General features: G+C 42.9%; 1 long non-coding RNA gene across 1 annotated transcript; it reads left to right on the plus strand.

Moving 5' to 3' along the window:
- The first annotated feature begins 71,708 nt into the window (after positions 1-71,708).
- Positions 71,709-203,172, plus strand: LOC139315465 (uncharacterized). The gene is made up of 3 exons (XR_011600284.1): positions 71,709-72,300; positions 75,903-76,088; positions 203,002-203,172. It is a non-coding gene; the product is annotated as an uncharacterized lncRNA (long non-coding RNA).
- Positions 203,173-288,358: the final 85,186 nt, after the last annotated feature.

Below are 288,358 nucleotides of genomic sequence, written 5' to 3' on the forward strand. Positions count from 1 at the left end.
ACTGCCTTCTAAGTTTGTTGCCAAAAAAACCCTAGACTTGAACTAAAAACCTTGGAAAGCCCAAGCCTTAATCTGTGCTTGGGTTGACAGTATTGGATGACATGTGATCACATCCTACAGTTTTCTTCAAACGAAAGAGTCAAAAATAAGAGTAGGATGCTTGGTGTTTTCTGTGCTTGGTTGTTTTCTTGCAGATGTTGCATTACCAAACTAGGTAACATCATCGGTGCTAGAAGGGAGGTGGGGTTTGCTCTTATTTTTATATACTGGTGGATTGCCCTGTCAGTGTTCTTGGTGGTTCCTTGATCAGACCGTTTACTGTTAGCTTGTGTTTGTCTGTGTTGGTAGTTCCTTGATTTGGGAATTGTTTGGTGCATGAATGTTGGTCTGGTATTAATCTTGGTGTTAATCTCTTCTCATCTGATTGTTGATGGTTGGTGAGGAGGTGCTTTGGTCTTTTAGTTTCCTTTTGGGCCTTTTGATTGCCTCTTTTGAGTGATATGTAGATGTTGTTTATCTCTATGTGCTTGTTGATGGCTGATTTGTCTGAGTGCCAGACTTCCAGGAATTCTCTGGCATTTTTAGACTTGGCTTGATGTAGGATGCCCACATTTTCCTAGCTGAAACTATGGTTGAGCCTGTTTGTATGTTGTGAGAGAGTCAATACAGTGTAATAGTTTAGGGCACTAATGGCTAACTTTTTCTGGATTGAGTGCCCAAATGCATGCACGTGCAACTGCATGCGCCCGCACCTCCAAAATGCAATGCGCCCCACCCCGCACATGTGTGTACGGCGCCCCCGCATGCACCCTACCTCCCATGCATGCACTGCAGAGACCCGAAGACCAGCTGGCTGGCGGGAGGTACATGCATATGCATGGCTGAGCTGAGCTGGGGCGACAGCTCGCGTGCCCACAGAGAGGGTTCTGCGTGCCAGCTCTGGCACGTGTGCCATAGGTTCGTCACCACGGGTTTAGGGGCTGAACTAGGACCTGCAAGACCTGGGTTCAAGTTCACCCTTGATTATAAAACCCTAATGGATGTTTGCTGTAGAACTCTAATTCCTTCTCTTTTTAATCTCATAATTTAATCCCTTTGGATTACTATTCTTTACTCCTTTGCTATATTTAATCAAAAAGGGATCACTGCGATAGGTATGCATGTATCTGATCATTGTTTGGAACAATCAATATGCAGATGAAACATACAGGATAAATAGTTTGGTACCTTAAAGTCACTGCAGCGCAGCACCTGTGTTGTCCAAAGATATTGTGGCCCGTCAATGGCCTGTGCAGTTAGTAGCTGATTCCGACAGCGAGGAGGCTGGTGTGGTGCTGCGCCAGCAGCTTGTGCAGCTGGCACTCGAGTCAGACAATGAGGAGGCTGGAGAAGATGTGGTGCCAGAGGCAGGGATTCAGCCAGGACCTTCAGAACCTCCAGAAGCTCCCATAAGTGACGAGGAAGAAGAGGAGGAGCCTTTTTTCGATGCATGAGCACGCAGAGCTGTTAAAAGGCTGGAGTGGCTCCTCAGGAGGAGGTCTCCTCGAGAATAAGGCTTGGGGGTAATTGGCCACTCCCCTAGCCTATTTAAGGAAGGACGACGACTGATGCAATTTGCAGGAAACAACTTCATTCATATTCCTTTGCGTCTTGATTTCAGAAACGTTTGGTTTGGCTCTTGTTTCTCTCTTGTCAGTTTTCCTGCAAATTGCTTCTGGGCATTCTGCCAACCACAGTAACATTATGGTTATCTGAAATACTGTGCCTCAGAATTGAGTTATTATTCTTTGGATTCTTGTCGGCTGTTAATGAAGTTAAATTAACAGCCCTTGTTCAGAAAAGACTGATTTAAACTGTAGTTGTGTTCGAACAACTACTGAGAAAGCTGAATAGTAGTCCTTAATTAGTAAACTAAGATTTGTACGGACTTTGTGTGTGCTGCGTTCTTTGGGGTCCGTAGCTGGGGCAGAACAAAAGCATCTGAAAAATCTCTTTGTCCTATTATTTTTGTTTTTCTTTTGTAGCATTGTAAACCACTGCTGGATTTTTTCAGAGGTGTAAGAAGCAATATCTAAATATTTTAATAAATACAGGTAGTCCTCAATTTACAACAGTTCACTTAGTGACCATTCAAAGTCACAGAAAAAGTGACTTATGACCTCCCCCCCCCCAGTTATGACCTTTGTAGCATCCCCATGATGACATGATCAAAATTCAGGTGCAACTGGTTCATATTGATGACCATTTCTGTGTCCTAAAGTCATGTGATCCCCTTTTGTGACCTTCTCACAAGCAATGGGGAAGCCAGATTCACTTAACAACCAGGTTACTAACTTAACGACTGCAGTGATTCACTTAACAACCGTGGCAGGAAAGGTCGTAAAATGGGGCAAAATTCACTTAACAAACGCTTCCCTTCACAACTGAAATTTTGGGCTTGATTGTGGATGTAAATCGAGGACTACCTGTAACGACACAATTATAGGCTGGATAAGACCCAATCTGGTACAGCGGTTAAGGCACCAGACTAGAAACCAAGAGACTGTGAGTTTTAGTGCTGCCTTAGGCATGAATTCAGCTGGGTGTCCTTGGACCAGTCCTTTTCTGTAAGTCCTGGGAAAAATGCCAGAACAACCCAGTACTGAAAAAGTTGCCAAGAAAACTGCAGAGAATAGTCCAGGCAGTTGCCAGGGGTCAAGACAGATTCAAAGGCATCGTTGTCGTCATCATCATCATCAACAACAACATCGTCATCTAGATGGACTTTCTTTTCATCGTTTTTTTTTTTATTATTATTTGATTTATATGCCGCCCTTCTCCGGAGACTCAGGGCAGCTTACAGTGCGTTAAGCAATAGCCTTCATCCTTTTGTATATTTATACAAAGTCATCTTATTGCCCCCACAATCTGGGTCCTCATTTTACCTACCTTAGAAAGGATGGAAGGCTGAGTCAACCTTCAGCCTGGTGAGATTCAAACTTGCAGTAATTGCAGGCAGCTGAATGTTAATCACAATGCTATCAGTCTGCTGAGCCACCAGACCCCATCGTTCAGATACTTTCCACGGATCGGATCAGGGGTTTCACTTACCTTTACCACCAGTTCACTGTGCGCACACATGGTTGCTTCGTGCATGCTATCCACATATGTTATCCCACAGGGGTGGGTTCTACTTACCTTTACTACCGGTTCATAATGGGGCCGCACACACACGAGCAAACACATGTGCAGAAGCGTTCTGATGATGTCAGTGTTGGTGGGCGGAGTCTCCCGCCGCTTTTTCTACTGGTTCTATAGAACCGTGCGAACCGGAGGCAACCCACCCCAGTTATCCTGGGCTTCCACACATGCACTTTGTTCGCTCGCGTGCCACCCGCGCATGTGCCTGGCCTTCGAAAATGTGCCTAAATAGCACGACTTGGAGCTGGATAGGCCCACCTGTGATCTCTGCTACCAGTTCGCATGAACCGGTCTGAACCAACTGAATACCACCTCTGGATCAGATGTTCTTGCCCCTCAAGAACTGTTGTCATCGGTCCCCAAAATTTTAGCCGTCTTTTTTTGGGGGGGGACAGCCCTTCAAAGGACTTTTGGTTTTTGCTCGTACAGTGTTTGTTTTACGTCAGCTCTTGGCTGTTAGGCACAGCCTGGGTACCAATTTTTATTGGCAGAAAAACTGAGTTTAGACAATGCAGTTTAATCTTTAAAAAGAGGGTCATTAAAATGATGCATCTTTCGGTGTGGAAAGCATTTTTAAACTGGCTAATTGCATCGGACAAAAATCCAGTCGACAAAAAGTAATTATTTCAGAATTTGTAGCCCTCTGATAGCTGCAGAGCACAAAATGCACTGTTCTCAATCCCCAAAGGTCTGCTGCCTTTACCTTGTTATTGGGATTCTTGAAACTTATTTGGGGCTGCAGAGGTGACAGGGAAGGGACTTGCAGTTTAATAAAGGGAATCTATTACTTATTTTGATAATGGCAGTCATCTGTAATGCTGTCATTCTTATTCCCCATTCCAGAAACAACTTGGCATTAAAAAAAATTAACTTAATAAACAAAATCTCTTTACCTTTCTGGCTCATCAGTCAAAATTGCCATTTTGATTTATCAAGTAGATAATAGTTAATTAATTAATATTCTTATTAAACCAATTAAAGATTACAGTACTTGTCAACATACTAAGGTGAATTATAAGAAGGAGCAGGAGGAGGGGGAGGGGAGGGAGTGAGGAGGGAAGGGAGGGAGGGATGAAGGGAGAAGGAAGGAAGGAAGGAATTGCCTCCAGAGATAAGGAGAATCCAAGACCTCGGTGCCTTCCGCCGTGCCCTTAAAACCTTCCTTTTCCAGCAAGCCGGGCTGGCCTAATTTTTTAAGTGTTTTTAAATGTTTTGTTTATTGTTTTTAATTAATGGGGCCAAATTTATATATGTATATTTTAACTGTATTTTAATATTTGTACTTGATGTTTTTACTTGGCTGTTCACCGCCCTGAGTCCTCAGGGAGAAGGGCGGTATACAAATTCAAAATAAAATAAAAAATAAAATAAAAAATAAAATAAAATAAAAAGGAAGGAAGGAAGATAAGCTACTTAATTTGGTCATCTGTATACTAATAAAACTCTCATCATGACTTTTAATTGAATAAAATGGTACGTCACAGGGCAACAATTTTTCAGTCAAGGTACCTCAAGTTGGCCAACCTACTGAATAGGTCCAAAATCTGGGACCCATAACTCCCAAGGGAATGAAATTACAGAAAATTGTGGCTGCTTCAGTGCAGTGCTACTGGCTGCTGCTATACTGCTGAGAGGCTGCTCCGGTCCCAGGAGCTTCACTTTCAATGTTTTGTGACAGTTTCCCAGGCAGTCTCACAATCCCCCCATTCCCTTTGAAGGAAAGGAGAAGGAAGGAGAGGGAGGGAGGGAGAGAGGGAAATTTCTGATACTCCTTGCCAGCTTCCCACAAGGAAACACAATGGGGAGGCTGGCAGGAAATCAGAAATCACTCCTTATTCCGCTTCCTGCTTTTTGGCTCATCTTTGGTCATTCTGTTTCTCTGTTTAGGTAAGGAAATTGTCATTGGCATCGTTCAGTCTCAAGAGACTATGGTATCGTGCTCTGGAAAGAGGTCCTAAAACAGCATCTGGTGTGACTAAAAAGGCCAATTCGAGAGTGGCAATCCCTTCCACATTGAGGGCAGATACATTCTGTCCCCTGCCCAGCCCCCAGATTTCACCGGTTCCAGGACTGCCTCTTTGCCTCAGCCTGCCGAACAAGTAAGTATTATTACTTACTTGTATTACAAGTAGGTAAGGAAATATTTCTGAAACAATGACTCAACAGGACACGGATTGTCTAGTGGCTTGTAAAAATGAGACCAACTGAAGTAATAATTTGGAATTTCCAGAGGAGCTGCTATTATGCCAGCTGCTATTGCTGGCATAACAATCCCAGACTCCTGGAGGGAAGCATACCTGACGATCATTCTGAAAGAAGGTGCCGACCCGAAACAGATCTCCAACTATAGACCTATCTCACTGCTTAACGCAGACTACAAAATATTTATGACTATAATAGCGGAGAGATTCAAGAAAATTTTAAACCGATGGATACATAAGGATCAAAATGGTTTTCTCCCAGGGAGACAGATTAGAGACAATTTGAGAACAGTCTTAAATACCATTGAATATTATGAACAACACCCTGGAAAACAGATGGCTTTAATGTTTGTCGATGCCCAAAAGGCATTCGACAATCTGAATTGGACCTTCATGATAAACCAAATAGATCTAATGGGATTCGGGACTAACTTTAGGAGGATGATAGAGAATATTTACCAAAATCAGAGGGCAAATATATTAGTTAACGGAGGCAGAACCCAGACATTTCAGATCCAAAGAGGAGTCAGGCAGGGATGTCCCCTATCCCCCTTACTTTACATCCTAGCATTAGAGGTCTTACTCAGAAGGATTAGAACTAATGAAAGTATCAAAGGCTTGAAGATTAGGAAGGAAATATTTAAAACGCAGGCTTTCGCGGACGATGTTGCCTTCATATTAGAAGACCCATTAGATACTGGCTCAAAATTAATGCAGGAAGTTCAGAATTATGGCGAAGTCGCGGGCCTTAAACTTAATAAGAACAAAACCAAAATAATTGTGAAAAATATGACAAATCTACAAACGAAAGAATTAGAAGATATATTAGGCCTCCAGGTAGTTAAGAAGATAAAATAATTTGGAATTTCCAATTATTTCAGAGAGGTCAATGAATATTTTACACCTAAGTGTTTTAACAGACACTAAACTAACACAGTTGCTCTTTTTACTCCAGTATTCAAACAAGTTTAATAACATTTTTCCTGAGGGTCCTAACAATATTTTATGTTACAGACTTGGCACCCGGCACATATTTATGATAGTTGCAGCATCCTGGGGTCATGTGATTACCGTTTGTGATTTTCGCGCTTCTGATAAGCAGAATCAATGGGAAAAGCTGGAATCATTTAATGGCTGTGTGATTCCCTTAATAACTGCAATGATTCACTTACCAATTGTGGCAAAAAAAGGTCATAAAATTATGTGCAACTCACTTAACCACCTTGCTTAGCCAAAAAAATTCTGGTCCTGGAATAACAGAGTGCAACCCCCTGCTCAGGCAGGAAACCGCTCCAAATTTTCCCCAAAGGCTCCCACATTTCCGGTAAGTCCCAGAGCAAAGTGATGACACCCACCCACATCTCAAGCAGCCTCTGACTGCAAATAATCCAGCCCAACGCTGTGAGCACCATGGCTGCAAAGCAAGAAAACCAGAAAGAATGCAAGAAACTCAGGAAAGTTCAACACTCCAGGAATTCAACATTTGTTCCCGACAGATGCCCCTCCCCACAATGTTTCCTTAAGTGTCAGTCCCCAGGTGTGCCTTGTGAAGAGGGATGGGGTGCTCTTCTCTCAAGTAGTCAGGTCAGTCTGTGCTGTTCTTGCCTTCTCTCTACTCTCCATGCTCGAAGATCAGGAGGGGGTGGTCCTTGCTCATTGCCTGAGTTCTTTTCTCTCATGTTCACTGCTTAGTGTGTCTTGGTCATCCTTCCCCCCTTCCTCCCTGCCTATAAACTGTTCTAATCCTGAAAGGACCTGGTCTGACTGGGCCTGCTCCTCCCCATTTTCCTCCCAAGCCAACGAAGCCACCTCCTTGATCTCCATCTGCTCCAGTTATGGCTCATCTTCCTCCGCAGATTCAGGCTCCGATGAGGGCATGACACAAAACTCTCATTTGACACACCCACACCTGAAGCCCTTATAAACAGATGAATATGGACATTGACATCCCCTAAACTCCGCTGAAGATATCACCTAGCCTGGTATAATGAAACATTCAGAAACCATCCCACAAGCTCGGAAAATGAACCTTCACCCCCATCTTTCATGAGTTTTAGAGTCTTTTTAGAGAGATAAGAACCAATTGTAGTCTTACGTCGAGGATCCCTTATAGTTAGACCAACCAAGAAAATTCCAGATTTGCTCTAGAAAGCGTGATCGACGTGAGCATTTTGAAAAATCTGCCCCTCCTGACTTACCTCTGAAAGTAACCCCCCCAAACGAAAACTTCTCTTCAAAGGAGACCAAACAATGAATGAAAAAGAAAAGAAAAAGAAAAGTTGAGAAGCATTTATTTTCCCTGGTGTCTTGGCATGAAAAATGAATGCATCTTAGCACCTGGTGATTTGTTGTATAAATGTTAACATTTGCCCGAGTCCCCGATTTGGCTTCCAGCTGAGGGGTTCATTGTTCATCGTTGCGTTGCTGTATGTGATTCGGCCTCATTAAGTAGTGCTTTTTCTCCCTGCAGGCCCCGTCATAAATCTGAAACAAATCCTTCGTAGCAAATGCCGGGCTGGGTATTGCGCACAAAATCTCCCATGCCCAAAGGCAGGATGGTGACCAGCAGCAGCTTAAAACAGCAGAACCAGGGGTGAAATCCAGCAGGTTCTGACAGGTTCTAGAGAACCGGTAGTGGAAATTTTGAGTAGTTCGGAGAACTGGCAAATACCACCTCTGGCTGGCACCAGAGTGAGGTGGGAATGGAGATTTTGCAGTATCCTTCCCCCAGGAGTGGGCAGGGAATGGGGATTTTGCAGTATCCTTCCCCTGGAGTGGGGTGGGAATGGAAATTTTGCAGTATCCTTCCCCTGACACGCCCACCAAGCCACATCATGCTCACCTAACCACGCCCACAGAACCGGTAGTAAAAAAAAATTGGATTTCACCACTGAGCAGAACCCCCATTTTACAGTAAGAAAGGAATTGCAGACTGCAGGAACCAGGAGCACAACTCAGGTGAACCTGAGGTAAACCTCCAAGTGCTTCAACGACTCTCTAAAACAGGGGTGTCAAACTCAATTTCATTGAGGGCTGCATCAGGGTTGTGTTTGACCTCAGAGGGCTGGGGTGGATGTGGCCAGAGCAGGCTCCCAAGCTCCGTTTTCGGCTGCGATGGCCTCCTGCGACCCTCTGCCAGTGAAAACGAAGCTCAGGAGAGCCGCACACAGCACTCTGCCAGGAAAAACAGGCTCCTGAGCTCCGTTTTCGGCTGCGACAGCTTTCTGCAACCCTCTGCCAGTAAAAACAGCTCTGTTTTCTCTGGCAGAGGCACTGCGGACCACTCTTTCACTGTTTCCAGGGTTTCCCCGTGGGCCAGATCTAAGCATCCTGCAGGCCAGGCCCATGCAAATGTCCAGCTGTCTGCAAGGAATATAAATCCTTCCATTCCCCACTATCCTATCAGAGCTGAAGAAGCTTCTTGGATGAGAACATGGTCATGGCGTTGTAGGTAGTCAGTTTGTGAAATTTTGCTGCCCCCACTGATTAGGTGGTCGACTGTCTCATCTTTCTCATTGCAGAGGCGGCATTTGCTGTTGGTGGTAACATGTAGAATTTTTGCCTTCATGCAGTTTGTGGCTAGGGCTTGTTCTTGAGCTGCCAAAATAAAGCTTTCAGTTTCTTTTTTCAGTACTCCTGATCTTAACCAGTTCCAAGTTAGTTTCTGGTCAGTTTTGCCTTAAATACTTTTCAAGTATTGGCCATGCAGAGCATTGTGTTTCCAATTTTCAGCTCGCTGCTCAATTACTTCTTTCTTATATTATTATTATTATTATTATTATTATTATTATTATTATTATTATTATTATTATTATTATTATTATTTCTATGCCGCCCATTCTCTGAGGACTCTGGGCGGCTTACACCAAAGACAGTATACCAAATAGCATATTGCCCCCAACAATCTGGGTCCTCAGTTTACCCACCTCGGAAGGATGGAAGGCTGAGTCAACCTTGAGCTGGTGAGATTTGATCTGCTGATCTGCTGATCTAGCAGTCAGTTGAAATAGCTGCAGTACTGCACTCTAACCACTGCACCACCTCGGTTCTTTTTAGAGGCTGAACATCTAGTGTAGTGGATAGACTATTAGACTGAAGTCTGGGGTTTGGATCTGTAATAAATCATGAGACTTTTCTTTGACTCACTTTGAGTATCTATTTCTCAGAGGTTTTGGAAGATTTATACTACCCAAAATTATTCCACCACCACCACCACCACTACCACCACCTCCTCCTCCTCCTCCTCCTCCTCCTCCTCCTCCTCCTCCCCCCCACCTCCACCTCCACCTCCACCTCCTCCTTGTTCTTCTTTTCTAGTAAAGCTATTAAAGCATGACGCAATAAAATTCATTTTGTTTCTCAGCCAGTTTGCTGTACATACTGATGTTTATTTGGGCATAGACAGTAACTGGCCCAAGGTTATCCAATGAGCTTCCACACCTATGGGCGAACTAGAAATCTCCCTGCTCCTAATCCAGCACCTGGACCACTGCAGCATGCTGACTCTCGGAAGGTAGGATAAACAAATTATAAAATTGAATGTGTCCATTTTGAATTTAGATGTCATAATTTTAACTTTGCCAATGCATCACTTTTACCGCTTCATTTCTCGGTACCGTTTCACACGCTAGGTTTCTTTTCCACTGTCATGTTCCATTCAAGCTTCTCTTACTTACCTTAAGTGGCCTCCACCATTCATAATTTTAGAAAGCAGGAACATGTGTTCCTCTTCCCAGTTAACCAGCTTTGCTTTTCTAGCATAAAAGATCCAATCTCACATGCCACAAAAGACATTTTTCTCAGCTTCTGATCCCTGCCTATCCCGACAATAAAAAGCACTCAAAAGTCCAAATGCAGGTGAATCGCTTTAGTCTATTGTGCCTCTCTGAGAACATGGGAAAATCTGATCTGCTGAGAAAGGACCATATTCTAGGACCCATCATTCCAGAACCTGTTTTCCATTCATCCAGGACCTGTTCTCTATCTTTCCAGGATTTATTCTCCTTTGTTTCAGGACCTGTTTTCCATTAATCCATGACATGTTCCTCCTCATTTTAGAACCTGTTCTCCATCATTTCAGGACCTGTTCCTGCTCATTTCAGGACCTGTTCTCCATCATTCTCCATCATTTCAGGACTTGTCCTTCATCATTCCTGTTCTTCCTCATTCTGGAACCCAGTCTTCCTCATTCCAGGATCTATTCTTCATTATTCCAGGACCTGTTCTCCATCATTCAGGACCCATTCTTCATCATTCCAGAACCTGTTCCTCCTCATTCCAGGACCTGTTCTCCATCATTCTCCATTATTCCATGACTTGTCCATTATTCCTGTCCCTCCTCATTCCGGGACCCATTCTCCATCATTCCAAGATCCGTTCTTCATCATTCCAGGATCTATTCTCCATTATTCCAGGACCTGTTCTCCATCATTCAGGACCCGTTCTTCATCATTCCAGAACCTGTTTCTCCTCCATTCCAGGACCTGTTCTACATCATTCCAGGACTTGTCCTTCATCATTCCAGGACCCGTTCCTCCTCATTCCAGGACCTGTACTGCATCATTCCAGGATCCATTCTGCGTCATTCCGGGACCCATTCTCCATCATTCCAGGACCCGTTCTCCATCATTCCAGGACCCGTTCTCTATCATTCCAGAACCTGTACCTCCTCATTCTACAACCTGTTCTCCATCATTCCAGGATCCCTTCTCCATCATTCTGGGACCTGTTCTCTATCATTTCAGAAGGCAGGAAACAAGACAGTGGATCATGGACAGGCAGATTCTGATTGAATATTAGGAGGTAAATTCTGGTTAAACTACTTCAATAATGGGACCAAAACTCAGAGAGACAATGGGCTTCCTTTCTGTTGATGTGTTCTGGTGGAGCCTAGACAGTCATCTATCCAGATATATATGTTTTGGAACAGGAGGTTTTATCTGAAGGTCTAAACAACACCTTTTACTCTAGGATTGTCTTCTATGAATCCAGACAGTCAAATCCAATATTGTTTTTAAAAATGCTCCCAAGTATCAAATATGTAAAACATAATATTCTCAGAGGGATTCTTGGTGCTCTTTGAGCTGGCTGTTTTCTTGCAGACATTTCATTACCCAACTAGGTAACATCAATAGTGCTAGTAAAGAGTGGGGTTTGTTCTCAGTTTATATTCTAGTGGCTTGCCCTGGGATGGTCTTAGATTTTCTTTATATTGTTTACATGTAAACAATACCTCAATCAAAGAATTATCAAATAAGCCAACAGTAAACAGCCCAGCCAAAGAACCTCTAAGACCACCTAAGGACAAGCCACTAGAATATAAACTGAGAGCAAACCCCATTTCTTACCAGCCCAGATGATGTTACCGAGTTGGGTAATGTTTGTTTGTTTTATTGTTTGTTTTATTAAATTTATATACCGCCCTACTCCCGAAGGACTCAGGGCGGTGAACAGGCACAAAATAAAATACATAAATACAAAAGTTAGAAACATAATTAAAAACAAATTAAATAATTTAGCCCAAGACAATTAAAAATCCCAATAATTTAAAACAAATTAAAATTTCAATTTAAAAATTTAAAAGAAAGGGGAGAAAATTAGGCCAGGCCGGCTTGCTGGAATAGGAGGGTCTTAAGAGCATGGCGGAAAGTGCGCAGATCCGGGATCCTCCGTATCTCCGGGGGGAGCTCGTTCCAGATAGTGGGTGCCCCCACAGAGAAGACCCTCCCCTTGGGGGCCGCCAATCGACACTGCTTGGCTGACGGCACCCGGAGGAGCCCCTCTCTATGAGAGCGTACCGGCCGGTGGGAGGCTGTTTGTGGTAGTAGGCGGTCCCGTAAATAACCAGGTCCTAAGCCATGGAGCACTCTAAAGGTGGTGACCAAAACCTTGAAGCGCAAAATGAAATGCAAGAAAAGAACCAAGCTCAGAGAGTACCAAGGACCCCTCATTTCAACCCTGACCCAGGGGTGGGCTTCAAAAAATTTAGCAAGAGGTTGTCTGCCCGGTGGGTGGGCATGGCAATGGTGGGTATGGCCTAGTCAGCCTCCTGCACCACGGTGGTGGGGGGCGTGTTTTTGCCCTCCCTGGGCTCTGGATGCTTTCTTTGAGCCTCCGGGAGGGCGAAAATGGCCTCCCCAGGCTCCGGAGGCCCTCTGGAGGCTGGAAACAGGTGCATTTCTGGCCTTCCCAAGCTTCCAGTAGGCCCGTTTTTCATCCTCCCTGAGCCTCTGTGCATGCCCTGCACTTACCTGCATCCAAAACGGGCCGTGAGGGGACTCTTGGGAGGGGTGGGGTGGGAGGGGCCAGACAGGAGTGGGATTTGGGGGTTCTCCGAACTGCACAGATTCTTAGCTAGAAGTTCTGCAAACCGCCAGCAGCCCACCCCTGCCCTGCCCTATAATTATTCCCCTTTATTAATAATTTCTATTTCTTTAAAAATCAGAACTGGGATGCTGGCGATTCAACCTGGGATTGTCTGTATAAAATAGTTTTCTTCTGAACTACAAGCCTTCCATCCCCTTCTTACTATCCTGATTTTATTTTATCTTCCATTTCCTCATATTCTCTTGGTTGGGAAAAGACCTAAAAACAACCCCCCCCCCTGGAAAGCCTAATCAGGGACTTGAGCAAATGCTAACATCATTTTTCACCAGCCAAATAAATGCCATTCTCCTTATTTTCTCAGCATTGGGCATTATTCCAAGATAATGTCTCATTCTGCTGGGCCTTGATTAATAGTTAACAAGGATTATATTTTCCCCCAAATGCTAACTTTTATGCACCTCATAAATCAGGGGAGGGCAATCTATGGTTTGCATAGATGGGCATCACCGTACAGTATCAGCGGATGGAATAGGAAACAATTGTACTTTCACATCGATTCTTTAAAATGTCTATAATATCACCCTCAAAAAACAAAGCAAAGCAAAGGCGAGGAAAATCTGATTAGAAAAATCCCACATACATTGACAACTGCTCTTAATACGCCAATGATTTGATTATAGTAGAAGTCTTCTTTCCTCCTACTGCCATGTGTCTTACGTATCCATCCTATCGACAGGCACAGGTATGGGAAGACTGTCCTTAAAAAAAATTCACCGGTGGTCCTCGACTTACAACAGTGACCATTCAAAGTTACAACGGCACTGAAAAATGTGACCGTTTTTCAGAGTCACGACATTTTGCAGCATCCCCACGGTCATATGATCAAAATTTGGATGCTTGGCAGCTGACTCATACTTAAGACAGTTGCAATATCCCAGGCCATTTGATCCCTTTTTGCGACCTTCTGACAAGCAAAATCAGTGGGGAAGCCAGATGCATTTAACAACCAGGTTACTGACTTAAGTAGCTTAAGAGCCATGGTGGCGCAGTGCTTAGAATGCAGTATTGCAGGCTAATTCTGATGACTGCCAGCTGCCAGCAGTTCGGCAGTTCAATTATCACTGGCTCCAGATTGACTCAGCCTTCCATCCTTCCGAGGTGGATAAAATGAGGACCCTTTGCAGGCTGAGGCAAAGAGGTGAAATCTGGGGGCTGGGCAGGGGACAGAATATAACTGCCCTCAATGTGGAAGGGATTGCCACTCTCGAATTGGCCTTTTTAGTCATACCAGATGCTTTTTTAGGACCTCTTTCCAGAGCACAATACCATAGTCTTTTGAGACTGAAGGTTACCAATGAATGAAATGTGGCAGCTCTGAAGATCCAAAGTAAAAAAGATGGCTTCCAGGACTGACACACAGCTATCCTAAATCTCTTCCTCTGTCTCAAATCTAGCTTTGGGCTGGGCTGCCTCTTGTCTCCACTTTTTTCTTGCTGGCAATCTGCTCCTTTCTTCCTGGGAAACCTCTCTGTGGTCCGTCAGACGAATCTCCGGTTCGGTGTGGCAAAAGAATAAGTCCCCATTCCCTGCACTCGTGTTGATTGCATTGAGTCTTTACGCCAGAGGCTAGATGGAAAGAGGCTTCATTTAACGCCGCGATTCCAAAAGGCAAATTTTCAGCCTTTGTGTGAAATTAAAGCGAAACGATGACTCTCGTCTCTCCCTTGATTGTGTCACTAAAGAACTGTGCGTGATGTTTCATTAACTCGTTTAAAAGAAAAAGGAAGAAAGAAAGAGAGAGAGGCTGCCCTAAATATCTTCTTTCTGGGTGGGATTTTGCTTCCAATATCAAAAGGGTTGATGGCACAGCTGTTTTGTTTTTTCCCTTCCCCCTTTTCTTTCTTTCTTTCCAGGCCGAATTGTCCCTGTGTCAAATGATGAATTACGTTCATTTGGAAGTTCCATGCAGGGTATATAAATAGTTGGCTTAGACTTCATTACCATATTTCATGACCGGAATTGTTGGCTCCTGTTCACCGTCGTTATCGTTTTGCCCTAGATGACCTCTTTGACTTTGTCATGGCAATATATTCTTAGCCCTCCGTGGCCCTGTTCCTCGGCTGTCACAAACAGGGCTTCATCGTGATTATTTCTCCTGTCCTGTGTTACAGCTAATAATCTATTTATCTTAATTGCTAATCATGTCTATTAGCGAAATTACGTGGAGGGAACCAGTTCGTTGCCAACTGCTTTGGCAAAATGGCCTAAGATCTGCAGTACAGGTATGGTAGTCCTCGACGTATGACCACAATGGAGCCCAAAATTTCTGTTGTTAAGCGAGACAGTTGTTAAGTGAGTTTTATCCAGGGGTGGGCTTCAAAAATTTTAGCAAGGGATTCTCTACCTGGTTGCTGGGTGGACGTGGATGTGGTGGGTGTGGCCTAGTCAGTCTCCTGCACTACGGCGGGGGGGAGGGGGTGTTTTTTGCCCTCCCAGGCCTCTGGAGGCTTTCCTCGAGACTCCGGGAGGGCAAAAATGGCCTCCCCAGGCTCCGGAGGCCCTTCCTGAACTTCCAGTAGACCTATTTTTCACCCTCCCCAAGCCTCCACGTGCACCATGCACTTACCTGCATCCAAAACGGGTTGCATGGGGACTCCTGGGAGGGGCGGGGCGGGGTTGGTGGGGCCAGCCAGGAGTGGGATTTGGGGGTTCTCTAAACTGCACAGAATCTTAGCTAGAGGTTTTCCCGAAGTCCTGCGAACTCCCAGCATCCCACCCCTGGTTTTATCCCATTTTACAACCTTCCTTATCACAGCTGTTAAGTGAATCACTGCAGTTGATAATAACAATTGCACTTAGACTTATATACCACTTCACAAAGCTTTACAGCCTTCTCTAAGCGGTTTACAGAGTCAGCCACTTGCCCCCAACAATCTGGGTCCTCATTTTATCCACCTCGGAAGGATGGAAGGCTGAGTCAATCTGGAGCCAGTGATAATCGAACTGCCGAACTGCTGGCAGCTGGCAGTCATCAGAATTAGCCTGCAGTACTGGATTCTAAGCACTGCGCCACCACGGCTCTTAAGCTACTTAAGTCAGTAATCCGGTTGTTAAATGCATCTGGCTTCCCCACTAACTTTGCTTGTCAGAAGGTCGCAAAAAGGGATCAAATGGCCTGGGATATTGCAACTGTCTTAAGTATGAGTCAGCTGCCAAGCATCCAAATTTTGATCATATGACCGTGGGGATGCTGCAAAATGTCATAACTCTGAAAAACGGTTACATTTTTCAGTGCCGTTGTAACTTTGAATGGTCACTGTTGTAAATCGAGGACCACCGGTGAATTTTTTTTAAGGACAGTCTTCCCATACCTATGCCTGTTGATAGGATGGATACGTAAGACACAGAATTCCTGATCTGTACGGATGTAAAATTCTGAGAACTACAGTACAACAAATCTGGCCTGGAAAATAATTTGCAAAATATAATAGCAATAGCACTTAGACTTATATACCGCTTCACAGTGCTTTACAGCCCTCTCTAAGCAGTTTAAAGAGTCAGCATATTGCCCCCAACAATCTGGGTCCTCATTTTACCCAACTTGGAAGAGTGGAAGGGTAAATTAACCTTGAACGAATCAGGATCGAACTCCTGACAGTGGGCAGAGTTAGGCTGCATTCTAACCACTGCACCACCATGGCTCAAAGATTCAGGAAGAATATTCTATAATATAGATGGGTGGCAAATAAATTTAATAATAATGATAATGATAATGATAATGATAATGATGATGATGATAATAATAATAATAATAATAATAATAATAATAATAATAATAATAATAATAAATATAATAATAATAATAATTTGACTCTACAAAAAACCACCTTACTCAGAACAGCTTACATCCTCCGACGATACCTTAACAGTTCCTAGGTCCTTGGTTAGGACTCGAGCTGCTGAGCTATTAACCAGCCTCAAAGGCTGTGAATCTCACTAAAGATTAATCAATAATAATAATAATAATAATAATAATAATACACTTGAATGCTCTTGGCCTTGACAAACTCACCACCAGTCAATTGCAAATGGCAGCTTTACTTGGAACAGCTTACATCCTGCAACAAGATGTCTAACACCATAAAGCATCCATATCTGTCTATCTCAGGTCCTTGGGAAGGACTCAGTAAGTGGATAAAAAATGCCAAATTCAGTCTGAACCTGGCTGACAGTCTGCTGAACCATAATAATAATAAAGCAGCCATTATTGTCAGCAACTTCATTGGGCTGGAAATGGCACAATATCCAGGCGGTCTCTCCTCGGGTCCCCCTTCTGGAGTTGGATCAGACTGGCAACTTTTCCAAGAATCCGACTCCTTGGGTTGAGCACCTAACTTCGGGCCGCCTCTGCAGTTCCAATGGCTCGCACCATTTCTTCAGAAGGAGAATACAGGGGCTCGATAAATCCTTCAGTATCCATCCCCACAGCTCCCTCTGTGATCTTTTTTTTTTTTTTAATTTGATTTATATGCCGCCCTTCTGCGGAGACTCAGGGCAGCTTACAATGTGTCAAGCAATAGCCTTCATACTTTTGTATATTTTTACAAAGTCAGCTTATTGCCCCCACAAACTGGGTCCTCAATTTACCTACCTTAGAAAGGATGGAAGGCTGAGTCAACCTTCTTCTCCTCCATCTTCGCTGAGTCTTCGCACCACCCAAGGTTTAGGTCGATGCTGGGGCTCAGCACCCTGGACAGCTCCCTTTTGGGGTGCTGTTGTGATTTTGGAGATTCGGGTTAATGTCAGCGTTCCAGAAAAACCTCTGCTCCAATTAAAAACTCTGAGGTAAGCATTTTCTCAAAGTTCCATTTATTAGAGTAGGTATACTGGCACATTTTGGGAAAACCCAAATCTGAGAGTTCCGGGTTTTTCCTCAGTAAATCAAAAACCCCCAAGCCATCCCCTCACTCCTCAATCGATCACATGCTCCAATCACCATCCGTTCCATCTCGAGACAGCACTCCAACCACTCCTTCTCCAGATACAGACTCCTCCTGACCTTGACCGATGGGAAGAATGCTATTTTGTCTAAATACAAACCCTCAAATAAATCTCCCCTCCTACTTTCCCACACATGAGAAGGTGGCAGCTTGGAAGCTTCCAGCCTAATATGGCTTCCAAAGTTGACAGGTGCGTTGAAAGATCGTAAAGAAATGCCATTTGCCTGCAAGTAAGAACTGGTTGGACATCAAAATAGACAAACTGATAGAAAATGAGGAAGCTAAAATACACTGGGACTTCACAAGTTCAAACAGCCATATAACACCCCAGATTTAACAGTTGTCAATAAGAAAGACAAAAAAGTCTGGATAGTGGAGATACAGTGCCTGTAGACAGCAGAAGAGAGGAGAAAGAATTGGAGAAAAATCACAAAATATGAAGACCTGCAAATAAAAATAGAGCAACTGTGGCAAAATAAAGCAAAGGTAGTAGCAACAGAAACATCTGGAGAACAGCATCAATATTGATAAAATCACCATCAGTCAATTGCAAAAGGAAGCTTTACGTGAAACAGTAAATATCTGCCACCATATCAAACAAGAACATCTGCTTATCCAAAGTCTTTGGGAAGAATTCAAAAATGCCAAATCCAGTCAGAACATCTGGCTCAGAGGTGGGTTTCAGCAGGTTCTGACCAGTTCTGGAGAACCGGTAGCGGAAATTTTGAGTAGTTTGGAGAACCGGTAGTAAAAATTCTGACTGGCCCCGTCCCCGTCTATTCTCTGCCTCCCAAGTCCCAGCTGATCGGGAGGAAATGGGGATTTTGCAGTATCCTTCCCCTGGAGTCGGGTGGGAATGGAGATTTTACCTGCCACGCCCACCAAGCCACACCCACAGAACCAATTGTAAACAATTTTGAAACCCACCACTGATCTGGCTGACTGTGCAATGAACAACAACAACAATAATAAAATAAGGGGAAGGGTAGCTAGTGCATCTAAGGCCCGTGACTATCACTACAAAATGTTCTAAGAGAATTTATGCCAACGAGAATTAAAAGCACCCCAGGTCCTTCAGAGCATTCTTCTGTAATCCCATATGATTCGGCAAACAATGGAGACTCTTAAAAGCTGAAGCTTTGACCTGAAGATGCATGCTTTCTCTAAGCACATGATCTTTGATTTGTTATGCTTCCTGCACAGGGAAAAATGCACAAGACTCTGCAGGGAAACTGTAGGAATTTGAGCCACACTTGGGGGGTATGTATGTATGCCATACATACATACACGGCCGCGCAGGTAGTTACGGGAGCTGCATGGCACTCCCATACAACCACCTCTCCTGCGAGAGCTGCACTGGCTCCCATGGTCTTCCGGGTGCGCTTCAAGGTGTTAGTTATCACCTTTAAAGCGCTCCATGGCATAGGACCTAGATATCTTCGAGACCGCCTGCTGCTACCGACGGCCTCCCATCGACCTGTGCGCTCCCACAGAGAGGGCCTCCTCGGGGTGCCATCAGCCAAACAATGTAGGCTGGTGACCCCCAGGGGGAGGGCCTTCTCTGTGGGGGCACCTACCCTCTGGAATCAGCTGCCCCCAGAGATAAGGAGAATCCAAGACCTCGGTGCCTTCCGCCTTGCCCTTAAAACTTTCTTTTTTCAGCAAGCCAGGCTGGCTTAACACTTTAAATGTTTTTAATTGGTTTGTCATTATTTTTTAATTATGGGGCCAAATTTATATATATCTTTTTAATAGTATTTTAATGTTTGTAGTCTATGTTTTTATTTGGCTGTATACCGCCCTGAGTCCTTAGGGAGAAGGGCGGTATATAAATTTGATATAAAATAAATAAAAAAAATAAAAATGTTGAAAACTCTGAAGAAGCTTCTTGGGTGAGAAGCGAATGTCTTCAAAGAAAAACCAGAAAGTCCAATTGTCTCTTGAAAAAGCACCTTTGGGATAACCATGATTTGGATGACTGAGAATCTCCATAGACATCAGTCAATTGCAAAAGATGGCTTTACTTGGAACAGCGATGATATCTCTAACACAGGGGTGTCAAACACAAGACCCGGATGTGGTCAGATCCGGCCCACGGGGCTGTCCTGGAAAATGTAAGGGGCCGGCCCCCGTCACTTCGGCCCGCTCTACCCAATGTGAAGAGGAAACATGTCAGCAAGTTTTGGGAGTGGTGTCAAGCTGGCCTTGTCCACCCAGTTGGCCACGCCCACCCAGTTAACCACACCCCACCCAGTCGGCCACGCCCTTCCAGCCCCCCAAGGTCAACCACAGCGCTGATGTGGCTCTCAATGAAATTGAGTTTGACACCCCTGTTTTAACACCATCAACATTGGTGGGATTTAAATAATTTAACAACCAGTTCTCTGCCCTAATGACCGGCTGGGTGGTTGTGGCCATGGTGGGTGCGCCCAGGGGGTGTGACAGGAAGCACTCGGCCTCCTGCACCCCCCAGGGAGCAAAAACGGGCCACGGGGGGGGCGCTGCACCGTACCCCCCATGCACCCCATTTTGGGCCGAGGAGGCCTCACTGAAGCCTCCCGAGAAGCAAAAACAGGCCTAGGAATCCTTCCTGAAGCCTTTGGGCTTAGGAGGCCTCCCTGCACTTACCTGGGAGCCAAAATGGGACTCCTGGAAGGGGTGGGGCAGGAAGGGGCGGGGCGGGGCCAGCCAGCAATTTAACTACCGGTTCACCTGAACCGGCCTGAACTGGCTGATCATCAAATATAGACGTCTGCCTATCCCAGGTCCTTAGAAAGATCTCAATAGGTGGATGAAAACGCCAAATACAGTCTGAACATCTGGCTGACTGCATGATCAACCACAATAATAATATGTTTTGGAAAAATCAAATGAATTGAAAAGTTGTATCTGCCCCCCCTCCTTCCACTTTAATGTCCCTGTTTCATTTTTCTAAAACAATATCTTTGTTTTCTTTATTTTATAGTATAATACAGTGAGCATCTTTTAAGGTTTTTAAACCATTACAGTGGTAGATGTAACATCTAGACATTGCAGTATATGAAATTCCATTTCATTGTAAAGTCACAATTTTCAATAAGTCAAAATAGGAAAAGGGCATTGTTAAGGTTTTTTTTTTCTCCTTCAAATTCTCTTCTCTCTCCCTAAGGCCAAGATAACTATGCCACAAAAACAACAAATTCACCAAGAGAGGAAATGTTCTTGTGAATGATGAATATAATCCACTGCATCTATAAAGCTCTTTATCATTTTAAAGATGAAACATCTTTTCTAATCTCATTATCCTTATCGTGAAAATTGAAATAGCATTTCAACAATTTAAGGGGAATGTGACAAAAAGGCAAACTTTCATGTCGCCCTTAAGGAATTGCTAGCAAGATTGTCTCTTCCAACATGCCTCTAAATCTCTATAGATCATAAGGCCGCCATGTTAGATATCAGTGGCAATAAATTGTAGAAGGACGTGTGCAGGAAGTGGTCAAAAAAATCAAAATGGCAGCCATGATGGTGTGAAGCAAGTCCTCCTTATTTCTTTTTGGATGCATTGCATGTGGAATGAACATGAAACACTGGTGGAGCTTCAATTGTACATTTTTGGCTGCCATCTTGATTTTTTTTCTCTGCTTCAGAGGTGGATGGACTGCTTTCTCTGGCAGCCAGGGCTGTCTTAACGGTGGGCCTGATGGGCACTTGCCCGTGGGCCCCACAAACATAGGGGCCCCATACTAATCTGTGTATATTGTTAACCCTTCAATGCACCTTGTATCATATAAATACAGCAACATATTTATTACATTTTACTGCATTTTTTAAATTAATACTAACATGCATTAAGAGAAATTAAAACTGATTTTTTTCCGTAGATGATGAGACCAGCCTGCATGATTTTAATGTTTCTATACCAATTTTGTTGGAAGTGCCAATTGATTTTGCTAGTTAGGAGCCAGGTTGAAAATGGAGATCACCTGGGGACTGGACTAGAAGACCTCCAAGGTGCCTTCCAGCTCAATTCTGATTCTGATTCTGAATCATCATAAATACATACCAGTTGCCAAGTGACTAAATTTTAATCCTGTGATCGTGGGGATGCTGTAATGGACACAGTTCAAATCTCACCAGGCTCAAGGTTGACTCAGCCTTCCATCCTTCCGAGGTCGGTAAAATGAGGACCCAGATTGTCAGGGGCAATAGGCTGACTCTTAAGAGTCAGAAAGGGCTGTAAAGCACTGTAAAGCAGTATATAAGTCTAAGTGCTATTGCTATTAGTGTGAGAACTAGTAGTAAACCACTTTTTTCAGCGCTGTTATAACTTCAAATGGTGATGGTAAAAGTATAGGATTCTCCATCCAATTGTGTGTGACCCTAGGGTGTGATGCTCATCTCTGTCTCTTGGCTGAGAGAGCCAGCCTTGTCCGAAGACATTTTTGTGGCCATGTGGCCAGCATGGCTATATGCCAAAGGTGAATGGAACCCTGTTACCTTCCCACCGAAGTGGTTCCTATTAATCTACTTGCATTTGCAAGCTTTCGAATTGCTAGGTGGAGCAAGAGCTGCAGCAAGGAATGGGAGCTCACCCCATCGCGCGGTGCTCAGGTCTCGAACCTGAGCTGTCAGATGGCAAACTCAGTGTCTAACTGCTGAGCCATCGAGCCCCATAACTTTAAATGACCACTAAACAAATGGTTGTAAATTGAGAACTATCTCTGCTACAGTCCATCCATGAAAAATATTCTTCTCCTCCGTGATAAATTTCAAAAGCAAATTCTCTTTTATCAAATTGATGCGCTGAATTTTTTTCCCGAAAAATCTGCACTACCCCTCCCGAAAGAAACCACACAAATCCAAAACCCATTCTCTATGAAAAATGCATGTGCAATAACCTTGCAGATTGAGTGCTACTACTATTTCTATTACTACTATTATTAGCATATGTTTATCAGGTTTCTGTTCAAAATGCAAGCGTTTGAAATGATGAATGACAGCATTAAAAGCAAATTCAAATAATTTGTAAGCCACAATACAATTTAAAACAGGGTATAGTAGCATAATTCAGCAGTGATGAAAATAATTTTGAAGTGTCTTGAACGCCTTGTAAAACAGAAACATTTTTAACCGATGGAGAAAACTATACAATGAGGCTTAGACCTTAACGCTGATATTCAGAAGGACCTCCAACCTGGGTACCAGTTCTTGAAAGGGAAAATGCAGCCCCATCCAAAATCAATCAAGATAACTTACTTGATCCCTCAGTCTTTTTTGGATTGAGCAGAATTCTATCTGGCTCATCCAAACCCAAACAGTCTATAGACCAGAGGTGGGTTTCAGCAGGTTCTGACCAGTTCTGGAGAACTGGTAGCAGAAATTTTGAGTAGTTCAGAGAACCGGTAGTAAAAATTCTGACTGGCCCCGCCCCCATCTATTCTCTGCCTCCCAAGTCCCAGCTGATCGGGAGGAAATGGGGATTTTGCAGTAATCTTCCCCTGGAGTGGGGTAGGAATGGAGATTTTACAGTATCCTTCCCCTGCCATGCCCACCAAGCCACGCCCATCAAGCCATGTCATACCCACCAAACCACACCCACAGAACTGGTAGTAAAAACATTTGAAACCTGCCACTGCTCCACACACTGATTTGTGGGATCTTTGATGCTCTAAAATAGGGGTGTCAAACTCAAGACCTCTGGGCCGGATCTGGCCCACAGGGTGCTTAGATCTGGCCCATGGGGCTGCCCTGGAAACAGTGAAGGACCGGCCTGCAGTCCAGTGGTAAGTTCCAACTGGTGTTAACCACCGGTTCTCTTCGCGCACACGCTTCGCAAACAAACGTATTTTATTGTAACAGCTGAGAATTACGTTCATTCCCAGATGAGTCCCAATTAGTTGCAAAACAAGTCCTTCGGAAGAAGTCCTTCGGGATAATCACCAACCTTTATCTTCTTTGACACCCTGCCAAAGGCCTCACTTGGCAAAACCCCACGAAGTTCAGAAACAAACAAGAGATGCCGACTGGAAACAGAGTTAGCAATGTTGCTTTCCTGCAAAAGTGCCCAAGTGCCTTTGTTTCTCTTTTAAGCCTTATGGGAGGGGCCAATCATTCCTGTCCTTACTCCCAAGTCGTCCCTTTTGCTTTAGCTGCTCTTGCCTTCTGGCAGCTCTGTGCATGCGTGCACTAGAAACAGGCTCCTCCTGTTCCTCTGCCTCTCTGCTGTCCGACTCTGGGGGCTCCGGAGTCCGTGCATCACTCCCAGATAGCCCTGGCCCCATCTCTGCCTCCAACGCAGAGCCCTCATCCGGGCCTTCCCCAGACTCCAGGACTGGCCCATGTACCTCCCCAGCCTCCTCACTGTCTGACTCCGCTGCCAGCTCCTCAGGCTGCTGGCGAACCACCACACACACAAAGGGCTGCAGACATATTCTCTCCTCCTCTCAGCACTGACTGGAACTGACTACTGAAGAAGGATATGGATTAGTGTAGCAGAGTGCTTCTCTATTCCTAAACCCCACAGCCAGTACAGACAGATAACATCATCAAGAGCATTGAAAGCCACTGAGAGATTAAGAAGCATTAGGTGATGTGCTAGTGCTGGGTAATAGGAAATTACAGGTAGTCCTCGACCGTTCATTTAGTGATCATTCAAAGTTACAGTGGCACTGAAAAAAGTGATTTATGATTGTTTTTACACTTACAACTGTTGCGGCATGCCTATGGTCACGCAATCAAAATTTGGATGCTTGGTAACTGACTTATATTTATGATGCTTGCAGTGTCCTAGGGCCGTGATGGCGAACCTATGGCACGTGTGCCACAGGTGGCACGCATAGCCATATCAGTGGGCATGCCAGCTCAGCTCTGGCACGCATGTGCGTGCCGGCCACCTGATTTTCAGGCCTTTTGGGACCACCAGAAGTAGGGAAACATGCTGTCTTCTGCCTCCGGAGGGCCTGGGGGTAGGTGGGGAAGGCTATTTTCGCCCTCCCCAGATGCATAGAGAGGATCATGGAGCCAGGTGACAAAGAAAAACGGGCCAGGAGCAAGGGGGGAGGAGAGGTTGGGCGTGCATGTGCAGGGCGGGGTGCATAAAATTATGGGTGTGCGCACGTGCGTGCGCGAACCTCCCCCGCCCCCCCCTCCTTCCTGGCACGCGATGGCAAAAAGGTTAGCCATCACTGCCCTAGGGCTTTGCGATCGCTTTTGCAACTTTCCGTCGAGCAAAGTCAGTGGAGAAGCCAGATTCAACTGTGTTGCTTAACCGATTAACAAAGATGGCAAGACAGGACCTAAAATGGAACAAAACTTAGCAACACAAATGCTGGGCTCAATTGAGGTTGTAAATCGAGGACTACCTCTATTCAACAGTGAAGGTTCTAGCGATGACGTCTTGAGGAGGGTGTGTATAGATTTATTCCACACATTTTCTCTAATAGAAGCAGTTGCATATATGTGTCTTGCACAATGTATATTTTTAATGGATACCTTTCCGCATCACAACTCATGGAATACAGGGATGAGAAGTGTTCCTGCTGCTGTTGTTACTATTAAGCTTCATCAGATGTTCAGGCTGGAGTTGGCATTTTTATCCACCTGTCGAGTGCTTCCCAAGGACCCGAGATAGACAGATGTTGTAGCCTGATGATGTTAAAGGTATCCTTGAAGGATGTAAGCTTTTCCAAGTAAAGCTGCCTTTTGCAATTGACTGATGATGGTTTTGTCAATGTTGATGGAATTCAAGTGGTGCTCCAGATGTTTTGGAATTGCAGCTCAGGGGCCTATCATTATTAGTACTACTTTCTTTTGCTTATTTTGGCCAGGATTGTTCTACTTCTATTTACAGAACTTGATTTTCTCCAATTCTTTCTCTTCTATTCTGCTTTCTCCATGTGCTGCCATGTCTACTATCCAGACTTTTTGGTCTTTCTTATCAACAATTGCTAATCTGGGAAGTTATGTGGAAGACAAATTTCTTGTGTGTCCAAATGGCCACATTTATTGGCCACATTTCTATTCTATTCTATTCTATTCTATTCTATTCTATTCTATTCTATTCTATTCTATTCTATTCTATTCTATTCTATTCCTGACCTGTCCTATTCTATTCTATTCTATTCTATTCTATTCTATTCTATTCTATTCTATTCTATTCTATTCTATTCTATTCTATTCTGTTCTGTTCTGTTCTGTTCTATTCTCTATTTCTTCTTGTTCTGTTCTGTTCTATTCTGTTCTGTTCTATTCTATTCTTATTCTATTCTATTCTCTATTTCTTCTCCTTATTCTATTCTATTCTATTCTATTCTATTCTCTATTTCTTCTCCCTATTCTATTCTATTCTATTCTATTCTATTCTATTCTATTCTATATCTATTTCTTCTTGTTCTCTTCTGTTCTGTTCTGTTCTATTCTTATTCTATTCTATTCTCTATTTCTTCTCCCTATTCTATTCTATTCTATTCTATTCTATTCTATTCTATTCTATTCTATTCTATTCTATTCCCAATCCCAATCCCATTCCATTCCATTCCATTCTATTATCTTCTCTATTTCTTCTCCTTATTCTATTCTATTCTATTCTATTCTATTCTATTCTATTCTATCTATTTCTTCTTGTTCTCTTCTGTTCTGTTCTGTTCTATTCTTATTCTATTCTATTCTCTATTTCTTCTCCTTATTCTATTCTATTCTATTCTATTCTATTCTATTCTATTCTATTCTATTCTATTCTATTCTATTCTATTCTATTCTATTCCCAATCCCAATCCCATTCCATTCCATTCCATTCCATTCTATTATCTTCTCTATTTCTTCTCCTTATTCTATTCTATTCTATTCTATTCTATTCTATTCTATTCTATTCTATTCCATTCCATTCCATTCCATTCCATTCCATCCCATCCCATCCCATTCTATTCTATTCTCTATTTCTTCTCCTTATTCTGTTCTGTTCTGTTCTATCCCTCTGCCTATTATTTATTCAATTTATATGGTCACCCATTTCATCTAAGTGACTCTAGGCAGCTCACCACAAGATTGTATATTAGTCCGAGAACTGCAGATTTGCTACATTTGCTTTAATTTAGGGCTATAATGAATTTCTCTCCCCATCACTAATGAAGAGAATATGGGGGAAAGTTCTTCTTAAACATGGTATTTTCCCTTTCTATTACTTAATGGTGAAGAACATGGAAAGTGTACAATTTTCTTAAAGTGGTTCAAAGGCTTAATATTATGGGTTGCCAGGATCAGCCTGGAAGTAGGAACATCTGTTTATTCATGTATTTCACACTTGATAAAAATAACGTTCAGTCATTACTATCTTCCAAAATTGTTTTTAAGTAACTGGTTTCCAAAAGCAACAAAATCTTCTCTTCCTATATCTGGAATTAAAATGAGCTGATCGGTGTCCATTGGTTAATGGTAGCACAACCATTCGTTTAGTGAACATTCGAAGTTGCAATGGCACTGAAAGAAGTGACTTATGATTGTCTCTCACACTTATGACAGTTGCAGCGTCTCCACAGTCACGTGATCAAAATTTGAACGCTTGGCAACTGGCATGTACTTATGACTGTTGCGGTGTCCTGGGCTCATGTGATCACCTTTTGCAACCTTCTCTTGTGGCCCGTACGCGGCCTGTGCAGCTAGTAGCTGATTAAGACAGTGAGGAGGCTGGTGTGGTGCTGCACCAGCAGCCTGTGCAGCTGGCACTTGAGTCGGACAATGAGGAGGCTGGAGAAGATGTGGTGCCAGAGGCAGGGATTCAGCCAGTGCCTTCAGAACCTCCAGAAGCTCCCTTAAGTGAAGAGGATGAAGAGGAGCAGCCTCTTCTCGATGCACGGGTGCGCAGAGCTGCCAAAAAGCAGGAGTGGCTCCTCAGGAGGAGGTCTCCTCGAGAGTAAGGCTTGGGGCTAATTGGCCACTCCCTTAGCCTATTTAAGGAGGAATGCCGACTGAAGCAATTTGCAGGGAACAACTTAGTTCACATACCTTCATGTGGTGTCTTGCTTATCTTATCAGCTTCCTGCAAATTGTTTCTGGGCATTCTGCCAACCATAGTAAGCTTTCAGTTATTATTCTTTGAATTCTTGGCGGCTGTTAATGCAATTAATTAACAGCCATTGTTGTAAAAGACTGGTTTATTCAGTAAACTAAGGTTTGAACAGACTTTGTGTGTGCTGCGTTCTTTGGTGTCTGTAGCTTCTGGCAAGCAAAGTCAAACTGGGAAACCAGATTCACTTAACAGATTTACAAGACTCTGTTACTGCAACCTTCAAATAAAAGTCGCATTAGCATTTTTAACTTTGGTTTTCTCAAAAGGCTGGGGAAAAAAAACCCTTTCAGTAGAGATGGATAAGCAAACTAATCTGGTTTGACGAAGCCTAAATGGACTTATTAATGGTTCCTAATTAATTTCTGCCCCATCAAATCAGGACCTCTACCATAGTGGAACATGAAGTCAACCATTGGAATCTGATAAGAAAAAAAAAATCAACCACTGGTTGTTAGGAAATGATAATTTCCTAACTTGTTGGGTTGGCAATATATAAACCTCAATATAGCTTTAAGACTGTATTGCTGTATTGCATCATACTGTGTCCTGATTGGTTTACTCTGTAGCCAATGTCCTTAAGAGGGAGCTTGAAACAGGGTTTGTTTCTCTTTGATACTCCTTTCTGATCGTTACTGCTCTTTACTGCTCTGTGCTGTGTTTGCTACTGTTTACAACTGATTATTGTGTATGACTACGACAACTGGTAAGAAGACTTTGTTATTGGAATATCCCTAGACTATTGTTCTATTACCTACTGCTTTATCTGTGTATGACCTGGACTGTTTATTGGACTGTGCCTTATTACTATTTCCTGAAAGTAAACACAACTCAGTGTATCTCTGTGTTGGCTGTGTTATTTCGCAATAAAGCGAAAGCTCTCAGTCGCTTTCATGTGCACACCCTTGCTACTCTAGGGTTGCTTTAACACTGGTTGAATCTTCTGATGTTATCCCAGATTTATTCCTAGTATTGGAAGCTCAGTCACCATCTAGGGATACCCCAAAGCTTATGACTACAGGTAATCTTCAATTTACAACAGCTCATTTAGTGACCATTCAAAGTTACGACGACACTGAAAAAAGTGACATGACCATTTTTCGCACATACTACCTTTGCAGCATCCCCATGATCATGTGATCAAAATTCAGATACTTGGGAACTGGTTCATACTTATGACCGTTGCTGTGTCCCAAGGTCATGTGATCCCCTTTTGCAACCTTCTGACAAGTAAAATCAATGGGGAAGTCCGATACATTTAACAACCGTGTGACTAACTTATCAACTGAAGTGATTCACTTAACAATTGTGGCAAGAAAGGTTGTAAAATGGAGCAAAATTCACTTAACAAATGTCTCACTCGGCAACAGAAATTTTGGGGTCAATTGTGGTCATAAAGTCAAGGACTACCTGTATTTGACAAGTCTTGATAAATTACAATCTAATGACGATGCATTCAGTTCGTGTACCTGCAGTTTTGCACCTAAAAATTATGACCTGGCATAATCCATAAATCTGTATCTAGTTTTCATTCATTCATTCATTCATAAAAATGCTTCTGACATTCAACTTCCCATACTTTGTTCTGTTCTACTTTTTTGCCAAATAAGATTTCCCAATAATTTGAACACATGGAATATTATAGCATTATGCAAAAAAAAAAAAAAAAGAGAGAGAGATCTAAATATGGAAATACATTTTGCTTCTTTGTTTTTCATCCTTGTGTTAAAAAGTGCATCTGTGGAATTTAGATTTAGAGGCAAAAGACCTCACAAGTGAACGATGTCTATCATCTGTGGCTGATGCTTCAATTGCCAATCAAGATGATTTAATTCAAGATTTGATTCCTGGCTGTCACTTCATCCGTGCCCTGCATCCTCAAACTTCCAGTTACTTTCTTCTTCAGCAAAGTTAAGCCAATGATATGCATTGTCACATCCAACCACGAAGACATGGTGAAGATGGAAGACTGTTTGTTCTGCTCTCTGGTCGAGATAAGTAGTAAATATGCTTAGGCTATGATACTATTCTCTTATGGATACAGTGAAAACAAAAGGGAGATAAAGTGGTGTGAACTCAATTAACAACATCTTGAGTACAAGCCTATTCATTTCCACCCTTTTAAATAGTAGTAACTGCAAGAGGGATCTTGGAGTCCTAGTGGATTACCACTTAAAATATGACCCATCAGTGTGCTGCAGCTGCTAAAAAAGCCAGCACAGTTAGAATAGAATAGAATAGAATAGAATAGAATAGAATAGAATAGAATAGAATAGAATAGAATAGAATAGAATAGAATAGAATAACAGAATTGGAAGGGTCCTTGGAGGTCTTCTAGTCCAACCCCCTGCCCAGGCAGGAAATCCTACACCACTTCAGATAAATGGTTATCCAATCTCTTCTTAAAAACTTCCAGTGTTGGAGCATTCACAACTTCTGGAGGCAAGTTGTTCCACTGATTAATTGTTCTCACTGTCAGGAAATTTCTCCTTAGTTCTAAGTTGCTTCTCTCCTTAATTAGTTTTCACCCATTGCTTCTTGTTCTACCCTCAGGTGCTTTGGAGAATAGCTTGACTCCCTCTTCTTTGGGGCAGCCCCTGAGATATTGGAACACTGCTATCATGTCTCCCCTATCCTTCTTTTCATTAAACTAGACATACCCAGTTCCTGCAACCCTTCTTCATATGTTTTAGCTTCCAGTCCCCTAATCATCTCTGTTGTTTTTCTCTGCACTCTTTCTAGAGTCTCCACATCTTTTTTACATTTCTAGGCTGCATAAACAGAGGGATAGAATCAAGATTACGTGATGGAGTTAATACCACTTTACATTGCCTTGGTAAGACCATACTTGGAATACTGAATCCAGTTTTGGTTACCACAATATAAAAAGGATGTTGAGACTCTAGAAAGAGTGCAGAGAAGAGCAATAAAGATGACTAGGGGACTGGAGGCTAAAACATATGAAGAACGGTTGCTAGGATTGTGTATGTCTAGTTTCATGAAAAGAAGGACTAGGAGTGACAAGATAGCAGTGTTGCAAAATTTGAGGGGCTGCCAGAAATAAGAGGGAGTCAACCTATTCTCCAAAGCATCTGAGGGCAGGACAAGAAGCAACGGATGGAAACCAATCAAGGAGAGAAGCAACCTAGAACTAAGAGGAAATTTCCTGACAGTTAGAACAATTAATCAGTGGAACAACTTGCCTCCAGAAGTTGCTGGAACACTGGAAGTTTTTAAGAAGAGACTGGACGACCATTTGTCTGAAATGGTATAGGCTCTCCTGCCTGAGCAAGGGGTTGGACTAGAAGACCTCAAAGGTCCTTTCCAACTCTGCTATTTTGTTATTCTGTTAAATTGCGAATGTAACACATGTGAAGATAAGCGTTGCCTGATGGACCCAAACTGTTTAGCAATTCAGTGACTCGCAAACTGCTATGATATGAACAGAAATGGCAGGTTTCCAAGTGATTGGTATTTGCAGGGCGGATTAGCTATTTTGTTCAACTATGACCAAAGAACAGGAGATTCCAGGAGTTAAGATGAACTGACATATGTATTGTGCGACGCCAGCTAATGGAACAAAAGAAGGTACTTTATAGCAGATCAGAGTATTTGGCCATTTAATCCCTGTCTTTTTCATCAACTAGTACCTTATCCTTTTTCGCTGGAGACAACAGAGTTGAACCTGAGGCCTCCTACAGACAAAATAAGCACCGAATCACTGAATTATAATCCCTCCAGAAGATTTACATGGGTGAAAAATTAAGCACCCATCAACAGAGAGTTTGGATCTCTGACTTGGCTGGATCTACAATACATTTCAGTTAAGAATGTTTATATAGTTAGTTAGTTAGTTAGTTAGTTAGTTAGTTTATTTGATTTGTATACCACCCTACTCCCGAAGGACTCAGGGCGGTGAACAGCCAAGCAATAAAATACATAAATACACAAAATTTAAAAACCAGATAAAATCAAATTAAATAGCTTGTGGTCAAAGAATAAGAAGTTGAATAAGAAAACGGTAGCCTTGTTCATTATATCCACTAAGAATATGTCCACCAAGAAACATGTTCACTGCAGAAGAGAATATTTGTAGCTCAGGGTTGAACTGTAGGGCCCTTGCTGCTCTCCGAGCTTGGTGATTTTCTTACAGACATTTCATTACCAAACTAGATAACATCATCAAAGTTAGTAGGGAGTGAGGTTTGGTCTATAGTTGAGTAGGGAAACATCTGTAAGAAAACTACCAAGCTCAGAGAGCACCAAGCACATCTTCACTATCTCTGTTCGTCTTCTTCATGCATCCCAAGGAAATTATGACAGCAAAATGACAGGGGTTTAAGGCACCCTGTTATTAAGCTTATTAAGACCAGCTGCCTGCAATTACTGCAGGGTTCGAATCTCGCCAAGGCTCAAGGTTGACTCAGCCTTCCATCCTTTCTAAGGTAGGTGAAATGAGGACCCAGTTTGTGGGGGCAATAAGCTGACTTTGTATAAATATACAAAAGGATGAAGGCTATTGCTGAGCACATTGTAAGCCGCCCTGAGTCTCCGGAGAAGGGCGGCATATAAATCAAATTAAAAAAAAAAAAAAATCCCAGAGATTTATGGTTAGGCCTTATTATTTTTTATTTTATTCATTAAATTTATATACTGCCCATCTCACTATTAAGCGACTCTGGGTGACTTTCTAGGCCAGTGATGGCTAACCTTTTTGCCGTTGCGTGCCAAAGGAGGGGGAGGGTGGGAGGTCGCGCACATGCGCGTCCACACCCATAATTCAATGCGCCCCGCGCATGCGCGCACGACCCCCTGCGTTGCTCCTGCTTTTGGTACGTGATGGCATGGTGGGCTCAGTAAGCTTGTTTTTTGCCCTCCCCAGGCTCCAGAGGCTTTCTAGGAACCTGGGGAGGGCAAAAACAGCCTTCCCCTTGGAGGCCCTCCGGAGGCCGGAAACAGCCCGTTTCCTGACTTCCGGTGGGACCAGAAGGCCCGAAAATCAGTTGGCTGGCGCATGCATGCACACTGGAGCTGAGCTAGAGCAACGCTCATGTGCCCTCAGATATGGCTCCACGTGCCACCTGTGGCACGCGTGCCATAGGTTCACCATCACGGTTCTAGGCCTTTCTTCCTAAGCCTTTCTTCTGTAGGAAGTTAGCACCCACCCCTCTCCTAGGAAAATGAGATATTTCAGGAAATATTAAAAGGGCAGAATATTTCTCCTAAAAGGGAGACAGAAATTCAGCCCCACGCCCCCACCTTTGTCATTGGGCCATTATGGCCTGGGCCAGTCTATCCTACATAACGAAGATCTACCTCCTGCAGGCAGAGCCAGAGTAGGAATTGCCCAAAGCCATTTCATTACATCATCACCCAGCAAGGCTCAACCAAGCTTGGGACTCAAAACACAACCTACAGAGTTACTCCTGCATGGCCCCATGACAACCAATCAGAATACAAGCTCAAATTCAAAGCCAAACAGAGGCTATAAATCTCTCTCTCACACACCCATGTGCTTTTTTGCCCAGGACCTCAAACCATGTGGTCCTGTCCACCATCTTTCTAATCAGCCACCATGTTTCCAGTGTCTGTCTCCCCACTTGGAACTAAACCCAGATGGACATTTCTTCCAACACTTCAAAATAGGTCCTCCAGGTTTCCTCATGGCAATGGCTGTGTTTCTACAGGACATTTAATCATGTTAGGGTCAAATCTAGAACCTCCATTCCCACAATATGCTACATTTGGTTAGTCCAAACATTTTGTTGTGGCTGAGCTTATGATGTGATGTAGCCCCTTGATTCAAAGTATAGAATAGAATAATAGAATAGAATTCTTTATTGGCCAAGTGTGATTGGACACACAAGGACTTTGTCTTTGGTGCATACGCTCTCAGTGTACACAAAAGAAAAGATACATTCATCAAGAAACATAAGGTACAACACTTAATGATAGTCATAGGGAAACAGTCAATATAAACCATAAGGATACCAGCAATAAGGTTACAGTCATACAGTCATAAGTGGGAGGAGATGGGGTGATAGGAATGATGAGAAGATTAATAGTAATAGTAATGCAGACTTAGTGAATAGTTTGACAGTGTTGAGGGAATTATTTGCTTAGCAGTGTGATGGCGTTTGGGAAAAACTGTCCTTGTGTCTAGTTGTTCTGGTGTGCAGTGCTCTATAGTGTCATTTTGAGGGTAGGAGTTGAAAGAGTTTATGTCCAGGATGCGAGGGGTCTGTAAATATTTTCACAGCTCTCTTTTTGACCCGTGCAGTATACAGGTCCTCAACGGAAGGCAGGTTGGTAGTTATGTTTTTTCTGCACAAGTATTCACAAGTATTGTGTGAACCAAGAAAACTGGTAACCTGATTAAGCATGAGGTGTGATTACAGTTTTTGTGATTATTCTGCATCGTTTTTATATCAGTTTTCATCACATTTTTTGTGGTTTATTGTGCATCATTTTTATGTGAATTGGGCTACTGAATGACACATGTGCTTATATTTATTTACTTATTCGATTTTATCACATCTTCATAAGTAACTCAAGATGATGAACATATCTGATACTCCTTCCTTCTCCTAATTTCTCCACAACAACCCTATGAGACAGAGGGATTGGCTTTCATGCCTAAGGCAGGACTAGAACTCACCGTCTCCTGGTGATTGGCCTACACTCATCTAGCCAGTTTTCATCCTAAGGTAGGACTGGAACATACCGTCTCCTGATGATTGGCACAAAGTTACCCAGCCAGTTTTTCATGCCTAAGGTGGAACTAGAACTTACCATCTCCTGGTGATTGGCCCATAGTCACCCACATGACTTTCATGCCTAAGGTGGAACTAGAACTCACTGTCTCCTGTGATTGGTCCAAAGTCACCCCACCACTTTTCATGCCAAGGCAAGACCAAAACTCACAGCCTCATAGCTTCTAGGACAGCACCTTAACTATTAGATAGATAGAGATAGAGATAGAGATTATACACACATACACACTATATGAGGAAAAAGATGAGAAAGAAAAGCCAGAAGAAAAGAGAATTAATGGTTACATATGTCTCGTAGCCCAATTACAAGAATGATTTCCATTTTACTGGGAGAAAAGTTCCAGGGAGGCTTTGGCTAAGCTATAACCCCTATTAAAATGAGCAAAGAAATGGCTAAATTGTAAATCGTGCTTGAGGATAATTAATTTATTTCCTTCTAAGTACCTATTGACCTGTTCTTGTGAGAGTTGTTAAAACTAATCACAGAAGTATTGTTTAAGCAGTTCATGCAACTTGCAAACAGTGGATTGCTGTCCTGGACTTGGCTCTACAATACAGAATATATGTTCGGGCAATTTATGAAAAACTTGCAATTTGAGAGATGTAGAGAGGAGAAGGAGGAGGAGAAGGAGAAGGAGAAGGAGAAGAAGAAGGAGAAGAGGAGGAAGAGGAGGAAGATGATGATAGGAGGAGGAGGAAGAGGATAGGTGGAGGAGGAGGAGGAGAAGAAGAAGAGGAGGAGGAGGAAGATGATGATAGGAGGAGGAGGAAGAGGATAGGAGGAGGAAAAGAAGAAGAAGAGGAGGAGGAGGAGGAAGAAGAAGATGATGATGATAGGAGGAAGAGGATATGAAGAGGAGGAGGAGGAAGAAGAAGAAGATGATAGGAAGAGGAGGAGAGGAGGAGGAGGAAGATGATGATGGAGGAGGAAGAGGAAGAGGAAGAGGAGGAGGAGAAGAAGAGGAGGAGGGGAAGGAGGAGGAAGGGGAAAAGGAAGAAGAAGATGATAGGAGGAAGAAGAGGAGAGGAGGAGGAGGAGAAAGATGATGATAGGAGGAAGAGGAGGAGGAGAATTATTATTATTATTATTATTATTATTATTATTATTATTATTATTATATAATTAATCAAAAAGAAACTAGGAACCATGTAGATGTTTCCAGCACAAAATACAAGTAGTTCCTGATTTACAACAGTTCATTTAGTGACCGTTGAACATTACCGCAGCACTGATAAAAAGGGACTTATGACTGTTTTTTTTACAATTAACAACCCACTGCAGCATCCCGATGGACACGTAATCAAAATTCAGATGCTTGGCAACCGACTCATATTTATGTCAGTTCCAATACCCCCGGGTCATGGGATCCCGTTTTGTGACCTTCTGACAAGCAAGGTCAACGGGGAAGACAGATTCACTTAACAACTGTGTTACTAACTTAACTGCAGCGATTCACTTAACAACTGTGTCAAGAAAGGTCATAAAATGGGGCAAAACTCACTTAACCACTGTCTCGTTTAGCAACAGGAATTTTGGACTCCGTTGTGGGTTGTAAGTCAAGGAGAACCTGCAGCTGAGTAAGTTTTTTTTTTTTTAACACACAGATATACCTGCTCACAATTTGTAATCAGGACTACTTATGGTGAACTTCTTCTCCCTAATTTTATTTGTTTAATACTGAATATCTGACAAATAAGGAAACGAAGTCAATCCTCTCTTTTTGGTGACAGCCCCTCCAGTAGTGGAAGACAGCTGTCATGTCACCCCTGATTCTTCTCTTTGTTAAGCTAAACATACCTAAATGTCTATGGAGATTCTCAGTTATTCAGGTCCTGGTTGTCCCAAAAGTGCTTTTTTCAGGAGGCAACTGGACTTTCTTGTTTTTCTTTGAAGATGTTTCCTTTCTCATCCAAGAAGCTTCTTCAGCTCTGACTGGATGGTGGAGAATGGAAGGATTTATACTCCTTGCAGACAGCTGGTCATATGCATTCCTTAACCTTAAAGACCAGCTAAAGGCTGGGGTACTTACGGGACCGCCTTCTGCCACCAATTGCCTCCCACCGGCTGGTTCGCTCCCACAGAGAGGGACTCCTCAGGGTGCCGTCGGCCAGACAATGTCGGCTGGCGACCCCCAGGGGGAGAGCCTTCTCTGTGGTGGCACCTACTCTCTGGAACAATCTACCCCCAGAGATACGAGTGATCCCAGACCTCCGACTTTTCGTCGGGCCCTTAAAACCTATATTTTCAGTTAGCCGGGCTGTCCTGATTTTATGGTTGGTTTTTAAAATTTGATATTGATTTTAATTGAAATGTTTTAAATTATGGGCCAAACTTTATTTAATTATTTTAAATCTATTTTAACTTTTGTGTACAAATGTTTTATCTTGGCTGTTCACCGCCCTGAGTCCAAAAGGAGAAGGGCAGTATAGAAATCTGAAAATAAAATTAAAAAAAAATAAATAAAAAATAAAAGGATCAGTGGTGGAATTCAAATTTTTTTTACTACCGGGTCTGTGAGCGTGGCTTGGTGGGTGTGGTGTGGTGTGGCTTGGTGGGTGTGGCTTGGCGGGCATGGCAGGGAAAGGATACTGCATCATCTCCATTCCCACCCCACTCCAGGGGGAAGGATACTGCAAAATCCCCATTCCTTCCCCACTCCAGGGGAAGGATACTGCAAATTCTCCATTCCCTCCCCACTCCAGGGGAAGGATACTGCCAAATCCCCATTCCCTCCTCACTTCAGGAGAAGGTTACTGCAAAATCTCCATTCTCACCCCATTCCAGGGGAAGGATACTGCAAAATTTCCATTCCCACCAGTGGTGGGTTGCTACCGGTTCACCCTGTTTCGGACAAACTGGTAATAGCGGTTGCAGGAGGCTCCGCCCACCCACCCAGACGTCATCAAATACACTTTGTGCATGCGCAGAAGCTTCCACGCGAGCGAACTGGTAGCAAAGGTAAGTGAAACCCACCACTGATTCCCACTGCACTCCAGGGGAAGGATACTGCAAAATCCCCATTCCCTCCCCACTCCTGGGAGAAGGATATTGCAAAATCTCCATTCCCACCCCACACTGGGGCCAGCTAGAGGTGGTATTTGCCGGTTCTCCGAACTAAAAATTTCCACTACCGGTCCTCCAGAACCTGTCAGAACCTGCTGAATAGCACCCCTGAAAAGGATGAAATGACCAGCTGTTTGCAAGGATTATAAATCCTTCCATTCTCCACCATCTAGTCAGAGCTGAAGAAGCTTCTTGGATGAGAAGTGAAATGCCTTCAAGGAAAAACCAGAAAGTCCAGTTGCCTCTGGAAAAAAAAACACCTTTGGGACTAAACATACCTAGCTCCCTCCGCCATTCAGCTCCCTTATGATCCTTGATGCTCTTCTCTGCACACTTTCTGAGGTCTCAGCATCTTTTCTGCGTCATAGTGACCAGAATTAGATGCAATAATCCCAATATGGCCTCACTACTGCAGAATGATGGGGCTACACTTGAAATACTGCGTACAGTTCCCTCTCTATCCATGGGAAACCAGGCTGCTGTGATTGACTCTTAGTTTTGACAGATGACTAGATTCACAAGTTAATCACCTCTCAAAACCTGCTCCATGCTTTGGCTACACAAGACTGCCTCTAGGCCAAGCGAGAACCGGTTAGGACAACACTCCAGCTTTGTCTGTACAAGTCTGATCGGCTTTAAAAAACATGCAGCAACTTCCTACTAAATGGCTTGCAAACCCCTGAAGGAGAGGTGATAAAATATGAGATGCCCTGCCATACTCCACACAGTATAAACCATTAATCTGGACAACAGGGCTATAGAAGAGAGAGAGAGAAAGAGAGAGAGAGAGGGAGGGAGGGAGAAGGAGGAATGAGAGAGAGAGAAGACACAGAGAATAAGGGAGAGAATTAGAATAAGAGAGAATTAGAAAATTCTCTAACTTTCTAATTCTTGGGAGCCTTGGTAGTACAGTGGTCTAAGGCACCCTGTTATTAAGCTGGTTATTAAGACCAGCTGCCTGCAATTACTGCAGGTTCAAATCTCGCCAAGGCTCAAGGTTGACTCAGCCTTCCATCCTTTCTAAGGTAGATAAATTGAGGACCCAGTTGTGGGGGCAATAAGCTGACTTTGTATAAAAATATACAAAAGGATGAAGGCTATTGCTGAGCACATTGTAAGCCGCCCCGAGTCTCCGGAGAAGGGCGGCATATAAATCAAATTAAAAATAAAATAAAATAAGAGAGAGCAAATAAGAGAGAATGCGAGAGAATGAGAATGAGAGAATGAGAGAGAAAATGAGAATGAGAGAGAATGAGAAAGAGAGCGAATGAGAGAGAGAATAAGAGAAAGAGAGCATAAGAGAGAGAGAATGGCAATGAGAGAATAAGAGAAAATGAGAATGAGAGAGAATGAGAAAGAGAGCGAATGAGAGAGAGAATAAGAGAAAGAGAGCATAGGAGAGAGAATGGCAATGAGAGAATAAGAGAAAATGAGAATGAGAGAGAAAATGAGAGAGAAAGAGAGAGAGCAAATAAGAGAGAAAATGAGGGTGAGTATGAGAGAATAAGAGAGAGAAAATGAGAATGAGAGAGAGAGAATAAGAAAGAGAAAATAAGAGAGAAAGAGAATGAAAGAGGGAGGGAGGGAGGGAGAATTCATGTACTCTAACTGGAAGCTAAGATGACCTGGTCCTTGGGACATCAAAGAATAACTCAGCACCCACAACCCTATTATTATTGCTTAGAGTATTAACATTACAGAAGTCTAACAGTTTGGGAAGCTATAAATGTCTCTTTATTAATCAGCAGTTCTTAAAAGTCTATAAATATCCACCACTATATTTGTTTAATGCACTCTTAAAGCTTCCAGAGGAGCTGTTATTATCTGACATGTCAACTCGGTAGTGCCTTGAATAAAGTATAAGGATCTTGCTTTTTAGCCTGCTTTTCTTCTTTTCAATATTTTGCTAGTAAATCACTGGGCGAACTGCTCTCATCCTAAATCTCTGCACCTTTAAAACTCAGAGATATTTTTAAGAAAATGACTGTCTCTGTCTTCTAGCAATGCTCAGCCAGAGGAGGAGGAGGTAAGACAAAATAGGCTAAGTGTACAATCCTGGTGCATGTAGGCATATCTGCCAAAGTTTCACTTACTTCTACAGTAGAATTCCAGAGAAAATCCATTATCCATTGCTGTTCAAGCAAAATGATCTGTTCTTGCAGAAATCTATCATAGCATGAAGGGGCAGGTAATTTATCCTGTCGGGTAGTATAAATTTTGAAGTAATTCTTGGCTTAACAATAGGTTAAAATGCACATATTTCGGCAAAGTCCAAAGAGAATACTTTATGCGCCAAGTGGGATTAGACACACAAGGGATTTGTCTCCACAGTGCGTATAGAAGCATCTAGAATAAGAGAGTTGGAAGGCACCTTGGAGGTCTTCTAGTTCAACCCCCTGCCCAGGCAGGAAACCCTACACCACTTCAGACAAATGTTATCCGGTCTCTTCTTAAAAACTTCCAGTGTTGGAGCATTCACAACTTCTGGAGGCAAGTTGTTCCACTGATTATTTGTTCTAACTGTCAGGAAATTTCTCCTTAGTTTTAAGTTGCTTCTCTCCTTAATTAGTTTCCACCCATTGCTTCTTGTCCTGTCCTCAGGTGCTTTGGAGAATAGCTTGACTCCGTCTTCATTGTGGCAGCCCCTGAGATATTGGAAGACTGCTATCATGTCTCCCCTAGTCCTTCTTTTCATTAAACTAGACATGCCCAATTCCTGCAACCCTTCTTCATATGTTTTAGCCTCCAGTCCCCTAATCATCTTGGTTGCTCTTCTCTGTACTCTTTCTAGAGTCTCAACATCTTTTTTACATCGTGGCAACCAAAACTGATGCAGACCTCCTCAGGATACATGCAAAATAACAAAGTAATAATAATCAATGATGCCAATAATAAATGGTAGTGGAACAGATCAGAGGATAATAATAATACAGCCACACTACATGGGTAAATATATCTAGACATAAGACAGCACTGTTCAGAATTAGGCATTCAGCAAAGTGATGGCATGAAGGAAAAAAAAACAGTCCATTTTTTTCTGCGTCCAGTTGTTTTGGCATGCAACGCCCTATAGTGGTGTCCTAAGGGAGAGAAGTTGAAGCAGCTTATGTCCAGGATGTGAAGGGTCTGTAGATATTTTCTCAGCCCTCTTGCTGACCCGTGCAATATAGAGTGGAGTGGAATGGAATGGAATGGAATGGGATGGGATGGGATGGGATGGGATGGGATGGGATGGAATGGGATGGGATGGAATGGAATGGAATGGAATAGAATAGAATAGAATAGAAGAATAGAATAGAATAGAATAGAATAGAATAGAATAGAATAGAATAGAATAGAATAGAATAGAATAGAATAGAACAGAATAAACAGAGTTGGAAGGGACCTTGGAGGTCTTCTAGTCCAATACCCTGCTCAGGCAGGAAACCCTATACCATTTCAGACAAACAGCTGTCCAGTCTCTTCATAAAAGCTTCCAATGTTGGAGCATTCACAACTTCTGGAGGCAAATTGTTCCACTGATTAATTGTTCTCACAGTTAGGAAATTTCTCCTAGGTTGCTTCTCTCCCTTATTAGTTTCCACCCATTGCTTCTTGTCCTGCCTTCAGGCGCTTTGAAGAATAGCTTGACTCCCTCTTCTTTGTGGCAGCCCCTGAGATATTGGACCACTGCTCTCAGGTAGTCCTTCTCTTCACTAGACTAGCCATGCCCAGTTCTTGCAGCTGTTCTTCATATGTTTTAGCCTCCAGTCCCCTAATCATCTTTGTTGCTCTTCTCTGCACTCTTTCTAAAGTCTCAACATCTTGGTGATCAAAACTGAATTGATTTCTTTTGCAGTCCTAACTATCCGTTGAAGTCTGTACCTGTCCTTTTTTGGTTGTTGTACCAACCCAGACATTTCACTGGGGAAACAGATGCAACCTACAAACTGTAGGTTAGCTAAAGCTGGCATAAAAAATGAATGCTGATTTTATCTGCGAGGTTTAAATTTTGGAATGATGTGAAACTTCAGTCTAACAACGGAAAGCATGCTGGGGTGGGGCAAGCCAAATATGTACAAACGCATACACCTCTTAATTCAGCACAAACAGCAGATCATGCCCTGTGCATCAAATTATACTCTTGTCAGTACAGATGGGTGAAATATAGGATTGAATGCCGATTTATTTATTTATGGGCCTGTTTGCTTACTGCTCCAATCCAACAGCACTGGATATATAGATAAATTCCTCTGGCGTATAAAAATACTAGGACTCTCACTGAGAGCACCATAAATATAATAAGAATTGGAACATCACCCATTGATTGTTACCTACAGGGGGAGGGTTTCGGTAAAGTTGGACTACGTACAAGGATTATTGTGCATTTATTTATTTGATTTTTATCTTGCCTTTATTGTTAGTAAGTAACTCAAGGCAGATAACACATTTATTTATTTATTTGTTTGTTTATTTATTTATTTACAAATATTTATATGCCGCCCTTCTCCCAAAGGACTCAGGGCGGCGAACACAAGTTAAAAAACATACAATAATAAAGGAAAATCCTAATTAAAAACCAATTAAAACAGGGACAAATAAATAATAAAACCCAAGAATCAGAATCAGCCCATTTGTTGAAACAGCCAAGTCTTCAGGCCTCGACGGAAGGAGCGGAGATCAGGGGCTTTCTGGAGCTCGGTGGGTAACTCATTCCAGAGGGCAGGAGCACCCACAGAGAACGCTCTACCCCTGGACGTCGCCAGCCGACATTGTCTGGTCAACGGTACCCTGAGGAGGGCAGCCCTGTGTGAGCGGACAGGACGGTGGGAGGCGGGCAGGAGATGGTCCTGCAGATACCCCGGACCTAAGCCATGTAGGCACATCTAATACAGGGGTTCCTTTACTTACCTTTACTACCGGTTCGCATTGGGAGCATGTGTGCGCTTCTGCGCATGCGCAGATCACCAAATGTGATGTCAGGGTGGGTGGGCGGAGCCTCCCTCCTTTTTTACTACCGGTTCTCAAGAACCGAACAGAACCGGGATCAACCCACCACTGATCTAATATCATTTTCTACTCCTGGTTTCTCCTCAAAAACCCTGTGAAGTGAGTTAGACTGAGAGAAGGGAACTGGCCCAGAGTCAACCAGCTAGCTTTCATGCCAAACATGGACTAGAACTCACAGTCTCCTGGTGCTTGGCCCAAAGTCACAAAGCCAGTTTTTTTGCCTTAGGTGGGACTAGAACTCACAGTCTCCTGGCAATTGACCCAAAGTCACCTAGCCAGCTTTCATGCCTAAGGAAAACTCAATGTCTCCTGGTGATTGTCCAGCCAAGTTCTGTGCCTATGCTGGGACTGGAACTCACCATCTCCTGGTTCCTAGGCCAGCACTTTAACCACTGGACCAGAATTCCACAACCTTTCTGGCTTTGTGGACCAGCCAGGAAGAGGGGAGAGGGAATGGTTCTGCATCAGCAACAGGCAAGCATATGCACGGGCACACAGATCCATTTGCTCAAGCAACGGGCACGGGCACCTGCCGCTCACACAAATGAAGCACACACACACACAAGCTTGCCTGCTGCTCGTGCAAATGGGGATGCATATGTCCGCTCACCTGCCACTTCTGTGGCCTGGTTCTCAACAGTTCAAAGCCCAGTAGTGGGCTGCTGTCTGGGGGTTGGGGACTCCTACATTAGACTACAGGTCTCCAACCTTGGCAACTTTAAGCCTGGCGGACTTCAACTCCCAGAATTCCCCAGCCAGCAAATTCTGGGAGTTGAAGTCTGCCAGGCTATGGTTTTCCCAGTTGCAATGTATGGCTGTGAAAGTTGGACCATAAGGAAAGCTGAGTGCCAAAGAATTGAGGTCTTTGAACTATGGTGCTGGAGAAGACTCCTGCGAGTCCCTTGGACTGCAAGGTGATCAAACTGAGTCAAACCGAGTCAAAGGTTGACTCAGCCTTCCATCCTTTCGAGGTAGGTAAAATGAGGACCCGGATTGTGGGGGCAAAAAGCTGACTTTGTATAAAAAAGAACACTGCTTGGGGGGGGGCGAAAGCCCTACTAAGAAGGTATATACAAAAGTATGAAGGCTATTGCTTAACGCATTGTAAGCCACTCTGAGTCTCCGGAGAAAGGGCGGCATATAAATTGAACCAATAAATAAATAAATAAATAAAACCGGTCAATCCTAGAGGAGATCAACCCTGACTGCTCTTTAGAAGGTCAGATGCTAAAGATGAAACTCAAATACTTTGGCCACCTAATGAGAAGGAAGGACTCCCTGGAGAAGAGCCTAATGCTGGGAAAGATTTAGGGCAAAAGAAGAAGGGGACAACAGAGAACGAGGTGGCTGGATGGAGTCACTGAAGCAGTTGGCGTGAGCTTAAATGGACTCTGGAGGATGGTAGAGGACAGGAAGGCCTGGAGGAATGTTGTCCATGGGGTCGCGATGGGTCGGACATGACTTCCCAACTAACAACAACAAGGCTTAAAATTGCCAAGGTTGGAGACCCCTGCAGTAGATCAAACTGTCTCCATTCGATTCTTCTCTCCTCATTTCCCCATTTCACCCATCGTTCAATCCCATCATTTTTGAAGGCTACTAACCATCTTCACTCCTCATCTGGTGACTTCTCTCCAGAGAGTGAAGTCCTTCCCGTGTTTGTTTGTTTTTTAAAATAAAATTTGGTATATATCTGCGATCCCAGCTGAGTGTCAGCCCCTAAACCAATTTGGCAAAACTCTACAAACCTAGCAGGATTGAACCTGATTGTTGCATGGATAGCAAACCACCAGATAGATCGCGGATGTCTGCAAGACTAGGAGAAGATTGGGGTGGGGGGAGAGAAATATGCTGGAGGAAGGTAATTGTTAACCAATTGGGCAGCCTTGCCAAGAAAGTGACATGGATGGATCCAAGCAAAGCTGAGCTCGGCTTTTATCACGCCCCTGAAAATATTAAGTCTTTCCCAAACATTTTGATGCAAACTTGTTTTCTCTCGGTGTTCTGGTTTTGGCTGAAATCCTGCTGGCACTGGATCACAGGATTATTTTTTTAGAAGAGCCTCTTTCTTTGCAGATAGAGCTGGCCATGTGTGTAGATCTCCCTATAGATAGAATGAATGTGCATGACACCGTGCATATATATTCCACCCAAAATCAATACCAGGGGGAAAAAACCAGGTGCCGTATCAAGGAAGGTACTTTAGGAGGTATGCTTGACTCAGGCATTTTACCACCTCTGAGTCTACCCCATTATTTCCTTCTTTCTTTCTTTCTTTCTTTCTTTCTTTCTTTCTTTCTTTCTTTCTTTCTTTCTTTCTTTCTTTCTTTCTTTCTTTCTTTCTTTCTTATTATTTAAATTTGTATACCGCCCTTCTCCCGAAGGACTCAGGGCGGTGAACAGCCAAAATTTAAAACACATACAGTATAAAAATTAAAAAAAATTAAAACAGAATTAAATCAGTTTGGCTTCCCTAAATTTTAAAACCTTTTCCCCGTAAAATAACCCATTAAAATTTTAAGCCAGCCCGGCTTGCTGGAATAAGGTCTTTAACGCTCGGCGGAAAGTACGGAGGTCCGGGATCAGTCGTATTCCTGGGGGTAGCCCGTTCCAGAGGGCGGGTGCCCCCACAGAGAAGGCTCTCCCCCTGGGGGTCATCAGTCGACATTGCTTGACCGACGGCACCCTGAGGACGGCACTCTCTGTGGGAGCGAATTGGCTGGTGGGAGGTTATCAGTGGCAGAAGGTGGTCTCGTAAGTACCCGGGCCCTAAGCCATGGAGCGCTTTAAAGATGAGAACCAATACCTTGAAGCGCACCCGGAAGACCAATGGGAGCCAGTGCAGCTCGCGCAGGAGAGGTGTTACATGGGAGCGCCATGTCGCCCCCATAATTACCCGCGTGGCCGCATTAGACTTATATCAGTGGTGAAATCCAAATTTTTTTACTACCGGTTCTGTAGGCATGGCTTGGTGGGCTGGTGTGGCTTGGTGGCCATGGCAGGGGAAGGATACTGCAAAATCTCCATTCCCACCCCACTCTGGGGCCAGCCAGATATGGTATTTGCCGGTTCTCCGAACTGCTCAAAATTTCCGCTACCGGTTCTCCAGAACTTGTCAGAACCTGCTGGCTTTCACCCCTGCCTTATATGCTTTGTGCAGGGATCCATAAGAAAATCCATGTTAAAGCATCCAGAACTTCTATCCAACTTCTGCTGGAATACATATAGCAGAGTTCACTACCTGATTTAATCGTTGTTTGAACCACCCAAATGCTCTTATCATTAGACAGTTCTTCCCTGCATTCAGCTAGAATTTATATTCTGGTAGCTGAAAACCATTATTCTGTGTCTTGCACTCTGGGGTGATAGATCACAGGTCCTGACCTTCCTCTGTGTGACATCTCTGCAGATGCACAAGGTATGCTATCATTAGTCACCCTTTCCCACAGTCACACATATCCAGTCTCTTACAGAGTACAGAATAACAGAGTCGGAAGGGACGCTGGAGGTCTTCTAGTCCAATCCCTGATCAAGCAGGAGACCCTATAGCTGTGATGGCAAACCTATGGCACCCGCGCCACAGGTGGCACACAGAGCCATATCTGTGGGCACGCAAGCATTGCCCTAGCTCAGCTTCAGCGCACATGCGCGTGCCGGCCAGCTGATTTCCAGGCCTTCCGCACCCACCAGAAGTCAGGAAATGGACCGTTTCCGGCCTCTAGAGGGCCTCTGGGGGTGGGGAAGGCTGTTTTCGCCCTCCCCAGGCTCCTAGAAAGCCTCTGGAGCCTGGGGAGGGCGAAAAAACGGGCCTACCAGGCCCACCGTGCCATCGCGTGCCAAAAACGTGGGGGAGCGTGGGGGGGTCGCACATGCATGCACGGGGGAGACGGGGCACATTGAATTATGGGCGTGGGCACGCATGAGAGAGACCCCCCTGCGCTCCCCCCACTTTTGGCATGCGATGGCAAAAAGATTAGCCATCGCTGCCCTATAGCATTCTGGACAAAAGGCTGTCCAATCTGCTAAAAAGCTGTAGTGAATGGAGTCTATGGAGATTCTCCGTCATCCAGGTCACGGTTATCCCAAAGATGTTTGTTTTCAGGAGGCAACTGGACTTTCTTTGTTTTTTTTTTCTTTTGAAGACGTTTTGCTTCTCCTCCAAGAAGCTTCTTCAGCTCTGACTGGATGGTGGGGAATGGAAGGATTTATACTCCTTGCAGACAGCTGATCATATGCATTCCTTAACCTTAAAGACCAGCTAAAGGCCAGGGTACTTACAGCTGGTCTGCAAGAAAAAACAAGGAAGTCCAGTTGCCTCCTGAAAAGCACCTTTGGGGACAATCATGACCTGGATGACTGAGAATCTCTATAAACTTTTAGCTATGCATTTTGGGATGAACACCCTTCGAACGGTATGGGAGTAGGAATGGATTTCCAGAAAAATTGCAGACTATTGGAACCATTTGCACTTCAGTCTGAGATGCAGACAACACAGCCTCTTCCCCGACAAACAGCCTGTGCCTGTATTCAACAGGGAATGGACACAGGCAGGGGTGGGTTCTACTTACCTTTACTACCGGTTCGCATAGCATGCGCAGAAGCTTCCTGACGACGTCCGGGTCAGTGGGCAGAGCCTCCAGCTGGTTTTACTACGGTTTGCAAGAACCAGTCCGAACTGGGGGCAACCCACCACTGGACACAGGGCAGAAAACATGCGGCAGCCAAGAAGGCTCCACACCCATTTCTACGACTCAGGTGACCTTGAGGACATATGGCCTCCAATGGCCTCGATGACTCTCTAAAAGGATGCAAATGACCAGCTGTCTGCAAGGAATATAAATCCTTCTATTTCCCACCATCCAGAGTTGAAGAAGCGTCTTGGATGAGAAGCGAAACATCTTCAAAGAAAAACAAGAAAGTCCAGTTGCCTCCTGAAAAAACACCTTTGGGACTGTAGTGATGGAGTACCCACAGAAAGGCATGCCATTTCACTGATTATTCTATCTTTTTTTTCCTCTTTGTTCTATCTTGTATCTCTCTTTAATGAACTTCCACACATTACTTCTTGTTCTGCCGTCAGGTGCTTTGGAGAATAGATTGACCACCTCTGTCTGATAGCCTCTCAAGTACTGGAAGACTGCTATCATGTCACCCCTAGCCCTTCTTTTCATTAAACTTTTTATTGTTGTTAGTTGCGAAGTTGTGTCCATCACAACCCCATGGACAACGTTCCTCCAGGCCTTCCTGTCCTCTACCATCCTCTGGAGTCCATTTAAGCTCACGCCGACTGCTTCAGTGACTCCATCCAGCCACCTCATTCTCTGCCGTCCCCTTCTTCTTTTGCCCTCAGTCTTTCCCACCATTAGGCTCTTCTCCAGTGAGTCCTTCCTTCTCATTAGGTGGCCAAAATATTTGAGTTTCATCTTCAGGATCTGGCCTTCTAAAGAGCAGTCAGGGTTGATCTCCTCTAGGACTGACCGGTTGGATCGCCTTGCAGTCCAAGGGACTCGCAGGAGTCTTCTCCAGCACCAGAGTTCAAAGGCCTCCATTCTTTGGCGCTCAGCCTTCCTTATGGTCCAACTTTCACAGCCATCCATTGCAACTGGGAAAACCATAGCCTTGACTATACGCACTTTTGTTGGCAAGGTGATGTCTCTGCTTTTTTTTTTCATTAAACTAGACATACCCAATTCCTGCAACCGTTTTTCATATGTTTTAGCCTCTAGCCCAATAATCATCTTTATTGCTCTTCTCTGCATTCTTTCCAGAGTCTCAACATCTCCTTTTTGGAAGACTTTCTAGTTTCTAGTTTCCTCATCACCCTGACTGACGTCTTCTACATCTGTTCTACTTTTCCTGAATTTTCATAAAGTATGGTACCCAGAACTGGATGTAGTTCTCAAAACTAGCTTTTTTCCAATTCCGAACAGAGTAGAAATATTAGCTTTTGTCCTGCCCTTTGGAAACAATATTTATATTAATTGCATTTATCTTTTTAGAATCCTATTGTGTGGCTGATTTACAGTCACTCTGTGATCAACTCCCATTCCAAAATACGTTTTATACGTACAAGTTATCAAATCAGATGTTCTCATCCCTGGTCTGTACATTTCTTTCATGTTTCCTAAGTAGAAAAATATTACAGTACGTTTGCCTCTTTTAAATTCCATTACTTTCAGCCCACTTTCTCTTATCGAGATCATTTTCGATTGTGTTCCAGGCTTTTAAATCAGCTGCCCAATCTTGTGTCATCTGCAGATGAGATAAACGTTCCCTTCACCTCCCCACCAAATCATTAATAAAATTATTGAAGGCTAGAAGGCTGTAAGATAAGTGAGAACTTAACTTATGGGCTTGTTACTGGGATGTAGATTGCTTATGAAGGAGAGGTTCCTTCATTATGGCGAGATGATGAAACCAGTTTACTAGCAGCTAAATAATATTTCTCGTTCATGGGATATTTTCAAAAATTTATTTGTTCAATTTCTAGAGCTGCCCATTACAGTCAAGGACTCTGGGGTGGGTTACAATTCAAATAGGATACTGATAGAAGAGAATATTTGTGTGAGGATGTCTCATTCACTGGTGAGAGCCGAGGTGGCGCAGTGGTTAGAGTGCTGTACTGCAACTACTTCAGCTGACTGCTAGTTCAGCAGATCAGCGGATCAAATCTCACTGGCTCAAGGTTGACTCAGCCTTCCATCCTTCCGAGGTGGGTAAAATGAGGACCCAGATTGTTGGGGGCAATATGCTATTTAGTATACTGTCGATAGTTATAAGCTGCCCAGAGTTCTCGGAGAGTGGGCGGCATAGAAATATGATTAATAAAAAAAAAATGATGTTACCTACTTGGGTGATGAAATGTCTGCAAGAAAACAGCCAAGATCAGAGAGCACCAAGGACCCCACAGTTTCAAAAAGGAGCTACAGCAACCATCTTATATGAACAAGCAGTCCACACCTGGGATACTGCAACCAATTCCAGTCACCATACAAAGTTGAGACTTTGGAAAAAGTTCAGAGAAGAGCAATTAAGATGATCAAAGGCCTGGAGACTCAAACATACGAAGAATGGCTGCTGTTCTGCCCCAGCTATGGACCCCAAAGAACACAGCACACACAAACTCTATACAAAGCTTATTTTACTCAAATAACTTAGTCTTTATCAACCAAAGGCTGTTAAGAAAACTGTCTTAACAGCCTACCAGAATTCTAAGATAAGGTAATCACAGTCTTACTAGAGTTGGCAGAAAGCCCAGAAACAATTTTGCAGAGAATGCAGACACGAAGGAGATTGAACTAAAATTGTTCTCTACAGCTTGTTGCAAGCGGTGTTCCTTCTTAAATAGGCTAAGGGAGTGGACAATTAGCCCCAAGCCTTACTCTCGAGGAGACCTCCTCCTGAGGAGCCACTCCTGCCTTTTGGCAGCTCTGCGCGCCCATGCATTGAGAAGAGGCTCCTCCTCTTCGTCCTCTTCACTTTTAGGAGCTTCTGGAGGTTCTGAAGGCCCTGGCTGAATCCCCGCCTCTGACACCACATCTTCTCCAGCCTCCTCATTGTCCGACTCGAGTGCCAGCTGCACAGGCTGCTGACGCAGCACCACACCAGCTTCCTCGTTGTCGGAATCAGCTACTAGCTGCACAGGCCGCTGACGGGCCACAACAGCTGCAGGATTTGGGTTTGGCTAGAGAAAAGAAGAATTAGGGGTGACACAATAGCAGTATTCCAGTATTTAAGAGGCTGCCACAAAGAAGAGGGGGTCAGCCTATTTTCCAAAGCACCAGAAGCCAGGACAAGAAGCAATGGATGGAAACTGATCAAGGAGACAAGCAACCTAGAATTAAGGAGAAATTTCGTGACAGTGAGGACAATTAACCAGCGGAACAGCTTACCTTCAGAAATTGTGGGTGCTTCATCACTGGAGGCTTTTAAGAAGAGACTGGACAATCATTTGCCAGAAATGATATAGGTTCTCCTGCTTGACTAGGGGGCTGGATTAGAAGACCTCCAAGGTCCCTTCCAACTCTATTCTATTCTAGTGACCATTTGTAGTTACAAGTTCAATACTGAAAAAAAGTGACTTATGACTGTTTTTCACACTTACGACCATTGCAGCATCTCCACAGTCACATGATCAAAATTTGGTCAGCTTGGCAGCTGACTCATATTTATGACGGTGGCAGTCCCAGGGTTATGTGATCCGCTTTTGCAACCTTCTGAAAAACAAAGTCAACGGGGAAGCCAGATTTACTCAACAAAACATGCCATTAACTTAATAATTGAAGTGATCTGCTTAACAAATATGGCCAGAAAGGTCATAAACCAGGGATGAAATCCAGCAGGTTCTGACAGGTTCTGGAGAACCGGTACCGGAAATTTTGAGTAGTTCGGAGAACCGTTAAATACCACCTCTAGCTGGCCCCAGAGTGGGGTGGGAATGGAGATTTTGCAGTATCCTTCCCCCCAGGAGTGGGGTGGGAATGGAGATTTTGCAGTATCCTTCCCCTGCCACGCCCACCACACCCACCACTCCACACCCACAGAACCTGTAGTAAAAAAATGTGGATTTCAACCCTGTCATAAACTGAGGCAAAAATTCACTTAACAAATGTCTCACATAGCAACATTGTGGTCATAAGTCGAAGACTATCTGTATCTTATTTCTCCTTGAGCCATTTTTGTGCTGGCCTATTGTTCAAACTGCCTGATGCTTTCTTCCTTTATTTCACAGCCTTCCGAAAATGGCGGACAGAAGAACAAACAATGACATGGCAATTGTGCACTGCCGATCCAAAGAATTTTGTCTAACTCAAGAACTGCTCCTCTTTTAGCAAGCAATGAATATTGGTGGCTCAGGATGGCCTTTGGAGTTCTTGAGATGTGTCTCCTGCTGGACTGTTATATATAGGTCTGAATTTTAATGCGTTTTTGTTTTCTCTCTCTCTCTCTCTCTTCTATTTTCATGCTCCTAGATTTTGTCCCAAATGTTATGGTGCTTTGAAGTCATTTTATTATATTGTACGGCAGTGGTGGAATTCAATTTTTTTTACTACCGGTTCTGTGGGTGTGGCTTGGTGGGCATGGCAGGGGAAGGAGACTGCAAAATCTCCATTCCCACCCCACTCCAGGGGAAGGATACTGCAAAATCTCCATTCCTACCCCACTCCAGGGGAAGGATACACTTGTGTGAAAAATGGTCATAAATCCACTTTTTTTCACTGCCGTTGTAACTACAGTTACTAAACGAACGGTTGTAAGTTGGGGACTACCTCCCAAAGGGCCCAAAATGTACTTTCATTTGAGGAAGTATAAAATCATGCGATAAAGGGAAAATTTGCTTTGAGAATTTTGGAATAAATAATTCTGAGGGCTGACTTAAGCTTCCTAACCCTGGCGAGCTCTCTCTGGCTTGACAAATTCAAGATAAGGCAGAATTAATAGATCACAGGAGGTTTCCTATACCTCTCATTATCTACTTTAATCGTGTCTCATGTGTTGGCGAACATAAACAAACTCAGTATGTCAGTTTGCCTTATCTTCAAGAAGTGCTTTATTGACTGATTGATTTATAATTATTTTTAGCCTGCATTAAGAATGTTCTCTGCTGGGATAATTTTTAGATATAAGGGAGAAGGATATCGATTGAATACTGTGGAGAAGGCACAACATTTTTATAGTACTATTCTTAAGGAAAGAACACCATCTCCACGTACATCTACAGTTTTGGAGATTAAGGAGAGTGAAGAGAGGCAATTGGAAGAACAGTCTAAGCAGGAATTAGAAAATGTGCAAGGTGCAGAAGGAGGTTTTCTGAGTGAGCCCTTGCTGGATTCTTCTCCAATTTTGGATTTGATTCAGTTGACTGAAGTTAAAGATCAACGTATAACTAGAGCTCAATCCAAGTTACTTAAACAAAAGCAACAACAACAACAGGAAAGACAAGACAAGAAGGCAGCAAAGAGTACCCCACAAGAGAGTGGAGCTATGGGAGGAGCAAGATCGAAGCTCTTGGATGAACTTCAAATATTTTGCTCTGCGCTCCAGAAACAGGCCGATGACCCTTAAGTGTTTATCTTGGAATGTTAATGGGTTGAATTCAGCACAGAAAAGGAAGAAACTATTTACATATTTGAAACAATTTAATAATGATATAATATGTTTACAAGAAACGCATATTACAACTCAAGATCAGAAATATCTGATAAATTCAAAATTAGGAGTACATTATATATCTTCAACTTCGCAGAAAAAGAATGGTGTGGTTATTTATGTAAATAAAAAATTAACAGCAAAAGTTATAGAAGTAGATCAAGATGGTAGGTTTGTAGCAATTGAATTGCTTACAGCAAATGGTCAAATTCTTTTGATTGGAATTTATGCTCCCAATCAACAACAGGATTGTTTTTACAAGATGTTACATACTAAAATAGTGCAATGGGACTATAGATCTATTTTATTTATGGGAGATTGGAATGGAGTAATTGATTCTAAATTAGACAAAAAGAGTTTGGCAAAGTCTAGAATTAGACTACCGCAGACTTTTTTTGATTTGAAAGAAGATATGGAACTAAAAGATGTTTGGAGAATACATAATCCAAATGAATTGGATTACACTTTCTTTTCCGATAGACATAGATCTTTTTCTAGGATTGATTTTATCCTGTTGTCAAATGATCTACTTATTAAGACAAAAAGAACAAAGATTTTTCCAAGAACTTTGACTGACCATAGCCCTGTATGGATAGAAATTGAGATGGATAAGGTTGAGAGACGTTCTTGGAGATTAAATGAGAATTTGTTTAGATATGAAAAAAATACAATAGAACTTAAAAAGCATTTGAAAGAATTTTTTGAGATAAATTTGAATAAAGGCACCCCAATTGAAATTGTTTGGGACGCTAGTAAAGCTTATATGAGAGGGGTACTTATCTACATGAATTCTAAACATAGACTGTTCCGACAAAAGAAAAGATCTGAGTTGGAAATGGAAATAAAGAATAAGGAACAATTACTTATTAAAAACCCAACAGATGAAAGAATACGAAGTGCTATAAAACTTTTGAAAGACCAATTTCAAATGCTTATGGCGGAACAAGTTGCAACAAGTTTACAATACGCGAAGCATAATACATTTTGCAATGCCAATAAACCGGGCAGATGGTTGGCTTACACACTGAGGAAAAAACAAAGTATACGGACTATTGATAGTATTAACATTGGAGGGAAAGAAATTTTTCAACAAAAATTAATTAAAGAAGCTTTTGTGGATTATTATACTAAATTATATGCCAAAGAAGAGGTGCAGAATGGACTTATAGAAAAATATTTAAAGGATAAGAGAGTTACAAAAATTACTGATCAACAAAAGGAAAGAATGAATTATCCTATAACAGAGGAGGAGATAATAGCAGCAATTAAGCAGCTAAAAACAGCCAAAGCTCCTGGCACGGATGGTTTGACTGCAGTGTATTACAAAACTTTACAAGCTGAAATGGTGGAACAACTTAGAGATTTATTTTGCAATATTCAACAAGGGGGTAAAATACCCCCATCTTGGACAACTGCTTATATATCTCTGATACCAAAGGAACAAGTTGGTCCTAAAAAACCAGAGAACTACAGACCAATATCTCTTTTGAACACAGACTATAAAATTTATGCGAAGGTATTAGCCAACAGGTTGATGCCAGTAATCCAAAAAGTAATTCATGAGGACCAAGCGGGATTTATTGAGGGCAGATATATGAAGGATAATGTAAGGCAAGTAATAGACTTATTGGAATATCTTGATAAGAATAAACAGATTTCTGCAGTGCTGGTTTTTTTGGATGCGGAGAAAGCCTTTGATAGAGTGGATTGGAACTTTCTACTAAAGACTTTAAGAAAGATGGGCTTTGGGGACCAATTTATACAGTCGATTTCAGCAATTTATCAAGAGCAAAAAGCACAGATTATTATTAATGGAAGTTTGACGACAGAGTTTAAAATTGAAAAAGGAACAAGACAGGGATGTCCGTTGTCCCCACTTTTATTTATTTTAACATTGGAAGTCTTGCTAAATACAATACGGGACTCTAAAATTTTGAAAGGCATAATGATAAGGCAAGAGGATTATAGAATAAAGGCATTTGCAGATGATCTGGTTGTTACCCTATCACAACCAATGGAATCAATAATCCTGATGAACGACATTATACAAGACTATGGTAGAGTTTCAGGTTTTAAACTGAACTCAAAAAAGACTAAAATGATAGTTAAGAATATGACACAAGATCGTAAACACGAGCTTGAAAGGAGGGCAGGTTTTGAAATTGTACCTAAGGTAAAATATCTTGGAATTCAGGTTGCAGAATCAAATATGAAATTGCTTCAAAATAATTATGAGGTGTTGTGGCGAGAGGTTCAGAAAGACATGGAGACTTGGAAAAAGCTGCAACTGTCTTTACTTGGAAGAATAGCAGCAGTTAAGATGAATATTTTGCCAAGATTTCTGTTTTTGTTCCAAATGATTCCGGTGCTTAAAAGTGATAAACAACTGAAAGTCTGGCAGTCTGGTGTGAATAAGTTTGTCTGGAACGAGAAAAAGCCGAGAGTGAAATTGAAAATTATGCAAGATGTTCCAGAAAGAGGAGGCCTTAAACTCCCAAACCTACAGTTATATTATGATGCAGCAGCTTTAACTTTAACAAGTGACTGGTTTGGAAATAAAAAGGCTGGAATATTGAATGCAGAAAGTTTTGATCTTGAATTTGGATGGCATGCTTACTTATTCTATGAAAATAAAGTGGATAAAGTATTTAAAAGTCATATACTTAGAGACTCCCTGATGAAAGTTTGGAAGAAGCACCGACTCAAATGGGATTATAAAATACCGCTATGGCTGGATCTTGGTCATACCTTGTGGAATACAAATATAATGTCACTCGGGGGGTTTTTATATAAAGAGGTTCTTTTTACAGATGCGGGCAGATGGCAGCTGAAGACATTGCAGACACTGTTGGACGAAGGGATTAATTTAACCTGGTTACAATATAATCAATTACAAATGAGATGGAAAGAGGACCAAAAAACTGGTATTATGTTGCATGAGGAAGAATTGGTTAGACATATAAGAGAGAAAGGTCCAATGCATATTAAAAGGCTTTATAATGTTTTGTTAGAAAGAGATTCAGAAACGGAATTAGTTAAAGACTGTATGATTAAGTGGGCACAGAATTTTGAAGAACCAGTGATGCTGGAAACTTGGGAAAAAATTTGGGTTCAGAATGTTAAATTTACACAGTCGCAAAACCTGAGAGAAAATTTTTATAAAATGTTTTATAGATGGCATTTAGATCCTAAAAAGTTGTCATGTATGTACCCTAATGTTCAGCCAAAATGTTGGAGATGCGAATGTTTGGATGCGACGTATTATCATGTATGGTGGACCTGTAGGAAAGTTAAGGCTTTTTGGATAAAAATTTGGTGGGTCATGCAGAATGTTTTGAAGAAAAAAATTCAATTTTCTCCACAATTGTTTTTATTGGGTATAGTTAAGGGTTTTACACGGGGTGAAATAAAACTAATATTGTATATGATAACAGCAGCAAGATTGTTGATAGGTAAATACTGGAAGAATGAAGCTTTGCCTACTATCGAGGAATGGACTTTGAAGATGGCCAGTTTTGCAGAGATGGCGAAGATTTCAGCGTATTTAAAAGATTGTTCACAAGAGACTTATGAATGGGAATGGAAAAGGTGGATAGAATATGTTCAGAACAAATACCAAACTAGAAAGTATCAAATAGCTTTTATTTGAAAATAATGTATTAGAAATATTTTAATGTAAAGAGACAAAGAGGAAAAATTATATAGGGGGAGGGATGGGTTCAGGTTTATTTATTAGTGTTATTAGTTATGAGTATGTAATAGGGAAGTCTGGGGGGGGAGGGTTAGGGAGGGTTAGGGAGGATGGGAAGTTTGGGGAGGGTGGTGGGGGGGTGAAAAAAGGGGTGAAAATGTAATTGTAAAACTTTTGCAATAAAAAAAAAAAGAATGTTCTCCCAGCTCAGAAAGTGCTCTTCCAATGTGACATCCACTGGCAGCCAATATTATTATTATTATTATTATTATTATTATTATTATTATTATTATTATTATTATTATTATTACTACTACTACTACTACTACTACTACTACTACTACTATTACTACTAGTAGTTAATCTTTAGTGAGATTCACAGCCTTTGAGGCTGGTTAATAGCTCAGCAGCTCGAGTCCTAACCAAGGACCTAGGAACTGTTAAGGTATCGTCGGAGGACGTAAGCTGTTCCGAGTAAGGTGGTTTTTTGTAGAGTCAAAATGTTCAAGTCTGGCAAATTTAGAATTTCTAAATAGCGGGGTAGCCCTTTGGGTATTGCTCCAAGGGCTCCAATTACAATCGGGACAACACACGATTTCTTTTTCCACAGTCGCTTAACTTCAATTTGCAAGTCCCAGTACTTTGTGATTTTTTCTTGCTGCTTATCTTCAATCCGTGCATCACCAGGTATTGCAATGTCAACGAACCATACTTTTTTCTTTTCAACTATTGTTATGTCAGTTGTGTTGTGGACCAAGTGCCTGTCAGTCTGAATCCTGAAGTCCCACAAGATCTTGAGTTTCTCATTCTCTAAAACTTTCTCAACCTGATGTTCCCAATGGTTTTTGCTGTACTCATATCCAAACTTCTGGCACAATTTCCAGTGAATGATCTTAGCAACGCGGTCATGGCGTTGTAGGTAGTCAGTTTGGGAAATTTTGCTGCACCCACTGATCAGGTGGTCGACTGTCTCATCTTTCTCATTGCAGAGGCGGCATTTGCTGTTGGTGGTAACATGTTGAATTTTTGCCTTCATGCAGTTTGTGGCTAGGGCTTGTTCTCGAGTTGCCAAAATAAAGCTTTTACTTTATTATTATTATTTTTATTATTTTTTATTTTTATATTATTATTATTATTATTATTATTATTATTATTATTATTATTATTATTATTATTATTATTATTATTATCAACAGAAAGCCAAGACAGAAAAAGGAAGAAGGAAGTAAGAAGGCTACTGATTGGAAAACTGTTTTTTTTATTCTTAATTTAATCCAACGTATAGTAAATTATCAAATGCAAATAACCTTTTATTCCAAAAGATTCCATATAGATAGTCCTCGACGTACGACCATAATTGAGCCCAAAATTTCCACTGCTAAGCGAGACGATTGTTAAGTGAGTTTTGCCCCATTTTGCCACCTTTCCTGCCATAGTTGTTAAGTGAATCACTGCAGTTGTTAAATTAGTAACACGGTTGTTAAGTGAATCTTCTTCCCCCTTGACTTTGCTTGTCAGAGGGTCGCAAAAGGGGATCACATGACCCCCGGAATACTGCAATCATCATAAATATATTCTTTCCATCTTTGGGCATAGAAAAACATTGCTAATAAAATCCCATCATTTTCCCCCCACCTGTTTGTCTGCCCTCTCTGAATGAAAAACTTCAGGTTTTGATGGTACATCTATTTTCAAAATTTTCAGAACCAGCATACATATCTGATTCCAAAATTTCTGTTTCTCCAAGCTTTTCCTCATGAAATCCTGAAACCAAGGAAAACATCTAACAGTATTACATTGCCGAAATACTTGCATAGATGCATGTACCCCTCCCAACTCCGCCCCTCATACACACACACACACACACACACACTTGTTTTCGTAGATTTTCACGGGTAGAGGTATGCAAGTTTTGGTGTATTCGGGTCTTTTCCCGTGTAAGCACTTTTCCTCGCACAAGCACGAAGCCGAAGACATCAGCCTGAAGATGACAAGTAGGACCTCGTCGAAACGTCGCCAAGATACTCTCAATCTTACACGGGAAAAGACCCAAATACACCAAAACTTGCACACATATATACATATAAGGCGGGACTAAAACTCAAAAGCTCCTGGTTTCTAGCCTAGTGCCTTTGCCACTAGAGCAAACTGGTTCTATCGTTTTTATAATACCCTGTTTCCCCGAAAATAAGACATCCCCAAAAATATTTAAACACAGAGCTGGAAATCAGGTAAGACGGCAAGAGGAGCCCCATCTTGCTCCACACGCCTCAAAATAATAAGACCTCCCCAAAAATAAGGCCAAGAGCTTATTCCGGGGTTCAAAAAAATATAAGATGGGGAAACACAGTATAGATAGATAGATAGATAGATAGATAGATAGATAGATAGATAGATAGATAGATAGTCCCGCCTCAGTCATGTAAGCCAACTGGATGTTTTTGAGCCAGTCAGCAGGAGACTGCGAGTTCTAGTCCTGCCTTAGGCATGAAAACTGGGTGACTCTGGCCAATCTCCAAGAGATTGTGAGTTTTAGTCTTACTTTAGGCATGAAAGCCGGCTAAGTGATGTTGGGCCAATCACCAGGAGTCTGTGAAGAAAAGCATGTATGTATGCATGTATGTATGTATATTTTTTTTCCTTCCTCCCTCCCTCCCTTCTATACATGACTCAAGGCAATGAACATACCTAATATTCCTTCTTCCTCCTATTTTCTCAACAACAACAGCCTTGTGGTTGGGCTGAGAGAGAGAGAGAGAGAGAGTGACTGGCCCAAAGTCACCCAGTCGGCTTTCATGCCTAAGGCATGACTAGAATTCACCATCTCCTGGTTTCTAAACCATCACCTGAACCACTAGACCAAATTGGAATTATTATCTTACTGCCAAAGCTTCAAATATAAAATGATAATGTTAAGATATAACGATAATGTTAATGTTAATGGGGATTTTTAATCTTTTAATTTTATTGGGTTTTTTGGGTTTTAAATTGGGATTTTTTTGGATTTTGTAGATTTGGGATTTTAAATTGGTAATGCTGCTGATTTAATCTATTTTAGTTTTTTCTTAACTTTTGTACCATATGTGGCTTGGTGCCTTCCGCTGTGCCCTTAAAACTTTCTTTTTTCATCAAGCTGGGCTGGTTTAACATATTTTTAAATTTTTAATTTTTAATTGGGTTGTCATTTTAAACTGGGGCCAAATTAATATATATCCTTTTAATTGTTTTTAATGCTTGTATTGTATGTTTTTATCTGGCTGTACACCGCCCTGAGTCCCTTGGGAGAAGGTGCGGTATATAAATTTGAAATAAAATAAAAATAAATAAATAAATGTGTTTTAATTTCTGGCTGTCCACCGCCCTGAGTCCCCCTGGGGAGAAGGGTGGTATATAAGTTTAATTAAATAAATAAATAAAATAAATAAGAGATATTATTGTCTCTGTTCCTAATTTCCTACTTCCTGGCTCGGCTGAATTTGGTAAAGCAATGCCACTAGGGAGCTCAAAGGAAAGGAAAATCTGTTTGTAAAGGCTAAAATCTGAGCACCCTGACAAGTAAAATGTGGTAGGATTACCATCTCAGCAAACAAGACTCCTGTTTTGCATAGCGTGTGAGAGAGCTGAACTCGACTGTTCCTTTGATCTTCTGTAGATAGCATAACTCGGTCTTTGATGAGAAGAAGAAAAAGGGAAAAACTTTTATTAAAAAAAACAAAACAGGGATATGCACATAATTATGCAGATTGTTGAGAGTCCTAAAACAAACTTAATTTCTTTATTTTGATTATCTAACTCCTCATTTTATCCCTTGAGTGATCCCAGCTTTAGGCATTATAGAGCCAGTTTGGTTTAGTAGTTTAAGGCACCAGGCTAGAAACCAGGGGACAGTGAGTTCTAGTCCTGTCTTAGGTGTTGGAAGAAATGTCCATCTGGTTCAGTTCCAAGCCAGGAGAAAGACACTGGAAACATGGAGGCTGATTGGAAAGATGGTTTAATGATGAAGCAGAACCACATGGGTTCTGGGTAGCTGACCACGTGGAGTTGAGAGTGGGTGGCTTTTATACCTTCTCTTGGGCTTTGAACTTGAGCTTCCTGTTCCTGTACAAGAACATGTATTCTATTGGCTGTTGTCAGACTTCCATGGTGCTATGTGGGATCACATGCAACCTTCAGTCTGACCTAAGCGTAGTACATAAAATTATCTGCTACAATGTCCTATCTGTCAATGACCGCAACAATACACGAGCACACAATACACGAGCACACAATAGATACAAACTCAAGGTAAACTGCTTCAAACTCTATTGCAGAAAATATGACTTCAGCAACAGAGTGGTCAATGCCTGGAATGCACTACCTGACTCTGTGGTTTTTTCCCCAAACCCCCAAAACTTTAACCTTAGACTGTCTACTGTTTACCTCACCCCATTCCTAAGAGGTCTATAAGGGCCGACCATAAGTGCACCAAAGTGCCTTCCGCCCTCTCCAAATGTCCCCATTTATTCATATCCATTTCATGTATTCATAATCATGTTTATACTTATATCTGTTATCTTATACATGCTTGACTATATATATAAATAAGTAAGTAAGTAAATAAATAAATAATAAATAAAATCATATTTATCTGAGCCAAGTTTGGTTGAAGTTTGCTAGGTGATGCAATGTCCTTAGGAGATTGTGCAATGTAGTGAGCTCTGCTGCTAGTGGGTTAATCCTATTACATCCTGAAGGGTCGTGTCTTAATCCCATCACCCTGGAGCTGAAGGTCTTTTGTCTTGTAGATAGGCTGGCCCAGTCCTGCTATGGCTATTAAGAAAGGCTTGGGGGTCTGCTTTCTGTCTTTAAAAACATGTTTCTCCTTTAGGGAAATATAATATTCTGGCTTTTTAAATATTTCCCAAATATTTCATTCTTCTAGGAGAGGGGTGGGTGCTAACTTTGTACATAGGTATGAAAGCCAGCTAGGCCAATCACCAGGAGATGGAGAGTTCTAGTCCCACCTTAAGGCATGAAAGCAAGCTTTGGTTCAATCACTCTCTCTTAGCCCAACTCACCTCACAAGGTTGCTGTGATGAGAAAAATAAGAGGAAGAAGGAATATTGGTTATGTTTGCTGCCTCGAGTTACGTATAAAAATAATAAAGTCAGGATAAAACAATATTATAGAGGATGCAAAGTGCATCTTCAACACGAACAAAAGCAAAATAGAAGCTGAAGAGGCTGCAGAAAATTGGTGAAATGGACCACATCCCCAGAGTGAAGAATCTGAGAAAGTAGAAAGGCTAAAAAGCTAAAAAGGTCCAAGACATGTACAACACACACACACACACACGGAGAGGGAGAGGGAGGGAGGGAGGGAGGGAGGGAGAGAGAGAGAGAGAGAGAGAGAGAGAGAGAGAGAATGAGTATGAGTATGAGTATGAGTATGAGAATGAATGAATCACTTAGAACCAGGGGTCAGCAACCTGTGGCTCTGGAGCCGCATGTGGCTCTTTCACCCCTCTGCTGCGGCTCCCTGTCACTCAAAATATGTGTCACAACTGCCAATGTGTGACACACCCGCCAGCACACAATTTATTGAGCTTTTCAACCCCCGGTAGGCCAACCATGGATAAATCCAAGAAAAATTTCAGAAGAAAAACAGAATGTTTAATTCAACTACATATGCTAGTTTTGTGGCTGCTCAAGAAATAGTCAGACATGGAAAGGATTTTGTGGCTCCCGGTGTTTTCTTTTCTGTGGGAAACAGATCCAAGTGGTTCTTTGAGTTTTTAAGGTTGCAGACCCCTAACTTAGACAATTGTTGGGTCATCCTTTGAGAGAAGATTGATGTGACCAGAATGAACATTAAATTTTAGGATGCCCGTATTTCTGTGATCCCAATGCTGGGTGGATCCTCTAAAAGCAACATAAATTGAGAAATAACTGTGGTGGCAAATAAGCGTCAATAAAAAATCAATGTTTACTTACCTAAACAGATTAAACAGAAGGATCTCAGGTGGGCAAAACAGCAGTGTGGGTGGGTGGGACTTCCTGCCAGCTTCCTCATCGATTCTGTGGGAATTTCCTCTGGTTGTGGGAAGCTGGCAGGAAGCACCAGACGTCACAATCCCCCAGAGATGCGCATGATATCGGACCTCCGGACTTTTCGTCGGGCCCTTAAAACCCACTTATTTCATCTAGCCGGGCTGGCTTGACCCCATCCTTTGGTTTTAATTTGAAATTAATTTTAATTGGGTTATTTTAAATTGTGGCCAACATTATTTAATATCTTTTAAACTGTTTTAATTTTTGTATGTTGTGTTTTTACTTTGGCTGTCCACCGCCCTGAGTCCTGCTGGAGAAGGGCGGTATAAAAATAAAATAAAATAAATAAATAAAAATAAATAAAAATCATGTGACTACAGGGACACTAAAATAGCCACCACTTTGCAAATAAAACTGGTCTGAGCATTGTGGAAATTTCAGTTCCACAGGATTAATGGCTCCCAGATCTTTTTATACGTCCTTTAATTCAGTGGATTTTATGCACCTTGACTCAAAAGTGGTTGCAGTATAATGCACCATTTGAGCTCACTTGAGGGTACAAACAAACAAAAAGGCCACAAAATGAGGGTTTCTGAAGTATATAAATAGATACTATAGTAAAGCAAGAATACCCCGATGATGCTAGCATACCTTTAGAGGCAAAGTGTATTAAATTAGTTTAAATGTTTTCATCACTGGTTTCAGGTGTTTTTACAGCCCAAGTCACTTTAGAAAAGGGATCCTATTTGAAATATAATTCAGTGTCTCTAATGAGACAAAAAATATCATTTTTTTTTCTTTGCAGGAGCAAAAACAATCTTTTAAAAATTAAGATTATTATTTTGGCACTTCATATTTCTGTGCACAACGCCTAATTATTAGGCTATTGAGTTCATTGGTGAAAAACACAGTTGGGGAAATTATACAGCAAGCAATAAATGGAGGAGGAGTATTAAAATAAATATTTTGTTCCACTTGCAGGACCCAAGTTTTACAAAAGGTCCTGCATGGTATTAAAAACAAACAAAAAATGCACATACACGAACATTGTTCACATAGCATTCTAACCCGTTAATTATGAATTTGAATCCCTAATAACGAGATTCACACAACATTTGAAGCCAAAACCACACAAAGGAATTGTAGCTTAATGTTCTTCTTCTTCTTCTCCAGTAACATTGTACTGCAAACCAGGGCATACAAAATCTTTGCCAGACCAATTCTTGAATACAGCTCATCTGCCTGGAATCCACACTTATAACGGACATTAATACAATTGAGTGAGTCCAGAGGTATTTCACGAGAAGAGTCCTCCACTCGTCTGCTCGCAATAGAATACATTATGCCACCAAGCTTGAAATTTTGAACCTGGACAACCTAGAACTACAATGCCTGTAGTCTGACCTAAGCTTAGTACACAAAGTTGTCTGCTACAATGTCCTACCTGTCAATGACTACTTCAGCTTCAACCGCATAAAATCTAAAGTAGCCTTAAGTGCTGGAATTTCTGGGGGTTTTTTGGAGACATTTCACTTCTTCTCCAAGAAGCTTCTTTAGCTCTGACTGGATGGTGGGAAATGGAAGAATTTATACTCCTTGCAATCAGCTGGTTATTTGCATCCTTTTAGAGTGTCGTTGAGGCCACCTGGAGGTTTATTTGTGTCCTCAGGGTCACTTGAGTAGTGCAAATGAATGTGGAGTTTTCTTGGAACTGTTGAAAGGACTCTGTTGTAGATTGGAGATAGATGATGTCATTTCCCTCCCCCTCTGTTGAGAGAGGGCTGTTCGATTTTGACATAGATGGCCTCTTTGACTTCTCTTCCAAACCATCTGTCCAAAATGTGGACTTTGCTGTCTTCAAAAGAGTGGCCTGTGTCTTTCAGATGCAGATGGATTGCTGAATCTAGTCCTGATGGGTTTGTTCTCTTATGTTGTGCCATGCGTTTATGAAGTGGTTGTTTTGTTTCCCCAATGTACAGATCTGCACATGGCTCACTGCATTGTATTGCATATATCACATTGCTCAGTTTGTGTCTGGGTATTTTATCCTTGGGGTGGACAAGCTTCTGCCTTAGAGTATTCTTGGGTTTGAAGTGTGGATGTTGTGTTGGCTGAAGATCCTCCTGAGATTTTCCTATATTCTTGCAACGTATGGAATAATAATGTTGCTTCATTATTGTTCTCTTCATTGTCTCTTATGGAGGAGCTCCTGTAGGGTCTTTTTTGAGATTCGATGAAGGCCCACCTGGGATAGCCACATGTTCTGGGGCTTCCTTGATGTATTTTTGTTCTTTTTTTTTTCTGAAGAAGCTTCTTGGATGAGAAGTGAAAAGTCTTCAAAGAAAAACCAGAAAGTCCAGTTGCCTCTTGGAAAAAAGAAAAAGTACCTTTGGGACAACCAGGACCTGGATGACCGAGAATCTCCATAGACCCTAGTGTAGCCTTCTTCAATTTAGGTGACTTCCAGATGTGTGAGCTTCAGCTCCTAGAATTCCCTGGTTAGCATGATATCATGCAGGATTCTGGGAATTGAAGTCCACACTCTGCAGATCACCCAGGTGATACTATCTGAAATGGTATAAGGCAGGGATGGCGAACCTTTTCGGCACTAAGTGCCAAAAAGATTGTGCGGAAACGTCACGCGTGCATGCTCATGCTTATTGGGGCCGTGCTCTGGAAAAGATGAACTTCCAGGTTCGCGCCCGATGATCAGCTGGCCGGCGCGTATGAACAGGCTGGTTTTTGGCACTGCCATGTGTGCAAAGAGATCACGCTCCGGAAAAGCAATCTTCTGGGTTCTAGCGCCAGGGCCGGATTTTCCTATAGGCTAACTAGGCTTCAGCCTAGGGCCTCAAGATCAAGAGGGGCCTACATTCAAATTGTTAGCAAAATTAAAATTACACTTTCACTATAGGTGAAAGGGCCTCATAAGTGGAATAGCCTAGGGCCTGTTTTCATCTAAATCCGGCCCTGTCTAGCGCGCATGCACACCCGACAATCAGTTGACTGGCACACATGTGCACACTGATTTTTGGCACTGCAGTGCACGCAAAGGACAGCTGATTGTCACGCATGCATGCATGCCAGAAACCGGGAAGACAAACAGGCAAGGCTGTGCGTGCCGGGTGACATGGCTTCATGTGCCACTTTGGGCACGCATGCCATAGGTTCGCCATCACGGGTATAAGGCAGGGGTGGGTTCTAAAATTTTTTACTACCGGTTCTGTGGGCATGGTTTATTTTGTGGGCGTGGCTTGATGGTCTTGTGACAATTATTTAGGATTTAGCAGAGGTACTGGTCTACCAGGCTTTTAACTGCTTGCAGAGCTGTACTGATCTACCCATTTATTTTTTGCAGGCACTGATCTACTCATATATTTTTGCAGGCACTGATCTACTCATGTATTTTTGCACGCACTGGTCTACCCATTTATTTTTGCAGGCATTGATCTACTCGTGTATTTTTGCAGACACTGGTCTACTCATTTGTTTTCTTTTAACACTGATCAGCTGTAGGGCGGCCCTTTGAAGCCCCGTGGCAAGAGTTTAAACATTTTTTTCCCTCTAGCCATCAGCTGGGACTCAGGAGGCAGCAATAGATTGGGGGTGGGGCCAAATAAAATATAAGAATACGCAGGGTGGGGGGCGGGAGGGGGGCAGAACCGGTCCGGTGATGTCATATCGTCACCGCTACCGGCTCAGGAGAACCGGGTCGAACTGGGAGAAACCCACCACTGGTATAAGGTTTCCTGCTCGAGCAGGGGGTTGTACTAGAAAACCTCCAAGATTTCTTCCAATTTTATTATTCTATGTTCTCTGTTCTATTGCAGATGACAAAGGCTGTTGCAAAGGACAAAGTCATCACCTCCAATGATTACACTTTGGGTCTTCTAATCAGAAAGAAAGAATCAAAACTTCTCAGGAAGCGAATGCTGAGACTCCGGTAGGGTTGGAAAGAAATCGCTGACGAGTCCCTTAGAACTTTCCCAATGTCAGGTTTGAAGTTTCAAACAACTTCTCTGTATTTGCTTAGCAATCAGACTATTTCAGCTGCTATGTCACTCTCCTCTTAACCAGCCCAGCAGAGAAGTTAGGATGACAGAGTCATCCTGGCAAGAGTTGGGTGCTACATAATTGGTGACATCAGAGGCAGTATCCGGTACAAGCTGGTATGATTGATGGAAATCTACCCCAAGCAGCAATCTGAATAGTATTGATCTGCCTAAAGAAGGGAACCAGTCCAAAAACGTCAGGCTGGATATCCCAAAGGTGCCTTTTTTCAAGAGTCAACTGGAGTTGGGAACTGCCTTTCTTAACAACAGAAACTCTGGGCTCAATTGTGCTCATAAGCTGAGGCCTTGTTCTGCCCCAGCTACGGACCCCAAAGAACGCAGCACACACAAAGTCTGTTCAAACCTTAATTTACTGAATAAACCAGTCTTTTACAACAACGGCTGTTAATTAATTGCATTAACAGCCACCAAGAATTCAAAGAATAATAACTGGAAACTTACTATGGTTGGCAGAATGCCCAGAAGCAATTTGCAAGAAGCTGATAAGCAAGACAAGACACGAAGATATGTGAACGAAGTTGTTCCCTGCAAATTGCTTCAGTCGGCGTTCCTCCTTAAATAGGCTAAGGGAGTGGCCAATTAGCCCCAAACCTTACTCTCGAGGAGACCTCCTCCTGAGGAGCCACTCCTGCCTTTTGGTAGCTCTGCGCACCCGTGCATCGAGAAGAGGCTCCTCCTCTTCATCCTCTTCACTTAAGGGAGCTTCTGGAGGTTCTGAAGGCACTGGCTGAATCCCTGCCTCTGGTACCACATCTTCTCCAGCCTCCTCATTGTCTGACTCGAGTGCCAGCTGCACAGGCTGCTGGCACAGCACACCAGCCTCCTCGCTGTCTGAATCAGCTACTAGCTGCACAGGCCACGTATGGGCCACAACAGGCCTACGCATTTAATGTGCAACATATAATTCCAGTACGCTCAAATTGGTGACTATTCCTTCCCACAAAATTCTCTTTCCTTATTTCATTTTTTTTTTAAAGAAGCCTCTTGTGTCATTTGTTTCTGGAAGGGGATGGGGGAAAATGGTGTTTTCTATGCATAGAATATTATTATTTTTATTCTTTCAGTTTGTATGGCTGCCCTGCTCAAGTTCAAGTTTGAGGATTATCTGTGGAGGGAATTAAAAAGCGCTGGTGTCATCGGCTCCATTCACACCACAAAATGGAATCTGATGATTAAAGTCCTAGCAGCCACATTCACTCAGTAGGTAGGGGAAGCTTGGCTACTCTGAATCTTGAATCGTTTTGCATGTGTGAATGTGTGCGTAGCTTAGTCTGTTATCTGAACTCAGTCTGTCTGGCTGGTTAACAATTCTAATTGTATTTCGTGAAGCCAGAAAATGGATTAAGTGAGAAATGAAACTTCAGGATAGTACGTGATTGCAGTGTAAGTCCCTTTTTTCCCTTCCTTAGTTCCATCTTTAGATGCTCTTCTTTTTAAAGAGAAGGAAGGGCACAAGAAGGCACAACGGGACATAAGCAGTCCAACCCAATGGTGAAATCCAATTTTTTTTACTACCGGTTCTGTGGGCGTGGCTTGGTGGACGTGGTGTGGCTTGGTGGGCTTGATTTGGTGGGTGTGGCAGGGGAAGGATACTGCAAAATCCCCATTCCCTCCCTACTCCTGGGGGAAGGATATTGCAAAATCTCCATTCCCACCCCACATGGGGGCCAGCCAGAGCTGGTATTTGCCGGTTCTCCGAACTACTTAAAATTTCTGCTACCGGTTCTCCGAACTGCTCAAAATTTTCCGCTGCCGGTTCTCCAGAACCTGTCAGAACCTGCTGGATTTCACCCCTGGTGGAAACTAATCAAGGAGAGAAGCAACCTAGAACTAAGGAGAGATTTCCTGACAGTGAGAACAATTAATCTGTGGAACAACTTGCCTCCAGAAGTTGTGGATGCTCCAACACTGGAAGTTTTTAAGAAGATGTTGGATAACCATTTGTCTGAAGTGGTGTAGGGTTTCCTGCCTAAGCAGGGGGTTGGACTAGAAGACCTCCAAGGTCCCTTCCAACTCTGTTATTCTGTTCTGTTCTGTTCTGTTCTGTTCTGTTCTATTCTATTCTATTCTATTCTATTCTATTCTATTCTATTCTATTCTATTCTATTCTATTCTATTCTATTCCATTCTATTCTATTCCATTCCATTCCATTCCATGTGTCTATTGGTGGTTAATTTGACAGAGTGCCAGGCTTCTAGAATTTTCCTGGTGTTTTTGGACTTGGCTTGGTCTAGGATGATCACATTTTCCCAATTGAAACTATGGCTAAGTCTATCTAGAAAGGGGATAAAAAGACCCCAGCCCCACTTCACCATCAATCAGCACCCAGATCAGAACGGATTAAGATTAACATCAGACCAACAATCAATTAAACAACACTCCAATCAAGAAACGGCTAAAGAAGCCAACAGTAAACAGTCCAATCAAAGAATCTCTAAGACTACCCAAAGACAGGTGGAATACAGGTAGTCCTCGACTTATAACAGTTCATTTAGTGACCATTCCAAGTTACAACGGCACTGGACAAAAGTGACTTATGACCATTTTTCACAGTTACAACCTTTCTGGCGTCTTCAGGATCATGCGATCAAAATTCAGATGCTTGGTAAATGACTCATATTTATGACGGTTGCAGTGTATTGGGGTCATGAGATCCCTTTTTGCGACCGTTCTGGCAAGCAAAGTCAATGGGGAAGCCAGGTTCACTTAACAACCATGTCACTAACTTAACAGCTGCCGTGATGCACTTAATGACTGCGGTAAGAAAGGTTGTAAAATGGGGCCAAACTCACTTAACAAATGTTTCACTTGGCAAATGTTGGGCTCAATTGTGGTCGTTAAGTCGAGGACTACCTGTATAAACCGAGAGTAAACCTCATTCCTTACTAGCACTGATGATGTAACCTAGTTGGGTAATGAAATGTCTGCAAGAAAACAAGCAAGCTCAGACAGCACCAAGGACCCGTCAATTTCAACCCTGCGCTACAATATTCTCCTTTATTGGTGACCATACATAGCCGAGGCCTAGCCAAGCCTGGGGGTAGCTGGACCAGAGCAAAAGAAAGCCGAGGTCTGGCTAAAAATAGCGGAGGACGACGATGAGGGGTGGGAAGATGAAGGGAAAAAAATGGGTAAGTCAGAACCCTGCAGGGCCGGTACAAATGGTCCTTGACTTACAACAGCTCATTTAGCGACCCTTCAGTTACATCACTGAAAAAAGTAATTTTTATGGCAGTTTTTCACACTTAACTACCATTGTGGTATCCCTATCGTCACACGATCAAAATTCAGACGCTTGGTAACTGACACCTATTTATAGGTGTCGGTCATAACAGAGCTGAAGAAGCTTCTTGGATGAGAAGCGAAATGTCTTCAAAGAAAAAAAACAGAAAGTCCAGTTGCCTCTTGAAAGAAAAAAAAAAGCCCCCTTGGGACAGCCATGACCTGGATGACAGAGAATCTGCATAGACATTTAGCCCCTTAACAAACGTCTCGCTTAGCCACAGAAGCGTTGGGCTCCATTGCGGTCGCAAGGCGAGGACTCCCTGTCTCACACGAAGCGACAGTTCTCCTTTTGTGATTTTTGTCCTCAGGCGTTGCGTGAACCCTTTACTTTTACTTTACTTTTATTTGATTTGTATACCGCCCTACTCCCGAAGGACTCAGGGCGGTGCACAGCCAACAATAAAATACATACATACAAAATTTAAAAAGCAGAAATAAAATCAAATTAAATAGTTTTGGCCCAGACAGATTAAAACCCCAATCAATTTAAAACAAATTTAAACATCTGAATATATAAAATACTAAAAAATATTAAAAATTACAAAAATTTTAAAAAAGAGGGAGAAAATTAGGCCAGGCCCGCCTGGTGAAATAAAAAGGTCTTTAGAGCATGGCGGAAGGTGCACCCTGTCATATGGGAATTCGAATTTCATGGGACAACACTATTATTTCTCCATTCTCGGTGACCAGAGACGTAGCCCAGGCCTAGCCTAGCCAAGCCAAGCCCAGGACCAGTGCGAAAGAAAGCCGAGACCCTTCTCTGGCTTTGGTCCAGCTAAAAATAACCAAGGAGGAAAAGAAGAAAAAGAAAAAGAAGAAGAAGAAGGGGGGGTGGGAACCTGAAGGGGGGAGGAAAGGGGGTGAGAGGGGGGTGAGTCAGAACCCTGTAGGGCTGATACTCAATGGGAGTCAATGGAAGCTGAGGGAAACCACAACTGAAGTCCAACTATTCCCCCCCCCATTCGGCCATCTCCAGCTGCCAGGGCTATTTTTTGCCCTGGTTGACTAAATATGGTCAGGGAGGGATCCGCTGGTGGGGGGACGACGACCGAAAGAGGCCACTTGGCTTGGGCGCGTGTTTCGGATGCTTCGCTGCGTATAAAAGCCTTGGAAAGGGGGATGCCGTTCCTGACCAGCCGCTTCACCCCGCACCTCCGCGCGGACCCCCTTTCTCTCCCCCCCCCACTCCTCCTCAAATTCCCTTCATCTTTCTTTCTTTCTCTCCTTCCCCCCTCTTCCTTCCTTCCTTCCTCCCTCCTTTTTCTTTCTTCTTTCTTTCTTTCTCTTTCTTTCTTTCTCTTTTTTTTTCTTTCTTTTCTTTCTTTTCTTTTCTTTTTCTTTGGCGCCTTCTCTGTGGCTGACTGACCTTTGCGGGGCGGAAGGGCAACGGGGGGGGGGGGGGAAGGCGAGGGAAAAAAAAAAAGAACAGCCGGATTTGGGGAATGGAGGGTGAGGGGGGGGGGTTAGGTAGGTGGACGCAGAGAGGGACTTTTTTTGCGGCGGGGGAGGGGGAGGAGGGGGGGAAGGGAGGAAAGAAGGATATTTCCTCTCTTTCCCCCCCACCCCACCCTCTCAAGCTCCTATGAAGTACTACTGCCGCCCTCTTGCGCGACCCCCCCCCCCCCCTTTTCTCTTCCTCCTCAGACGAGGGGCTTTTCGGAGCGGCTTCCCCGGGAACGGCACTTTTTCTTCAACTCCTGCTCAGCTTCTCCCCGGTTCCTCCGGCGCTGTAGAGCGGCCCCCCTCCCTTTTCTCTCAAACCCCCCCCCCTTTTTTAGCCGAGATGCTGCAGGGAGAGCCGAGCGAGGTAGTGATGCCCGGGTTTTTTTTTTGGGGGGGAGGTTGAGGTAGGTGTGTGTGCGTGTGTGTGTAGGGATGTCTGTGGGGAGGAGGGGTGGGGTGGGGTTGCCTGAATTCCCTTCTCTCTCTCTCTCTCCCTCTCTCTCTCATTCATTCATTCCCCGAGTGAAGGGCTAATTCCATTAGTGGGCCTGCTTCTTTCTCTTCTCTCTCTCTCTCTCTCTCTCTCTCTCTCTCTTTTTCCCCTCCTGCATTAGAGATTCGCTTTAAGGGGGGAAAAAAAAGAGAGAGAGAGGCTGAGGGCTGCTGCATGCAACGCGTTATTACCTTGTGATTCCTTGACCCTCCTCTACGCATCCCTAACTCCGGAAAGCTGATTCAGCTTTAAAGCCGGTTGACTACCACTGCTGCAACCGGGGGAAAAAAAAAAAAAAGAAAAAAAAATCTTCTAACTGGTATGTTCTTTCTTTTCCTTTTTATAAAATTTCCCCTTCCTTCTTTCCTCCCTCCCTCCCTTCCTCTTCCTCCCTCCCTCCTTCCTTCCTTCCCTCTGTACTATCTTCCTTCTCTCTCTCTCTCTCTCTCCCTCTCCCCCCCCCCTTTCTCAATTGCACCAGCTTAGCTTTGTTTTAAAGTGACCTCCCGGAAGACCCTTCCGATGGGCATGCAACCAACTTCCCTCTCTGGATGCTTGTGTGTATGTGTGCACTTAAAATGCATGCTTCTGGATCCAGCAGCGGGGGCATCAATGCAGCATGCTTTCCTTTAAAAAAAAAAAAAGGGATGAGAAAATCATGTTAGGGCCGTTTGGATATTCTCTCTTTTCCCTCCCTTCTCCTCCCTTCTTTCCTCCTGTTGTTGTCATTCTGTTGCCGTAGCACACACTCCGCATTTTAAAATGGGGGGGGGGAAATGAAAAAAAAAACAAAAAAAAACTGCAGCGCAAGCAGTGGACTAGAATAATCTGAACTGAAATGCTAGAACTTTGACTGTCCAGATCCTTTTACAAGGTTAAACCAACCTTTTAAATGCCTCATTCAGATATGAGCTGGTAATGACAGCTGTGAAGAGAAGTGGGGGGGGGGGGCAAAGAGAAATGTTTGATATTAGTTACTGTCTGCAAAGCTCAAATGGTATTGAAAAGGAAGGCAGGAGGAGGAGGAGGAGGGGGGGTTAGAACACATGCAAAAGATAGTTAAACTTAGCTTAAGTTGCCTGATTGCAATGCTGCGGTGATTAACCAGTGAGATGCCAGCCTAAGGAGCATCAATTACCCATAATCTATGTGATTTATGAGCAATCAAAAGGTGAAGGTGAAAAAAAAGAACCGGACACCAGCAGAAAATAGACACTGGAGATGTCCTATATATATATATATATAAATTAGGAAAAAGGAACTTACACTTAAGTACACTTCTTGATGAGTCTTGCTCTTTTTTTTTGGCCTTTGAAGATCATCTTTACATGGCGGTTTCCTTCAGACTTCTAAAGCCATGCAATAACCAAGAATGCACTTGGATTAGATGTGGGCAAGGTGTCTGGGTGCTAGCATGCTTACCTTCTTCCTTAAAGGCATCTTTACTGTCTAATATAAAGTGCCATTTATTCAAATTACTTCCAAAGGGCTGGATATGGAAGGTCTTTCCACCCTGTTATGCAGATATCGCATAGGTGCAAAGCATTTTTGTACATTTGTAGCTGTGTCCCTCTAACTCGGAAACGCATGGTTACATGTGTTTCTTGTGGTATTGGGGTTTTATGATCCTGTACTGTGGGAAGTAGACCCATTCATTCAAGCAGCTCTCCTCAGGGTCAAATGCACCAAAGGATTCCTATCCTCTTATCCCTTGAGTTTTATTCTTCCTCAATAGTGTGCCATGCATGGGTGCATAAGGAAGAATGAAGTCCTAACCCTTAGTAGGACTGTCCAATTGCATGGTTAATTGCTGCATTTCTTTCTAACTGGCTCAGCCGTGTCATTTGCATCATTTGTTAGTGTGGAAAATGGGAGTCAATTAAATAAGAAACAGTTGCTCATCTGTGGCAGCCTCTCTTTCGCTCCAACTTTTCCTATCTCTTGACTTGTTCTTGGAGGGGCCCTTTTATTTTTGATCTTTCTGTTTTGGTACACCTTCTTATCCTGAAGGTTGTGTTGCCAACCATCAAAGTTGTCACTGCAGGATAAAGAAGGAAGCTGTGTGGATTAAGCATAAAGGCATAGCATGATGTTCCTGAAATACCACACCCAAGAGAAATAAACCCACTCTCTCTCTCTTTTTTTTTCTTCCCCATCTTCAACATTTGGCCTCCTTAGAACTTCGATAGTTCTACCAGCCTTCTATAGCTTTCTATCCATGTACACTTTCTAATCATGCAGGATTTTTTCCCCCCACCAGGAATAAACCAATCATTCCAGATGAAGACAAGGATCTTGAATTGTCCTCTGTTATCCTTGAGGGTGTGAAAATGATAAATAACCCTGACTAAATGTAAAAGCAGCAGCTGAGCTATATAATTCTGCTGTGCTACAAGAAAAGGCAAAAGGAGGCTGGTTAGAACCAGGAATCCACCTTTGGATTTTTGGGACCACCCAGCACAGCACATAAAGCAAATGTAACACCCCCCCCCCCCAAAAAAAGCACCTCTCCCCAAATAGCAGGAAAAACAAACAAAACCAAAAAAACCAAAAAAAGAGTAAAACACCTTACTCTGTAGCCAAACTTGGAAACTTCGAGGTGACTTTTCTATCACATGCAGCTTCTTAAATTCTCTTGCATGGATAAGATCTTGTTCTTCCATCTTTATGTGTTGATATTAAGGAGCCCTGTGGGTGCCAATGAATAGGTTTTGGCAAAAATATATATTATATATAGCAAGGATGTTTGAAAAGTGTCAGGACAACTGGCAGCCCTCAAGCGTTCTCTAAAATAATTTAGAAAGGCGGAAACAAATGAATGAAATGAATTGTGTCCATCCACTTGTGGCACTTTGGAAATAACTTTATCACAATTAGGGAAAACTATCCGAAGGCCTTTAGAGAGGTCCATAAGATCTGTACATTTGGAAGTTGGCTGATGAGGTTTGGCCATGACATTTTTCTAATATCCTTTCTAAGGATGTGGGTGTGAGTGAACAAGCAACAATATGCTCGAATTCTTTAACCTGATTTGATTTTGCTCCAACTAATTTCCCCGCTTTGCTTATTTTTCTCTCTCTTAACCGAGCATTCAGCTGCAGATTTTATAAATCAGGGTTGACTGCTGGAAAAATCAAGAGATTGTTAATTACCATATTATCATCCTTTGGGGGCAAAAGGAGATGCTTAACCTGATTAGTTTTGAGAAACAAAAAAATGGGAGTGCGGTGTTGCGCGATTAAGTGGAACTTGTGAACTGCTGGGACTGTTTTGGAATAATGACACCAACAGGAAGAATCTCGTAAGGAGTCCTTCGTATTTGCAACAGTGATTTGAAAGAAGTTGGGAAACGCGTTTACTTCCCAGTTGGCATTTCAAAATGCAATCTGGAGAGTGTGAGGGTGGAGCTGTAGGACTCGTCAATATAATTTTAAGTATTCCAAAGTGCTTAGTTTGCCACTTGCTAAGTTTACTTAAACCCTCTTTAAAGGATTCATTAGAAGCCTGTGAGAAATGGTAAAATTCATTAACATTAAGGCAGGCGTGCTGCATTTGCCTGTAAATTGGTATTGATCTGCATGGCTCAGACTGGTGGCAGCGAGGGTGGGGGGGAGAGGAGGGGCAGAGAGAGAGAAAGAGAGAGAGAGAGAGAGAGGGAGAGAGAGGAGGGGACCATCAGATGGAGCAGGTGAGTGGGCTAGCAAAGCACACTACACAGCAGTGCTGAACGAGGCATTTATGCACCAAGTGTGATCTCCTGGCTTGATAGATGTTTAAACCCTGCTCATAATAGTTGCTATTCAGCGCCTTTACCATTCCCGGTAATGTTATTTGGACCTCATTGTTAGGGGAGCTTTAAAGCTCAGAATGGCTGTGAAGTAACCAGTGGGAAGAGATGAGAAAGAGAAAGAGAGAGAGAGAGAGAGAGAAAGAGAAACTGCCTGGTGCAAGCAGAAGGAAGATGCAGGAATTCACACACATGGATACTACTTGCATGCTCACTCTCATCCACGCACACCCTCAGCAACCAGGAGAACTCAGTTTCTCCTCTGGCCTACATTGTCCGTCCATTCCTGGCTGTGTCCCATGCTGTTTCGGTGTGGCTGTTTCAGGAATCCTGCAGAGTTTGTCGGGGATATTTGTTTGTTTGTTTGTTTGTTTAGAAAAATCCCACTTCTCTTTGAAATTCCCACCTGCCTTAACTCATCCCCTGTAAAAGACCCTATGGAGGAGAAAAGAAGCAAGATTTGCCTTTCGGCTGTTTCCTATCCATCGGGCTGTGTCAGCAATGATGCTTTACAGAAAATGGGTTGTGTGTTTTTTTTTTTTTAAAACAGTGGACATTTAAGGTAAGAAGGAGCTTCCCTTTCTTTTATGTTTTAAAATAATTAAACTGGTGGAAAATAAAACCCCACCTCTATTCTGTGTGTGAGAGAGCATATTATAGATGTGCATGCATGTAGGTTTTCTTTTCCGATAGCCAATGGAACATGTTTAGTTCGCATAGAATAAACCCTTGATTATTTTTTTTCTCTGTGGATGTAATGAACATTTGACTTCTAAAAAGCATGGGGGGAAGCATTGTCTGTCTTCGTTGACTGGGTAGCCTGCATGTGTGAAGAAATTAAACCTCTCCCCCCCACCTCATTCTGTATAATACATACTGGCTTTATTTATCGTAACTGAAAGTTTCAAATGCTATAGAAGTCTCTGATTTTAAAACCTAGCCTACTTGGGTTGAAAATGCACAAATCCATTCTAGTTGGGGGTGGGGGCAACCTTAAAAATGTGCTGCTGATTTTTTTTTTTTTGTCATTAGTTTATGTGAGCTTTCATATGAAAAAGAAACTTGTTTTCTGACGGATGAATTTGGTGTATTGTTCCTTCCCTACAAATCCATATTGCCCTCTTCTGTTAACTGGGAAAGAGAAGATGCTTGGTAAAGAGTTACGTCTAGGTGGGTTTGAGTTTCTCAGCTGCTGTGTCTCTAGTTGCATGGTGTGAATTATACAGTCAAGGGAGTAGGTGGGTGAAGAAACAACCACCCCAAGATACCACCTCTTCCTCTTTCACAAATTAAACCCACTTGGTCTGTGGCTTCCTAAGCTGATGTTCTCTATCTGGAGCATTTCTTCCCAAACTTGCCTGCTTGAGCAACATACTTCTTTATATGCCCATATGAACCTGGCAAACTATGGAATGTAAAGAAGTATGTATTTCAGGCACGGATCTTCGCGATGGTGCTCACGTACGCATGGTGGAAGGAAAAAAAAAAAAACCCCCACCACCACCCTTAAAAAGAGGAATTTTAAAAATATTATTATTTAATGCCTGACACGGCAGATCAGGGAGTCAATTGATGACTGAGTTCCAACACATGTATTGTTCTGTCACTTTGCCTGTGTCAGCAGGTGAGCCGCTCATCAAGGACATTAAATATTCAATATGCTGACTGCGGTATGGGCTTTGAAAGGCAACGCAGAGGAAATTTTACTGTCCACTTCCAGTTCTTTCTTTCTTTCTTTCTTTCTTTCTTTCTTTCTTTCTTTCTTTCTTTCTTTCTTTCTTTCTTTCTTTCTTTCCTTCCTTCCTTCCTTCCTTCCTTCCTTCCTTCCTTCCTTCCTTCCTTCCTTCCTTCCTTCCTTCCTTCCTTCCTTCCTTCCTTCCTTCTTTCTTTCTTTCTTTCTTTCTTTCTTTCTTTCTTTCTTTCTTTCTTTCTTTCTTTCTTTCTTTCTTTCTTTCTTTCTTTCTGTCACGCTAACAGAGGTTAGGGCCTCTCTGCTTTCCTTCCCTTTTAACTGGAGAACATTTTGCCCGTAGTGCAGATGGATTGACCTGCAGTTCTTTAAAAAAAAAAAAAAACTTGTACATTTGTGATGTACAGATTTCCATCTCGTAAATGAGATGGAAAGACAGATACCAAAGGTCCAGGAAACTCTACAGAGCATTTTAGGCTGAGATGTTTTTTTTTTTTTAACTAACACTCCTCTGTCCCTTTTGTGAGTTTTTGCCATGTTGAAAAGTTTTTTTTTAAACAGTACCTTCCCAATCTCCATGACTCTGGGTGGGATTGAATATAGATTTTTACTTGGCGGTTTTAAAAGCAGGGGGGAAATGCTGTGAAATCTGTTAAAATTATATACACTGTCAAGGACCCAATTCACGGGGAACTCTTCTGCTTAAAAAAGTGAGAATATACGTGGGTTTTTGTTTTTTTTAGGAGGTTGTGTTTTCAGTTTATTCCACTGGTGCCCTTAGAAATCAGCAATGTTTTGTACATCCATTTCTTGCGCTGAACTTGTTTGACTTAGTTATTGAATTAACCCATTTTTGGGGGGTTTGCAAAAGACAAACTGAATCATAAAATGATAACACTGGCTTTGGTTCGCCTAGATGGCTACCCACCCCTCATAAGACTAATCTGAACATAATGTAGTGATGTATATTGTAGAAACACATCATATTTTTAACGGATTTGGTGATGTGCACTGCATGGCCATAGTCAGTCTTAACTTCACTGCAATTAAACGAGGCCTACTGATCTGGCAAAACCATGAATCTTTTATTGGTTTCATGCCTTCATCGTGAAAAGGGCGCCTATATTTTTTATTCAATTCAATGGCAGGGTTTTTTTTTCTCCCCTCTTTCCTGCACGGCGCATTAACTCTTCTTGAACTTTTCTTTTTTTTTTTTTAAATACTTTATTGAATTTTCCAATTTTTAAAAAGACAATGTACAATCACAATCTTGATCCGAGGTGCAATGTTTACACATTTCATAGATCAAACATTAAGTGAATTCCATCCATAACTATACAATATACAGTTCTATACAATTCTCTACATTTCTATACAATTAAGTCCATTTCGGGTGTCTAACAAATCATAGCCTATTATCATATTTTTATCCTATTCTTTAACCAGTTATACCAAATTCCCCATACTTCTGTCACCCCATTGATCGCCAGGGTTGATTCGGCTGATCTGGCTGGCTAGGCGGGTGTCCCCTTCCTCCCTCACCGCTCCATGTGCGTCCCTCCCGAAGCTGCGCGCTCGGTGGAAGAGGACGACCATCCCAGATAGAAGGAGTGTATCGATCTTCGGTCAAGGGTATACGATAGCTGCGCTCCCCTGCTAGAACCTCCAAACAAGCTCAAGGTCTTCTTGAACTTTTCTAACTGGTTGACCCAGTACAGTATTCCCAAACGGAATATCAGCAAGACTTCTGAAGTGGCCAAGAAAGCTGCATGTCACCGGACACTTGACAAGCCATTCTTGATGTCTTGATCATGTCTTGAATTGCTGGCCTGGCAACAGCAGATGTCCTCTTTGCGAATCTTAGCTTGGTTTGCTCTTTGCTAAAATATATATATATATCAATATATCTTACTGTACCTTTTTCCCCTTCCAAATTCTACCTTGCAAAAAAGAGCTTGAGGGTGGGCCATCGGATTTTGCTTAACACGGGCCTGATGTGAGTGTGAGAAAACGACTTAAGGTCACCGACCAAATTTGGGAGCCGCTGCAGAATTCTAGAAAGTATATTTTTACACAAGTACGCCGCCAACTCGCCCGTGTGGACCTATTGATCTCAGATGACCTCTGCTCTTTAGGAGAGGCTTATTGCAAGGCTGGGCTTTGGGCAGGCTACAACAGGTGTAAGAGAAATAATCTGGGGTTAACGCCCGGCTGCCAAAAGCAGTGATCTTTGGCTTGAACAGCAGGTGCCCTCTCTAAGTATAGCAAATGACTGCAGAAGCAGCCCAGGGAAATGAGAACAGTTCAAAGCGAGAGCGATGATTCATGATTCAGCAGTGGGAATGTCCAAGGCAGGGATGTACAAGCTTGGCGATTTTAAGGCTTTTGGGTTTGAATGCCCAGAATTCTCCAGACAGGCAGGCTGGTTGGGAAATTCTGGGAGTTTGAAGTCCATAAGTTCTTCAAAGTTGTCCAAGGTTGGATACCCCCTGCCTTAGACATTCCTACCGCTGAATCATGAATCATCTCTCTCTCACACTTTGAACCGTTCTCATTTCCCTGGGCAGCTTTTTGCAGTCATTTGGTCTAAAGTGCATGGGGATACTATGCTTTTTTTTTGTAGAAGCGTGGTTGTCTTTTTACAACCCTGGAGGTCACCCAATGCCCTTCCATATTCAAAACTGCAGGACCGACCATACTGGGTGTTGGCTGGATTGGGAAACGCGCGAACCACCTTGTGTCTTGGTCCATTAAATCTAAAGGGCCTTTGTGGAGTCCAGCTGAAATCATTGGTACTTCTTTTTGTACGAGGAGCCTAGCTCATTAAAAATAGATCTGCTGAATTGTTATATATTGCGTTTAAACTCCGATCTCATCCAGACCGATTAAAAAAAAAATCGCCCAGTTTGAAGCGTTCACACCATGGGGAAAAGAGATTGTGTTGCTCTTTGAGGCTGCTATGCACCCGTTAGATCATAACTAGTGAGAAGAGAATATTTGTAGATCAGGGTTGAACTGTGGGGTCCTTGTTCTCTTAACTTGGCAGTTTTCCTACAGACATTTCATTACCCAGCTGGGTAACATCATCAGTACTAGATGATGATGATACCCAGCACTGATGATAGAATAGAATAGAATAGAATAGAATTTTTTATTGGCCAAGTGTGATTGGACACACAAGGAATTTCTCTTGGTGCATATGCTCTCAGTGTACATAAAAGAATGATAGTCATGGGGTACAAATAAGCAATCAGGAAACAATATCAATATAAATCGTACAGATACCAGCAACAAAATTACAGTCATACAGTCATAAGTGGAAGGAGATGGGTGGTGGGAACGATGAGAAGATTAATAGTAGTGCAGACTTAGTAACAAATTTGACAGTATTGAGGGAATTATTTGTTTAGCAGAGTGATGGTGTTCAGGAAAAAACTGTCCTTGTGTCTAGTTGTTCTGGTGTGCAGTGCTCTATAGCGTCGTTTTGAGGGTAGGAGTTGAAACAGTTTATATCCAGGATGCGAGGGATCTGTAATTATTTTCACAGCCCTTTTTTTGACTTGTGCAGTATACAGGTCCTCAATGGAAGGCAGGTTGGTAGCCATTGTTTTTTCTGCAGTTCTAATTATCCTCTGAAGTCTGTGTCTGTCTTGTTGGGTTGCAGAGCCAAACCAGACAGTTATAGAGGTGCAGATGATGTTACCTAGATGGGTAGTGAAACATCTGGGGAAAAAAAACCCCAACCAAGCTCAGAGAGCACTGAAAATTCCACAATATAATATAACCTACTTTTTTGTTCAAGGTGGTGTACATTGTGCAATGTAGACCACAGCCTCTTTCCCCACAGCAACCCAAAGTGATGTGCTGAGCTGGACATGTGGACCGACCCAAAATCACTCCATGAGTTTCTGTAACTGGGAGGGGGATCCAGAATTTGGGTCTTCCTGCCCCTAGTCCCAATATTTCTGTGGCTGTACCTCAAGGACTTACGTATTTTATCTGTAGGGTTGATGCCAATCTGATTCAGAGATAATCCTTGAAGAGGGGAGTGGGCTGCTTAGAAGTTCCTCCCTACCCATAATTAGTTCTGCAACTGAAACCTGCCCATTCTCATGCCTTTCCCTTGGAGAGACATTTTTATTACTATTTAAATCGTAACCCTGTTTTTTCTATTTATACGATTTGACAACGGGGCACGTATTGCAATACGATACGTTCTCTGTTTCAACAGGGCATATGGCCATCCTAATCACTATTGCTAAATGTAGTTCGCCAGATTGGCATAGTGACCTATTAAGTACAAGATGCGTGGCATTGCTTGAAATGTGACACAACGAAAAAACAAAGTTAATAGTCCTGCTTTATATATGGCTGGCAAACTGCATGCAGCTCGGTATATGGTAAATCGCAAGGCCCTGTTTTGAGAAAAATTAATTTCAGGGTTGTTGGAGTTTTATTTTTGTGGTGTCCTTGATGCTTTCTGAGCTTGGTCATTTTCTTGCAGACGTTTCATTACCCAACTTGGGTACATCTTCAGTGCTTTTTGTTTTTAGATTGCAGCATTGAAAACTTTCCCTGACTATTTTTCCCCCCATGAAGTCCAAATGAGAACTAATAAATTGAGCAAAATCTTTCCTATGTAACATGCTTAGGATGAATAATAATAATAATAATAATAATAATAATAATAATAATAATAATAATAATAATAATAATAATAATAATAATATCTAAATTTGCCGGACTTGAACATTTTGACTCTACAAAAAACCACCTTACTCGGAACAGCTTACATCCTCCGACAATACCTTAACAGTTCCTAGGTCCTTAGTTAGGACTCGAGCTGCTGAGCTATTAACCAGCCTCAAAGGCTGTGAATCTCACTAAAGATTAAATAATAATAATAATAATAATAATAATAATAATAATAATAATAATAATAATAACAACAACAACAACAACAACAACAACAATAATAATGTTTTTATTTAGAGCAGGAGGGTTCAGAAACACTCATTGTGTGCTTGCTTAAATCTACGTGTATTAATTTAGATTTATGAAACCCCAATAGTTTGCAGTAAAACCAAAAGTAATAACCATTTTAAGCCAACAACAATTACGGTTTCGCTTTAAAAGTTTATGTTCTTAAAATCATATTATTTTTCCCAAAGGCACAAAGAGGTTAGGGTCTGGAACGCCAACAGGAAATTGTGCACCTCAGCAATTTGGAAAGGCTGGATGCCAAATTGCTGCAGGCCAAGCTCACAGCATCGATGGGCCAATTTCCTCAGGTGATCTCAGTCAGCGGTGAAGGGTATCAACTCAAAAAAGGGCCTTCTCTCAAAAGATCCTGGGCCCAAATTGCACAAAAAGCATCATGAATCTTCTCTTGAGACAAATTAGCAGCCATCTTGGGGGCGCGAAGGCTGAGTAGTTAAGAAGCTGAACTTACCAGCTAGAAAGCTGACAACAGGGTTCAAGACCCGAGCGCCGTGGGATGGGGCGAGCTCCCGTTCTTGCCCTGGCTCCTGCCCACCTCGCAATTTGAAAGCATGCGAGTAGGTAAATAGGTACCACTTCAGTGGGAAGGTAACAGGGTTCTGTGTATCTTGGTGTATAGTCATGCTGGGCACATGACCGCAGGAATGTATTCGGACAATGCTGGCTCCCACGACTAAGAAATGGAGATGAGCACCGCTCCCTAGAATCAGACATGACTGAATAGGGCAGGGGTGTCAAACCCGATGCGGCCCACGGGGTGCTTAGATCTGGCCCGCAGAGCCACCCTGGAAACAGCAAAGGACCAGCCTGTGGTGCCTCTGCCAGTGAAAACAGAGCTCAGGAGGGCTATGCGTGCTCCCCCCGGGCCCCATTTTTGGCCATGACGGCCTCCTGCAGCAGTCTGCCAGCGAAAAAGGAAGGAAGGAAGGAAGGAAGGAAGGAAGGAAGGAAGGAAGGAAGGAAAGAAGGAAAGAAGGAAGGAAGGAAGGAAGGAAGGAAGGAGATTATAATGAGAGTGAGTGAGGGTCTAAAGGAAGTCCTACCTTAGCCCTTGGCCACCACGGGTGCCCCTGACACAAGTGATATCAAGCTGGCCATGCCCACCCTGGCTATACCCCCCCCCAAGGTCAAACACAACCCTGATGCAGCCATCAATGAAATCGAGTTTGACACCTCTAGGATAGGGGAAACGTTTACGTTTAGTTTATAAGCCATCCAACACAGTATGACACAGTTTCTGAATCATTCTAGATCCCCGTCTCACTGTGGAAATTTGATACTAACAAACTTTCCAAAAAGACTCAAACTTCCAAAGTTTGGAAGTTACCGTTGCATGTATTTTGAAACCATTTTCTTCCAAGGTGGGGGAAAAAAAATAGGCAATCCTCAATTTACAACCATTCATTTAGTGACCAAAGTTACAGCAGCACTGCAAAATCTGGCTTGAGGTACTCATACTTATAACCATTGCAGCCTCCCCACAGTCACGTGATCAAAAATTGGCAATTGGCTCGTATTTATGACCATTGTAGCGTCCTGGCGATCGCCATTCGCAACCTTCCCAGCCAGCTTCTGACAGGTAAAGTCAACGGTGGAAGCCGGATTTGCCCAACGACCGCATGATTTGCTTAACCACACTGATACACTTACTTAACAAACGTGGCAAAAAAAAAGAAAAAAGAAAGGTTGCAGAATTGTATGTGAATCACTTAACAACCGCTGTGCTTAACAACGGAAATTCAAGGTCCCAGTTGTGTCTGTAAGCCGAGGATTACCTTCGATTGGCATATGTGGTTGTGAACTACCCAGATGGGTGGCGTAGAAATTGAATTAGTTAATTAAATATCAATCAGAGCAGTGGTGGGATTCAGCCGGTTCTGTCCCAATCGCACGAACTGGTAGCGGCAACTGCGGGAGGCTCCGCCCACCAGCCTGGACATAATGCACGACTACTGTGCATGCCCAGAGGTGGCAATGCACTCGCATTTGCGAACCGGTAGGGAAGGTAAGTGAATCCCAACTCTGTAACAGAGGTGATTGGGTTTTGCCTCCACCTGCAGGGATGAAGAACTATGGCCCTGTTATGACTTGTGGACTTCAACTCCCAGAATTCCCGAGCCAGCCATGCATGGCTGGCTCAGGAATTCTGGGAGTTGAAGTCTACAAAGTCATAACAGGGCCATAGTTCCCCACCTCTGACCTTAGGATGCTAGAAACTGAGTCGGATGGGGAATCCCTTGTCCAATGGAGAGAAAGGACAAGAGTGAATTCCAGAGAGTGAGAATGACCACATTCCTTGGGTTGTGTGTTCGCACCACTCAAATTAGCCTCTCCATCTTGTCTGGATTCAGCTTTGATTTATTATTCTGTCTGCAGCCCAGAATTGACTAGGTAGGCATCTTCACTGCAGCCGCGAAAAGATGTTTTTCCCCTTTTCTGCAGATGGTAATAATGCGCTTTAGAAAAGAACACCGCTCAACTTTTAACATTGGCGAGTGTATTCTAGCGCTCTAGCATTACGGCATGGGTTTTAGGGGGCACATTAATCTCTTAGCCTCAACGTTGTAACAGTGAAAATGCTGAATAGACTAGGTGTAATTCAGCTAAATGTGGTTTGATTCAATCTGTATACTCTATAATTTGGGGTGGCTCCTTATTGTAACTCCTGAACAATAATTTGTTTTTGTTATTCTAAAAAAAAAAGTCAGTTTTTATGCCAAGTCAACAAACAATAATTCGTTTTTGTTATTCTAAAAAAAAAAAAGTCAGTTTTAATGCCAAGTCATTATGAAGCAGCATAAGAACATGCTAAAATATTTTCAGAGTGATAAAAGGACCTCAAATCCCTGTTTACTATTAATACTTTATAACACGATGCAATCTTTTTTAAAAAAATCACACCATGAGTGTTCAGAAATTAACCTTGGCTGCGCAGTAAAATTATATTTCCTAAATTTAAAGACTGATTTTCTTTTTTGTTTACATCGCTGATAATTTTTTTTTTTCAGAACACACTATATTCCAAAATTGAACAAATAAATTCACTGTCTTGGCTGTTCAGTAAGATACTAATTTCTTGGTCATCTTTTAATGTTTGTCTATTGTTGCAAATTTAGGGGAAATTTAATTTTTTTGAAGAGCAACATTGCAATTGTTAGTTTAAGTTTAAGTTTAATGCGATTTATATGCCGCCCTATCTCCAATGGACTCAGAGCGGCTCACAACAGTAAAATACACAATGACATTAATGCAATATAAAATTAAAAGTCCAAATTAAAACAGTTTGAAATCAGTTTAAAAACTATTTTTTAAATAGTTTTTTTTTTACATAAAGCACTTTATTCCGAAACCAGAGACAATTCTTTCAGCAACTTCTTTGAGCTTATATTTTCTTTTTTCAATTTGGATTGTATTTCTATTTGCTTATTTGCTTACAAGGATTGCTAGATTCCAGCACCAGTTTATATTAATGAAATGCATTTTTTCATGCTATTTTGATTTCTTCTAATTTTCCCCTCCTCTATGAATTAATATTCTTGTTAATTAAAAGGAATTACATTAGAATGTGAGCAAACCATGCAGAATGAAAATTTTATGTAAATATTTAAGTGGTTCTAAATTGGGGGGACGGCTTGGCTTTACGATGTTTTAAGAACTTAGAGGCAAAAACTGCTAAAAAAAGAAAAGGAAGGGCAGGTTAGAAGCAGTTAAAAGATGTGCTAGAAAAGGGAGAATAGAATAGAGGTCTTCTAGTTCAACCCCCTACTTAGGCAAGAAACCCTACACCACTTCAGACAAATGGTTATCTAATATCTTCTTAAAACTTCCAGTGTTGGAGCATTCACAACTTCTGGAGGCAAGTTGTTCCACTGATTAATTGTTCTCACTGTCAGGAAATTTCTCCTTAGTTCTAGGTTGCTTCTCTCCTTGATTAGTTTCCACCCATTGCTTCTTGTCCTGCCCTCAGGTGCTTTGGAGAATAGCTTGACTCCTTTGTGGCAACCCCTGAGATATTGGAACACTGCTATCATGTCTTCCCTAGTCCTTCTTTTCATCAAACTACACGTACTCAGTTCCAGCAACCGTTCTTTATATGTTTTATCCTCGAGTCCCCTCTGAAATATTTTGGAGGAAGTGATCTAAATATAATTTAAAAGTCCATTTTTGGGGTGGATCCAAGCAATAAGTACTTTTCTACAGAAATGATGCATCAGGATGATACAGAAAAATATTTAAAATTTAAATTTAAAACGCTCAGAACGGATGGCTTTAAACTTTAACATTGACTTTAATGATCCTTAATAACTTTTCTTTTAATGACAGCATTTATATTTACACTGATCTCACCTAATAGTCTCCCCCCACCCCCATCATTCAGAAACAGATATGATTCCCAATCTCTTTTGCCTCTAAAATGAATAGAAAATAAGTCACTTAGAAACAACAGCAAAAAGTTATACAGGTGGTCTTCAACTTAAAACGGTTCATTTAGCGACCACTTGAAATTACAACGCCATTGAAAAAAATGACTTGTGACCGTCTTTCACATTTACAACAGTGGTGGTTGCCCCCATTTCGCACCGGTTCTATAGAACTGGTAGTAAAACCAACGGGAGGCTCCGCCCACCGACCCTGACGTCATCAGAACGTTTCTGGGCATGCTCAGAAGAGTGCGCGCGGCCCCGTTGCGAACCGCTAGTAAAGGTAAGTAGAACCCATCCCTGACTTACAACCATTGCAGGTTGCCCATGATCACACGATCAAAATTCAGATGTTTGGCAACTGACTTGTATTTATGACGGTTGCAGTGTCCAGGGGTCATGTGACCTTTTGCGACCTTCTGACAAGCAAAGTCAATGGGGAAGCCAGATTCATTTAACAACTGGGTTACTAACTTAACAATTGCGGTGATTCACTTAACAACTGTGACAAGAAAGGTCGTAAAATGAGACACAACTTACTTAACCAATGTCTCATTTAGCAACAAAAACGTTGGGCTCAGAAATTGTGGTTGTAACTCAAGGACTACCTCTAATCCTTGTAAATTTCCAAAGCATGATGGCTTAGCCTTGTTTGCCACACTTTATTCAAGCGTACCAAGTCATTCAGTGAAAAATTCAAGAACCGTCTTCCACCACAGTTAGGGGAGGATTTGTTTTAACTGCCAGTTGTGGAAACAGTAGCTCAGAGGATTGTAAAAGCTGTAAATCTGGTGAGCCAAATTAGTTACATTTTTCTATTTTACATGCTCCACAAAATTTCCTCTTTCCGTATTCCACTTTCCACGAACGCACAAAAATGAATATTTCGCTTGTGCTTGACAAATTCTTGAATGTTATTCTGTTTTACCGAATAGAGTTGAAAGGATCTTGGAGGTCTTCTAACCCCATGCTGAAGCAGGAGCAATATATTCAGGCAAATGGTTGTCCAACATCTTCTTAGAAACTCCCAGTGTTGGAGCATTCACAACTTCTGGGGGCAAGTTGTTTCACTTAATAATTGTTCTCAATGTCAGGAAATTTCTCCTTAGTTCTAGGTTGCTTCTCTTCTTGATTAGTTTCCACCCATTGCTTCTTGTCCTGCCTTCAGGTGCTTTGGAGAATAGCTTGACTCCCTCAGACATTGGAAGATTGCTGCCATGTCACCCCTAGTCATTCTTTTCATTAAACTAGATATACCCAATTCCTGCAACCGTTCTTCATAATACTTTGGCCTCCAGTCCACTAATCATCTTTATTGCTCTTCTCTGCATTCTTTCCAGAGTCTCTACATCTTTTTTTATAGTATGGTCAGCACAACTGGATGCAGTATTCCAGATGTGATCCTATTAACGCTTTATAAAGTTTGTTTTTTTTATAGTTTATAATTATAGTTTTATAATTTTGTTTGGATAAAGTTAAGGCAGAATAGAAAAACTTGAGAAAAGCAGTGAATTTTTTTTTTTAATTTGACAATTTTTTGAATGGTTTCTTGGCCAGTGCTAGTCATAACCTAGAGGATTGTTTATTTCTTTTGAGCCACGAAGAATATCCTCACCTGCCTGATTTTGAATAAATAATCATCCAATTCCATAGCAGCTTTTTTTTTTTTTTTTTTGGTTGCTATTTAAGTTTAGTGACGCATGCATCAAAAGCAACAAAGCATTTTCTTACACAAGGATGCATGTACTGGTTCTGTTTTTTTTTTTTTTTGTTTTTTTTTATGCAGGAGAAAGGAGTACATCAGCAGTCTTATTTAAAACTGTTGACCCACTCTGGAAAATGTTGCATTGAGAATAAACTGCTATTAAGCATGATTAGGTTGACCTGCAGGACAGATGTTTTAGCTGCTGCAGTGTAAATCTATCAAAAGGAACATCACTTGGATTGGGTGGAGAGAGAGGGGGGGGAGGGAGAGAGAGGAGAGAGAGAGAAAGAAAGGAAGGAAGGAAGGAAGGAAAGAAAGAAAGAAAGAAAGAAAGAAAGAAAGAAAGAAAGAAAGAAAGAAAGAAAGAAAGAAAGAAAGAAAGAAAAATTAACTGTTCCAGGCTCCTTTTCATTTTTAATTTATGTGTTTTGTTTTGTTTTGTTTTATTTTAGAAAGGATATGTGTTATCCTGGGGAAAGTGTTAATTGCTGCCATTTTAGCAGCAGTGGAAAGTATGGGACTCCGATCAAGTGAATCAAAAGGTAAAAAGGAAAATGTGCTTATTCAGGGTTTAGGCAACTGGGCACGTTTGATTGCAGAATAGATCTGCACTGCAGCGCCTTATCTCTTGCTACAGAGGTTGGGTTAAGCGGTCAGGGAATCCCTCCTATTCTCCAGCCCATGTTGAGCCAAGATAGCATGAGATGGTTTGCCCAAAGGTATGGCAGTCCTTCCCCGCTCCAACCTCTTAGGTACAGATTTCCCATCTGACTAGCTAGCCCTGGCTAACTTTGAAAAAGCTAACCAAGAAATGAAGTTTGAAAGAAGGCAATGGGCAATTATTTTTATATCATTCCTTAAAAAAAAGTATATGGATAGGCCCATATGGTCTTCAGAAGTCAAGTTTACCTCAAAAGAGATTTTGTCTCCACTACCTCCTCCTCCTCCTCCTTCTCCCTCTCCTTCTCCTTCTCCTTCTCCTCCTCCTTCTCCTCCTCCTTCTTCTCCTTCTCCTCCGTCTCCGTCGCCATCTCCTTCCTTTTCCTTCTTCTCTCCTTCTCCTCTTCCTCCTTCTCCTCTGTCTCCAACTCCCTTCCTTCTCCTCCTCTTCCTCCTCCTCCATCTTTTTATTTTTTATTTATTTATTGAACCCATGAAGCCTACATGCTTAAATCTTTTAAAATATATGTCATATTTAATAGCCATTGTGTGACTTTTTCCGGTCAAGTGCATGTTGGCGATGAAGAAAAGTAGAACTATGATAAGTTACAGCCCCGTGAGTTCAATAGGAAACGAGACAAACAACCAATTCATGGTATGCTGTTGTTGGGAATCTCTAATTCAAATGAGCATTATGGAACTGTGCTTTGCTTTTATTTTAGAGGTGGGCATTATCCAGTCCAACGTAAAAAGTGTAGCTGATGCTTGTCTGATATTATTGTTTTAGGGGAAAACAGGGTTGTTTTCTGCAGGGTTGTCAGTCCTTCCCATTCACCTTTTGTCCTTGTCCTCTGAATCTGCCTTTCCTTTTTTCCTTCTGCTCTGTCGTCTCTTTTCTAATATCCATTTTTTAATTTCTCATCTGCTTTTGGTGGGCCCCTAGCAGAATGTGTAAACATATTGGTAGTGCCTACATTGAACGTTTTGGAGAAAATAAAGTGCTATAATAAAAGCTCAGTGTGGAAAATTGCAGTGACATATCTGGTCTCCCACTTTAATATTTAGCAAGGGGAAATTATTAAGAGGAGGCCACCCTACTGGCGATATTCAAACAATATGCTTAAATGGATCGTTTAAAAAGTAGAAGCTGCATCTATTACAACATTCTGTGTAGAGTTGCATCTTATTTTTTTTTCCTAGCGTTTTCATGCAAATGCAGGATCATCCCCCCCCCCCCCAATTGTGGCTTTTATTGTGTAGCTTATCCAGCAAACTTACTGTTCAATATAGTGTACAAATCTAGAAAATTCAGTAACTAGGTTAGGCATGTTATGTGTACGGACTGGATAGATCTTATTTTGATTTCTATCACCTTATAAAATTTGGACTTGGTCTGTGATCTACGGGTAGTCCTTGACTTACAACAGTTCATTTAATGACCATTTGAAGTTACAACGGAACTGAAAAAAGTGACGTATGACCATTTAAGACCCTCTAGAACAGTTGGAACAATTAACAAGTGGACTTTCCTCCAGAAGTTGTGAATTCTCCAACACTGGAAGTTTTAAAGAAGAGATTGGACAACCATTTGTATGAAATGGTATAGGGTTTCCTGCCTGAGCAGGGGGTTGGACTAGAAGACCTCCAAGGTCCCTTCCAACTCTGTTATTCTATTCTATTCTATTCTATTCTATTCTATTCTATTCTATTCTATTCTATTCTATTCTATTCTATTCTATTCTATTCTATTCTATTCTATTCTATTCTATTCTTTACACTTACAGCCGTTTCAAAAACCCCAAGGTCACGTGATCAAAATTCAGACACTCGGCAACTGGTTCCTATTTATGACGGTCGCAGTGTCCCGAGGTCATGTGATCCCCTTTTGCGACCTTCCTACAAGCAAAGTCAATGGGGGTGCCAGTTTCACTTAACAACCGTGTTACTAACTTAACACCTGCAGTGATTCACTTAACAAGTGTGGCAAGAATGTAAAATGGGGCAAAATTCACTTTAATGAATTTAGCAACATAAATTTTGAGCTCCATTATGGTAAGTCAAGGACTATATGTATTATTCATGTAATTAATTCATTTGCACAACATCCAGGTCCCAGTGACTCTAAATGGGGGATTGCTGAGAAATTGCAGGTTTCTGGATTAAACAAGGAAGTTGGAGCAGAGATGAGGGACAGATTCTGAGAAATTACAGTAGGAGAGCATATTAGTTTTCTGCAAAGAAAATTGTGTGACATGTCAATGTCAAGAATCAAGCTGAAGTCCTGGGTATCCTTTTTTAAAAAAATAACTTTTGGAATGTAGGGTCATATATGGATATTTTAAGAGCCTCGGTGGTGCAGCGGACTAAGTGCTGTTAAGTGCTAGCACTTATCTGCCAGCTGCCTGCAATTAGTGCAAGTTCAAATCTCACCAGGCTCAAGGTTGACTCAGCCTTCCATCCTTTCGAGGTAGGTAAATTGAGGACCCGGATTGTGGGGGCAATAGGCCAGCTTGGTATAGAACAACATCACTTGTGGGGGGGGCAAAAGCCCTAATAAGCAAGTATATACATAAAAGTATGCAGGCTATTGCTATAATGCATTGTAAGCCGCCCTGAGTCTACGGAGAAGGGCGACATATAAATTGGACTAATAAATAAATAAATAAATAATATTTAGCCTACGATTCACACTGTAGGCATTTCTGTGCAAATAACATTCCAACATAAGTATTCCTGTATAGATTTCTGCCGCATGCAAAGAGATGTACAGAAATGTGTTGTTGCATGCATTTTATGTGTGCTATTTCCTGTAAAGTATACTTGTGCATAATAATAACTAGACAACCTGGGAATTTTTGGGTCATTGTTTCAGAGATCTTTCCATATCTAAACAGAGAAACAGAATAATAGAGTTGGAAGGGACCTTGGAGGTCTTCTAGTCCAACCCCCTGCTTAAGGCAGGAAACCACTTCAGACAAGTGTTTATCCAATCTCTTCTTAAAAACTTCCAGTGTTGGAGAGCCCATAACTTCTGTCAGCAATTCATTCCACTAGTTAATTGTTCTGACTGTCAGGAAATTTCTCCTTAGTTCTAGGTTGCTTCTCTCCTTGATTAGTTTCCATCCATTGCTTCTTGTCCTGCCCTCAGGTGCTTTGGAGAATAGCTTGACTCCCTCTTCTTTGTGGCAGCCCCTGAGATATTGGAAGACTGCTACCATGTCTCCCCTAGTCCTTCTTTTCATCAGACTAGACATACCCAATTCCAGCATCCGTTCTTTATATGTTTTAGCCTCCAGTCCCCTAATCACCTTCATTGCTCTTCTCTGCACTCTGCACAACAGAATGACCAAGGGCAAAAACAAACCAAATTTCAGTCTCCTGGAAGTGATGAGTTCCAAATTTTGAATGCCATGTAAGTTAGTCCATTTGACTCTGGAGATTCTTACTCAGTCATCCAGGTCATGGTTGTCCCAAAGGTGCTTTTTCAGAAGACAACTAGGCTTGTTTTTCCCTGAAGACATTTTGCTTCTCATCCAAGAGGTTTCTTCAGTTCTGACTCCACCATTCAATCAGATCTGAAGAAGCTTCTTAGATGAGAAGCGAAACATCTTCAAGGAAAAACAAAGTCCAGTTGCCTTTTGAAAAAACACCTTTGGGTTAGCCATTTGTAGTACCTTGGTTTAAAAATGGTTGCCCTCGATGCCCTGTTTTTGCCCAGTTAAAGGTTATGGAATGAGAATTTTAGTAATATATAAATTCGGCATTGACAAACTCGCCATCGGCATTGACAAACTCACCATCAGTCAATTGCAAAAGGCAGCTTTACTTGGAAAACCTTATATCCTGCGACGATAGCGTTCATGTTATCAAACAGTAACATCTGGCTATCTGAGGTCTTTGCAAAGTGTTGAATAGATGGACAATGATACCAGATCCAGTCTAAAAATCTGGCTGGCTGTGCGACCGATGATAATAATAATAATAATATTAATCGTCAGGGAGCTTCATGGTATGTGAAAGTCAAAGGAAAAATTAAATCCTAATCCATGTTTTAGTTGAAGAACTCCAGAGTACTGGTGTTCGTATTAAAATGTAAATCCAACCAATTACTCTCCGTCCCTAATTATAAATCATTATCTACCATAGCAGCTTCTTCATAGCATAGATGGAGGGATGCACAAGTCTTTTAGCATCTTAAACACTCAAAGAGCCACAAAGGTCCTAACCTGAAACATCACTGCCCCCCCCCCCCGGTTCAATTCTCGAGCCACTGGAAGTTCGGTTCTCCCACCATAGAATCTTGTCCTTTTTCCTCTGCCGACCAGAAGTCCAGTTCCCCCACCATAGAGTCTCCTCCTAGAGCGGCGTCCTTTTTCCTCTACCTGTCCTAACCGAAAGCCCTATCAATTGTGGAGCCGATCGGTGACAGGGAGCCTCAGCAGAGGGATGAAAGAGCCACATGCGGCTCCAGAGCTGCGGGTTGCTGACCCCTGCAATAGACAAATGTGTTGCTATTGTAATATATGACTTCAGGGTATCCTGCTTGTTTGAAATTCTTGTGACTCGTTCCAACAAGCATTGGAAGAAATAGGATGACAGTGGGAAGTTGAGTGTATCGAATCAGAATATTGATCCATTAATGTTTAAGCATTTTTTTTTTAAAAAAATAGATTCTTTTGATTAGGACATTTAAAATAAAGTATTAAGCCAGGAACAAAAAATTGAATAGCTCATTTTATTCAGTAATGTCATATTATCACAATATAGGAAACTGATCTGTTAAACCTTTAAGGTTTGGTACAAAGAGAACAAGGATCACCTGTAGTTTCCTCAAGGAAAAGTTCAGAGGCGATACGATTGAACTTTGATAAACTTTATAGATTTAAATCTATCCATTCTGACCTTATAAAGGCCTGAATAATATCTCTTTGGGGATGCGGTGGCTCAGTGGCTAAGACGCTGAGCTTGTCAATCAAGAGGTCAGCAGTTCAGCAGTTCGAATCCCTAGTGCCGCATAACGGGGTGAGCTCCTGTGACTTGTCCCAGCTTCTGCCAACCTAGCAGTTCAAAAGCACGTAAAAAATGCAAATAGAAAAATATGCACCTTTGGCGTTGAGTCATGTCGGCCACATAACCACGGAGACGTCTTCAGACAGTGCTGGCTCTTCGGCTTTGAAACGGAGATGAGCACTGCCCTCTAGAGTCAGGAACAACTAGCACATATGTGCGAAGGGAACTTTTACCATTTAATGTCCCTTCATTTTTTCAGGTGGGGAAAAAAGGGGGAATGCAGAAAACTGGCGCTTTTAAGGCGCAAATGGTCTCCCTGGGTATGGATAGGAAGCTTCTTTGCAAATATATAGATATAGATATCCATCCAAAAAGGGTTGGAAAATTTGCAAAGCAGGTGGATTATCATGCAGGGAGCGCTGTCTCGTACTTGCATAAGTCAGCAGGATGCAGTCTAGCCACGTGTGCAATCTCGTTTTGCTCACTTATGCACAATACAATAGCTGCTCTCTCTTTTTTTTTTTTTCATCCCGTGTCACTCTGAAAGCCAAGCTAATGGAATAATGCAGTCTCTCTCTGTGTGTGTATAGGCTACGCAACCCGATTGGCACTCTAGACACAAATGCTGCTCCATCCATATCTTATTTTTATCTGCCCTTAGATCTAAGCATTTTTTTTTTGTGTTCCTTCCAGCATCAAGTACATTTCTGCAAATTCTCCTTAACCAAATCCATACCTTTTACTTTCCAATTTGTAGGCTTGCCCCCTTCAATAATCAAGTTATTTGACAAGGCTGTAGCTTACTTAGACTACTTCCCCCACACCCCCTTTTGCATCCAGACAGTTGCAAAGGATATATTAAGCAGTCCTGCTTTCTCCCTGCTACCTGTCACCTCCTTGCCCACTTGTCCCAAAGGTGTGTGTGTTTTTTTTAAAAGGCCACCGGACTTCCTTGGGTTTTCCTTGAAGACATTTCGCTTCTCATCCAGGAAGCTTCTTCGGTTCTCACTGAAAACTACTGAAGCCAGAACTGAAGAAGCTTCTTGGATGAGAAGCAAAACCTCTTCAAGGAAAAACCAAGAATGTACAGTTGCCTTTTGAAAAAGCACCTTTGGGATAACCATGACCTGGATGAACAAGAATCTCCATAGGCTCTTTGCCATCTTCTTTTAGTGGACAGATAATTTCCTTTACTTTTTTCTTATTTCTTACATGTTGAAAGAAACTTCTTCTCCTTCTCCTTCTCCTTCTCCTTCTCCTTCTCCTTCTCCTTCTCCTTCTCCTTCTCCTCCTTCTCCTTCTCCTTCTCCTTCTCCTTCTCCTTCTCCTTCTCCTTCTCCTTCTCCTTCTCCTTCTCCTCCTTCTCCTCCTTCTTATTTACTTTATTCTTTAAACATGAAACTCAGTCAACTGAACATTCAAAAATGCATCACAAATACCATTGACTGGTGCTAATGCTTGATACGGTTGCTGCCAGCGTCCTAGGTATCAACCAAGTACCTTCTTAAGATGTATGATGTTCCAAGTAGCGCAGTTTTTTGCAGTTCCACTGGTGTTATTGCAGGAAGCTGAAGTTTGTTGATGTATCTTATAAAATTCTTGGATATGGTACCCAGTGCCCCAATGACAATGAGTATCACGGTTACATGTTTCATCCATAGCCGTGTAGTTTTGATGGCCAGGTCGCGATATTTCATGACTTTTTCCAGTATGTTTTCTTCGACTCTGGCATCTCCTGGTACCACGATGTCAATAAATTGTACGTTTCGGTTTTCGACAACTGTGATATCTGGTGTGTTGTATTCCAAATGACGATCCGTCTGTATTCCACAACACTTTCTCATTTTCTATAACTATTTCCACTTTACGTTCCCATGACTTTTTGGATACAGGAAAGTCGCATTTTTTACATAATGAACAGTGGATTAATTTAGCAACTCGGTCATATCTAGCTTTGTAATCAGTTTGTGCGATTTTGCTGCATTCACATATTAAATGTGAAACAGTTTCGACTTTGTTGTTGCAAAGTCGGCAGTTTGGATTGTCGGTGGATTTTTGTATCTTTGCTTTCATGGCATTAGTTTGTAGTGCTTTTTCTTGAACAGCGACTATTAAACCTTCTGTTTCTTTCTTGAGGGTTCCCATCTTAAGCCATGCCCATGTAAAGTTATCATCACATTTTCCTTCAATGTTTTTCAAGTGCTGTCCATGCAAAGCTTTGGTTTTCCATCTATTTAATCTGTCATCCAGGTGTTTTTCCTTATATTCTGCCTTTGTTTCTGTTGTTTTTATAATGTTCTCCGTTTTCACAGCCTGCAGCAATTTTTCTGTACTTTGGTTCACATAATCATTCAAACTTTGTTTTTCTTCTTCTACAGTTTGATGGATTTGCAATAGTCCTCTGCCCCCTATTTTTCTTGGCAGGTACAACCTGTCGATGTCATTTCGTGGATGTAAAGCATTGTTGTTGTTCTTGTTATTATTATTGGCATCTGTTGCAAGTCTTAGTACATTCTGAGCCTTAGCTTTCCTGACTTCATTGTTGCAGATTCGGGCTATTTGCTGATATTCTGTTTTAATTATATGTCCCTCTTTCCATTCTTTTACGCTTGTCCTTTTTTTCTCTAACTTTGTCACAGAGTTCTTTATAAGCATGCTGGTTCATGCGTGTTTATGCCTGTATGCATGTGAATTCTGTTTAGGTAGGGGAAAAAAAAAGGATTAACCAGCATTATGATTTGGGGAAGGTGATAAAGTTTGCTTATATTTTTACTTCTTTTTGTGGGAGAGTGGAAGAAGAGGAAATGCGTGCAGTATATACCTTATAAGAATGCAATGCCAAGGCATCTGATATATCCTGAACAGATGTAGGGTGTGAGAATGTGTGTGCGTTGGGGGTGGGGGATTAAATAACCCTGGTGTTGGAGACGTGAGCTGCTCTGTATGCCCACATAAGGCCAGTATATGGCTCAGTGCTTCACCCTATCTAGAAAAGCCCACAGAGACCCTCAGCCAAGCCAAAAGGACTATAGAACAGTTGATATAAATAGTCTTCATTCTCAGCTGCCCTGAAACTGTATTTGGAAGCTATCTGGGCAATCAAGAGGCACAAGGCCACCTCTTGATAGCCGAGTGTAGAAGTGCAACGTGATCAGTTCGCAAACAGCTGTAGGGACCAGAGTTACTGCTGGAAAGACCGTAGATAGGCACATCCACAGCAGGCATTTCAGGGGCCGAGGAATTCAGAGAGCCAACAGCGACTGAGGATAAAGTTCATTTCTAAAAGAACAGGACACCAGAGACTAATTATGAAAGTCACACAATCTCCTCTGGAGGCTGTGAATGACTGGCTGTTCTTTTTTTAACTGTGGTTGAAGCCAGAAGTTAGAGGTAAACCCTTTTCAGAAGAGTTCAAAAGGAAGGAAGGGAAGGAAAGAAGAAGAGAACAGGAAAAGAGAAGAGGCAGGCAGGAAAGGAAGGAAGGAAGAAAAAAGGAGAAGGAGAAAAGGGAGAAAAAGAGGGTAAGAAAAGAAAGGAGGAAGGAAAGAACAAGAAGGAAGAGAGAGAGGGAAGGAAGAAAAGAATAAGGAAGGAAGGGAAGGAAGGAGAAGAGATAGGAAGGAAGAAAGGAAGAGAAAGAAAAGAAGAAAGAAAGAAAGAAAGGAAAGAAAGAGAAAGAAAGAAAGAAAGAAAGAAAGAAGGAAAGAAAGAAAAAGAAAGAAAGAAAATGTAGGTGTGTGGGGAAGGAGGAGGGAATTTATGGCAAAATCATGTAAAATTGCAGCTTCCTAATCTTTTATGACAGGGTTATCTGCTTTTGTGTCATAACAATTATGGTAGCATATTATGAGAATCTGTTAAGATTACGCTTGCCAAGTCTACATTCAGAGAGGGCATCACTATTCTCATTTTTTTAAGGGAGAAAAAAAGAAATAGTTCCTTTCATATTCTGGGAATGTTACCTCCCTCTGCCCCCCACACCCCCCCGGGGGGGGGAAGAAACCTTACTGGCTAAAACGATGAGGACCAAATTGTTGGAATCTGACCTAGCAAAATTCTTCTGATATTCTAATCTTATTTATCTGCCGTTTAAAAATCCCCGTTTTTATACTCTTTCCATAACTTCGGGTCCAGCCCTAGGACTGTTTTACAGCAAATGATGAATTCATTATTGTATTCTTATTTAATGCTTCAGACATCAAAATGCCTTAAACCTTTATTTATTATTTTAGGGTGGGACTTAACAAGGAGCCCTCCATTTAAAGACATAAAACAGATGTCATGGGCTTCTGCTAATTCCCACAACTGTCTTGTCTCTCTCTCTGTGTGTAAAGCACTGGACTGATTTTGGAGCATTATGGAACATAGACAGACAATAAAAAGTAAAGGTAAAGGTTCCCCTCGCACATATGTGCTAGTCGTTCCCGACTCTAGGAGGCGGTGCTCATCTCCGTTTCAAAGCTGAAGAGCCAGCGCTGTCCGAAGACAGGGTGGTCATGTGGGCGGCATGACTCAACGCCAAAGGCGCACTGAACGCTGTTACCTTCCCACCAAAGGTAATCCCTATTTTTCTACTTGCATTTTTTACGTGCTTTCGAACTGCTAGGTTGGCAGAAGCTGGGACAAGAAACGGGAGGTCACCCCGTTACGCGGCGCTAGAGATTCGAACCGCTGAACTGCCGACCTTTCTGATCAACAAGCTTAGCATCTTAGCCACTGAGCCACCGCGTCCCCCTATAGTCCAATAGTTCATCCATTTTCCCCTTGTATGATTTTTTGGGAAGCTTTTTTGAAATGTAGTATTCGTTACAATAGATATGATCGCTCCAAACCACCCGAATTCACTAAAAAAAAAAGGCAGATTAAGTTGTCTTTTTAGGAGTTACCTCAGTGAATCGATGTTGAGATTGTTGTTATAAAACTGGTATCGATATGAGATCTGGTCTGGATGCACTTTTAAAACTAAAACGTTCTCTTGAGGGATGTCACAGGGATTTGTTCTCTCTCCCTTCTGCTGTTCCACATCTATTTAAAGCTGGTGAGAGAGGTCAGCTGGCAGTTTGAAGTGTGAGACCATCAACATGTTTATTTATTTATTAGATTTTTGCCAGGAGGCTGCCAGACTCCAAAAAGACTCTCAACAACTGACAACATTTAAAATATACGCTTTTAAAAATATCATTGCCCACTTAACAACTATAGCCTAGAAATAGACACAAACACACACACAAATCCTATAATGCCGTGTTTCTCAACCTTGGCAGCTTTCAGATGTGGGGACTTCAACCTCCCAGAATTCCCTAGCTAGAATAGAATAGAATAGAATAGAATAGAATAGAATAGAATAGAATAGAATAGAATAGAATAGAATAGAATAGAATAGAATAGAATAGAATACTTTATTGGCCAAGTGTGATTGGACACACAAGGAATTTGCCTTTGGTGCATATGCTCTCAGTGTACATAAAAAGACAAGATACATTCGTCAAGAATCATAAGATACAACACTTAATGATAGTCATAGGGTACAAATAAGCAATTGGGAAACAGCCATTATCAATATACATCGTAAGGATACAAGCAACAAAGTTACAGTCATGCAGTCCTAAGTGGGAGGAGATGGGGTGATAGGGATGATGAGAAGATTAATAGTAATAGTAATGCAGCCTAATGTGAATAGTTTGACAGTGTTGAGGGAATTATTTGTTTAGCAGAGTGATGGCGTTCGGGAAAAAACTGTCCTTGTGTCTAGTTGTTCTGGTGTGCAGTACTCTATAGCGTCATTTTGAGGGTAGGAGTTGAAACAGTTTATGTCCAGGATGCGAGGGGTCCGTAAATATTTTCACAGCCCTCTTTTTGACTCGTGCAGTATACAGGTCCTCAATGGAAGGCAGGTTGGTACCCATTGTTTTTTCTGCAGTTCTAATTATCCTCTGAAGTCTGTGTCTGTCTTGTGGGGTTGCAGAACCAAACCAGACAGTTATAGAGGTGCAGATGACAGACTCAATAATTCCTCTGTAGAACTGGATCAGCAGCTCCTTGGGCAGTTTGAGCTTTCTGAGTTGGCGCAGAAAGAACATTCTTTGTTGTGGTTTTTTGATGACGTTTTTGATGTTAGGTGTCCATTTTAGATCTTGCGATATGGTAGAATGTTACTGGGATGTCATTTCCATACCTATACGATAGCGTCAGGGCAAGCAACCAGAATGGCTCCGAGGGTCAACTTGATAGATTTCTTTTACAGGTAGTCCTTGACTTGCAACCATTCATTTAGTGACCGTTCAAAATTGCAACGGCACTGAAAAAGTGGCTGTTTTCACAGTCCTCTTTTTGACTCGTGCAGTATACAGGTCCTCCATGGAAGGCAGGTTGGTAGCCATTGTTTTTTTCTGCAGTTCTAATTATCATCAGAAGTCTGTGTCTGTCTTGTTGGGTTGCAGAACCAAACCAGACAGTTATAGAGGTGGAATTCATGCATTGAAAGCTGACAAGACTGAGATACACTGCTAAAATGGGTAAAGTGCTAGGCCTTAAAGGGACTTCTGGACACCTGAAGAGAGACAAAGCTGTTCCAGAGAGCAGGGTCATAGCTGTGACAGAGAAGGCGCTAATTTTACTCAAATTTATATTGCCACCTCAAGTTCAGATGGAAATGCTGTCAGTGGTCTGTCATGAACTAGGTAGTCCTCCACTTAAAACCATTCATTTAGTGACCAAAGTTACAACAGCACTTAAAAAAGTGACTTATGACCAGTTCTCATACTTATGACCATGGCACGTAATCAAAATTCAGGCACTAGGCAACTGGCATATATTTATGAAGATTGCGCTGTCTTGGGGTCAGATGGCCCTTTGTGGCCTTCTCAGCCAGCTTCTGACAAGCCAGGTCAATAGGGGAAGCCTGATTCACTTAACAGTTAAAGGGCTCACTTAACAACCGTAGCGATTCGTTTAACAACATGGCAGAAAAGTTCGTAAAATGGGGTAGGACTCACAACTCCTTAGCATTGGGCTCAATTGTGGTTGTGAGGACACGTACTTGGAGGTTGAGGAGGTCTAGATCAGGGGTCCCCAATCCCTGGTCTGTGGACCGACACCAGGCCATAGCATACCAGCAACCGGGCCACGCAAACAAGCAAAGTCCCATCCATGGGATGCAGGCAGCACGCGAAACCATACCCCGTCTGGTCCGCGGAAAAAACTCTCTCCACTGTCTAGGTGGCTCAGTAGCTAAGACACTGAGCTTGTCGATCAGAAAGGTCGGCAGTTTGGTGGTTCAAATCCCTAGTACAGGTCTCCTGCGTGAGCAGGGGGTTGGACTAGATGACCTCCAAGGTCCCTTCCAACTCTGTTATTGTTAACTATTGATCCTTGGCACCCAAAAGATTGGAGTCTGTTGGTCCATCTAGACCAGTGTTTCTCAACCTTGGTAGCTTGAAGATGGGTGGACTTCAACTCCCAGAATCCCACAGCCGCTGCTGGCTGTGGGATTCTGGGAGTTGAAGTCCACCCATCTTCAAGCTACCAAGGTTGAGAAACACTGATCTAGACTCTAGATGGATGAATCAGGTTAGAATGAGACCCAGGAAACATTCTTTGTTTTCTGCAGTTATCTCACAGCTCAGTGTCAAAATGTTTCCCCTGAGGGAGCACATCATGATCTGGAGAACTTCCAAGACTCATTCTACCGGTAGAATCTAAATAATACATTGTTCCTTGTTCCGCATTCAAAGTCTATTTGGTTTTCTGGGTTGAGGCTAGGGGGGCAGAAGGTTTAGGTTGATAGAATAATGTTTTAAAAAGAGATAGTAGAGGATTAGACCAGATCTGTGTTATTTTATGCAAAACTTTCTCAACTGGGGCTCTGGAGAACACTGGGGTTCCATGATAAATCAATGGATTGGGATTGGGATTGGGATTGGGATTGGGATTGGGATTGGGATTGGGATTGAATAGAATAGAATAGAATAGAATAGAATAGAATAGAATAGAATAGAATAGAATAGAATTCTTTATTGCATATGCTCTCAGTGTACATAAAAAAAAATACACAAGAATCATAAGATGCAACACTTAGTGATAGTCATAGGATACTAAATAAGCAATCAAAATCATACTAGGAAACTAAATAAAGCAATATAAATCAGAAAGATACAGCAACAAGTTATAGTCATAAGTAGAAAAGGAGATAGGTAATGGGAAGGATGAGAAGAATAATAGTAATACCATCTCAGTAAATAGTTTGACAGTGTTGTGGGAATTAGTTGTTTAGCAGAGAGGTGGCATTCGGGAAAAAACTGTCCTTGTGTCTAGTTGTTCTGGTGTGCAGTGCCCTATAGCGTCGCTTTGAAGTTAGAAGTTGAAACAATTTATGTCCAGGATGTGGACATATTTATATTTAGAGGTTTTATGAAAAATAAGGGACACGGTGGCTCAGCGATTCGAATCCCTAGTGCCGTGTAATGGGGTGAGCTCCCGTTACTTGTCCCAGCTTCTGCCAACCTAGCAGTTCGAAAGCACGTAAAAAATGCAAGTAGAAAAATAGGTACTATCTTTAGTGGGAAGGTAACAGCATTCCGTGCACCTTTGGCGTTTAATCATGCCGGCCACATGACCACGGAGACGTCTTCGGACAGCGCTGGCTCTTTGGCTTTGAAATGGTGATGAGCACCGCCCCCTAGAATCGGAACAACTAGCACATATGTGCAAGGGGAACCTTTACCTTTACCTATGAAAAAATCATTATTTTGAAAAAAAAATAGAACATAGAAAAATAGTGTTGGAATGGACTTTGGATATCCTATGCCATTCTGGACTTTCTTTGGACTGAATGGGATGGATACACATGATCATAGGAAAAAACAACAACAGAATAACAGAATAGAATAACAGAGTCGGAAGGGACGCCAGAGGTCATCCAGCCCAACTTACCAGCTTACCACCCTCTACCATTCCAGACAAATGGTTGTCCAATCTCTTCTTAAAAACCTCCAATGTTGGAGCGCCCACAACTTCTGAAAGCAAATTGTTCCTTTGATTAATTGTTCTCACTGTCAGGAAATTTCTCCTTAGTTCTAGGTTGCTTCTCTCCTTGGTTACTTTCCATAAACACAGTTCACTGAACAATGCTTAAATGTTATGCACTGCACAGCGCTAGCTGCAGATAGAATAAATTTTATGCAAGGATTTTCTAAAACCTGAACATTCTTATCCACGGTTCCTTCAAGGTAAAAATGTTGAGAAAGACTGTTTTATACTATGAAGCATAAGAAAGGGCCCATCTAAAGCTGTGAAGACCCTTTGCTAGTCAATTTAGATAATAACTGGTTAGTTACTGTAACGGGATTATACCAAAGTCAGCTTTCTCTGTTCCTACTAGAGCTCTATCATATGGTTCTAATTGCAGATCTCTGAAATAATATCTGAAACCCAGATGATCTCCGTTTGAGGCCTAAGTTTAAGTCAAAATGTTTGGGATGCTTTGACATGTGCTACGTGTGTTCTTATTTAAACTTGGGTGTCTGTGCCTAAACATCAGCTGTTCAGCATCAGCTGTTCTCATAATGCGCATCGGAGTTCCATTTTGAAACCTAGTAAGAAAAAAAAAAAACTGACATAAGAAAGCAATCCCCGGACTTTGCATGGCACAATAATTTTGCACAAGAACATTGGAAGAAGGAATTTGTCTGGGTGCCTTTCAGATTTGCACAATGCACAATGCATCCTTGTACTCAGATTACTGGGCAAAGGATGATCTCAATCTGGCAGGAACTTAAAACTAAAGCAGCAGAGACACTCAAGGGAGGAAAGAAGGACTTGAAATGAAAAGAGAAGGAAAAATCTGAAGTCTAAGAACTATAGAAACATTACGATTTTGCAGTTTGGAGATTTTTATTTATTTTTTGGCCATTGTTGTTCTGGATCTATCCACCATGCCCTATTCCATTTCATCTCCTTTGCCAATATATATTTTAGACCCCATTTGGGGGGGGGGTTAGGATGGCTCAGCGGTTAAAGACGCCGAGTTTGTCAGCTGGAAAGCTGATAGCCCATGTTCAAGACCCGACTGCTTGCGTGATGGGGTGAGCTCCCATTACTTGCTCCAGCTCCTGCCAACCTGGCAGTTCAAAAGCATGCAAATGCAAGTAGATAAATAGGTACCACTTTGGTGGGAATGTAACAGCATTCCGTATGCTTTGACGTATAGTTGAGCAAGGAAGCATCTTTGGACAATGCTGGCTCCCTCGGCTAAGAAATGGATTTGAGTACTGCCCACTAGTGCCAGGCATGACTGGACAGGGAAAACCTTGCTACCAGGGCGAACCGGTAGCAACCTATCACTGATTTCAACTCCCAGAATTCCTCAGCCAGTCATGCTGGCCTGGGGAATTCTGGGAGTTGAAGTGCATAGATCTTAAAGTTGCTGGGGCTGAGAAGCATTCTCTTAAGTGATAAATGAATGTTCACAACCCACTCATGAATAAAACGATTGATTTCATTAGGGTTGGACGAGAAATAAATATTCTTTTTTAAAAAAATCTATAGAACGTGAATAGAACCTTGCAAGGTTACAAAATCAAACCATTTTTTGTTGAAAACAGACGCTAGCAATTAAAGCTGTATTTAGTGGGAAACATGGGTTTGCTTGAATTTGCATCTTTCCAAAAATCTAAGTTTGGCTTTGAGGCTAGCCTGCTTATTTTTCATTTCACATTTATCTAGGATTGATTGTTGTTCAATACAGCAGCAGCTATAGAAAATCTTGATTTTTGCCATTGGCTTGTGCAAGCAGATTGTGATTCTGAATGGTCTAGACTGAATTAATTATTTAAAACATTCCCAGCACTAAAAACAGTTATAATATTCCTCTCTTCCCTCCCCTGAATTAGATACCATGTAGTATTTTTTACGGTTTTAAGTTAGTTCGTAGCTGTTTTCTTTCTTTAATTTATAGCGAGGATTTATTTTTCACGATATTTTGAAAAGTTTTTTTTTCCTTGTCTTCATTTCTCTCTAGATAACGTAATACATGGTTTCACTTTATTTTCTCTTTTCACTAAGTTACTTTTTTAAAAATATAGCAGCTAGTTTCATTTTTTATATATGTTAATACATTAGTAATATAGTGATGTGGTTTTATTGTTCTTTAGTTTGTATATCATACCCCAAACTACTAATTTATTTTTAAAGAAGATGCATTGCATTTCAGTGCAATTAAATGTAACGCAACGTTTGGAAAAAATTAGTAGCTTGCGGTATTATGCATTTGTATATTTTTAAAGGTCAATAAAATATAAAAAGAGGAAGAAAGGAATTCTGCATGTATTAGGCCCCAAAAATATGTGACATTCCCCTCTCCAAAAAATTGCTCATGATTTATTGGGAGAGTCACAACTCAAAGTTTAAAACTTATAGTCTTAAAAGTATTTTTCTCCATTCTAGCCTTCTAACTTGGTATTCTTATGAGCAGGTGGTAGATCTAGTCCTCAACCTATGACCACAATTGAGCGCAACATTTCTATTGCTAAGCGAGATAGTTGTTAAATGAATTTTGCCTCATTTTACCACCTTTCTTGTCAATGTGGCTAAGTGAATCACTGCGGTTGTTAAATTAGTAACACGGTTGTTAAGTGAATCAGGCTTCCCCAATGACTTTGTTCGTCAGAAGGTCGCAAAAGGGGATCATGTGTCCCCGGGAACACTACGACCGTCATAAATAGGAGCCAGTTGCCAAGCATCTGAATTTTGATCACGTGAGCACTGGGATGCTGCAACAGTCGTAAGTATGAAAAACGGTCTTAAGTCAGTTCTTTCAGTGCTGTTGTAACTTCGAATCAGTGGTGGTATTCAGCCGGTTCTATCCAGTTTGGGCGAACTGGTTGCAGCGGCTGCGGAGGCTCCGCCCACCCGCCCGGACATCATCATGTCTCATTTTTGACCCTCTGCGCATTTGCAGAGGTGCCGCGGGCGAGTGAAGTGAGCGCATGCCAGTGGTGGGTTCCTCCCAGTTCGGCCCAGTTCGGCCGAGCCGGTAGCGGTGACAATATGACGTCATTGAACTGGTTCTCTTTGTTCGGGAGCTGCCCCCCCCCGCGTTATTCTTACCTTTTATTTGGCCCCGCCCCCAATCTATTTGCTGCCTCCCGAGTCCCAGCTGATCGGCTAGAAGGAAAAAAAACTGTTTAAACTCTTGCCGTGGGGCTTCAAAATGCTGCCCTACAGCTGATCAGTGTTAAAAGGCAGTGTGGTGGTAGAACAGTGCTCTCGAAAAACAAACGGGTAGACCGGAACGCTCCAAGAACAAATGGGTAGACTGATACAGCTCTGCAAGCAGTGGTAGACCAGTACCTCTGCTAAATCCTAAAGAATTGTCACATGACCATCAAACCACGCCCACAAAATAAGCCACGTCCCCAGAACCAGTAGTAAAAATTTTTAGAACCCAACCTTGGCGCACGCGCATGGTCGTGTGCCAATTTGCGAACCTGTAGCGAAGGTAAGTGAATACCATCCCTGCTTCGAATGGTCACTAAATGGACTGTTGTAAGTCGAGGACTACCTGTACTGTTTCAGTTATATAAATATTAGGATTTGGAGAGAGAAAAAAAACCATAATCATAACTGCAATAAACCTTGCAGTGGAGCAGTCTGGGGACAGAACTGCTAAAGGCTGGTTCTCAATGGAATGTCATCCTTGAAAAATGAGAGCTTTTGATATTATGGGATATCCCGGTCTAAACAGAGACAGACTGTGGCAACACTACCACCTTTTATTTCTGTCTCCACATTTAGCATTTCGATGGCCATCCTAACAAAGGTTTGGAGAGTGTGATATTTTTTTTTTTTTCCCTTGCTGGAAAATTAAATTAATTAGCAACTGGGATATGCACATTTGCAAGAGAGATAAGGATTCTGCAGCTCCTTTGACTCAGGCCTGCATTAGGAATATAATCAGAAAAAAAAAATGGGCACCTCAGTACAGAATTTAGCATATAAGTTGTAGGTAGGAAGCTATATTCCATGGTCCAAATAGCAAGATTCTGTTATTAAACTTGTTCCTATAAAAGTACAGTAGTCCTCGACTTGCGACCACAATTGAGCCACAAATTTCTGTTGCTAAGTGAAACGTTGTCAGTTTTGCCCCATTTTACGACCTTTCTTGCCTTCGGTTGCTCGATGAATCGCTGGAGTTATTATGTTAATAACATGATTGTTAAGAGAATCTGGCTTCCGCATTAATTAAAAAGTCATCGCATGACCTTGGGAAACTGAAAGGTCATAAATATGAGTCAGTCGCCAAGCATCTGTATTTGGATCACGTGACCGTGGGAATGTTGCAAAAGTATGAAAAAGTAGTAATTAAGCCACTTTTTTCAGTTCCGATGTAACTTCGGTCACTACACGGATTGTTGTCAGTTGATTCTGTTTTCACAATTCTTTCACCTTTTACATTTATACCTGGGGATTCCTATGACCTAATTTCAGAGAAGAATTTGTGATGATTTTGTAAAAAAATCAGTAAATTTTGAGGATATTCAGTCCTTTTCTTTGCGTGCACAGAGTATTATTTTACTTGCATTTAATTATTTGTTAGATTTGTACTGTGCGATGTTTGGTCAGTAGCTCAAGGCAGCTTCCTTCTTGCAAACTACTCGGTGAAGTAGAATTAGACTGGGAGTGAATGGCCCAAAGTCACACAATAAACATATACGAGGTAAGAATCAACCTTTCCAGCAGCAGTGAGTTTCACAGATTCTTGCCACCAGTTTGCTTGCCTTCCGCATATGCACCTGGCCTCGAAAACGTGGCTAAATAGGATGGGCCCACCCACAGTCGCCGCTACCAGTTCGCCTGAACTGGTCCGAACCGGCTGAATACAACCTCTGCTTTCCAGGGTCTCAAATTAGTGTTTTTAAAAGTGGGAAACTTGAAACTGTGTGGATTTAAAGTAAAGGGAAGAGACCCACATTTGCGTAATTTAGTCACTTAATGACTAAAATGGTTCCCTTAACAGTTATGGCAGAAAATTGAGGATGACTTACTTAACCCCTCACTTAGCAACCCAGTCGCTAAGGTCTCAGTTCCAATTATGGTCATAAGTTAAGGACCACCTGCAATGAATTGTGCACTGGAGAAAGCAGATCGAAAGAAAACACAATAGAAACCTCTTTTCTACATCCTGTCTGTGGGCAACTGCTATCTGCTAACTATTCCAAAGACGAACTCTGGCCGTAATGGTAGAGGATCACATGTATCTATATAATAAGACCTGTCGTTTTCTTTATTAAAGTAACTGGATTTTCCTCCGAGATGCCTTGGGTGAAGTTTCAAAATTTGCTTTAAAATTATGCTATTTTTGCAAAGAGCAGCAGAATTATCCTTCTCTGCTCCTTTGGCTCTCCACGCTCGGCGGTGGCTGCGCAGACCATTTGAAAAGAAATTTATTCTTCGGGAAGGCCCCATCAATTTGCTTTGCTCTTTTGTTGACACGTTTATTAAAAAGCCGAGCAACTTGGCATTAAGGTTTTATCAGCGTTGGAGAAAAAATATGCCATTTGAAGAGATTCAGTAGTTATAGGAGTCAGGTCTGAGGATCTTTTCATGGCTGAGTCAGCAGTGAAAAAATCAGGACCCTCTTAATTTCCTTCCCCTCTGTGCCCGCTCTGTTTCTGTCTCTTTCCTGTGCGCCGACATTTGTCCTTAAGCAAAAACAGGTCATCGGGAAGTCAAAAGTCAAAATTGATTTCCATGGAACCTGCTGGGTAGTTGCAGTAGGAGAAAGTTGCATCATGAGATTGCAGGTTCAATTCCACCCCCACCCTCCCTAATCCTCTGTCAAACGAACGAGGATGACTTGGGGGAAATTCTGAACTACGGCTAATATCCATTGCAGGTATGCAAGGAAAACAAAATTGTGCTTTAATTTGCATGCAGGTAGTCCTTGAGTTACAATGACCGGTCGCTTAGTGACTATTGGAACTTCTGGCAGATTTACCTGGCAGGTACCCTGTTTTCCCCAACATAAGACATCCCCTGATAATAAGCCCAATCAGGCTTTTGAGCGCATGGCAATAAGGCCAAGCACTTATTTCAGGGTTCGAAAAAATATAAGACAGGGTCTTATTTTCGGGGAAACACGGTACTTACAACCTGGAGTTCCAGTGGTTGGGCCCTCCCTACGATCACGTGACTGCATTTCAGGCATTCGGCAACTGGCCTGCAATTATGGACGTTTGCAGTGTCCAGGAGTCAGCGTCTTTTATGACAGTTTTGCTGAAAACAAGCATTTACTTCTGGTTTTTCAGCAAAATCGTGCCCATACTGAACCATTCGTTCACTTTACGACCAAGGCATTTGCTTATTGACTGCTTGTCAACTGTCCAATTAGCAAACCCAAAACAAGGAAACACACTAGGGAGAATTGAATTCCCAAAAGTAAAACTTAATTGGATACACCATATTGGTACTGAAGAAACGAAACCAGCTCTGGTTTCCCGCACAAATGCTTGCCCAGTTAAACCATCCTTTCTCTTTCTCCCCACCCCTAGATGATCACATTGTCCAATTATGAGATGTTCTTTTGTTATGGGAACAGGCCATCTGTTTCCCAAGCACTTGCAGCGGTGACCTTGATGGCTTTCATGCTCTCACAATCTCTGCATACATTCTCCATGTTCCATTTCCCTCCCCCCCCCCAATTCATTGGCAAGTTGAAAAGCATTAAGGTTTGAAAGAAGCAAAGCGATTCAATCTTGACATTGCTGCAAAAAAAGTTCATAAAGATCAATTGTCCCGAGTTGCGACTGTGATGAGCAGGCTCCATTATGGTCATAACTCAAGGACTACCTGTACAGAAACAAAGCTTCTATTGCATGAACCTTTGCGTCAACCCAACGTGGTAGACCAGACTAAGAAATCCATGGCATGTGGGTCAGAATTACAGGTAGTCCTTGACTTACAACAGTTCATTTGGTGACCATTTGATGGCACAACAGCAATGAAAAAAGGGACTTAATATCCATTTTAGGAATGTAAGGAAAACATAATTTCTTTGCATTATTTTTTCACACTTATGACTGTTGCAGCATCCCTATGATCATGTGATCAAAATTCAGATGCTTGGCAACGGACTCATATTTATGACAGTTGCAGGGTCCCCTTTTGCAACTTTCTTGACAAGCAAAAGTCAATGGGGAAGCAAGATTCACTTAACAACAGTGTCACTAACTTAACAGCTGCAATGATTCACTTAACAACTATGGCAAGAAAGGTCAAAAAATGGGGCAAAATTCACAACAAATTTCTCAATTAGCAACAGAAATTTGGGGCTGAAATGTCATCATAAGTCAAGGACTACCTGTATTTATTTATGCACCTGTATTCTTTACTTACACCTGAAGCTTGCATTTATAAACCATGCCACTCCATCACTGGAAGTTTTTAAAGAAGAGACTAGACAGTGACTTACGTGAAATGGTATAGGTTCTCCGAATAGAATAGAATAGAATAGAATAGAATAGAATAGAATAGAATAGAATAGAATAGAATAGAATAGAATAGAATAGAGTTGGAAGGGACCTTGGAGGTCTTCTAGTCCAACCCCCTGCTCAGGCAGGAAACCCTACACCACTTTGGATAAATGGTTATCCAGTCTCTTCTTAAAAACTTCCAGTGTTGGAGCATTCACAACTTCTGAAATTGTTCCACTGATTAATTGTTCTGACTGTCAGGAAATTTCTCCTTAGTTCTAGGTTGCTTCTCTCCTTGATTAGTTTCCACCCATTGCTTCTTATCCTACCCTCAGGTGCTTTGGAGAATAGCTTGACTCCCTCTTCTTTGTGGCAGCCCCTGAGATATTGGAACATTGCTATCATGTCTCCCCTAGTCCTTCTTTTCATTAAACTAGACATACCCAATTCCTGGGTAGGGGGCTGGACTAGAAGACCCCCAAGGTCCCTTCCAGCTCTATTTTATTCTAAATACAACCCAGAGGGTGGAGAAAGACGTCCAAGTTATGGGTAAGAAGTAGAGCCATTTTTACTGCAGTTGCAAAACACAGCTGGGCAAAAAAACTGGGCTTCCAATGCCTTTGAAGGAAGGATTTTATTCAAAACCAAAACCCTCCTTGCGATTCTTCCCTATAATGCCCCCCACCTCATTTTTCATATAGGTAAGAAGTACATTTTCACTATGTTGTAAATTGGGTGGTTGCTGATAGGGCTGGGCAGCTCCTTTGGGAAAAGACAGCAGCCCAAATGTTGCATTCAGAAATTAAGTTTGGCAGCTGAGTCAGCATTGGCCGTTGGATAGCAATGCAGGGAGAGAGGTCGCTTTAGAGCTGGGGATTTGCAAGACGGGTCTCGTGATGGGCATGACTTTGTCTTTACATGTCAAATGGGAAGAACAATGCATATATTCCAGTTTTGTCTCTGCTTGCTTGCTTGCCTGCTAAGCACTGAGAAACAATAAACCCAGCGGTGGGCTGCTGGGGGTTCATAGAGGTTCGGGAAAACCTCTAGCTAAGATTCTGTGCAGTTCGGAGAACCCCCAAATCAAACACCTGGCTCGCCCCACCCACCCCACCCCACCCCTCCCAGGAGTCCCCACGCAGTGTGTTTTGAATGCAGGTAAATGCAGGGAACGCACAGAGGCTCGGGGAGGGTGAAAAACGGGCCCGTTTCCAGCCTCTAGAGGACCCCCCCAAGCCTGGGGAGGCCATTTTCGCCCTCCCGGAGGCTCAAGGAAAACCTCCGGAGCCTGGGGAGGGCAAAAACACACACACACCGCCGTGGTGCAGGAAGCCAACTAGGCCACACCCACCATGCCCACGCCCATCCAGCTACTGGGCAGAAAGCCCCTTGATAAAATTTTTGAAGCCCACCCCTGAATAAATCAGTGAGAGTGTCAATCAGACAGTGAGAGAAAGGTCTGAAATAGGTTGCCCAAGACTTTGGTCAAGCCTGGATAGCTTAACAGACAGAGCACTGTAATTTAACACCAGCTGTCTGCAATTAAAGTAAGATCGAATCTTGCCAGGCTCAAGGTTGACTCAGCCTTCCATCCTTTCTAAGGTAGGTAAAATGAGGACCTGGATTGTGGGGGCAATAATCTGACTTTGTATAAATATACAAAAGTATGAAGGCTATTGCTTAACGCATTGTAAGCCGCCCTGAGTCTCCGGAGAAGGGCGGCATATAAATCAAATTAAAAAAAAAAAAAGATTGTGTTAGCCGTAAATGTCGCCAAGGTTCTTTAGTCCGGTGTCCTTTTGCCCAAAATAGGATCCAAGCCAGAACGGTAGATTAATACAGGTCGTCCTTGACTAAGTTACAACAGCACTGAAAAAAGGGACTTAGAACCATTTTTCACACACCTGTTTTAACATCCCTATGGTCACATGACCAAAGTTCAGACACTTGGCAACTGGCATGTACTTATGACAGTTGCAGTCAGTGGTGGGATGCACATAATTTACCTACCGGTTTGCCCAGCACTGAAAATGTGTGTGCGCGGGCATCACCTCTGTGCATGCGCCCAGCCTCAAAAACGTGCCTAAATAGGACAGCATAAAGCCAGGATGAGTTTCCGCTACCGGTTGGCCCAAACCGGTCTGAACCAGCTGAATACCACCTCTGTTTGCAGTGTCCCCAAGTCATATGATCCCCTTTTGCAACCTTCTGACGAGCAAAAGTCAATGGGGAAGGAAGCCAAATCCACTTAACAAACGTGTTGCTAACTTAAACAACGGCATTGATTCACTTAACAACTGTGCCGAGAAAAGTCGTAAAATGGGGCAAAACTCACTTGACAACTTTCTCATTTAGCAACAGAAATTTGGGGCTCCGTTGTCGTAAATCAAGGACTACCTGTATTCTCTTTATTTATGCCTAAACAAGAAGAAATCCCCCCATGGAAACAAGGTGAAAGAAAGAGTAGGGAAATCACATTATTCAAACATTTTGGGTTTGGACTGTGTTTCTCCATTGCTCAGCATCATATAACCAGTCTATGTTCTAGTAAGCATGTTCAGTAGCCTTAATATGTACCATGTAATACAGGGGTGAAATGTAAAATTTGTTACTACCGGTTCTCTGGGCGTGGCTTGGTGGTGGTGGTGGTGGTGGGGATAATGTGACTGGGTGGGCGTGGCCAACTTTTTTTTTTTAACTTCTCAAAGCATTTTTTTCTAATGCTTTGAAAAGCCTCTGCCGATCAGGCAACTCAACTAGGATCGTCAGAGACTTTTCAAAGCATTTTTTTTAACCACCTCTTCGGCCAAGAGGTTGCAGAAAAAAATGCTTTGAAAAGCCTCTGACGATCCCAGCTGAGCCGCGCGATCATCAGAGGCTTTTTTTTTTTTACTTTTAAAAGCATTTTTTCGTCGGAAGAAGTTGTAGAAAAAATGCTTTTAAAAGTTAAAAAAAATAGCCTCTGATGATCGTGCGGCTCATGGTGCGGGAGGGGCGCAGGGATTTTTGCTACCGGTTCTCCGAACCACCCGCCACCATCGCTACCGGATCGGGCAATCCGGTCCGAACCGGGAGCATTTCACCCCTGATGTAATACTTCCTAGCATCCCATAATATTCTTAGCACGATCTTGTTGATGACCAATTGGATATTCAGTAGGTGTGGTGTTTGCATTATGATGAGTTTTCTTTGGGCAATTCTTGTCTCTGGCCGGTTTGAACTGGTCCTTATCAGAATTTCACATTCTCGCTTGTTACATCAAAGAACTAGAAACATTAATCGAAGGGGCTCCTTATTACTGAAAACTTTACTTTAAGAGCCGCCCCTCTCCTGTTCCCATCAATTGCTCTGTCTGCCATTATGGCCAACTCTGAAAACATTTTTTTTTTTAATGTCGGAATCTCTACTTTTGAGAAAGCAATCACTTCTGTCTGTGTAGAATTGGATATTTATTAGTTGTACTTATATTCAGATTTTCAGCCTCCAAGACAGAGGGAGGCGATGGCTCAGTGGCTAAGACGCTGAGCTTGTCGATCGAAAGGTCGGCAGTTCAGTGGTTCGAATCCCTAGTGCCGTGTAACGGGGTGAGCTCCCGTTACTTGTCCCAGCTTCTGCCAACCTAGCAGTTCGAAAGCACATAAAAAATACAAGTAGAAAAATAGGGACCACCTTTGGTAGGAAGGTAACAGCGTTCCGTGCTCCTTCGGTGTTTAGTCATGCCGGCCACATGACCACGGAGACGTCTTTGGATAGCGCTGGCTCTTTGGCTTTGAATCAGAGATGAGCACCGCCCCCTAGTGTCAGGAACAGCTAGCACATATATGCTAGGGGAACCTTTACCTTTAACATCTAACAGGGTTTACTAACATGGTAGCATTTCATGTTTTGTGAAGAGTTTACCCATTGGCACCATTAGGATCAAGCCATTATTCAGCATTGCTTAAGTACGAACCTCTCTTTTATTTTATTATTCATCTTAATACTTAACTGAAATGATGGGATTAAAAATTCATCAGGTGGCAAATCACCGCTTTTTAAAAGTCATTCTGATATAATCAGCAGGAAATCATTTACATTTAGAAACTGCAGATAATTGCGGTAAAGCAGCCCACACTTGCAAAATAATAATAATAAAAAAGGCTTCACAAACAATTAATAGTCATTGGAATATTAAATAAGAGAGCTTTTGAAACGAGCCTCCAGGTTTGGATGGGGTTGAATTAATTGGCCCAAGATTAACTTGTTGCAAAATTATTCCTGCCGGATCCTTCATCAAACATGATACCGAGAGTAGAAGGGAAAAAAAAACACAGGATTCTCTACCCACAGGATTAATAATCTAAATTAAAAATGGACAATATCTAGTCATCTGAATATTACTGGGATGTTATTTCCATACCTATACGGTAGCGTCAGGGCAAGCAACCAGAACGGCTCCAAGGGTTAACTTGAGAGATTTCTTTTACAGGTAGTCGTTGATTTTCAACCATTCATTTAGTGACCAAAGTTACAACAGCACTGAAAAAAGTGACTTAAGACCAGTGGTGGAATTCAATTTTATTTTATTACTGATTAGGTGGGCGTGGCTTGGTGGGCGTGGTGTGGCTTGGTGGGCGTGGCTTGGGCATGGCAGGGGAAGGATACTGCAAAATCTCCATTCCCACCCCACTCCTGGGGGAAGGATTTTGCAAAATCTCCATTCCCATCCCACTCTGGGGCCAGTCAGAGGTGATATTTGCTAGTTCTCCAAACTACTCAAAATTTCTGCTATCTGTCAGAACCTGCTGAATTTTAACTCTGCTTAGGACCGTTTTTCACACTTACAATCATTGCAGCATCCCCAGATTCACTTAACAACCGTATTGCTAACTTAACAACTGCGGTGACTCATATTTATGATGGTTGCAGTGTCCTGGGTCATGCAATCTCCTTTGACAAGCAAAATCAATGGGGAACCGAATTCGCTTAACAACCGTATTACTAACTTAACAACTGCAGTGATTCACTTAACAAGTGTGGCAAGAAAGGTTCTAAAATGGGGCAAAACTCATTTAGAGACTGTTTCTCTTAGCGACACAAATTTGGGGCTCAATGGGGGTCATAAGTCGAGGACAACCTGTTTGAAGAAGGAAGGAAGGAGAAAGAGAGAGAGAGAGAGAGAGAAAGAAAGAAAGAAAGAAAGAAAGAAAGAAAGAAAGAAAGAAAGAAAGAAAGAGAAAGAAAAATAGACAAATCATAAAGGAATGCAATTACATTGCAAGCAGTTGCAGCCAAGGAAAGGGTAAAATGGAATATTGTTATGATGCAGGAGTTTTAAGGAGAATTTGAAGAAACAGAAGAACAGGTGGTAATTTTCTATGTATTTTGGAAATGAGATTCATATAAAAAAAGGAGAATAAATAGAGAAAATTCATGGGAGCGGCCTTTGGGCAAATGAAACTGATGGAGCATAGATTGGAGGAGTGAAACTCAAGTGTGAAGTATTGTTTTTGCCTAAAATGTAAAAAAAAAAATTCACAGTCCATTTCTTCTTTTTACAACATAACTCAAGCAATCTCACTGAGACTCGCACAAAGCTTTTCCCCTTTAAATTTAAAGTTTTGCTTGGAGTTTTGACCATGCGGATATCTTCTGCGGCAATATAACTTCCAACTGTACGGCTTAAGAAATTACTGGTCTGTCTATGGTTTGTATAACTCCAGTGAAAAGAGCTTAGGCAGAGAAATATCTCTTCTGAACTGTTAATTGCAGTGAAGTGTAGCTAGGAAGTGGCCCACAGGCTGGGCTCAGAAACGCAAGCAGATATTTAATAGCATCTTTTTATTCCTTTCATCTTTTGGCACTTAAACATTAACATATGAAGAATGCTTTAATACAGGTCTGTAAATCAACCTTAGATTCCCACAGGGTATGTGTCTGTGTCAGTTGTGTGTGTACACAAATTCAGACAAAAATACACACATGCTTAAAAGCATTGGAGCCCGAATCTGAACACCATGTATACAAGATAACTAGATAGAGGTAGATCCAGTTTGGTTTCGTGATTAAGATGAGTTCTAGTCCCACCTTAGGCACGAAAGCCACTGGGTGACTTTGGACCAAACACCAGGAGATTGTGACTTCTAGTCTCGCTTAAGCATGAAAGCCAATGGATGACTGGGCCAATCACTAGGAGACTGTGAGTTCTAGTCCCGCTTAGGCACGAAAGCCACTGAGTGATTTTGGGCCAATTACTAGGAGACTGTGAGTTCTAGTCCCGCTTAGGCACGAAAGCCACTGAGTGACTTTGGGCCAATCACTAGGAGACTGTGAGTTCTAGTTCAGCCTTAGGCACGAAAGCCAGCTGGATGACTTTGGGCCAGTCACTCTCTTTCTTAGCCCACCCACTTTAAAAAGTTGTTGTTGTGGAGGAAATAGGAGAAGGAAGGTATGTTTGATATGTTCGCTGCCTTGAGTTATTTATAAAAATAATTAAGGCAGGATAAAAAAAAATCTAAAATAAAAGAATAACACACCGCTTCTCTTAGAATGTATCAAGCAGGAAAAAAAAGTTTGGATTCTCTTCCATGTAAAAAAGAAAAGTGTGTGTGTGGGGGATCCCATTAAAAAGGAACAGTTTCTAAAAAACTGGAATCACGTTAGTCTTATTCCTCATGTTTTATTTGTTTTATTTATATAACATTCAATTTTCATCAAACAGTGTGTGTTCTGGGTACAGTTATTTTTTAAATAGTCATATTACACATCTTTGTTGTGATATTCATCACCAGCATATTGATAATATAATAACATAATAATATAATAACATTAATACTTAACACTTAATATCATCTTCTTTAACAACTCTCCACTTTACCATTTCCTCTTTTTAGATCTCCTCCTTTCTAACTTCTGTTTCCGTTATTTAGCCATTGATAAAATATGTCCCATATCAAAAAAATATGCAGTTTCTTCTTTATCCTTAATACCGGGTTTCCCCAAAAATAAGACCCTGTCTTATATTTTTTTGAACCCCGAAATAAGCGCTTGGCCTTATTTTCAGGGAGGTCTTATTATTTTGGGACGCATGGAGCAAGATGGGGCTCCTCTTGCTGTCTTACCTGATTTCCAGCTCTATGTTTAAATATTTTCAGGGAGGGCTTATTTTCGGGGGGGGGGAGGCTTATTTTAGCTTATGCACTCAAAAGCCCGATTGGGCTTATTATCAGGGGATGTCTTATTTTCGGGGAAACAGGGTAGTAAGCAGTGGTGAAATCTAAAATTTGTTACTACCGGTTCTGTGGGCGTGGCTTGGTGGGGGGGGTAATGTGACTGGGTGGGCGTGGCCATTTTTTTGTTTTTTAACTTTTAAAACCATTTTTTCTACAACCTCTTCGGCAAAGAGTTTGTAAAAAAAATGCTTTCAAAAGGCTCCGACGATCCCAGCTGAGTTGCCTGATCGGCAGAGCCTTTTTTCTTTTAAATGCCTCTGACGATCAGGCAACTCAGCTTGGATCGTCAGAGGCTTTTAAAAGAAAAAAAGCCTCTGATGATCGCGTGGCTCAGCTGGGCATGGGGGGGGGCAGGGATTTATGCTACCGGTTCTCCGAACCACCCGCCTCCATCGCTACCAGATCAGGCGATCCGGTCCAAACCGGGAGCATTTCATCCCTGGTAGTAAGTGTTAGTCTGTCCATTTCTGCACATTCTAATATTTTCTTAATTAGTTTTATTCCTCTACCACTGTTTTTCCTTCCCAAGGCAGCATCAGGAATATGCCCGTTTCTGCTTGTGACCAAGGGAAACCCAGAGACAAAAGAAAGGCTGATTTATTTTACATTAACAACAATTTAGACCTCTTCCTCTGGTGTTTTAAAAGCCAAACTACTGGCTCAGCTCTGTGACTGTCATAGTGTAGTTGTTCGAGCTAACAATTAGATGGGTTTCAAACATCTGCTGACTGCATTATCCAACTAGAGAAACCACACTCAGCATTTCTGAACGATACTAGACACAGCTCTATTCAACCCCAGCACCAACGCCCATTTAAATCAATACAAAATTAGATGCTAGGAAAATGCAGTATGTGTCCAATTAATTATAATTGAAGCAAATGTGAATGTAGATAAGAGGCCAAGGTAAGATGTATCCACTTGAAATGCTTGTTATTTAATACTCGTTTTTAGCTTTATAATGACAATTTCTTGATCCTGATAGGCCCCATCATGTAAATGATGATTTATCAAGCACGCAAATGTTAAAACATCGTCTAATTGCTCAGACAAGGGACGCGGTGGCTCAGTGACTGAGATGCTGAGCTTGTCGATCGAAAGATCGGCAGTTCAGTGGTTCAAATCCCTAGCGCCGCACAACGGGGTGAGCTCCCGTGACTTGTCCCAACTTCTGCCAACCTAGCAGTTCGAAAGCACGTAAAAAAAATGCAAGTAGAAAAATAGGGAAGGTAACAGCAGTTACCTTTGGTGGGAAGGTAACAGCGTTCCGTGCACCTTTGGCGTTTAGTCATGCCGGCCACATGACCACGGAGACATCTTCGGACAGTGCTGGCTCTTCGGCTTAGAAACGGAGATGAGCACCGCCCCCTAGAGTCGGGAATAACTAGCACATATGTGCAAGGAGAACCTTTAAATTTTTAACTGCTCAGATGCATTAAGTCCTTGGCGATATCGTATATGGGCTTTTTTTTGAGGGTGGGGGGAAATGTTCTCTTATTTTATTGAGAACTCCTAGCTGGACCAGACAAATCTGAACTAAAAAGAACTCTACACTTAGCTCTGACAATTTCAAAAAGATGCTTTTGAAAGTCTGGTGTTTTTAATTGCTTATTTAAAACAACGTAAAAAAAAGAAAAGTTGAGTTCTGCAACATCATTTCATCCCCATTCTTTTTCCTGTTTTTTTTAAGCCCAGTTCTTCTTGTATATCCTCCATAATAGTAATAGTAATAGTAATAGTAATAATAATAATAATAATAATAATAATAATAATAATAATAATAATAATAATAATAATATGACACATTTTTAAATGTCCAGTTGACTGAGTTTCATTTTTAATGAATAAAAGAATAACAACAATAATAATAACAATGATAACAACTTTATTGTCATTGTACGTGTATACACAGTATACCCATACAACGGAATTCACTTAACACCCAAAGACCAGGTCCAACACACATAACAATCCCCAAACACACCCCCACTCACCATAATTCCCCACCCTTAAACCACCCAAATATCCACACAACAGACCAAGTAATGCTGTCCAACAGCTCACTGATGGTCGCCCTTTAGTTCATTGTTGAGGGCAATGATAGCTCTGGGATAAAAACTATTCAGAAAACGCGTGGTCTGAGTTTTAATTGTTCTGTATCTTCTGCCAGAAGGCAACAGTCTTTACCCATCATGTCATTCCATTTTTAAAATAAGCAACATTATGGAGAATTATCTCAAAAAAAAAAGGTAGAGCCCTCACTCAGTATGTGAAGAACGGTAGCAGGAATTGGATTTGATTGTCGGGGAGAACTGGTTCGCTCCCAGCTGATTGTCGGAGCTACCGGTTTGCCCGAACCGGTCTGAACCAGTAGAATCCCATCCCTGATTAAAGGCCTGGAGACTAAAACATATGAAGAATGATTACAGGATTTGGGTTTGGCCAGTCTAGAGAAAAGAAGGACTAGGGAGTGACATGATAGTGGTATTCCAGTATTTGAAGGGCTGCCACAAAGAGGAGGGTGTCAACCTATTCCCCAAATCCCCTGAAGGCAGGACAAGAAGCAATGAATGGAAACTCATCATGGAGACAAGCAACCTAGAATTAAGGAGAAATTTCCTGACTGGAAGGAAACAGTGGAACAATTTGCCTCCAGAAGTTGTAGGTTGCTCCATCACTGGAGGTTTTTAAGAAGAGACTGATAGCACCTATCTGAAATGATACAGGGTCTCCTGCTCGAGTAGGAGGGTTGGACTAGAAGACCTCCGAGGTCCCTTCCAACTCTATTCTGATTAACCTGGCTTTCTTAGAATAGAATTAGAAGTCTTGGAGTAAAACTTAGACTTTAGTCACCCCTGTGTTCTTTCTAGCAACATTAACTGCATTGGAAGGTTTGACCAATTTCACTCTATTTCTGCATTCGTCTGCATGTTTCCTATGCATATATGTGCCGTTTTAGTTGAAAACAAATGTACCATGTTATTAGATCTAATATTACACTCAAGGTTGATGCCTGTGAGTCAGATCCGTAAAGTATTGCATTTCTTGGTTGTAGAGTCTGTAGCTTATATAGAGCGGTTTTTGTTTTCGTTTTAACCTGCAATCACAATTTCCTTGTACGATCTACATTACATTTATCTTTTTTTTTTTTGGACAAGAAAGATAAGAGACCGTCCTAGGTTATCAAAGATTGCTTCATCTCTGGCAGGAGCCCTTTAGATTTAGCAACATCAAACACTACATTAACTTGGAGAAAATTTCCCAACAGCTAATTACCGAAGGAACATGTACCTCATTAAGATAAAGCTGTAAAAAAAAATAATCAATATTTAGCATTGTTGTTTTGATTGGATTTCCCCAATAATAAACTGCTCACAGGTTGGCTTCCCTTCCCTTCCGCCAAAGCGTTTCTTTATTCAGATGAAGAGTATCGCGACTGCCTGAAATGTGGGTCACTGGATATTTGGGGGGGACCACGCCAGAAGCTTTTAAAATCTCTCCCTCTCTAGTCCAAAGGGACTGGTCCAAAGTCACCCAGCCGGCTTTCATGTCTAAGGTAGGACTAGAACTCCCAGTCTCCTGGTGATTGGACCAAAGTCACTCAGAGGCTTTCATGCCTATGGCTGAACTAGAACCCACAGTCTCCTAGTGATTGGATCACTAGTGAGTGATCCATTGGCTTTCATGCCTAAGGCAGGACTAGAATTCCCAGTCTCCTGGTGATTGATCCAAATCACCCAGCTGGCTTTCATGTCTAAGGCGGTACTAGAATTCACCATCTTCTGGTTTCTAGCCTGGTGCCTTAGCCAGTAGACCCAACTAGATCAAGAACTGTGGTGGCACAATGGTTAGAATGCAGTCTTGCAGGCAAACTCTGCCCGCAGCCAGCAGTTTGATCCTGACGAGCTCAAGGTTGACTCAGCCTTCCATCCTTCCGAGGTCGGTAACATGAGGACCCAGATTGTTGGGGGCAAGGTGCTGATGTTTTAAACTTCTTAGGTGAGGGCTGTAAAACACTATGGAAGCAGTTTATAAGTCTAAATGCTATTGCTATTGCTTGTCATCTCTGGAATAAATTATTGGTGGGCAGGCCTCCCTGCTGACATTAGTGGCAGTCCTTGAATTACAACCACAATGGAGGCCAAATTTTCCATTGCTAAGCGAGACAATCCTCCCTTGCTGATGGAAAGAATATGAATCAGAGGCAACAAGAGAGACGATACAAGGCATGGTTGTAATTTCCCTCTTTGTGGGCAGAACCTTCGGCTACACAGGGAATTTGGAGGTACAGGTAGTCCTTGACTTACGACCACAATTGAGCCCAATTTTTCCATTGCTAAGCAAGACAGCCCTTGCGTGAGTTTTGCCCCGTTTTACAACCTATTGCCATCATTGTTAAGTGAATCACTGCAGCCATTAAATTGGGAACACAACCGTTAAGCGAATCCAGCTTCCCCATTGACTTTGCTTGTCAGAAGTTCGCAAAAGGGGATCATGTGACCCCAGGACACTGCCACCGTCATAAATGGGATGTTGCAGTTGTCATAAGTGTGAAAAACAATCATACGTCCCCCCCCCTCCCTTTTTTCAGTGCCGTTGCAATTTTGATCACTCAACAAATGGTCGTAAGTCGAGCACTGCCTGGATTGGCTCAATATTCTTTCATTTTATCGCATGGTGGGAGTTGTCTGCTTTATTAGCAATATTGATATGGTGGGATTTGGGATGACAATTTGGGATTCTTTAAGACAAGAGAAAGGAAGATGCAATCCTTTAGGGCGTAAATGAGGATGCAAAAAAAATTGCTCACTGCCAGTAATGACATCATGAGGATCATCGCAGTGCAGAACTGATGAAAAATTCAGAGAGCTAAAATGCACATTTTTGTCTCGAGTCAAGGGTCATCATTGGCCTCTGAGTTTAAAAACTTGGAACTCTCAGTAATAGTGGCTTCATCCTGGCCAAAAACTAATTTTTTTATGTCATTCGATTTCATTTACATTTCAATGCAATTGTGAAATCAATCACAGTTTGTTTGTTTGTTTTCCATTCTGTCCCGTTAAAAAATTACAGTGCTTGTGTCCAAGTTATTACGCAAGGAGGTTTATTTGTGAATAAGGACATCTAAGGGACACAGTGGCTCAGTGGCTAAGATGCTGAGCTTGTCGATTGAAAGGTCGGCAGTTCAGTGGTTCGAATCCCTAGTGCCACATAATGGGGTGAGCTCCTGTTACTTGTCCCAGCTTCTGCCAACCTAGCAGTTCGAAAGCACGTAAAAAATGCAAGTAGAAAAATAGGGACCACCTTTGGTGGGAAGGTAACAGCATTCTCTGCACCTTTGGTGCACCTTTGGTGTTTAGTCATGCTGGCCACCACTGAGACGTCTTCGGACAGCGCTGGCTTTGAAACTGATATAAGCACCGCCCCCTAGAGTCAGGAACGACTAGCACATATGTGCGAGAGGAACCTTTACCTTTACCTTTAGGGGCATCTAGGATTGCAAATTCCCAACGGCAAAGCAAATTTCGCTATTGAAGTATTGGGTTTTCTAACATTCTCTTAGAAGTTCTAACCAAGATGGTTACATACTGGTTTTAATCAATTCTATTTGAGGAGCAAGTAAGATCTTGTTTTGTAAGTAAGGTGATTATTGGCATTTTTAAAAAAATCATAAACTATAAGCTTAGGTCAGGTTGACATAATACAACAGCGGAAATGATCTATATTGCTGGACAAAGGTCGTCCTTGACTTATAAACCATTCCTTTTGCCACAATTTAAAGTTACAATGGCACTGACTGGTCCTTGCATGTATGACCCCAAATTTGGGTACTTGGCAACCAGCATGCATTTATGAATGTTGTAGCATTCTGGGCTCATGTGACCACCCTTTGCGACCTATCCCAGCCGGCTTCCAACAAGCAAAGTCAGTGGGGGATATCGGATTCGCTTAATGACTGCGTGACTTACTTAACAACGGCAGCGATTCACTTAACAACTCTGGGGAAGAATGTTTGTAAAATCAAGTGTAACACAATTAACAACTGACTTGTTTAGCAATGGGAATTCTGGTCCTGCATTTGGGTCGTACGTCGAGGACTACCTGTAACGATGTCACAGAGGTAAGAAATAATGAAAATACAGGTTGTCCTCAACTTGCGACCGCAACTGAGCCCAAAAAAGCATGTTGCCTAGTGAGACATTGGTTAAGTGAGTTTCTACAACTCTACAACTTTCCTTGCCGCATTTGTACAGTGAATCCCTGCAATTCTTAAATTAGCGATTCAGTTTGTTAAGTGAATCTGGCTTCCCCCTTGACTTTGCTTGTCAGAAGGTCGCAAAAGGGGATTGCGTGACCCCGGGATACTGCAACCATCATAAATAGGGATTCAGTTGTCAAGCATCCTAATGTAAAATCATGTGACCATGGGGATGCTGCAGAGCAGTGGTGGGATTCAACCGGTTCGCTGAACGTGTGCAGTGCATTTGAAAACAGCTCTAAAACTTATCCTCTACTGCAGCCCCGGAGAGTAAAACAGCTGAGCAGCAGCAATCCGCTCTGCCACGCCTATCAGCTGGCCTTCAAACAAAGGAAATATAGGTCGGTATAGCGCAGGGGCGGCCAGGAGGGCCTAGCTGATCATCGGAGCTACCAGTTCGCGCAAACCGGTCTGAACCAGCTGAATCCCATCCCTGCTGCAGAGGTCATAAGTGTGAAAAGTGGTCATAAGTCACTTTTTTCAGTGCCATGGTAACTTCGAATGGCCACTAAGCGAACTGTTGTAAGTTGAGGGCTGCCCACTGTAGTGTGTGTTCGCATTGCTCTCCATTTATCTAAGAAACGTGAGCATTCACCATCCGCAGATCAGGAAAAGTCTTCAAAGATTTAATTTTGTTATCCGGACAGAGCTTTTCCATCGGAGAGCGGTAAAATTGCAAAAACATTCTGTAGGTTAAGCATAATGTGTGCACTAAGTAAAGCTTGGCATGCCCCGCTGTGTTTGTGAAAACAGTGTGCAAATTATGCTGACGGCATAGAGCCACAATGTGCAAATCAGATGCTCTCATTAAGCTCTTTATAGATTTCCAATGAGATACTCGGAACTAACCAAGTTTCTCCTTTTCTGTTCAAAATAGATGTTGTTATATCGGTCTTAGCAAAGAAACTATACAGCTCAGGTAATATATTTTCTGCTCCTACACTATGACTGGCAGAGAATGATGCAAGATCTCCCTAAAAGATTAGATAAGCAGAAATTGGAAATGCTTTAACTACAGATTTCAGAAGAAGCCACTTTATATTTTACTGCCAGGTTAAATAAAATAAGAACACCTTGCCAAGATATCTTCCAATACATTTAAATAAGGACCTAGGACACCCAGTGAAGGATGGATAGCGCAGGAGAACCAGTGGGAAATTAATTTTTCGTTTGCCTTGAAATGGGAACTCTTCCAATTCTGCATTTTCAGCTAATGCACCAACGCGAACAATCTTGTCGTTTGAAATGTTGTGAATTTTGCAATGCCCGCTTCGAAATAATAACTGGGGGGAGGAGGGGGGAGTCCATATAAAAAGGCATATCCGTACAAAAACAATGTTTCAAATGTATTGCTTGAAGAAAAAGGAAAAAAAAAACTGGGGGAAATATATGAAAAATACCAATACGGTACCACAATTGCTAAAGCAAAAACATCTTATGCATGGAATTATTATACACCGAAAGAGACAGACGTTTTCATGTGAAATTTTAATAAATGTATCTCCAAATGTGACATAGTCACAGAAGTTGGATGTTTAGGGGAAAAAACATAAATCTTTTCAATTGACCCATCCCTTATCCCTACGCTGCCTTGTCAATGAGATGGGCAGCCGATAAATTTAATAAACAAAAGTGCTTTCCCATTGCAAAGTGAGACTAATTTACAGGGGAGAAAGAATGAATAGAAAAAGGCTTTCTTTGAGCAGCCACTTTTCCACACCTGATGTAGTCATAATATCATCCCTCTCCCTAGCAGGAGAGGGAAAATACAGGTAGTCCTTGATTTACGACCACAATGGAGCACAACATTTCTGTTGCTAAGCGAGACGCTCATTTCGTGAGTTTGGCCCCATGCTACGACCTTTCTTGCCCCAGTTGTTACGCGAATCAGTGCAGTTGCTAAGTGAGTAATATGGTGGTTTAGTGAATCTGGCATCCCCATTAATTATGAGAAGGTCACACAAGGGATCACATGACCCTGAGACACTGCAACCGTCATAAGTTCACGCCAGTTGCCAAGTGTCTAAATTTTGATCACATGACCTGGGGAATGCTGCAACCGTCGTTAAGTGTGAAAAACGATCATGAGTCAGTTTTTTCAGTGTCGTCGTAACTTCAAAAGGTCACTAAATGAATGGTTGTAAGTCAAGGACTACTTGCATTATATCCTTTCTTAGCCACTAAAGTTTCATAAGTCTCACCTCCATAAATTTGAAGTGAGAAAGGTAATATTCCTTTTTTTTCCCTTCCCTCCGCACTCACGTGAAAAATAAAATGAAAACTTAGACAGCGAGCAAAATCCCAACAGGATTTTTTAGAATAACTCCAGTTCATATTTAATATGTACATCTTTCTGTAGTCAAGAGTTTAAAAATGATATTAATATAAATCCCTATTTTGCATTGCAGTCTTTATAATTGGTGTCAAGCACTTTTGGTTTAATGCAGCACATTTAAGGAGGACAAGAATGAGTGGACAGGCAGTTCAAGAAATTTCTCCTCCTCTAAAGATTGCGAAGTGTATAGAGATTTTAGAGGCATTTTTTGGTAGAAACAGTTCTTTCATTGTAATAGGATGTCTGTCTGTTTATCCGTGTGCACTGAGTTCATTTCAATGTCCATTTAGACTTTTTGTATTGATTAGTATACCACTTTATAATGCCTTGGTAAGGCCACACTTGGAATACTGCATCCACTTTTAGTCGCTATGATGTAAAAAAGATGTTGAGACTCTAGAAAGAGTGCAGAGAAGAGCAGCAAAGATGATTAGGGGACTGGAGGCTAAAACAGATGAAGAACGGTTGCAGGAACTGGGTATGTCTAGTTTAATGAAAAGAAGGACTAGGGGAGACATGATAGCAGTCTTCCAATATCTCAGGGGTTGCCACAAAGAAGAGAGAGTCAAGTTATTCTCCAAAGCACCTGAGGGTAGAACAAGAAGCAGTGGGTGGAAACTAATCAAGGAGAGAAGCAACCTAGAACTAAGGAGAAATTTCCTGACAGTGAGAACAATGAATCAGTGGAACAACTTGCCTCCAGAAGTTGTGAATGCTCCAACACTGGAAGTTTTTAAGAAGAGGTTGGATAACCATTTGTCTGAAGTGGTGTAGGGTTTCCTGCCTGGGCAGGGGGTTGGACTAGAAGACCTCCAAGCTCCCTTCCAACTCTGTTCTTCTATATTCTAGTATGTGTGTTTAAAGCAGAGGTCTTCAAACTTGGCAGCTTTAAGACTTGTGGACTTCAACTCCCAGAATTGAAGGGAGAATTCTGGGAGTTGAAGTCCACGAGTCTTAAAATGGGGCCAAGCTTGGACACCCCTGGATTAGCCCATCCTGAGCCTTGAAAAACAGAAACCTTTGCATGAAAAGAGTTGCCCCAAAGGAACATTTCCACATCTAAGAATCTAGCCAGCAGGCAGAAGTGTTAGCGAGCCGATGGCGGGTGATTGCAGCTCTGCCACTAAAACCCCTCTGGTGGAAAACACATTATTATTTTTGATTAATGGTGAACAGCCAGCAAAAAAATGTTGTTGTTTTTTTCTTTCATAAAAGCGAGCCTCCAACTATATAACTCATCGCTGGAAGCTAAGTAAACATTACAACATTGCCTCACACTTTCTCTCACCCATGTCGTAACTGTTTTGAGATGGGAGTCTGTAGAGATTCAGTCATCCAGGTCCTGGTTGTTCCAAAGGTGCTTTTTTAAAGGAGGCAACTGGACTTTCTTGTTTTTTCTTTGAAGATGTTTCGCTTCTCATCCAAGAAGCTTCTTCAGTTCTGACAGATCCTTCCATTCCCCACCATCCAGTCAGAGCTGAAGAAGCTTCTTGGATGAGAAGCGAAATGTCTACAAAGAAAAAACAAGAAAGTCCAGTTGCCTCCTTTAAAAAACAACTTTGGGATGATTTGAGATGGGCCTTCTTCTCATCATCACCCTTCCTTTTCAAAGAGGAGAAGAGAATGTTAAATAATTGCCTACCGTCATTGCCACAATTTTTTTTTTTTTACAAATTTTCATCTGAGTAATCCTCGAGTTATAACCATTGGTTCCGTGACCATTTGAAGTTACCGTGTTTCCCTGAAAATAAGACCCTGTCTTATATTTTTTTGAACCCTGAAATAAGCGCTTGGCCTTATTGCCATGCACTCAAAAGCCCAATTGGGCTTATTATCAGGGGATGTCTTATTTTGGGAAAAACAGGGTACAACGGCACTGAAAAAAGTGACTTAGGACCAGTTTTCACCCATATGAGCATTGCAACATCCTCGTAGTCCCGTGATCAAAATTTGGGCGCTTGGCAACTGGCATGTACTTATGACAGTTGCACTGTCCTGAGATCATGTGATCACAATTTCTAGCTTTTCCAAGGTAGGCAAGACAAGCAAGGTTAATGGGGGAAAGCTTAATGACCTCACGGTTCACTGAAAAACAGCAGCGATTTGCTTAACGAAATAGGCAAAATAGGCCGTAAAACGGGAGGAAAGTCCCTTAACAATTGCCTTGTTTAGCAACAGAAATTTTGGGCTCAATTTTTGTCATAAATCGAGGACTACCTATAAAGATATAAGATATAACCTCACAAATGAAGGTGAAAATACGTGTCCCAAGATAATGTTGCAGGATCCAATCTGGGCTGGTCGCTGGGACCAGAATTTTGGTTTTCCGAGCTTTCGGACACGTGATGGAGCCCATCCTCAGAGAACTTCTTGCCTGGCTAGGTGGCTCAGTGGCTAAGACGCTGAGCTTGTCGATCAGAAAGGTCGGCAGTTCAGCAGTTTGAATCCCTAGTATAGGTCTCCTGCATGAGGAGGGGGTTGGACTAGATAACCTCCAAGTCCCTTCCAACTCTGTTACTGTTACTGTTACAGAGTGTAATCCGCTCGCAGCACACACTCTGCTTGGAGCGAAATTCCCTGAGGATGGGCTCCAGCACGAGTCCAAAAGCTCAGAAGGCCAAACTCTGGTCCCAATAACTGACCCAGATTGGATCCTGCAAGATATCACCTTCCTGTCATCTTCTTACCCCAACAGAACCCCGATAAGAAAAGGAAGATTTTTTTTTAGCTCTGTTGCTCTTAAAACTGTGTTCCTCTCAGCATAAATCCATCACGGCAGTAATGCAGGGAGCCAAAATGGGCTTGTGAGGACTCTTGGAAGGATCGGGGTGGGAAGGGCCGGAGCCAGCCAGCAATTTAATTACCAGTTTTCCTGAACCGGCTGAATCCCACCACTGCTATCACGGCTTGGGAGGTGGCATCTCCTCTGTTTCATATTCTCCATTCTTCATACTCATAGGATTTTTTTTAATTATTATTTTAAATTTGATTTATATGCCGCCCTTCTCCGGAAACTCAGGGCAGCTTACAATGCGTTTAGCTTGTTAAAGAGAAATCCAAAATTACAAGCAAGGTGGAATTTCCTGGCAGGGCGAAGGATTAATCAGCGGAATAGCTTGATCCCGGAATTGTGACTGCCGCATCACTGGAGGTTTTCAAACCAGGCAGCCATTTTTATTGGGATGGTATAAGATCCCCTGCCTTAAGAAGGGGGTTGGACTAGAAGACCTCTGAGGTCCCTTTCAGCTTCGTGAATCTATGTTCCATCCATTTATCATCATGAACAGGATTTCCCCCTTCCGGTTATATTATGTTGTGCTATGTTAAGCCATCATTGTCTTCCTGTGCTGGAGCTCCTAAGAAATCCCATCACCCTAGCTTTGCAAAAGACTGTTGACAGTACTGAATAAACTAAGTCTGATTTTAATTGAACATCATGAGCGAAATGATGAGATGCGGCTTTTGCTTTTTCTGTGCTGGAGTGTGGGGGAGGGGACACGGAAGAGATGATGGAAACGTTGACTTCCAGTAATGGGGTTTAACTAGACGGAGCTCTGAGACGGAAGATTTCTTGAAGTAGCTAGGAATGAAAGACAATAGAAATCTGCCGTGACTGCAGTTTCAGAAGCTTGAACTGAGTAATGTGCAATGTATCATATTGTGCTTAGGGCAGCTCATGTATCTTACCTTTTAAACATTTGTGATTTATGTATGATTAATCACATCTTGATTCCTTCTCATGTCCCTTGGAGATAACAAACAGAGAAAGGAAGAAGTTGATGTCAAGATGCAGCTGGTTTCCTTCCTTCCTCCCTCCCTCCCTCCCTCCCTCCCTCCCTCATAAAAATCTTTCTCCCTTCCTTCCTTCCTCATAAAAACCTTCCTTCCTTCCTTCCTTCCTTCCTTCCTTCCTTCCTTCCTTCCTTCCTTCCTCATAAAAACCTCCCTCCCTCCCTTCTTCATAAAAATATTTCTTTCTTTCTTTCCTCACCCTCTTTTTCTCTCTTTTCTCCTTCCTTCCTTCCTTCCTCCCTCCCTCCCTCATAAAAATCTTTCTCCCTCCCTTCCTTCCTTATAAAAACCTTCCTTCCTTCCTTCCTTCCTTCCTTCCTTCCTTCCTTCCTTCCTTCCTTCCTTCCTTCCTTCCTTCCTTCCTCATTAAAACTTCCCTCCCTCCCTTCTTCATAAAAACATTTCTTTCTTTCTTTCCTCACCCTCTTTTTCTCCCTTTTCTCCTTCCTTCCTTCTTTTCTTCCTTTCTTCCTATCATCATTATTCTACTTTGCCTTGTAAGGCAAAGTAGAAAACAAACTATCACCTATTACAAATATTCAGTTAAAAAGTAGGTGTGATTTTATAAATAAATCAAGTATGAATTACTACAGTTGGAACTGTTATCATTATCCAAGGTTCAGTGGAGAAAGCATTTCACGGTTATTACTTGATGATTACAACATCAGATCATGATTGTATCATATACTCACATCTTCACAATCACTAATCAATACTGATGATAGGATGAATGTTAACCTATGACCAAACAAACATCAATTTAGATTCAAAGCACTATGCTTGGTCAACTGTATTATCTACTCCCCATAGCTAAGTCAGACATTTTCCTTTTCTGCTCTATTTTCTAATTCCCTTTTTATATTTAAACATTACTATATTCTCACTATCAGAAGAAGTCAAAAATCCCAAATACAGATCATGAGCTGTTTATTGCACTCAACATTATACACAGATATGTCTAATTTATACTTTATGAATCTGTATGTAAACCAGAACATACATATAGACTAAAATCTGGAACTTTACAAGTCAAAAACTCCTCTGAGGAGAAATGTCCATGAAATAATATACTGTATAAATACTACATTCTTTTTCTCTCCCAAATTGCAAAATCGGAACAAACCATTACATGTACTCTATAAAATAAGAAACTGAACAAACGCAGAACTGATACATTTATCCATCTTACCTACAAACGCATAAATATTTTGAAATAACCTCAAGCAAAACCATCTTCTAGTGATATTGTTCTCCACTGGTTTCTAAAGTATTGCAGAATTACACACCTACAAAGATGGGTTGGTTCTAAATCATTGTTGGGATTTCGGTCCTATTAATAAACATAATATAATTTTGTTGGAACATCTTGTACTGCTGCAGCTAAACTGGAACTGGGAAAGGAGCCTCTTGAAGTAGCATCTGAGTTACACTCAAGATTTTAAGTAGTAGAGCTGGAATTGACTCTAATGACAGTTGAACAATCAACAGAATGATCTGTAAAGGGACCACCCTATGTTCTAGATTGACACGGTCCTCAACATATATTTCACCGATATTTTTTTATATATACTGTATTTGATGTATGCCATATAGGAAACCTATTTTCCCCTCACCCACCCCTACCAGAGTTGATTGCCTTCATCTTTATGCATGGGTCTGCCTTGGCTTTTGATGAGTTTGATCCCATAGGCAGACACCCAACTTTGGTTGCCGGAAAATAGCCTTCTAGAACGGGTATGGCGGCCATCTTGCTTTTTTGCTCTCCTCTGTAGCCTTCTGCCGACAGTGACGAGGCCTAGAATGCTTTGCTAAAGCTGGTAAAATGGAACCAAATCAAGTGTTCAATGGATTTGGTCCCCTTCAACCAGCTGTAGCTGTGCATTGATCACACTCCCAGAGACGGCTCTGAAGGATAAATGCTCCAAGTGGACCAAGACTTCAGGAAGACAAATAGGCCCCTGGACATTGTCGATAAAGAAATTATGATGATTGACACCTGGAGATCTATCATCCCGGCTCTAAACTGGTGGGCTGGGCCCAAAGTCATTATGTGCTTGCCAGTCAATTCTCGGTACTCAGAGATTGATAATCTCCATCTTCCTTACTCTTATTGATCTGAGCGGTAATTTAGAACTGTATATTTTAACCATAGAAGCTTGCAAGTTTCTATGAAGCTCCTCTTCCAAAGAAGGCCCGGCTTTTATTGTCTGTGTCTGTTGCAGTGATTAATAAAGAAACACTTTTCATTCAGTGCCCTCTTTTCTGCAGACTGGTTTTATTTTATTTTTATTTTTATTTCTAAAGAAGCAAAAGAATAAAGCCCTTGGCTTTGAGATCAGCAATTCCACTGAAGAGGTTCTGCGGAAGTACCACGAGGTGCAAAATAAAACAAAACTGAAATGCAGACTTATCTACCCAGATAAGTAACCGACAAGGCAGGGTGAAATTTACAAGGAAAGTACTTCTATAAGGGTAGAGCATTCTCCTTAGTTGCTATTTTCTTAAATAAACTTTGTGGCAGTGCCAGAAAATGTAGAAACGTCATGCTGGAAAGGAGACAATTTAAAATAGCAAGTATTGCAAAACCTACACAGGGCATCTGCAGCATTGTGGAACAGATTGAGCTAGAAATGCTATATACAAAGGAGCAGTTACAAGCGGAATCCCATCTCAAGAGCCAGTTGGGTTTAGAAAGTTTTAGTTGAGGGCCAAGGAGTAATTATTTAACAGGAAAGTCTATTTTATGGACAAAAAAGAAATGTTTCTGCTTCCATAAAGCATGCAATAATTAACTTGTCTGTAAGATTACGCACACACACACAAAAATCCATCTTCCCAGCACGCACAGAGAAAACTCTATTGCCCAAAATTGTAATCACAAGCATTTCATTTGGACCATTCTTTGGATCTGCAAGGTAAATCAAGATCTGTAAGTTCCCAATTTTTAGCTGCAGAACAACATGGCTGTGTTTCATCTCACCAAAACTAAACAAAAACAAAAACATCACTCAAATAAAGAATATTTGGGGAACGGGTGTCCAAGATTTTAACATACAGAGAGAGAGAAAGAAAGAGAGATACAGATTCCATTCACTTTTTACAATAAAAATTAAAGCTTTGAATTATTTCATTTAGGCTATCAGTTTCCATTTCTTAGATATTAGGATTTTTGTTTTTTAAAAAGGGAACTTATAAGCTCATCTCACCAAAACTAAACAAAAACATGGCTGAAATAAAGGATATTTGGGGGAAAGGAGACCAAGATTTTAACATTTAGAGAGAGAGGAAGAGAAACACAGAAAAATGCACAGATTTTGAACTCTGTTCAGTTTTATGCTAAAAAAAAAAAATCACTTTTACACTAACAAACCAGGGCTTTGAATTATTTAACTCAACCAGAGGTGGCTTTCAGCAGGTTTTGACCAGTTCTGGAGAACTGGTAGCGGAAATTTTGAGTAGTTTAGAGAACCGGTAAATACCACCTCTGACTGGCCCCGCCCCCATCTATTCTCTGACTCCCAAGTCCCAGCTGACTGGGAGAAAATGGGGCTTTTTGCCGTCACCTTCCCCTGGAGTCGGGAGGGAATGGAGATTTTACAGCATCCTTCCCCTGGAGTGGGGTGGGACTGGAGATTTTACAGTATCCTTCCTCTGCCATGCCCACCAAGCCACACCCACAGAACCGGTAGTAAAAAATTTTGAAACCCACCACTGAACTCAACCAATCAATCTCCCTGTCTTGGATATTTAGATTTTTGTAAAAAAAGGAAGTAATAGTAGTATTTAGCCCTTTAGGCTTATATACTGCCTCATAGTGTTTTACAACACTCTCTGGGTAGTTTACAATGTCAAAGCATTAGTGGCATATCACCTCCAACAATCTGGGTCCTCATTTTACCGACCTCGGAAGGATGGACAACTGAGTCAACCTCGAACCCCTGAAGACAGAACACCAGGCTGTGGGCAGAGTTGGCCTGCAATGCTGCATTCTAACCACTGCGCCACCAGGGGACTTCTAAGCTTGCCACTCTCCTGGCATCACTGTCTTTAAAATCAATAAAAATTTATTCCAGTGAATGAAGATTGGCGATTAAGAGCTGCTAGCCTTGCAAACTGGTAACTTTAACTCTTGTGTTGAGAGATGGAACCAGATGTGGGGGCAGAAAAATAGGTACAAGTTGTGGCAATCTTAGGCTGCATTAAGAGGGGGACAGAATCAAGATCATGTGAAGTTCTAGTACCGCTTTACAAAGCCTTAGTAACACCATACTTAGAATACTTCTGTTCTATCCCCGTCCCCACACACACACAAACAGCCATACTTGGCACACACAAGGTTCGTTATCAGGAACTTGGCAGCAATACGATAACCGTCTGCCAAGTGCTTTACTTCAAGAAGAGGGAGTGTTCCTCCACCAGATAAATACCAACAAATACACACAGTTTTCAAAAACAGTCCAGCTCAAACAGAAACCTTCAGCAGATTCAGGCGTTGTACAAAGTGACTAGCCAGAAATTAGCTTTGTCCGTCACAGAGTCTAAATGGCCACCACACTCTTTTATATAGCCTGTGGGATGTGGTCCAGTGACTCAGCTTAATCCCTGGCACGCCTCCTCATCTGCTGCAAACGTTTATCTCGCCTTCGTTGGCATGGATCCAGGAACGACGTATCACCATCATCGCTGTCATCGGAGACACCTGGCTCCTGGCCAATCTCCTCTCCCTCGGCAGACACCTGAGGCATAGCCAGAGAGGAGGGGCCTGGAGAGGGAGGCCTGGCCGGCTCCTCTCCTTCATGTTCGGAGCCTTCTTCCTCCGATAAAATGGGCTCAGGGATCAGAGCCACAACAACTTCATCCAGTTCTGGTCACAACAATATAAAAAAAAAGGAGGTTGAGACTGTGTAGAAAGAGTTCAAAGACAGCAACAAAGAAGATTGGGGGGCTGGAAGCTAAAACATGAAGAGTGGTTGCAGGAATGTCTAGTTCAGTGATGACGAACCTTTTTGGCATTGAGTGCCCAAACCGGAACACTCATGCATGCGCTCCAGAGCGCTGGAAACCCAAAAACCAGCTGGCCAGGGTGCATGCACACGCCAGCCAGCTGGTCTTCGGGTTTCTGGCATGCGCATGCACGCCATCCAGCCGGTCTTCATGCACCCTGGAGCACCGGAAATCCGAGGACCAGCTGGCCAGCATGCACATGCCTGTTTTTTTGGCCGTCTTCAGGCCATTTTTTGGGGGGACATTTTCAGGATGTTTTTCAGGGTGTTTTCAATATTTTTTGGGGGGGGGGACGTTTTTGCATGCTGGAAACCAGAAGAGAAGCTGGTGACGATGCGCGTGCCCACAGAGAGGGCTCTGCATGCCACCTCTGGCACGTGTGCCACAGGTTCGCCATCATGGGTCTAGTCTAAAGAAAAGAAGGACTGGAGAGAGATGACAGCATTGTTCCATTATTTGAAGGGCTCCTACAAATTATTTTCCAAAGCATCAAAAGGTAAGGTAAGAAACAAGGGTTGGAAACTAACCAAGGAGAGAAGCAACCTAGAACTAAGGAGAAATTTCCTGACAATGAGAACAATCGACCAATGGAACAGAAGTTGCCTTCAGAAGTTGTGGGAGCTTCATCACTTTCAAAAAAAGATTGGACAATCATTTGTCTGAAATGATGTAGCGTCTCCTGCTCCAGCAGGAGACTAGAAGACCTCCAAGGTCTGTTTCAACTCTTTATTATTCTACATATTTGGTGGCTTGCTTGAAGCTTCCGTAAGCTACTTTTTATCTTCCATGGGATCACAGTACTGGGATAGATAGATCTCTGCTGAATCCATGTTTTTCTAATTACCTAGGAATAAAAAACCTGTTTCAAAATATCTTGGGCTGGTTTTAGATCCACCGTTTACTCGGACCAATGAATTAACGGGTTGCAGAGTGATGATGCAGCTCAAGCAAACATCTTCCCAGCCACGAACTTCATGCCTATGATCAGGGGTGTCAAACACAAGGCCTGTGGTCTGGATTCAGCACATGGGGTGCTTAGATCTGGCCCGCAGGACCGCCCTGGAAACAGCGAAGGATGGGCCTGCAGTGCCTCTACCCCTCCCAAGCTCCATTTTCACTGGCAGAATGCTGGAGGAGGCCGTCACAGCTGAAAACAGAGCCCGGGAGGGCCAAGAATGGCCCTCCCAAACTCCATTGTCAGCCTTGGAGGCCATCTTTAAATTTGGATCTTCAGGGCTGCCACAAGCGGTGGATGGGCAAGCTGTGGGAATAGGAGGGCGGGTGGAGATAGTGTGGGATGTATAGCCACAACATTTTTCCCTTGGGAGTCAAGGACGTTCAGCCTGCATCTGGGGAGGTGTGACTGGGAGTCAACCACAGCTGGGACAGTGACCTGATTGGACCATGTGATGCCCATGTCGATGCAGGGGAAGGAACTTTGACTTTACTTTGGGTGGAGAAAACCCGGAGGCTTTCATATTCAGGTTTTCCCAGATGGGCCAATGTTCTGTCCCCGTCTCACACACACACACAAACAGACAGCCGGGGGTTAAATAAACTGGCAGACAACCAAATTCTTTCGATAAAAGGATTGGCAGCAACCCAGTAGCTGCTTGCCAAGACTTTACTCATAAACAAGATACACACAGTTCAAGAATTGTCAAGTCCAGTCCGTAATTAAATCCAAGGCAGATAATGTTGTTTCCAAAGATGCAATGTGACTCGATAGTAGTTAGTTTTGTCCGTCACAGAGTCTGAATGGCCACCTCACCCCCTTTTATACCCTGTGGGGTGTGGTCCAGTGACTCAGCTTAATCTCTGGCACGCCTCTTCTTCTGTTGCGTGTGCTTATCTCTGTGACGCTGCCAAGGATCCAGCCAAGACTCATCTCCCTCATTACTGTCCACCTGTGGCTGCGTGGACGTGCTTGGCCCCAGGCCTATCTCTTGACCTTCGGCGGACACCGAAGGCATTGCCAGAGAGGAGGGTCCTGGAGAGGGAGGCCTTGCCAACTCCTCTCCTTCACTTTCGGAGTCCTCTCCTGCCGATGACACAGGCTCAGGTAACGGAGCCACAACAGGCCAATATGACATCTCTAATAAATTCAAGCTTGGAGGAAAATGCCTGCCTTGGAGTTTTGATTCTGTTGGGTGTATTACTAGAAACTCTGACATCCATTTTTGCTGGCAGAGGGCTGCAGGAGGATCCCCCCAGCCCTACTCGGACCACCCCAGTTGCTCCTGACACGACTGACAATGAGCTGGCCATGACCACCCTGGCCACGCCCCACCCACCCCCGAGCTCAAACACAACCTGATGCAGCCCTCAATGGAATCGAGTTTGACACCCCTGATCTTGATTCTTTAAATGGATCTTGGCAAAAGGCATCCAGCTCCCTTTGGCTGTAATAAGCATTGATGTTATGTTAATGGCTTCAAGAAAATCACTCACTTTCTCGTGTTATAATGATTGGGAAAAGTAAACCGAGTGTCATCTTTTCTTAACTTTATTGTAAATCCATATAAGTATCACAAGCTACAAATGCTGTTGGTATAATACCAATCTATTGGAATACCATTTTGGCTCTTAACTTAAAGTCTTTGTCCAGCTCTAGGGATACAGAGTAAATCTGTGATTTGATCCACAGCCATGACTGGATCTGTGTAGTGAATCCTTGGTTTTTGGGGGGAGGGGGGAGAACCTGAAATTAAGAAAAAACTCATTTCTCAAGAGAAGCTCGTTGACTGCATCACAACACATTAAAAAAGAGCCTTAGTGGCGCAGCAGACTAAAGTGCTGTTAAGTAACACCAGCTGCCTGCAATTACTGCAAGTTCAAATCTCATCAGGCTCAAGGTTGACGCAGCCTTCCATCCTTTCGAGGTAGGTAAAAATGAGGACCCGGATTGTGGGGGCAATAAGCTGACTTTGTATAAAAAAGAACACCGCTGGGGGGGGGGGAAGCCCTACTAAGCAGGTATATACAAAAGTATGAAGGCTATTGCTTAACGCATTGTAAGCCACCCTGAGTCTCCGGAGAAGGGCGGCATATGAATCGAACCAACAAATAAATAAATAAATAAATAAATAAATAAATAAATAAATAAATAAATTACCAGCAACATTCTAACACAGCGTTTTTTTCAACCTTGGCAACTTTATGAAGTGTGGACTTCAACTCCCAGAATTCCCAATCCTATGAAGATATTCTATGAATTCTGGGAGCTGAAGTCCATATAGATCAGGGGTGATCAATCAGCACCAAATTGGATCTATGTGGCAACATCTTATGGCCAACAGAACATAGGCCTTTTGCTCTAAACCATATCAAATGTGTACGTTATTCATTCAGAATAGAGCTGAAAGGGACCTTGGAGGACTTCTAGTCCAACCCCATGCTCAAGCAGGAGACCATATATCATTTCAGACAAGCGGCTGTCCAGTCTCTTCTTAAAAACCTCCAGTGATGAAGCACCCACAACTTCCAAAGGCAAGCAGCTCCAATAGTTAATTGTCCTCACTGTTAGGAAGTTTCTCCTTAATTCCAGGATGAATCTCTCTTTGGTCAGTTTCCACCCATTGTTTCTTGTCTGGCATTCTTGTGCATTGGAAAATAAGTTGACCCCCCTCCTCTTTGTAGCAGCCCCTCAAATACTGGAATACTACTATCATTTCACCCCTGGTCATTCTTTTCTCTAGACTGGCCAAACCCAAAATCCTGTAATCATTCTTCATATGTTTTAGTCTCCAGGCCTTTAATCAGGGATGGGATTCTACCGGTTCAGACCGGTTCGGGCGAACCGGTAGTTCCGACAATCAGCCGGGAGCGAACCGGTTCTCCCCGACAATCAGATGGGCCCACCTGCCCACCTGCGTTATTTTTGTACCTTTATCTTCTCAGCTGATTTGCACGGCAGAGCAGATTGCCGCACTTCAGCTGTGTTTCTCCTCCGAAGAAACGCAGAAATGACGAATTCTTCAAAATGTGCACGCACGCGCAGCGCGCAATCACCGAATCAGTTGTTAAACTGGGAGGATCCCACCACTGCCTTTAATCGTTTTACTTGCTCTTCTTTGCACTTTGCACTCTCGACATCTTTTTTTGTAATTGGTGACCAAAACTGGATGCAGCTCAGTTACAAACTGTGGGAAGCCATGTGCAGGGAATATGGAATTGTCCTAATATCGCTACTATGTCCGTAGACAAGGCCACCATGCCTGCACTTCCAGAATCATTTATCTAAGTTTAGTAACACACACACAAAAGTAAAATATGTACAATACCATAAAATCTGACGTCTTGCTTTTACTGAGGTCCCTAAATTAGAGCACTCCATGCCTATATTTAGCCATCAAGGACTGCCCTAATTTTTTGTGTATTCTGCATACCTGCATCTTCTTCAGCAACCTCCTTCAGGATGCTCCTAGCTAGGTGAAATTTTTTTTTTTTAAATTAACCTTTGCTCGCGTACTTGAGCAAAGCACTTCTGTCTGCACCCACATTCCCTACCACTATCAGCCTACATTTATGAGTAAATAATAAGCAGAAGCCAGTTCCTTAATATATGGATTAAAAATTTCTTCTTTTGAATAATGGAGGGGATATAATGAGTAAACCAGGACACATTTTGGAGAAGAAGGCCGAGCTAATCCTGCAAGACATTAAAATATTTATTGATGAATTAAAATTAATTCAACCGTCCCTCTAATGAAGTGTCAGATGGAATTGTAAGAGTTTGCTTTCTCCGGATAAAAAGTTCTATCCACCAATAGGGTAAAAGTTATGCTAATTCTGCTTTCAGAAGATATTGGTGCGAATATCGATCTAGTTAGTATCTTAAGGCACCAGGTTAGAATGCAGGAGACTGTAATATCAAGTCCTATCCCATTTTGAAAGCTGACTAGTTGACTTTAGGCCAATCATGAGGAGACGGTGAGTTCTAGTCCCGCCTTTGGGATGAAAACAGACTGATTAACTTTGGGCCAATCACCAGGAGATGGTGAGTTCTAGTCCCGCCTTAAGCATAAAAGCAGACTGGTTAAATTTGGGTCAATCACCAGGAGATGGTGAGTTCTAGTCACCATTTTAGGCATAAAAGCAGACTGGGTAACTTTGGGCCAATCAGCAGGAGACAGTGAGTTCTAGTCCTGCCTTAGGCATGAAAGCAGACTGGTTAAATTTGGGCCAATCACCAGGAGATGGTGAGTTCTAGTCCTGCCTTATGCATAAAAACAGACTGATTAACTTTGGGCCAATCACCAGGAGACGGTGAATTCTAGTCCCGCCTTATGCATAAAAGCAGACTGGTTAAATTTGGGCCAATCACCAGGAGACGGTGAATTCTAATCCCACCTTATGCATAAAAGCAGACTGGTTAAATTTGGGCCAATCACCAGGAGACGGTGAATTCTAGTCCCGCCTTATACATAAAAGCAGACTGGTTAAATTTGGGCCAATCATCAGGAGACGGTGAGTTCTAGTCCTGCCTTATGCATAAAAGCAGACTGGTTAAATTTGGTCCAATCACCAGGAGATGGTGAATTCTAATCCCACCTTATGCATAAAAGCAGACTGGGTAACTGGACCAATCACACCAGGCCAGCCTACCTCACAGGGTTGTGGTCTTATGACGGTTGCTGTGTCCCAAGGTCATGTGATCCCCTTGGGTGACGTTCTGACAAGCAAAGTCAGTGGGGAAGCCAGATTCACTTAACAGCACTTATCAACTGCAGTGATTGACTTAACGACGCTGGCAAGAAATGTCATAAAATGGGGCAAAACTCACTTAACAACATAAATTTTTGGCTCAATTGTGATCGTAAGTTGAGCATTACCCGTATCTCTGCCCACAGTGGTAATTGATTGCCAGTTTAGGGCACTGTTCTGGGCTCTAAATCTCTGCCCAGAATTTCCTGCTACGTCAGGCAATTCTGAGCTAGAAATACATCTGCATTTATTTATGTATTTATATCCACTGCTCTTCTTCTAAAAACGTTGCGTTGTGCACTGAATTCCATCAAGAAATCCCCGCCAAAGGTTATTCTTACATGTCATTACAGGTAAGGTAAAGTTAAAGGTTCCCCTCGCACATATGTGCTAGTCGTTCCTGACTCTAGGGGGCGGTGCTCATCACCGTTTCAAAGCCGAGGAGCCAGCACTGTCCGAAGACGTCTCCGTGGTCATATGGCTGGCATGACTCAATGCCAAAGGCACACAGAACGCTGTTCCCTTCCCACCAAAGATGGTTCCTATTTTTCTACTTGCACTTTTTACGTGCTTTCGAACTGCTAGGTTGGCAGAAGCCGGGACAAGTAACAGGAACTCACCCTGTTACACGGCGCTAGGATTCGAACCGCTGAGCTGCCGACTTTTCAATCGACAAGCTCAGCATCTCAGCCACTGAGCCACCACATCCCTGGCTCATTATAGGTAGTCCTCGACTTTAGAACCATCCTTTTAGTGACATTCAAACTTACGACACTGAAAAAAGTGACTTATGACCGTTTTTCATACGACCGTTGCGGCATCCCCATGGTCATGTGATTTACATTCAGATGCTTGACGACGGGCTCACATTTGTGATGGTTGCGGTGTCCCCGGAGTCATGGGATCATCTTTTGCGACCTTCTGACAAGCAAAGTCAATGGGGAAGCCAGATTCACTTACCGGCCTTGTTATTAACTTAATAACCGCAATGTTTCACTGTGGCAAGACAGGTCATAAAATGGGGCCAAACTCATTTTACAACTGTGTCGCTTAGCTACAGAAATGTTGGGATGAATTTACAAATGGTTGTATGTCAAGGATTACCTGTGGATCCAATTATATTCAGGTGGTTTATTTCCAGGATAACCGGTGGAGACTCTAAAAATCTGGAAGCATCACTATAGCTTTCCCCCTCTCTATCTCCTCTCCCACCCACCCCCCTCTCTCTTTCCCTCTCTCTCTCTCTCCCTCTCCCCTTTTCTTTTTCCCCCCTCTCTCTCCCCTTCTCTTTCTCCCCTCCCTCTCTCTCTCCCCCTCTCTTTCTCCCCTCCCTCTCTCCATCTCTCTCCCTCTCCCCCTTTCTTTCTCCCTCTCCCTCTCCCTCTCCCTCTCTCCCTCCCTCTCCCTCTCCCTCTCCCCCTCTCTTTCTCCCTCTCCCTATTTCAGTCTGTCTTTCTTCCACCTTCTCCCTCTCTCCCCTTCCCTCTCTTCTCTCTCTTGCAGCAAGTTTTGCAGTAGTTTCATTCAGATGCATTGGTTAAGCACTTCACCCCTTTAAAAAAAAAAGCTTTGGATGTCTCAGGAAATGCAACATCCAAGCCAGGGGTGAAATCCAAATTTTTTCCTTACCTGTTCTGTGGGCATGGCTTGGTGGGTGTGGCAAGGGAAGGATATTGCAAAATCTTCATTCCCACCCCACTCCAGGGGAAGGATACTGCAAAATCTCCATTCCCACCCCACTCTGGAGCCAGCCAGAGGTGGTATTTGCTGGTTCTCGGTTAGAACCTGCTGGATTTCACCCCTGATCCAAGCCCATCTATGCATGCTGATTTTTTGACGGAAACTCCATTCATTCAACAATGGAAAAGGAATTCCAAAGAAAACTAAAGTCTGCTACAGCTAAACCAGGTGCTTTTTCATTTACTCACCCCTGCCAATGATGCACATAGCTGGAAGGGCCTCTCAGTAACCAAACTTAAAAGATAATTAAGGACATTAAAAAATGATAGGAGGAGAGCACCACCTATGCAAGTTGCAGGAAGAAAGGGAGAGGGGGGAGAGAGGGGGAGGGGGAGACAGAAAGAGAGAGGAGAGAGAGAGAAGAGAGAGAAAGAGAGAGGGAGGAGAGAGAGGGGGAGAGAGGGAGAGGGAGGTGAGAGAGAAAGACGACAGAGAGAGGAGAGAGGGAGGGAGGGAGGAGAGAGAGACGACAGAGAGGAGACAGAGAGAGGTAGGAGAGAGAGACAGACACAGAAAGGAAGAGGGAGAGGGAGGAGAGAGACAGAAGGGGGAGAGGGAGAGAGGGAGAGGGAGGTGAGAGAGAGAAAGAGACGACAGAGAGAGAGGAGAGAGAGGGAGGTAGGAGAGAGGAGACAGAGAGAGAGGAGACAGAGAGAGGTAGGAGAGAGAGACAGACACAGAAAGGAAGAGGGAGAGGGAGGAGAGAGACAGAAGGGGGAGAGGGAGAGAGGGAGAGGGAGGTGAGAGAGAGAAAGAGACGACAGAGAGAGAGGAGAGAGAGGGAGGTAGGAGAGAGGAGACAGAGAGAGGTAGGAGAGAGACAGACACAGAAAGGGAGAGGGAGAGATGGAGAAGAGAGAGAGACGACAGAGAGAGGAGAGAGAGAGAGGTAGGAGAGAGGAGACAGAGTAGGAGAGAGACAGACAGAGACACAGAAAGGGAGAGGGAGAGAGGGAGAGGGAGAAGAGAGAGAAACGACAGACAGAGAGAGACAGAGATGGGGGAGAGACAGAGAGAGAGAGGGAGGTGTGAGAGAGAGAGAGATGCATGCATTGGGCAAAACATGGTTTCTGCTGAGCCTGCAAACTGTAGCTCTCTAGCCAGAGATGTTTCGAAGAAGGAAGGCATGAAATATACATAACCTGAGAAACTGTAGATAAGGTGTACAGGTATTTACTGTGACGTCTATGCATGCAAGCTACAGATGGGCCTCGGTATTTCATCAGTGTAAGGCAGCTTCTGCTGGCTCCGGTTGGCTCAAAAACCCAGAAAGGAAAGAAAACATAAATATAATGGGGTTGAATTGTGGTTCCCTGGGGAGCATTCATCACTAATGCGATGATAGAGCTGATCACACAAGTGATCTTCTCGGCACTGGGTTTGTTTTTTGTTTTTTTTTTTACATTCCTACCACTCCACCGAATCGCCCTTTTGGCTGCTGGACTGCCAGCCTTTGCAAACTTCTTTTCATGGTCTCAACGTTAGGTTAAATAATAAATATCCCACTTAGAAGAAGGTTATAAATCTTGCTACGAGGCTGGGACGATTTGCATTTTTTCCACTGGGTGACACTGCCTCTTTCCAACTCTATAATTTACTTGCTGAGGCAGCAAAGGGACTCGCTGGAAAAAACCAAACGCTTTTCGTAAAAGCAGGCGTGGGCAATGTGCAATGATCACCAGAGTTGGGAAGGTTACAGATCAGGGGTGGGTTCTAAATTTTTTTACTACCGGTTCTGTGGGCGTGGCTTATTTTGTGGGTGTGGCTCGGAGGTCATGTGACTAGGTGGGCGTGGCTAGCTGGTCAGAGTCATTTCTGGAAGGTCCTTGCACTTACAACCAGTCCTCGCACTTACAACCTGACTCATTTTTTTGCTTTTAACACTGATCAGCTGTAGGACGGCCCTTTGAAGCCCCGCGGCAAGAGTTTTTTTCCCTCTAGTCATCAGCTGGGACTCAGGAGGCAGCAATAGATTGGGGGTGGGACCAAATAAAAGGTAAGAATAACGTGAGGGGGTGGGGGGTGGGAGGGCGGGCGGGGGGGAGAACCAGTTCGGTGACGTCATATCGTCACCGCTACCGGCTCGGCCGAACCGGACCGAACCGGGAGGAACCCACCACTGTTACAGATGTTGCTTCTTCTGACAGGAATGAATTATAACTGTTGATGATGTTATCCGTTCAGTCATGTCTGACTCTTGGAGATACTATGGGCCAGGTGCAGGGGTGTTATTCACTTACTTTCCCTACTGGTTTGCAAATGTGAGCGAGCCAGCGTCCACGCATTCGCCCAGCATTCCGTGCATGTGCTTTGCTGGTGTACGCACCTTCTGCGCTTGCGCCCGGCCTCAAAAATGTGCCTAAATAGGATGGTATAGAGATGGGGCGAGTGGCCGGGCCCACCCGCAATTTCTGCTACTGGTTCAGGCGAACCGGTCCGAACCAGCTGAATACCACCTCTGGTCAGGTGTGTCTCCAAATCTTCTGATCCTGCACTATAGGTAGTCCTTGACATATGACCACAATTGAGCCTAACATATCTGCTGCTAAATGAGCTTTAGCCTATTTTACGACCTTTGATTGCCACAATTGTTAAGCGAATCACTGCAGTTGTTAAGTTAGTAACATGGTGGTTAAGGGAACTTGGTTGGTCAGAAGGTCGCAAAAGGGGATCCCAGGACCTCAAGATCCTGCAACCGTCATAAATAGAGGTCAGCTGTCAAACGTTTCAATTTTGTTCATGGGGATGCTGCAACAAGTGTAGGTGTGAAAAAAGGTAATAATATCAAGTGCTGAGCAAATCAGGAGATTCAGGCAGTTCGAATGAATATAAAGATTTATTGCAAGCTGAAGCTCTCTACAAGAATCTGACCAACTAACAGACAAGCAAAATGAGCGGGAGATAAGAAGGCATTCAAGGTGGGCTGGCCTTAGATCTCTTATGGGCATGCAGATCATTACTTATGATGCCTTTGACCACTCCCTCGGACTCAGTCTGATCATCTCCTACACACAACTCTCTTTTTCAATGCCATTGTAACTTCAAACAGTCACAAAATGAATAATTGTAAGTCGAGTACTACCTGTACTTCTTTGAGTTGTTCTATGCTTTGGTTGGTGTCAGCTTTGATGATATCCAGCCTGTCAGACCTGGAAGCCATCTTTTACATTTGGGCCTTCAGGCCTGCCACATCTTCTTCTGTGGGAAAATGGGAGGGGGGATTGTATAGAGTATGGGTGATATGTAGTCAAAATAACATTCCTTTCTCAGAGAGATAAGGACGCATTGCCCTGGCACCTGGAGTCTGATGACTGGGAGGTGTCTACAGTTTGGACGGTGGATGATTGGACCATGTGATGGACATGAGGGTGCTGGACACTTGGGTGGGGAAAACCTGGAAACTTTCAGATTCGGGTTTTCCCAGATGTGCCAATATGACATCTTCAATAAAAAGGAACTTTGAGGAATCTCAAGCTTCGTAGTCTTCTTTCATTGGGCGTGTTACTTGGAACCCTGACACAGCCATCATGTTCTTTGGTGGCCTGGTTTCTTTTTACCACTAACTCTTCCAAGCATAATTGCTTTTTCCAGTGAATTCCTCATGCATGACATGGCCAAAATAGTGAGATATCGTTTTGTGATTTTGCCTTTCAGTGACATGTCTAGTGTTATGTGCTAACAAGCAATGCGACTTGCTTGTTAGTCACCTTTGCTATCCAAGGAATACACAGGAGCCTTCTCCAGCACCACAACTCAAACAAGTTGATTTTCTTCCTGTCTTGCTTTTTTAAAGTCCATGAATTATGGCCCAGATTGCCTAATTTGGGGGCACTGGGCTGTAGTCTGCACTGAAACCTGTTTCAGGGATTGGGCACTGCTCTTCAGAAGAATGCTTTGTCATGGAACTGGCGTATTGTTTTGCAATGGCAATTCAGAAACTGTTTAGATGGAAAGCATATGAAATCAAACTTAGGATGCTCTCCAAACCAATAATCAAGACTCACTGTAATCTAGAGAAAAGAAAGACTAGGGGTGACATGATAGCAGTATTTTGGTATTTGAAGGGCTGCCCCAAAGAAGAGGGGGTCAAATTATTCGACAAAAGCACCAGAGGGCAGGACAAGAAACAAAGGATGGAAACTAACCAAGGAAAGAAGCAACCTGGAATTAAGGAGAAACTTCCTAACAGTGAGGATAATTTATTTTTTTAAAATTTGATTTATATGCCGCCCTTCTCCGGAGACTCAGGGCGGCTTACAATGCGCTAAGCAATAGCCTTCATTTTTTTGTATATTTATACAAAGTCAGCTTATTGCCCCCACAACTGGGTCCTCAATTTACCTACCTTAGAAAGGATGGAAGGCTGAGTCAACCTTGAGTCTTGGCGAGATTCGAACCTGCAGTAATTGCAGGCAGCTGGTCTTAATAACCAGCTTAATAACAGGGTGCCTTAGACCACTGCACTGCTCTTGCATTGGTAGTACCAGTGAGCTGTTCCACCAATTAACCAGTGGAACAGCTTACCTTCAGAAATTGTGGATGTTTCATCACTGGAAGTTTTTAAGAAGAAACTGGACAGTCATTTGTCTGAAATGGTATAGGGCAGTGATGGCAAACCTATGGCACGCGTGCCGGAAGTGGCACACAGAGCTATCTCTCTGGGGCATGCCAGCCATCGCCCGTTGCTCTTCTGGGTTCCAGCATGCACATGTGCGCCGGCCATCTGGTCTTTGCATGAGCGGGAGTGCTGGAAACTGGAAGAGCAGGTGACAGGTGCGCATGTGCACCCCAGAAACCAGAAGCTCAGCTTCCCGGCGCACGCATGCATGGTAGGGAACTGCTCTTCTGGTTTCTGGCGCGCACACACGCATGCACACACGCTCCCACTTCGGCATTCAATGCTGAAAAGGTTCGCCAACACTGGTATAGGGTCTTCTGCTTGATCCAAGTTCATGTGATCCAGTAGTGGGTTTAAATTAAGTTTGCTACTGGTTCGCTCGTGCAAAAGCGTCTGGGCGGGTGGGCGGAGCCTCCTGCCGCTACCAGTTCGCCTGATCTGGGGCAAACCGGTAGCAACCCACCACTGATGTGATGCCCTTTTGCGACCTTCTGACAAGCAAAGTCAACAGGGAAGCCAGGTTCACTTAACAATCGGGTTACTAAGTTATCTACGGCAGCAATTCACCTAACAACTGAGGCAAGAAAGGCCGTAAAAATGGTCGCAAAATTCACTTAACAAAGGTCTCACTTAACAACAGAAATGTTCGACTCAATTGTGGTTGTAAGTTGAGAACCACCTGTATTTGCCTTCATTCGTACTGACAACCCAGTTTCCCAGTATTCTGAAATGGGAAACATTCAAGAACAGTAGCCTAAGCGGCAAAGTAGGTTTACGCTATTAATGACTTGCAGAAAATTCACCAAGACTGAATTTTTGATATTGTTTGGATATAAAAAAGAGATGTGGCCCCATCTTTGGTGCTCCACTGTGCTCACTTGTAGGATTGCTGTATTAATGCCTTTATACGAGTGTTGGGACTCGTGAACAGTGAGATCTGTGAATTTAGCACTATCTAATGATTTAACCATATGCATAGAATATAGGCAGAAGTCAGGATAGCAGCCCCTTATTAAGGCAAAGCATCCCTTCGGCAGTTATTCACCCACACAATACATTTCTGTGTGGTTGCTTTTCTTTTATGGTTTGTATATTTTGGACATAATCTTTTACTCTCTTCCTTGCAAATAAAATTGCCCAGATTCGGTAATGATGCTCATAGCTGCATGGAACTTGCATGTTGTCTTCAGTTCCTTCCCTTTGTTGTTCTTTATGGGGACAAAAACAATAAAAATGCAAGATTTCTTGTAAACAAATTCATAAAAATAATGGCGGTCAATCCATTCCTTTCTACTTTTGCCACTTGTCGTGTGAAATTATCAGACTTAAATCTCTGGGATGAGAAGGCCGTTAGCTTTAAACTAATACAAGGTCTCTTCTCTTCTCTTCTCTTCTCTTCTCTTCTCTTCTCTTCTCTTCTCTTCTCTTCTCTTCTCTTCTCTTCTCTTCTCTTCTCTTCTCTTCTCTTCCCTTCCCCTTCCCCTTCCCCTTCCCCTTCCCATCCCGCCCCGCCCTGCCCCCCCACCCCCCATCCTAAACTGAGGTTTTTAATGATTTTTTGTGTGAAATACCCTCTCCTCCCCTCTCCTCTCCTCTCCTCTCCCCTCCCCTCCCCTGCTCTGTCCTGCCCTATCCTATCCTGAGCCTTTTCAAGTTTTTTCTTATTATTCATGTTGATTCATGAAACTCCCAAGCATTTTGAGAACAGCATTCATTCCTGGCCTATATACAAGGAAATAAAATTTACAGAACTCAGTACCATTTACTCCACTGAGTAACTACCATATATGAATATTGTCTACACTGAGAGAAAAAAAACCTCACCTATTCTACATATGAATTAAAACTGCCATCTCCATCTGGTATCGTCCAGATGTATTGGATTGAAATTCCTAGTCAGTGCCAATAATATTTGTTGCATATTATTAGCACTGTATATCTGTATATACTGAAGAATACCAGTATATCTGAAGAAGTCAAGTTCTTTTATTACTTATTACTTTTACAAATAATTCAAGGCAGTGAAACTATTCAACACATCTTCTTCCTCCTATTCCCTACAACAATCCTGTGAGGTAGGCTGGGCTGAGAGGGAGGGAGTGGCCCTATTCCACCCAGCCAGTAGTGGGATACAAATAATTTAACAACCGGTTCTCTGCCCTAATGACCGACTGGGTGGCCGTGGCCATGATGGGCATGGCCAGGGGGTGTGACAGGTAGCACTTGGCCTCCTGCACCCCCATAGGAGCAAAAACGGGACACAGGAGGACATGTCACCTCCCCCATGCCCCGTTTTGGGCCTAGGAGGACTTCCTGCAGCCTCCTGGGAGCGAAAATGGGCCACGGGGGGCGCACCCCCCTGCACCCCATTTTGGGCCTAGGAGGCCTTCCTGCACTTACCTGGGAGCCAAAATGGGGCACATGGGGACTCCTGGAAGGGGCGGGGCAGGGAGGGGCAGAGCCAGGCAGCAATTTAACTACCGGTTCGCCCGAACTGACCTGAACCGGCTGAATCCCACCACTGCACCCAGCCAGTTTTCATGCCTAAGGCAGGACTAGAATTCATAAGCTCCTGGTGATTGACCCTAAGTCACCTAATCACTTTCATGCTTAAGGTGGGACTAGAACTCATCGTCTCCTGGTGATTGGCCCAAAGTCAGTCAACTGGCTTTGATGTCTAACGTGGGGCTAGAACTCACTGTCTCCCGTTTCTAGTCTGGTGCTTTAACCACTAGACCAACTGGCCCTATTTAAATAATGTTTTGAGAGAAATTTTAAAAACCAGAAATAGAATTCATTTGGAGTAACAGGTAAATATAGGCAAGAGAAAACAGAAACGATCAGTTCTGCCCTCTGAATTGCTGGAGTCGACCTGTCTCTGTTCTGTGGTGGCCCTTTCTTGTATCATAATGCAACACAACTACCCTCTGATGCTGTTTTCACACAGCAAAATGGCTGAGGGAATGGCTTGTCATGTTCCAAGGATCATGATTTACCATTTCCTGGCAAATACAATTTTTCACACTTGTGGGGAATCTGGTCAATAGCTCTGTTTCTGAGAACAGCTTCATCTAGCAAATGTGTTTGTGTGCTGCACACTATTAAGATGATATCAGTGTTTCCAGTAGGAAAACCACACAGATGAATGAGTATTTGTTCACATTTAGACTGATTCCCTGAAGAGCCAAGATCAGGCACTGCAACTGGTGTTTCAACGGCGGCCATTTTAGGGACAAAAATAGCTGATGTTCATTTTTCTTACTGGATGTGAGAAGGCATAGTTCTCCGGATTTATTTATTTATTTCCATCCCACCTTTATTATTTTTATAATAAAAGACGGCAAACATAACTAATCCTCCTCTTATTTTCTCTACAACAACAACCCTGTGAGGGGAAGTGGGCTGGGGTGGGCTGAGAGTGATTGGCCCAAAGTCACCCAGCCAACTTTCATGTCTAAGGTGGGACTAGAACTCCCGGTCTCCTGCTAATTGGCCTAAAGTCACCCAATCGTCTTTCATGCCTAAAGTGAAACTAAAACTCAAGCTGTCCTGGGATTTGGCCCAAAGTCATCCAGCTGGCTTTCTTGCCTAAGGCGGGACTAGAATTCACAGTCTCCTGGCAATTGGCCCAAAGCCGCCCAGTCAGCTTTCCTGCCTAAAGTGGGATTAGAACTCACAGTCTGCTAGTGATTGGCCCAAAGTCACCCAATCGGCTTTCTTGCTTAAAGTGGGACTAGAATTCCTCAGAATTCCTTAGCTAGCCATGAAGAAACTTCTTGGATAAGAAGCAAAATGTTTTCAAAAAACTAAACAAATCCAGTTGCCTTTTGGAAAAAGCACTTTTGGGTTTCTTTCATTACATTTTTTCCTCATGATTTTGACATAGTCTTCATGAAAGATTCAATATCTGCCATGTAGTAAATTAATCATATGCCTATAATGAAGCCTAATACAAACACACAATCAAAGCAGCATTTAATATGCACTACGATATATTATTAATATAATATATAGCAATATATTGTATGTATGCATGCATACATATTATATGCATAATAATAACTGTAAACTCACAAAACAGATTGGCCTTTAAGACATATTGATAATGCATAGCCGATCACTTTTGATCGAATGCCAATGTCACCAAGGACAAATAAATACAATTCAGAATGAGAACAATCAACCTGAATAATCAAATATTTTTAATCCTTTCAAAGCAATCACTCAACTTTTTTTATTTTTTAGAAGGGGGAATTTTTTTTTTTCTTAAGGTCCTCAGAATATTTTTTTACTGAGCTTTGCTTTAGATTACGGGATTAAATTTTGAGAGGGTTTTGTATTTTAATTTTTAGTTTGCAATGTTTACATTAATATTTTTTTAAAAAAGCCTTTCTTCATTTTTAGAAATGTTTTATTCATGTTAATGTTTAAAATTCTGCAAGTCGGTTGTGGTACGTTCTGCATTTGCGTCAAATATTGTTGATACTAATAACCTTGCCAGTAACTATTTATTTTTTTCCCTTTATTTCAATCTCTGATTTATTGCTAAATATTTAAGGAAATATAAATTCAAGAACGCAAGGATAAAGGCTGAAGAGAAAAGTTTGAAGGAATGCTGGGCATATTGTCCTCTGGTGTGTTCTGTCCCCGTACCACGCACACACCCAACCAGCCAGCCGAGGGTTAAATAAACTCTTCAAACACTCAACGTCAGTGATAAGGAACTTGGCAGCAACTCTGTGGCTGCCTGCCAAGAACTTTTACACCGATAATACAGACAAAAATACACAGTTTGAATAGTCCAGTTTGTAATTAAATCCACAGCAAATAGGTGTTGTGTCCGAAGGTGCAAAGTGCCTCGCCAGAGATTAGCTTTGTCCGTCACAGAGTCCGAATGGCCACCACACTCCCTTTTATAGCCTGTGGGGTATGGTCCAGTGACTCAGCTAATCTCTGGCACACCTTCCTCTCTGCTGTGCACGCTTCTCCCTGCACCTCTGGCGAGGGTCCAGCCAGCACTTATTTTCCTTGTCGCTGTCCATCTGTGGCTGCGGGGACGTGCTTGGCTCTGAGCCTATCGTTTGGCCTTCAGTGTCCTCCGGAGGCATTGCCAGAGAGGAGGGTCCTGGAGAGGGAGGCCTTGCCAACTCCTCCCCCTCACTCACTCTCAGAGTCTGCATCTGTCGATAGCCCAGGCTCAGGCAACGGAGCCACAACATGGTGGGACACGATCTTCTGTCTGGGTGACCTGGGAGTAGTGGCCAAAATTGTGGAAACCTTTTGGGAAAATTTTTGAGGTTTGATGGCTAATAACACCACTTTTTTTTTTTTTTTTTTTGGAGTTTCAAGATAATCCTATTCCACTGCTGGAATGACCTGGGAATAGCTCAGACCTTAACCCAATTGAAAATCTATGGAGCCGACTAAAGAAACGTATTAGTCAGAAGCAACCCAGCAACCCAGCAACCCAGTTAATAGAAGCAATCATTCATTCAATCTTGGTTTCACATTATAACAGCTGCAGAACTAAAAGACTTGGTTCACTCCATGGGAAGCCGTAATTCATGCTAAAGGTTACCCAACTAAGTATTAACTGAAGTGATAATTTTTGTATATCTTGTTTTTTTCTATGGTGATAATTTTCGTATATCTCATTTTTTCTACGTGTTTCACTTTTCTTCTTTATACTGTAACTGCTATTCTAATAAAAGTTACTTCATAAAAGTTATTGCATTACATTCTTGATTAAATTATCTTTCCATTGATATATAATTTTATGGTACTCCAAAAAAAAAGTGGTGTTATTAGCTAGTTTTAGAAAATACACTTTCCCCAAAAGTTTTCAGAATTTTGGCCACTTCTGTATCATGCTTCTTGGATATAGCCACCTTTTTAAAATACAAAGAATGGCATTCTTCAACTAGGCATCCTGAAATTGTGGATTTCAACTCCCATAATTTCTCAGCAGCATGATTTTTGCTGAGAATTCTGAGAGTTATAGTCCAGTTCACATTTCTGGATGATGCCAGTATAGGGGGACATTGGATTTCCAGGAAATCAAGTTTAAAAAGATTTGGCCCCAAGGTTCAGCTCAAAGCTGTTGACCAGAACATAACTGTGGTAGTGGTTCTCCAGGGTGCCTGCTGTCCATCTTACAAAATCAAGCAAAGTCCTGAGATTGCCGTGTCATTGCCTCTACCTAAAAGAAATGTCTGTAGATGTGAAAGCATCCTGAAAACCATAGCTTGACACTCTAGAAAGAATGCAGAGAAGAGCAAACAAAATGATTAGGGGACTGGAGGCTAAGACATATGAAGAACGGTTGCAGGAATTGGGTAGGTCTAGTTTGATGAAAAGAAGGACTAGAGGTGACATGATAGCAATGTTCCAATAGCTGCCACAAAGAAGAGGAGGCCAATCTATTCCCCAAATCCCCTGAAGGCAGGACAAGAAGCAATGGGTGGAAACTAATCAAGGAGAGAAGCAACCTAGAACTAAGGACAAATTTCCTGACAGTGAGAACAATTGATCAGTAGAAGGCTTTGCCTCCAGAAGTTATGGGTGCTCCATTACTGGAGGTTTTTAAGAAGAGATTGGACAGTCATTTGTCTGAAATGGTATTGTGTTTCCTGCCTGAGCAGGGGATTGGACTAGAAGACCTCCAAGGTCCCCTCCAACTCTGTGATTCTGTTATTCTGATCCAGGTTTGCAAGCCAACTGATGTTTCCTTTGATCGTATCACAAGCTGGTTTACTTGATGTGGGAAAAATGATGTTGCAGATTTGATGCAAACAACTTAGGGGCATCATTGGAAGTTCAGCCTCCATCAAATCCAGATATGGCTGAATCTCTTTTATCGATTGCCATGCTACAGAATATAGACAAGACTCACCTTGCCAGAGATTCTATTTAATGCACCTCATTGATATCTTGCCATAAAGCACTGTACAGTCACATTATCAAGGTACTAGTGCTTAAGAATGGATTTTGAAAAATGCTGAATATCTGAACCATCAATTGACTTTAGATGACCATCAGAATCTACTTGGTTTCCTTTTTTGGCATAAGGCTATGTTCCAAATTTTTCTTCAGCGATTGCAAGCAGAGAATTACATGCATTGCAGCTTCACTGCCATTTTATCCAATTGATGCCAAGTACTGTAAAATGCTAAGTCTACTGTTCCCACAATCCTAAATTGCGTGAACTCCTTGCCGGGGTGAGTTCCTCATGCCTATATTTTGTGGAAGTACATAGTAGAATATACAACTCACCTTCCAGGTTAAGATTAATCCGGCCTTTGAAAAACAAGATGTGAGAGATAGAAAGAGGGAGGGAGGGAGGGAGGGAGGAAGGAAGGAAGGAAGATAGAAAGGAAGAAAGAAGAAAGGAAGAAAGAAAGGAAGGAAGAAGGAAGAAAGGAAGGAGAAAGAAAGAAAAGAAGAAAGAAAGAAGAAAGAAAGAAGAAAGAAGAAAGAAGAGAAAAAAGAAGGGAGGAAGGGAGGAGAAAGAAAGATTGAAAGAAAGAGAAAAAGAGAAAGAGAAAGAGAAAGGAAGGAAGAAAGAAAGAGAAAGAAAGAAAGAGAAAGAAGAAAGAAAGAAAGAAAGAAAGAAAGAAGAAAGAAGAGGGAAGGGAGAGAGGAAGGGAAGGAGAGAAGAGAGAAGCAGATAAATCTGCTCTTTTCTCACCTATGATTATGGATTGTGGCATTTCTCTACAGAATCAAATACTTTCTTATTACTATTTTAATTTTTCTCAACTTCAAGTGGAATCTTGTCTCCCTAATTCACAGCAATGGCAATATAATCAATAAAGCATCTTATTATGGACCAGATACTTTGGCTGCATCTGAGAAACTTGAGGTTGTGATATACTTGGAGAAGTCGATGTTTGAAATGACATCCTTTTTGTATGAGGAACTAAAGAACATTTTAAAGTTGACATTACCCAATATTTGAGGGGCTGCTGCAAAGAAGAGGGGCTCAACCAGGGGTGAAATGCTCCCGGTTCGGACCGGCCTGGCCGAGTAGGTAGCGATGGCGGCGGGCAGTTCGGAGAACCGGTAGCAAAAATCCTTGCCCCCGCCCCCCCCATGCCCAGCTGAGCTGTGCGATCATCAGAGCTTTTTTTTTCTTTTAAATGCCTCTGACGAGCCAAGCTCTGACGATCCCAGCTGAGTTGCCTGCCTGATCGGCAGAGGGTTTTTTAAAAACCCTCTTGACGATCAGGCAACTCAGCTGGGATCGTCAGAGCCTTTTGAAAGCATTTTTTTTACATGGTTTTACATGTAAAAAATGGTTTTAAAAGTAAAAAAAAAAATTGGCCACACCCACCCAGTCACATTACCCCCCACCACCACCAAGCCACGCCCACAGAACCGGTAGTAACAAATTTTAGATTTCACCACTGGGCCAAACCTATTCTCCAAAGCACCTGAGGGCAGGACAAGAAACAATGGATGAAACTAATCAAGGAGAGAAGCAACCTAGAACTAAGGAGGAATTTCCTGACATTGAGAACAATTAACCAGTGGAACTACTTGCCTCCAGAAGTTGTGAATACTCCAACATTGGAGGTTTTTAAGAAGAAATGGTATAGAGCAGGGGTGTAAAACTCAAGGCCCGAGGGCTGGATCCAGCCCACGGGGTGCTTAGATCTAGCCTGCGGGGCCACCCTGGAAACAGCAAAGGATTGGCCCATGGTGGCTCTGCCAGTGAAAACGGAGCTCTGTTTTCACTGGCAGAGGATTGCAAGAGGCCATTGCAGCCGAAAATGGAGCTCGGGAGCCCTGTCCCCCAAGGTCAGACACAAACCTGATGCGGCCCTCAATGAAATCAAGTTTGAACCCCCCCCCCCCGGTTTAGAGTTTCCTGCCTGAGCAGGGGGTTGGACTAGAAGACCTCCAAGGTCCCTTCCAACTCTGTGGTCGTTCTGTTATAGATAGTGCTTTGCATTGAGGGAGTGAATGCAACCATGGAAGAAGCTGTTACTGGTGATCTCGGGAAAGAGACGACGAGTCTCAATTTCAAAGGAATTCTTCTGAGACATTTGCGGACTCCCCCTTCTTCGTGTACTCCAACCTGGATGATTGTGTGTGTGTGTGTGTGTATGTATGTTTTTAAAATGCAATGACTCATTAAACATTGCCTGCAGTCAATGGGGTATCACATGCAGTGATTCGCCTAACACAGCTCTGCGTTTGCAACTTGCTCCCCTAGCAATTCCTACAAGGAAAAACAGACTGCAAACTGTTCTACGATAGAGCAGCTGGGGATGGACAGACCCTCTCAATCTTCTCCATCCGAATGGACACACAGGCTCACAAAGTTTGCCATTTCTGCAGAGTTTCTGCCAAAGCCTTAATCCACGATTACTCTTGTAAGAAATTTGCATGGGTTTCTCTTAAATGGAGGGAAGTAAGCAGTGGGGTACCACAAGATTCTGTCTTAGGCCCAGTACTCTTCAATATCTTCATAAATACTGATAACTTAGATGAGGGAATAGAAGGGAAACTTATCAAATTTGCAAATAATACTAAGCTGACAGGAATAACCAACACCCTAGATGATAGGCTCAAGAGCCAGATGGATCTTGGTAGTGCAGCAGACTAAAGTGCTGTTAAGTAGCACTTAGCTGCCAGCTGCCTGCAATTACTGCGAGTTCAAATCTCACCAGGCTCTAGGTTGACTCAGCCTCCCATCCTTCCGAGGTAGGTAAAATGAGGACCCGGATTGTGGGGGCAATAAGCTGACTTTGTATAAAAAAAGAACACCGCTTGGGGGGGGGGGGGCAAAAGCCTACTAAGCAAGTATATACAAAAGTATGAAGGCTATTGTTTAACGCATTGTAAGCCGCCCTGAGTCTCCGGAGAAGGGCGGCATATAAATCGAAGCAATAAATCAATAAATAAAATCTTGACAGACTTGAACACTGGGCCTTATCTAACAAAATGAAATTCAATGTAGAGAAAAGTAAAGTCTTACACTTAGGCAAGAACAACCAAAAATATACATATAGATTGGGAGCAACCAAGCTTAATAGCAGTAACTGTGAGAAGGATCTTGGAGTCTTAGTGGACAACCAATTAAATATGAGCCAACTGTGCAGCGGCAGCCAAAAAAGCCAATGCAATCCTAAATTGCATTAACAAAGGGATACAATCAAGATCAAGTGAGGTACCAATACCACTCTATAAAGTCTTAGTAAGGCCACACGTAGTATACTGCACCCAGTTTTGTCACCACATTATAAAAAACAATGTTGAGACTCTGGAAAGAGTGCAGAGAAGAGCAACAGGGATGATTAGGGGACTGGAGGTTAAAACATATGAAGAACGGTTGCAGGAACTGGGCTAGTGAAGAGAAGGATCAGGGGAAACATGATAGCAGTCTTCCAATATTTGAGGGGCTGCAAAGGAGAGTAGGGGGGTCAAGCTATTTTCCGAAGCATCTGAAGGCCAGACAAGGAATAATGGATGGAAACTGATCAAGAAGAGATTCAACCTGGAAATAAGGAGAAATTTTCTGACAGTGAGAGCAATCAACGAATGGAACAGAAATTGTCTTCAGAAGTTGTGAGAGCTTCACCACTGGAAGCTTTCAAAAAGAGACTGGGCTGCGATCTGTTCAGAAATGGTATAGGGTCTCCTGCCGGAGCAGAAGGGTTGGACTAGATGACCTTACCACGGTCCCTTCCAACTCTGTTATTCTGTTCTATTCCACGTTATATAGGTTTTTTTTTTTCTCATGTGGCTTGGCTAAGCTTTTGAACTCTATTTTCTCTCCCACCGCTGGGTTGAAAAAATTCTCACTAGGGAATGGACTCTCTGAATACACAGACTGCAAGTCATGATTGTCAACAGCGCTGGGGTAAAACTTGAACACAGGGCCCTTCTCAATTTGTATAGCAACATCAAGCATCTTGTACAGGGGTGGGTTCAGTGGTGGGATTCAGCCGGTTCGCACCACTTCGGGAAAACCGGTTGTTAACTTTCTGAGCAATTTGGAAAACTGGTTGTTGGAAGAAATCTTTAGGGCAGAGAACCGGTTGTTAAATTACTTGAATCCCACCACTGGGTGAGTTCTACTTATCTTTACTACCGGTTCGCAACGGGATCGCGCACACGAATGCGCAGAAACTTCTGCGCATGTGCAGGTTGCCGATGACAACATCCGGGGTGGTAGGCGGGGCCTCCCGCCTGTTTTACTACCGGTTCTTGTGAACCGGTCTGAACCGGAGTCAACTCACCACTGATTTTGTATAGCCCCAAACAAGTGTGAATACAGGTGCTCCTCAACGTACAACAATTCATTACTGACAGTTCCAAGTTACAATGGCACTGAAAAAAGTGACTTATGGCCGTTTTTCTTACCATTGTAGATCCCTGATCAAAATTCAGACTCTTGGCAACTGACTCATATTTATGCCGGTTGCAGTGCCCTGGGTTCTGTGATCCCCTTTTGAGACCTTCATTAACAAGCAAGGGGGAAGTCAAGGGGGAAGCTAGATTCCCTTAATAACCGTATTACTGTCTTAACGAAGACAGTGATTCACTTAACAACTGTGGCAAGAAAAGTCATTAAATGGGTCAAAAACCTGAGAACTATCTCACAGAACAAAACAGAAATTTTGGGCGCAATTTTGGCTGTAAGTCGAGGACTACCTGCATAAGAATAAGGACAGGAAGCTATGTGAACTTTGGGGCTATTCCAGGGGTGAAATACTCCCGGTTCGGACCAGTTTGCCCAATCCGGTAGCGATGGAGGCAGGTGGTTTGGAGAACCGGTAGCAAAAATCCCTGCCCCTCCTTCCCCCCATATCCAGCTGAGCTGCACAATCATCAGAGGCTTTTTTTTTTTACTTTTAAAAGCATTTTTTCTACGGCTGAAAAAAATGCTTTTAAAAGTAAAAAAAAAGCCTCTGATGATCACGCGGCTCAGCTGGGATCGTCAAAGGCTTTTAAAAGAAAAAAAAAGGTTTTTTTTCTTTTAAATGCTTCTGACGATCCAAGCTGAGTGGCCTGATCGTCAGAGGCATTTAAAAGAAAAAAAGTTTCTGCCGATCAGGCAATTCAGCTGGGATCATCAGAGCTTTTTGAAAGCATTTTTTTTTTACAATATCTTCGTCAAAGAGGTTGTAGAAAAAATGGCTGTAAAAGTAAAAAAAAAAAAAAAATTGGCCATGCCCACCCAGTCACATTACCCACCACCACCACCAAGCCACGCCCACAGAACCGGTAGTAACAAATTTTAGATTTCACCACTGGGCTATTCTCTTGTATCTCTGAAGCAGTGGTGGGATTCAAATAATTTAACAACCGGTTCTCTGCCCTAATGACTGGCTGGGTGGGCGTGGCCATGGTGGGTGTGGCAAGGGTGTGTGACAGGCAACACTCAGCCTCCTGCATCCCCCTGGGAGCAAAAATGGCCACCACCACCCCCGCACACCGTTTTGGGCCTAGGAGGCTTCCCTGCACGGAATGGGTGTCAAAATGGGGCATGTGGGGACTCCTGGAAGGGGCGGGGCAGGGCAGGAAGGGGCAACGCCAGCCAGCAATTTAACTACCAGTTCACCCAAACTGCCCCGAACCGGCTGAATCCCACAACAGCTCTGAAGGCAGGACAAGAATGGATGGAAACTAATCAAGGAGAGATCCAACCTAGAAGTAAGGAGAAATTTCCTGACATTGAAAACAATTAACCAGTGGAACAACTTGCCTTCAGAAGTTGTGGGTGCTCCATCACTGGAGATTTTTAAGGATTGGACAACTGTTTGTCTGAAATAGCATGGGCTTCCTGCCTGAGCAGAGGGTTGGACTAGAAGACCTCCAAGATCTCTTCCAACTCTGTTATTCTGTTAAAATGGTGGCCAATATTTTCTAATCAAGAGTTGAATGATGGTTGGGTGATGGAACTGCCAATGACATGGCAGCAATAGAAGGTGCCTCCTTGTAGATATATGCCAGCAGAAGAATGCAACAAAGGGAGGTGAATTTGGGAAGGAAAAATACAGAGGAAGTTCAGAATTCTAGCTTATTTCTGTCTGAGAAATAGGATTAGGAACAATTTGAGGACAGAGAATGACAGCATCAATAGGAATATAGATATTCTATTGAAATAAGCGAACTTGCTCAAAATCAAAATTCAAAATAGGCAAGTATTGATTGGCTATAGATACACTGGAGAATCCACTAAGCCTATTGATGAACAATTTTAAGTTATTAAATAGAAGTCAATTGGTTTCCTTCTTTTTATATTAACTGATCACCAGTGCCATTCTATGTTTTCTTCACATTTCAGTCAATGTAACCTTCTAGGACAATATTTCTCAACCTTGGCCGCTTTAAGATGTGTGGACTTCAATTCCCAGAATTCCCTAGCCAGTTCTGTCTTAGGCATGAAAACTTGCTAAGTGACTTTGGGCCAATCATCAGGAGACTGGCAGTTTAGTCCCGCCTTAGATATGAAAGCCAGCTGGGTGGCTGGGGAATTCTGGGAGTTGAAGTCCATACATTTTAAAGTGGCCAAAGTTGAGAAACAGGGGTTTAGACCAGGGCTGTCAAATGGACTTGATGCATCACGCACTGCGTACACCCATGCCCGGTTTAGCAAAGGGGAAAAAATTCTTGATACGTCACGTGACGTATCCCAGGAGGCTGCAGGGAGGCCTACTAGGCCCAAAACACGGCACGGGGGAGGTGGGACCCCCCGGTGGCCTGTTTTTGCCCCCAGGAGGCTTCAGGGAGGCCTCCTAGGCCCAAAATGGGGCACGGGGGGCGTGCATTCCCCGGCAGCCCGTTTTCACTCCCAGAAGGCTGCAGGGAGGCCTCCTAGGCCCAAAACGGGGCACGGGGGTGCGCATCCCCCCACCCACCCGTGGCCCGGTTTTCCTCCCAGGGGGATGCAGGAGGCCAAGTGCTGCCTTTCATACTCCTTGGCCATGCCCATCATGGCCACACCCACCCAGCAGTTCATTAGGGCAGAGAACCGGTTGTTAAATTATTAGAATCCAGTGGTGGGTTTCTACCAGTTTGCCCCGGTTTGGGCAAACCGGTAGCGGCGGTGGCAGGAGGCTCTGCCCACCCATCCAGATGTCATCACAGACACTCTGCGCTTGCCCAGAAGGTTCTGGACATGCTCAGAAGTGCCATGCGAAGCAAAAGCGCGCACACGTGCACTCACAGTTCCGAACCGGTAGCTAAGGTAAGTGAAACCCACTACTGTTTGAATCCCACCGCTGGATCTAAGGTGGGACTAGAACTCCCAGTCTCCTGGTAGTTGGCCCAAAGTCACCCAGCTTAGTTTTCATGCCTAAGACAGAACTGACTCTCCTGATTTCTAAACTAGCAACTTAACCATTAAACCAGACTGGGTCTCCTTTTTCAAACCCTCTTTCATTTCCCCGATGAGAAACATAGATCCATTATTTGAGACGGATTTGCAGAAAAGAACAATGAATGCGATGATCGAGCTCCCAAAAATTATGAATGGTGTAATAGCGATGGGTAGAGATCATTCCTTCCTACCCTCCCCCCCACTCGTCTCCTAGAATATGAATTAACCAACCATCCATCAACCCTAGTGGGAAATTCAAATCACATTAAAAAAAAAAAAACAGCAATTCTTCACACATCATAAAATTCAGTGGAGGAATTTGTTAGCAAATGGCTTAGATGCTGTAAGAATGGATTCTGATGTACGGGGTCTCTGAAATTGAGAGCCTGTGGTTTTTTTAAAAAATGGTTTTCAGATAACATCCAATCAGCGTTCAATTTTAATCTTCGGCACATTATCTCACCCCTCTTAATACATGCGAATAAACGGTCTGCGAATTGTTAAATATGCCTCTTTATTGCTAATCTATCAACACAATACTGTTTTAAAACAAGTAATTAAAGCATTTCATTGTTGATCAACAGAGGGCAAAGAAAAAAAAGACTGATTAGCACATTAACAGAATGAGAGAATAACATTAGTTGGAAGGGATCTTGGAGGTCTTCTAGTCCAACCCCCTGCTCAGACAAGAAGCCTTATATCATTTCAGACAAATGGTTGTCCAATCTCTTCTAAAAAAAACGTCCAGTGTTGGAGCATTCACAACTTCTGGAGGCAGGTTCTTCCACTGATCAATTGTTCTCACTGTTAGGAAATTTCTCCTTAGTTCTAGTTCTTCTCTCCTTGATCAGTTTCCATCCATTGCTTCTTGTCCTACCCTAAGGTGCTTTGGAAAATAGGTTGACCCTTTCTTCTTTGTGGGAGCCCCTCAGATATTGGAACAGAGGTGGGTTTCAGCAGGTTCTGACCAGTTCTGGAGAACCGGTAGCAGAAATTTTGAGTAGTTCGGACAACCGGTAGTAAAAATTCTGACTGGCCCCATCCCCATCTATTTTCTGCCTCCCAAGTCCCAGCTGATTGGGAGGAAATGGGGATTTTGCAGTATCCTTTTTTTTAAAAAAATTGATTTATATGCCGCCCTTCTCCGGAGACTCAGGGCGGCTTACAATGCGTTAAGCAATAGCCTTCATACTTTTGTATATTTTATACAAAGTCAGCTTATTGCCCCCACAAACTGGGTCCTCAATTTACCTACCTTAGAAAGGATGGAAGGCTGAGTCAACCTTGAGCCTGGGGAGATTTGAACTTGCAGTAATTGCAGGCAGCTGAATATTAATAACAGGCTATCCTTCCCCCAGAATGGCATGGGAATGGAGATTTTACAGTATCCTTCCCCTGCCATGCCCACTAAGCCACGCCCACCAAGCCACGCCCACCAAGCCATGCCACACCCACCAAGCCACACCCACAGAACCGGTAGTAAAAAATTTTGAAACCCACCACCATATTGGAACAATACTATCATGTTGCCCTTAGTCCTTCTTTTCACTAGATTAGACACACCCAATTCCTGCAACTGTTCTTCATATGTTTTGGTCTCCAGTTCCATAATCATTTCTGTTGCTCTTCTCGTGGCTGAGACTCTTTCTAGAGCCTCAACATTTTTTGTATATGGTGGCGACCAAAACTGGATACAGTATTCCAAGTGTGGTCCTATGAAAACATTATAAAGTGGTATTAGCACATCATGTGCTTTTGATTCTATCCCTCTGTTAATGCAGCCCAGGACATTCTGATTCTCACAGCAATAAAGACAGATTAAAATAGTGCTCTAACATTCAATTATGCATGAGAGTGTCTCTAACACACCTCAGGCAGGACTCTTGACTCAGGCTTACAAATCTGATGCACAAGCAAGAAATACATTTTCTTGGACCTAAAGGCTGCTCCTGTTGACTGTAGAATCCTATATATATTTGCTAGTCCTGCAGGGCATGCAAACAAGATTTTAAGCCTGATCCACAAATTAGCTAACGTGCCACGATGCTATTTTGATTTAATGCCCATTTCTCTCCGCTGCGGGTTTTGATGTCAAGCATGTTCAAAACAGTCCTTGGCTATGCAAATATTTGTTAACCAGCTTTTCAACTTGACCTTCAAGTTCAAAGAGTCTGCAGTAGCAATCAGTGTCCCGTGTGAAATACAGCAGTCTATCTGTGGAAGCTTCCGATTGTTGTCATGCAGGAAAGGTTATTAAGTTAGCAACGTGGTTGTTAAGTGAATCTGGCTTCCCCCTTGATTTTGCTTGTAAGGAGGTCACAAAAGGGGATCACATGACTCCAGGACACCCTGCAACCGTCATAAATATGAGGTTGCCTGTAGTACAGTGGACTAAAGCACTGTTATTAACATCTGCTGCTTGCAATTACTGCAAGTTCAAATCTCACCAGGCTCAGCCTTCCATCCTTTCTAAGGTAGGTGAAATGAGGACCCGGATTGTGGGGGCAATAAGCTGACTTTGTATATGTGAGATGTAAATGCCTTATTCCCTAATGTGTAAATAATGTATATATGGGACATCGGGGGTTAACTTATTCTTTGGTTCCTAATGTATTCATAATTCACCACTCCCATTCTTGGCTCCACCCCTTGTATATATAAGGAGCCACCTTCACCATTTTCCTTGCTTCTATCTGTGAATATTCAGTGAATATAGAATGCCTGTTATAATTAAAGAGAAATATATTTAAACCTCTAACTCTTATTATCATTATTGAGTCTGATCCTGAAAATATTGCAACAAGCTGGTAGCAGAGGATGGTTAATTGACTCAATAAATACTTAAAGATGTCTAAGAAAGATAGGCCCAACACCAGGGCCTACAGCAAAGAAATAGAAACTGAACAAGAAATAATCAACGAATCCACAAACGCGATTTCGAGAGAATCCGAAGAATACACCACTGAAGAAGAAGAACTAATAAATGAAAATAATGACCAGGAGGAAATCGAAATAGAAAATAACGAACTCAGGTCAGAGATATTAAAACTATTAAAAAGCCAGAAGAATGATGAAAGCCTCATCGCGAATCTCCAAGAAATGCTGAAAAACAGCGGAGCAGCGAGAGAGAAAAACATTGCTAAAGAGAAACCCAAAGACCAAAAAACTGTGAGTGATATGACTACAGAGAAAGTCGTTATGAAAAAGAAAAGATGTGATCCCGCGCGAAATTTTGAATGGCAGCCATCTTGGTTCCAACAAGCCTCCAAAGTGAGCGAAGCAGAGCCAATCAAAATGCTCAGTTCAAAATTTCTGGCGCGAAAAACGTTATCAGACAACGAAAGCGAAAAGGAAGATTCAAACTCTTCAGAAGAACCAGAATCAGAAAGCGAAGACGACTTAACGAAATCCCAAGTAAAGTCAGCAATGAAGACGCTTTTTGCTGCATTTGGGCCAAAATTAAAAATTTCCAAAGCGACAACGAAGAAGCTAGAGAACAAGCCGATACCTCAAGACCTGCACGCTCCCATCCTGACTTCGAGAGCGACGACGCCCGAGCCCAGAGAGCCATGTCGATTCCGCCCTACACCGCAGACCGGATCAAGTACCAACGCACACAAAAGAAAGAAAAGAGCAGTCGCCGCCATCAAAACTCCTAAAACCGAGCCAGAAACCGACTCGTCTGAAGAGGAGCGGAGCGAGCGAGCTGCAATGGAGAGAACCTTCCACGACGACGCCAAAGAAGAAATGAGCAACGCGCATGTGCGAAACTACGTAGACGGTCCGGAAAGACTTGAACTGGCCAGAGAACCGCGCAGACTCGTTGCGAGCATCCCCATGCCGTTTTGCAATTTCCTGCACTTGCGAGACCACGGACTACCTCAGGTTGTAAGTAATGAACAAAATAATGTGGGAAACTTACCCAGTGACTTCCCAAAACTTAGAGTTGATGGCATTAATTTGCAAGAATGGTATCAACAGCTCCAGGTTGTCTTTATGAAAGAAAATTTGCTATTCTTTATCACTAGTCCTCCAAGAAGACCTTGGACTTTAAAAATAGATTGTTTACATCATAGAGCATTTTTCTTAATAATATCTAGCGTGTCTCCTGCAATGTATCATAGCATCAAATCAAACCTAACTGTTTCAGAAATAATTCAATGCATGTTTAATCTGTTTCACAGCGATAGTGTAGCTACCACTACAAGAATGTCTAAGGATTTCTTTTCTTCCAGAGTAAAACCAGGGGTTTCCATAAGTGAGCATTTGATATCTCTAAACAAAATAAGAGCTGAGCTGCATTTGAGGGGGGAAGTGATTTCAGATCAAACAATGAAAAGTGTTATTATCAATTCACTTGATTCATCATGGGATAGTTTTATGTCACACTTAGACACCATCAATCTAGGATATTTATCCATAGAAAGTCTATCTAACAAATTGATAGCAGAAGACAATTCAAGAAAAAATCGTTCCAGCAATCACACAGAACACAAATCTTTTAGGAAGGTAGCTTTCCAAGAAAAATACAATGAAGCTTTTAAATGCCATAATTGTGGGTCCAGGGAACACAATAGAAGAGACTGTCCCAAAATCTCAAAGGAGAGACATAGGTCAGAGTATAGGAGCAAATACAATTATAGACAGTCTTCCACAGATAGACATAAATATAGAAGCCCACCAAATTACAGAGATAGTAGAGGGGGTAGAGAAAATTCAAAAGAGAGAAAATCTGGTTCACTGAATGGACTAAATAAACAAGACAGCACTAAAACACAACAAAATGAGAACAATAATTGGCTTATTGATTCTGGGGCAACCAATCACACCACTAATAACAAAAATATATTGTCTTCATTTACAGAAGATAAATTTGTAATAAAGGTAGCTAATCAAGAAAAGGTTCAAGTATTAGGCAGAGGAAATGTGACCTTGCCTGGCCTAGGAAAAATAGAGGGGGTATTGTTAATTCCAGAAATACCTCATAACATACTAAGTGCCATAAAACTAAGCAGAGATTCTGACATCAATATAGTTTTCTCAAAGGGGAAAGCAACTTTAGAGAAGGACAAAACAAATGTAGGCACTGTGATGATTAAAGGAGGCCTACCCTATCTAATAACAAAAGAAAGATGGTTACATAACATTGATTCAAATATGGAAGATTGTATTGAGGCAGATGATGAAAATGTTAGTAACAGTGACAATGATGAATGTAAAATATCTCATGATCACGCAAATACACACAATGAGAAGAAACCAAGAATAGGTAAACCAATTCATGATGAGTGTGCTCACATCTTGCATAGGAAGTTAGGACATGCAAGTTTTCCTGTAGTACAAAAAATGACTGAACACGCAGAAGGTGTCAAAATAAAAAATTGTGAAAATTATTTGGAATGCTCAGTATGTAAATCCACTAAACTAAAAACTAGTCCCAGACCAAAAAAATCCAACAGATCAACTAACAAAATTTTTGACTTAGTACATATGGACCTAGTTGGTCCATTAACTCCATCAATCACTTATAGAAAACGTTACTTCCTAACAATAGTAGACGATTACAGTCGCTATGGTTTTGTTTACACATTAAAACACAAGGATGAAACTTTTCAGAAATTTAAGGAATTCTACAAACGCATAGAAACACAACATAATATCAGAATAAAACAAATTATGACAGATAGGGGATGTGAATTCATGTCTAAAGAATTCTCCCAATGGTTAAAGGATAGAGGAATGCTACATTTCACGTCTAGTCCATTTTCTGCGTTCCAAAACGGGATTGCAGAGAGAAAGAATTCCACACTACAAACCATGATTAGGTGCACATTAGAGGATGCTGGTTTAGGCAAACAATTTTGGTCAGAGGCCTTACATTATTCAAATTACACTCAAAATAGAACCTGGTCCAGTATTGTGAATAAAACACCATATGAGGTGATGTATAATAGGAAACCCAAATTAGCACACATGCACATATTTGGAGTCACTGCAGACGTACACATACCTAAGCAGTTGAGAAGAAAGGGAGAAAACGTATCCAGAAGATTAAGATTTATGGGATATGAAACTGGCACCAAAGGGTACAGATTCATTGATAATAATAACAAATTTATAGTCTCCAGAACAGCTGTGTTCCATGAACAGGCCAATTGGTCTAAATTACATCTTAATGAAATATTTCCAAATAAATGCAAAGATACAAAATCTTGTGAGGAAGGGACAATAGAAAATCAAAATATCAACAAAAATAAAAACAAAACCAAAACTTGGACAAATAGTCAGCACAAAATAAAGACAGACACATTAACAAAAAAGGAAGCAAGATATTTGCATGATAACCATAGCAAACCCGAAAGAGCTATTAGAAACAATAGAAATCAAGTACCAAATAAATACAGAGATTACATAATGCATATGGATGGTGAACAAATGACACCTAATACATATGAGGAAGTATTAAAACTCCCTCGTGAAGAAAAAGAAAAATGGGAACTAGCTATGAAAAAAGAGATGGAAAGTTTGCAAGGATTAAATGTGTTTACACCTGCGATTGCACCTAAAGATAAAACGATTATAGGTACCAGGTGGATTTATAAAATTAAGAATCTAGAAGGAGGCAATACTCTATACAAAGCTAGATTGGTTGCACAAGGTTATGCACAAAAATATCCGGAGGACTACACTGACACATACTCCCCCACAGTGAGAACAGAGAGTGTTAAAACAGCTCTAGTAGTGGCATCTGCACTCAATCTTGATGTATTTCAATATGACATACAGACTGCGTATTTACACGCAAAACTAGATAAGGAAATATATGTAAGAGCACCACACAGTCAATACACTAATAAGAATGAAATTTGGCTATTGAACAAGAGTCTATACGGATTAAAGCAATCTGGCAAAAGATGGTACGATTGCTTGGTAAAAGTACTTAAGACCATGGATTTCAACGCTACCACTGCTGATAACTGTTTCTTTGTAAAAAAGAGTGATGATCATATTGAATTTGTATTAATTTATGTAGATGATATTTTATATATAGGAAAACACAAGGAGAGAAGAGAAACCTTTGTAAATAAGCTAAACGAACATTTCTCGTTGAAATCTCTAGGTAAAGTAAACAAATACCTTGGTGTACAAATTAACAAAACTAGAAGGGGATTCAAACTTACTCAGAAAGATAAAATCATTGAACTTCTGAACAAATGCAATTTAAACAATGCCAAACCCTGTGATACTCCTATGCAAACTGATTTCCTTAGAAACACTGATGAATCTTCCCCTGAATTCAAGGATAATACATTTTATAGATCAGTCATAGGTTCACTTCTTTATATATCTAATTGGACCAGGCCAGATATTGCATTACCACTCAACTTATTGTCAAGATATGTTAGCAAACCAACAATGTATCATTGGGAAGCAGTCAAAAGAATTCTAAGATATCTGAAAAGTACATTAGACTTTTGCTTAGTATTAGAACCTAGTAATGATAAAGAACCAAAACTTACATGTTACGCAGATGCGGATTGGGCTGGAGATATATCATGCAGAAAGAGCACTTCTGGTTATATTTTTCTATTAAATGACTGTCCAGTTTACTGGTACACTGGTAAACAAGAACTGGTAGCCACTTCGACCACAGAAGCGGAATATGTTTGTTTGTCCAAAGCTGCAAATAACCTTGTATGGTTTAATGATTTGATTTCAGATGTTTGGAAAAAACCTGCTTTGCCTTTTGTTATGCATGAAGATAATAAAGCAGCCATTGAAATATCCAGATCCGATGCCATTGGACAAAGGTCCAGGCATATAGATATAAAATTTAAGCATGTGAGACAATTGTCTCAAGATGGATTTATCAAAGCAGTGCATTGTGATACCTCTGAACAATTAGCTGACATATTGACGAAGCCTTTACCTTCTAAACAGCACAAATATTTAACATCAAAATTATATGTCTTATATTGTCCTGAATCTGAATGTAATTGGTGTTGTATAGCGAACCGGCATTTAGAGGGGGATTTGTGAGATGTAAATGCCTTATTCCCTAATGTGTAAATAATGTATATATGGGACATCGGGGGTTAACTTATTCTTTGGTTCCTAATGTATTCATAATTCACCACTCCCATTCTTGGCTCCACCCCTTGTATATATAAGGAGCCACCTTCACCATTTTCCTTGCTTCTATCTGTGAATATTCAGTGAATATAGAATGCCTGTTATAATTAAAGAGAAATATATTTAAACCTCTAACTCTTATTATCATTATTGAGTCTGATCCTGAAAATATTGCAACAGTATAAATATACAAAAGTATGAAGGCTATTGCTTAACGCATTGTAAGCTGCCCTGAGTCTCCGGAGAAAGGTGGCATATAAATTAAAGCCAAAAAAAAAAAAAAAAATGAACCAAGTATCCAAATTTTGATCACGCAACCAGGGGGATGCTGCGATGGTTGTAAATGGGAAAAACGGTCGTAAGTCTCTTTTTTCAATGCGGTTATAACTTTGAACAGTCACTGGGAACAAAGATTACAAGTTGAGGACTACCTGTATTGTGATGGAATGGAGTCCAGAATCCCAGGAAGGAGGAAGTGACTTCAATTACATGTGTACCAGGGGTGAAATGCTCCCGGTTTGGACCGGATCGCCTGATCCAGTAGCGATGGTGGTGGGTGGTTCGGAGAACTGGTAGCAAAAATCCCTGCACCTCCCCCCATGCCCAGCTGAGCCGCGCGATCATCAGAGGCTTTTTTTTACTTTTAAAAGCATTTTTTCTACAACCTCTTCAGCCAAAAAAATGCTTTTAAAAGTAAAAAAACAGCCTCTGATGATCGCGCAGCTCAGCTGGCTTTTAAAAGCATTTTTTCTACAACCTTGAAGAGGTTGTAGAAAAAATGCTTTTAAAAATAAAAAACAAAAAAAAGTTGGCCACGCCCACCCAGTCACATTACCCCCCACCACCACCAAGCCACACCCACAGAACCAGTAGTAACAAATTTTAGATTTCACCCCTGATGTGTACCTATGTGATATGTGTACATATTAACCAGTGGAACAGCTTGCCACCAGAAGTTGTGGTCACTGAAGGTTTTTAAGAAGAGTCTGGACAGCCACTTGTCGGAAATGGTATAGGGCCATGATGGCGAACCTATGGCATGCGTGCCAGAGGTAGCATACAGAGCCCTCTCTGCTGGCACGCGCGCCGTCGCCCCAGGTCAGATCTCCGTGACATTTCGTTGTGTGCAAACAACGAAACAGAAGCTCACGAAAGAAAAAGATCTTACCTCTTGCCGTGCTGCGGGTGTTGGGATGCCCCACCTTCTGCCAGCCAGCTGGTCTTTTGGTCTCTGCTGCACATGCGTGCATGTCTGCACATCAGTAGTGGATTGCTCCCGGTTCAGACCGGTTCGCAAGAACTGGTAGTAAAACCGGCGGGAGGCTCTGCCCACTGACCTGGATGTCATCATTGAACATCATTCATTAGAGCGAAGCGTGGGCATGGGGGTGATGTGAACCGGTAGTAAAGGTAAGTAGAACCCACTCTGCTGTACATGCACTCATTTGCACAGCGTTTGTGTATGTGCGGGGTTGCACGCGTGCACACCTTTTGTCAGGTTTCGAGGTCGTCTCAAATAAATTGCATTTCAAACAAAGTCTTTGAAGAAAAACTCCCATTTATTAAGCACGACATTCTAACTCCGACTCCATCGTACCCAACACTGACTTCCAGACCCAAAACCCTCCCTTTCCGTTCCCACTCCCCTGCACTCATTGGCCATCTTCCAAGTCACTCCACCCCTAATTTACTGCTCCAGCTCAAAGATATTTCCCCCCTCCCATCACATCACCTAGGGGATTTTATCTCCAGGGAAAATAAGTAGGTGAAAAGTCAAACGTCCCTTTCCAGATGCCTCCGCTTCTCCTTCTTATGTCAGCACTAGAGTAAATGCAGCTTGAAGTGCTGACATCTTTCAGCTTGGGCATGTGCCCGCATGCAGTTTGGGCACTCAGTATCTAAAAGGTTCGCCAACACTGGTATAGGATCTCCTGCTTGAGCAGGAGGTTGGACTAGAAGGCCTCCAAGGTCCCTTCCTGCTCTATTCTGATGGCATGTAGTAACCGTAGTCTCCGAGTTCCCCTATAACACGGGAATCCGATTTTACTAATCTGACGTCTGCATAGGAGCTCAGATTTGCATTCAGAGTCGTTGGCAGCAGGCTTCACGCACCCTCTCCATCTTGGAACACAACATGAGCAATGAGCAAAGCGGTGGCATTTTTCAAACAGCCACCCTATTTCACGGCGGAGACCCAGGGCTGCTCTATTGGGAAAGAAAAGTAATTGACATTCCCGAAGGGAAGCCTCTTTAGAAATTCGGGACCCACGACGCCTGGATTTATTATCAGCTGCTCCTTACAGGCTCAGAATATGATAATGCTTTTTTTTTTCATTCTCCTTTTTTTTGTTTAAAGCACAACAAAACCCTAAGTTTGATTCAGCGCTCTCCTGGAAGACTGGAAAACACACATTCGGTCGGGCAGCCGTGACCTTCAAGGGGTTTAATAATAAATGCCAGGTGAGGACAGCAGATCTAAATTAAAATCCTGACAGTCAATAAATGGCACGCTGGAATGTGTCCGAAATAAACAGCTACTTAGCTAGGCTTCTCGCTGGTCTGGGAGGAGACCGAGATATTAATGAGAACATGCAGGAAAACCTGCTGGATGGAATGCAAACTGAGGAAAGGAAACAAGTGTGTGTGTTTGTGTCAGAGGCAGTGATGGTATTCAGCCGGTTCTATCCGGTTCGGGTGAATCGGTAGTGGAGGCTGCGGGAGGCTCCATCCACTCGCCCGGATGTCATTACGTCCCATTTTTGACGCTCTGCACATGCGTGGAAGGCCCTTTTAATGCACGTGCATGCACGCTCACATTTGCGAACTGGTAGTGAAGATAAGTGAATACCAACCCTGGTCAGAGGTGGTATTCAGCCGGTTCGGACTGGTTTGGGTGAACCGGTAATGGAAATCGTGGGTGGGCCCATCCTATTTAGGCATGTTTTGAGGCCATGAGCATGCGTGGAAGGTACACGTGCGAGCAAAGCACATGCGCAGAAGGCCCTTTTGATGCCTGTGCATGCGCGCTCACATTTGTGAACTGGTAGCAAAGGTAAGCGAATACCAACCCTGGTCAGAGGTGGTATTCAGCCAGTTCGGACCGGTTTGGGCGAACCAGTAGTGGAAATCGCAGGTGTGCCCATCCTATTTAGGTACATTTTTGAGGCCGTGCACATGCACAGAAGATGCACATGTGAGCAAAGTGCATGCATGGAAGGGCTGTGTGCATGCGCACAAGCTCACATTTGTGAACCGGTAAGGAAAGCAAGTGAATACCACTCCTGGTTTATGTGTATGTGTGTGTGTGTCTCCGTCTGCTTTATGATCTGAAGCTGTCACACTGCTTTCTGCAGTAAAGTTCCTTCACCTACAGCATCACTTATCGGCAGAGGGCTGATTAACTTCATGCTCCCTCAAGCTTGCCAAGATTTTTATTTCTCCCTCTGGAGAAGAAATGCATAAAATATCTACGGCATCGTTTTAACCCTGTTTGGAAGGAAAAAGAGGCCCATCCTCTCCTATCAAACAACAAAGCTAGTCCCTGCTTCGAGACAGCATTAGGGAGCCAGTTTGGCCGAGGGGTGAAGGCGTCAGGTTAGAAACCAGGAGACTGGGAGTTCTAGCTTCTCCTTAGACATGAAAGCCGGTTGGATGACTTTGGGTCAATCACTAGGCGAATGTGAGTTTTAGTTCCTCCTTAGACATGAAAACCAGTTGGGTGACTTTGGGCCATCACCAGGAGACTGTGAATTCTAGTTCCTCCTTAGGCATGAAAGCCAGTTGGGTGACTTTGGGCAGTGGTGGGATTCAAGTAGTTTAACAACCAGTTCTCTGCCCTAATGATTTCTTCCAACAACCAGTTTGCCAAACTGCTCAGAAAGTTAACAACCGGTTCTCCCGAAGTGGTGCGAACTGGCTGAATCTCACCACTGACTTTGGCTCAATCACTAGGAGAATGTGAGTTTTAGTTCCTCCTTAGACATGAAAGCCAGTTGGGTGACTTTGGGCCAATCACCAGGAGACTGTGAGTTCTAGTTCCTCCTTAAACATGAAAGCCAGTTGGGTGACTTTGGGCCAATCACCAGGAGACTGTGAGTTCTAGTTCCTCCTTAGACATGAAAGCCAGTTGGGTGACTTTGGGCCAATCACCAGGAGACTGTGAGTTCTAGTTCCTCCTTAAACATGAAAGCCAGTTGGGTGACTTTGGGCCAATCACCAGGAGACTGTGAGTTCTAGTTCCTCCTTAGACATGAAAGCCAGTTGGGTGACTTTGGGCCAGTCACCAGGAGACTGTGAGTTCTAGTTCCTCTTTAGACATGAAAGCCTGTTGGGTGACTTTGGGCCAATCACCAGGAGACTGTGAGTTCTAGTTCCTCCTTAAACATGAAAGCCAGTTGGGTGACTTTGGGCCAATCACCAGGAGACTGTGAGTTCTAGTTCCTCCTTAGACATGAAAGCCAGTTGGGTGACTTTGGGCCAATCACCAGGAGACTGTGAGTTCTAGTTCCTCCTTAGACATGAAAGCCAGTTGGGTGACTTTGGGCCAGTCACCAGGAGACTGTGAGTTCTAGTTCCTCCTTAGACATGAAAGCCAGTTGGGTGACTTTGGGCCAGTCACCAGGAGACTGTGAGTTCTAGTTCCTCCTTAAACATGAAAGCCAGTTGGGTGACTTTGGGCCAATCACCAGGAGACTGTGAGTTCTAGTTCCTCCTTAGACATGAAAGCCTGTTGGGTGACTTTGGGCCAATCACCAGGAGACTGTGAGTTCTAGTTCCTCCTTAGACATGAAAGCCAGTTGGGTGACTTTGGGCCAGTCACCAGGAGACTGTGAGTTCTAGTTCCTCCTTAAACATGAAAGCCAGTTGGGTGACTTTGGGCCAATCACCAGGAGACTGTGAGTTCTAGTTCCTCCTTAGACATGAAAGCCAGTTGGGTGACTTTGGGCCAATCACCAGGAGACTGTGAGTTCTAGTTCCTCCTTAGACATGAAAGCCAGTTGGGTGACTTTGGGCCAATCACCAGGAGACTGTGAGTTCTAGTTCCTCCTTAAACATGAAAGCCAGTTGGGTGACTTTGGGCCAATCACCAGGAGACTGTGAGTTCTAGTTCCTCCTTAGACATGAAAGCCAGTTGGGTGACTTTGGGCCAATCACCAGGAGACTGTGAGTTCTAGTTCCTCCTTAGACATGAAAGCCAGTTGGGTGACTTTGGGCCAGTCACCAGGAGACTGTGAGTTCTAGTTCCTCCTTAGACATGAAAGCCAGTTGGGTGACTTTGGGCCAATCACCAGGAGACTGTGAGTTCTAGTTCCTCCTTAAACATGAAAGCCAGTTGGGTGACTTTGGGCCAATCACCAGGAGACTGTGAGTTCTAGTTCCTCCTTAGACATGAAAGCCAGTTGGGTGACTTTGGGCCAGTCACCAGGAGACTGTGAGTTCTAGTTCCTCCTTAGACATGAAAGCCAGTTGGGTGACTTTGGGCCAGTCACCAGGAGACTGTGAGTTCTAGTTCCTCCTTAAACATGAAAGCCAGTTGGGTGACTTTGGGCCAATCACCAGGAGACTGTGAGTTCTAGTTCCTCCTTAGACATGAAAGCCTGTTGGGTGACTTTGGGCCAATCACCAGGAGACTGTGAGTTCTAGTTCCTCCTTAGACATGAAAGCCAGTTGGGTGACTTTGGGCCAGTCACCAGGAGACTGTGAGTTCTAGTTCCTCCTTAAACATGAAAGCCAGTTGGGTGACTTTGGGCCAATCACCAGGAGACTGTGAGTTCTAGTTCCTCTTTAGACATGAAAGCCTGTTGGGTGACTTTGGGCCAATCACCAGGAGACTGTGAGTTCTAGTTCCTCCTTAGACATGAAAGCCAGTTGGGTGACTTTGGGCCAATCACCAGGAGACTGTGAGTTCTAGTTCCTCTTTAGACATGAAAGCCAGTTGGGTGACTTTGGGCCAATCACCAGGAGACTGTGAGTTCTAGTTCCTCTTTAGACATGAAAGCCAGTTGGGTGACTTTGGGCCAATCACCAGGAGACTGTGAGTTCTAGTTCCTCCTTAGACATGAAAGCCAGTTGGGTGACTTTGGGCCAGTCACCAGGAGACTGTGAGTTCTAGTTCCTCCTTAAACATGAAAGCCAGTTGGGTGACTTTGGGCCAATCACCAGGAGACTGTGAGTTCTAGTTCCTCCTTAGACATGAAAGCCTGTTGGGTGACTTTGGGCCAATCACCAGGAGACTGTGAGTTCTAGTTCCTCCTTAGACATGAAAGCCAGTTGGGTGACTTTGGGCCAGTCACCAGGAGACTGTGAGTTCTAGTTCCTCCTTAAACATGAAAGCCAGTTGGGTGACTTTGGGCCAATCACCAGGAGACTGTGAGTTCTAGTTCCTCTTTAGACATGAAAGCCTGTTGGGTGACTTTGGGCCAATCACCAGGAGACTGTGAGTTCTAGTTCCTCCTTAGACATGAAAGCCTGTTGGGTGACTTTGGGCCATCACCAGGAGACTGTGAATTCTAGTTCCTCCTTAGGCATGAAAGCCAGTTGGGTGACTTTGGGCCAATCACCAGGAGACTGTGAGTTCTAGTTCCTCCTTAAACATGAAAGCCAGTTGGGTGACTTTGGGCCAATCACCAGGAGACTGTGAGTTCTAGTTCCTCCTTAGACATGAAAGCCAGTTGGGTGACTTTGGGCCAATCACCAGGAGACTGTGAATTCTAGTTCCTCCTTAGGCATGAAAGCCAGTTGGGTGACTTTGGGCAGTGGTGGGATTCAAGTAGTTTAACAACCAGTTCTCTGCCCTAATGATTTCTTCCAACAACCAGTTTGCCAAACTGCTCAGAAAGTTAACAACCGGTTCTCCCGAAGTGGTGCGAACTGGCTGAATCTCACCACTGACTTTGGCTCAATCACTAGGAGAATGTGAGTTTTAGTTCCTCCTTAGACATGAAAGCCAGTTGGGTGACTTTGGGCCAATCACCAGGAGACTGTGAGTTCTAGTTCCTCCTTAGACATGAAAGCCAGTTGGGTGACTTTGGGCCAGTCACCAGGAGACTGTGAGTTCTAGTTCCTCCTTAGACATGAAAGCCAGTTGGGTGACTTTGGGCCAATCACCAGGAGACTGTGAGTTCTAGTTCCTCCTTAAACATGAAAGCCAGTTGGGTGACTTTGGGCCAATCACCAGGAGACTGTGAGTTCTAGTTCCTCCTTAGACATGAAAGCCAGTTGGGTGACTTTGGGCCAGTCACCAGGAGACTGTGAGTTCTAGTTCCTCCTTAGACATGAAAGCCAGTTGGGTGACTTTGGGCCAGTCACCAGGAGACTGTGAGTTCTAGTTCCTCCTTAAACATGAAAGCCAGTTGGGTGACTTTGGGCCAATCACCAGGAGACTGTGAGTTCTAGTTCCTCCTTAGACATGAAAGGCTGTTGGGTGACTTTGGGCCAATCACCAGGAGACTGTGAGTTCTAGTTCCTCCTTAGACATGAAAGCCAGTTGGGTGACTTTGGGCCAGTCACCAGGAGACTGTGAGTTCTAGTTCCTCCTTAAACATGAAAGCCAGTTGGGTGACTTTGGGCCAATCACCAGGAGACTGTGAGTTCTAGTTCCTCCTTAGACATGAAAGCCAGTTGGGTGACTTTGGGCCAATCACCAGGAGACTGTGAGTTCTAGTTCCTCCTTAGACATGAAAGCCAGTTGGGTGACTTTGGGCCAATCACCAGGAGACTGTGAGTTCTAGTTCCTCCTTAAACATGAAAGCCAGTTGGGTGACTTTGGGCCAATCACCAGGAGACTGTGAGTTCTAGTTCCTCCTTAGACATGAAAGCCAGTTGGGTGACTTTGGGCCAATCACCAGGAGACTGTGAGTTCTAGTTCCTCCTTAGACATGAAAGCCAGTTGGGTGACTTTGGGCCAGTCACCAGGAGACTGTGAGTTCTAGTTCCTCCTTAGACATGAAAGCCAGTTGGGTGACTTTGGGCCAATCACCAGGAGACTGTGAGTTCTAGTTCCTCCTTAAACATGAAAGCCAGTTGGGTGACTTTGGGCCAATCACCAGGAGACTGTGAGTTCTAGTTCCTCCTTAGACATGAAAGCCAGTTGGGTGACTTTGGGCCAGTCACCAGGAGACTGTGAGTTCTAGTTCCTCCTTAGACATGAAAGCCAGTTGGGTGACTTTGGGCCAATCACCAGGAGACTGTGAGTTCTAGTTCCTCCTTAAACATGAAAGCCAGTTGGGTGACTTTGGGCCAGTCACCAGGAGACTGTGAGTTCTAGTTCCTCCTTAGACATGAAAGCCAGTTGGGTGACTTTGGGCCAATCACCAGGAGACTGTGAGTTCTAGTTCCTCCTTAGACATGAAAGCCAGTTGGGTGACTTTGGGCCAGTCACCAGGAGACTGTGAGTTCTAGTTCCTCCTTAAACATGAAAGCCAGTTGGGTGACTTTGGGCCAATCACCAGGAGACTGTGAGTTCTAGTTCCTCTTTAGACATGAAAGCCTGTTGGGTGACTTTGGGCCAATCACCAGGAGACTGTGAGTTCTAGTTCCTCCTTAGACATGAAAGCCAGTTGGGTGACTTTGGGCCAATCACCAGGAGACTGTGAGTTCTAGTTCCTCCTTAGACATGAAAGCCAGTTGGGTGACTTTGGGCCAGTCACCAGGAGACTGTGAGTTCTAGTTCCTCCTTAAACATGAAAGCCAGTTGGGTGACTTTGGGCCAATCACCAGGAGACTGTGAGTTCTAGTTCCTCCTTAGACATGAAAGCCTGTTGGGTGACTTTGGGCCAATCACCAGGAGACTGTGAGTTCTAGTTCCTCCTTAGACATGAAAGCCAGTTGGGTGACTTTGGGCCAGTCACCAGGAGACTGTGAGTTCTAGTTCCTCCTTAAACATGAAAGCCAGTTGGGTGACTTTGGGCCAATCACCAGGAGACTGTGAGTTCTAGTTCCTCTTTAGACATGAAAGCCTGTTGGGTGACTTTGGGCCAATCACCAGGAGACTGTGAGTTCTAGTTCCTCCTTAGACATGAAAGCCAGTTGGGTGACTTTGGGCCAATCACCAGGAGACTGTGAGTTCTAGTTCCTCTTTAGACATGAAAGCCAGTTGGGTGACTTTGGGCCAATCACCAGGAGACTGTGAGTTCTAGTTCCTCCTTAGACATGAAAGCCAGTTGGGTGACTTTGGGCCAGTCACCAGGAGACTGTGAGTTCTAGTTCCTCCTTAGACATGAAAGCCAGTTGGGTGACTTTGGGCCAATCACCAGGAGACTGTGAGTTCTAGTTCCTCCTTAGACATGAAAGCCAGTTGGGTGACTTTGGGCCAGTCACCAGGAGACTGTGAGTTCTAGTTCCTCCTTAAACATGAAAGCCAGTTGGGTGACTTTGGGCCAATCACCAGGAGACTGTGAGTTCTAGTTCCTCTTTAGACATGAAAGCCTGTTGGGTGACTTTGGGCCAATCACCAGGAGACTGTGAGTTCTAGTTCCTCCTTAGACATGAAAGCCAGTTGGGTGACTTTGGGCCAATCACCAGGAGACTGTGAGTTCTAGTTCCTCTTTAGACATGAAAGCCAGTTGGGTGACTTTGGGCCAATCACCAGGAGACTGTGAGTTCTAGTTCCTCCTTAAACATGAAAGCCAGTTGGGTGACTTTGGGCCAATCACCAGGAGACTGTGAGTTCTAGTTCCTCCTTAGACATGAAAGCCAGTTGGGTGACTTTGGGCCAGTCACCAGGAGACTGTGAGTTCTAGTTCCTCCTTAGACATGAAAGCCAGTTGGGTGACTTTGGGCCAGTCACCAGGAGACTGTGAGTTCTAGTTCCTCCTTAAACATGAAAGCCAGTTGGGTGACTTTGGGCCAATCACCAGGAGACTGTGAGTTCTAGTTCCTCCTTAGACATGAAAGCCAGTTGGGTGACTTTGGGCCAATCACCAGGAGACTGTGAGTTCTAGTTCCTCCTTAGACATGAAAGCCAGTTGGGTGACTTTGGGCCAATCACCAGGAGACTGTGAGTTCTAGTTCCTCTTTAGACATGAAAGCCAGTTGGGTGACTTTGGGCCAATCACCAGGAGACTGTGAGTTCTAGTTCCTCCTTAGACATGAAAGCCAGTTGGGTGACTTTGGGCCAGTCACCAGGAGACTGTGAGTTCTAGTTCCTCCTTAGACATGAAAGCCAGTTGGGTGACTTTGGGCCAGTCACCAGGAGACTGTGAGTTCTAGTTCCTCCTTAAACATGAAAGCCAGTTGGGTGACTTTGGGCCAATCACCAGGAGACTGTGAGTTCTAGTTCCTCTTTAGACATGAAAGCCTGTTGGGTGACTTTGGGCCAATCACCAGGAGACTGTGAGTTCTAGTTCCTCTTTAGACATGAAAGCCAGTTGGGTGACTTTGGGCCAATCACCAGGAGACTGTGAGTTCTAGTTCCTCCTTAAACATGAAAGCCAGTTGGGTGACTTTGGGCCAATCACCAGGAGACTGTGAGTTCTAGTTCCTCCTTAGACATGAAAGCCAGTTGGGTGACTTTGGGCCAGTCACCAGGAGACTGTGAGTTCTAGTTCCTCCTTAGACATGAAAGCCAGTTGGGTGACTTTGGGCCAGTCACCAGGAGACTGTGAGTTCTAGTTCCTCCTTAAACATGAAAGCCAGTTGGGTGACTTTGGGCCAATCACCAGGAGACTGTGAGTTCTAGTTCCTCCTTAGACATGAAAGCCAGTTGGGTGACTTTGGGCCAGTCACCAGGAGACTGTGAGTTCTAGTTCCTCCTTAGACATGAAAGCCAGTTGGGTGACTTTGGGCCAATCACCAGGAGACTGTGAGTTCTAGTTCCTCCTTAAACATGAAAGCCAGTTGGGTGACTTTGGGCCAATCACCAGGAGACTGTGAGTTCTAGTTCCTCCTTAGACATGAAAGCCAGTTGGGTGACTTTGGGCCAGTCACCAGGAGACTGTGAGTTCTAGTTCCTCCTTAGACATGAAAGCCAGTTGGGTGACTTTGGGCCAGTCACCAGGAGACTGTGAGTTCTAGTTCCTCCTTAAACATGAAAGCCAGTTGGGTGACTTTGGGCCAATCACCAGGAGACTGTGAGTTCTAGTTCCTCCTTAGACATGAAAGCCAGTTGGGTGACTTTGGGCCAATCACCAGGAGACTGTGAGTTCTAGTTCCTCCTTAGACATGAAAGCCAGTTGGGTGACTTTGGGCCAATCACCAGGAGACTGTGAGTTCTAGTTCCTCTTTAGACATGAAAGCCAGTTGGGTGACTTTGGGCCAATCACCAGGAGACTGTGAGTTCTAGTTCCTCCTTAAACATGAAAGCCAGTTGGGTGACTTTGGGCCAATCACCAGGAGACTGTGAGTTCTAGTTCCTCCTTAGACATGAAAGCCAGTTGGGTGACTTTGGGCCAATCACCAGGAGACTGTGAGTTCTAGTTCCTCCTTAGACATGAAAGCCAGTTGGGTGACTTTGGGCCAATCACCAGGAGACTGTGAGTTCTAGTTCCTCCTTAGACATGAAAGCCAGTTGGGTGACTTTGGGCCAATCACCAGGAGACTGTGAGTTCTAGTTCCTCCTTAGACATGAAAGCCAGTTGGGTGACTTTGGGCCAGTCACCAGGAGACTGTGAGTTCTAGTTCCTCTTTAGACATGAAAGCCTGTTGGGTGACTTTGGGCCAATCACCAGGAGACTGTGAGTTCTAGTTCCTCTTTAGACATGAAAGCCAGTTGGGTGACTTTGGGCCAATCACCAGGAGACTGTGAGTTCTAGTTCCTCTTTAGACATGAAAGCCTGTTGGGTGACTTTGGGCCAATCACCAGGAGACTGTGAGTTCTAGTTCCTCCTTAGACATGAAAGCCAGTTGGGTGACTTTGGGCCAATCACCAGGAGACTGTGAGTTCTAGTTCCTCCTTAGACATGAAAGCCAGTTGGGTGACTTTGGGCCAATCACCAGGAGACTGTGAGTTCTAGTTCCTCCTTAAACATGAAAGCCAGTTGGGTGACTTTGGGCCAATCACCAGGAGACTGTGAGTTCTAGTTCCTCCTTAAACATGAAAGCCAGTTGGGTGACTTTGGGCCAATCACCAGGAGACTGTGAGTTCTAGTTCCTCCTTAGACATGAAAGCCAGTTGGGTGACTTTGGGCCAATCACCAGGAGACTGAGAGTTCTAGGGAGTTCTATATTGAGACTCTAGAAAGAGTACAGAGAAGAGCAACAAGGATGATTAGGGGACTGGAGGTTAAAACATTACGAAGAACAGTTTCAGGAACTGGGTATGTCTAGTTTAATGAAAAGAAGGTCTAAGGGTGACCTGAAGGCCGGACAAGAAGCAATGGATGCAAACTAATGAAGGAGAGAAGCAACCTAGAATGAAGGAGAAATTTCCTGACACTGAGAACAATTAACCAGTGGAACAGCTTGTGTTCAGCAATTGTGGGTGCTTCATTGTTGAAGGCTTTTAAGAAGAGACTGGACCATCATTTGTCTGAAAGGGTATAGGGTTTCCTGCTCAAGCAAGGGGGGTTGGACTAGAAAACCTTCAAGGTCCCTTCCAACTCTGTCATTATTATTATTATTTATTATTATTATTTATATTTCTATGCCGCCCACTCTCCGAGGACTCTGGGCGGCTTACACCAAAGACAGTATACTAAATAGCATATTGCCCCCAACAATCTGGGTCCTCATTTTACCCACCTCGGAAGGATGGAAGGCTGAGTCAACCTTGAGCCTGGTGAGATTTGATCCGCTGATCTGCCGAACTAGCAGTCAGCTGAAGTAGCTGCAGTACTGCACTCTAACCTCTGCGCCACCTCGGCTCTTCTATGTTCTCTGTTCTTCTCTTTCTCTTCTATTTCTATGTCAGCTTTTGCAAAAGCTTTCCTGATCATGCAAGAAGAAAATGAAGATAGACCCATCTCGGTCTATCTTCTGCTTCTACAGTCATGCATTTGCTACATGTTCAAGTCAGAGGTTTTGCATTAAGCTCTTGACTGGAATAAATCTCCCTTGAAATCAAGGTGGTGCATTTGCTTCTTTTAAAATGGATTTCGTTCTCCTTCCGAGGACACAGTGAAATGGCATCTTCCGTTAAAGCGCCTTTTTCCTTTTTTACTTTCTTTCCTTTTACTTACTTTCAACCAACTTAATGGATAATGGAAACATACTGAATGAAATGACTCAGGCAAAAGCTCAGATTTTCAGTGACTGATCCAGGTTTTGCTCGTGGCAATGGAAACCAGGCTGGCACGAGGCAAGTTCAGAATCTCCACTGAAGTGTAAGCAGACTAAGATTTAAGAACATCACTTGTACTCTTGATGGATGGGTTTGGAACGCAGCTAGCTTTCTCTTCATTTCTCCCTTGGGTTAGCTTTTTAACCCCTGCTAGTCCCAAAACTGAAGCCGAAGCTCAAATACTTTGGCCACCAAATGAGAAGAGACATTGCCAACAAAGATCCGTAGAGTCCAGGGGTGTCAAACTGGATTTTTTCGAGGGACGGATCAGCATTGTAGTTCTCCTGCACAGGCCGGTGGGTTGGGGGGGAGGAGTCTAGGGGGGAAGAGATGGGAGGGACGCCTCCTGCAGCACCCTGCTGGCCAAAATGAAGCACAAGGGGAGGGGCTAATGTGACTGGGTGGGCGTGGCCTGGTGGGGGAGGGGGTAATGTGACTGGGTGGGTGTGGCCAACTTTTTTTTTAAAAAAAATCTTTTCAAAGCATTTTTTCTAATGCTTTGAAAAGCCTCTGCCGATCAGGCAACTCAGCTGGGATCGTCAGAGACTTTTCAAAGCATTTTTTTTTTACCACCTCTTCAGCCAAGAGGTTCCAGAAAAAAATGCTTTGAAAAGCCTCTGACGATCCCAGCTGAGCTGCATGATCATCAGAGGCTTTTTTTTTTTTAAATTTTAAAAGCATTTTTTCGTCAGAAGAGGTTATAGAAAAAATGCTTTTAAAAGTAAAAAAAAAAAGCCTCTGATGATCGTGCAGCTCAGCTGGACATGGTGGCGGGGGGGGGGGGGTGCAAGGATTTTTGCTACCGGTTCTCTGAACCATCCGCCACCATCGCTACCGGATCGGGTGACCCAGTCCGAATTGGGAGCATTTCACCCCTGGCTCTGCCCCATTTTCGGCCTGAATGGCCTCCTGCAGCACTCTGCCAGCCAAAAACGGGCCACGTGGAGGCCTCCTGAGGTCATTTCAGACAAATGGTTGTCCAATCTCTTCTTTAAAACGTCCAGTGTTGGAGCACTCACAACATCTGGAGGCAAGTTGTTCTACTGATTGATTGTTCTGTTGGGAAATTTCTCCTTAGTTCTAGGTTGCTTCTCTCCTTGATCAGTTTCCACCCGTTGCTTCTTGTCCTGCCCTCAGGTGCTTTGGAGAATAGCTTGACTCCCTCTTCTTTGTGGCAGCCCCTGAGATATTGGAACACTGCTATCATGTCTCCCCTAGACCTTCTTTTCATTAAACTAGATCTACCCAGTTCCAGCAACCGTTCCTTATATGTTTTAGCTTCCAGTCCCCTAATCACCTTTGTTGCTCTTTTTTGCACTCTTTCTAGAATCTCAACATTTTAAATTTCAGATTTAATTTAGGGGAAGGAAATTCTGATTGAATGTTATGGGAGGGAAAAAATACCCCAGGACGATGGGCGGCTAAGAAATACGAAATATAAATATATTAATCCAACAAAAAGAGGAGTTTGATGGCGCAGCAATTACCCAGAGGTTCTGGATCCCCCTTCTTCGCAGGATATGCTCCAATGGCAATTAAACAGCCATCTGTCTGCGAAGCTTATATTTGGATACTTGCAATGCACAGAGGGGCTCAACACAACACCCTCAAAGGCATTTGTGAATCTCGGCAATGCATGGGGATAAAAGGAAGCAGAAGATTCTTACTTCAACTCCAGGTGAATGAGCACACATCTCATATGGAATTAAACGCCTCGAAACTCTTCCCCCCCACTGAGGCCTGTTCAATATAATACCTGCCACTTATTTTGGTGTCCTGACCTAATTACTGTGAAGGCACATCTCTGCTCCACATCATTTGCTGCTATTGCGATGGGTAGAAGAGCAGGGAAATGCAGAATAGCAATAGCAAGGAGCCTTGGTAGTACAGTGGTTTAATGCACCCTGTAATTAACACAGCTTCCTGCAATTTCTGCAGGTTCGAATCTTACCAGGCTCAAGGTTGACTCAGCCTTCCATCCTTTCTAAGGTAGGTTAAATGAGGACCCAGTCTGTGGGGGCAATAAGCTGACTTTGTATAAATATACAAAAGTATGAAGGCTATTGCTTAACGCATTGTAAGCCACCCTGAGTCTCCGGAGAAGGGCGGCATATAAATCAAATTAAAAAAAAAAATAGCAGTTAGACTTATATACCGTTTTTTTTTTCCAGTCAAATTATGTCGACTGGCGACTCCCAGGGGGAGGGCCTTCTCTGTGGGGGCTCCAACCCTTTGGAATGAACTGCCCCCGGAGATACGGAATATCCCTGATCTCCGTGCTTTCCGCCGTGCCCTCAAGACCCTGATGTTCCAACAGGCGGGGCTAAACATACGAACATGTGAATGATTTTTTAAATGTTATCTAATTCTGGGTTTTATTTAATTGACCAAACTAAGTAATAATTTTAATTAGCAATTTTATGATGTTTGTGTGTCTATATTTTTCTTGACTGTACACCGCCTTGAGTCCTACGGGAGAAATATAATAAATAAATAAATAAATAAAATAAATAAATATGGTGCTGCTTTTACATCCCTCTCTAGGCAGTTTACAGAGTCAGCCTATTGCCTCCAACAATCTGGGTCCTCATTTTACTGACCTCGGAAGGATGTAAGGCCGAGTCAACCTCGAACCGGTCAGGATCGAACTGCTGGCTGTGAGCAATGTCAGACATTGGGGGAATGGCATACAGCAGGGGTGAAATCCAGTAGGTTCTCACAGGTTCTGGAGAACCAGTAGTGGAAATTTTGAGTAGTTCGGAGAACCGGTAGCTGAAATTTTGAGTAGTTCAGAGAACCCGCAAATGCCACCTCTGGGGTGGGAATGGAGATTTTGCAATATCTTTATTTATTTATTTATTTATTTATTTATTTATTTATTTATTTATTTATTTATTGGTTCAATTTATATGCCGCCCTTCTCCGGATACTCAGGGCGGCTTACAATGTGTTAAGCAATAGCCTTCATACTTTTGTATATACTTGCTTAGTAGGGCTTTTGGCCCCCCCAAACGGTGTTCTTTTTTATACAAAGTCAGCTTATTGCCCCCACAATCCGGGTCCTCATTTTACCTACCTCGGAAGGATGGAAGGCTGAGTCAACCTTGAGCCTGGTGAGATTTGAACTCGCAGTAATTGCAGGCAGCTGGCAACTAAGTGCTACTTACCAGCACTTTAGTCCACTGCACCACCAAGGCTCCTTCCCCTGGAGTGGGGTGGGAATGGGGATTTTGCAGCATCCCTCCCCTGGAGTGAGGTGGGAATGGGGATTTTGCAGTATCCCTCCCCTGGAGTGAGGTGGGAATGGGAATTTTGCAGTATCCTTCCCCTGCCATGCCCACCAAGCCACACCACGCCCACAAAGCCACGCCCACAGAACCGGTAGTAAAAAAAAATTGGATTTCACTACTGGCATACAGGTAGTCCCCGACTTACAGCAGTTCATTTAATGATTAATCAAAGTTACCACGTCGCTGAAAAAAGTGACTTATGACCATTGCTCACACTTACAACCATTGCTGCATTCCCATGGTCGTGTGATCAAAATTCAGCCTTAGTGAGTGAGTGTTGTAAAGGTATATAAGTCTAAGTGCTATTGCCATTGCTATCTTGCAAGTACAATCAACAAGCATACCTTCATTTGATGGGCCCCAGGTGATGTGCCTTCTCGGCTGTGGTGCCTACTATGGAGAACGACCTTCCTCCTGAAATTAGATTAGCTCCACTTTTGACATTTCTTTTGACATTTCGGGAGGCCCTCAAGACCTGGTTAAGAGATCAGGCCTGGAACTCCCAGCTCCCGGGGAACCAGAGATAAACTTAGATGGCTCCACTGCTGACCTGCTTATTCTTATCCTCTCTTCAGCTAGGATTTGTATCTTTGTTTATTAAAATATTTACTTTAAAGTGATTTTTATATCTTTTATATTGTTGTTTTTATAGGTGATTTAATGTATTGTGTCCTGAATTGCTTTTGGTGGGATGGCTAACTATATAAATTAGGTAGCTAGATGATAGAGATGATAGATAAATAGAGATTTAAAAGATTTAAAAGATATTTATTGGTTAGGTTTTTAAAGTTTTAATGCTGGAAGCTGCCCAGAGTGTTTCATTATGAGATGGGTGGAAAATAAAGTCAATGATAGTAGATAGATAGGTAGATAGATGGATGGATAGATAGATAGATAGATAGATAGATAGATAGATAGATAGATAGATGAGAGAGGGAGGGAGGGAGAGAGAGAGATGGAGATAGAAGATAGATGGGTGGGTGGGTGGATGGATGGATAGATTAGATAGATAGATAGATAGATAGATAGATAGATAGATAGATAGATAGATAGATAGATAGAAAGATAGATGATAGATAGATAGAAGAGAGGGAGGGAGGAAGAGAGAGAGATGGAGATAGAAGATAGAAGATAGGTAGGTAGGTAGGTAGATGAGTGGATGGATGGATAGATAGATAGAAGAGAGGGAGGGAGGAAGAGAGAGAGAAAGACAGAGAGAGATGGAGGTAGAAGATAGGTAGGTAGGTAGATAGGTGGGTGGGCGGATGGATGGATGGATGGATGGATAGATAGATAGATAGATAGATAGATAGATAGATAGATAGATAGATGCTAACAATATCAATAATCCGTCAAAGAAGGATTTTTCCTGGGTGAAAGTCAAAAGAGGGGAGAAAGCTTCTCCCCAAACAGTACTTTTCACCTGGAGATGTTCTAGCATGAGAGAGTAATTGTGCACTTCATCCCGTGTATTTTCACTTGATTGATCTAACCAGTTAGTAAATTTAATGGCTGCTGCCTTAGCCCCAAGATCACCTGGAGTTATTTTCACAGCCTGGGAAGGAACAGGCAAGGTCAATATGGTTCCCAGGATGCCAGTATAACATGAGAAGGAAGATTCAGCTGGAGAATTGCCAAGCTGGTCTTGTGCAGCAGGACAGAAGGATGTTATGCTAATCAAGAGATGAGAGAGGAAAAAAATGGGTCTTGCCCCTTTCATGGCAATTATTGCCCCTTGTGCCCAGTTTGGGGGGAGCAATTCATTTGCAAAAGAGGCTTCTTGTTTGCAATACAGGTAATCCTCAACTTGCAACCACAACAGAATACCTGTTACTAAGCAAGATAGTTGTTAAGTGAGTCACACCTTGACCTTTCTTGTCATGTATCAGCTGCCACCTCATGCTTGCTTGTGCTTTGCTGATATGCTGTAACAGTCTGCTATGAACTATGAAGAAGGGGGATGAAGGGAAGGAATGCCTGGGAAACCGAAAGTAGGTGCTGTGTCTTCTTGAGAAGCTGCTTCAAGGTCACTGGAAGAAGGAGGGAGTGGAATACCAGAACACACTTGGACTGACTTTTAGGAAAATAGCTTGCAAGCTTTTAATTGGTTACTTTGGGGTAGGAAATGCATAACAGTTAAGGAGGGGGAAAAGAGGGGAAAGTACAACAGAGGGATTTTGGTGCACAAATTTTACTTCCGGCTATGCATTGCAGCAGAGGTGTCAAACTCGCAATGACACATTATCGTCATGTGATGTATTGCAACTATTTTCCCTGTTCACTAAACCGGAAGTGGGCATGGCCGACACATGATGTGAGCCATGAGTTTGACACCCCTGCATTACAGCAATACATTTGATTTCTAATAAAAATATACCTTTCTCAGCAAATGGAGCCAAGGGTTGTTTTCTACTTAGAGCTTTAAGTGTGCGGCACATCTGATACCAAGGTTGTTAAGCTGTTCTGCCCCAGCTACGGACCCCAAAGAACGCAGCACACACAAACTCTATACAAAGTGTATTTTATTCAAATAACTTAGTCTTTATCATTCAAAGGCTGTTAATGAACTGTCTTAACAGCCTACCAGAATTCTAAGATAAGGTAATCACAGTCTTACTAGAGTTGGCAGAAAGCTCAGAAGCAATTTTGCAGACACAAAGGAGAGTGAACTAAAGTTGTTCCCTGCAAATTGCTTCAGTCGGCATTCCTCCTTAAATAGGCTAAGGGAGTGGCCAATTAGCCCCAAGCCTTACTCTCGAGGAGACCTCCTCCTGAGGAGCCACTCCTGCCTTTTCGCAGCTCTGCGCACCCATGCATTGAGAAGAGGCTCCTCCTCTTTGTCCTCGTCACTTATGGGAGCTTCTGGAGGTTCTGAAGGCCCTGGCTGAATCCCTGCCTCTGGCATCACATTTTCTCCAGCCTCCTCACTGTCTGACTCAAGCGCCAGCTGCACAGGCTGCTGACGCAGCACCACACCAGCCTCCTCATTGTCGGAATCAGCTACAATCTGCACAGGCCGCTGACGGGCCACAACATAAGTGAATCACATGGTTGTTAAGCACATCTGGTGTCCATTACTGACTTTGCTTGATCATATTTCCCCAAGATGTTGTAATTATCATAAATACATGCTGGTTACCAAGTGCCCGGATTTTGATCACATGGCCATGGAGATGCTGCGATGATTGCGAGGAATGGTTGTAAGATGCTGTTTTCAGTGGTGTTATAACTTTGAATAGTTGATAAATGAAGTGTTGTAAGTTGAGGGCTAACTATATGTCCATGCTGACATACATTTCAGAGTTTGCTAGCAACATAAGTTCCCCAAAAGAATCTTTGTGATGCTGGGTGATAGGAAGGGACCTTGTAGTCCCAAAGGTGCTTTTTTCAAGAGGCAACTGAGCTGAAGAAACTTCTTGGATGAGACATGAAACATCTTCAAAGAAATACCAGAAAATTCAGTTGCCTCTTGAAAAAGCACCTTTGGGACAACCATGATCTGCATGACTGAGAATCTCCATAGACTTCTGCTATTAACCTCTGTATTTTCAGAAATCACCCAGCATCGATTTTGATCCTGTAGATGCTTTGTTGGTTTCTGTCACTTATCTATTACTTATCTGTCACTAACCCTCATCATCATTATCATCATCATCATCATCATCATCATCATCATCATCATCGTCAAGATCATCACTTATTTTGGGCTGTACAGAAGTCATAACCTCAACATACCCACCCTGAAACTGGAACAGAGCTACCAACATAGGGTGAAAAAATTAATGAGCACTCAAGAGCAAGAAAGAGACATGGACTTGTCTCTTTGCTGCCATCACCTGGTCACCTGGAATATTGCAGCCCAGTCCCTTGGCCACGCCCACTCCCGGTTTAGCAAAGTGGGGAAAAGTCCCAATATGTCAAGTGACACCCCTGGCAGGTCCCAGATATTTCTATAGGGACGCTGGCAAGACCTTACAGCTGCCATGACGCCGTGAGTTTGACACCCCTGTGTTGTGACCCATGCCCAAGTAGGTATTATCAGACGCAATCAGTTCTAAATAAACAGACTTTATTAGAACAGCTGAGAATTAACTCATTCTCAGCGTAGTCCAAACTAATCCAAAACAAATTCTTCATAACACAATTCTTCAGCCTTATCACCAACCTTGGTCTACTGTGGCAAACTGCCAAAGGCTTCTCTTGGCAAAAGTTCAGAAGCAGAAGACGCCGACAAGAAATAAATGCAGCAAGACAAGAAACAAATCTATCAACGTTGTTTTCCGACAAAGAGCCCAAGAGCCGTTCCTGGTCTTTTAAGCCTTACGGGAGGGGCCAATCATCTCTTGGCCTTATTCCCGAGTCATCCTTTTTACTTTAGCTGCTCTTGCCTTCTGGCAGCTGTTTTCATACGTGCACTAGGAACAGGCTCCTCCTGTTCCCCTGCCTCTCTGCTGTCAGCCTCTGGTGGCTCCGGAGTCCGCACATCACTCCCAGATGGCCCTGGCCCCATCTCTGCCTCCAACGCAGAGCCCTCATCTGGGCCTTCCCCAGCCTCCAGGACTGGCCCATGTTCTTCCTCAGCCTCCTCACTGTCTGACTCCACTGCCAGCTCCGCAGGCAGCTGGCAAACCACAACACCCTGATCTATATGGTCGCTGAGAATCAATTATGACTTGATAGCACACTATCAAATCAACTCTCATGACCAGTTGATCCACACCGTTGGAAATTTTGTGAACCACAGTCTCCACCTACCAGAATCAGGAAGGATTATACTAAAAATTTAACCAAAGAGGCATTTTTCCCCTCATAATCTGTTCTATTTTTGTGTACCAGGGCAGATAGAAGGTATATTTCTTTTTCAGAACTGGGTCTTAGTTTCAGCTACTTAGGGGGAGACCATCCACCCAACTTATTGCAGAATATGTAGGTCAGTGGTTTGTTTCATTTGAAGCCTAACTAAAAAATCAATTCTGTCAGCATCGTGTTTGGCTGATCCCATAAGCACAGTAAAACCTACTTTATGATTAGATGACACTATTATGAGTTCTTCAGTTCAGTTGAATGGTGTTCTTCTTTTTTAAAAAAGTGGGTTACATTTGACCTAAAGAACACATCCATAGCTTCATTCCACCACGGAGGTTCAAGCTTTATGTTTTGTAGAGCTTTGTTTGCCATCATCCAATATCTGAGGGGCTGACACAAAGAAGAGGGGGTCAACCTAGGGGTGATATACAGCCGGTTTGGACCGGTTCATGTGACCCAGATGCTAATTTTACATCTGGTTCGCTGAACCAGTAGATTCAAGGACTGGCTAGCCCCATCCATCCCGCCCCTCCCAGGACTCTCCACGCGGCCCATTTTGGATGTCAGGTAAGTGCAGGGCCCGTGCGGAGGCTCTGGGAGGGTGAAAAATGGGCCTCCTGGAAGTTCCGGAAATCTGGAAACGGGCCCATTTCTGGCCTCTGGAGGGCCTCCGGAGCCCAGGTAGGCCATTTTCACCCCCCTGGAGGCTCAAGGAAAGCCTCCAGAGCCTGAGGAGGGTGAAAAATGGGCTTCCCGGAAGTTCCATAAGTCCGGAAACAGATCCATTTCCGGCCTCTGGAGCCCGGGGGAGGCCATTTTCGCCCTCCCAGAGGATCAAGAAAAGCCACCGGAGCCTGGGGAAGGCAAAAATGCCCCCTACCCACCATGGTGCAGGAGGCCGAGTAGGCCATGCCCACCATGGCCACACCTACCCAGCAACTGGGCAGAGAACTGGTTGCTAAAAATTTTGAATCCCACCCCTGGGTCAACCTATTCTCCAAAGCACCTGAAGGCAGGACAAGAAGCAATGGATGGAAATTAATCAAGGAGAGATCCAACTTAGAACTAAGGAGGAATTTCCTGACAGTGAGATAAATTAATCAGTGGAACAATTGGCCTCCACAAATTGTAGGTGCTCCATCACTAGAGGTTTTTACCAGACTTTGGACAACCATTTAGAATTTAGAAATTAGAAAATTAGAATAAGGGAGTTGGAAAGGAACTTGGAGGTCTTCTAGTCCAACCCCCTGCCTATGCCATTTCAGACAAATGGTTGCCCAAACGCTTCTTAAAAACGTCCACTGTTGGAGAATTCACAACTTCTGGAGGCGTGTTGTTCCACTGGATAATTGTTCTAACTGTCAAGAAATTTCTTCTTAGTTCTAGGTTGCTTCTCTCCTTGATTAGTTTCCATCCGTTGCTTCTTGTCCTGCCCTCAGGTGCACTTCTCTGAAATGGTAGACCTGAGCAGCGAGTTAGTCTAGTAGACCTCCAAGGTCCCTTCCAATTCTGTTATTCTGTTAATATCTTAACAGAATAACAGGAATTGAATGGGATTGTGTATATTTTTAAACAATTGAAGCAAAGCCAGCATTATAGGCATTTTTTGCGAACACGTTGGAACTGACAGGGATCAACAATAAATAGATCTGATTTTCTCTGTACTTATTCCATCAATAGACATTTTTGGTTAATCCAAAGAATCTCCAAATCTAATTGAGGCTACCAGGTACTTATTGTATCTCTCTGCCGCTGACATAATATCTCATGACATAAAACGTGACATGTCCCCCAGGGATGGGTTCTAATTTTTTTTACTATTGGTTCTGTGGGTGTGGCTTATTTTATGGGCGTGGCTTGATGGTCATGTGACAATTCTTTAGGATTTAGCAAAGGTACTGGTCTAGCAGGCTTTTAACTGCTTGCAGAGAGCTGTACCGGTCTACTCAAGTATTTTTGCAGGCACTGGTCTACTCATGTATTTTTGCAGGCACTGGTCTACTCATGTATTTTTGCAGGCACTGGTCTACCCATTTATTTTTGCAGGCACTGATCTACTCATATATTTTTGCAGACACTGGTCTACCCATTTATTTTTACAAGCACCAGTCTACTCATTTTGGAGGCATCGGTCTACCACCAAACTGCCTTTTACCACTGATCAGCTGTAGGGTGGCCCTTTGAAGCCCAGTGGCAAGAGTTTAAACAGGTTTTTTCCTTATAGCCCATCAGCTGGGACTCAGGAGGCAGCAATAGATTGGGGGTGGGGCCAAATAAAAGGTAAGAATAACGTGGAGGTGGGTGGGTGGGCGGGGGGGCGGGGGGGGGAGAACCAGTTCGGTGACATCATATTGTCACCGCTACCGGCTCGGCGGAACCAGGCTGAACCAGGAGGAACCCACCACTGCATGTCCCCCATCTTCATTGGTCTTCATCAGTGAACCTGGAGTAAATGGAACATAAGCATACTGTGTGTAACACATTCACACAATACTTGGGTCAACCAGAAGTAAGATTTATTAAGCTGCTTGCAGAGAGCTGGTGGGACTTCGCCCCTACAATACTATACCATATCATGCCTTTATTTTTACTATTTCATCTCCAGCGATGGACAAATTGATTTTTCTAACCGCAATCACATCCCATGCTTTCCGCTCCCTGTCGTATTCCATTCAATGGAGCTTGGCCTTTAATGTAGACTATATTATACCCTGCTCGTCTTTGGCTGAACGTTGAGAAAGGAACTTCAGAACCTCAAAATGGATTTTGTAATAACTCCGAGTGTCTTATCAGCAAGCTGACATTCTTCCTCAGAAAGTTCAACCTATCTCAGTAAGTCAAGGGGAAGAAATATATTGGTTTTGAGCCGAACATGTAAATCAGAGGGGAGATGCCTAAGAAACATGAATGATAACCAGGTTCCCTTGTAACTGTTGCTTGGCTAAATGTCAGAAAGAAAAAATTGTATTACAGCACGGGAAGGCTGGGACGTCAGAGTGGGCTGGGCCACATTTCCTGAACTTTTTGATAATTTAGTTTATAAAATAATTTTTATTGAGTATTTTACATTTTAAAACCAAACACACAATAGCAAAAGAAATCAAGAGACAAAAACAAAAACACACATACACCAGACGTTAAAATACAATGCTAACAACAGATATATACAATTTTACAATTTTCTGCATCGACTTTTGTCATTACTCTTAGCTTTTATCCTCCCGCTCCTTCTCTTTACTTTTAAATATTCATAATTAACTGTTTTGTTAGCAGGATCATTATTTACATTTCTATCCAGTATGCTAATATCTAATTTCACTTTATATTCTTATTTCTTAATTTTATTTCTGTTTTCCAACCATGTATAAAACCCATTCCACACTTTATAATAATCCGAGTCTTCTCTTTCTTTGATCTCCATCATTCATTTATCCATTTCGGCGCATTTGAGGATTTTCTTTATTGTTGTTTCTTCCGATGGTGTATTGGTCGACTTCCACATTTGTGCTAGAGTAATTCTGGCCGCCGTTAGAATATACAATATAATATAATAGAGACTTTTTTCCATTTTTTCCATTTTTCCATTTTTGTTTTGATAATAAAGCTAAAAAAAAAAAAAAAAAAGAATAGGCCCATTTTTTTAAAAAAAAATATGATTTATATGCCGCCCTTCTCCGGAGACTCAGGGCGGCTTACAATGCGTTAAGCAATAGCCTTCATACTTTTGTATATTTATACAAAGTCAGCTTATTGCCCCCACAATCCGGGTCCTCATTTTACCTACCTTAGAAAGGATGGAAGGCTGAGTCAACCTTGAGCCTGGTGAGATTTGAACTTGCAGTAATTGCAGGCAGCTGATGTTAATAACAGTGCTTTAGTCTGCTGCGCTACCAGGGCTCCTTTTGAAGATCTGAGGGACTGCCTCTCCCTCGTTATATCAGCCTGCCTCATTAGATTTGCCAGAAAAGGCATGCTGATGGAACCTACATTTGGTGGGTCCCAGACAGTGGTGGGTTGCCTCCGGTTCGGACCAGTTCACAAGAACGGGTAGTAAAATCGGCGGGAGGCTCCGCCCACCGACTCGGATGTCATTATAGGTGATCTACGCATGCGCAGACGCTCACTCCTGATGCGAACCGGTAGTAAAGGTAAGTAGAACCCACCCCTGGCCCCAGGCAGAAGTAGGTTTCACTTAATGTTACCACCGGTTTGCCCTGCACTGAAAATGTGAGCGCACGCTCTTTGCTCCTGCACAGGTCTTGCACCCCCAGGTCGCCACTACTGATTTGCCCAAACTGGTCTGAACTGGCTGAATACCAGCACTGGTCCCAGGAGATAGATTGATTTATAAAATTTATAGGACTCCCGTCTTACCTCAAGGTAACTCTGGGCAGAGATGTGCCTATTTTGCTGTGGTGCCTGCCTTATAGAGCATTCTCCACCTCTCTCCCAAAGATTAGATTAGCTCCACCCCTTTGATGTTTCAGAAGGCCTCAAGATCTGGCTAGGTATGGTGGAATCTCCAGCTAGACTGGAGAGGGGTGTTAAGACAGAACCAAGCTTAGAGGGCTGGCATTGAAAAAAGCCTCCCCTGTGATGACCCGGGACAAGGCACGAAGGTCACACAGCCAGCTGAGAGTTCAAACTTCCCTTTAATGCTCCAAATTTCCCCTCAAATGCTCCCACATTCTTGGCAAGTCCCAGAGCAATACACACACACACACACACACACACACACACACACACACACACACAGAGAGAGAGAGAGAGAGAGAGAGAGAGAGAGAGAGAGAGAGAGAGAGAGAGAGAGAGAGAGAGAGAGAGCAGCCTCTGGCTGCGCCCAGTCCAGAAAAACAAAGGAACAGGGAAATGAGTCCATGAACCAAGGAACAAACAATGAGTCCACAAAGTCGGGAACAAGGTATTGAGTCCACAAATAAAGAAGAAGCAAGCAGTCCTGCAAACTCCAAATGTCTGTACCGGCACACCAAACTCTACCAATTCAGCATTTGTTCCCAACAAATGCCCCTCCCCACAGCGTCTCCTTAAATCTCAGTCCCCAGGTGTGCCTTGTGAAGAGGGACGGGCCACTCTCCTCCTGAATCATTGGGTTAGCCTGCGCTTCTCTCCACTCTCCGTGATCGGGGATCAGGAGGGGTGATTCTTGCTCATCGCCTGAGCTCTGTCACTCCTCATGTCCACTGCTTGTCCTCTCTTGGTCATCCTGCCCCCTTTCCTCCCTACTAACAAGCTGTCTCAATCCTGAAGAGTCCTGGGCTGTCTCAGCCTGCTCCTCCCCACCTTCTTCCGAAGCCAACAAAGCTGCCCCCTCGGCTCCAGCTCCAGCTCGTCTTCCTCCACAGATTCAGGCTCCAATGCGGGCATGACATCCCTGAATCCCTGAACCTTCATTTTTTTTTATTTGATTTATATGCCGCCCTTCTCTGGAGACTCAGGGCAGCTTACAATGCGTTAAGCAATAGCCTTCATACTTTTGTATATTTATACAAAGTCAGCTTATTGCCCCCACAAACTGGGTCCTCATTTAACCTACTTAGAAAGGATGGAAGGCTGAGTCAACCTTGAGCCTGGTAAGATTCGAACCTGCAGAAATTGCAGGCAGCTGTGTTAATTACAGGGTGCATTAAACCACTGTACTACCAAGGCTCCTATATTTGACCATTCCCAAGAGAATGCAGCCAGTCCGGCACAATTCTTGTCACATATAGTAGTTGACTAGCAATAAAACTACTTTGAGATTCTTCAAGAATCGTTCTGGTTGCTTATGCCCAACACTACGTCATTAGGTCTGGCGGTTCCAGATAAACAGAGATATGCTTAGATATCTCCATTGCTGAGCTGGCTATTTTTATTCATCTAAGGTTTAAGATGTGCAGTGGCTCAGTGGCTTAATGAGATGGTCTTTGCTCCAGTGGTTTGAGTCCCAGCACTGTGTGGTGGAGTGAGCTCCCATCACTCATCTCTGCTTCTGCCTACCTAGCAGTTTGAAAGAATGTTCTATGTGAGTAGATAAATAGGCACCACTTTGATAGGAAGATGAACTGGAGCTTTGTGCGGACAGTCAGAATCCTACCAGTGCTGAACCTTCCAGGTCGTGATGGCCATTTGTGAGACAGTTTTCGGGGGAAGGACCTCAGATGACACTGCAGGAACCCTGCTTGTTTTTCTTTCTGGTGAGGCGCAAGCTCGCCCTCCTGTGGCGCACCTTGGGAAACACATGAGCATGAACCAAACAGAGCTGGCAAAACAGGCAACCAAACTACTACTCTACATTAGCATTTGTTAGTCTCCTGGCCAGTGGTGGGTTCCTCCTGGTTCGGTCCGGTTCGGCCGAGCCGGTAGGGGTGACGATATGACGTCACCGAACCGGTTCTCCCCCCCCCCCCGCCCTCCCTCCCCCCCACCCACGTTATTCTTACCTTTTATTTGGTCCCACCCCCAATCTATTGCTGCCTCCTGAGTCCCAGCTGATGACTAGAGGGAAAAAAACTGTTTAAACTCTTGCCGCGGGGCTTCAAAGGGCTGTCCTACAGCTGATCAGTGTTAAAAGCAAACAAATGAGTCTGGTCATAAGTGCGATGACTGGTCGTAAGTGCGAGGACCTTCCAGAAATGACTCTGACCAGCTAGCCACGCCCACCTAGTCACATGACCTCCAAGCCACACCCACAAAATAAGCCACACCCACAGAAATGGTAGTAAAAAAATTTAGAACCCACCCCTGCTCCTGGCTAATGTAAAATCACCAGATGCTAAAGAAATAAATAACCTAGGGCAGGGGTGGGCAAATGTGGCCCTTTTACAACCTGTGGACTTCAACTCCCAGAATTCCTGAGACAGCCAAGCTGGCTCAGGAATTCTGGGAGTTGAAGTCCACAGGTCATAAAGGGGCCATATTTGCCCACCCCTGACCTAGGGTTTATATCTCTGCTTTTATAATATTTACTGAATTGATTTTATACATATATTTTTATATCTGGTTTTTATATGTGGCTGTACCCATTTGTTGTGCACTACCCAGAGTCATCTTCAGTGAATTGGCCGCTATATAAATATGATTAATACATAAATAAACAATAAATATATACAGGAGGTAGCAGGTATGCTTTGGATATTGGTTTATTCTCCAGCTTGTCTTTTGTTCTCTTGATTTATTTACTTTAAATATTTATGAGATCTATCCTTCTCGAAGATCAATAGGGATGATATCTAGAATGTGTTTTATTTTGCTTTCCATAACAACTCTGTTAAAAATAAATTTAAGACGTAAGTATATTCTTCCAATCTGTTCCATTCCATTAATAAACACCTAACAATTTATGTTTACAATTTTTCATTGCCAATTTCTGTCCAGCTGGAACCATTTATCCTGTTTTCCATAGAAATCTCCCTTCACGTAGTGTGAATCTGAATCGTGGGGTCATTTTGCGGAATTCATTATCAGCACTAATCAAGACCTAGCTATATATATATATATATTGAAAACATAAAGTACAGATTGTCTTCAAATTACAACCAGCCCACCAATTACCGTTGTAAGTCATGACGGTCAGAAAGTGGGTCACCCACAAGACAGACCTACTTTTATGAACTTTTTCGCAGGGGACGTTAAGCGATCACCACAGTTGTTAAGTGAGGACCGTGGCCATTAACTCATTTTTCACTGTGAGGCATTTTTGATAGAAACCAGAAGTAAAGGCCAGTTTTTTTTTTGGGGGGGGGGGGGAAAGCCCATTGTTTTTTTTTGTTTTTTTTACAAATGTTTATTGAAAATTATTAAAAATTACAGAAAAAAAAATATAGCAATATGGATAGAATTGCAGAGAGTAATATAATACATATAGAGTTTTAAAGCATCTATTTTCGTCTAGAAATAGTATAAACCTCCATTAAACCAAATCATCAAAAAAAAAAGAAAAGATTATCCAGAAGAAAAAAAGCTTCTTGGCCTTTTGGCTAAGATCAAGTGTAAAAAAAGCCCATTGTAAAGTGTCTGTGAGACACTGTGCTGTACATGCAGGCCACATGACTAGCCGGACGGAGTAGAAGAGAGTTGTAAGTACCTTCTGGGGGTGGGGTGGGGGATTTGTTTTAAGTTTAAATGGTTGCAATCAGTTGTAAGTCAAAGGCTACCTATAGAACCAAAATAAATGAAAAAGATCAACACAAAATGGCAAGAAAGCATGGAAGAAAGTACATTCCAGTTAACCGTCATATAACCAAATGGAATAATTGATAGAAATTGATCAAGGAGAGGTTCAACCTAGAAATAAGGAGAAATTTTCTGACAGTGAGAACAATCAACCCATGGAACAGAAGTTGCCTTCAGAAGTTGTGGGACCTTCATCACTGGAGGCTTTCAAGGGGAGATTGGACTGCCATTTGTCAGGGATGGTGTAGGGTGTCCTGCTTGGGCAGGAGGGTTGGACTAGATGACCTACAAGGTCCCTTCCAACTCTGTTAATCTGAATCTGAATGCAGTATTGCAGGCTAACCCACTGCCCACTGCCAGGAGTTCAATCCTGACTGGTTCAAGGTTGACTCAGCCTTCCAACTCTATTAATCTATCTAACCATGTAGAAGACTATACTCTGTCATGGGATGCCCAAACCAGTTGACAAAACGATTGTCAGAAGCAAATTAGGTCCACACACAAAGGCTTAGACTTACTGATTTATTGTTCAAACCTGTGCAGAGGAATCTTCTCAGACTAATGGTGAGCGCCAGCTTGGAGTTAGATCCACAGAATATGAGGGGCGGGGCTTGGACTTTGTTCTCTTGTGATTGCATAGAGACTCCAAACCAGGGGTGAAATGCTCCCGGTTCGGACCGGCTCGGGCGAGTAGGTAGCGATGGCGGTGGACAGTTCAGAGAACCGGTAGCAAAAATCCCTGCCCCCGCCCCCCATGCCCAGCTGAGTCGCGGGATCATCAGAGCCTTTTTTTTCTTTTAAATGGCTCTGACGATCCAAGCTCTGACGATCCCAGCTGAGTTGCCTGCTAACCCGTAGCAAAAATCCCCCCCCAGCCTCCAGCTTGCTTACCTTAGCTACTGGTCGCAACGCCTGCCTTGCTTCCCTTGCTGTAATACCTGCAATCCATTGCATCAGCAAGCAACTGATTCTCCCTGCCTGCAATCAAGCTCATCGGTGAGCAGCTCTATCTGCCTGCCTGCCTTGTACGTTCTATTGCAGGGGTCTCCAACCTTGGCAACTTTAAGACTTGTGGACTTCAACTCCCAGCAAAGCTGGCTGAGGAATTCTGGGAGTTGAAGTCCACAAGTCTTAAAGTTGCCAAGGTTGGAGACCCCTGTTTTATTGGGTAAGTTTTTTTCCCCTTTGGGAGCTTTAAAAAAATAGTTAATTGGGGTTTTTTTTAGTTGTTCTTTTTTTAGACCTAGCCATTTAAAGTTTAGGAAGTTTTAAATTTAGCTGCTTTTATATAAAAATAAAAATAAATAAAAATAATATTTGTGCAGCTTTCTGAGATTTAGTGTGTTTCTGTAGTGTTTCACTCTAACTACACAAACACACAAAATCTCACAAAGCTGTATGTGGAATTTTGTGTGTGTAAAATGTGAAAGTTGTTTTTTTGGGGGGGCTTTTTGTGGCTGTGTGAGGTTCCTGCTTGTTGCAGGGGCCATTTTGGGTCTAGCACAGCTGCTTTTACATTGTGGGTGAGCCAGTTGTGTTGTGTTGTGTTTTGTAGGTTAAAAAAGGGCAAAGAAGTGACATTGACTTGGCCACGCCCACCCAGTCACCTTACCACCAAGCCCTGCCCACTAATTAAGCCACGCCCACAGAACCGGTAGCAAAAAAAAATTAGATTTCACCCCTGCTCCAAACTAATTCCTCTTTTGCCTCTCCTCCTGGCATTGCCAATCTCTCTCCTACAGCCATGTTTGAAGGGCCTTCCAGAAGGTGAACCGGATCGGTACCAGTCTCACCATGGTGGGGATAATGTTCCACAGGATGGGGGGGGGCACAACAGAAAAGGCTTTTCTTCTAGATCCCACCCAAAGAAGCTCCCAGGCCAATGGGACCCACCACATGCCTCTTCCACTGATGTGGAACATAGAACATGGATTGGGTTGGAAAGGATCTTTGAAGTCTTCTAATACCAACCCTCTGCCTAAGCAGGAGATTCTATACCCGTGATGGCGAACCTATGGCACACGTGCCACATGTGGCACATGGAGCCATATCTGTGGGCACGCAAGCGTTGCCCTAGCTCAGCTCCAGCCTGTATGTGCGTGCTGGCCAGCTGATTTTCGGGACTTCCGGGCCCACCGAAAGTCGGGAAATGGGCTGTTTCCGGCCTCCAGAGGGCCTCCGGGGGGGATGGGGAAGGCCATTTTTGCCCTCCCCAGTCTCCTAGAAAACCTCTGGAGCCTGGAGAGGGTGAAAAATGGGCCTATTGGGCCCACTGTGCCATCATGTACCAAAAGCGGGGGTTGTGCGCACATGCGGGAAGGCATTGAATTATAGGTGTGGGCACACATGTGCGTGACACCCTCCCGCACTCCCCCCGCTTTTGGCACACAATGGCAAAAAGGTTAGCCATCACTGTTCTATACCATTCCAGACAAATGGCTGTCCAATCTCTGAAAAACCTCCAGTGATGGAGGAACCACAATGTCAGAGTTCCAACTAACACCCCCAATGAAATCAAACTCCGAGGCTTGAAGTTCCTCAAAGCTAACTTTTATTAGAGATGTCATATTGGCACATCTGGGAAAACCCGAATCTGAAAGCTTCTGGGTTTTCCTCACCCAAAAGAAAGTTCAGGACCTTGCCCACATCTTCCACATGTCCACCACAGCTCCAATCAGTTCTTTCCTGAACAGAAGACATCCTCCAATTTCTTCTTTGCACAGCTGCTGGACTGTTGTGGCCCGTCAGCGGCCTGTGCAGTTAGTAGCTGATTCTGACAGTGAGGAGGCTGGTGTGGTGCTGCGTCAGCAGCCTGTGCAGCTGGCGCTCGAATCAGACAATGAGGAGGCTGGAAAAGATGTGGTGCTAGAGGCGGGGATTCAGCCAGGACCTTCAGAACTTCCAGAAGCTCCCATAAGTGAAGAGGAAGAAGAGGGGGAGCCTCTTCTCGATGCACGAGCGTGCAGAGCTGTTAAAAGGCAGGAGTGGCTTCTCAGGAGGAGGTCTCCTCGAGAGTAGGGCTTGGGGCTAATTGGCCACTCCCCTAGCCTATTTAAGGAAGGACGACGACTGGTGCAATTTGCAGGAAACAACTTCGTTCATATTCCTTCACGTCTTGATACCAGAAACATCTGATTCGGCTCTTGTTTATCTCTTGTCAGTTTTCCTGCAAATTGCTTCTGGGCATTCTGCCAAACACAGTAAGATTACGGTTATCTGAAATATTGTGCCTCAGAATTGAGTTATTATTCTTTGGATTCTTGTTGGCTGTTAATGAAGTTAAATTAACAGCCCTTGTTCAGAAAAGACTGATTTAAACTGTACTTGTGTTTGAACAACTACTAAGAAAGCTCATTAGTAGTCCTTAATTAGTAAACTAAGGTTTGTACAGACTTTGTGTGTGCTGCATTCTTTGGGGTCCGTAGCTGGGGCAGAACATGGACAGCATGGCCTGGAACTTCTCTTAGAGAAGTTTGTTATGGCTATCTCTACTTCACTCATGCAATCCCCCCTCCCAACTTCCCATGGTATGATTGTGGCAGGCCTGGATCCTCAAGGCACACAGGTAACATGGCTTCCAAGCATGACACACAACTTGTGGAGGCAAACCATTACATGGATTCACTGTTCTCACTGATAGGAAATGTCTCCTTAATTCGACCTTGTATCTCTGTTTAGTGATCTCCTACCAGTTACTTTTTCTCCTACCCTCAGGTGCTTTGGAGATCGATCTCCTCTTCTCTGTGACAGTCCCTCAGATACTGGAAGACTGCTGTCATATCACCCCTAGTCCTTCTCTTCGTTAAACTTGACATACCTAGTTCCCTTGATCGTTCATCATATGGTTTAGCCTCCAGCATCCTATTAATCTTTGTTGCTGCTCTCTACACTCTTTCCAATGGTAGGCTGTTGCCGGTTTGGACCAGTTTGGGCGAACCGGTAGTTCCGTCGTTCAGTTGGCCCCACCCACCCGCCCCTGCCCTATCCTGTCCTATATTTCCTTCTGTCTGGCTCAGCTGATTCATGCAGCACAGCTGATTTCCACACCTCTGCTGTTCTACTTACCGGGGCTGCCTTAGAAGGTAAGTAGCTGAGCTTCAAATTGTTGTATTTTGAACGCTGCGCGCAAGCGCATTAGGCGCACGCTCACAGAACTGATTATTTACCTCTTTGCAGCAAGCAGCAATTTACCTCCTTGCAGCAAGCAGCAGAAGCCCGTGCAAAACAGCTGAGAGCAAAACAGCTGGGAGTCGGGAGGCCAATCCAATCAATTTATGCTAATTAGGCTGTGCTGAAATGAGCTGTTTCTTCTTGCTGCTTGCTGCAAAGAGGTAAGCTGCTGGGAGGCAGAGGCCAAAGGATGGGCAGGGCTACATTCAGTGTATAAGACACACCTAAATTTTCAACCCCTTTTAGGGGGGAAAAAGGTGTGTTTTATACTCCGAAAAATATGGTAGATGCTCAGAAGGCGATAGACTCAATATAATAGTTTCTTAGCATGTACATGTCCTTATCAAGAGAATGAATAATGGTCTTTCCCAATTAGAGGCACACGTCTTCTAAGATACCAAGGGTTGTGTATGTTTGTGTGTGTGTTGTGTGTGTTTGTGTGGCTTGGGGGGGCGGGAGAAATACAGGAGGCCATACGTGCGGTGTAGATGTTCCCCCAAAGCTGCAGCTTTTAAACCCTCACTTTTTTTTTTAATTAAAAAGGGAAATTAAATCTCTGCATCCATTTTTCATTGCAAGAGCCATAAAATATTGGCTGCTCCAGACGGATGGAGTACAGTTTTCTCCTCTTGCTAATTATAAAAAAAAAAAAAATGCCAGGCAGGAAAGCAAAGCAAAAAGAAAAAAAAGAAAGGAAGAATCTGGAGGAGGGAGGTTATGATTTCTTGCATTAAACAAATTTTATAGCTGCCAAGAGTTTTAGGGTCTCTATTTGCAGGCCTGGACGAGTGCCAGCTTGCTATCATTAAATCTGTCAATCTCAGATCTGAGCTGTGCTTATGCAGAGCGCGTATAAATAAAATACAGGAGGCTATTAAAAGATGTTGCCAGGTTTCATAGACCTCTTGTTGGTTACCTGGGCTAGATCAACAGGAAGCGAGACCGCTGTTTTCCCTTTATGAAATTTGATGTTTGTAAGAGTCAAGCATGCAGATTCATGGAATAAATCCAGCAATGAATTGAGCCTCTTCTACTGTGTGGGTCATAGTTATCAGCAGTAAAATTCTGATTTCCTGTAATCATAATGAGTGCCTAACAGCCCATGAAAAGACTACAAAGTATGGAATTAAATGTATAATCAATTTATAGGTAGACTTCAACTTAGGAGCCCAATTGAGACCAGAATTCTCATTGTTAAGCAAGGAGGTAGTTATGTGAGTCACGCCCAATTGTATGGCTTTTTTTTTTTTGCCATGGTTGTTAAGTGAGTCACTGCAGTTGTTAAATGAATCGTGTGGCCTTTAAGCGAATCCAGCTTTCCCCCATTGACTTTGCTTGCCAGAAGCTGGCTGGGAAGATTGGAAATGATGATCACATGACCCCAGGATATTGCAACCATTGTAAATACATGCCAGATGCCAAGAAAACCAAACTTTGATTGTGTGACTGTGTGAGGACGCTAAGCCCTCATTCAAGATCCAAACCAGGACAAAGCCATTAAGCCATAGTAGGAATTGCCCAAAGCCCCTTCATTACATCACCCGGCAAGATTCAACCAAGCCTGGGACTCAAGACAACCTACAAAGTTATCACTGCATGGCCCTATAGGAGTCTGACAACCAATCAGAATACATTTCTTTGACAGGAACAGGAAGCAAGTTCAAAGCCCAAGAGAAGGTATAAATATCTCTCACTCTCCACTCCATGTGGTCAGCTACTCAGGGCTTCAAACCATGTGGTCCTGTCCACCATTAAACCATCTTTCCAATCAGCCTCTATGTTTCCAGTTTTTTTCCCACTTCCCAGGGATGGGCTTCAAAAATTTTAGCAAGGGGTTTGCTGCCTGGTTGCTGGGTGGGCATGGCCATGGTGGGTATGGCCTAGTCAGCTTTCTGCACCATGGGGGGGCATTTTTGCCCTCCCCAGGCTCCAGAGGCTTTCTTTGAGCCTCCGGGAGGGCGAAAACGGCCTCCCCAGGCTCCAGAGGCCCTCTGGAGGCTGGAAATGGACCTGTTTCTGGCTTTCCCGAACTTCTGGTAGGCCCATTTTTCTTCCACGCATTCCCTGCACTTACCTGCATCCAAAACGGGCCGTGTGGGGACTTTTGGGAGGGTTAGGGGTGAAGTGGGCAGGCCCAGCAGGAGTGGGATTTGGGGGTTCTCCGAACTGCACAGAATCTTAGCTAGAGGTTCTCCCGAACCCAGTGGTGAGTTCCTCCCGGTTCGGTCCAGTTCGGCCGAGCCGGTAGCGGTGACGATATGACGATATCTCCCATCCCACCGCTAGCCTCATCCAACCCTGTTTAACTTTTCTTTTTCTTTCTTTTTTTTTGCAAGCAGCCCATGTCAGGTAAGAAATATTCACGAAAAATCCCCTTCTCTGGGATTCAGCCTCGGTTACAATAGTTAAAAGTGCTTTCCTGTCATGCTGCCAAGAACACCGTACAAGGACTACTGTGCTGCTTGCAGGAAAATTGATGACACAGTCGCTGCGAGCTCCCTTAGGGAGAGGCCAAATATACTTTAAAAAGGATGAAATAGAAGTCATGTTTTCATTCTTACCGGGAAGGGAGAAAATGTTCATTAAAAAAAAAAAAAAAAGGAGAAAGGGAGAGTGAGCATTGAAAGGGACTAACCACAAACACGGAGACTAATAGGAAGCCAGAGAGATGACCTTGGAGGAAACGATTCAGAGACAATTTCATGTGAAACATGTGGAAAAAGAAGGCTTTAAACCCAGGAAATATGGAAAGTGTGAGAAAGAGATTGAGATGGACTCTCTACCCTGACTCTACGGGATGGAAGAGAGTGGGAGGGAAAGTGTCCACCAGACGTCTAAGATCCTTTATGAGAGCCTACCTCAAAAAAGGGAAGATTTCTTCAAACTGTGCACGAGCGCACACGGAAAGCACGCCATCACCGAACTGGTTGTTAAACCGGGAGGATCCCACCACTGCGTGGTTTGTGGGACCCAACCCTTTCCCTTCCCTAACCAGAAGCAAATGCGGAACTGCTCTTCAGGATGGACTGAAACACAACTGAGCAGCTAAGGTGAGAAACATGCAACTTCTGCTGGTTCAAGGATTTGCTGTCACCTGCCAAGGAACAACTCCGGCACTAGAGGAAGACAGGACCAGGGGTAAAATCCAGCAGGTTCCGACAGGTTCTGGAGAACCGGTAGCAGAAATTTCGAGTAGTTCGGAGAACCGGTAGCAGAAATTTTGAGTAGTTCAGAGAACCGGCAAATACCACTTCTGACTGGCCCCAGAGTGGGGTGGGAATGGAGATTTTGCAATATCCTTCTCCCAGAAGTGGGGAGTGAATGGGGATTTTGCAGTATCCTTCCCCTGGAGTGGGGTGGGAATGGAGATTTTGCAGTATCCTTCCCCTGCCATGCCACCAAGGCATGCCCACCAAGCACACCACGCCCACCAAGCCATGCCCACAGAACCAGTAGTAAAAAATTTGGATTTCACCACTGACAGGACCCCCATATGGACAGCATTTGGTCTTTCCCTCTCTCTGTCTCTGTCTCTGTCTCTGTCTCTGTCTCTGTCTCTGTCTCTCTCTCTCTCTCTCTCTCTCTCTCACACACACACACACACACACACACATCTATCTATAATCTATCATCTTTATCATATCATCTCTGTCTCATCTATCATCTGTCCATTGATCTATCATCTATCTATATTATCTAATCTATCTCTATCAATAGACAACCTCTAATCTATCTGTCCATCCATCCATCCATCCATCTCTCCATCCATCTTTTCATTCATTGATCCATCCATCCATCCATCCATCCACCCACCCACCCACCCACCCACCCACCCATCCATCCATCCATCCATCCATCCATCCATCCATCCATCCATCCATCCATCTATCTATCTATCTATCTATCTATCTATCTATCTATCTATCTATCTATCTATCTATCTATCGCAAATGAGCCAAACAATAGCAAGAAATTCTGATGTTTCCATCTTGGGCTTTCTTTTCTTTTTCTTCTTTGCTTAAGTGTATTCTTACCTCTTCTTCTCTTCATATCCTGTCTTCTCAATATAAAGCATATAAGATTGCATATGTAGGAGAAGGACAGGCTGAGCCTAGAGGTGGAGTCAAAGGAGCAAGTAGCCTGGAATCATTAGGTTCCCACAAGCTGTCTAAGTCCAACCCTTCTTGATTTCCATTGACTCTTATCTAGCACCAATTTAGCTCTGACTGTTAATTGGCTAGATTCTTGTGGATAGGCATGAGCAATAAATCATCTTAACTGGAACTTAAGATGTGGTGGCATCTTATGGTTAGAATGCAGTATTGCAGGATGACTCTGCTCACTGTCAGCAGTTCGAGCTTAACTGGCTCAAGGTTGACTTAACTTTCTATTCTTCCAAGGTCGGTAAAATGAGGATCCAGATTGTGGAGGGCAATAGGCTGACTCTGTAAACTGCTTAGAGAGGTCTGTAAAGCACTATGAAGTGGTATATAAATCTAAGTGCTATTGCTATTAACGTGTGGTCCAGTATAACCCATAACAACAAGACTGCATACTAAATTAACCTGCAACTCATAGAATTCTCTGCCAAATCCCACTGATTCCTAAGGTTATAGCATTTCCACTGCTTTGTCAGCTCATTTCTCTAGTTTTATTTTAAGCTCATAGTAGCCTTGCTTCTGTTTCAAAATGCACATACCCTCATCAACCTTGGTGGGCAACATCACAATAGTAGCACACCAGCTATAAGGCTAGACAGCTGAGTTGAATGCCAAACTCCTGCAGCTGAAAAAGTGAGTTTGTCAGACTTCGATGCTATCTCAAAATAAATGAATTTCCAAACTGCCAATCTTTAAGGAAATCTTTTCTTTAATTGAGCACAGCCACCGGATCATGACTCGATGCGGACAAGACTGACCTTTTGCCCCCCAATCCCTCCCTTTCCGATCCCCAAATCTCTGCTTCTCATTGGCTATCTTCCAAGTCATTCTTCAGACTTCTTGTCTCGTCATTTCCCAGGAATGTCTTCCCCCCACCCTTCATTTCCACGACAACCCAACTTCAAAGGGATTTAGCAGGCAAAAGTTCAGAGCTTATCTCTCTCTCCCTTCTGCTCTCTATGCCAGCGTCGAAGCGCTGACAGAGTTAAGCAGTCAGTGTGTAAAGAGTTCGTTCCCACTTTGCCAAGTCCTCCACAGATTGACAGGACAAGCTCACTGCAAAAGAGCAATGTAGGTTACAAACAAGAATGTCAAGCGCTCGGGAAATCAGGAGATTCAGGCAGTTCAAATGAGTGTAAAGAGTTATTGCAAGCTTGAGCTCTCTGCAAGAATCTGGCCAACTAATGGTTAAGGGAACTGAGCGGGAGATAAGAAGGAATTCAAGGTGGGCTGGACTTAAATCTCTTATGGGCACACAGAGACTTGTGACTTATGGCATGTTTGACCCCTCCCTTGGGCTCAGCTAGTCATCTCCTACAAAGACAACAATCTCTGGACCACAATCTTTGGCCATCACATCATGGTTTGCTAAGAGGAAGAAAACTCTATTTCCAAAATATTTGATGGAGATTTGATTTTAATGAAAGGAAATAAAATTTCAACTGGCTCTTCTTTAAGCCAATGACATTTCCATGGAAGCATCACTTATCAATCTCTTAATTTAATTCCATTTAATTGATTCAGTTTAGGCATCCAAGCACCAATTCGACTCTGTGGCTCATTGCCTAGGGTGAGGGTTAGGGTTAGGGTTAGGGTTAGGTAGGGTTTGGGTTAGGGTTAGGGTTAGGGTTAGGGTTAGGGTTAGGGTTAGGGTTAGGGTTAGGGTTGGGGTTAGGGTTAGGGTTAGGGTTAGGTTGGGGTTAGGGTTAGGGTTAGGGTTAGGTAGGGGTTAGGGTTAGGGTTAGGGTTAATGTTAATGTTAGGGTTAGGGTTAGGGTTAGGGTTAGGGTTAGGGTTAGGGTTAGGGTTAGGTTGGGGTTAGGGTTAGGGTTAGGGTTAGGGTTAGGGTTAGGGTTAGGGTTAGGGTTAGGGTTAGGGTTAGGGTTAAGTTGGGGTTAGGGTTAGGGTTAGGGTTAGGTTTGTTAACACTGTGTTAACAGTTGTTAACACTGGGAACCACAAAACCCTTTTGACAATATCTCTCTCTCCCTTCCCTCCCTCCCCCCCTCTCTCTCCCTCTCTCTCTGTATCTCTCTGTCTCTGCACAGGCCACTTCTCCATCCCCCGCTGTTGCCCTTACCTTCTCAGGCCAGGTGAGGAGTGACTGGGAGGGGAGGGCTAGGGGCAGGGCCAGCCAGTGGTGGGATCACCTGACAGGGAGGCACAGCAGAGGGCCCAAAGAGCCGCATGTGGCTCCTGAGCCACAGGTTGCTGACACTTGGCCTAAGGCAGTGTAATGCTTCAGATTCTGTTCAAAAATTGTAGACTCACAGTAACCCGTTCCACTCACTGACAGCTCTTACAGTCAAGAAGTTCTTCCTAATATCTAACCTGTTTCTATATCCTTGAAGTTTCACCCATGAATTCTAGTGATGCTTTGCAGAGTCCAGAGGTATGTGTCATGGCCCAAAACTCAGACACTGATTCTGAATTTTAATTTGAAGAAGCTGTTCCAGCAGAACCTATACAATGTCAGCCTTTGGAGACACAAAGGCAAGGATTACCTAAGGTTGGTCAAATACAAGAATATAATGATGATTGCAGGCCTCCCAGCCTCTCGACCCAGGGAGCTGAGGAAAAGAGCAGAACAAAGACTTTCTCTGAGACTTCTTGCCAAGCAAGGGAGTAAATCCTTTGATTAAAGGTGGCTGGCTGAAGCCTGATTTAACCCATGATTTCTATCAAAATCAACCACCTGATCTTTGGCTCTTGCATAATGTTTGTGAGGATTCAGCTCCTGAAATTCTGACCTTTGGACTATCTGGAAACCCAGATATGGATCATGGAACTCTGGACTGAATTTTGACTATTGTTCTGCATGTTCCTTTATTAAAGGGAAATCAAACAATTCACGTAAGTTTCTTCCTGAGACTGTTTTGGTTTGCATTCCTTCTCTGCTATTATCGCCTTGATCTTGAGTAAACTGCTAATTGCCATAGCAACTGTGCATGTGAAAGTATATAATTGAAACCAGAAGCAGGATAGTATGAACATAGTTCTTCTCTGTAACTTTTGAAAACATCTGCATCTTCTGAGGCCAACTACAGAAAGCTGCCATGTAATCCTGAGAAGAAAAATGGCTACTTTAAAGAGCTGCAGACAGGCAATAAATTCACAGTCTTACCTGTCAAAAGCACATTTCCCAAATTATTTCCTGAGCCTTGTTCAACCCTTCTGGGAGAGATATCTTGGCAGGGCTCCTTAAACTTTAGGCTGCTCTTGAAAACCCCATTGTTGAATGACACCGTGATGTAAGTTCACAATTAAGCAATTGTGAGGTGATCAGGGGAATTCTTTTCTGAATAGCTTTATAATATGAAGCATAAGATTCTTTAAATGAGGCCAAGGGAGTGGCCACAGTTCAGTGGTCAAGTAGATGCTTAACTTGCAGAAGGTGTCAAGTTTAATATTCAACATTTATTTATTGATTTGATTTATACCACATCTTTCTGCTCTGGCAAGTGCTCAAGGTGAACATCTTCAACAGAAGAAAAATATGCTCAGAAGGGCTGATGTGAAGCTCCGGGGAGAATCTCTATCACTATCTTGACTTTACTGGAAAGACATTTTGGCAGTTGTCTGAATTTATCTGGAGGTTACTATTGGGGAAATCTGCTTTACTGGTTGGCATACCTAATTTTACCTACGTTGTTGGTTAGAAGAACAGGTCTATGAAAACTCAACACAACCAACTCACCATGGCCAACTAGCCATACCCAACTTCCCACAGGACAACTCACTGCAGGACAAGAGTTACACTAATAATCTTGAAATGTTTGTAAGTGAGGAGTAAATTACTTTGTGTTGGTTTTTAGATGCAATTTTGAAGAAATACTGATTGAATTTGGGTCTTTGAAGTAAGGGAAATATATGAAATACTGATTGTTAAAATGATAAATGAATATTATAAACAGCTGTTTAGATTTGGAATTTAAGATTTAGGGTGATATTTAATAGAATGTTAAATGTTAGAACAAGATGTTAGTCAGGTTTCGAGGTCATCTCAAATAAATTGCATTTCAAACAAAGTCTTTGAAGAAAAATTCCCATTTATTAAGCACGACATTCTAAATCTGACTCCATTGAAGCCAACACTGACTTCCAAACCCAAAACCCTCCCTTTCCATTCCCCACTCCCCTGCACTCATTGGCCATCTTCTAAGTCATTCTACCCCTAATCTACTGCTCCAGCTCAAAGGAATTTCCCCCCTCCCATCCCATAAGTAGGTGAAAAGTCAAACGTCCCTTTCCAGACGCCTCCACTTCTCCTTCTTATGTCAGCACTAGAGTAAATGCAGCTTGAAGTGCTGACAGTTAGATTGAATGGAAAAATTGGGTTTAGAACTTTTTTCCTTTTTTTTTTCTTTTTCTTCTTTTTTTCTTCTTTAAGATGGTAATGGATGCGGCTAATGGAGGCTATTGGTGGCAGAAGGCGGTCCCGTAAGTACCCCGGCCCTAAGCCATGGAGCGCTTTAAAGGTGATCACCAACACCTTGAAGTGCACCCGGAAGTCCACCGGAAGCCAATGCAGCTCGCGCAGGAGAGGAGTCACATGGGAGCGCCCCGTCGCTCCCATAATCCCCCACGCGGCCGCATTCTGCACCAGTTGGAGCCTCCAGGTGTACCCCAAGGGGAGCCCCATGTAGAGAGCGTTACAATAGTCCAGACGAGAAGTGACGAGTGCTTGAGTGACCGTGCGTCACTCAATCAGACCGTGATTCAGCCCTAGTTCTTACTTCTGGCTCATTGTAATATACTTCCATTGGATCAAGCGATTTTTCGCTTCAAATCCAGAGCTGAAATGAATAGTTTGCTGGAAATAACCCTGCAGTCTTGCATGAACTAATCCAAAGGCATATATCTGAAAATCTGCAAAAGTTAAATTTAGGTGGTACAAAAACAAAGCAACAACGACTACTGTACATCCTACCCCCTCTTCAAATCGAGAATCCCCAGAGGTACCAGAATTGCAACACACAGTCCAGTTTTTTCCTTACAATCTCAGCACAACTAACAAGTGCCGACCTACTGTGTTCAAAATCTTTTTTTCATCAACTGACGAAGGAAATATTGTTTCAGTTCACCTCTACCGCACATGAAAAAGCAGCGGATAAAAGGTACCAAGAGTGCTGTTTGCTAAATATAAAGTGAGATTCAATTTACTGTACTCTCCAGTAATATGTTTCATAAAGGATGGATGTCAGCTTCTATATGTTGGATTGGCAAAATGGTGGAAGGGACTTTGATCGGATGTTTTGTCCAGGCATTGTTTATTTATTGTTTATTTCTTCGTTTATTTATTTTTATCTCACCTTTATTTCGGTCTATTTTTTTTATCATCCTAGTAGTATGGTGCTAGGAAGAGAAATAAGATTCAAAGATGTGATGTTGAACTATGCCTAAAGAGGCTTGGAGTTTACTGAATTATCAAGCATTTAGGATTTACAGCAGAGGGGGGTTTCACCAATGGTGGGATTCAGCCAGTTCGCACCAATTCAGGAGAACCGGTTGTTAACTTTCTGAGCAGTTTGGTGAACTGGTTGTTGGAAGAAATCATTAGGGCAGAGAACCGGTTGTTAAATTATTTGAATCCCACCACTGGGTTTCACATAATTTTACCACCAGTTCGCTGCGCACCAAAAATGCGAGCGCGCATGGCTTCCGCACATATGCTTTGCTCATGTGTGCAGCTTGCATGCATGCACATGGCTTAGAAAATGTGGCTAAATAGGATGGTGTAGAGCAGGGGTAGGTGGGCAGGCCCAGCCCACCTGCAGGTTGCCACTACTGGTTCACCTGAACTAGTCCGAACCGGCTGAATACCATCTCTGATTTACAGTAAATGGACTATAGTTCAGAGTTGGTTTAACTCTGCCATAGCCAGGTTAAAGCTTTAGAATGGTGTGGTGGCCTAGAGGAGGAGTTCTCGCCTCACAATCAGGAGGCTGTGTGTTCAATCCTAGGTAGAGACAAATATTTCTCCCTCAGGGAACATTATATCTGCTGAATACAACTCCACATTGGCGATAGGAAGGGCATCCGGCCAATAAACACTTAGCTCCATTCAGTTGTCCAGACTCCGCCCTGCAAGGGATTATGGGGCCATTAAAAGATGACGATAGCCAGGTTAAAACTTTAGTTTGATGGAAAGTGTCCAGTTTTCACCGTTGAACTTAATTTTGTATTAATATAAAGGAAAGATTGACCTATATTATTCTGAACTGATGGAAAGTGTCCAGTTTTCATCTTTTTATTTAAATTTGTACAGAGGAAAGACTGACCTAGATTATTTTATAGGGTCCTTGGTGCTCTCTGAGATGGTGGTTTTCTTTCAGGCATTTCATTACCAAACTGTCAGGTTCCGGATTTCCGCTGTGAAATAAGACTCCAAAGCAGAAGTTATCTGTGTTTTAGCAATCTTTATCCTCGGCTTCGGCACGAACCAAGAAACACCCGTGGAGAATGGTTTATTGTCAGCACTATCGCGCAGTGCTTCCCATCACCTTTTAAAGCTACCCGCTAATCCCGTGACTCCACCCCCAAAGCTAGTTACATTTCATCATCGTGGGTATGATACACAAAGCTCCGCCCCTCCCGCTCGTCAAAACACTAAGGAATAGTCTTTAATATTAGAAGCCGCGTAGTTACTTCCAGGTTCGCCTCTCAGCTGTGCAGTTGCGATAGCGTTGGAGCCAGGGGTGGGTTCTAAATACTTTTACTACCAGTTCTGTGGGCATGGCTTATTTTGTGGGTGTGGCTTGATGGTCATGTGACAATTATTTAGGATTTAGCAGAGGTACTGGTCTACCAGGCTTTTAACTGCTTGCAGAGCTATACTGGTCTACTCATTTGTTTTTGGAGGCACTGGTCTACCCATTTATTTTTGCAGGTACCGGTCTACTCATTTGTTTTCTTTTAACACTGATCAGCTGTAGGGCGGCTCTTTGAAGCCCCGCAGCAAGAGTTTAAACAGTTTTTTTTCCTTCTAGCCGATTAGCTGGGACTCAGGAGGCAGCAAAAGATTGGGGTGGGGCCAAATAAAAGGTAAGAATAATGCAGGGGGGCGGAGGTGGGGGAGGCAGGGGGTAGGGGGCTGGGGGGCAAAACCGGTTCGGTGACATCATATCGTCACCCCTACCGGCTCGGCGGAACCGGGCGGAACCGGGAGGAACCCACTACTGGTTGGATCTGCTATAATGGAGGCTCCCTCAGGGCAGCCATCCTATCCAAGGTTTTCACATCCCGGCGGCTGCTACAGAAATGGCTAGCAGGGTGGAATCAGCAACGGTACGCACTCTGGCCATGACAACTGGTAAGTGGGGTTTCCCCCCCCCGCCCACCTGAATGACAACCACAACGCGTTGAGGTTGATACAAACAAGATAACATCATCATTGCCAGAAGGGAGTGGGTTTTGCTTTCTGCTTATATACTACTAACTCTCACCCTGATCAAGGAATAACCAGGAACATTCTCACCAAGACTGACAAGGCAAGCCACTAGCTTATAAACAGAATGCAGACCCCACTCCCTTTTAGCACTGATGGCATCACCTGGTTTGGTAATGAAATGTCTGCAAGAAAACAACTCAGCTCAGAGAGCACCAAGGATCCCACAAGTTCAACCTGGAGCTACAAATATTCTCTTCTAACATTCATAGAACTGCTGAAAGGAACTTCTAAAAGTTCAACACCAGCGGTGAGTTTCACAAATTCTTACCACCAGTTCGCCGCCTGCGCGCACGCTCATTTTGCTCGTGCCCTTTTCACACATGCGTCCGGCCTTCCACACATGCTAACTGTCTGTCAAGTTTCTGAAAGATGCCCTAATTAATTCATGAGCCATGATCCAAACTTCAAAGGAAATATAGACATTTATTAGGAGCAACATTCCGGCAATACTCGGATGCAGTTAGGACTGATCCCACGTAGATTTACGTTCCCCTATGACCCTGTCTCTCCCCTCCTCTCTAGCCATGTCATAAATCACATTCTCCAATTAACCACTTTGGCTGGCTGTGAAACCTAACACCCTCCTTCTGATTGCGGTCAGAAAGAATGTATGGAATTCACTTCAGTTCTCCCTCCCTCCTGCTCATGGCAACTTGAAAGCTTTGCAAGTTGACATTCACCTTCCATGCATGCGCCTGGCCTAGAATACATGGCTAAATAGGAAGCATTATGCTGGGGTGGGGGACAGGATGGGGGATGGGGGGACGGGGCCCGAACCAGTACAAACCATCTGAATACCACTTCTGTTCCACACCCATTTGCACTATTCAGGTGACCATGAGGGCACAGATAAACCTCCCTGTGGCCTCAAAGACTCTCAGAGAGAGTACTAATGACCAGATGACTGCAAGGGATATAATCCTTCCATTCTCACCATTCCGTCAGAACTGAAGAAGCTTCTCAGATGACCAGTGAAACAACTTCAAGGAAAAACACAGAAAGTCCAGTTGCCTCTTGAAAAAGCACCTTTGGGACACTGCTCAGAAGGAGAAGCTGCAACACCAACCAGGATTCTCAATTTTCACCACCGCAGCTGCAATTCCAGAGACCGTTTCCCAGGCTGAGGTTCACTAGCACCAGAGATAAATGTTTCAAGGAAGAGACCTTGGAGGTCTTCTAGTCCAACCCCCTGCTTAGGTAGGAAATCCTATACCAGGGGTGTCAAACTTGATTTCATTGAGGGCCACATCAGGGTTGTGTTTGACCTTGGGGGGCCATGGTGGGTGTGGCTAGCTCAATTTACCGAGCTAGACCGAGATGACCTTCGCACAGTCACTCATGCCCTGGTTACTTCCCGCTTGGATTACTGCAATTCTACATGGGCCTGCCCCTGAGATGCACCCGGAGACTCCAGCTGATCCAGAATGCAGCTGCACGGGTTGTTATGGGAGCCCCTCGTTACTCCCATATAACACCCCTCCTGTGTGAGCTGCACTGGTTACCAGTGGTTCTCCAGGTCCGCTTCAAGGTGCTAGTCCTCACCTATAAGGCCCTTCATGACTTAGGTCCGGGATATTTGCATGACCTTCTCCTGCCTGCCTCTCACCGTCCTGTTCGCTCTCATAGGGCCGCTCTCCTCAGGGTTCCGACGGTGAGCCAATGTCGTCTTGCTGTGCCCAGGGGTAGGGCGTTCTCTGTGGGTGCTCCCACCCTCTGGAATGAATTACCTACTGAGCTCCGGACGGCTCCTGATCTCCGCTCCTTCCGTCGGGACTTGAAGACTTGGCTTTTCAAACAAATAGGCTGAGACTGATTCCGGACTTTATTATTTACTACTAATTAATTATTTGGATTAAATTATGATTTTATTGTACTTGTTTCTTAACTTGTGTTCACCACCCTGAGTCTTTCGGGAGAATGGCGGCATATTTATTTATTTATTTATTTATTTATTTATTTATTTATTTATTTATTTATTTATTTATTTATTTATTATTCAAATTTCTATACTGCCCTTCTCCTTTTGGACTCAGGGCGGTGAACAGCCAAAATAAAAGCATTTGTACATAAAGTACGATTAAAAATAGATTTAAAATAATGAAATTTGGCCCATAGTTTAAAATTTATCAATTTAAAATCCATATCAAAATTTAAAACCAACCATAAAATCATAAAATCAAGAGAGACCGGCTAACTGAAAGAGATGAGTTTTTAGGGCCCGACGAAAAGTCTGGAGGTCGGAGATTACTCGTATCTCTGGGGGTAGATTGTTCCAAAGGGTAGGTGCCACCACAGAGAAGGCTCTCCTCCTGGGGGTCACCAGCCGGCATTGTCTAGCCGACGGCACCTTGAGGAGGCCCTCTCTGTGGGAGCGAACTGGCCGGTGGGAGGCAATTGGTGGCAGAAGGCGGTCCCGTAAGTACCCTGGCCCTAAGCCATGGAGCACTTTAAAGGTGATCACCAACACCTTGAAGCGCACCCGGAAGTCCACCGGATAAATTTCAGCCGTGTTGGGGGTGCCTGTGGGGGCCCAAGTGCTCTCCCTGCAAAAATGGGCTCCCAAGCTCTGTTTTCAGCTGCAACGGCTCCCTGCAACCCTCTGCAAATGAAAATGGATCTCAGGAGGGCCACCTACAGCCCTTGCAAGCTCCATTTTCGGTTGCAATAGCCTCCTGCAACCTGCTGCCAGCGAAAACGGAGCTTGGGAGGAGTGCCTGCGGCTCTATTTTCCCTGGCAGAGGCACCCGTGGGCCAGTCCTTTGCTGTTTCTAGGACGGCCCCACGGGCCAGATCCAAGCACTCTGGGGGGCAGATCCTGCCCATAGGCCTTGAGTTTTACACCTATTACGAGTATCCCAGAAGAAGGAAAATTAGCTTTTCAGAAAGATGTGGGAGGTACACAGATGGGCATTAAAATCCACCAATATTATGGAAAGCTGCGTGCAAAAGTTTTTATGTTTCAGAATATTTCAGGCAACGGATACACTTTTTTCTTGTTTTTTTTAAAAAAACAAACAAACCCAGAGTAATGCTCCATTAAGGCAGATGTTAACAAGGAATTAATTTATGCTGATTTTCACATTGACACTTCCATCATTCGTTATCTATTGTTCACAATTGTTAAGTAATGTTACCATTAAGATTTATTATATGCTCACTTCAAAAGACTCTGGGTGGCTTGCAACATATCAAATATGCAATTCGAACATAACAATGAAACATAACAGCCTGGATAATAAAAACAACAACAACTAAGCACTACATCAAAGCACTATAGGGGTTCCACAAACACACTCACCCTAGGCCCAGAAAGAGAGCCAAGACTTAAGGGCCTTGTGCACTTAGAAAAATTGTTGCTGTAAGTCTTTTGGGTATTTTTTCCCCCTCTGCACTTTCATATTGGGCTTCTATTGTATTTGTAAGCCAGCAAGTCATTTAGATTGTGGCGAGGTCAAAAGATAAGGAAGGTGGAGAGAGAGAGACAGAGAGAGTGAGAGATAGAGAGACAGAGACAGAGAGGCAGAGAGAGTGAGAGAGTGAGAGACAGAGAGGCAGAGAGGCAGAGACAGAGAAAGAGACAGAGAGACAGAGACAGAGAGACAGAGGCAGAGAGGCAGAGAGAGGCAGAGAGAGTGAGAGACAGAGAGACGGACACAGAGAGGGACAGAGAGATAGAGATAGAGAGGCAGAGAGAGACAGAGACAGAGAGGCAGAGAGAGACAGAGAGACAGAGGCAGAGAGGCAGAGACAGAGACAAAGAGACAGAGACAGAGACAGAGAGGCAGAGAGAGACAGAGAGACAGAGGCAGAGACAGAGGCAGAGACAGAGAGACAGAGGCAGAGAGGCAGAGAGAGGCAGAGAGAGTGAGAGACAGAGAGACGGACACAGAGAGGGACAGAGAGATAGAAATAGAGAGGCAGAGAGAGACAGAGACAGAGAGGCAGAGAGAGGCAGAGAGAGACAGAGGCAGAGACAGAGGCAGAGAGACAGAGACAGAGAAAGAGAAAGAGAAAGAAACAGAGACAGAGAGACAGAGAGAGAGAGAGAAAGAAACAGAGACAGAGAGACAGAGAGAGAGAGAGAGAGAGACAGAGACAGAGACAGAGACAGAGACAGAGACAGAGACAGACAGACAGAGACAGCCCCCACTATTAATTCTAGGGTCCTTGGTGTTCTCTGAACTTGGTCATTTTCTTGCAAACATTTCATTATCAAACTAGGTAACATCATCAGTGCTAGAAGGGAGTAGGGTTTGATGTCTGTTGATATACTGGCAAAGTCAGTGTGGATGGGACGTGTTCTTGGAAGTTCCTTGATTAAGCTGTTGTTTATTGTTTACTGTTTGTCTGAGTTGGTAATTCCTTGATTAGGGTATTGTTTACTGCTCGCTATTAGCTCTGTTGGTTAAACACTCAAGAGTCCTCCCCCCACTGAATATAAGAGCAAGTACTCATGGAGAAAAATGAAATTACACCGGCAATTGTAATTCAGAATTCACTTGCAGCTCTGAGGGCTGAATGGTAAGTTAATTTTGTCTTAATGGATGTAACAGGTGTGCTTCCCATTCAAGAAAAGTCATCTCTTAACGCAGAGAGCAAGAGAGTTATGAATGGGACTGACTGACTCCAGTTAAGATGAAGCATTCAAAATGGAAATGTATTAAAAGGGAAACCCCACTTCTCAAAAACTATTTATTGCAGCTAGTACCTAAATTTCTTGCTGGGGTATTCGGGGAGCATTTCAGAGAGAACTATCTCACTGGAACTCAGAAATTCCTCTGCCATTTAAGAGCTCTTAAATCCTAGTTATGATAATCAAGTCTGCCTCCAGTGGATCTGAGTATGTGGTATCGTGGTTTGTTTGCTGGTGGTGACTAGGAATCTCTTTGAACGATGAACAGAAACATAATTACATGAAGATTTCGTTTGAAGGCTGTCAGGCTGTTTGCATTGGAAGGTAAGTGTTGAAAAGAAGACAAGAGCATTAAGCAGTGTTTATTGTCAAAAGAGAGTACCAATAGAGCCTTGGTGGCGCAGCAGAGTAAAGCACTGTTAAGATAACACCAGCTGCCTGCAATTATTGCAAGTTCAAATCTCACCAGGCTCAAGGTTGACTCAGCCTTCCATCCTTTCGAAGGTAGGTAAAATGAGGACCCGGATTGTAGGGGCAATAAGCTGACTTTGTATAAAAAAGAACACCGCTTAGGAGGGGCTGAAAGCCCTACTAAGCAGGTATATACAAAAAGTATGAAGGCTATTGCTTAACGCATTGTAAGCCACCCTGAGTCTCCGGAAAAGGGCGGCATATAAATCGAACCAATAAATAAATAAATAAATAAATAAATAAATAAATAAATAAATAAATAAATAAATAAATAAATAAATAAATAAATAAATGTAGAGATTCTCAGTCTCCGGAAAAGGGCGGCATATAAATCGAACCAATAAATAAATAAATAAATAAATAAATAAATAAATAAATAAATAAATAAATAAATAAATAAATAAATAAATAAATAAATAAATAAATAAATAAATAAATAAATAAATAAATAAATGTAGAGATTCTCAGTCATCCAGGTCATGGTTGTTACAGGATTTGGGATTGGCTAGTTTAGATAAAAGAAGGACTAAGGGGGATATGATTCCCGTATTTGAGGGGCTGCAACAAAGAAGAGGGGGTCAGCCTATTTTCCAAAGCACCAGAGGGCAGGACAAGAAACAATAGATGGAAAATAATCAAAGAGAGAAGCAACCTGGAATTAAGGAGAAACTTCATAATAATGAGGACAATTAACCAGTGGAACTGCTTGCCTTAAGAAGTTGTGGGTGCTTCATCACTGGACGTTTTTAAGAAGAGACTGGATAGACGTCTGAAATTGTTTAGGGCAGGGGCGAAATCCAGCAGGTTCTGGAAAACCGGTAGCGGAAATTTTGAGTAGTTCAGAGAACCAGCAAATACCACCTCTGGCTGGCCCCAGAGTGGGATGGGAATGGAGATTTTGCAATATCCTTCCTCTGGAGTGGGGTGGGAATGGAGATTTTGCAGTATCCTTCCCCTGCCATGCCCACCAAGCCATGCCCAGCAAGCCACACCATGCCCAGCAAGCCACACCCACAGAACAGGTAGTAAAAAAAAACTTGGATTTCACCACTGGTTTAGGGTCTCCTGCTTGAGTAAGAGGTTGGACTAGAAGACCTCTAAGGTCCCTTCCAGCTTCTATTCTATTCTACTGTGCTTTACTCTACTCCATATTCTATTCTATTCTATTCTATTCTATTCTATTCTATTCTATTCTATTCTATTCTATTCTATTCTATTCTATTCTTTTTTTTAAAAAAAATTTGATTTTATTATAACATATAGTGATACAATCGGTACATTTTCGGTTCATTGGTGCAGTTATATACATATATACATCTACATACATTATTGCTTGTCTTTTGTTGATATTGTTTCTTGAAGCTAGATTTAATTTCAAACACTTAAAAATAATAGTGCTCAACTCCCTAAGACTAAATCTAATACTATTCATATAGATTTTGTTAATTAGTTAAAATTTAATCTCTATTACCTTCTTTATTTCTTTCCCCCATCCATTCGTACTACATGTCCCACACGCTATAAAATTCTGAATCTTCTCTGTCATTAATTTCTGAAGTCAATTTGTTCATTTCGGCGCACTCCAATATTTTTCCAATAACATGTTCTTGAGGTGGTATTTGTTTTTCTTTCCAATACTGGGCAAAGGAAATTCTAGCGGCTGTCAGAATATGTATAATTAAATATTTTTTCTTTTTTGCATATTCAGTTTTCAAAATTCCCAGGAGAAAAGCTTTTGGGTCAAAATCAAAATTTTCTTTTATTATTTCTCTAATCCACACCCATATCATCCTCCAGAATTTTTGTGCCTGATTACATGTCCACCAGCAATGATAAAAAGTACCCTGCTGATGGTCACATTTCCAACATTTAGGGCTCGAATTGGGGTAGATCTTCGCTATCCTGGCTGGGGCCATATGCCATCTATAAAACAGCTTGTATTGGTTTTCCTTATAAGCCGTCGCCTTTGTCATTTTAAGGTTATTATTCCATATTGAATCCCATTCGTTCAAATTTATATTCTGTCCTATATTTTTGGCCCATGCTAACATCGGTTCTTTAACTACTTCCTCTGCCATATCGTACTCCAATAAGTAATTATATAATTTAGCTAACATTTTGTCATCCGTACCCATCCATATCTTATCAAATCCATTTATGCTCATTTCAATGCCAAATTCCTCCTTATCTTTTTTATATCTGGATTTAATTTGGTTATATGGCCACCAGTCTATAGAAATACCTTGTTCCATCAATTCTTCCCTTGTTTTAAGGTTCCCTCCCCCATCTAATAATTCATTGTATCTGAACGTTTTACCCATTTCTAATACATTTGGATATATTATAGCCTCCATGGTGGAAAGCCATCTCGGAATTTTCCTATAGTGCTTCTGTCTCATCTCTCCCCATATTTGTATTTTATGTCTATGGAAGTAAGTTTTTATCTTCTTCCCAGTATCCCAGAGATAATACTCTGGTTTCTCTTCAGATCATATAAATCTTTCGCCTTTTCTATTCTATTCTATTCTATTCTATTCTATTCTATTCTATTCTATTCTATTCTATTCTATTCTATTCTACTCTACTCTACTCTACTCTACTCTACTCTACTCTACTCTACTTTATTCTATTCGCTTCTATTCGCTTCTATTCTATTCTATTCTATTCTATTCGCTTCTATTCCACTCCCTTAATATCTATTCTATTCCATTCCATTCCATTAATACCCACTCCATTCCATTCCCTTAATATCTATTCTATTCCATTCCATTCCATTCCATTCCATTCCATTCCATTCCATTCCATTCCATTCCATTCCATTCCATTCCATTAATATGTATTCTATTCTATTCTCCTCCATTCCATTCCATTCCCTTAATATCTATTCCATTCCATTCCGTTCCATTTGATCATCTATTGTTGATGGGAGAGGATACTTAGATGCATTGTTGATGGTTTTGATTAGCGTAAATAAATCTTCTTTTGCAATCTCCTGCTAGCCTAACTCTTCCTAAGAAATGGACTGAAGTGCACAGCAGTGGGAAAAAGAACCCTCTGTATGTAATAGAAGCAATATATCTTAAACTTAAATTATTTAGATTGTACAGTTGTCTCAAAGTTAAATTATTCAAACTGTAACAGCTTTTCCCCTTTATTGTTATGAGGTGTTTGTTTGCATCAGGATAAGCTCTTTCTTTTCTTATTTTTTTGCCAAGAAAGCTGTCTCAAAAGGCCTCGTTTTGAAAAGCTGAGATTATTTAAATCCCACGCAAGTTGTAAATGCTACAATGCAAACTGGCTCTCTTTCAGCACCTTGGACAGGTGTACAGGGAGCGGCATAGCGTTTAATCCTATTAAATGCACGCAACTGACTAGAATGGAATGGTAACTTGAATGGATTTTTAATGCAAGATATTATACCAGCTTTGTTAATTATTTTGAATTTTATAGGGAAGGCGTGCTTTATTTTTCTTGAGGAAAGGTTGATCCAAAGTTCAGAGCAGTAAATATAAACTGTGAAGAACTACGTGGGTTTTCATTCTACACATTAATTATCGTGGGTCACAAGGTTGCTTAGATCTAAACCAGGGGTCTGCAACCTTAAGCACTCAAAGGGCCATTTGGACCCGTTTCCCACAGAAAAGAAAACACCGGGAGCCACAAAACCTGGGTGGGCGTGGCCAACTCGATGTCACTCACTTCCACCAGTCACATGACACACACACACACACACACCAGCCATGCCTACCCAGCCGGTCATTAGGGCAGAGAACCAGTTGTTAAAAAGCACCGGGAACCACAAAACTCTTTTGACATCTCTCGCTCTCCCCTCCCTCCCTCCCCCCCCTCTCTCTCCCCCTCACTCTGTATCTTTCTATGTCTCTCTCTCTCCCCCTCTCTCTGTATCTCTCTCTCCCTCTCCCTCTGTATCTCTCTATGTATCTCTCTCTCCCCCTCACTCTGTATCTCTCTCTCTCCCCCTCTCTCTGTATCTCTCTATGTTTCTCTCTCTCCCCCTCTCTCTGTATCTCTCTATGTTTCTCTCTCTCCCCCTCTCTCTGTATCTCTCTCTGTATCTCTCTCTCCCCCTCACTCTGTATCTCTCTATGTCTCTCTCTCTCTCCCCCTCTCTCTCTATCTCTCTCTGTATCTCTCTCTCCCCCTCACTCTGTATCTCTCTCTGTATCTTTCTCTCCCCTTCACTCTGTATCTCTCTCTGTATCTCTCTCTCCCCCTCTCTCTGTATCTCTCTATGTCTCTCTCTCTCCCCCTCACTCTGTATCTCTCTCTGTATCTCTCTCTCCCCCTCACTCTGTATCTCTCTATGTCTCTCTCTCTTCCCCTCTCTCTGTATCTCTCTATGTATCTCTCTCTCCCCCTCTCTCTGTATCTCTCTATGTCTCTCTCTCTCCCCCTCTCTCTGTATCACTCTATGTATCTCTCCCTCCCCCTCACTCTGTATCTCTCTATGTCTCTCTCTCTTCCCCTCTCTCTGTATCTCTCTATGTCTCTCTCTCTCCCCCTCTCTCTGTATCACTCTATGTATCTCTCTCTCCCCCTCACTCTGTATCTCTCTATGTCTCTCTCTCTTCCCCTCTCTCTGTATCTCTCTATGTCTCTCTCTCTCCCCCTCTCTCTGTATCTCTCTATGTATCTCTCTCTCCCCCTCTCTCTTTATCTCTCTATGTCTCTCTCTCTCCCCCCTCACTCTGTATCTCTCTCTCCCCCTCTCTCTGTATCTCTCTATGTTTCTCTCTCTCCCCCTCTCTCTGTATCTCTCTATGTTTCTCTCTCTCCCCCTCTCTCTGTATCTCTCTCTGTATCTCTCTCTCCCCCTCACTCTGTATCTCTCTATGTCTCTCTCTCTCTCCCCCTCTCTCTCTATCTCTCTCTGTATCTCTCTCTCCCCCTCACTCTGTATCTCTCTATGTCTCTCTCTCTTCCCCTCTCTCTTTATCTCTCTATGTCTCTCTCTCTCCCCCTCTCTCTGTATCTCTCTATGTATCTCTCTCTCCCCCTCTCTCTGTATCTCTCTATGTCTCTCTCTCTCCCCCTCACTCTGTATCTCTCTCTCTCCCCCTCTCTCTGTATCTCTCTATGTTTCTCTCTCTCCCCCTCTCTCTGTATCTCTCTATGTTTCTCTCTCTCCCCCTCTCTCTGTATCTCTCTCTGTATCTCTCTCTCCCCCTCACTCTGTATCTCTCTCTGTATCTTTCTCTCCCCTTCACTCTGTATCTCTCTCTGTATCTCTCTCTCCCCCTCTCTCTGTATCTCTCTATGTCTCTCTCTCTCCCCCTCACTCTGTATCTCTCTCTGTATCTCTCTCTCCCCCTCACTCTGTATCTCTCTATGTCTCTCTCTCTTCCCCTCTCTCTGTATCTCTCTATGTATCTCTCTCTCCCCCTCTCTCTGTATCTCTCTATGTCTCTCTCTCCCCCTCTCTCTGTATCACTCTATGTATCTCTCCCTCCCCCTCACTCTGTATCTCTCTATGTCTCTCTCTCTTCCCCTCTCTCTGTATCTCTCTATGTCTCTCTCTCTCCCCCTCTCTCTGTATCACTCTATGTATCTCTCTCTCCCCCTCACTCTGTATCTCTCTATGTCTCTCTCTCTTCCCCTCTCTCTGTATCTCTCTATGTCTCTCTCTCTCCCCCTCTCTCTGTATCTCTCTATGTATCTCTCTCTCCCCCTCTCTCTTTATCTCTCTGTCTCTGCCTTGGCTGTTTCTCCATCCCCCGCCGTCACCCTTACCTTCTCACCCCAGGCGACGAGTGACTGGGAGGGGAGGGAAGGGCAAGGGGCAGAGCCAGCCAGTGGTGGGATCACCTGGCAGAGAGCCACAGCAGAGGGCCCAAAGAGCCGCATGTGGCTCCAGAGCCGCAGGTTGCTGACCTCTGATCTAAACATTGGGAATCAAAGATATCATATCCAACATGCTGTTTATCCCTTTTGTATGGCATTTCAACTAATCTTAGTCATTTACAACTAATAAGATACAGTAATAACACTACATTATTGTATTACCACATTTTTTTTTCTTTTCTTCTATTCAATCATGTCTGATTCTCAGAGACTGCTTGGATAAGTCATCCAAGATTACCTTTGACATACTCAAAGGTAAACCATGAGGTTACGTGATGTCATACTCTTGTCATCAAGCTGTGAACATCACTATAACTTACTGGACTATGGATTACTTTATTAACCCATATTTCTGGGTTTCCACCATAAACAGAACTACAGGTAGTCCTTGATTTATGACCACAATTGAGCCCAAAATTTCTGTTGCTAAGTGAGACATTTGTTAAGTGACTTTTGTCCCATCTGATGACCTTCCTTGACCCAGTTGTTAAGCAAATCAGTGCAGTTGTTCAGTTTAGTAACACGGTTGCTAAGTGAATCTGGATTTCCCCATTGACTTTGCTTGTCGGAAGGTCACAAAAGGGGATTACATGATCCCGGGATATTGCAATCGTCATAAATATGGATGAGTTGCCAATCATCTGAATTTTGGTCACCTGCCCATGGGGATGCTGCAACGGTCATACTTAAGTGTGAGAAATGGTCGTAAGGCACTTTTTTCAGTGCCGTTGTAACTTTGGGCTGTCTCTAAATGGATGGTCTTAAGTTGAGGACTACCTGAACACTGGTTGCTGAATGATAACTCTTAGAAACAAACATGATCAGTGGCGGGGCAGCTGGGAACAGTATTTAGCCTCAGGTTTTATATGAATTTTTCAAGGATCATTTCCGAGAGAAGATATGTGCCTGAAGAGCCCACCCGCCCACCCCAAACCATGAAAGACAGTTGCAATTCTTCCAAGCAGATTACTTTATTATTCCTCACTTTATAGACAGAATCTTGCCAGAATGAAGCAGTCTGCTGTCTACATCTGAATTCTGATCACGTGACCATGTGGGATTCTTTTCGTTGTAAGCACGAAAAACAGTCATAAGTTCCTGTTTTCAGTGCCATTGGGACTTGGCTTAGGACCTGGTTATTTACGGGACCGCCTGCTACCACCAATAGCCTCCCACTGGCCGGTACGCTCTCATAGAGAGGGACTCCTCTGGGTGCCGTCGGCCAAACAATGTCGACTGGCGGCCCCCAGGGGGAGAGCCTTCTCTGTGGGGGCACCTACTATCTGGAATGAGCTCCCCCCGGAGATACGGAGGATCCCGGATCTGCGCACCTTCCATCCGCTCTCAAGACTTTTTTATTCCATCAAGCCGGCCTGGCCTAAATCTTTCCCCTTTAAAATGTAAATTTTAATTTGTTTTAAAATTATTGGGTGTTTTAAATTTGTCTCGGCCAAATTGTTTAATTCGGTTTTATTCTGTTTTTAAATTTTGTATTTATGTGTTTTATTTTGTGGCTGTTCACCGCCCTGAGTCCTTCGGGAGTAGGGCGGTATAGAAATCCAATAAATGAAATGAAATGAAATGAATGGTCACTCAAGAAATTGTTGTAAGTTGAGGTCTACCTGCTGGGGTGGGGGAGACGCATCTTGCCAAGCTAAAATGTGGTTGACAAACTCATGTTTAAGTGTGTCTTGTAAACTCTGTGTTTTAATTGTACCATCCCTTGTCTGGCCTTTTCCAGCAGGCATCTCCCCCATGTGTTGGAGGTCACATCATCCAGAAATCCATGCTTCATACCCCAACTTTGTGTATGGAAGGGGATGGTTATTTTACCTTACAGAGGTAACAGTAACAGAGTTGAAAGGTACCTCGAAGGTAATCTAGCCCATAACCAATGTTCGCAGAGTAACCCTTGAGTAGCAAGGGTGTGCACATGAAAGCGATTGAGAGTAGTTATGAACAAACACAGCCAACACAGAGATAAACTGAGTTATGTTTACTTTCAGGAAATAATAAGGCATAGTCCAATAAACAGTCCAGGTCATACACATATAAAGCAGGAGATAGTAAAAACAACAGTCCAGGGATAATCCAATAACAAAGTCTTCTTACCAGTCGTCGTAGTCATTCACAATAAACAGTTCTTCTGAATTTGCAAGCAGTAGCATACAGAGATATCAGAGAGCAAGAACAGCAAAGAGAAACAAACCATGTTTCTAGCTCCCTCTTAAGGACATTGGCTACAGAGCTAACCAGTCAGGACACAGTATGATGCAATACAGCAGTCTTAAAGCTATATTGAGGATTTATATATTGCCAACCCAACAAGTTAGGTAATAGTCATTTCCTAACACTCCCTGCTCTTGCAGGAGATCTACACTATTCCTGATAGTGATGCCTATCCAGTCTCTTCTTAAAAGCATCGAGTGATGGGGCACCCACAATTTCCAAAGGCAATTTGTTCCATTGTTTTAATTGTCCTCACTGTTAGGAATTTTCTCCTTAATTCTAGGTTGCTTCTCTCCTTGGTTAGTTTCCATCAGTGGTGGGATTAAAGTAATTTAACAACCGGTTCTCTGCCCTAATGATTTCCTCCAACAACCAGTTTGCCAAACTGCTCAGAAAGTTAACAACCGGTTCTCCCGAAGTGGTGCGAACCGGCTGAATCCCACCACTGGTTTCCATCCATTGTTTCTTGTCTTGCCTTCAGGTGCTTTGGTAAATAAGTTGGCCTCCTCTTCCTTGTAGCAGCCCTTCAAGTATTAGAAGACTGTTATCATATCCTCCCTGGTCCTTCTTTTCACTGGACTAGGTATACTCAGTCCCTGCAACCATCCTTCGTATTGTTCTGACCTAGACTTCCTGATATAATAAAAAACACACAATTAGTCCCAAACACACACACCTCCTCTTTTTTTATTTTAATGGCTGTGAATTCATTTCATTCACAGCACGGGCTGAGTCACCAAGAGTTTATAAATAGTCCAAAAGAAGTCTGCCACAGTCCTTCGGATAAGGCTGATAAACACTCATCTTTATCTTCTTTGACCTGGCAATTATCTTGGCAAGGCCACACGGAAACACAGAGTCAAAAACAGAGCTTCAAAGTACAAACCGACACCATCTATAACGTTGCTTCCTGCAAAGGCCCAAGTGCCTTTATGTCTTATGGGAGGGGGCCAATCATCTCCAAGCCTTACTCCTGAGACGTCCCTTTTGTCTTAACTGTTCTTGCCTTCTGGCAGCTCTGCGCATTCGCACACTAGGAACAGGCTCCCCCTGTTCCTCTGCCTCTCTGATGTCTGACTCTGGAGGCTTAGGAGTCCGCACATAACTCCCAGATGACCCTGGCCCCATCTCTGCCTCCGATGCAGAGCCCTCGTCCGAGCCTTCCCCAGACTCCAGGACTGGCCCATGTTCCTCCCCAGCCTCCTCACTGTCAGACTCCGCTGCCAGCTCCACAGGCTGCTGGCAGACCACAACACGTATGTTTTTCACTTCTAGGCCCCTAATCATTTTTGTTGCTCTTCTCTGCATTCTCAACATCGTTTTTGTATTAGGGTGACCAAAACTGGATGTATTATTCTAAAGTGTGACCTTACCAAGGCTTTGTAAGAGCGGTAACAGTACTGCACGTGATTGTCATTGGTACTCCGCTTCGAATCGGTAAAGTAGATTATTACTCTCTCAATCTGACATACAAAATGCTCTTGCATTCAAGCTATTCTAGGTTTGTTGATCCATGAGTCAATCCAGCAGCATTTAACAGAGCTGACTCCCATCTAAGGGAGCAAAGCATTTCAACCGATGTCTCTTGGTATCAATCTCATGCATTCCAGCTGAAAGGTTTTTTTTTTTTTTAAAGGCATCCATTTATCTTTCCCCCTCAAGCTGTCTACCCATAAACCTTGGAAGATGCAACAGATTGACCTATAAGGTTTTGGATGCAATCGTTCAGGCACTTATTTTAGAACGGAGCACTGACTGCTCAGAAATAACTCATGTGAGATTGACAGCTTTCGGCGGGGAACAGGAAGGAGCCCAATTGCTCATTCCTGTGAAGTCCCGGCTGGTGTTTGCTGCAGCGGACAACCTTCCCACGTCTGTCACGCAATATTAGGAGCTCTGGCCTTCTGAAAGCCATCATCCGGGCCATCTTTTCTCATAACACCACCACCCAAAGTAGAAGCATGGTGGCTCAGTGGCTTAATGATGCTGGAGATGGTCTCAACTCCGACAGTTCGAGCCCTAGTACTGTGTAGCGGGTTGAGCTCTCTGTCACTCACCTCAGCTTTGGTTCATCTAACACTTCAAAAGCATGTTCTATGCAAGTAGATAGGTAGGTGCCACTTTGGTAGGGAGATGAGCTGGTGCTCTGTGCAGGCAGTCAGATTCCTGATGGCTCTGAACCTTCCCGGTTGTGGCTCCCACTTGGGAGGCAGCTCCAGGAAAGGTGGGGCTTGGGTGATGCTGCAGGAAGAGTCACTATTTGGATCACATGACCATGGGGATGCTGCAGAGGTCATAAGTATGCATGTGTATATGAGTGTTATGTATGTGTTTGGGTAGATATACATTCTCTTGAGATCAGGCAATAGAATTTCATTTTTAATGTGGGCTGGTATACTCGGAGTAAAAGGAAATAACAATAAAGTTATCTTATCTAAGTGCAAGGACTGATCATAAATCACAGTTTTCAATGTTGTAACTTTGAATTGAAGACTAGAAATAGCATTTAGATTTATATACCACCTCAATGTTTTTTACAGCCCTTTCTAAGCAGTTTACAGAGTCAGCATCTTGCCCTGAATAATCTGGGTCCCCACTTTACTGATGTAGGAAAAATGGAAGGCTGAGTCAAGCTGGAGCCAGTCAGGATCGAATTGCTGGCAGTCAGCAGAATTAGCCTGCAATACTGCATTCTAACCACTGCACCACCATGTAGCATAGTTACTTATGATCACTGGCTGTCCCCTACCCCCCAAAATTGTAAGGTTTGATTGACACCATGTTATCTTGCCCTCCAATTCTCTATAGTACAGGTACAGGTCTGGAATACCAAGAGCTAAGTAAAGCTATTTTATTTTATTTTTTAAATTTATTTTACTTTTTCATTCTTTAAATTTATATGTGGACCATCTCACTATCAAAGCAACTCTGAAAATCATGGGAGTTACTCTAGGAGGCCTTAGGAAATTCTTGCCGATCATAATTTTTAAGTAACGGGAGACAATTTTAAATGAACAAATAAAGGATAATGTGCACACATTTTGAAGAGAGAGAAGTTTCCGGAGGATGGGCTCCAGGATGAACCCAAAAATGTGGAAGAATAAACTTTTGGTCCTTGGGACCAACTCTGATTGGATTCTGATTTGCTTTGTTTCACACAAAGGAAGGCACATATATGTCCCAGACATATATATATGTCCCAGGATAATGTCGCAGGATCAGAGGTGGTATTCTGACGGTTCGCACCGGTTCGCCTGAACCAGTAGCAGAAATCGTGGGTGGGGCTGCCCACCTGTCCCAGCTCTATGCCATCCTATTTAGGCACATTTTTGAGGCCGGGCACATGCGCGGAAGGCACAAGAGAGCGCAAAGTGCATGCATGGAAGGCCGGGCACATGCGCAGGTGTGTGAGCGAACCGGGTGCATCCGCACAGTCCTGGCGAACCGGTAGTAACATAATGTGAAACTCACTGCTGCTCAGGATCCAATCTGGGTCACATTCTGGAGTGAGAGAAGTTCCCTGAGGATGGGTTCCAGCAGGAGTCCAAAAGTTCAGAAGATTAAATTTCTGTTCCTAGTGACCAACCCAGATTGGATCCTGCCTTATTTAATTTTACTTACAACTACGTTGTAACAAACTGGAGCCTCTCACCTCACCATTTCTATTAAACGTCAACTAAAGTTTTATTAAATAGGCCCGTGCATTCCGGGAGTCCAAACATTAGGCTGTAATTAATAACCGCTCAATGCAATTTATTAAAGAGGTTAACAGCACACAAGGCAATCAAATAATCATTTAATGCTCAATCACTCAAATAATCACTTAATAGTCAATCACTCAAAGAATCACTTAATATTCAATCATTCGAAGTATCACTTAATATTCAATGTCTCCAGTCAACAGCCTACCGACTAACACACACACATTTTAAGCCGTAAGCACTTCCTGGGAAATCTCATGTTTTTGATTCAATGGAAGGCAAAGCAAATTCAAAGAAAAAAAGGATGAAATAGGTGTGGGTTGGGTTCAATTTTATTAAAATTTGTTTTAATAAATAAAAGCGCGAACAAAAATTAAGAATGTTACAGAGAGAAGAAGAAAAATGCAGAAAGAAGTAAAAAAAAGAAAGAAAACAGTAGTAATTTCTGAGGGGTTTTTTTCAGCATAGTTGAATATAAAAAAAGTTACAGCCTCAAACTTTTGTTTCACATTTCTAAACATTTTGAGCAATTTCTACGACAACAAAATCATGCTAATCTAATCAGCAAAACCTACATCCAGAGTTACTTTTTAGGAAGTAGGCAATAGCAAACCACTTGTGAAAAATCTTGCCAAAAAATCCTGCAGGGATATGTTGTGGGTGATTGCCAAGAGATAACACTGACTTAAAGACACAAAAATAAGTGAATAAAACAGTGATACAGCTAGTTGTTGGTCTGCGGTATGAAACAACTGAGGAAAAATGTAGTTTCTGGGATTTCTTTTCAAAAATCTTACTAGGTCATAGGAGACTCCCGTATTCTGGTCTGGGTAACAAAATAGTTTGGCATTTATTTTATTTTTTATTTATTTTATTTTGAATTTGTATACCGCCCTTCTCCCTGAGGACTCAGGGCGGTGAACAGCCAAGTAAAAACATCAAGTACAAATATTAAAATACAGTTAAAAATATACATATATAAATTTGGCCCCGTTAATTAAAAACAATAAACAAAACACTTAAAAACACTTAAAAAAAAAAATTAGGCCAGCCCGGCTTGCTGGAAAAGGAAGGTTTTAAGGGCACAGCGGAAGGCACTGAGGTCTTGGATTCTCCTTATCTCTGGAGGCAATTGATTCCAGAGGGTAGGTGCCCCCACAGAGAAGGCCCTCCCCCTGGGGGTCACCAGCCTACACTGTTTGGCTGATGGCACCCTGAGGAGGCCCTCTCTGTGGGAGCGCACAGGTCGATGGGAGGTCGTCGGCATGATTGTGCATGTGTGAATTTCTGCTGTTCCCTCAGGTTGTGACTAACATAATAACAAAGTTGGGAGGGATATTGGAAGTCTTTCTAGTCCAATCCATTGTCAAGCAGGAAGCCTTACACCATTTCAGACAAATGGTTGTCCAATATTTTCTTGAAAAACTCCAATATTGGAGCACCCACAACTTCTGGAGGCAAGTCGTTCCACTGGTTAATTATTCTCACTGTCAGGAAATTTCTCCTTAGTTCTAGGTTGCTTCTCTCCTTGATTAGTTTCCATCCATTGTTTCTTGTTCTGCCTTCAGGTTGACCTCCTCTTCTTTGTGGTAGCCCCTCAAATATTGGAATACTGCTATCATGTCACCCCTAGTCAGTGGTGAAATCCTACCGGTTCGCACCGGTTCGGCGAATCAGTAATGATAAAAGCTACCGGTTTGGTGAACTGGTAGTAAAAAAAAGGCTACTGGTTAGTCCGAACCATTATTTCCAATGATCAGCTGTGCTGCACAAATCTAAAGAGCGCAGCACAGCTGTTTTCCCCCCTCGCTGTTCTACTTACCTTGTTAAGCGTCCTTGTTCCATGTGAAGCATTTGGTACATACTGCACATGCATGCACGCAGTGTGCATTTGGCACTCACTGTGCATGCACATACATGCAACATGCATTTGGTGTGCACCGCACATGCGCAGACAGCCAACCGGTGGCAAACCGCGAAGGATTTCACCACTGCCCCTAGTCCTTCTTTTCATGAGACTAGATAAACCCAATTTCTGCAACTGTTCTTCATATGTTTTAGCTGTCAGCACTTCAAGCTTCATTTACTCTAGTGCTGACATAAGAAGGAGAAGTGGAGGCATCTGGAAAGGGACATTTGATTTTTCACCTACTTATTTTCCCTGGAGATAATATCCCCTAGGAGATGAGATGGGAGGGGGGAAATTCCTTTGATCTGGAGCTGTAGATTAGGGGTAGAATGACTTGGAAGATGGCCAATGAGTGCAGGGGATTGGGGAACAGAAAGGGAGGGTTTTGGGTTTGGAAGTCAGTGTTGGCTACGATGAGCCAGGATTTAGAATGTCGTGCTCAATAAATGGGAGTTTTTATCAAAGACTTTGTTTGAAATGCAATTTATTTTTTTTATATTGTGAGGAACAAAACTGGATGCAAGTTTTATTCCAAGCGTAGTCTTACCCAGGCATTATAAAGTGGTCCTAACAGTCCACATGATCTTGATCCTATAGGTTGGAGCAATAAAGCTTCTGAATTGCAACTTAATATATTGTCCTGATCCTTTGTGCCTGACAGTTTGCCCTTCGATCAATGGTATGGTATGGTATGGTATGGTATGGTATGGTATGGTAGTCAGGTTTTTTCCCCAAGGCCTTCCCATCTCTAGGCAGGACTGTATGAATTTTGGATCTACAATAAGAAATAACATAGGAATTAATATAGTGGCTAAGAATGAGTGCTGTGGCCTTAGAAAATCCCGACTCCAATCTCACTTCAGTTGGGACAACCACTTGTAACCTTAGCCTCCCATTTGCAAAGGATTATTGAATTAATTGTCTGAGAAAAGCACTCGGAAATGTTTGAAATGTGCCCCATTAGTGCTCAATGTGACTACAGCAGGTAGCTGAAACTTAAGCTAAATGTTACACTGGAGACCTCTAAGCAGTTGTAGGAATCAGCAATTGGATGTAGAAGAATGCAAGGCAGGAAGAACAAAATGGAGTGAATTTCTTGAGGGGTTGGCTGTTTCCCCTTCTGGCATTTGGTGGCTCAAAATCCCTCTTGATGACCCCAAACGGGTCATTTTTCTACCAACAGATCAGGTCTGCACAATTTTCATTGGCAACAAGGGCCACACTGGTGCAACATGTGAAGGGCTGCACATCAAACGTTGGTGGGGCCAGAATATACAGGGGGGTCCAAGAGTCTCAAAGGATATTGTAATGGAATGTGTGGATCAGTAGTGGGTTTCAAATCCTGGAGCTACTGGTTCACTATTGGTAGCATGCGGGCATGCGGTGCTTTTGCACATGCGCAGAGCATTTTTGATGACGTCTGGGCAGATAGGTGGAGCCTCCTGCTGCCACCGCTACCGGTTCACCCAAACTGTGGTGAACCCGGGAGCAACTCACCACTGGTGTGGATGGTTTGGAGGATGAATAGAAGAGATGCTGCCTCTCAAACAACCCGATAAGGGAGACAGGAGCCTCCAGTGACTCAACAGGCAAAGGGAGAAATCTAGGAAAGACCAGTCCTAATGGATTAAGCAGTTAAAAGTTACAGTGGGAAGTTTGTACGTTTGGTGTCTACGGAGATTCTCAGTCATCCAGGTCATGGTTGTCCCAAAGATGTTTTTTCAAGAGGCAACTGGGCTTTCTTTTTTCTTTTTCCCCTGAACATGCTTCACTTCTCATCCAAGAAGCTTCTTCAGTTCTGACTGAATGGGGAAGAATGGAAGGCTTTCTATTCCTTGCAGTCATCTGGTCATTAGAACTCTCTCTGAGAATCATTGAGGCCACTTGTGTCAGGGTTCCAAGTAACACCCCCAACGAAATAATACTCCGAGGCTTGAAGTTCCTCAAAGTTCCATTTTATTAGAGATATCATATTGGCACATGTGGGAAAATCCGAATCTGAAAGTTTCCAGGTTTTCCCCACCCTAAGAAAAGTTCAAGTTCCTGCCCAACACCCACAAGTCCATTACATGATCCAATCCAAGCACTGTCCCAACTGGAGATGCCTCCCAGTTCCAGCCATCCAGGTGCAGGGCAAGATGTCCTTGACTCTCTGAGAAAGGAATGTTATTATGACTATATATATCACCCTGGCTCCACACAACTCCCCCCTCCCAGTTTCCCACAGAAGTAATTGTGGCAGGCCTGAAGATCCAATGAAAAAGATGGATTCCAGGCCTGACAACTTGGAGATTTATTCTGTGCCTTCAGAGTCACCTGTATCAGAATACAAAAGGGGGTGGAAAGTTCTCGGCATGGCTGAAAGGACTTGTAAACAAGAAACAGGAAATAGTGTTGTAAACAGGAAATAGGTGAAATTGTGTCCCTCCCCCTCTGTTGAGAGAGGTTGTTCAACGTAGATAGCTTTTTTGACCTCATGTCAGCTTTGGAAGCCATATTAGCAATGGAAGCTTCCATGCTGCTACCTTCTTGTGTGTGGGAAAGTAGTAGTAGTGGGAATGTAGTTAGACAAAATAGCATTCTTCTTTTCGGTCAAGGTCATGACAGTCCTGCATCTGGAGAAGGAGTGGTTGGAGTGATGTCTCGAGATGGAACGGATGGTGATTGGAGCATGTGATAGACTGAGGAGTGAGGGGATGGATTTGAGGATTCTGATTTACTAAGGGAAAACCCGGAACTCTAAGATTCGGGTTTTCCCAGATGTGCCAGTATACCTACTCTAATAAATGGAACTTTGAGAAAAATGCTTGGCTTGGAGGTTTTAATTGGAGTTGGGGTTTTCTGGAATGCTGACACCTCACTTTCAAACCAGTGGTCCCAGTTGTGGCATTCAAATAATTTAACAACTGGTTCTCTGCCCTAATAATTTCTTCCAACAACCAGTTCACAAAACTGCTCAGAAAGTTAACAACCGGTTCTCCCGAAGTGGTGCGAACTGGCTGAATCCCACCACTGAGTGATCCTCTCTGTCCAGAATGTGAACTTGGTTGTCTTCAAAAGAGTGACCTTTGTCTTTCAAATGTGTTCAGATTTGCAAGATTCTGTTCATGTAGCCTTAAACTAAAGTAGAATGAGCTCATATAGTCATATCTTCTGTCTGATTTATCCAGGAAAGCTAATCAATACCTTCCTTATTGGCCTGTAATTCCCCAATTTCAAAATATGGGGAAAAAGGCGTTGACATTTATAAATCTGACAATTGTAAGAGCTACAGAAGCCATGCTGGTCATCTCATGGGGCCTGAATCAAGGGTGAAATCCAGCAGGTTCTGACAGGTTCTGGAGAATCGGTAGCAGAAATTTTGAGTAGTTCAGAGAACTGGCAAATACCACCTCTGGCTGGCCCCAGAGTGGGGTGGGAATGGAGATTTTGCAGTATCCTTCCCCTGCTATGCCCACCAAGCCACGCCCACCAAGCCACATCCACAGAACCATCTCTCTCTCTTTTTTTTTTCACCCCTGCCAGAAGTAAAGCAAAATGCTAGAGCAGAAAAGTTTTGTTAGCCAAAAGGTATGAAGAAAGACACACCAGCCTTTCCGTTCTTTTGATCCTCTCATGGACGTCTGGTGAGGATTCATGGCGAACTAGACATCTCCAAAGGAGCAGCATTGTTGATATATTGGTGGCCAGAAAGTGTATTTCATCCAGCAAAATCTCTCCAGAAAAATGAGAGATTGTGAGATCGCCCATTTGTACTCCGGACAGTTGCTGCTCGTGGATAAACTGCAGGAACGGAGGTTTTTACAGTAAGCTCATGAGTTGAAGAGCTGGGAGTTGAGTTTTTTCCACCAAGCTCACAGCAGCAACGTAGACTGTATTATGGACACCCATTTCTGCAAAACCTCATTTCTTAATCACTTTTGGAAATAGCTTCTTAAGAACCTCTCAATCAGCAAGTTTTATAATATATAAGTTAGAACAATTAATCAGTGGAACAACTTGCCTGCAAACGTTGTGAATGCTCCAACACTGGAAGTTTTTAAGAAGATGTTGGATAACCATTTGTATGAAGTGGTGTAGGGTTTCCTGCCTGGGCAGGGGGTTGGACTAGAAGACCTCCAAGGTCCCTTCCAAATCTGTTATTCTATTTCTATTTCTATTTCTATTTCTATTTCTATTTCTATTCTATTCTATTCTATTCTATTCTATTCTATTCTATTCTATTCTATTCTATTCTATTCTATTCTATTCTATTCTATTCCATTCCATTCCATTCCATTCCATTCCATTCTATATACTGGCTGAGTTTCTTTTAATCCTCAGCAAGAGAAGTTTTAAAGTAAATTTAAGGATTTTTGTATTGGCATTCTGTTGATCCTTTCAACTTGTCTGGCATTTTCCAGTTGCATTTCCAAGGAATTAAAGCAGCATTAGGATGCAGACTGTATCCAAACTATCCACTTTGCTCCCGAACAGAAACAAGACAGTATTTCATCAGTCCTGACAACATGTTTCCAGGTGCAGTTCTCAAACTCCTGCTCATTAGGCTGATTAAAGTCATATCTTTGCAAATGTACCATTCAGTGCATGGCTACGCGGAGGGGAATAGGATGGTGATATTGTAATAGAGTCAAGAAGCCTTCCCAACCCACCCTTCCCACCTGGAATGCACCCATGAAGTTGACACATAGACCAGAACAATATGGTTGGAAGGGACCTTAGAAGTTGTAGTGGTCCACCAGCTGCCAGTGGAGTTGGCGGCAGGCTCAGACGATGAGGAGGTTGGAAAGGAACTTGGGCCAGTGCTGGAGTCTGGGGAAGGCTCTGATTGATGCTCTGCGTTGGATGCAGAGATAGGGCCAAGCCGTCTCACATTTCCCAGCCACTGGAGAGGCAGCTGCTTTTGGAGGCTGATATGAGTGAGGAGGAAGAACAGCTGGGGCCTGTTCCAGATGCACGTAGGCACAGAGCAGTTAGGAGAGGGGAACAGTGGAGGAGAAGGAGTCGACTCGGGAAGCAAAGCATACGTGGACGCTGAATGGCCCCTCCCTAGCTGGGGAATAAATAGAAGGAAAGGGGAGTGGTTGTCGTAGGAGACAACCGTTCGTATTTCTGGAGATTTTGCTCATTGTGTTTCATGCATCAAAGACTGCTTGTCAGAACTTAATTTGCAGCCTTTCGGCTGGGAGCTCACGGCCTTGCAATTATCGCAAGAAACTGATAAGGTCTGTTACTGCAGTTAACTTCTTGAAGGACTATTGTCTGCACTTTCCAGTAGGTGAATGCAATTAATTCACAAGAGGTAAATAAAGAGGGGTTTTTCGTGACCAGGCGTCTGTTCTTGCTTCTGCTAAGGCTCGGTCAGAACAGAAATCTTCTAGTCCAACCTCCTGCTCAATACTAGGCAAATGGCTGTCCAGTCTCTTCTTGAAAACCTCCAGTGATGGAGCACCCACAATTTCCAGATGTAAGTTTTTCCACTGATTAATTGTTATCACTGTCAGGAAATTTCTCCTTAGTTATAGCTTGGATCATTCTCTAATGATCTTCTATCTGTTATTCTTGTCCTGCCCTCAGGTGCTTTGGAGAATAGGTCGACCCCCTCTTCTCTGTGACAGCCCTTCAAATATTGGAAGACAGTTATCTTGTCCCCCTTATTCCTTCTGATATGGTAGACATACCTAGAGATACATGAATAAAGCTCATGAAGCGTTGCGTACAACAATACAATAACGAAGAATATTTGTAGCTCAGTGTTGAAATGCGAGGTCTTTGGTGCTCTCTGAGCTTGGCTGTTTTCTTGCAGATGTTTCATTGCCCAAACTAGGTAACCTCATCAGAGCTACTACTACTACTCCTCCCAGCACTGATGAGGTTACCTAGCTTGGGTAATGAAAGGTCTATAACAAAACAACTAAGGTTAGAGAGCAACCAAGTACCCCTTGTGTAAAACAGGGTCAAACCCAAATCCAAAAATGGCATGTGGTGATTCAGGAGGTTGTTCATTGTTTTGTAGAAAGTTGGCACCTACCCCTCTCCTAGCAAAATGAAATATTCTAGGAAATATTAAAAGGCGGAATATTTCCTCTAAAAGAGAAATAGAAATCTTAAGACACAAACTCAGCCCCAGCTCCCTGCCCCCAGCAGATACTTTGGTTATTTGCAAGACAAAAGGCTGGGCCAGCTTATCTACAACACAAAAGACAAAGCCATTAAGCCATAATAGGAATTGCCCAAAGCCTCTTCATTACATCATCACCCAGCGAGATTCAATGAAGCCTGGGACACAGACAGCCTACAAAGTTAGCTAAGATCCCGCCCCCTGGGAGTCTGACAGCCAATGGGGTACATTTCTTGTACAGGAACAGGAAACTCTAAGGCAAGAGAGTGTATAAATATATCCCTCTCTCCACTCCATGTGCTCTTTTTTTGCCCAGGACCCCAAAACCCCATGTGGTCCTGTCCACCATTAAATTATCTTTCCAAGCAGTCTCCATGTTTCCAGAGTCTTTCTTCCTACTTGGAACTGAACCCAGATGGACATTTCTTCCATCAATGTCACACCAAAGACAAAATCTTGCCAGGTTGTGGATTCTACTAGCTGCATCTCCCATACACTTTGGGAACTATTAAGGGAGGGGTAGTCTTCAGAGGTGGTATTCAGCTGGTTCAGACCAGTTCGCCCGAACCAGTAGCGGAAATCGTGGATAGGCCCATTTGCCCACCCACCCACCAACCCTGGCTCTATGCCTATCCTATTTAAGCATGTTTTTTTTAGCCGCGTGCATGCGTGCAAGATGCAAGTGTGAGCAAAGTGCATGGGTGAATGGCTGTGCACATGTGTGGACGAGGCACGTGCATGCTCATATTTGCGAACTGGTAGGGAAGGTAGAGGGACGTGGTGGCTCAGTGGCTAAGATGTTGAGCTTGTCAATTGAAAGGTCAGCAGTTCAGTGGTTCGAATCCCTAGTGCTGCGTGAGCTCCTGTTACTTGTCCCAGCTTCTGCCAACCTAGCAGTTCAAAAGCACGTAAAAAATGCAAGTAGAAAAATAGGAACCACCTTTGGTGAGAAGGTAACAGCGTTCCATACGCCTTTGGCGTTGAGCCATGCCGGCCACATGACCACAGAGATGTTTTTGGACAGCGCTGGCTCTTTGGCTTTGAAACGGAGATGAGCACCGCCCCCTAGAGTCGGGAATGACTAACACATATGTGTGAGGGGAACCTTTACCTTTAGGGAAGGTAAGTGAATACCATCCCTGGTAGTTTTCACCCTCCTTCTCTCACACGTGATATCTTGGCCAATGTCTGGCACAAAGAAACAAGGCCACATGTTAATTTCCAGTTAAGCTGATTTATGGATCATGACTTTATATAAGAATCTAGTTAACTAACTGGTTAACTAACTGGCCAGCACTAAATTGGCACTAGATAAAAGTCCACGGACTTCAAGAGGGGTTGGACTTAAACATTTGTGGGAATATAATGACCCCAGGCTGATTACTCTCTTGACTCCACCTCCCAAGGTCTGCCACTCCTTCCCCTACAGCTGCCTCTTACTCCTCTGGAATGCACCCCCTGAGAATCTATTTCCTTGTACATTTGAACACCTCCAGTGCCTGAATCACAAAACCCCAGCAGTTCTTAACCAAGCTAATCAAAAAACTTTGTTTCAGATACTGCTGAAATCCATCAAGGGAAGGAAACGACGTTTTGCCTTTCACAGGCAGTCCTCGATTTACGACCCCAATGGACCCGGAATTTCTGTTGCTAAGTGAGACATTTGTTTGGTGAATTTTGGGTCTGTCTTGCCACCGTCGTTAAGTGAATTGCTGCAGTGTTAAGTCAGTAACGTGGGTTGCTCAGCGAATCTCATTGACTTTGCTTTTCAGAAAATCGCAAAAGATAATCCCGTGACCCCAGAAACACTACAATCATCATAAATATGAGTCAATGCCAACATGAATGTATCCTTTCTTTTATGTACACCGAGAGTGTATGCACCAAGACAAATTCCTTCTGTGTCCAATCACGCTTGGCCAATAAAGTATTCTATTCTATTCTATTCTATTCTATTCTATTCTATTCTATTCTATTCTGTTCTGTTCTGTTCTGTTCTGTTCTGTTCTGTTCTGTTCTGTTCTGTTCTATTCCATTCCATTCCATTCCATTCCATTCCATTCCATTCCATTCCATTCCATTCCATTCTTAATTCTCTTCTCTTCTCTTCCCTTCTCTTCTCTTCTCTTCTCTTCTCTTCTCTTCTCTTCTCTTCTCTTCTCTTCTCTTCTCTACTCTACTCTACTCTACTCTACTCTACTCTCGTCTCTATTCTACTCTACTCTACTCTACTCTACTCTACTCTACTCTACTCTATTCTCTATTTCCATTCTCTCTTCTCTTCTCTTCTCTTCTCTTCTCTTCTCTTCTCTTCTCTTCTCTTCTCTATTCTATTCTATTCTATTCTATTCTATTCTATTCTATTCTATTCTATTCTATTCTATTCTATTCCATCTGAATTTTGATCATGTATCCCTTGGGATGCTGCAATGGTCGTAAGTGTGAAAAAACAGTCATAAGGTGCCTTTTTCCAGTGCCGTTGTAACTTCGAGGGGGGTCATTAAATGAACAGTTGTAAGTCAAGGACTACCTCTACCTCACTGCTTCCCCACCAACCCAGAAGTTTGGGGATGCGCAGATCTTTCTATGCAGCCACAGGTTCCCGTAAGGCAGCCACTTGCCTCCAAGGGCAAACATCCATCCATTCCACTCAATATGATGTAATGCTTGGATTGACGCCGCTCGGTAGATCAAATCTCCGAAAGTGTTATGTCAGCTGAAAAATGCAAAAACATCGCTTTGCTTTAAAAGGACACACTGTCTTCTGGAGAATGCGCGTTCCTTTGCTCTTTTGCTTAGCTCCCTCCCTCCCATTGCATCCTGAGAGGTGATTCATAGACACCGGTCTCAGATGCCACGGAGATGGCTGCGGATGTTTTTATTTTAGCCATCCCTCCTTTATTTCACTTTAATGCTGCTAGGCGTCCTCTTTTATTTCTTTTTTACATTTTTAAAAATTTCCTCTCCTTTATTGCTTTATAAGTAACTCAAGGCAGCAAATGTACTTAATACCCCTTCCTCCTCCTGTTTTCTCCCCACAAGAACCCTGTGAGGTGGGCTGGGCTGAGAGAGAGGGACTGGCTCAAAATCACCCAGCTGGCTTCCATGCTTAAGACAGAACTAGAACTCACAGTCTTCTGGTGATCGGGCCAAAGTTATCCAGCTGACTTTCTTGGCTAAGGTGGGACTAGAACTCACCGTCTCTTGCTGGTTGGCCCAAAGTCACCCAGACAGCTTTCATGCCTAAAACAGAACTAGAACTCACAGTCTTCTAGTCATTGCTCCAAAGTCACCCAGCCAGCTTTCATGGCTAAGGCAGGACTAGAACTCACCGTCTCCTGGTTCCTAGGTCATCACCTTAACCATTACACCATACTGGTTCGTTCTTCAGTGAAGCTATCCGAAAAAGAAATTCTCAGGATTTTGGAATTTACCCTCAGTTAGAACCACATTATTATTATTTATTATTATTTGTTTGATTTATATACTGCCCTACTCCCGAAGGACTCAGGGCGGTGAACAGCCAAACAGTAAAAAATACATAGATACAAAATTTAAAAGACAAAGTAAAATTGAATTAAATAATTTGGCCCAGACAAATTAAAACACCCCAATCATTTAAAAACCAATTAAAATTTGCATAATTAAAAAGAGAGAAAAGATTAGGCCAGGCCCGCCTGGTGGAATAAAAAGGTCTTAAGAGCGCGACGGAAGGTGCGCAGATCCGGGATCCTCCGTATCTCCAGGGGGAGCTCGTTCCAGATAGTAAGTGCCCCCACAGAGAAGGCTCTCCCCCTGGGGGCCGCCAGTCAACATTGTTTGGCCGACGGCACCCGGAGGAGCCCCTCTCTATGAGAGCGTATCAGCTGGTGGGAGGCTATTGGTGGTAGTAGGCGGTCCTGTAAATAACCAGGTCCTAAGCCATGGAGCGCTCTAAAGGTGGTAACCAAAACCTTGAAGTGCACCCGGAAGACCACCGGGAGCCAGTGCAGCTGGCGCAGGAGAGGTGTTACATGGGAACGCCATGTCGCTCCCATTACCACCCGCGCGGCCGCACTCTGCGCCAGTTGGAGCCTCCGGGTGCTCCTCAAGGGGAGCCCCATGTAGAGAGCATTACAATAGTCCAGGCGGGAGGTGACGAGGGCATGAGTGACCGTGCGTAGGGAGTCCCGATCCAGAAAGGGACGCAACTGGCGAATCAGGCAGACCTGATGAAAAATCCTCCCGGTCACGGCTGTCAAATGCTCTTCTAAAGACAGCTGTGAATCCAGGAGGATGCCCAAGTTGTGAACCCTCTCCGTGGGGGCCAATGATTCACCCCCAATAGTCAGTGATGGCGCCAACTGACTATATCGGGACATCGGAAACCACAGCCACTCGGTCTTGGATGGGTTGAGCCTGAGCCTGACATGAAAGTCAGATTGGTGCAATGGCGGATGCACCAGGTTAGAAATTGGGTGACTGGGAGTTCCAGTCCTACCTTCGACACAAAGCCAGCTGGATGACTTTGGGCCAGTCGCTCTCTCTCTCTCTCTGTCCTAGGAAGCAGGCAATGGCAAACCACTTCCAAAAATCCCTTGCCAAGAACACTGCTGGGATATGTTCAGGCAGTCGCCGGGGCTCGTGACTGATTCAAAGGCATCCCTAAAACAAAACAAAACTTTATCATGCTATTATTCCCTTTTGAGGTGATCAGGATGACACTATGCAAAAGAAGATGAGCAGATAACGTGAAGCAAAAGAAATTAATGGCCTAAGTAAAAGGGATCCCATAGCTAAATCTCATTTCCATCAAGACCCATCTTGTATTTTTGTATCATCCTTTCTTCCCTCGTGTCCATCCCCTGGATTGATTCATTTCCATCCTTTTGTTCTTTAAACTTCTCACCTCCTTCCTCCCCACCCCCAAAGATCTCATCGTCTCCATTCAAGCGTGACTTTCTTAGTCTTCTCCTTTTTTTTTTTCTCAGCCCATTCTCTCTTCGTTCATCTATTTGTTTTACGAGTCAGTTCTCATTCATCCTCTTTAAATGACCTGACCACCTCAATGCGTTTCTCTCCTACAGTCCTTCACTTCTGCATTCAAACCGTCTTCATTCATCACCCATTCATTCTTGACCTTATCTCCTCTGGTTTGACTACACTCAGTTCTTAAGCAACCCCTCCTCCATCCATTCAGCTTTACTTTGATGGCTCTCCTGACATCGACAATTCTCAATTCCATAAAACAAAGCGGGGAGAAGTCCATTATTAGACACGGCCCTTTTCCATTTGGGACATTCCTTCCTTGCAACACGTTAAGAAACCATGTGCATTCGACTCCCTTTTTAACTAGGATTTCTTCATTTTGTTCATCCATCCGAGGTCGGTAAAATGAGGACCCGGATTGTTGGGGGCAATAAGCTGACTCTGTAAACCGTTTAGAGAAGGCTGTAAAGCACTGTGAAGCGGTATATCAGTCGAAGTGCTATTGCTGTTTAAAAAAAAATTTTTTTTGAAAAGTTGTTTCAGTTTTATTTCTTATACTCATAATATAAAATGTACATTTTCTTATACATAATTAATCATACATATACATGTTTTCCTTAAAGAAAGCATTAAAATAAGGCATTTTAATTACATTTGGAGTTGCTCTTCTACCCTTTCTTTCCTCATTTCTCAACAAATCTTCTTCTTCTTCTCCTTTCTTTCCCTTCCCTCCCTTCTCTGCTCTCCTACTTTCTCTTCTCCTACCTCATCCTACTTCCCCTTCCTTTCCCTCACTTCTCTCTACTTTTCCCCCTTCTCACCTTCTGTCCTACTCCTGTTTTAAAATTTCTGTGTTTATTTATTTATCCTGCCTTTCTTATTATTTATAAATAATTATTATTTATAAATAATTCGCTCCTTCCGCCGTGGGCTGAAAACGTGGCTATTTCATCTAGCCGTCCTAGACTGATGGGGTTTTTAATAGAACTTAATGGGGTTTTGTTGGATTTTTGTCAATTTTATCATGGACTTTGTTTTTAACAGTTTGTTTGTTTTGTTTATTGTTGTGAGCCACCCTGAGTCCTGTGGAGATAGGGCGGCATATAAGTCCAGTTAAATAATAAATAAATAAATAAATAAATAAATAAATAAATAAATAAATAAATAAATAAATAACCCAAGGTGGTGAACACATGCCTAGTAATAATCAGGGTGCCGTCCGCCAGACAATGTCGGCTGGCGACCCCCAGGGGGAGAGCCTTCTCTGTGGTGGCGCCCACCCTCTGGAACAACCTCCCCCCAGAGTTATGTACAATAACAGACCTCCGGATTTTTCGTCGGGCCCTGAAAACCCATTTATTTCAACTAGCTGGGCTGGCTTGAGTCAAATTTTAAATTGATTTTAAATTGGAACAGTTTTAATTATGGCCAAGATATTTAATTATTTTAATCAGTTTTTTAGATTTTGTATGTTTTGTATGTATGTCTTGTTTTTACTTTGGCTGTTCACCGCCCTGAGTCCTATATTGGAGAAGGGCGGTATAGAAATTTAAACAAATAAATAAATAAATAAATAAATAAATAAATAAATAAATAAATAATCCTTCCTTCTACCAATTTTTCCCACAACAGCCTTGTGAGGTGGATTGGGCTGAGAGACAGTCACTGATACCAAATCATCCAATCATTTTTCATGACTAAGGCGGGACTAGAACTCACAATCTCCTGGTGATTGGCCACAAGTCATCCAGTGGGCTTTCGTGATTAAGGTGGGACTAGAATTTAGCATCTCCTAGTGATTGGCCCAAAGTTATCCAATCAGCTTTCATACCTAAGGCAGGATTCATGGTCTCATGAGTTCAAGCTTGGTGCCTTAACCACTAGACCGGTGTTAGCGAACCTTTGGGAGCGTGTGCAGGAGTTAGCATTAGAAACCAGAAGAGCAGTTCCCTGGTGCGCATGTGTGCACTGGGAAGCTGAGCTTCCAGTTTCCGGCGTGCGCATGGGCACCGGTCACTTGGTCTTCTGGTTTCTGGTGTGCATGCACACGCGAACATCACCTGACTGGCACACACATGCGCACCAGGGATCTGCTCTTCCAGTTTCCAGTGCTTCTGTGCGCGCGAAGACCACCTGGCCGGCACGCATGTGCATGCCAGAACCCGGTAGAGCAACGGGCGATGGCTGGCGCGCCCGGAGAGATAGCTCTGTGTGCCACTTCCGGCATGCGTGCCATAGGTTCGCCATCGCTGCACTAGACCAAACCGGTATGCAACAAAGGTATGCAAATTCATTTACTTCCTCCAGTTTTTCACCATTTATGTATAATTTGTAATTTTTAATCCATTTTCCCCATCAAACACAAAATGGTATATTTATTCTCAGGTCCAGATTCCATGTTGCATGATACAATCGCTATATCCTTCACTGCAAATCATTTGAATCCCCAGCAAATAACTTGACATTATCTGCATGCCAAAATACTTGCACATCCTCATTCTCACCAATACATCCCCTAGCATCAACATAAGGATTCCTTACACATCTGTCTATAACCACAACCAGCATTGTCACTGATTCATTTAGGCAGGACGGACAAGAATGAATAGTTTCTATCCTCAAAAGGTTCCATTTATTACTTCACGGGTTATATTTTACTAACATAAACTCTTAATCTTGGCTTTATACCCAATTTTTTTTTTTTAATTTGATTTATATGCCGCCCTTCTCCGGAGACTCAGGGCGGCTTACAATGTACTAAGCAATAGCCTTCATTCTTTTGTATATTTATACAAAGTCAGCTTATTGCCCCCACAACTGGGTCCTCAATTTACCTACCTTAGAAAGGATGGAAGGCTGAGTCAACCTTGAGCCTGGCGAGATTCGAACCTGCAGTAATTGCAGACAGCTGGTCTTAATAACAGGGGGCTTTAGACCACTGTACTACCAAGGCTCCTTTAAACTTAGCATTAAATTTAAACTATACCTTGGATCAGGACTGTCAAACTCGCGGCCCACGGGCCAGATGTGTCATGCGCTGGCCATGCCCATGCCCAGTTTAGTGAAGGGGAAAACAGTCACGATACGTCAAGTGATGCCTCCATGATAACGCAAGTTTGACACCCCTGCTTTCGATAGTTCTAAAGAAGCCTACAGCAGTGGTGGGTTTCAATTTTTTTTACTCCTGGTTCTGTGGGTGTGGCTTGGTGGGAAGGTTACTTCAAAATCCCCATTCCCTCCCCACCCCACTAACCTGCTCTGGGAAGGAATCAAATTCCCTCCTCTTCATTTCCCCAAATAAAATATTACTCATAAGAAAAGGCTCCCGGAAAAGCAAGGAAAAATCAAGCTGCTAACAAGGAACCTGCCTGATACTCATTCCACATTCCTGCCAGATGCATAAAGGAAACTTTGTAAGAAGAAAACAGCTACCGGTGCTTAGAGATAATAGAAGGTGGAAGCCGGAAGTTCGGCTCCATTTACAAGCAGGCAGAAAACTCATTCAAGACAGGATATTTCACAATGGAAATTGCCCAAACCTTTTTAGAAACACAAAGCCCATGTTGCACAAACCCTAAAACTTCAAAAACATAGAACCATATAAGAATCCCTCCTCTTATCCAGTTTGTTGTTCAGCTGACCCAGAAACGAACTGTTGAATGTCACTTTGCTTCTGCAAGTAAAAACCTCCTTCCAGCAGCTGCTTCTTGGCTTGTCAATTTAAAGTGACGGCATCTTGGGTTGTTTTTATTTTTTTCCTTTCTTCTTCTTTGCCAAGCGATCTCCCGGATGAAAAGCGAGCCCTGATTTTTTCCTTCTAGCCGATTAGATGGGAGACTGGGAGACAGTGAATAGATTGGTGGCGGGGCCAGGCGGAGGTGGTATTTACCGGTTCTCCGAACTACTCAAAATTTCCACTACCACTTCGCAAGAATCAGTCAGAACCGGCTGAAACCCACCTCTGGCCTACAGGTAATCCTTGATTTACAACCATTCATTTAGTGACCGTTCAAAGTTACGATGACACTGAAAGAAATGACTTATGACTGCTTTTCATACTGATGACCATTGCAGCATCTCCATGGTCAGGTGATCAAAATTCAGAGACTTAACAATTGGCTCATATTTATGACAGTTACAACATCCCAGGATCATGCAATCACCTTTTGAGATTATCCCACAAGCAAAGTCAATGGGGAAGCCAGATTCACTTAACAACTGTGTTACTAACTTAACCACTGCAGTGATTCACTTAACAACGGTGGCAAAAAAGGTGGTAAACTTGGGGCAAAACTCACCTAGCAACTGTCTTGACCAGCAACAGTCACTTTGGGCTCAGTAATGGTCGTATGTTGAGGATTACTTATAATACCATTGATTTTTGGCCTCTGTTTAAAGGTAAAGGTAAAGGTTCCCCTTGCACATATGTGCTAGTCATTCCCAACACTAGGGGGCGGTGCTCATCTCCATTTCAAAGCCGAAGAGCCAGCGCTGTCTGAAGATGTTTCCGTGATCATCTGGCCGGCATGACTCAACGCCAAAGGCACACAGAACGCTGTTACCTTCCCACCAAAGGTGGTCCCTATTTTTTCTACTTGCATTTTTTACGTGCTTTCGAACTGCTAGGTTAGCAGAAGCTGGGATAAGTAACAGGAGCTCATCCCGTTACGTGGCACTAGGGATTCGAACCGCTGAACTGTCGACCTTTCGATCAACAAGCTCAGCGTCTTAGCCACTGAGCCACCACACCTCTGTTTAGGGATAGCTAAAAATTCCCCAGAGCCAAGCTTGAGTTTGGATGTCTTCGTAGACAGATCTAATTTTCTTATCAACGATATAGGCATATTTTGTTTGCCATTGCTGACTGTGGGATAATTGTTGATTTCCTAGTCTAGCCTTCCACCTTGGAGTATTAGGAAAAAGTTTACGTAAAACTCCAGTTGTTTCTGAATCTAAAATCCCTAAATTTGACTAAAATTCTAACTCTCAACACATAAACAGAAGAAGCTAACGCACATGCGATATACGACTGCATGTTCATGTCTTGAATCCTGTCAAAACTGCAACTTTACAGTTTGAAGTGGAACTGCTTGCCTTCAGAAGTTGTAGGTGCTTCGTCACAGGTGGTTTTTAAGAAGAGACTGGACAGCCATTTGTCTGAAATGGTATAGGATCTCCTGCTTGAGCAGGGGGTTGGACTAGAACAGCGGTCAACAACTGGTGGTCTGTGGACCACTCGTGGTCCGCGAGAAAATTTTGGTGGTCCACAGAAAAATTATTTGCATTTTTTATATTGCACTAAATCAGGGGTCCTCAAACTACGGGCCCTGGGATGAATACGTGCAATGAACGTTTGTGTTGCCGCAGAGAGTCTCCCCCTTCGGGGTCTTTTTGTGTGAGTTGGAGGGGGCAGAAATTCTGACTTAGGGTCTGCTTCAGCCTCCTGGTGTGGGGCTTTGGGCGAAGGCTGGAGGGAAGCACCACTGGTGGTAAAGAGCCGGAGGATCTTGTTCCAGTGGGATTGCATCATGGCCTAGAACTGGCTGACCATCTCAGCCCGCTGACTGAGCCTCCAGATGCTTGTACCTGGCCTTGGACTCCCGCAGGTGTTCCGTCTGCTTGGAAAGCCTATGCTTGTAGTGCTCAGTGAGGTGCTTCTACTGAGCCTCCTTCTCGGTCAGATCCAATTTAAACTGAGCAGTTTTGCCAACTCTTTCTCATGGTGGCTGCTTAAGCTCCAACAACTGCTTCCTCTTGGCCCCCTGTTCTGCCCCAGCTACGCACTCCAAAGAACACAGCACACACAAAGTCTGTACCAAACTTAAATTTACTAAAATAACTCAGTCTTTTCCAAAAAAGGCTGTTAATAAACTTTCTTAACAGCCTACAAGAAATCAAAGATAAAGTAATCACAATCTTACTATGGTTGGCAGAAAGCCCAGAAGCAATTTGCAGAGAATCCAGACGCAAAGGAGAGTGAACTAAAGTTGTTCCCTACAAATTGCTTCAGTCGGCGTTCCTCCTTAAATAGGCTAAGGGAGTGGCCAATTAGCCCCAAGCCTTACTCTCGAGGAGACCTCCACCTGAGGAGCCACTCCTGCCTTTTGGCAGCTCTGCGCGCCCGTGCATTGAGAAGAGGCTCCTCCTCTTCGTCCTCTTCACTTAAAGGAGCTTCTGGAGGTTCTGAAGGCCCTGGATGAATCCCTGTCTCTGGCACCACATCCTCTCCAGCTTCCTCGTTGTCTGACTCGAGCACCAGCTGCACAGGCTGCTGGCACAGCACCACACCAGCCTCCTCATTGTCAGAATCAGCTACAATCCACACAGGCCGCTGACGGGCCACAACAGCCCCTAAGGAGCCCGGGCAGGGAGGTGAGGAGTGGCTGGGAGGGATGAGTAGAGGCCAGTGAGGCGCCCCTCAACATGAGTGACATTGAGTTGGCCACACCCACCCAGACACATGACCACCTAGGCACGCCTGCCAAGCCAGTCATTAGGCAGATCATATTAGTGGTCCGCGGGATTTAAAATTATGAATTTAGTGGTCCCTGAGATCCGAAAGGTTGGTGACCCCTGGACTAGAAGACCTCCAAGGACCACCTTCCAGCTCTGTTGTGAATCAGCGTGTGCTCTCTCAGCTGGATGGCTTGAGTTCAAATAACATACATTCTCAGCTTTCATTTCTGTCCCTTCAAATCTGCCCATTCTTCAAACTTCTTTCACAATCATGGTCTCCATGCAATATTTTTCTTACCCTGCCAATTAACACTGTCGGTGATCTTGTTTCCATCTTTCTTGGGGATTCCCAGTGGGTGAGTCACTTGAAAGCAAGGTTTAACTTTGATCTTAGATTGTAGACAATCTCTCCGTTGCTTGCACGCAGCTCTGGGCTCTGTTGACTCTCTTTGTCTCTGTCAGTCTCATGACAACTCAACTCTCCTCCTAGATGTCACTTGTCATTTGCCTCCCAGCCTTGTGTCTTCTGTCTTCTTTAGATGAAGTGATGGGCTCGAGGCTCAACTATTCTCTTCAGTCGTGCCAGAGTATCATTTATCAGCTAGCAGCTGGCAAATAAGCAGAGAACATACATACAAAGAGTGCTATGTGTCTCAGAATATTTGTGAATCTACTCAAAAGAAAAGACTTTGTATATTCCAGATGCTTGGCTTCTCTGCACAAGACTAGGAAGAAGTGGGGGGGGGAGGGATTGTTTCATTTTTCCAATATATTACAGCTGTATTTCTTTCTGGACATAATTTGTCAAGGAAGAATTCATTTGTTTCCACATCCTTGCTTTACTTTCCTCTCAGGGTGGAATCTTTTCTTCCTTCCTTCCTTCCTTCCTTCCTTCCTTACTTACTTACTTACTTACTTACTTACTTACTTACTTACTTCCTTACTTCCTTACTTACTTACTCAGAAGATTAAGAAATAAAGAGCCTTGGTGGCGCAGCAGACTAAAGTGCTGTTAAAGTAGCACCAGCTGCCTGCAATTACTGCAAGTTCAAATCTCACCAGGCTCAAGGTTGACTCAGCCTTCCATCCTTCCGAGGTAGGTAAAATGAGGACCCGGATTGTGGGGGGCAATAAGCTGACTATGGATAAAAAAAGAACACTGCTTAGGGGGCCCCCGAAAGCCCTACTAAGCAGGTATATACAAAAGTATGAAGGCTATTGCTTAACGCATTGTAAGCCTCCCTGAGTCTCCAGAAAAGGGTGGCATATAAATCGAACCAATAAATAAATAAATTAATTAAAATACAAACTCCCAAAGAAAAAAAAACTACGGAGACAAAATTCGGCAAGAATGCTTTTAAAAAGCGAATTGAAAAGAACAAAAGACATATTATTCCCCCTAGTTCAGTGATGGCTAACGCCCAAAGCACGTGAACCCCTAAAATGCAATGCGTGAGCGGCCCCCTGCATGTGTCCGGCCCCCATGCATGTGCATGTGGCCTCCCCTGCAGACTCCTCGCCCCCACGCATTCATGGCAGAGACCCAAAGACCAGCTGGCCAGCGGGAGGTGCGCACACATGCACAGCGGAGCTGAACTGTGGCGACGGCTCGTATGCGTGCCATAGGTTTGCCATCACAGCCCTAGTTGAACACTAACAGATCTATTGCAATAATAATAGCTTCCCCTCCCTTGCAAAGCTGGTCCAAAATTTATAAGCTTCTACATCTATTTGCAACCCAATTGACTTGTCATATGTTACATATATGAAAAAAAAATAGTTAACAGGTTAAACGATAGCAAAATTCCTCTTTTTTCTTTCTTTCTTTCTTTCTTTCTTTCTTTCTTTCTTTCTTTCTTTCTTTCTTTCTTTCTTTCTTTCTTTTTCTTTCTTTCTTTCTTTCTTTCTTTCTTTCCTTCCTTCCTTCCTTCCTTCCTTCCTTCCTTCCTTCCTTCCTTCCTTCCTTCCTCCTGGTGGTTGCATTGACAAGTCCCTGCCGTTTTACTGCAAAGATTTTTTGAAAGTACTTTGCTTGAGTGCCAGGCTTCCAGGAATTCTCTGGCGTGGAAACTTGTCATTCAGACAAATCGATAGACACATAGAGATAAATAACATCTACATACCAAAAGAGATAGTCAAGAAAAGCAAAAAAGGAAACAAAAAGACCAGAATACCAGCAACACCCAGATGAGCAGAGATTAACACTAGATCAACAATCAAGTAAACAAAATTCCTCCCAATCAAGGAACTGCCAACTCAAACTAACAAGCCAACAGTAAGGTAAAGGTTCCCCTTGCACATATGTGCTAGTGGTTCCTGACTCTAGGGGGCGGTGCTCATCTCTGTTTCAAAGCCAAAGAGCCAGTGCTGTCCGAAGACATCTTTGTGGTCATGTGGCCGGCATGACTCAACGCCAAAGGTGCATGGAACGCTGTTACCTTCCCACCAAAGGTGGCCCCTATTTTCTTACTTGCATTTTTTATGTGCTTTTGAACTGCTAGGTTGGCAGAAGCTGGGACAAGTAACGGGAGCTCACCCCGTTATGGGGCACTAGGGATTCGAACCACTGAACTGCCGACCTTTCGATCGACAAGCTCAGCATCTTAGCCACTGAGCCACCGCGTCCCTTAAGCCAACAGTAAACAACAGCTTAATCAAGGAACCACCAAGAACATTTCCACCACCAGTAACAGGGCAAGCCACTAGTATATAAAAAGAGAGCAAACCCCACTCCCTGTAGCACTGATGATGTTATCTAGTTGGGTCATGAAATGTCTGCAAGAAAACAACCAAGCTGAGAGAGCAAACCCTCAGAATCCTATCCTTTTGGTGCCTTTTGTTTAAATCAGAAAATGATGAACATTGTAAGAAGATTAAGCATGTTAGATGAAGATAACCGTTTGAAACCACCAATTAGTTTAGTTCTTCCTCTTCCTGTAATAAAGGATAGAATGGCATGCTTGTTTTTTTTTTTTCCAAATGATTTCAGCATTTAGATCCAGGAAATATATAATCAGGAGCTCTGACATATCACCCTGATGTCATTACATAATGCCTCCATAAGTTTGATAAGTTGTGTCTGGAATGCACAGATCAATAATATACAGTAATGCAGAAACATTCAGGTTTAATGCAGAAGACAGAATTTGATGAATATGCCCTTTGTGAATTAAAAAAGAAGAATAGAGAAAAGTATTGAATGAAGAAGAATACATCAAGACCTCTCCCAAGAAAATCAAGCCATCAGTTGCAGGTAAAAATAAAAATAAAAAAAATCAGTGAAGCAAATTCAGATTTCCTCATTAATTTATAGCTAAGGTTCACTTTGGTTTGCACCAAGCTAATATAAATGTTATATTTTATTTAACAAGTCAGCACCGTAGCTATAAAAAGACAACCTAAAATTGTTAATGCTCGGGGCACAAAATTATCATTAGGTAGCATTAAACAAATGAAGTCCTATCTAATTTTGGACTTTCTAAGTTTCAAGTGACTGTAGCATCCAATGAATAATTCAAAGATTCTGCGTTGAATGCCTGCCACTCTTCAAATGGCACACATTGAACACCATATCAGCCAAAGGATTTCTGCATTTCTTAATCTCTCAATTTACTTTCTCAGAGGAAATTCCTCTCAACAAAAGCTTAGGGAGATTAGACTTACTCCTCATTCTTAGGTGTGAGTTAGCAATGTGCTGTAGCTGCCAATGAAGCCAACACAGACTTTGGCTGCCTCAACCAAGGGATTGCACCAGGGGTGAAACCCAGCAATATCTAACAGGTTCTGGAGAACCGGTAGCGGAAATTTTGAGTAGTTCAGAGAACCGGCAAATACCACCTCTGGTTGGCCCCAGACTGGGGTGGGAATGGAGATTTTGCAATATCCTTCCCCCAGAAGGGGAAGGAATGGAGATTTTGTAGTATCCTTCCCCTGTAGTGGGATAGGAATGGAGATTTTGCAATATCCTTCCCCTGCTACGCCCACCAAGCCACGCCCATAGAACCGGTAGGGAAAAATTTTGGATTTCACCCCTAGATTGCACCATCAAAATCAGAATGCTGAACACAAAATAGAGAATAATGGAGCTGGAAAGGACCTTGGAGGTCTTCCAGTCCAACCCCCTGCTCAAGCAGGAGACCCTGGCCTATACCATTTTAGACAAATGGTTGTCCAGTCTCTTCTTAAAAGCCTCCAGTGTTGGAGCACCCACAACTTCTAGAGGCAACCTGTTCCACCGGTTGATTGTTCTTACTGTCAGGAAATTTCTCCTTAGTTCTAGGGTGCTTCTGTCTTTGTTCAGTTTCCATCCATTGTCTTTTGGGGCATGATAGACTCAGTGGTCGGATGCTGCCGGTTTAAGAATAGAATAGAATAGAATAGAATAGAATAGAATAGAATAGAATAGAATAGAATAGAATAGAATAGAATAGAATAGAATAGAATAGAATAGAATAGAATTTTTTATTGGCCAAGTGTGATTGGACACACAAGGAATTTGTCTTGGTGCATATGCTCTCAAGGTACATAGAAGAAAAGATACGTTCGTCAAGAATCATCAGGTACAACACAATGACAGTCATAGGGTACAAATAAGCAATCAGGAAACAATATTAATATAAATCGTAAAGATACAAGCAACAAAATGACAGTCATACAGTCATAAGTGGAAGGAAGGAAGGTTGGTGGGAACGATGAGAAGATTAATAGTAGTGCAGACTTAGTGAATAGTTTGACAGTGTTGTGGGAATTAGTGGTTTAGCAGAGCGATGGCATTCGGGAAAAAACTGTCCTTGTGTCTAGTTGTTCTGGTGTGCAGTGCTCTATAGCGTCGTTTTGAGGGTAGGAGTTGAAACAGTTTATGTCCAGGATGCGAGAGGTCTGTAAATATTTTCACAGCCCTCTTTTTGACTCGTGCAGTATACAGGTCCTAAATGGAAGGCAGGTTGGTAGCAATTGTTTTTTCTGGAATTCTAATTATCCCCTGAAGTCTGTGTCTGTCTTGTTGGGTTGCAGAACCAAACCAGACAGCTATAGAAGTGCAGATGACAGACTCAATAATTCCTCTGTAGAACTGGATCAGCAGCTCTTTGGGCAGTTTGAGCTTTCTGAGTTGGCGCAACCAGTTAGGTGAGTACGTGCTTAAAATGGAGCATTTAGAAGCTCAGCTGCTTACCTTCCAAGTCAGCAATGGTAAGTAGAACAGTGAGGGGGAAGGGAATCAGCTGTGCCACGTGATTGAGATGAGCTACAAAGCAGGAAGTAAAGGACAGGATAGAGCAGGGACCGACTGATCGTCAGAGCTACCGGTTCGCCCGAACTGGTCCGAACCAGCTGAATACCACCTCTGGATAGACCCACTCTATACCATTTGGTAAGACCACATTTGGAATATGGTATCCAGTTCTGGTCACAATACGAAAAAGAGGCTGAAAGAGTACTGAGAAGAACAGAGATGATAAGTTTTTAAATGGTTATTAATTGTTTAGTTTTAATTTGTTAATGGGTTTTAATTTGCACTGTTTTAATTCGGGCCAAAGTATATAATTCTTTTAATTAATTTTAAATTTTATATTGTTATGTATTTTAGTTTTGGCTGTGCACTGCCCTGAGTCCACTAGGAGAAGGGCGGTATATAAATTGAATAAATAAATAAATAAATAAATAAATAAATAAATAAATAAATAAATAAATAAATAAATAAATAAATAAATAAATAAATAAATAAATAAATAAATAAATAAATAAAGGAATTAAGATAATTTTAGCTTAATGAAGAGAAGACTGATAGGGGAGACATGATAGCAATCTTCCAGTATTTGAGGGGCTGCCACAAAGAAGAGGGGGTCAAATTATTTTCCAAAGCACCTGAAGGCAGGATAAGAAACCATGATTGGAAACTAATCAAAAAGTGAAGCAACCTGGATTTAAGGAGACACTTCCTAGCAGTGAGGACAATTAACCAGTGGAACAGAAGTTGCCTTCAGAAATCATGGGCGCTTCATCATTGAAGGTTTTTAAGAAGAGACTGGACAGCTACTTGTCTGAAATGGTAGGGTCTCCCGCTTGAGCAGGCGGCTGGACTAGAAGACCTCCAAGGTCCCTTCCAGCTCTATTCTATTCTATTCTATTCTATTCTATTCTATTCTATTCTATTCTATTCTATTCTATTCTATTCTATCCTCCCCTTCCTCTTCCCTCTCCCTCTCCCTCTCCCGCTCCCTCTCCCTCTCCCTCTCCCGCTCCACTCCACTCCATTCCATTCCATTCCATTCTAATACTTGAAGAGTATTCTGTTCTGTCCCCGTCCCCCCCCCCCACACACAAACAGCCAGCCAGGGGTTAAAGAAGTACTCACACAAGGTTCGTTATCAGGAACTTGGCAGCAATACGATAACCGTCTGCCAAGTGCTTTACTACAAGAAGAGGGAGTGTTCCTCCACCAGATAACACCAACGGAATACATACAGTTTTCAAAACAGTCCAGCTCAAACATGAAACCTTCAGCAGATTTGGCGTTGTACAAAGTGACTAGCCAGAAGTTAGCTTTGTCCGTCACAGAGTCTAAATGGCCACCACACTCTCTTATATAGCCTGTGGGGTGTGGTCCAGTGACTCAGCTTAATCCCTGGCACGCCTCCTCATCTGCTGCAAACGTTTATCTCGCCTTCGTTGACGTGGATCCAGGAACGACTTATCACCCCCATCGCTGTCATCGGAGACACCTGGCTCCTGGTCAATCTCCTCTCCCTCAGCCGACACCTGAGGCATTGCCAGAGAGGAGGGGCCTGGAGAGGGAGGCCTGGCCGGCTCCTCTCCTTCATGTTCGGAGCCTTCTTCCTCCGATAAGATAGGCTCGGAGGACGGAGCCACAACATATTCTCTTCAAGAGTATTCTCACAGGGAAGAGAGCCTTAATATATTCTCTATAGCACCTGAACAGAGGACAAGAAGTGTCCTGAGATGGAGATCCAACCTAGAAGTAAGGAGGAATTTCCTGACAGAAAACTATTCAGCAGTAGAACAGCTTTCCTTGCAGGAAATTGTAGGTGCTCCATCACCAGAGGTTTTCAAGAAAAGATTAGGCAACCATTTGTCCAAGACGGTATGAGGACAACTGTCTTGGTCAAGAGGTTAGACTAGACAACCTCCAAAGTCCCTCCCAATCCTATGTTTATTTGATTCTACTGAAAATTGTAGCGTTTTGGAGGCTGTTTCTCTGGGTTTAATTTATTGTGACATTTTTATTGCTATTGTTTTTTTCTGCCTGCTTTTCTCTGCTTTTGCTGAAGTTTTACGATGTATTGATTTTACTTTGTACCATGGGTGTTTTAATTCTTATTTTACTGTAAACACTCTAAGCCACCAAGAATTGCTGGAACGCTGGGGGTTACAAGTTTAATAAGTACCCAAACGAGCAAATTTACAGAAATCAGAATCTGGCAAAATACATGTTTCTCCTACAGGGTACAAATTAAATAAATATGTTTATAGAGCCCAAAACCTGGCTAAGTACAAGCTTTCTCAAATTGGTTGAATTTCCTAACTGTAATTTTCTTTTCTTCAAGGCTGGATGGGATTGTTCTGTAAAATTCAAGAGTTAGAGGCAAAATTAATGTTCAGTCTTCCCCTTCAATCTGGTCAAGAAAAGCATCCTGGCTTGCTTAGAGAATTGGAGGTACCCAAATCTACATCTATTTAACTTATATGCAGAGTACATCATGAGAAAGGCGGGGCTAGATGAATCAAAAGTTGGAATTAAGATTGCCGGGAGAAATATCAACAACCTCAGATATGCAGATGATACCACTCTAATGGCAGAAAGCGAAGAGGAACTAAAGAGCCTCTTGATGCGGGTGAAGAAGGAAAGTGCAAAAGTTGTCTTGAAACTCAACATTAAGAAAACTAAGATCATGGCATCCAGCCCTCTCAATTTCTGGCAAATAGATGGGGAAGAAATTGAGGTAGTGACAGATTTTATTTTCCTGGGTTCCAAGATTACTGCAGATGGGGACTGCAGCCAAGAAATTAAAAGATGCTTGCTCCTGGGGAGGAAAGCTATAGCAAATCTAGATAGCTCACTAAAAAGCAGAGACATCACCCTGCCAACAAAAGTGCGTATAGTCAAGGCTATGGTTTTCTCAGTCACAATGTATGGCTGTGAAAGTTGGACTATAAGAAAGGCTGAGTGCCAAAGAATTGAGGCCTTTGAACTATTATTATTATTATTATTATTATTATTATTATTATTATTATTATTATTATTATTAATTTAATTTAATTTATATACCGCCCTTCTCCCAAAGGGACTCAGGGTGGTGTACAGCCAGCATAAAAACACACAAATATAAAATTTAAAAACAATTTAAAAATATTAAATAGTTTGGCCCATCTAATTAAAATAAAGCTACCCAATTTAGACATTTAAAATTAAGAATTAACGATTAAAAAATTAAAATTAGGCCAGCCCGGCTTGTTGAAATAAAAGCGTCTTGAGGGCCTTGCGGAAGGTGTGTAAATCGGGAATCCTCCTCCAGCACCAACTATGGTGCTGGAGAAGACTCCTGCAAGTCCCTTGGACTGCAAGGCGATCCAACCGGTCAGTCCTAGAGGAGATCAACCCTGACTGCTCTTTAGAAGGCCAGATCCTGAAGATGAAACTCAAATACTTTGGCCACCTAATGAGAAGGCAGGACTCACTGGAGAAGAGCCTAATGCTGGGAAAGATTGAGGGCAAAAGAAGAATGGGATGACAGAGAACGAGGTGGCTGGATGGAGTCACTGAAGCAGTCGGCGTGAACTTAAATAGACTCCAGAGGATGGTAGAGGACAGGAAGGCCTGGAGGAATGTTGTCCATGGGGTCGCGATGGGTCGGACACGACTTCGCAACTAACAACAACAAAATCTACATCAAATTCATATCTAAAAATCTGATGCTGACCTCCCCTTATGATTGAGCTTTATGTTAAATAAGCACATGCTAGAATTGGCCCAACGATGCATTGCCAAGGTAACCAGATATTAGAGAATTTGAATTTCCAGACTTTGAATGAGAAAAGAGTTGAAAAAAAAATTGCTTGGGTTTTGAGTGGCTGGCAATGATTTATGATCAATACTTTGATGAATTCTTGCTAGGAGATGCCCTTGGTTGATAAATAATAAATCAACCAAGGTTAGTTAGTGAATTCTATATTTGCTTGAAAATATAGAAACGCCATTTGAAACGCCGTTTCAAATGTTCTTTCTAATTGTTTCTTGAATAAATATGTACAATTGGAAATTTGACTTGAATCAGTTCTTTTCCTTAGCTAATGGCTGTAAAAAATTAGAAAGAGGTTGTATAGAGTTCTGTGAATGGAAACTATGTGTACCATTTCGAAATAAAAAAATAGGTACTTGTTTGTTTGTTTGTTTGTCAACAAGTAGAAAGAAACAAGTAACAGTATAGACATAGACAGGGACACATGAAAAAAAATGGCACAAATAAAAGGAAATAAATAAGCAAAAACATAGCCATAAACGCATAAAAATTAATTTAATTTAATTTAATTAATTCAATTTATATGCCGCCCTTCTCCGAAGACTCAGGGCAGCTGAGTACATGAGTCTTCGGTACATAAGTACATAGATGAGTACATATAAATGGGAACAGTAGGACAGGGATGGTAGGCACACTGGTGCGCTTATGCACGCCCCTTTAGGGACCTCTTAAGAAACATGAAAGGTCCACGGTAGACAGTTTAAGGTAAAAGGTATGAGGGTTAGCGAGACAAACAACAGGATCAGGTAGAGTGTTCCAGACATTTACTACTCTGTTGCAGAAGTCATATTTCCTATAATCAAGATTAGAGCGAATTACATTGAGTTTGAAACTATTGATACCCCTTGAAATTAAAGTACTCATTTACAGGTAGGACATTTTGGTAAATAATCTTATGAACTAAGCTTAGGTTGGAACATAGATGGCGTAGTTTGAAGCTATCGGGGCCTAAAATTTCAAGCCTGGTGGTATAGCGAATTTTATTTCGAGCAGAGGATTTGAGTACTCTTCTAGTAAAATATCTCTGGACCCTCTCTAATGTATTGATGTCTGAAATACAGTGAGGGTTCCAGGCAGGTGAGCAGTATTCAAGGATAGGTCTGGCAAAAGTTTTGTATGCCCTAGTTTGAAGTATAGCATTACCAGAGAGAAAACTTCATAAAATAAGATTGACAACTCTTAATGCCTTTTTTACAATGATGTTACAGTGAGCTCTGGGGCTTAGATCTTTTGAAATGAGTACTCCTAGGTCCTTGACAGAGTGTGGGTCAACTTTTAGATCATTTCCGGCCAGCAAATATTTGATGTTCTTATTTCTTATTGTTTCTTCAACAAAGGTTGGAAGAGTGAAGAAACAGAGGAATGGTTTAATCTAGATTAGGGGTGTCCAACCTTGGCAACTTGAAGACCTTTGGACTTCAATTCCCAGAATTCCCCAGCCAGCCAAGCAAATTTCCCTTGAGAGACCGTCGCTTCTGCTTGCCAGCATAATCGGCTTTACTAATCAGCCTGTAAGACTCGTGGGATATAAGGAGCCTTGGTAGTACAGTGGTCTAAAGCACCCTGTTATTAAGACCAGCTGCCTGCAATTACTGCAGGTTCGAATCTCTCCAGGCTCAAGGTTGACTCAGCCTTCCATCCTTTCTAAGGTAGGTTAAATGAGGACCCAGTTTGTGGGGGCAATAAGCTGACTTTGTATAAATATACAAAAGGATGAAGGCTATTGCTGAGCACATTGTAAGCCGCCCTGAGTCTCCGGAGAAAAGCGGCATATAAATAAAAATAAAAATAAAAATAAAAATAAAAATAAAAATAAAAATAAAAATAAAAATAAAAATAAAAATAAAAATAAAAATAAAAATAAAAATAAATAAAAGCAGGCCTCAGAATAACCTGGGGGGAGGGGGAAAATCTTTCTCAATTCTCAATTTCCTTACAAGATGAAATTATTTAACTCCAACAAACAGCATTGTGGATTTTTTGAATGACACGGATGCGATGACAAGAAGAAAATCCTCAACCTATGACCACAATTAGCATAGAATAGAATAACAGAGCTGGAAGAGACCTTGGAGGTCTTCTAGTCCAACCCCCTGCTTAGGCAGGAAACCCTACCATTTCAGACAAGTAGCTGTCCAGACGTTGAGGAAGACTGGTGCCTGCTTTCTTTCAAATCTTTCAAATACACTCTTATCATTGTGGATTTGCATTGTTGTTCAAGAAATCCCATGCCAGGGAATTGTGCAGCAGGGGTCCCAATGAAGTCATAGACGTTGACACGAACTTGTAATTTTATATAAATAAATATATTTACAGCTATATTTACATCAAACAAGATAGTCAGGCAAACGGGAGGGAGGTAAACCATCACAGGAACATCATCATGACATGAGGTAAATTACAGAGCACACAGGAGAAAAAGGCGGGAAACAAGGAAATTCCTCCTTTTCACCCACAGCCATCATATATAGAATAGAATAGAATAACAGGGTTGGAAGGGACCTTGGAGGTCTTCTAGTCCAACCCCCTGCTTAGGCAGGAAACCTAACACCACTTCAGACAAATGGTTATCTAACGTCTTCTTAAAAACCTCCAGTGTTGGAGCATTCACAACTTCTGCAGGCAAATTGTTCCACTAGTTAATTGTTCTAACTGTCAGAAAATCTCTCCTTAATTCTAAGTTGCTTCTCTCCTTGATTAATTTCCACCCATTGCTTCTTGTCCTGCCCTCAGGTGTTTTGGAGAATAGCTTGACTCCCTCTTCTTTGTGGCAGCCCCTGAGATATTGGAACACTGCTATCATGTCTCCCCTAGTCCTTATTTTCATTAAACTAGACATGCCCAGTTCCTGCAACTGTTCTTCATGTTTTAGCCTCCAGTCCCCTCATCATCCTTGTTGCTCTTCTCTGCACTCTTCCTAGAGTCTCCACATCTTTTTTACATCATGGTGACCAAAACTGGATGCAATATTCCACGTGTGGCCTTACCAAGGCATTATAAAGTGGTATTAACACATCACATGATCTTGATTCTATCCCTCTGTTTATGCAGCCCAGAACTGTATTGGCTTTTTTGGCAGCTGCTGCACACTGCTGGCTCATATTTAAATGGTTGTCCACTAGGATTCCAAGATCCCTCTCACAGTTACTACTATTGAGCAAGGTACCTCATATATTGTACCTGGGCATTTTGTTTTTCTTGCCTAAATGTAGAACCTTGCTTTTTTCACTGTTGTATTTCATTTTGTTAGATAGTGCCCAATGTTCAAGTCTGTCAAGATCCTTCTGTATCTTGAGCCTATCTAGTTCTTTGTGGTAACCCCTGAGATATTGGAACATATTGGATAATTCATCCCAAACTTTCCATTGCTAGGCAAGACAAGTGAATTTTGCCCCCATTTATGACCTTTTTACGACCCATTGATTTCCAGATTTTGAATGAGAAAAGAGTTGAATAAAAAAAAATTGCTTGGGTTTTGAGTGGCTGGCAATGATTTATGATGAATACTTCGATCATAACAGTTGCTAAGGGAATCTGGCTTCCCCATTGATTTTTGATTTTTCTCGTCAGAAGGGCGCAAACATTGATCACATGACTCCCGGATGCTGCAACCGTCATAAATACGAGCCAGTTGCCAAGCCTCTGAAGTTTGGTCATGTGACCACAGGAACGTTGCAACGATCGTTAAGTGTGGGAAATAATCATAAGTCACTATTTTTCTGTGCCGTTGTAACTTCGAACGGTCGCTAATAATTGGTTTCAAGTCAAAACCATTGCAGCAATTGCCAATCTATTGCTCTCAGTGTACATAAAAGAAAAAAAATACATTCATCAAGAATCATAAGATACAACATTTAGTGATAGTCATAAGTTTACTAATAAGCAATCAAATCATATTAGGAAACAAATAAAACAATATAAATCATAAAGATACAAGCAACATGGTTAAAGTCATAAGTGGGAGAAATAGGTAATAGGAAGGATGAGAAGAATAATAGTAATATAGCCTTAATGAATAGTTTGACAGTGTTGTGGGAATTACTGGTTTAGCAGAGTGGTGGCATTCGGGGAAAAACTGTCCTTGTGTCTACTTCTTCTAGTGGGCAGTGCCCTATTGTATAGTTTTGAGAGTAGAAGTTGAAACAATTTATGTCCAGGATGTGAGGGGTTTGTAGAACAAGAAAAGTCACCTTTGGGACAACCATGACCTGGATGACTGAGAAGCTCTATAGATTCATTTGTCACTTGGTATTTAATTGACATTTTGTTGTGAGCATTAGCATCTGCAACTTCCAGGGAAGAAATGGTGAACCGAACACAGCTCCACTCAAAGCAAGACCGACAACTGCAGTGGAACGAAGGGCCAAGGAGTAGATCAAATTTTCATAATTCCTCTCTGGACAAAGGGAGCATTTGAGATTGCCCAAACAGCTGCTTTTTGCAAGGAGACAGCAAAAGAGTGGTCATCGGCAGATTTAGAGCTCTGGGAAACAAGTTAAAAGCCAACTTTCTGAAATCACGGTTGATCCTGATTGATGTGAATATTGCAGAGTTCATGCTAAAGAGAAACATTAGAAATGCACGGGACAAGGAGAAAATTATGCTTGGATTATTAAAGCAACTGTTCGGTCTCAGTTGTAACTCTGAATGTGTAAGAGAGGACCAGGCTGGGCCTGAAGGTGAGGTCAAATGCATCATCAGTCACAAGTCCCTTCGCTCCCAAAAGAGTCCAGCACACCATGAATTCCTTTGACTCTTATCTCCCACCAATATGCCTTGGACTGTTAGTAGTTCGGATTCTTGTAGAGACCCAAAGGTGCTTTTTCAGAAGGCAACTGGACTTCCTGGTTTTTCTTTGAAGATGTTTCGCTTAACATCCAAGAAGCTTCTCCAGCTCTGACCGGAAGGTGGGGAAAGGAAGGATTTATATTCCTTGCAGACAGCTGGCCATTTGCATCCTTTTAGAGAGTCATTGAGGCCACTTGGAGGTTTATCTGCATCCTCATTCTTGTAGAGAGCTTAAGCTTGCAATAAATCTTTATATCCATTTGTACTGCCTGGATCTTCTGACTACCCTGGTGCATGACAGAATGGTTGTTAAGTGAGGACTAACTGTATCTAGGATATCTCTTTGGAATGTTACATAGTGTCCGATTTTTAAAAATTCACTTTAAGCATGCTCAATTTTAGTTTCCTGGATGATCAAGAAATCCAGGATTTCAAGATCACTTTTCTTCAGTGTTCTTGTTAATTCTTTCCTATCGATTAGTATCCTCTTATGTCTGTCTCCACCTTTAGAAGAAGAAAGTGGTCAGCAAAAAAAAAAAAAAAAAAAGAAGAAGAAGAAAGGGGAGGGAATTTCCTGGAAGGATCACACTAGGCAGATTTTGCCTCCCCACAGAATTCAGGGTCATTAAAGTCTCTGCATTAATTAACTATGATTAGGCCTCCCTCCGAGTTCAGAAAGTGTATTATTTTAACTAGGCTTTTAAATGGGCTTCTCAAATAAAACTGTTTTTAACAAGGTTTATTGTTCATAAAGGAGAATATTTGTAGTTCAGGGTTGACATGAGGGGTCCTTGGTGCGCCAACACTGAAAGCCTTTAAGAAGATGTTGGATAACCATTTGTCTGGTGATGTAAGGTTTCCTGCCTAAGCACGGGGTTGGACTAGAAGACCTCCAAGGCCCCATCCAACTCTGTTATTCTATTATATGTGTTGTACCTTATGATTCTTGACAAATGTATCTTTTCTTTTTATGTATACTGAGCATATGCACCAAAGACAAATTCCTTGTGTGTCCAATCACACTTGGCCAATAAAGAATTCTATTCTATTCTATTCTATTCTATTCTATTCTATTCTATTCTATTCTATTCTATTCTATTCTATTCTATTCTATTCTATTCTATTCTATTTTTACTTTGCCATTTCTGTACACACACTGAGAGTTTATGCACCAAAGACAAATTCCTTGTGTGTCCAATCACACTTGGCCAATAAAGAATTCTATTCTATTCTATTCTATTCTATTCTATTCTATTCTATTCTATTCTATTCTATTCTATTCTATTCTATTCTATTCTTACTTTATCATTTCTGTATATATACTGAAAGCTTATGCACTGGAGACAAATTCCTTGTGTGTCTAATCACACTTGGCCAAATAAAGAATTCTATTGTATTTAGCATTGTTTCAGTTTTTAGCGCCTGTTCTCATGCACAACATTTTGTGGCCTTGTAGCAAGAAAGGCAGGATTTTTTTAAAAAAAAGCAAGAATCAACTATATATCTTTTAAGAACAGTCATTTGATTAGTAATCATGTATAAGTTACATTTCAATAATGTGCGTTCATTATGTAGTATAATTAGCATTATAATATCCTTAAAAAGAAAAGAACGCCACTGTGATTTCCCTATTCCACTTCTAAATAACTAAGAGAGCAAACAAAGGAGTGATTCAAAAAGAGAAAAACAAAATCACAGCTTCTTTCTGAATTGAAATTGCCCATCAGAGGCTTATTAGCTTGATGTTCTATTAAGGTGGTTCACCTTGTAATTTCTACTAATTATTACTAATTTGCAGCTCCTTCCCAATTAATTGGTTACAAAGCAGTGCAGCATTGTCAGGCTACAGGTATAAAATTAATTATGGATAAAATTGCAGAACGGTGCCACCACACCTATGGGAAAGAGAATATTTGTTAATTTGGAATTGTTTACTCTCCAGAGGGAAAGAGTTGCTGGCATCTAAGCTCAATTCTGTGATAATCCTTTTTCTTTCAAACATGAGCTGAAATGTATTCAAAGATCTATAGAAGTGCTAGAAGAGAGTGGGGTTTACAGCGAGGAGGAGGAGGAGGAGGAGGAAGGGAGAAGGAGGAGGAGGTGGAGGAAGAGGAGGCGGAGGAGGAAATAAGAAGGAGGAGGAGGAAGAAGAAGAAAAGGAGAGGAGGAGGAGGAGGGAAGAAGGAAGAGGAAGAGGAAGAGGAGGGAAAGAGGAAGGGAAAATAAACAGGAGGAGGAGGAAGAAGAAGAAGAAGAGGAGAGGAGGAGGAGGAAGGAAGGAGGAGAGGGGAAGAAGAAGAAGGAAGAGGAAGAGGAGGGAAAGAGGAAGGGAAAATAAAGAGGAGGAGGAAGAAGAAGAAGAGGAGAGGAGGAGGAGGAAGGAAGGAGGAGGGGGGAAGAAGAAGAAGGAAGAAGAAGAGGAGGAGGAAGAGGAAGAGGAGGAGGAAGGAAGGAGGAGAAGAATGGAAGAAGAAGGAAGAAGAAGAGGAGGGGGAAGAGGAGGAGGAAGGAAGGAAGGAGGAGGAGAATGGAAGAAGAAGGAAGAAGAGGAAAAGAAAGAGGAAGAAAGGAGGAAAAGGAGGGAAGAAGAAGAAGAAAGAAGAGGAGGAGGAGGTCCTTGGTGGGGTCCTTGGTGTTCTCTGAGCTTGGTTGTTTTCTTGCAGACATTTCATGATCTTCAAACACAGATCCTGGATGGTCATATATCAGAATGGTCTAGTACAGGTAGTCCTTGACATACGACCACAATTGAATCCCAAATGCATGTTGTTAAGTGAGACAGTTGTTAAGTGAGTTTTGCCCCATTTTACGACCATAAGTTTGAAAAACAGTCATAAGTCAGTTTTTTCCATTTGCAGCTTTGAATGGTCACTAAATGAATGGCTGTAAGTCGAGGATTTCCAGTAGATCTTCCCCAGGGCAAGGAATTGGACTAGATGAACAACTAGACCAATTCTGTAATTCTATCCATAACAATAAATGTGGATCATAATGTAAAAACATTTATAGTATTAAGAGCATTGCTTCTCAATCTTGGGAACTTTAAGGCACGTGGACTTCAACTCCCAAAATTCCCTAGCCAGCTGGCTGGGGAATTCTGGGAGTTGAAATCCACGTGCCTTCAAGTTTCCAAGATTGCGAAACACTGATTAAGGACATTTACATTTTAATTAAGCCTCTGAAACCCTGTATTATTTTAAGATCTTGTTGGCCTTCTAACTTTTCAAAGGTCTTGATGATAGTTTACCCATGGAGACGAGACAAGGCTTGCATTCCAAAAATATCTTCTTAAATAAATGTATTCCCGGAAAAATTACAACCCTAGCAAGTTCCTTATATGGAATGATGCTAAACTGGGAAACTTTTTATTAGGAATAATCACAGGACAGTACGAAAAAGAAATAAAATACCTAATTATTCATATACTAACGGCAGCACGAATAGTTTTTGCCCTGAATTGGAAGAATGAGGATATACCAATAGAAGAAAAAATAATTAGTAAAATTATGGAATGTGCAGAAATGGACAAACTTACAAAGGAAATACAGGAAAAGGAGGAAACGGACTATTATTTAGTATGGCAGAAATGGTATAACTGGTTGGAGAAGAGGAAAGGAAAACAAGGATAGGGATACAAATGAGACAATAAAAATTATAGATAAAAAATGAAGTACCAATTAAAGAACATAGTAAATTAAATATGTCGATTAAGAAAACGCGAAGAGACAGTGTATTAGGACTATAGATACAAAAGATATATTAGAAAAAGATAGAAAAAAGATATAAATATAAATACAGACTACCGATGCGATAAGTCTAAAAAGAAGATGTAAAGATTTGATTTATGTTTATTTGTTTTGTCTGTTTTATTGTCGTTGGTATGTTTGTTTGTACTTTTTAACAATAAAAAATTTAATTTAAAAAAAGGGCTTTGATTGTAATGCATATAATATGTTGGACGAAGGGGGTCTTTGTGGCAGCTCACCTAACAGCATGCTGTTATCGCCCTTGAGTCAAGAATAATAAACTTAATTTCATGCAACTCCCTTCTGTTTCCTTGATCTCGGCTCAGAAACGGACAGGATAAGGAATAAAATTCCAATAATAGGTAAATTTCTCCCATAATACTTTTTTTGGGGAAGCCCAAATATTGGCTGTTCGGTTCTTGTAAGTTATAGAACAGCACTGTAATTTATAAAGATTCGAACATTTACAAAAAAAAAAAAGAAAAGAAAAGATCTGTGCCAAATGTTTGCAAGCAAATATTGCAGCGCCCAAACTACGCAGAATAATAGAGATAAGAGAATAACAGACGGGACCTTGGAGTCTTCTAATCTAACCCCCTGCTGAAGCAAGAAACCCTATAACAAACTCACTTCGTCACAGCGTCGTCACATGACATATCGCGACTTTTTTTTCCCCTTCGCTAAACTGGGCATGGGTGTGGCCAGTGCATGACGCATCCGGCCCACAGGCCGCGAGTTTGATAGCACTGCCTTATACCATTCTGGACAAATGGTTGTCCAATCTCTTCTTAAAAATCTACAACTTCTAGTGGCAAGTTGTTCCACTGATTAATTGTTCTCACTGCCAGGAAATTTCTCCTTATTTCTAGGTTGCTTCTCTCCTTGATTAGTTTCCATCCGTTGCTTCTTATCCTGCCTTCCAGTGCTTTTAAGAATAGGTTGACTCCCTCTTCTTTGTGGCAATAGCTTAGATAGTGGGACACTGCTATCATGTCACCCTTAGTCCTTCTGTTCACCATGCTCGACATATCCAGTTCCTGCAACCGTTCTTCATAAATTTTAGCCTCCAGTCTAACAGCTTTGGAGAAGACCGAAATGAATCTTGAACTCTAGTTTAATTTAAAGTTCACCCACCCGCAGTTTCTTTAGATTAACCGTGTGATCCCAGCAAAACCACCGAGAGTGCATAACAGTAGAATGATGATAACATCATTCAGCCAGATTCGGCTTTAGGGCAAAGTCACAAAGACGGTTCAGAAGGAAGGGGAGATTTCCAATCCTTATGAAAGCTAAGGAAACATTTTTCATTTGTATCTCTGGCTCAGATAGTTAGAAGAAATTATTGCAAAACTTGTTCTTAAGTGAAGTTGGCTCAACCTTAGATTCTAAAGTGTTATGAGCGGCATTGTGATTAGAATGCAGTATGGCAGGCAAACTCTGCCCACAGCCAGGAATTCGATCCTGACAGGGCTCAATGTTGGCTCAGTCTTCCATCCTTCCGAGGTGGGTAAAATGAGGACCCAGATTGTTGGGGGCAATGTGCTGACTCTGTGAACCGCTTAGAGAGGGCTGTAAAACACTGTGAAGCAGTATCAGGGGTGAAATGCTACCGATTCACACCAGTTCAGGTGAACTGGTAGCGGCGGCGAGTAGTTTGGAGAACTGGTAGCGGTGGCAGCACGAGGCTCCGCCCACCCACCCAGACATCATTACTTCCTGGTTTTAACCAGGAAGTAACCTGTTTTTTACCCTCTGCACATGCGTATAAGGCTTTGTGCATGTGCAGAGGGTCCAAAATCATACGTGAGGCACGTGTGTGTGTGAAGCGAGTACATGGCGTGCACACTTCCAAACCGGTAGGGAAGGTAAGTAGATTTCGCCCCTGAGCGATATATAAGTCTAAGTGCTATGGCTATGGCTATTGCAATAGATGATAGCTAGCTAGCTAGCTAGATGATAGAAATAGATAGAGATAAATGATAGATATAATAGATGATAGATAATTAGATAGAGGCAGAGGCAGAGACAGAGACAGAGACAGAGACAGAGACAGAGACAGAGACAGGGAGAGAGAGAGAGAGAGACACAGACAGACATACAGATAGCTAGAGAGAGAGAGAGAGATAGTGAGATGGATGGGTGGATAGATAGATTAGATGGATGGATGGATGGATGGATGGATGGATGGATGGATGGATGATAGATAGATAGATAGACAGATGAGAGAGATGAGAGAGATGGATGGATGCAGATAGGGAAAGAGACAGAGGGACAGAGAGAGACACAGATAGCGAGAGAGAGAGTGAGATGGATGGGTGGATAGATAGATTAGATGATTAGATTAGATTAGATTAGATTAGATTAGATTAGATTAGATTAGATTAGATTAGATTAGATGGATGATAGATGGATGGATGGATGGATGATAGATAGATAGATAGATAGATAGATAGATAGATAGATAGATAAACAGATGAGAGAGATGGATGGATGCAGAGAGGGAAAGAGACAGAGGGACAGAGAAAGACACAGATAGCTAGAGAGAGAAAGAGTGAGATGGATGGGTGGATAGATAGATTAGATGATTAGATTAGATTAGATTAGATTAGATTAGATTAGATTAGATTAGATTAGATTAGATTAGATGGATGATAGATGGATGGATGGATGGATGATAGATAGATAGATAGATAGATAGATAGATAGATAGATAGATAGATAGATAGACAGATGAGAGAGATGGATGGATGCAGAGAGGGAAAGAGACAGAGGGACAGAGAAAGACACAGATAGCTAGAGAGAGAAAGAGTGAGATGGATGGGTGGATAGATAGATTAGATGATTAGATTAGATTAGATTAGATTAGATTAGATTAGATTAGATTAGATTAGATGGATGATAGATGGATGGATGGATGGATGATAGATAGATAGATAGATAGATAGATAGATAGATAGATAGATAGACAGATGAGAGAGATGGATGGATGCAGAGAGGGAAAGAGACAGAGGGACAGAGAGAGACACAGATAGCGAGAGAGAGAGTGAGATGGATGGGTGGATAGATAGATTAGATGATTAGATTAGATTAGATTAGATTAGATTAGATTAGATTAGATTAGATTAGATGGATGATAGATGGATGGATGGATGGATGATAGATAGATAGATAGATAGATAGATAGATAGATAGATAGATAGATGTAGATGAGAGAGATGGATAGATGCAGAGATGGAAAGAAACAGAGGGACACACACAGAGAGACAGATAGCTAGACTGAGATATATGGTGGATGGATGGAGAGAGCGAGAGAAAGAGACAGAGGGATAGAGGGACAGAGAGGAAGAGAAGGGCTTTATTGCTCTTGATGCTGTCTATTCTTGGTTGTTGACTTGCAGATGTTTGCTTGTTTGCAGATGTTTCATTATACCCATTGGCACTGATGATGTTACCTATTTGGGTAATGAAATCTCCGCAAGCCAACAGCCAAGCTCAGAGAAACACCAAGGACTCCACCGTTCCACCTTGTGTTACGAATAGTCTATTTTGTGGGGGATACAAAGACTAGACTGGGAAGTCAGACGATAATGTAGAAGAAGCCAGTGGTAAATCAGTTTCATAGCATTGCCGAGAAAAGCACATATTGTGTTTGTGAAATGAGCAGGCGTTGAACTTGACTCCAAAGAGTTTTTCCTTTTGAAAGCCGTCTTCAGCTTCACAGAAATGTTGGCTTGTCTCTTCCGATTACCATTCTTTCATTTTCGGTTGTAGGATCTGCACAAGCACCATGGAAGCTATGAATTATGCATGGAATGAGCAAAGTTAAACACACACATATACACACACACATACACACACACATAAAACCCAGGTCTTCTAGTCCCATACACAGAGGGAATGCACAATGTGCAAAGCAATCACATCTTTGGTACACAATGCTATTTGCTTTGTGGTACTGTGCAGCGCTGCTCAATTTGATGCATCACACTGCTCAGTCAAAAGCAGTTAAATCTCTCGGATCCTGCGGAGTGCCATAAAAATCCTTGCGAAATATATGACCAAAAGGGGGGGGGGATAGGGGGACGATGACAATATAAATTATCATATTCTGCCCTTTCCAAAAACATAACAAACAACATTCTTTCCATATTGCTTAAGAACTAGCTGCATGAAAACTCTAAGGATTTTATTAGCAAATAACCTGAAGATTACTTAAGCTCCCTCTCCCTCTCCCTCCCTCTCTCTCTCTCTCTCTCTCTCTCTCTCTCTCTCTCTCTCTCTCTCTCTCTCTCTCTCTCTCTCTCTCTCTCTCTCTCTCTCACACACACACACACACACACACACACACACACACACACACATCAACACCAGGGGTGAAATTCAGCAGGTTCTGACAGGTTCTGGAGAACCGGTAGCGGAAATTTTGAGTAGTTCAGAGAACCGGGAAATACCACCTCTGGCTGGCCCCAGAGTGGGGTGGGAATGGAGATTTTGCAATATCCTTCCTTCCCCCAGGAGTGGGGAGGGAATGGAGATTTTGCAGTATCCTTCCCCTGGAGTGGGGTGGGAATGGAGATTTTGCAGTATTTTCCCCTGCCACGCCCACCAAGCCATGCCCACAGAACCGGTAGTAAAAAAAAATTGAATTCCACCACCGATCAACACACAGAGGGTACACTCCTGTCAATCTTGATGCTTGGAGAAGAGCAACAGGGATGGTTGTCCTTCTTCTTCTTCTGGGGTTCAATTGTGGTCGTAAGTCAAGGACTACCTGTCCTAGACCATTCTGATATAGTAGCTGTGTTTGAAGATCGTGAAACATCTGCAAGAAAACAACCAAGCTCAGAGAACACCAAGGACCCCACAGTCTTCCTCCGCCTCCTCCTCCTTCCTCTTCTTCCTTCTTCTTCCCTCCTCCTCCTCCTTCCTTCCTCCTCCTCCCCTTCTTCCTATTTTGTTGTAGTTGTCCTCCTTCCTCTCCTCCTCCTCCTCCTCCTCCTCCTCCTCCCTTTTTCTTCTTCCCTCCTCCTCCTTCCTCTTTCCTTCCCCCTTCTTCTTATTTTCTCCTCCTCCTCCTCCTCCTCCTCCTCCTCCTCCAATTTGGTACTTTTGAGTCAAAAGTCAGAGCCTTCCCAAGGGTCTAGGAAAGCAAGAACATATATATGGTGCCCATTGGACAACAGTATTGATAATTTACCTCTAACCCCAATCTGGCTAATAGCCAGGCAGGGAGGAGGGGAATTATGAAAGTTACAATTCATGGTAACTAGAAGGTACAGAGTTGGACAGAATTATATAAGGTAGAGTGCATAAGTGCATCGTTATCCTTGAGATGAATCACCCAGGGAATTCATCAGCTACAAAGCCAAGCCAGCGATACAGGATGGTTCTGTTGAACCTTCAGGAGGAAGACGTCAGGGAAACACCAAGGAGTAAAATGAGCCTGCCATCCTCTATTCCGATTCAATACTACGCTGCAATATGCCAACGTACATTATTTAAAAGTTGGCCCAATGCTGTTCTGGACAGAACAAAGGGGCAGGGTCGACTCACAGCAATTCATATTGCTGAATAAGACAATGCAAATGGAAGCCTCTGTTTTAATGGGTTGGCAAAGAAGGGCAGAGCCTTATATCATGGCTATTTTAGTTCTGGGAGTTGACAATCGATGAAACTTTAGACCAGGAAACAAATTACAAATTTGCAGCAGAGTCCCTCCTGTTTTCCTTCCTTCCTTCCCTCCCTGCCCCCTTCCTTCCTTCCTTCCTTCCTTCCTTCCTTCCTTCCTTCCTTCCTTCCTTCCTTCCCTCCCTCCCTCCCTCCCTCCTTCTTCTCCCTCCTTCTTCTCTTCCTTCCTTCTTTCTTTTCTTCTTTTCCTCCCTCCCACTTCCCTCCTTTCATCCTCCTTCCTTCCTTTTTTCTTTCTTTCTTTCTTTTTCTCTTCCTTCCTACCTATCTTCCTTTGTCCTTCTCCCCTTCCTTTTCTTTCTTTTCTTCTTTCCCTCCCTCATCCTTTCCTCTTTTCTTTCCTTTTCTTTCTTTCTTTCTTCCTTCCTTCCTCTTTCTTCTTCTTCTTCTTCTTCTTCTTCTTCTTCTTCTTCTTCTTCTTCTTCTTCTTCTTCTTCTTCTTCTTCTTCTTTTCCTCCTCCTCCTTCCCTTCCTCCCCTTCCTCCCCTCTTTCTTTCTTTCTTTCTTTCTTTCTTTCTTTCTTTCTTTCTCTCTCTCTCTCTCTCTCTCTTTTTTTCTTTCTTTCTTTTTTCTTTCTTTTTTTCTTTCTTCCCCTACTTCCACCTTTACCTAAGCCAGTCCTGCATGTCAGCATTTTTCCTGAAAAATAATCTTCTTCTGTTTAGCATCGTTGCAAGCTATTAAACAACGCCACTGTTCTGCTTTGTAGTCTTGATACTTGGAGTGCCCAGTGGCTCTGTCTCTCTCTGTGAGCATCTGGCATACAACATTTTCCAAGTTGGCAGACAGATTCTGGGTGAGTGAGATTCCTTGAATGCACAAAGGCATCTTCCTCTCTCTCTCTCTCTCTCTCTCTCTCTCTCTCTCTCTCTCTCTCTCTCTCTCTCTCTCTCTCTCTCTCTCTCTCTCTCCCCCTCTCCCTCTCCCTCTCCCTCTCCCTCTCTTTCTTTCTTTCTCCCTCCCTCCCTCCCTCTCTCTCTCTCTCTTTCTCCAACATCTTATATGCCATCAAGGAGAGGGCCTCAATGTGTTTTAAACAAATAATTTGGGAGGAGGGAATCCTATGGGTTCCAGAAACACAGGCAGATTTCAGTATCTCTTGTGCTCAGTGGGGGCTGAATTTAATTATACCAAGGATGGGGTGATCTAGAAATGTGAGGATCAATGTTAATTGGATTCATTTTACTGCTCTCTTTATAGGGCAAGTTTCTGTTCTGGCAGATTTACGTCCAAATTTTTAATAAAGTATCCTAACATAAATTGTCTGTTTAGGAGTAGATGTGGTTGGACTCGCTTTCCGAAAAGAGATGACAGAGTTTATTTATTTATTTATTTATTGGTTCGATTTATATGCCACCCTTCTCTGGATACTCAGGGCGGCTTACAATGCATTAAGCAATAGCCTTCATACTTTTGTATATACCTGCTTAGTAAGGCTTTCGGGGCCCCCAAGCGGTGTTCTTTTTTATACAAAGTCAGCTTATTGCCCCCACAATCCGGGTCCTCATTTTACCTACCTCGAAAGGATGGAAGGCTGAGTCAACCTTGAGCCTGGTGAGATTTGAACTTGCAGTAATTGCAGGCAGCTGGTGTTACTTAACAGCACTTTAGTCTGCTGCGCCACCAAGGCTCTTTAGTTAGAATGTTTGGTTTTTGCTTTCTTTGCACATCCAAAGCCTCCCCTCCCCCCCCCCACATGCGGGCAGCAATAGGAGGGTCCCAGTGAAAAACGGTTCCTTCCTAGAAAGTTTAGTGGACAGGTGATCACCCGTCTAAGGGATCCCATTTATTTTGTCCGGGGAAAGAGCTGAGCTGCATTTCTGCCACAATCTGCTGCGATGGAATGTAGTCTGGATTCCAGGAGGGAGGGGCTGCATTCCAGAGGAGTAAGACATAGCTCAGTTCCGATAGTTTGTGTGAGAGAAAGAAGGGGAAGACAGACCCTTCCTAATAGTTCCCTGAGTATATTTTTAGTGCAGACAGCAGACTGCTTCATTCTGGCAAGATTCTGTCTATAAAGTGAGGAACAATAAAGTAATCTGCTTGGAAGAATTGCAACTGTTTTTCATGGTTTAGGTGGACCTGTTCAAGCACAAATCATCTCTTGGAAATGATCTTTGAAAAATTCATGTAAAACCTGAGGCTAGATACTGTTCCCAGCTGCCCCAATGCTGATCATGTTTGTTGCTAAGAGTTATCATTCAGCAACAAGTGTTTCAGGAAGTCCTCAATTTAAGACCATCCATTTAGTGACAGCCCAAAGTTACAACGGCACTGAAAAAAGGGAACAATCTCTCAAGGGCTGCCGCAAAGAAGAGGGGGTCAACCTATTCTCCAAAGCACCTGAAGGCCAGGCAAGGAATAATGGACGAAGCCAAACAACAGCAACACAGCTCACCAGCTCAAATCCCCCTGCTACTCAGACTGACCCGAGCACAACCAAGCCCCCACCTAAACAGAACACACACCCAGCCAATCAGAGCACAGCCAACCCCCATCCAATCAGAGCACAGCCAAACCCCCAACCAATCAGAACACACCTCTGCCCAATCAGAACACAGCCAAGCTCCCACCCAATCAGTTCACACCCCCACTGGCAGTTAAAAGGAAGAAACAGCTGCGATCACACACATTGCTCCTAGAAGCACGAAGCCGAGAACACCAGCCTGAAGATGACGAATGAGACTTCGTCGAAACGTTGCCAAGCCACCTCCAATTTTACGTGGGAGAAAACCCGAATATATATATATATATATATGCGTATTCTTTCTAGCCAGGTTTTACCTACGTAAACTAAGTTGTTCTACAGCCCTGGTTCTGTGAAATCTCATTCACAAGTTTCTGGGCCTTTTTTCTGCTGACAAACTGCAACTCTGTGTTGCTCTCTGGGAGACTCAGATAGCTATTTCTGCCTATTAAGGCGTCATCAGTGAGCCACACCCACTTCTCAGATATCCTCCCTGTAAAGGTACAATGTGTCTTTTTTCCTTTTTCGTAGGCTTTTATGTGCATATTCTTTCTAGCCAGGTTTTACCTACGTAAACTGTGAATGAGATTTCACAGAACCAGGGCTGTAGAACAACTTAGTTTACGTAGGTAAAACCTGGCTAGAAAGAATATGCACATAAAAGCCTACGAAAAAGGAAAAAAGACATATATATATATATATATATATATATATATATATATATATATATATATATATATATATATATATATATATATATGTTTATGTAAGTTTTCACGGGCATGTATGTGTGTATAGTTAATATTTCGGGTTTCTTCCCGTGTAATTGTGGATATATCCTAAGATATATCCACAATTACATGGGAAGAAACCCCGGTTCGGACCGGTTCTATAGAACTGGTAATAAAACTGGTAGGAGGCTCCACCCACTGACCCTGATGTCATCAGAAGCGATCTGTGCATGCGCAGAAGCAAGGCGCCCGCGAGAGCTAAGCGAGTGCGCATGCCCGATCCCGTTGCGAACCGGTAGTAAAGGTAAGTAGAACCTACCCCTGATGTGGATAGCAAATTCACACAATACACGGAACCAGAGGTGGCATTCAGCCAGTTCAGACCAATTCAGGCGAACCGGTAGTAGCCACTGGGTCTGCCCACCCAACAAGCTCCGGTGCTATGCTGTCCTATTTAGCCATGTTTTCAAGGAGGTGGGCGAACCGGTAGGTAAATTATGTGAATTCCATACCTGCATTGAACCATAAATTAATCCAACCTACTGGATTTGTACCAGAACCTAAGCCATTTTAAAAAAAAATCTAAACCCAATTTGCAGTAACTGAGTTTAGCTTGTTGAGCAAATGCAGCTGTTACCTTTCAATGAGTTGGATTAATTAGGTTGTGCAAAAGCAGCCAGTGAGATTTATTGCTGAGTCTTAGTCCCAGGAGCACATCCCATGGGGGCGATTGCACACCTATGCACTAGAGTAAATGCAGGTTGAAGTGCTGACACCCAGATGATCGGGAGGAAATGGGGATTTTGCAGTAACCTTCCCCTGGATGGGGGAAGGAATGGAGATTTTACGGTATCCTTCCCCTGCCACGCCCACCAAGCTATACCACGCCCACCAAGCCATATCCACAGAACTGGTAGTAAAAAAATTTGAAACCCACCACTGGTCCAGGCGGGCGTCAAACTCAGTTTCATTGAGGGCCACATCAGGGTTGTGTTTGATCTCCTCTGCCAGCAAAAACGGAGATTGGGAGGCCAGATCTAAGCACCCCATGTCCTGGATGCAGCCCGTCTGTCAGGTTTCGATGTCATCTCAAATAAATTGCACTCCCAAACAATTCATCTTTGCTGAAATATTCCATTTATTGAGTACGACAGATCTGGCCCTGACTTCGTCGTAGCCGATACTAACCCTCTGACCCCCAAACCCTTCCCTTTCCGTTCCCCAATTCTCATCTTCTCATTGGCCATCTTCCAAGTCAGTCTCCCCAGCTTCTGACCTCAACCCACAGGAATGTCCCCCCTCCCATCCCATCTCCTAGGGGATATTATCTACAGAGAAAATAAGTAGGTGAAAAGTCAAGCCTTGTCTCCTCCTTTTTATGGCAGCATCAGAATGCTGACACCGTGGGCCTTGAGTTCGACCCCTGTGCTCTAAGGCCAACCAGCCATACTTGGTAAGCAAAACAACTCAAGTTTTAACTACATTGCAATGTGGATCCCCCCCCCCCCCCCATGACACCTCGTAAATGCAGCTAAGCATTTTCGGAACCTTTCAATGTGAAGCTGTCAGACAGGCCCTAGCTCCATATTGGTTCGTGATCCTCCTTTCACATCCTCATGGAATAGATTATTTTTGTCACAAAGCCAATGTGCTTAACCTGCCATCAAAGCCACACCGAAGGTTTGCTGTTTTCCAACTTCCAACAGTTTGTGAGCAGTTGCTTCTTGAATTAACAATGAAATGCTTGTTTCAGGCTCCCAGATGGCTGATGTTAATGAGCAAAAAAAATGCTCTTTCTTATCAAGTGACTCGGCTCTGGATGGAAAAACCAGGAACATGGAAAATGCGATGATCCATGCAAATATTTGAAATGATCAGCATCCGGCTGAACAGGGACCAGTTCTTGTTCCTTAGGGATTTTGTCATTCATTCATTCATTCATTCATTCATTCATTCATTCATTCATTCATTCATTCATGCCTTTGATTTCTATAACCACCCATCTCAACAAACAGGCGGCTCACAATTCAAAAACATACTCTACAATTAAAATCTCCCAAACACCTTAAAACAATAAAAACAGTAAAAACCATTAAAACAATAAAAATCTTTAATCGTCTACTTTGAGTAAATGCAAAGCAAGACATCTTCATTCATCAGTGCTTAATATAAATGTGAGGTGGGCAAATCTTCATGCCCTTTTTATTGATTTGAGGGGACACATATAATCCCACATATAAACACATAGATACACAAATGCACAAAGAGAGAGAGAGGGGGAGGGAGGGAGGGAGGGAGAGAGAGAGATTTTGCCAGGAATCTTTCTCAGGAGTAAGGTGGGAAGTATTGTCAATATCTAAGTCAGTTTCACCTCCCATATGTGATCCCTAACTCTTCAAGATTATTTTTCACATACGGGAAATGGAACAGCCATAACATGGAAAGGATAGCAAATGGATAAGTCCTTAGAATTGTAAATGTGTTTTTTACTTTATATTCTGTATTTTATTTGCTTTTATCTATTTTATTGAAAGCTGGCCAGAGTCATATATTTGGTGGCTACATAAATCAGATTAAGGAAGTAAAGGGAGGGAGGGAGGGAGGGAGGGAGGAGGAGGAGAAGAAAGAGAGAGAGAGAGAAAGAGAGAGAGAGAGGGAGGGAGGGAGGGAGGGAGGAAGGAAGGAAGGAAGGGAAAGAGAGAGAAAAAGAGAGAGAGAGAAAGAGAAAGAAGGAAAGAAAGAAAGGAGGAAGGAAGGAAGGAAGGAAGGAAGGAAGGAAGGAAGGAAGAAAGAAAGAAAGAAGAAGAAAGAAAGAAAGAAAGAAAGAAAGAAAGGAAGAAAGAAAGAACCAGGAGAAAAAGAGAGAGAGGGGAAGGAAGGAAGAGAGAGAGAGAGAGAAAGAGAAAGAAGGAAAGAAAGAAAGAAAGGAGGAAGGAAGGAAGGAAGTGAGAGAGAAAGAAAGAAAGAAAGGAAGGAAGGAAGGAAGGAAGGAAGGAAGGAAAGAAAGAAAGAAAGAAAGAAAGAAAGAAAGAAAGAAAGAAAGAAAGAAAGAAAGAAAGAACCAGGAGAAAAAGAGAGAGAGGGGAAGGAAGGAAGAGAGAGAGAGAGAGAAAGAGAAAGAAGGAAAGAAAGAAAGAAAGGAGGAAGGAAGGAAGGAAGGAAGGAAGAGAGAGAGAAAGAAAGAAAGAAAGAAAGGAAGGAAGGAAGGAAGGAAGGAAGAAGAAAGAAAGAAAGAAAGAAAGAAAGAAAGAAAGAAAGAAAGAAAGAAAGAAAGAAAGAAAGAGAAGCACAGGGCCCTTTCTGAAGTGGGACAATAGAGCTATCCTTTCTTGAGATACTGTATATGGCCTGTTTGAACATGTTTGGGGCACAGGTAGAAATGGATTGTGGAACATGTAATTTCAACCCTAATTCAAATTTCAGGGCAGTCCTGACTGGTTGCTTTTCAGAAACAGTTTTTCTGCTCCCCACGTTGCCCTAATACCACCCAATTCTCCTCATAGAGAAACCCACCTTGTTTGCCATGAAGCTGGAGCCCCTCGTTCTCCAGAGATGGATTATGAATGACGCCTTAACACCTTCAGTGTTTACATCTTGCAGTGAAATCTAAATAAACCATGGGAATTTGCGCATGGGTGAAATCTTCTTGGGATGCATTTACATATTCATGTCTTATTAATGAGAAAGAGAAACACCAGACTCAAGTTAGATTTCCTCCTAAGTAATTAGCCACGACCGACCTTACTGAGCCAGAATGCAATAACTCTGTCCCGGGTATCTATAAATATATAAATAACGATTTCCCATTTGGAATGGATGGTAGTTAAAACTGTCTCCTCCAATGCATCCTCTTCCAGGCCTTTGACCTTCTCTCTTGGCCTTTGGAACAAAACTGGAAGACTTTATACCAGGCTGGAACCAGACTGGGTGGGAATGATGGGCTATGGCACTGATGGCTAACCTTTTTGCCGTCGAGTGCGAAAAGTGGGGGGAGCGTGGGGGGGTCACATGTGTGCATGCCCACACCCATAATTAAATGGTCCCCACCCCACATGCATGCACACGTGACACCCCCCCCCCACGTTCCCCCCACTTCTGGTGGAACCAGAAGGCCCGTTTTTTTTGCCCTCCCCAGGCTCCAGAAGCTTTCTAGGAGCCTGGGGAGGGCAAAAACAGCCTTCCCCATCCCTACTCCGGAGGCCCTCCGGAGGCTGGAAACAGCCTGTTTCCCAACTTTCTGTGGGCCCGGAAGACCCGAAAATCAGTTGACTGGTGTGCACATGCGCGCTGGAGCTGAGCTAGGGCAATGCTCACGTGCCCACTGATATGGCTCCATGTGCCATCTCTGGCATGTGTGCCATAGGTTCGCCATCATGGGGCTATGGTATCCAACACAACTGGACAATGTTGGGCAGGCTGCCTCAAGCCCACGTTTACAAATCATAATGCCAGGATTGCAAGTAATACCCCCATAGCAAACAGAACTCGGAGGCAAGCAGGTTCTTCAAAGAACAGGTTTATTGGATATATCACATTGGCACAGACTGGTGAAAACCGACTCTAAAGGTTCCCACGGTTTTTACCTAATAAAAAGTAAAAGTTTTTTCCCCCTTTCCCAAACAATCAGTCACATGGTCCAATCAAGCTGCTGTCTGGTTGCTTGGAAACTTCACTCTTCCTCTTTTCAGCCACCTGTGGGAATTTATTTATTTATTTATTTTTATTTTTAAAAAATTTATACCGCCCCCTCTCCCGAAGGACTCGGGGCGGTGAACAGCCAAAATTAAAAACACACAATACAAATATTAAAATACTTTAAAACGAAATTAAATTTATCTTTGGCTTCCCCAATTTAAAACCCCTTGCCCATAAAATTCCCCAATTAAAAGATTTTTAACTCAGCCCGGCTTGCTGAAATAAAAAAGTCTTCAGGGCCCAGCGGAAGGTCCGGAGGTCCGGGATCAGTTGTATCCCTGGGGATAGCTCATTCCAGAGGGCGGGTGCCCCCACAGAGAAGGCTCTTCCCCGGGGGGTCGCCAGTAAACATTGCCTGACAGACGGCACCCTGAGGAGGCCCTCTCTGTGGGAGCGTATTGGCCGGTGGGAGGTTATCGGAGGCAGAAGGTGGTCTCGTAAATAACCGGGCCCTAAGCCATGACCTTGGTTCTCAGGGGAAACTATTTTGTTTTGGCTACAAAACCCCAGCTATCTCTATTCCCCCCTCCCTATCCCTCAGCACCATTGTAGCAACACTGAAGCCTCCAAGATGGCCTCAGTCAGGCCAGCTTCAGAGTTGACACATGTAGTATATCGTTCACATAAGATAGAACATGGAACAAGGTTTCCTAGGGCTGGAAGGGATCTCAGAAATCTTCTACTCAACCCCCCTGATCAAGGCAGGATAATTTTATACCATCCCAGTGAAATGGATGCCCAGTCTATTTTTGAAAATCTTCAGTGATGGCACATGATTTGTAAATGTGGGCTTGATGCAGCCTGCCCAACATAGTCCAGTTGTGTCGGATACCATAGCCCATCATTCCCACTCAGTCTGGTTCAGGTCTGGTGCAAAACCTTCCAGTTGGCCAAGGGTCAACGGGTAAGGGCAAAGACCTGAGAGAGGGCGGGTTGGGGAGGCATTTTAACTACCATCCATTCTATACCATTTCAGACGGATGTCTGAAAATAAATAAATAATAATCAATAAATAAATTAAAAAAAAACAATAATAAAGTGACTCCCCCATCCTCACTTACAGCTCCCCAATCTGATTACTCTAAATTGGACTTCTAACAAGTTTGGAAGATTTGTTTCCCTTAATCGAAATGTTAAATTACCAGTAAAATCAAAGACGGGGGGTTTACATGAAGTAGCGCTCCCCACCCCCTTTATTTTGCATTTGATTAATGGCTCATGAAATAAAGATTGGGGAAGCGGGTTAAAAAAGAGAGATGTGAACATGTAAAATGGTTTTTGTCTAAATTACGCCCATTCTTGCAGTGGCTTCTGGCGGGAAGCTACCAGCTGTTATTGTTGTGTTTAATCTACAACACTGTGGGCTTAGTAACATATTGGAGACGCTCCAACATACTCAGTGAAGTAACCCCATCCTGTGAAGTTCCTTACAGAGGGCAGTGAATTATAAGCCATCCAAATGAACAGGGATTCAGAATAAGAGAATTGGAAGGGACCTTGGAGGTCTTCTAGTCCAACCCTAGGCTCAAGCAGAAGATCCTATACCATTTCAGACGAATGGTTGTCCAGTCTCTTCTTAAAAATCTTCAGTGACGGAGCACACCCACTATTTCTGGAGGCAATCTGTTCCACTGGTTTATTGTTCTCACTGTCAGGAAATTGCTCCTTCATTCTAGATTGGTTCTCTTCTTGATTAGTTTCCATCCACTGTTTCTTCAATCAATCAGAACAGCGATGGATGGGACCTTGGAGATCTTCTAGTCCAACCCTGTGCTCAAGCAGGAATGGAATGGAATGGGATGGGATGGGATGGGATGGGATAGGATAGGATAGGATAGGATAGGATAGGATAGGATAGGATAGGATAGGATAGGAGTAGAGTAGAGTAGAGTAGTGTAGAGTAGAGTAGAGTAGAGTAGAATAGAATAGAATAGAATAGAATAGAATAGAATAGAGTAGAGTAGAGTAGAGTAGAGTAGAGTAGAGTAGAGTAGAGTAGAGTAGGATAGGATAGGATAGGATAGGATAGGATAGGATAGGATAGGATAGAATAGAATAGAATAGAATAGAATAGAATAGAATAGAATAGAAGTAGAGTAGAGTAGAGTAGAGTAGAGTAGAGTAGAGTAGAGTAGAGTAGAGTAGAGTAGAACAGAACAGAACAGAACAAAACAGAACAGAACAGAACAGAATAGAATAGAATGCTTTATTGGCCAAGTATGATTGGACACACAAGGAATTTGTCTTTGGTGCATAAAATCTCAGTGTACATACAAACAAGTGATAAATCATGATCATAATCGTAAAACACAATCATTATAAATCATAAATACAACACCCGGTGATAGTCGTATGATACTAAATAAGCAATCAACATAAATCATAATAGGATACTAATAAAAGCAGTCAACATAAATCATAAGAAACAAACAACAAAGTTATAGTCATAAGAAGCTAAGGAAACAGGCAGTAGGAAAGATGAGAAGGATAATAGTAATGCAGCCCTACTAGGTGGTTTGACATCCCAGAGAATAAGACAATGTTGTGGGAATTAGTTGTTTAGCAAAGTGATGGGGGCAAAACTGTCCTTAGGTCTAGTTGTTCTGGTGTGCAATGCCCTATAGCAGTGATGGCTAAACTTTTTGCTGTCGCGTGCCAAAAATGGGGGGAGCGCGGGGGGTTTGCGTGCGTGCGTGCCCACACCCATAATTCAATGCACCCCATCCCCTGCACATGGATGCTCTGACCACCCCCACCCCCACTCCCCCAGCTTTTGGCAAGTGATGGAACAGTGGGCCCGTTTTTCACCCTCCCCAGGCTCGAGAGGCTTTCCAGGAGCCTGGGGAGGGTGAAAACTGCCTGCCCCCCCACCCCCGGAGGCCCTCCGGAGGCTGGAAACAGCCCTTTTCCTGACTTCCGGTGGGCCCAGAAGGCTGAAAATCAGGTAGTCAGTGCGCGCATACGTGCTGGACCTCAGCTAGGGCAATGCTTGTGTGCCCACAGGTGGCACGCATGCCATAGGCTCGCCATCACGGCCCTATAGTGTCGTCTTGAGGGAAGAAGCTGAAACAGTTTGTGTCCAGGGTGTGAGGGGTCTGTAGATTATTTTCACAGCCCTCTTTCTGGTTCATGCAGTATACAGGTCCTCAACGGAAGGCAGGTTGGTAGCCATTGTGGGTTTTTTTTTTTCTCCAGCTCCATCTGTTGAAGTGTCGATCTTGTTGGGTTCCTTTGCCAAACCACACAATTACAGACGTGCAAATGACAGACTCAATAATTCCTTTCTAGAACTGTGTCAGCAGCTCCTTGGGCAGTCTGAGCTTTCTTTTTGATCCGTTTTTTTTTTTTTTTTTTTTTTTTGCATCCGAAGAGGTTGAGGAAGGAAAGAGCTTCTGCGCACAGGCTCATCAGGAATTGAATTCAATTCAATGGCACTAGAAGAGGACTTAGAAAAGCTTGGAGGGAGAGGATAGGGCAATGATGGCTAACCTTTTTGTCGTTGCATGCCGAAAGTGCGTGTGCACATTATGCACCCATATAACAATGTGTGCATGACCCCCCCGTGCCCCGCCCCCCCATACATGCACGTGTGACTCCCCAGTGCTCTTCCCACCCCCCTGTGCATGCATGCATGACCCCCTCCCCAGCCTCCCTGCATATGCACGCATGACCCCCATTCTATTTTGGACCTAGCAGGCCTCCCTGCAGCCTCCTGGGACCAAAATCAGGCCACGGGGGTGGGGGTGCAGCAACCCCCTCATGGCCTGTTTTTGGTCCCAGGAGGCTGCAGGGAGGCCTGCTAGGCCCAAAACAGGCCGCTGGGGGGGTGCACTCCCCCACGCTCCCCACGCCCTCCGCACATGAGCGGCAAAGACCGAAAATCAGCTGGCCAGCATGTGCACACATGCGGGGTGAAGCTGAGCTGGACGATGGCTTGTGTGCCCGCAGAGAGGACTCCATGTGCCACCTATGTACTATAGGTTTGCCATCATGGGAATAGGGGGTTAGGATCCTGAACTCCTTCCAAATTGCTCATTTAATTTGACCCCATATTTTACACCATAGTTGTTTATTAATTGACACAATCGATATCTTTTGCCCCAGCATTTTTTTTAATTTTTTTTTTTTGCTTAGAATAAGGTTGTCCTCCACATGTTCTTGAGGTATTATCCTCTTTATTGCTGCGGTATATTTCGATAATGGTGAAGGATGCCCTCTTCTGGAGCAATAGAGTATTTCAATCTTCTGTTTCCTCCGTGATAATTTGGCAATTATGAAAATCCATCCCGCTGCAGGGAAAGAAGGATCTTTCAGAAGCCAGCTGATAATAACATACTCTTGCAAAATTGAACTTTCTGAATAGGATTGATTATTACATTAATGGAGTAAGTGACTTTATGTGCTAGAAGAATCATAACCTGCCACAATGTTTCGTCTGAAGGGAAGTGTAATCTCTCTAGGGTTATCGGCCAAATTTTATTACAGTTAAATTTGAGATGAAATACTCTTGAATAAGGCGGCTGATTGAATCTGCCTGCCCCAACAGACGCTTGATATCTTGTTCCATCAAGGATTCAGTTAAATGATGACTCGGGTGAGTGGGGACAGCATGACAAAGCAGCTATGGGCAGTCCTCGACTTGTGACCATGATTGAGTCCAAAATTTATGTTGCTAAGTGAGGCAGTTGTTAGATGAGTTTTACCCCATTTTACGACCTTTCTTGCCACAGTTGCTAAGTGAATCACTGCAGTTGATAAGTTAGTAACCTAGTTGTTAAGTGAATCTGGTTTCCCCATTGACTTTGCTTGTTAGAAGGTCGCAAAATGGGATGACATGACCCCGGGACATGGCAATGGTCATAAATGTGAGTCAGTGGTCAAGCATCTGAATGTAAATCATGTGACCATGAGGATGCTGCATCGGTTGTAAGTCTGAAAAATTCTGAAAAATGACCTTGGGACACAAATATTGGGAATAGAATAGAATAGAATAGAATAGAATAGAATAGAATAGAATAGAATAGAATAGAATAGAATAGAATAGAATAGAATAGAACAGAACAGAACAGAATTCTTTATTGGCCAAGCGTGATTGGACACACAAGGAATTTGTCTTGGTGCATATGCAGATATGTACCCAATTTTGATCACATGATCATGGAGAGGCGGCAAAGGTTGTAACTTGAAAAACTGTCATAAGTCACTTTTTCAGCACCGTTGTAACTTTGAACTGTCACTAAATGAACCGTTACATTACTGTGTGGTAAGGAGTATCTGTAACACAGATCACTAATATAGCTAATTCAGGACCGTGGACAGTTCTACAATTGCCAGATGGGAAAATCTTGTCTTCAGAATCAGCACCATGGCTAGCAACCTTGCAGCTAAAGTATTAGATTTGCCAGACTTCCCTTGACTGTTGCATTTGAAGTACTTCCTTTTTAAAGTGTTGCTGTTACCGTTATTGTTACAGCCTGTTCTGCCCCAGCTCCCGATTCCCGAGGATATTAACACACACCAACAGTCCTTATCAAATTTATTAAGTAGCAAGAATAAACCAAAGTCTGGCAAAGGTTGGCAACCAGCCCAGAAAACAAGATACGATAAGACTTTTCCAAAAATGCTCTGATGATAATTACAAGTTGTTTCCAGCAAGAAACTTACTAACTGTGTGCAATTTAAATAGGCTAAGGGAGCGGCCAATTATCCTCAAGCCTTGCTCTCGAGGAGACCTCCTCCTCCTGAGTAGCCACTCCTGCCTTTTGGCAGCCCTGCGTGCTCGAGCATTGAAGAGAGGCTCCTCCACTTCGCTCTCTCCACTTGAAGGAGCCTCTGGAGGTTCTGAAGGCCCTGGCTGAGTCTCTGCCTCTGGCACCACATCCTCTTCAGCCTCCTCGCTTTCCGACGCGAGCGCCGGCTGCGCAAGCTGCTGGCGCGACACCGCACCAGCCTCCTCATCGTCGGGATCAGCCACGATCC

Source organism: Pituophis catenifer, unplaced genomic scaffold, assembly GCF_029215685.1.
Source record: "Pituophis catenifer annectens isolate HBS135680 unplaced genomic scaffold, rPitCat1.0.hap2 SCAF_3, whole genome shotgun sequence".
NCBI classification, from domain to species: Eukaryota; Metazoa; Chordata; class Lepidosauria; order Squamata; family Colubridae; genus Pituophis; species Pituophis catenifer.